Source organism: Ceratotherium simum, chromosome 35 (assembly GCF_057802395.1).
Source record: "Ceratotherium simum simum isolate JZ-2026a chromosome 35, ASM5780239v1, whole genome shotgun sequence".
Lineage (NCBI taxonomy): Eukaryota > Metazoa > Chordata > Mammalia > Perissodactyla > Rhinocerotidae > Ceratotherium > Ceratotherium simum.
In genome coordinates this window covers 4355994-4644351 of record NC_141934.1, presented here as the reverse complement: position 1 = coordinate 4644351, position 288358 = coordinate 4355994, and the positions used below count along the sequence as shown (strand labels likewise).

The 288358-nt window shown below is 47.9% G+C and overlaps 5 protein-coding genes and 5 pseudogenes across 6 annotated transcripts; 2 read left to right on the top strand and 8 right to left on the bottom strand.

Moving 5' to 3' along the window:
* Positions 1-52243: 52243 nt before the first annotated feature.
* Positions 52244-64422, bottom strand: LOC106800230 (ribonuclease inhibitor-like; annotated as a pseudogene).
* A 259-nt stretch (positions 64423-64681) lies between these two features.
* LOC147912422 (P2X purinoceptor 6-like) lies at positions 64682-67879 on the top strand. Its single transcript, XM_087423584.1, has 5 exons — positions 64682-64798; positions 65388-65460; positions 66211-66356; positions 66764-67055; positions 67872-67879. Exons 1-5 carry the CDS (start codon positions 64682-64684, stop codon positions 67877-67879), a joined length of 636 nt encoding a protein of 211 aa, XP_087279710.1.
* Positions 67880-75732: 7853 nt separating this feature from the next.
* LOC101401565 (cationic amino acid transporter 4-like) lies at positions 75733-78450 on the bottom strand. Its single transcript, XM_087423909.1, has 4 exons — positions 77435-78450; positions 76371-76963; positions 76006-76114; positions 75733-75905 (listed from the first exon to the last, which is right to left on the bottom strand). The coding sequence occupies exons 1-4, from the start codon at positions 78414-78416 to the stop codon at positions 75733-75735; spliced, it is 1857 nt and encodes a 618-aa protein (XP_087280035.1). The 5' UTR covers positions 78417-78450.
* Positions 78451-130650: 52200 nt separating this feature from the next.
* LOC101403904 (cationic amino acid transporter 4-like) lies at positions 130651-133328 on the bottom strand. Its single transcript, XM_087423611.1, is given in 4 exon segments — positions 130651-130819; positions 130919-131031; positions 131291-131883; positions 132347-133328. Coding segments are annotated over 4 exon segments (1857 nt in total).
* A 24295-nt stretch (positions 133329-157623) lies between these two features.
* Positions 157624-168947, bottom strand: LOC147912421 (uncharacterized; annotated as a pseudogene).
* Positions 168948-169064: 117 nt separating this feature from the next.
* LOC101404171 (P2X purinoceptor 6-like) lies at positions 169065-263622 on the top strand (annotated as a pseudogene).
* Positions 176950-206623, bottom strand: LOC101387440 (cationic amino acid transporter 4-like). 2 transcript variants are annotated; one of them, XM_087423893.1, is made up of 6 exons: positions 206382-206623; positions 179069-179746; positions 178725-178951; positions 177669-178261; positions 177302-177410; positions 176950-177201 (listed from the first exon to the last, which is right to left on the bottom strand). In XM_087423893.1, the coding sequence occupies exons 2-6, from the start codon at positions 179704-179706 to the stop codon at positions 177044-177046; spliced, it is 1725 nt and encodes a 574-aa protein (XP_087280019.1). In that variant the 5' UTR covers positions 179707-179746; positions 206382-206623; the 3' UTR covers positions 176950-177043. The 2 variants fall into 2 exon arrangements, with proteins under 2 accessions (XP_087280019.1, XP_087280018.1); XM_087423892.1 differs by having other exon boundaries at positions 178725-179746.
* Positions 215435-216332, bottom strand: LOC147912420 (Y-box-binding protein 1 pseudogene; annotated as a pseudogene).
* Positions 229354-234944, bottom strand: LOC101404432 (sphingomyelin phosphodiesterase 4-like; annotated as a pseudogene).
* Positions 263623-266121: 2499 nt separating the features above from the next.
* On the bottom strand, positions 266122-268960 carry LOC147912419 (cationic amino acid transporter 4-like). The gene is made up of 4 exons (XM_087423908.1): positions 267943-268960; positions 266883-267475; positions 266517-266625; positions 266122-266415 (listed from the first exon to the last, which is right to left on the bottom strand). The coding sequence occupies exons 1-4, from the start codon at positions 268922-268924 to the stop codon at positions 266243-266245; spliced, it is 1857 nt and encodes a 618-aa protein (XP_087280034.1). The 5' UTR covers positions 268925-268960; the 3' UTR covers positions 266122-266242.
* Positions 268961-288358: the final 19398 nt, after the last annotated feature.

The following is a 288358-nucleotide window of genomic DNA, read 5'->3' as shown; positions in this document are numbered from 1 at the left end:
CTGATATTTGGCTGATGTTGTTCTGAGGAACTTCTCAGATGGGCTCCCACTTCCTGCAGGGATGACATCTACCGTACTTCACTCCTTGTGGCCTAAACATAACTGAGCAGATGTTCCTTCTTCTGAAATGCCATCACAAAAATCCAGAAAAATGCATTTCCAACCAAGAGGCTTGGGCAGTTTCATAACAGGAGCTCCCCCAAGGCCTTACTGATGACCACCTGAGAGCTGGTGTGCAGGGTTTCAGAGCACTGACTTCTTATCTACCCAGAGAGGGGCTGTCACCACACTCCCTTTCACAGGGTCCAACATCCAGTGCATACTTGTGGCCACTCATGGTTGATGCAGTAAACTGTAAACTTTCAGGGATGTGGCTGGGCCAAGTGCTGGACCACAGTGAGCAAGGCAGTTACACAGAGCAACACCAGGAAGATGCAGTGAAGAGAAAGCACCAAAAAGTACAAGAAGAAGAAGAGAGAACATTCTGACCTCATCCTATAAATCCAGGATCACCCTGACACCAAACCCAACAAAGACATCACAAGAAAAGAAAACTACAGATGAATATCTTTTATGAATATAGATGCAGAATTGCTCAACTGAATACCAGCAAACCAAATCCAGCAACATGTAAAAAGGACCAAGCGGGATTTATCCCAGGAATGCAAGACTGATTTAACATATGAAAATCAACCAATTTAATATGCCATTCTAATAGAATAAAGGACAAAACCGCATCATCGTTTCAAGAGACACAGAAAAAAGAGTCAACAAACCTGGAACAGAAGGGACCACCCTCAAACTGATGAAGACCATCTAAGATAAACCCTGGGCTACTACACTCAATGGTGAGAGACTGAAAGCTTTCCCTTTGATCAGGAACAACATCAGGGTGGCCTCTCCCACCACCTGTACTCAACATTTTACTGGAGGCTCTGACCATGGCAATTAGATGAGAAAATGAAATAAGAGGAATCCAGATTGAAAAGGAAGAAGTAAAACTCTCTAGCTACAGATGACATGATCTTATGTAAAGAAAATCATGAGAAATCCACACAGAAAACATTAGAACTAATAAGCATCTTCAGCGAAGGTGCAGGATACAAGATCAACATGCAAAAATCTATTGTATTTCTATACACTAGCGATGAACTATCCAGAAATGAAATTGAAACAATTCTGCTTGCATAGTATCAAAAAGAATAAATTTATGTATGAACACACTTAGAATTAATTTAACAAAAGAAATACAAGACTTGTGCACTGAAAACTACTAAACATCATTGGAAAAAAGTTATAGAAGACCTAAATAAGTGGAAAGATATCTCACATTCATGGATTGGAAAACTTATTGTTGTCAAGATGGCAATACTCCCCAAATTGGTCTGCAGATTCAGTGCAATCCCTAACAAAATCCAAATTGTCTATTCTGCAGAAATTATCAAGTTGATTCTAAAATTTATATGGAGATGCAGGGCACCCAGAATAGTCAAAACAATCTTCACAAAGAACAAATTTGGGGGGCCAGCCCAGTGGCACAAGCAGTTAAGTGCGCGCGATCTGCTGAGGCAGCCCAGTGTTCACCGGTTTGGATCCTGGGCGCACACCGACGCCCCACTTGGCAAGCCATGCTGTAGTGGCGTCCCATATAAAGTGGAGGAAGATGGGCATGGACGTTAGCCCAGGACCAGTCTTCCTCAGCCAAAAAGAAGAGGAGGATTGGCAGATGTTAGCACAGGGCTGATCTTCCTCACAAAAAAAAAAAAAAAGAACAAAGTTGGAGGACTTACATGTTCTGATTTCTAAATTGACTACAAAGCTACAGAAATCAAGACAGTGTGTTACTGACGTAAAGATAGACATATGGATCAATGGAATAGAATTGAGAGTCTGAAAATATGGGCAATTAATTTTAAAAATTTTATGGCCAGTTTAAATTTATGGCCAATTGATTTTTTAAAAATAGTTTATTTTTTAGAGCAGTTTTAGGTCCACAACAAAATTGATCAGGAGGTGGAGTTCCCATATACCCCCAGCCCCTACACTTGCACAATCTCCCCCACTATCAACATCCCCCACCACATTGGTACATTTGTTATAATTGATGAACCTACATTGACATGTCATTATCACCTAAAGTCCACAGTTTACATTAGGACTCACTCTTGGTGTTCTACATGCCATGGGTTATGACAAATGTATAGTGACATGTATACACTGTTACAGTATGCCCTAAAATTCATCCCTGCTCTGCCTACTCATCCCTCCCTCCCCTCTAAACCCTGGGAACAACTGCTCTTTTCACTGTCTCCACAGTTTTGCCTTTCCAGAATGTCATATATTGGGAATTGAATCATATAATACGTAGCCTTTCCAGACTGGCCTTTTTCACTTACTAATATACATTTATGTCATCTTACATCTTCTCATGGTTTGATAGTTCCTTTCTTTTTAGTGCTGAGTAATATTTCTTGTCTGGATGTACCACAGTTTATTTATCCATTCACCTACTGAAGGACATCTTGGTTGCTTCCAAGTTTTGGCAATTATGAATAAAGCTGCTGTAAACACTCATGCTCAGGTACTTATGTAGACACAAGTTTTCAACCCATTTGGGTAAATACCAAGGAGTGTGGTTGCTGAATCATGTGGTAAGTGTATGTTTAGTTTTGTTAGAAACTGCCAAACTATCTTCTAAAATGGCTGTACCATATTGCATTCCCACCAACAATGTGTGAGTGTTCCTGTTGCTCTGCATCCTCAGCAACATTTAGCGTTGTCAGTGTATTGGTTTTTGCCATTCTAACAGGTGTGTAGTGGTGTTACCACACAAAGGGCACGATTTGCTCACTGCAAGACAATGGCCAATCATCAAGAGGCAAGATGATGGAAAAGAAAGAGCAGTTTTTTACAGCTTGCTAGCAAGGGGGAAGATGGCCAACTAATGTCTCAAAGAACCATCTTACAGAACAAAGACTACAGGCCAGTTATATAGAGGGCTGGTCTCCGAGTAGGGTAGGCAGCTGGTCCAAGGGTGGGGGCATCCATGTGATTACAGGGTGGAGGCATCTGGTTTCAGGGTGGGGGCAACCATCTGGTCTTAGTTCCTGGCAGTCTTTTGTTTTACTTGATATGTATCAGAGACTGGAGCAGTGCCCTATACGCTGATCTTTCAGTCGTCATTGATGATGGCTATCAGCACAGACTCTCTGCCCAGGGGTCATCACATTCCTAAGGAACTCAAAAGAACAAAGTTATCAACTTATAGCAGCTGGGAGGGGCCATAAAGTCCAGTGTTAGTCATAGGTCATTCCAAGTTACTACATGGTGTCTTTCCTACAACATGGCGTCCCTTATGTCAACCTTGTATTGAGCCAGTATCAGTGGTATCTCATTGTTGTTTTAATTTGCAATTCCCTAATGACATAAGACTTGGAACATCTTTTCATAGGCTTATTTGCCAACTGTATATCTTCTTTGGTGAGATATCTGTTCAGATCTTTTGCTCATTTTTTATTGGGTTGTTGGTTTTCTTATTGTTGACTTTTAAGGGTTCTTTCAGAGTGAGGTGTCAAGATGGTGGTGTAGGAGGACTCTGAATTCACCTCCTCCCATGCACACAACAAATTTACAACTACTATTGGAACAATTACCCCTGAGAGAGAACTGAAAACTGGATAAAAAGAACCACTGCAACAAGGGACAGTCCTGATTGAGGTGGAAGAGGCAGAAGTTCCTTTATGGAGACAAAAAAAGCCACCTTCACAAGCTGTGGCACTTCATGGCCAGCTGAGAGCAATGCTAATGTACACAGCTTTCTCTGGAGGAGTGGGGGACCTGAGTGGGGGAGCATTACTGCTATAAGCATCTTTTGGACTCAGCACAACTGAGATGAGTGTCATAATGTCTGGCTTTGCTGGCTAGTAACTACAATGAGGAATACCCTCAGAAAAGCTATCAGACATAAGGGGGAAAAAGCCTGCTCTGAAAGGGCCCACGCATAAATTCACTCATTTTGGAAAGCAACCTAAAATCACCAGAAAGAAAGGTGCACAGTTCTTTGGTGAAAAGAGACTCACCTGATGGGATCTGGATGCATCTCAGTGAGAGGTGAGACCTCTCCAGGGACTGAGACGTTGGCAACATCCATTATTGTGATCTAGCACAGGCAAGCTGACACAGATGCTGGCAGACACCATTGGAGTTCTTCCCCTGGCCTGTTAGCCCAGGGTCTGCCCCACCCACTAGAGCACTGATTTAATCCAGCTCAGCCAGGTCAGGCAGCCTGCCCTAGGGACGGGCTCCACCCAACAGCAAGCCCTTGGGCAAATTGTGGGCCTGCATAGGCTGGGTGCCTGGATGCTCTGCAGCTGGGTGAGTGGGTCTGCCTCTGTGGGGCAGGGTGTGCATGAGGAGTCGATGGAGTGTGTAGAGCATGTGCGGAGTGTGTGGAGCCTCTGCAGTGGGCTGACTGGGTCCACTTCAGGAGTTTCATGCACACACACGAGGCAGGTTTGTGTTGAGAGTCTGTGTGGCCCTGAGGGTGGTGGGGCTTGTCAGCTGTAGAAGACTTGTGCTATTCAAATAGCCACAGAGGAGATTGGCCCCACCTTCCAAAGCCTGAAACAATTGGGTGCTCCCTTGCCTGGGGCCAGCTCCACTCAGCTGCAAACCTGAGATACCTGACAAGAGCCTTGTACAGCAATTACAAGCCCCTGAGCCTAGCAGATAGCCATGTTGGGGGGGCTACTCAACAGAAAAACTGCAACAGGAATGTGCTATTAGACTTTGCAGCCAACTGTACTGGGGCTCCCCACACCCTATAAAGTGACTGAAGCATCCATAGCAGCCACATGCAGCTGAACATTACAACCACCTTGTTAGGGGGACAGCCTAGACTCCCTGGGCACCTGCAGCAAGAACAATCCTGCCACAACAGAAGACACACATAGCCCACACAGGGCTCACTTCTGGAATATTTGGAACTGGTAATGAGAGGGAAGCACACTGCTGGGCCTCATAGGGAATCTCTTACATAAGGCCACCTCACCAAGATCAGGAGATATAGCTGACCCACCTAATACATAGATATAAGCACAGAGAAAGAGGCAAAATGAGGAGGCAAAGGAATACATTGCAAGTAAGGGAATAACACAAAACCCCAGAAAAAGAACTAAATGAAACATAATTAAACAGTCTACCTGACAAAGAGTTCAAACAAAAAGTCATGAGGATGCTCACTGATCTTGGAAGAAGATTGGATGAACTCAGTGAGAATGTTAACAAAGAATCAGAAAATATAAAAAAGAACCAATCAGAAATGAAGAATACAATACTGGAAATGAAAGATTCATTAGAGGGACTCAATAGCAGAGTAGATGATACAGAAGAATGTATCAGCAAGCTGGATGAAAGAGTAGAAGAAATCACCCAAGCTGAACAGATAAAGGACCAAAGAATTAAGAAGAACAAGAATAGTCTAAGGGACCTCTGGGACAACATCAAGTGCACTAACATTTGTATTATAGATGTCCCAGAAGGAGAAGAGAGAGACAAAAGGGCAGAGAATCTATTTGAAGAAATAATAGCTGAAAACTTTCCTAACCTAAGGAAGGAAACAGACATCCAGGTACAGGAAGCACAGAGAGCACCAAACAAGATAAACCCACAAAGGCCCACATCAAGACACATTATAATTAAAGTGTCAAGAATTAAAGATGAAGAGAGAATCCTAAAAGCTGCCAGAGAAAGGTAACAAGTGACATACAAGGGAAACCCCATAAGGCTATCAGCTGACTTCTCAGCAGAAACGTTACAGGCTATAAGGGAGTGGCACAACATATTTAAAGTGCTGAAAGGGAAAAAAACCTATAGACTAGAATACTCTACCCAGCAAGGTTATCATTCAGAATGGAAGGAGAGATGAAAAGATTCCCAGGCAAGCAAAAATTAAATTAAGGAGTTTATCACCAAGAAACCAGTCTTAGAAGAAATGCTGAAGGGAATTGTTTAAGTGGGAAAGAGAAGACCACAAATAGCAATAAGAAAATTGTTTGTTAAAAAAGCAATTAAATCACAGGTAATGGCAAAAATACACTAAAGGTAGTAGATCAACAACTATAAAGATAATATGAAGGTCAAAAGACAAAAGTACCAAAATTACCTATTTCCATGATAAGAGGGTAAGGGAAACACACACAAAAAGAGGTTAGATATGATATCAAAAACATAAAATGTGGGAGGAGAAGAGTAAAAGTGTAGACCTTTTAGAAAGAAGTCAAACTAAAGACACCATCAACTTAATATAGATTGCTATATACATAGGTTACTATATATGAACCTCATGGTAATCACAAACCAGAAACCTATAATAAATACACAACATACTAAGAGAAACGAACCCAAACATAATACTAAAGAAAGCCATCAAACCACAAGGGAAGAGAGCAAGAGAAGAAGAAAGGAACAGAGAACTACTAAAACACCCAGAAAAAAAGTAACAAACTGAAAAAACAACAAATGTTGGAGAGGATGGGGAGAAACAGGAACCCTCATACACAGCTGGTGGGAAAGCAAACTGGTGCAGCCTCTATGGAAAATGGTATGGAGATTCCTCAAAAAATTAAAAATAGAAATACTCTACGATCCAGCTATCCCACTACTGTGAATCTATCCAATAAACCTGAAATCAACAATCCAAAGAGGCTTATGCACCCCTATGTTCATTGCAGCATTATTCACTATAGCCAAGAAGTAGAAGCAACCTAAGTGTCCCTCGATGGATGATTGGATCAAGAAGATGTGGTATATATATACAATGGAACACTACTCAGCCATAAAAAACACAAAATCATCCCAAGTGCAACAACATGGATGGAACTGGAAGGTATTATGTTAAGTGAAATAAGCCAGAAAGAGAAAGACAAACACTGTATGATCTCACTCATATGTGGAGTATAAACGAACACATGGACAGATAAAACTGTATTGTGGTTACAGGGGCAATGGGGGTAGGAGGTGGGCACAAGGGGTGAAGGGAGACATGTATATGGTGATGGACAAACAAAAATGTACAACCAAAAATTTCACAATATTATAAACTATTAAAACATCAATTAAAAAAAAAGTAACAAACTGGAGGCCAGCCTGGTAGTGTAGGAGGTAAGTTCACATGCTTTGCTCCAGCAGCCCGGGGTTCATACGTTCAGATCCCGGGTGTGGACAAATGTACTGCTTGTCCAGCCATGCTGTGGCAGCATCCCATACAAAGTAGAGGAAGATGGGCATGGATGTTAGCCCAGGGCCAATCTTCCTCAGCAAAAAAAAAAAGGAGGATTGGCATCAGATGTTAGCTCAAGGCTAATCTTCCTCACACAAAAAAAGTAACAAAATGGCAATAAGTACATACTTATCAGTAGCTACTTTAAATGTCAATGGACTAAATGCTCCAATCAAAAGGCATAGGATGGCTGATTCGATAAAAAAACAAGACCCATATACATGCTGCATACAAGAGACACACTTCAGACCTAAAGACACTCACAAACTGAAAGTGAAGGCATGGAAAAAGATATTCCACACAAATGGGAATGCAAAGAAAGCTGGGGTAGCAATACACATATCAGACAAAATAGACTTTAAAACAAAAACTGTATTGAGAGACAAGAGCACTACATAATGATAAAGGGAATAATCCAACAAGAAGGTATAGCACTTGTAAATATCTATGCACCCAACATAGGAACACCTAAATATATAAAACAATAATTAACAGACATAAAAGGAGAAATAGACAGTAACACAATAATAGTAGAGGAATTTAACATCCCAGTTACACCAATGGATAGATCATCCAAACAGAAGATCCAAAAGGAAACATTGGCCTTAAATGACACTTCAGACCAGATGGACTTAGTAGATGTATACAGAACATTCCATCCAAAAACCACGGAATACACATTCTTCTCAAATGTACATGGAACATTCTCCAAGATTGATCACATATTAGGCCACAAAACAAGTCTCAATAAATTTAAGAAGATTGAAATAATACCAAGCGTTTTTTCTGACCACAATGGTATGAAGCTAGAAATCAACTACAGGAAGAAAATCAGAAAAGACACAAATTTGTGGAGATTAAACAAAATGCTACTGAACAACGACTGGGTCATTGAAGAAATCAAAGGAGAAATCAAAAAATACCTGGAGACAAGTGAAAATGAAAATACAACATGCCAAAATTCATGGGATACAGCAAAAGCAGTTCTAAGAGAGAAGTTTATAGCAATTCAGGACTACTTCAACAAACAAGAACAATCTCAAATAAGCAATCTAACAGCGCACCTAAAAGGAAGTGGAAAAACAAGAACAAACAAAGCCCCAAATCAGCAGAAGGAAGGAAATAATAAAAATCAGAGCAGAAATACATGAAATAGAGACTAAAAAAGAAAATGGAAAAAATAAATGAAGCGAAGAGCTGGTTCTTTGAAAAGATAAACAAAATTGACAAACCTTTAGCTAGACTCACTAAGAAAAAAAGACCGAAGCCTCATATAAATATAATCAGCAATGAAAGAGGAGAAATTACAACAGACACCTCAGAAATACAAAAGATTATAAGAGAATACTACAAAAAGCTATATGCCAACAAATTGGATAATCTAGAAGAAATGGATAAATTCTTAGACTCATAAAACCTTCCAAAACTGAATCAAGAAGAAGTAGAGTATTTGAATAGACAAATCACCAGAAAGGAGATTGAAACAGTCATCAAAAACCTCCCAAAAAATAAAAGTCCAGGACGAGTTTGCTTCCCTGGTGAATTCTATCAAACATTCAAAGAAGAATTAATACCTCTACTTCTCAAATTCTTCCAAAAAGTTGAAGAGGAGGGGAAGCTTCCTAACTCATTCTATGAAGCCATTACCTTGATACCAAAACTAGATAAAGACAACACAAAAAAAGAAAATTACAGGCCAATATCACTGATGAACATTGGTGCAAAAATCCTCAACAAAATACTAGCAAATTGAATACAACAATATATTAAAAGGATCATACACTATGATCAAGTGGAATTTATTCCAGGGGCGCAGGGATGGTTCAACATCTGCAAATCAATCAATGTGATACACCACATTAAGAAAATGAAGAATAAAAATCACATGATCATCTCAATAGATGCAGAGAAAGCATTTGACAAGATACAGCATCCATTTATGATAAAAACTCTGAATAAAATGGGTATAGAAGGAAAGTACCTCAACATAATAAAGGCCATATGTGACAAACTCATAGCTAATATCATTCTCAATGGAGAAAAACTGAAAGCTATCCCTCTAAGATCAGGAACCAGACAAGGATGCTCACTTTCACCACTCTTATTTAACATAGTATTGGAAGACCTAGCCAGAGCAATCAGGTGAGAAAAAGAAAAAAAGGGGATCCAAATTGGAAAGGAAGAAGTGAAACTGTCACTATTTATTCGCAGATGACATTATTTTATATATAGAAAACTCTAAAGAATGCCCCAAAAAACTTTTAGAAATAATGAATGAATACTGTAAAGTTGCAGGATAAAAAATCAACATACAAAAATCAGTTGCGTTTCAATACACTGACAACAATGTAGTAGAAAGAGACATTAAGAATACAATCTCATTTACAATTGCAACTAAAAGCATAAAATACCTAGGAATAAACTTAACTGAAGAGGTGAAAGATCTATACACTGAAAACAACAAAACATTTTTGAAAGAAATTGAAGACACAAGAAATGGTAAGATATTCCATGCTCTTGGGTTGGAAGAAATAACAGAGTTAAAAAGTCCGTACTTCCTAAAGCAATCTACAGATTCAATGCAATCCCTATCAAAGTTACAACAACATTTTTCACAGAAATAGAACAAAGAATCCTAACATTTATACGAAACAACAAAAGACCTCAAATAGCCAAAGGAATCCTGAGAAAAAAGAATAAAGCTGGAGGTATCACTGATTTCACATAATCCCTGATTTCAAAATATACTACAAAGCTATAGTAACCAAAATAGCATTGTACTGGCACAAAAACAGACACACAGAGCAATGGAAGAGAATTGAGAGCCCAGAAATAAAACCACACGTCTATGGACAGCTAATTGTCAACAAAGGAGCCAACAACATACAATGGAGAAAGGAAAGTCTTTTCAATAAATGGTGTTGGGAAAACTGGACAGCCACATGCAAAAGAATGAAAGTAGACCATTATCTTACACCATACCCAAAAATTAACTCAAAAGGGATTAAAGATTTGAATTTAAGACCTGAAACCATGAAACTTCTAGAAGAAAACATAGGCAGTATGCTCTTTGACATTGGTCACTGAAGCATATTTTCAAGTACCATGTCTGACCAGGCAAGGGCAACAATAGAAAAAAATAATCAAATGGGACCACAACAGACTAAAAACCTTCTGCACAGCAAAGAAAACCATCAACAAAACAAAAAGGCAACCTAACAATTGGGAGAAAATATTTGCAAACCATATATCTGATAAGGGGCTAATATGTAAAATACAAAAAGAACCCATATATCTCAACAACAAAAAAACTAACAATCCAGTTAAAAAATAGGCAAAAGATCTGATCAGACATTTCTCCAAAGATATGCAAATGGCCAATAGGCACATGAAAAGATGTTCAACATCATTAACTATCAGGGAAATGAAAATCAAAACTACAATGAGATATCACCTCACTCCCATCAGAATGGCTATAATTAACAAAGCAGGAAACAAGTATTGGAGAGGATGTGGAGAGAAGGGAACTCTCATACATTGCTGGTGGGAGTGAAAACTGGTGCAGCCGCTGTGGAAAACAGTATAGAGATTCCTCAAAAAATTAAGGATAGAACTACCATATGATCCAGCTATTCCACTGCTGGGTATTTATCCAAAGAACATGAAAACACAAATGTGTAAAGATACATGCACCCTGTGTTCATTGCAACATTTCTCATAATAGCCAAGACTTGGCAGCATCCTAAGTGCCCATCAAGGGATGAATGGATAAAGAAGATGTTGTATATATACACAATGGAATACTACTCAGCCATAAGTAATGTTGAAATCCAGCCATTTGTGACAACATGGATGGACCTTGAGCCTTGAGAGTGGTATACCAAGCAAAATAAGTCAGAGGGACAAAGTCAAATACCATATGATCTCACTCATAACTAGAAGATAACAACGATAAACAATCATACAGAGAGAGAGACTGTATTGCTGGTTACCAGAGGGGAAGGGGGAGGGAGGAGTACAAAAGGGTGGATTATGCACATGTGTGTGGTGATGGATTGAAATTAGACTTTGAGGGTGAACATGATGTAGTCTACACAGAAATTGAAAATAAAAAAAGAATTATTTCTACATTCTAGATAAGAATCTTTTATCAGATATGTCTTTTACCCATATTTTCTCCTAGTCTATGCCTTGTCTTCTCATTCTCTTGATGATCAACTTATTTTTGACAAGAGTGCCAAAACAATTCAATGGGGAAACAATAGTCTTTTCAACACACTGTGCTGCAACAACTGGATATCCACATGCAGATGAATGAAGTCAGAACTCCTACCTCACACCTCATACAAAAATTAACTCAAAATGGATCAGAGACCTAAATCTAAAAGCTGAAACTATACAGACAAACCTGGGGGATACTGGGGTTCGGTTCCAGACCACTGCAAGAAAACGAATATCACAACGAAGTGAGCCACATGAATTTTTTGGTTTCCCAGTGCATATAAAAGCTATGTTTACACTATACCGTAGTCTATGAAGTATACAGTAGCATTTTGTCTAAAAACAGAATGTACACACATTAATTAAAAATACTTTGTTGTTTAAAAAATGCTAACCATCATCTGAACCTTCAGCAAGTTGTAAACTTTTTGCTGGTGGAGGGTTTGCCTCTGTGTTGATTGCTACTGATTGATCACAGTGGTGGTTGCTGAAGGTTGGGATGGCTATGGGAATTTCTTAAAATAAGACAGTGAAGTTTCCTGCATCGACTGACTCTTCCTTTCTTGAACAATTCCCTGTAGCATGTGATGCTGTTTGATAACATTTACTCACAGTAGAACTTCTTTCAAAATTGGAGTCAGTCCTCTCAAACCCTGTCACTGCTTTATCAACTAAGTTTATGTAATATTGTGAATGCTTAGTTGCCATTTCCACATCTCCACAGCATCTTCACGAGGAGTAGATTCCATCTCAATAAACCACTTTCTTCTTCCATCCATAAGAAGCAACTCCTCATCCATTAAAGTTTTATCATGAGATTGCAGCAATTCATCACATCTTCAGGCTCCACTTCTAATTCTAGTTCTCTTGTTATTTCTACCATATCTGCAGTTCCTCCTCCACTGAAGCCTTGAACCCCTCAAAGTCATCCATGAGAGTTGAATCAATTTCTTCCAAACTCCTATTAATGCTGATATTTTGACCTCTTCCCATGAATCTCGAATGTTCTTAATGGCATCTAGAATGGTGAATACTTTCCAGAAAGTTTTCAAATTACTTTGCCCAGATCCATCAGAGGAATCACTATCTATGGCAGCTATGGCCTTATGAAATATATTTCTTAAATAATAAGACTTGAAAGTCAAAATTACTCCTTGATCCATGATCAAAAATGCTGCCCAGATCCTGCAGAATGGATGTTATGCTAGCAGGTGTGAAAACAACATCAATCTCATTTTACATCTGCATCAGAGCTCTTGGGCGACCAGGTGCACTGCCAATGAGGAGGAATACTTTTTTTGGGGGTGGGGAGGAGGATTAGCCCTGAGCTAACATCCGATGCCAATCCTCCTCTTTTTGCTGAGGAAGATTGGCCCTAGGCTAACATCCATGCCCATCTTCCTCCACTTTATATGGGATGCTACCACATCACGGCTTAACAAGTGGTGCATCGATGCAAGCACGGGATCCGAACCTCAGAACCCTGGACAGCCAAAGCGGAGCATGCAAACAACTGCTATGCCACCGGGCCAGCCCCAGGAGCAATATTTTGAAAGGAATCTTTTTTTTGAGCGCTAAGTCTCAACTGTGTGGGTGTAAAATATTCAGTGAACCATGATGTAAACACATGTGCTGTCATCCAGGCTTTGTTGTCCCATGTATAGAGCACAGGCAGAATAGATTTAGCACAATTATTAAGAGCCCAGGATTTTCAGAATGGTAAGTGAGCATTGGCTTCAACTTCAAGTCAGCAGCTGCATTAGCCCCTAACAAGAGAGTCAGCCTGTCCTTTGAAGCTTTGAAGCCAGACATTGACTTCTCCTCTCTAGCTATGAGAGTCCTAGATGACATCTTCTCCCAAAATAAAGCTGTTTCATCTACTTTGAAAATCTCTTGTTTAAAGTAGCCACCTTCATTAGTGATCTTATCTAGATCTTCTGGATAACTTGCTGCAGCTTCTACATCAGCACTTGCTGCTTCACCTTCACCTTTATGTTATGAAGACAGCTTCTTACTTTAAACCTCATGAACCAACTTCTGCTAGCTTCAACCTTTTCTTTGGCAGCTTCCTCACCTTTGTCAGGCTTCATAGAATTGAAGAGACTTAGGGCCTTGCTCTGGAATAGGCTTTGGTTTAAGGGAATTTTGTGACTGGTCTGATCTTCTATCCAGACCACTAAAACTTTCTCCTTATCAACAATAAAGCTGTTTCACTTTCTTATCGTTCATGCGTTCACTGGAGGAGCACTTTTAATTTCCTTCAGAACTTTTCCTTTGCATTCACAGTTTGGCTAACTCTTTGTTGCAAGAGGCCTAGCTTTTGACCTCTCTAGGCTTTTGACATGCCTTCCTCACTAAGCTCAATCATTTCTAGCTTTTGACTTAAAGTGAGAGATGTGTGACATTTCCTTTCACTTGAACACTTAGAGACCATCATAGGGTTGTTAATTGGCCTAATTTCAATATTGTTGTGTTTCAGGGAATAGGGAGGCCTGAGGAGAGGGAGAGAAATGGGGGAATGGCCCATCAGTGGAGCAGTCAAAACACATACAACATTTATCAATTAAGTTTGCTGTCTTACAGTTCATGGCAACCCAAAACAATTACAGTACTAACATCAAAAATCACTGATCACAGATCACCAAAACAAATTAATAATAATGAAGAAGTTTGAAACATTGTAAGAATTAATACAATGTGAGACTAAGACACAAAATGATCAAATGATGTTGGAAAAATGGCACCAATAGACTTCATTGAGATGGCGTTACCACAAACCTTTGATGGGTTTCAGGGCAGGCTGCCTCAAGATATGCCACTCTGGTATGTGGATTATTTTGAGCTGAAGACAATCGAAGTTCAGAAGAGCCTGGAAGAACATTTGACCTTCTGCCACATTGCCTAAAAGAATTTAAAGTAGAAGGGTCTGCTCCAGTAAGAAGGTTTTACCATAGATAATTCTAGGTGTGGTAGGCAGGAAGGCATCTAGAAAGGGTGATTTTTTCAAAAGATCTCTTTGGGGTGCCATTGTCTATAGATGGGACAATGCATAAATTTGTTTCCCAAATATGAACTCTTTTCGTCTTCCTGTAAATTGTGTTCTCCCTCGTTGAAGTCTCAGACCTCTATCTCTCTCTCGTTAGTCCAGAAAGACATATAAACCGATTTTGCCTCACTGTCTTTGGAATTCTTCATGCTTATGTGAATTCGCTATGAACACATATTAAAGTTTGTTTGATTTTCTCTTGCTAACCTGCCTTATATCATTTTTAATTCTTTGACCAGCCGTGAGAACTAGAAGGGAAAAAGTGGGGGGAATTCTCCCTCTTCCCCTACAGTTTTGGCATAGCTGGCAGGATCTCCACTGGCTGGCAAGCTGTGTTCTCTGACTGGAAGAACTGCTTTCTCCCCAGCATGACTGCAGATGAGGAGATTCTGGGTCGCCTGATGAAAGGCGGCAAGAGGTAAGATTTCTGACCACATCAGCCTCCTAGAATCTCTATCTGCAGGATCCAGTGGAAATAAGCGGTGAGAATTTTTTTTGTCTTTCTAAATTTAGATTTACAGGAGAGAATGTTTGGGAAACTAGATTCTTGTGCTTTTTAGTGACTTGTATATTTGGTAGAGTACTCTTGGCTTTATTGACCCTTTTCCTCACAGAGATGGTCACCGTTTTATTTCTTTTTTGTCTCTGCATTTTGTGTCATGTGTCATAAGAAGGAAATACCATAGGGGAGGATGCTGGCATAGGCCCTATAAGCCTGTTGTCTGGGCCAGCCCCATAGGCTGGTGAGTTTGCAGTCTCATCAGACCAGCATCTATTGAGAGAAATTTTGCTGTGTGTTCATATGCACATGAGGTAAAAACTGTTGCTAAGGGATATCTTGGAAGCCAAAAGGCCACAATATTGGTGAACACGGGTCAGGCAGTTAAGAGCCATTAGGGTGCTCACCTCCTCAAGAAGACTCCCGTGATAGAGTAATTGGTCACAGAACAGGGTAGATGACAACAGGTCCCCCAATGACCTGAAGAGTATTTCATGAGGTACTCTATGAAACAAACACCACCCCCAACTCTGTGGCATATCCCTCCTAGGTGTTTGTTTGGCACCTAGAGATCCAAGGTATAGCTAAAGCTGTTATTGTGCATATAAGAAAAACAAAAAAGGTGAGGTTTTTCCTTCCATCTTGTTCTATGTCCTGAGAACTTGGCTTTTTGATGAGTGAGAAGATTGTCCTCGGTTTCCACCATCTGGAAGGTGCATTTACCAGAGTGCACCTTGGTGGCCAGTCAAATAGACTGGGGCTTTGAGCACTCTCTATCTGGCTGTGCCAAGCTCTTAGGGGATTTTCTCATAAATGGTCTCGTCCATAAAGGCCTTTGTTGTCTCAACATTCCTTGCTTGTTAGTACTGGAAAAATCCTATTCCTGTAGTGCTTCCTGGTGTCACAGATTAGTTGGTCTTTGAATGGATGCATCCCTCACTCTCATGAGAGACCAGAGACACTGTTTTCACCACACCATCCTTACCGCTTGTGCAACAAAGCTCTTTACTCTCTCTGGCTATTTTGGAGAGTGAACTTTTTGGATCATGGGGGCTACATAATCTGTGTCTTCCCCAAGAACACCTCTTGTGTCCACGGTAAAGATGTGTTCTAAGCCTGAAAATTTACCTCCACATCTTTCCTTAAAAAGGCTTATTGGATTGAGTCACTATTGGAATAAATATACAAATGGAAATCTTCTTAATCAATGACCACGTGATGGATCTTTTGAATTGGGAACTTCTATATTTGAAAACTATTTTAGAGAGCTCTCATCACAAGCAGCTGCCTTATTGGTATTTGTGGGAAAATTAAATTGAAAAGAAAACCTCCAAAAATATAATGGCTAACCTCAGGGAATCTCTTAATAAAATGAAAGACCAGAAGTCAGACTTATAATAAAGATTAAAAAGTAAATATAGTCCAGGACCAGATGGCTTCTTTGGAGAATTCTACTACACATTCAAAGAAGATTTAATACATATCCTTCTCACATTATTCTGAAAAGTTGAAGAAGATGGGATGCTTTCTAACTCATTCTATGAGGCTAACATTAAGCTGATACCAAAACCAGACAAGGACAACACAAAAAAGGAAAATTACAGGCTAATATCAGTGATGAACACAGATGCAAAAATCCTCAACAAAATATTAGCAAATCAAATAAAGCAATACATTAAAGGGATAATATACCATGATCAAGTGGGATTTATTCCAGGGTTGCAAGGATGATTCAATATCCATGAATTAATCAGTGTGGTACACTACATTAACAAAATTAGGAATAAAAATCACATGACCACCTCAAGAGATGCAGAGAAAGCATTTGACAAGATCCAACATCTATTTAGAATAAAAACTCTCAATAAAATGGGTATAGAAGGAAAGTATGTCAACATAATAAAGGCCATATATGACAAACCCACAGCCAAGATCATACTGAAATGGTGAAAAACTGAAAGCCATCCCTCTGAGAACAGGAACAAGACAACAGTGCCCACTCTCACCACTCTTATTCAACATAATACTGGAGATTTTGGCCAGAGCAATTAGGCAAGAAAAGGAAATAAAAGGTATCCAAATTGGAAAGGAAGAAGTAAAACTCTCACTTTTTCTGGATGACATGATTCTTTATATATAAAACCATGAAGATTACACCAGAAAACTATTAGAAATAATCAACAACTACAGCAAAGTTGCAGGGTACAAAATCAACATACAAAAATCAGTTGCATATCTATACACATAACAAAATAGCAGAAAGAGAAGTCAAGAATGCAAACCCATTTACAATTGCAATGAAAAGAATAAAATAGCTAGGAATAAATTTAACCAAGGAGGTGAAAGACCTTTAAACTGAAAACTATAAGACATTATTGAAAGAAATCAAAGAAGACATAAAGAAATGGAAAGATATTCCATGCTCATGGAGTGGAAGAATAAACATAGTTAAAATGTCCATATTACCTAAAGTAATCTACAGACTCAATGCAATCTAAATCAGAATCCCAATGGCATTCTTCACGGAAATAGAACAAAGAATCCTAAAATTTATAAGGAACAACAAAAGACCTAAATAGCCAAAGCAATCCAGACAAAAAAAGTATAAAGCTGGAAGTATCACACTCCCGGATTTCAAAATGTACTAAAAAGCTATAGTAATCAAAACAGCATGGTACGGGCACAAAAACAGACACACAGATCAATGGGACAGATTTGAAATCCCAGAAATAAAACCACATCTATGGACAGCTGAGCTTCGACAAAGGAGCCAAGAACATACAATGGAGAAAGGAAAGTCTCTTCAGTAAATGGTGTTGGGAAAACTGGGCAGCCAGGCATAAAAGAATGAAAGTAGACCAGTTATCTTACACCATACACAAAAAGTAACTCAAAACAGATTAAAAACTTGAGTGTAAGACCTGAAACCATGAAACTCCTAGAAGAAAATACAGGCGATATACTCTTTGACATCAGTCTTAACAGTATCTTTTCGAATACCACGTCCTCTCAGGCAAGGGACACAAAAGAAAAAATAAACAAATGGGCCTTCATCTGACTAAAGAGCTTCTGCAAGGCAAAGGAAACTATGAACAAAATGAAAAGACAACCCACCAACTTGGAGAAAATATTTGCAAATCATTTATCCTGCCAGGATAATGGGGTGAATATCCAAAATATACAAAGAACTCCGAAGACTCAACAACAATAGAAGCAAACAACCTGATTAAAAGATGAGCAGAGGATATGAATAGACATTTTTCCAAAGAAGACATACAGGTGGCCAACAGGCACGTGAAAAGATGTTCAATGTCACTAGTTATTAGGGAAATGCAAATCAAAACTACAATGAGATATCAGCTTACACTCGTCAGAATGGTTATAATTAACAAGACAAGAAATAACAAATGTTGGAAAGGATATGAAGAAAAGGGAACCTTCATACACTGCTGCTGGTAATGCAAACTGGTGCAGCCACTATGGAAAATAGTATGGAGATTTCTCAAAAAATTAAAAATAGAAATACCATACAATCCAGCTACTCCACTATTGAATATTTATCCAAAGAACATGAAACCAACAATTCAAAGAGATCTATGCATTATTCACAATAGCCAAGATGTGGAAGCAACCCAAATGACCATCAATGGATGAATGGATAAAGAAGGTGTCGTATATATACACTATGGAATACTAGTCAGCCATAAAAAGAGACAAAAGTGTGCCATTTGTGACAATATGGATGGAACTTGAGGATATTATGCTAAGCGAAAAAAGCCAGAGAAAGACAAACGTCATATGATTTCAGCAATATGTGGAAGATAAACACATGGATAAGGAGAACAGATTAGTGGTTACCAGAGGGGAATGGGGTTAGGGGAGGGCAAAAGGGGTAAAGGGGTACATATGTATGGTGATAGATAAAATCTAGACTATTGGTGGTGAGTATGATGCAGTCTCCACAGAAACTGATATATAATAATGTACACCTGAAATTACACAATATTATAAACCAATATGATCTCAATAAAATAATTAAATAAAATGTATATATATATCCAGAATTTGATCTATTCTTACCACCTCCACCGCCACCACCACCATCTTCTCTCTCATCTGCATCACTGCACCGGCTTCCTAGCAGGTCTCCCTGCTCCCTCCTGTCACCCCTACATTATTGATTCTCTGTGCAGTGGCCAGAGGGAATTACTGAGAACATTTACCAGCCGGGTGGCCCTGGGCAGGTGATTTCACTCCTCTGAACTTCAGTCTCTGCATCTAAACAAGAAAGAAAATAATAGTACTTGCCTCATGAGACCGTTGGGAAGATGAAATGAAATAATAAGAGGACCTGGCATATGGGGAGGGGAGCAATTATAATGAAAATTGCCCTCTCCTCCCTCCTATTGATGGTGCTCAGGGCAAGCTGTCCCAGGAAGCACCACTCTGGTATGCGGATTATTTCGAGCTGAAGACAATAAGGACTTAGAGAGCTCAGGAAAAATATTTGAGTTTCCCCTCCCAAACTGCCTAAAGAATTTAAAACCAAAAAATCTGTTTTAGGAAGGGGTTATTATCATGACTGCTATAAAAGATAATTTAGGATAGAGGTTACAATAGAAAAGGCACCAACAAGCCCATCTTATCGGGAGTTCTGTCTCTCTGGCCACATTCTTTGGATGGCCCTGCGAGGAGTTGTCAGACAATCATTTACAAGGGAAGTCTCCATTTGTAAAGGTATCTCCCTCTCTGTATTGGGAAAAGTGGGGGGTGAGCTCATTTCTAGTAACTTATCAATGTGGAAGGTGAGGCCTTGGGCTGCGTAATAACATTACTCTTGTTTACTGTGCTTTAGTGGTAATCTCCTATAACTGACTCCCCCCACCCCCAAAATCCTCCTTTGTCATTGGCTGAAAATGATATTTAAGACGAGAATTTCTGCTATTGTGTTGAGAAACGCAGTGTCCCTGCTTTCTCCCATGTATACATGTTATTAAACTTGGTATTATTTTCTCCTGCTAACCTGTCTTGTTGATTATTTGGCCAGCCAGAAGAACCTTAAGGGAAAGGGCAGAGGGAGATTCTCCCTCTTCCCCCGACACTATACTCCCCTATATCCCCAACTCCCTGTCCCTGACTCCCCAGAAGATCTGTTGGATCTCTGGGCCCCTGGTTTCAACTCCCCATCTCAAGACTTAACTCCTCAGGCAGTTCCTTCAGATCCTAAAACTCTGACTTCCCCAGCAGCACTCAGCTGCCCATTTTCCCTTCCCTCTCTTTAGCAGACTTACAGGGAGCACTCAGGCCTGCCCTCCAAGCCAGGGGCATACAGGTCACACGTGTAAATGCTGAAAGCCAGAAAGTGAATTCAGCAGAAGCAGCCAGGAAAGGCAGGAAGGCTGGCTTTGCTGTCCCTCCTAAGTCCTCCTACTGTCCAGGGCTCTGTCATCAGGCTCTGCCAGCTTCAGGCATTCCTCCACAGTGTCCACTGTGGATGTGTCCTGGACCTCCACTGCAGAGAATTCATGTCCCCTGGACAGCAGCCAATCTATTAAATTATAAAACTCTCCTGCCTCCATTGTCAGAAGATGCCACTAAATTTAGAGAGGAATTAGAAAGATTAGTGGCTATTCATAACCCCACCCACAGAGATCTTGACTGGCTGCTAAGGGGCATTCTTCCAGCCCAGGATTACACTGTAGTTATCAGACAGGCCAGAGGGGCCCCTGTAGGAAACCCCCCTAGTAGAGGAAATAGATGGCCAGACCCTCTCTCAGGCCCTCCTGCAAATAACCGGGAAGTGGCTCTGCTAGAGGCTAATATTCAAGGTTTAATAGGTGAGATTTTAGAGGCGTTTCCTCCTAAAGTTATGACAAGAGATTCTCACATATTGAGGTATACAGGGTAACTATTCGGGTTCAAAACTGATTTGGCTTGAACTAAAATGGCTGACTTATGGCCTATCAAGCATACATTGTACATATGCTTAACCGTTAAAGAATACACTCTCATAAGATAAGAATACGTGCTTCCCCTCCTATGCCCTATTGGTAACGCCCTATTGGTAACACCTGGATTAGTCCCTTTCCTGACATCAGGGCCACGTTAACCTGCTAATTTGCATCTGGATACCTCTTTGAAATTTTGATGAAAATGTATCCTGGGTCTGTTTCATGTATGTTCTCTGTTCTAAAAAGATATAAGACTATATGGAAAACCATGCTTCTCCAGAACACTTTCTAATGTCTTCCCAGGTTATAATCCTCACTCTGACTCAAGTGAACTCATCTTATTTCTCTTATCTATAGAATGGTTACTGGTTATTTTGCATTGACATTGCATTGGTCAAAAATTAAATGATGAACTCAGAATGATGGGGAACATCCAAAAGTCTTTGCTGAACGTTTCATACAAACTTTTTTCAAAGGCACACTGCATTAAATCCGGAAGCCCCAGAGAACAGGAACCTCCTAATTTCTGCTTTAGTAGGAAATGGTCTTCCTGATATAAAAAACAGATTCAAAATAGTGTAGTTGGTGGGTCAGGGCAAACACTAAGTATAATAATGGAGACTGCTACACAATTCTTTGAAAATAGTCAGCAGGAAAGGAAAAAAGAATTGAAAGCAACTCTTCAGGTTTTACAACTTGAATAATTAGAGAAGCAAAAACATAGCCCTGCAAGTTAATTAAAGCCCACTCAGAGGCCTCCCTATTTGTCTCCAGACAATAGCAGGTTTTGAAAGAAACCAGGGCATCAGAAAAGAGATTGTCCTGCTCTTAAGAGAAGGGAAAGATGAAAACATACCCCTCCCTTGACCCCAGCACCCCCAGAAGGCTTGGTTTTCTCCTCCTGAGGGGCATTTCCCCCTTAAATGATGGTGATGCTGGCCCTGATATCAGTTCCCCTACACTGAACACAGCATATATGGGGTTAAAAACCAAAAAGCACTCATTCCCCTTCCCTGCTTCTCTAAGGTACATTCACATGTCAATCTTGGTTGTTTTAGCCTTTGTGTCCCTGAATTCCACAAGGCAAGTGGAGGTAATAAATTGTTACACACTGAAGTTCTGGCTAATTACCAGTTCTTGAGGTTTGTTACAGAGAGACTGATATCCTGAAATTACCAAGAAGCTAAAGCTCCCAAATTCTTGTTCCTGGTGCCAAATCCACCATTCATGATGGAGACAGCCAAACGGAGGACACCTGCAGCTTCCCTTATCTCAGCCAAATGCAGGCTGATGGGAGGACAATGAACTGCAAAGCCACAGCTCCCCCTCCCCTATCTAAACATTTAAACTTTGTAATCATTAATTGGCTGCAGTTTCCTGCCACTCCCCAGGGCCCAATTTCAGGTGGCCTGGGAAGATTGAACAATGGAGCTCTAAACCTCCTGCCATAGATAGAGATAACAGCTGGTCTGCTGCCAGAAGGTCTGAGACCCCCACAATATTCTAATCACAGTCATGAAGAGTACATTCTTTCCCACAGGCTTTCCTTTAAAAACCCCAACTCCTAATGCCTCAGGAGGATTGTGGGTCTTGGGGCATGAGCCCACCGCAGCCTCATTTTGCTGGCAAAATTAAACCATTTTTCTTTTTCTCGATCCCTTCTCATTGTGTTCATTGATTCGGCTACAGTGACAGGGTCCCGGGTTTTTCCAACTACAATTGGGCCAGCTTATCCTCAGTCTCACCCCTGAGTTTACCATTAAACTTAAAACAGAGGATATGGAACTGGAGTTCTTAATTGACAGTGGTGTGATATTCTCTACTATCCCTTCAGAGGATTTATCTCTACTCGTCACCCCTGATTCTACTCAAGCTCTTGGAGTTTCTAGGCAACCTGTTTCATGGCCCATATCTCAGCCCACTCCTATATCTTTAGGCCCCTTAACACTCATCCTGCCTTTCTAGTCTCCCACTGTTCACCAGGAAACCATTTTGGCAGAGGTTTGTTATGTAAATTTAATGCCACTAGAAATTGTACTGAGAAAGATGTTTTTATCTCCCTGCCCTCAGATCAAACACCAAGTCTCCTACTTTCCTTGCTGGAAACTCATCATGCTTTAAATTCTTCTGAAGATGAGGAGTCTTTAAAAGATGTCCCAATTTGTCTTTGGGCTATGTATGCAAATGAGGTAGGATTGTTAGTGCAGAACCCATGGGCTTGGAAAAAGAATGAAACTTGCCCACCAGTAGACCAATAACCACTCTCCAGAGATGCAGAGCAAGGAATTGAATGTATAACAGACTCCCTTCTGCAACAGGGTGCACTAGTTTTTACTTCCTCACCATGTAATTCTCTAACCTTGCCAGTGAGAAAAGAAGGCATGTGTGACTCAGAGGGGAACCAAATCTACTGATTTCTATGAGACCTCAGGCCATAAAGTCTTTTGTATCCCTCAGCATCCATGGTCCCTGATCCAGCCTTCATCCTGAACACAGTTCCTGCAGGTGCAGCCTGGGTGACAGGAGTTGACCCTTCCTCAGCTTTCTTTTCAATCCCTTTGCACCCTGACTCACAAGTTCTTTTTGTATTTACATTTAAGGGGAGGCAATTCACATGGACTCACCTATCTCAGGCATATTATGAGTCCTCCTCAATATTTTTCCAAATCCTTACAGCCGACTTGTATTCTGTAGTCTTTACTCAAGACCACTCCTGTTCAATATGAGGATGACCTTCTACTCTGTGATCAAACTCAACAAGGAGCCCTTACAGATTCCCTTGTTCTCCTGAAGGCACGAGCTGCACGAGGCCATAAACCCTCCAGATCTACACTTCAGTGGTTGCAAATGACTGGTACCTATTCAGGACATGAGCTGTCAAAAGGCATTTGAAAGCTGACCCAAGCACCTTGAGTTCATTTTGTCCATCCCACTCCCAAAAATGAAAACAACAGCTGTGTAAATTTCTAGGGGCAGCTGGTTACTGCCCCAGTGGATTCCTAATTCTGCAGCCCTTGCTAAATCTCTGTATGTTCTTCTCCCAGATATCACCCCAAAGCCTATTTCCTGGCCTTCAGAGGCATTAAACTCCTTTGAAGCCTTAAAATTAGCTTTGTCCAAACCCCCGGGTCATGGCTTACCTAATTTTGACAAACCTTTTCATCTATACTGCCATGAAAATAATGGAATTGCTGCAAGCACTCTAGGACAGTCTTTGCCTCTCATATATGTCCTATGGCATATTTCCCATGCCAACTAGACCCTGTGGCATCAGGTATGTCCCCATGCTTATGTGCAGCGGCCACACCTGCCACCCTGACTGACAAAGCCAGTACTCTAACGTTAGGCTCTCCCATTCACCTCTATGTGCCCCATGTTCTGTCCACTATTTTGTAGGTTCACAGGGCACCACACCTCTCTACAGGGTGACAGACCACCTATGATCAGGCTCTTTTAACTAACCCTTCCATCATCTTACATCCTTGTAACACTTTGAATCAGCTACCTTATCACCCCTCCATGCTGAAGGAGAGCCCCACTCCATCCCACTGTTTGCCCTGAAACTACAGAAATGGTCTCAAAGCCATGAGAGGATCTCTCAGACATCCCTTTAGACACTCCAGACTGACTTCTGTATTGTGACTGCTCCTGTAAGTAGAATTTCCAGGGAACCATAATAACTGGTTATGCCACAGTTTCCCCACATGAAATGCTTGAAGCTTGTTCTTTGTCCACTGTAAAACCAGCCCGAGCTGCTGGAGTCATAGCTCTTTCTAGAGCCTGCACACGAGCAAAGGGAAACTGCCACTCTTTACACTGACTCCAGATATGCTTTTGGAGTCTGCCACGCTGTTGGCACAATTTGGAAATCTTTTGGATTCTTGACTTCTGCAGGAACTCCTGTTGGTAATGGACACTAATTCCTGCCCCATTAAAACCTATTCACCTCCCTTCTCAAATTTCCACTTCTCCATCCAAATTCTAAACTTGCCTTAATCCCTGACTGACATTATTATTTATCAGGCAAATGTGCCAGAATTGGAAAAAGACAATTGGATACAAAAGGGCACAAAACAGTGATCAGGTGGATTAGACACTGGATCAAAAGGACTTCCTGTATCTCCTTTTCGTTTGGCTTTTGGCTTGCACTTATCTCCCCCTAAATGGGACATATGTACAGACAAGGGAAAGTTAAGGAACTTAAAGACAATTGGTTTTGCCCTGGCAGTCACAAAATTTCTGACCCAATTATTTCCCAGTGCACTACTTGCCAATCTCACCGAGTTTCTGGGAGAAATCAGTGTACCCCAGGAAGTCCCCCCAGTCCCCCCCTGCACTTTGTGGCACTCCAAATGGACTTTATAGAACTGCCCCCAGCTTTAGGTTACTCTCACTGCTTGGTTATTGTCTGCATGGTTGGTGGATGGACTGAATGCTATCCAATCAGACGTGCTGATGCCACAACAGTGGTAAAGAAATTAATAACTGAAGTTATTCCTCATTTTGGCATTCCCTTATGGATCAAATCAAGGAGCTCATTTTACAGGAGATAAACCACTTGCTTTCAGAAACTCTGGGGTACTCATTAAAATTTCATAGCCTGTATCACCCTCTATCATCAGGGCAAGTGGAATGTAAAAATCTAGACATCAAAAGGACTTTAGGATGGGGCCCGCCCGTGGCTTAGCTGTTAAGTGCATGCACTCCACTGCTGGTGGCCCGAGTTTGGATCCCGGGAGCGCACCGACACACTGCTTGTCTGGCTGTGCTGGGACAGCGTCCCACGTATAGCAGCAGGAGGGATGTGCAACTATGACGTACATCTACTGGGGCTTTGGGGAGAAAAATGAGAAGGATTGGCAATAGATGTTGGCTCAGGACTGGTCTTCCTCACAAAACAAAAAAAAAAAAGGACTTTAGGAAAGGTCTGTCAAGAAACTGAACTTAAGTGGCCAGAAGCTCTGTCCTTGGCCCTTATAAAGATCCAGAATACTCCAAATAGGAGACATGGATTGACTCCTTTTGAAATAGTTTTTGGATGCCTGATGCCTACTGACCTCTCTACACCTTCCATTCCTGGATTAAGTGAATATTATGGGAACTTAAGTGAACAATTTGATGCTGTGACTAGCTATAGAGAAAAATTAACTAGTCTACTTGAAGCACACGGTAAACAGGGGAAAGAGGCATGGCTCCCACCTTCTGACAAGCTTTGCCATCACTGTGGACCAGGAGATTGGGTGTACATCCAGGTCTTTAGAAGAAAAAATGCACTGTCACCTCACTGAGACAAACATTATAAAGTCCTAATGACCACCTACACTGCCATCAAAATAAAAGAAAAGTCTCTGTGGATCCATGCAAGCCACGCCAAAATAGACCCAGAACATCACTCTCAAGACTCCTGGGAGACAGTCCCCACAGGTGACCTTAAACTAAGGATTTCCAGGGCCAATTCCCAGATCAGAGAATCAGCCAGACTCATGAAGTAAATAGATTTTCCCAAGATCATGGATCAAGAAATCTTGCTTTCACCTATTTTCCACCTTGATTTTAAAACTCCCTAAACACACACACAAACACACACACCATCAACAACAACCCTTTTCCTGTTAAGGAATATATATATTCTTCTTAATCATTTATTAGAAAGCTGACTGGAGAGTGCTGGTCTCTGTCTGTCCTATCTCCCCTCTCTAAGTTTCCACTGTGGGCTCTTTTCCAATCTATGTCTTGCTCTTACTAACTTTCTCTTTCTCAACAGGTTGAGCCCAAACCAAACACCCCCTATGTCAGTTTACCAAACCCTGGCCATACTAACCAGTCAATCTGACTGTTGGTTATGTCAACAGCTAGAGAGCACAAAAGAACCTGAACTAGTCTCTGTTCCTGCTGTTGTGAACACCTGGTGGACTAAGTACAGAAGATGGGTGAACGACAGGGTGTGGCATCCACGACAAGGAAAACATCACTCTGCCTCTTCTTCTGGTGAGTCACTTGGGCCCAGAAAACCTCTAGAGAAGCTCAAGGACTGTCCCTTGCCCAGATAAAGACAATAGGTGAAAATTGTTCCCTTTGCATTGAAAGTAAACATGACCCTGGACATTTTTTGGGTGACAATCAAGGACAATAGTGCAACCAAACTCTGTGGTTTGATTCCACAGGTGGATCTTCAAAGATCTCAGTGTAATTTTAAGTGACTCTAACACTACTCCCTTTGGTTTTCAAATCACCAAATGTTCTGGATGTCTTATGAGCCACCCTCGTACAACTTGGAGTATTGCAGCTGCCAGCATGGTAAAGCTGCCCAAAACCACAAACTATATATGGGTGGATCCAAATTCTGGACTCACTTGGTCAGGTGACTGGACCAGGCTTTACAGCTGCCAAAGTGAGACTGCAGGCCTCCTGTACCAGCTATTCAACAATGTGTTCTGCTCTTTGAGATTGACAGGAGTGCGTGGAAAATGGAGAAGTTTAGGCACGAACAGTACCAGTGACAAATGGAACAATCCAGACCTTGGGAACTACAGGTTCCGTGCTAACTTTGTCTGTAAACCACACTGGTCTTTTTATTTTATGTGGCAACAAAGTATAGAAAGGGTTCCCACCTAATTGGTCAGGACAATGTGGACTTGGATACCTGGAAACTTCTGTCACCAGATACTCCACCCTAAACGCCAGCCACATGGCAAACTTGGGTTCCTTTCTTCATAAGATTGTGCCACATAAACGACACAGTTGAGAAATCGTAGAGAATCCACTTGCATATCACAACTCCAAGTTCTTTTCAGCATCAAGAGCCTTATTCTGCACCTTTGGAAATTAACGAGTTGGAAAAGGCAATCTTAAATCTCTCCATGGTGATGGAACAAGAGTTGAACACCACTCTGGTGGATCAGAATTGGCCACCCCAAAATGTGTCTGTTTGACTTGATTATTTTTAAAGACAAAAGACTCTGAAAGAAATTTTCACTTCCCCCCTAACTGCCTAAAAGAATTTAAGATAGAAGGCGTGTCCCCAGGACAAGCCATCACCATACATAACTCTGGGAACAATAGACTGGGAGGATCCTTGCTAAGCCCACTTTTATCAAAGTTCTCTTTCTCTCCTTCTCTCATCATATTGTCTATAGATAGCCCAATAAATATCTGTTATCAAATATTTTCTTTTCCGTCTCTAAGTAAATTGCCCTCCTCCCCTTTGAAGTCCCAAACCACTACCCCCAACATCCTCCTTTGTCCTGAGCTGAAGATGGTATTTAAGGTGGTGGCCTCTGCCATTTTGGTGAGTTACACAGTTTTGCTGGGTTTCTCCCATGTATACGTGTTACTAAACTTTGATTTTCTCCTGTTATTCTATCTCATGTCACTTTAATTCTTAGACCAGCCAGAAAGACCTAGAGGGTAGAGCAATAGTTCTTCCTCCCCTACACCACCATGCAAACCTTGAAAATACTCCAGTCAGAGGTTAACAGCCTGGCCTCTGTGGTCCTCAAAAGTCGATGTGCTCTGGACACACTGACTGCCCAGCAAGGAGGAGCTTGTGCAGTCATCAGTGAAAAATGCTGCTTTTATGTGAACCAAACAGGGCAAGTAGTATCTAACTTACATCTATTAAAAGAGAAAATTAATATTTTCCATCAGATGAATGAAGCTCACCCATTTCATTGGACTGACTTATTCCCAGGACTGGGGAACTGGTTTAAATGGGTGTGAGGAGATGTGCTCTGATCCCTTCCTTTCTGCTTATTCATCCTCATTCAAATCTATCTTCTTTTCTTCCTTTGTAGATTTCTGACCACTCAGCTACTAACTCGTTTTCTCTCTCCACAGTCACCAGGTCAGCTTTTAAAATGTGAAACAACAGGGAACTTTCAACAGAGGGAACCGATGGGTTCAGGACAGGCTGCCCCAAGATGTGCCACTCTGGTACAAGGGTTATTTTGAGCTGAAGATAATCAAGGCTCAGAGGACTAGAAGAACATTTGACCTTCTCCCAACCTGGCTAAAAGAATTTAAGATAGAAGGACCTGTTCCAGGAAGGAAATTTTATCATAGATAATTCTAGGTGTGGTCGGCAGGAAGGCATCTAGCAAGGTCCATTTTATCAAAGGATCTCTTTCAGGTTCCATTGTCTATAGATGGAACAATGCAAATATTTATTTACCAGATATGAACTGTTTTCATTTTCCTGTAAGTTGCCTTCTCTCCCTTTGAAGTCTCAGACCTCTATCTCCCTCTCCTTAGTCCAGAAGGACATAAATACCTCATTTTGCCTGACTGTCTTTGGAATTCTTCATGCTTATGTGAATTCACCATGTACACATATTAAACTCTGTTTCATTTTCTCCTGCTAACCTGTCTCATGTCATTTTTAATTCTTTGGCCAGCCATGAAAACCAGAAGGGGAAAAGGGGGTTATCCTCCCTCTTCACCTACACCTTCCATTTGTAAAAAATGCAATATCTGCAAAGCACAATAAAATGAGATAGGCCTGTAAAACATGTTGTGACTTTGTTAAATTAACATTTGTTAAGTAAAGCCCTGGGGGTATTGGATGGTGAGCCTCTCTTCAACAAAAGACCACAAACGAACTGAAATAGAGAAGTCTGTTACTCACAGGTCCTGGAGAAGGTCCACAGCACACCTTGAGGAGCCACACTGGGAGGTTCACGCAAAGAGCAGGGCAGGACCTGGGGCATATTCCTTCATTGGGGTCCATAGGCAGAGTGCTTTGCTGATCCCGGGCTAAGTCTGGATTGGTCAATTCAAAGCAAGGAGAGGTTGTGGCAAGCTTTGCAGGGGTCTCATCTAAGGGGCGCCCAACAGGAAGGCCCTGGGAGGCTGGGAGAATGCTTCTCACAAGGGCAGTTGCAGGAGTCATATCAGGAACTTACATTTACTTGCAACACTGTTACCTGGCCCACCAACCTTGTAAGACATTAACCACAACCCTGCTCAGAACAAACCTAACATGATCTTTAGCTTACAGGAAACCACAGAGAGAGGAAAGAGAAGATGGCTGAGACACATGGTCAAAACCAGTTAAAACAAGTTGAAGGCAACATGACAGCCTGACTTCATCTGACATAGACCCTGCAGCTCATTATATGCTCATTGTAATACATCATCATGCTACATGACACACCTACCCACAGATGAAGAAAATTCCAGACCAGATAAGGGAAGCAAAGGGGTGCGCCCCATTCTCCAGAAAAGCCTGCTCAGTTCCCCATATTGCTATGAATATTCCTCCTCTTCATTACCCTGACCCCTTATAACACCTGCTTAATCCCCCCAGAGCTGAGAAGTTGTTCTGTGAACTTTGTCAATAATTTTCCATTCTTTTGTCATCGAATAAAGCTGGTGCTACTGAACACTCAGCTTCAGTTGTATCAACTCTGCCATATGGAACAGTAAAGAACCCTCTGAGGAAGAGCTGGGGATTGTGAGTTGGAGTCCCACCCATGGACTCTTCTTCAGGTGCCCTCTGACTATGGGTTCAAGTCCCACCAGAGGGAGGCATAACTGGTAACAGAATTGGAATCCGATTGTGGGTTTGAGTCCCACCGGAGTGAAACTGGTAACAACTCTGCCAGTGGTTATCCAGGGCGTGAGCTTTCAAGAGGGTCTAGATTCACTTCAAAGCCCCTGCAGGCTGCTTGGCCACACAAAATGGATACCGAGGCAGCAACACTATGGAGTAGTTGAGCTAAACTCTCAACAAACTCTTAGAAGAAAATGTAAGAGTAAATCTTCATGACTCTTGGATAGTGGATTAGCCAATTGTTTCTTTCTTTCTTTAGTTTTTAGGTCCTTCTGGCTGGCCTAAGAATTAAATTGACATGAGACAGAATAACAGGAGAAAATCAAACAAAGCTTTATAATATCTATACATGGGAGAAACCCAGGAAAACTGAGAAACTCGCCAGAACAGCTGAGGTCACCTCCTTAAACACCATCTTTAGCTAAAGACTAAGGCAGTTGTTGGGACTGGGGGGAGTCAGTCATGGGAGACTACTAGAAAAAGAGCAGTGGGGGGCCAGCCCAGTGGCACAAGCGGTTAAGTGTGCGCGCGTTCTGCTGCAGCGGCCCGGGGTTCGCCTGTTCGGATCCCGGGCGCGCACCGACGTGCTGCTGGGCAAGCCGTGCTGTGGCGGCATCCCATATAAAGTGGAGGAAGATGGACATGGATGTTAGCCCAGGGCCAGTCTTCCTCAGCAAAAAAAAAAGAAAAGAGGAGGATTGGCAGATGTTAGCACAGGGCTGATCTCCTTACAAAAAAAAAAAAAAGAAAGAAAGAAAAAGAACAGTGAACAAGAGTAAAGTTATTCTGCAGATTTAAGTTCTTGCTTTCTGCATTGATAAGCATTTCTAGAGAAAAGATCTTCCCTCCTCTTCCTGGTACAGAGAGGGAGACATCTTTACAAATGGAGATTTCCCTTACAAATGTAAATGTCTCCTACTAAGGGTAACTTCTACTTGGTTTTCAGAGCTTCTTCCTGGTCTGCAGTTTTTAAAAGTAACCAGCCCAAAATAATCCTCACGCCAAAGAGGCACATTTTAGGGTGGCCAATTCTGATCCCCCACAACACCAAAAGTTCAAGCAACCTAAGAATAACATAGATAAATTGGACTTTATCAAAATTAAAAACTTGTGTGCTTCAAGGGATACCATTAAGAAAATGAAAAGAGAATAATCCACGGAATGGGAGAAAATATTTGCAAGCCATATATCTGACAAGAGGATTGTATCCAGAATACATAAAGTACTCTTACAACTCAACAATAAAAGGATAAATAGCCGAAGTTAAAAATGGGCAAAGGATGTGAACAGACATTTCTCCAAAGATATACAAATGTCCAATAAGCACATGGAAAGATTCTTGACGTCATTAGTCATTAGGGAAATGCAAATCAAAACCACAGTGCGATGCACCCACTAGGATGGCTACAGTGAAAAAGTCCGAGAAGAGCAAGTGTTCAAGATGAAGTGGAGTGACTAGAACCCTCTCACACTGCTGGTGGGAATGTAAGATGGTGCAGCTGTTTTGGAAAATCATTGAGCAGTTCCTTAAAATGTTAATATGATGTTACTGTATGATCCAGCCATTCCATCCCTAGGTATATACCCAAGACATTAAAACAGGTGTCCACACAAACACTTGTACATGGATTTTCATAGCAGCATTACTCATAATAGCCCAAAAGTAGAAGCAATCCAAATGTCCATCAACTCATGATGGAGAAATAAAATGTGAAATATCCATAGAATGGAATATTAAATATCCATAAGAACAAAGTGGTGATACAACATGGAGGAATCTTGAGAACACTATGCTAAGCAAAAGAAGCCAGGTACAAAAGACTACATATTGTATGATTTCACTGATATGAAATGTCCAGAATAGGCAAATCCACAGAGACAGAGAGTAGATTACTGGTTGCCAGGGGATGGGGGGAGAGAGGAATGGGAAGTGACTGCAAATGGGTACAGCTTTTCTTTTTGGGGTGATGAAAATGTTCTGAAGTTAGATAGTGGTGATGGTTGCACAATTCTGTGGATATACTACCACCACCTGAAGTGTACATTTTCAGTTGGTAAGTATTATGACATGTGAATAAAGTTTTTATCTAAATAAAAGATAAAGCACCAAACTGTTTCCAAGAGAGAACTCCAGGGGCAGGAAGGGCTGAGTGCCGGACAGAGATGCAGCCTGGTAAACAGAGGGACAGAGTAAGAAGTCAGGAGACCAGTGTTTCCCCCGAGCTGGCCCCTTGTGCATTACCTGACTGAGGTTGTGAATGTGAAACAAAACAGAATCACTTATGACTAAGGGCTTTAAAACGGAGCTGGGAAGCCATGAAGGAAATGGGTCTCATGCACGTGCTCATCAGGCAGAACATAAACTTCTGAACTGAGTAATGTTGCAAGAAACCTGCAGCTCCTCACAGTGATGGACTGTTGCCTCCCTCTAGCTGGCCTTAGTGGTCAGTTATTTTTAGCCAAGATTATCTTTCTGCCCCTAAACCAAATTAACATTCTTTGTAATGCAAACCTCCCTTCTGTGCCTTTAAAAACCCCTTTTGCTCCTTAGCGGACACTCTGTGTTTCTACCTGAATCTGTGCTCCCTGAATTGCAATTCTCTGATCCACAAATAAATGCCTCTCTGCCTGTCATTTTGGCTCTCTATTTTTAGGTTAACATACATGGTGTCAGAAAGCAGGACCTGAAGTGATCTCACCTTCAAGGACCTGCCTCCCCTGGAACCGGGTATGGTAGCCACACGAGCCACCTGGGACTCTCTGTTTCCATAGATCACAGACTCTTCCAATTGTGGGTCCTCTCAGGTTCTGACCTCCCTCCATTTGGTCGAGGTCAGTGCCTTTTTTTGGGGCCAGGGGGTGACCATCCAGGAGATGATTCTCAGTCTAGTGTGGAGGCCATTGCCACAGGAGGGGATTCCTTCAGCAGGGGTTTTTCCTTGGTCAGTGACCATGATCACTAAATTGAGGGATTTCTCTATTGTCATTCTGTAACCTCGGGCCCTCCAGGACCGGTTCAACTGACCCCATCTCTTATCAACAGAGTGATTGAGAACTGCCTTTCAGAAAATCTGCAAAGTCACATAGCCAGGGCATGCACAAAAGAAGAAATTGTGACCTGAAATGACCTCAGAACCAAAAACCCTACCTCCCACCGAACCCCAGGACAGGGACATGACCAGAATTTGAAAGTCGGACTCATCAGAAGTAGGGGGTCTGTCATTCAGGAAGAACCTATGTTAAAATTATTTCCCCACCTTATCGAAAATGTTTAGAACCCCATCGTGAATGTTTAGAATCCTGTCATAACCATTTATAACTTTACCATAAATGCTTGAAGCCCACTAATGAAAACCCGTCCAGGGTTTCCATGTGGCCGCCTGTTCTGCCTAACCTCTTAAATTTCACCCCAAATCCTGAATCAGGGAGACAGATCTGAGGACACAGGGCCCCTGTCTCCTGGCAGATCCATCTCACAGAATAAAGCCGATCTCTTTTCCCAAAGGCTGATGCCATAATTAATTGGCGTGTTTATGCACATTGGGCAGAGAACCCCAATTATGTGTGGCAACAATTGGTGACCAAGAAGGGACAAAGGTCCTGTGACCACATGCCCAAGGCTCTGGAACCCCCAGAGGGGTGTGGGGTCTTTTCATCGACCCTACACAGCTGCCTAGACAACACCATCTAGAGGCTCAACTGATTGGATTCCTGTTTCCGGCTGCACTGCTCTAGGCCCAAGGCATTTTTCTTCCTTTGGGAGAAGAAACAGCTTCTGGGTCAAGATGTCTCTGGGCTCTGGGTAAGTAACTTTAAGAAAGTGACTGTCCCTTACCTCATCTCTCTGGTTTGATTTCCTGGATGTAAGTTTGGCTTGTATTCTGGGGAATCCTGGTGGGCTGAGACCTGAACCTTGGGCCTGAACCACCCAAGGTAATTAGAGGCAAGATAAAAGGCTCATCATGAAGTTGCTTCTGCATCTGAGCAAGTCCTGGCACTGGTTCTGAGTTGCCTCTGGCAATCTGATTTCTGGTAGCTCCTGGCACTGGTTCTAAGCTACTCCCGGAAAACTAGCTAGTATTCTGGTCTGTGTTATATGTAGAACTGCATTGTGTGTTAATATTTGTCTGAATTGAACTAGCTGTTTTGGGAACTGAGTTTCTCAGTAACCGTAACAAACTCTCTTTAGAGATTACCCTGTTTGTTGCGGCTACTTTGGGAAAAGCCCCCTAAAATGGGGATAACAGTGCACAGCTGGCAAGATAACCTGTGATAACTTAAAATTACAGCAGCCTCTTCAGGTTCCTTTTGAGCTTTTGAACCAAGAAACAAAGAAATCTTTAAACAGTCAAGGGCTTCACCATTTGACCTAGAGGTTCCAGGAGCTGTAAATGTTTGCAGAGGACTGCGGAGTCTCACCAAGTTTGTTTTGTGTCCTGAGGGCAAGGCTTGATAATCGTCAGGTTGGGGGGTCCCAAAATTACAGTGGGACACAAATGTGATGGCACTTCATTTTGCAATCAGAGATGGCTGGACAGAAATGCAGGTTGCATTCCCGTGTGAGGCTAAGGGTCCTACCAAACTGCCGTCAGTCTCAGGGGAATTACATTGGCCATTAGAAGGAAGCTTTGCTTGGGCCTTCATTATGAGTGTCTTGGTTTCAGGAACACCGAAATTTTTACAATCTGGTTCTAGCTGCAGCATAAATATACTTTTAACTGGCTGTGTCTAAATTCTGAAACAATGGGAAATGCGAATTTGATCCCCACCTGTAGCACTTAGGCTGCATTTTCCCAAATTGGGCAACTTTTAGCTACTACTGAATACTCTTTGGTTTATTAATCTTCTACTCCTAGAGATAGTCACTATTTTCCCTTGTCTCTCTTTTGTTTGTGTTGTTCATCATAAAAAGAAAAAAACATAGGGCAAGAGGCAGGCTTCTCCATAGGCCTATTGTCTGGGTGGGCCTGCAGTAAACTTCACTGTAAGGCCCATCTATGGAGTATGTGCATGAAGTGGAAGCTGTTGCTAAGGGCATCTTGGAAACCAAAAGCGTCCACAAAATTGGTGGATGCGGATGGAGCAGTTAAGAGCCTTTAGGGCGTTTGCCACAACCAGAAGACTCCTGTGATAGGAAAAGTTGGTCATGGAATGGGGTAGATGATGACAGGTCCCCCACCAACCTCAATATACATGCAATGACGAGCTACTCTGTATAGCACACACAGTCCCCAACATGTAGCACCTCTCCCCAGGAATTAATCTGGCTCCAAGAGACCCAAAGCATAGCTAAAGCTGTTAATGTGTATATAACATGAGGTGTTTTTTTTTCTTTTGCCTTCTTCTATGTCTTGAGAGCTTGGCTTTGTGACCTCTTTGCTCTCCATCATCTGGAGGATGCATGTGCTGAAGTGCATCTTGGTGGCCAGTGGAGTAGACTGGGGATCTGAGATGTGCTCTCTTTGTTCAGCTGTGTCAGCTCTCAGGGGAGTTTGTCATTAGAGGTCCCAGTCCATCAGGGGACCTCAGCAGGGGACCTTAGTCATTGCAACCTTCATTGTTTGTTAGTGCACTACCACCTGTGTAGCAGAAGCCTTTGCTTTCTTGGGCTATTTTTAGGAGTGAACTTTCTGGATCTTGTGAGGGCTGCTTCTTCTGCACTCTCTTTTGGGGATGCCTCTTGCGTCCATAGTTAAGCCATAAATGCTTATTGGTTTGAGTTGCTATTAAGAACTTACTCATCAAAGGTGGGAAGATGGATCCTTAAATTGGAAAAACTTCTAAATTGGAAAACTGTAGCTGAAAGGGTGGGTCCACCTTTCCAGTTCTTTGGGGAATTGGAAACAACCATCTTTGTCTTGGAAATCCCTGCAGGGTCAGTGGTATGGCTCTAGAAGCTGGTTCAAAGTTCTCTTGTCCTTTTTCCAATCCCAAAGTCTCCTCTGTTCCTCTCAAAACGCTCACAGATATTGGGATGTTAGAAAATGATAAGGCAAATATGCCCTACATACTCCATCTTGGAGAAAACTTGCATGGTTTCTCTGTGCCTTTGTGATGCAGTTGGACAGGTAGATCAACCTATAATGTCATTTGAGTTACAACCCAATTTCTGAGAAATCAAGAGCAGCTGTCCTTAAAAAGATCCTTGCAAGACTCGAAATGCAGCTCTAGAGGCAGTTCAGGTTCCATTTCCCTTATCTTAAAGAGCTTGCAAACTCTCCAGGAAATATCAAGCTCATCACTAATTCCTAGGACTGAAAAAAAGAGGAAGAAAGGAAAGAAAAACAGCCATAAGAGTGCCCTTGACAAAAATCTAGCATCTTGAGTGTCTGCTCCACAAATATTAGTAAAAAAGTCATAAAACAAAATTTGGATTCATAACTAGGGAGCCTTGTATTACTATACCTGATTCATGGCAGTAATTTCAAAACAATAGCTGTAGAGTCTCTCTGTTTGTGTGTCTATATACTCTGTGGTCTTTTTTTGGCTTCCAAGAGGCCCCTTAGCACTAGCTTTCACCTTATGCACATATTTAACCTGCAGCAAAGTTTAGTGAGGGCCAGTCTTATGGAGATCCCGAAGTCTTGCCCTATGGTGTTTTCCTTTTTATGACAAATGACACAAAAGACAGAGACAAGGAAAGATAGTGACCATCTCTGGTATGAGAAGGATCAATAAACCAAATTTCTCACAGTCGCTGAATGATCCATCATCTGGCCATTTTCTCCAGTGTTTAAAGAACATCGTGGTGATGCAGGGTTATAAAAGAATATCACCTTTTCCTGTTTCATGGGCTCATAGCTAAAAGTCACCCAGTTTGGGAGAATGCAGCCTAATGGGCTACAGGTGGGGATTGAATTAGCCTTTCCCATTGTTTCCTAATTTAGAGACAGCTGGTGAAAATTATATGTATGCTTCAGCTAGAACCAAGACCCACACAACGAAGGCCAAACCAAAACTTCCTTTTGATGGCCAATGTAATTCCCCTGAGGCTGACTGCAGTTTGACAGGACCCTTAGCTGCAAAATGGACTGCAACCATATTTTTACCCAACTGTAGTTTGGGACCTCCAACCTGATGATTATTAAGCCAAGCCCTCAGGACACTGAACAAGCCTGGTAATGTTCTGCAGTTCTTCATAAACATTTATAGCTTCTGGTAACTTTAGGTGTCAGAAGGTGGTGAGCTCAGCTCTTTAAAGAAATTTGTCTATTACCTGGCTCTTAAAAAGAAGCCCCCAAGTGGCCACTGTAATTTTAAATTATCCCAAATTATATTGCCAGCTGCTTACAGTTATCCCAATTTTACGGGGCTTTTTCCAAAGTGGTTGCAACAATCAGTAATTTCTTTTTGTTTTTATTGTGAAATTTTTGTTGTACATTATTGTTTGTCAGTCACCATATAAGTGCATCCCTCCACAACTTGTGCCCACCCCCCACCCCCCACCCCCCTAGACCCTGGTAACCACCAAACAGTTCTATCTGTGAGTGTGTTGGTTTATCTTCCGCATATGAGTGAAATCATGTCCTGTTTGTCTTTCTCTTTCTGGCTTATTTCACTTAACATAATACCCTCCAGGTCCATCCATGTTGTTGCAAATGGGATGATTTTGTCTTTCTTTATGGCTGAGTAGTATTCCATGGTATATATATACCACATCTTCTTTATCCATTCATCAGTCGAGGCACACTCGGGTTCTTCCATGTCTTGGCTATAGTGAATAATGCTGCGATGAACATAGGGATGCATATGTCTCTTTAGATCGTTGATTTCAGGTTCGTTGGGTAGACACCCACTAGTGGGATAGCTGGATCATAAGGTATTTCTATTTTTAATTTTTTGAGGAATCTCCTTACTGTTTTCCATAGAGGCTGCACCAGTCTGCATTCCCACTAGCAGTGGATTAGGGTTCCCATTTCTCCACAGCCTCTCCAGCAGTTGTTGCTTTTTGTCTTGGTGATTATAGCCATTCTAACGGGTCTAAGGTGATAGCTTAGTGTGGTTTTGATTTGCATTTCCCTGATGACTAGTGATGTTGAGCATCTTTTCATGTGCCTATTGGCCATCTGTACATCTTCTCTGGCAAAGTGTCTGTTCATTTCCTCTGCCCATTTTTTGATTGGGTTGTTTGTTTTTTTGTTATTCAGTTGTGTGAGTTCTTTATATATTATGGAGATTAATCCCATGTCAGATATACGGTTTGCAAATATGTTTTCCCAGCTGGTGGGTTCCCTATTCATTTTGATCCTGGTTTCATTTGCCTTGTAGAAGCTCTTTAATGTGATGAAGTCCCACTTGTTTATTTTTTCTTTTATTTCCCTTGTCTGAGTTGACATGGAATTCAAGAAGATCCCTATATGGCTGATGGCAAGTAGTGTACTACCTGTATTTTCCTCCAGGAGTTTTATAATTTCAGGTCTCACCTTCAGGTCTTTGATCCATTTTGAGTTAATTTTTGTGTATGGCAAAAGAAGGTGGTCTACTTTCATTCTTTTTTGCAAGTGGCTGTCCAGTTTTCCCAGCACCATTTATTGAAGAGACTTTCCTTTCTCCACTGTATGTCCTTAGCTCCTTTGTCAAAGATTAGCTGCCCATAGATATGAGGTTTTATTTCAGGACTTTCAATTCTGTTCCATTGATCTGTGTGTCTGTTTTTGTACCAGTACCAGGCTGTTTTAATTACTTTCACCTTGTAGTATGTTTTGAAGTCAGGGATTGTGATGCCTCCAGCCTCGTTCTTCTTTTTCAGGATTGCTTTAGCTATACGGGGTCTTTTGTTGCCCCATGTGAGTGTTAGTATTCTTTGTTCTATTTCTGTGAAGAATGTCCTTGGGATTCTGATTGGGATTGCATTGAATCTGTAGATTGCTTTAGGTAGTATGGACATTTTAACTATGTTTATTCTTCCAATCCAAGTGCATGGAATATTTTTCCATTTCTTTATGTCATCATTGATTTTGCTCAATAATGTCTTATATTTTTCATTGTATAGGTCTTTCACTTCCTTGGTTAAATTTACCCCTAGATATTTTATTTTTTGTTGTTGTTGTTGCAATTGTAAATGAGATTGTCTTCTTGAGTTCTCTGTTAGTTTGTTGTTGGTATATAGAAATGCAACTGATTTCTGTAAGTTGATTTTATACCTTGCCACTTGACTATAGTTGTTGATTATTTCTAATAGTTTTCCAATGGATTCTTTAGGGATTTCTATATATAAGATCATGTTATCTGCAAACAGCGAGAGTTGCACTTCTTCGTTGCCTATTTGGATTCCTTTTATTCCTTTTTCTTGCTTAATTGCTCTGGCCAGAACCTCCAGTACTGTGTTGAATAAGCATGGTGAGAGTGGGCACCCTTGTCTTGTTCCTGTTTTCAGAGGGATGGCTTTCAGTCTTTCCCCATTGAGTATGATGTTGGCTGTGGGTTTGTCATATATGGACTTTGTTATGTTAAGGTGCTTTCTTTCTATACCCATTTTGTTGAGACTTTTTATCATAAATGGATGTTGGATCTTGTCAAAAGCCGTCTCTGCATCTATTGAGATGATCATATGGTTTTTATTCCTCATTTTGTTAATGTGGTGTATCACGTTGATTGATTTGTGGATGTTGAACCATCCCTGTGTCCCTGGTATAAATCCCACTTGATTGTGGTGTATGATCTTTTTAATGTATTGCTGTATTTGGTTTGCCAATATTTTGTTGAGGATTTTTGCATCTATGTTCATCAGGGATATTGGTCTGTAGTTTTTCTTCTTAGTATTGTCTTTGCCTGGCTTTGGTATCGGGGTGATCTTGGCCTCAAAGAATGTGTTGGGAACTATTCCATCTTCCTCTATTTTTTGGAATAGTTTGAGAAGGATAGGTATTAAGTCTTCTTTGAATGTTTGGTAAAATTCTCCAGAGAAGCCATCTGGTCCTGGACTTTTATTTTTTGGGGATTTTTTGGTTACTGTTTCAATCTCTTTACTTGTGATTGGTCTATTCAGGTTTTTTTCTATTTCTTCTTGATTCAGTTTTGGGAGGTTGTATGAGTCTAGGAATTTATCTATTTCTTCTAGATTATCCAATGTGTTGGCATACACTTTTTCATAGTATTCTCTTATAATCTTTTGTATTTCTGTGGTATCTGTTGTAATTTCTCCTTTTTCATTTCTAATTTTATTTATTTGAGCCTTCTCTCTTTTTTTCTTGGTGAGTCTGGCTAAGTGTTTGTCAATTTTGTTTATCTTCTTAAAGAACCAGCTCTTTGTTTCATTGATCCTTTCTACTGTTTATTTAATTTCAATTTCATTTATTTCTGCTCTGATTTTTATTATTTCTCTCCTTCTGCTGAGTTTAGGCTTTGTTTGTTCTTCTTTTTCTAATTCTGTTAGGTGTAGTTTGAGGTTGCTTATTTGGGCTTTTTGTGTTTGTTAAGGTGGGCCTGTATTGCTATGAGTTTCCCTCTCAGGACCGCTTTTGCTGCATCCCATATGAGTTGGTATGGTGTATTTTAATTTTCATTTGTCTCCAGATATTCTTTGATTTCTCCTTTAATTTCATCAATGATCCATTAGTGGTTTAGTAGCATGTTGTTGAGTCTCCACAGCTTTGTCACTTTCCCGGTTTTTTCCTTGTAGTTGATTTCTAACTTCATGGCATTATGGTCTGAAAAGATGCTTGTTATGATTTCAATCTTCTTAAATTTATATAAGCATGCCTTGTTTCCCAACATATGGTCTATTCTTGAGAATGTTCCATGTGCACTTGAGAAGAATGTGTAATCTGCTGTGTTTTGATGGAGTGCTCTGTATATGTCTATTAAGTCCATCTCATCTAGTTTTTCATTTAGTTCCATTATTTCCTTATTTATTTTCTGTCTGGATAATCTGTCCATTGATTAGAGTGGGGTGTTAAGATCCCCTACTATTATAGTGTTGTTAATATCTCCTTTTAGGTTTGTTAATAGTTGCTTTATGTACCTTGGTGCTCCTATATTGGGTGCATATATATTTAAAAGTGATTTGTATTCTTCGTGGAGTGTCCCTTTTATCATTATATAATGCCCCTCTTTGTCTCTCATTACCTGTTTTATCTTGAAGTCAACTTTGTCTGTTATAAGTATGGCAACACCTGCTTTCTTTTGTTTGCATTTAGCTTGGAGTATTGTCTTCCATCCTTTCACTCTGATCCTGTGTTTGTCTTTAGAGCTGAGATGTGTTTCCTGGAGGCAGCATATTTTTGGGTCTTGTTTTTTAATCCATCCCACCACTCTGTGTCTTTTGATTGGAGAGTTTAGTCCATTTACATTTAGGGTAATTATTGATATATGGGGGCTTGTTGTTGTTATTTTATCACTCTTTTTCTGGTTCTTTTGCATTTTTTTTGTTTCTCGTCCCATGTGTTTTGGACTACCAATGCAGTTTGGTAGCTCTGTATGGGGGTTCTCTTAGTTTTCTCTTTCTTTATCACATGTGATTCTGTTCTGATTATTTGGTTAGTGGTTACCATGAGGTTTGTATAAAAAATCTTGTGGATGTCATAGTCCATTTTTTGATGGCCTCTGATTCCCTTAGACTAAGTTGATTTGATCCCTTTCCTCTTCCCCTTCTATGTTATTGTTGACACATCTTATTCCTTCTTGTGTTGTGAGTTCGTGTTTAACATGATGAGGTTATATTTATGCTTGGTGCTTACCTTCCCTTGACCTTTGGTGTTTACTAATCTATTTTGATAGAGGACTGCAATTTTTCTGGTTTTGTCAACCTATTTTCCTCCTTGTTCAAAACTTTGAATCCCCTTTCTCTTTTTTTTCTCAGGGATGTGGGCCTTCTTGAGCACTTTTTGTAGTGGGGGTTTTGTGGCAATGAACTCCCTTCGCTTTTGTTTATCTGGGATAGTTATTATTTCTCCATCATATCTGAAGGATATTTTTGCTGGATAGAGTATTATTGGCTCAAAGTTTTTGTCCTTTAGAATTTTGAATATATCGTTCCACTCTCTCCTAGCCTGTAAAGTTTCTGTCGAGAAATCGGCTGAGAGTCTGATAGGAAATCCTTTGTATGTTATTTTTTTTTGTCTAGCTGCTCTTAATATTTTTTCTTTGTCATTGATTTTTGCCAGCTTTACTACTATATGCCTTGGAGAGGGTCTTTTCATGTTGATATATTTAGGAGATCTATTAATTTCGTTCACTGGTATTTCCAGCTCCTTCCCCATGTTTGGGAATTTCTCAGATATTATTTCTTTGAACAAGTTCTCTGCTCCTTTTCCCCTCTCTTCTCCCTCTGGAATACCTATAATCCTTATGTTGGATTTCCTAATTGAGTCGGATATTTCTCGGAGAGTTTCTTCATTTCTTTTTAGTCTTAGTTCTCTTTCCTCCTCCATCTGGAGCACTTCTGCATTGTTGTCCTCAATTTTGCTAATTCTTTCCTCCATATTGTCAGCTCTGGTACTTGAGGCTTCTAGATTTGTCTTTATCTCCTCTATCGTATTTTTCATCTCTAAGATTTCTGATTTTTTTTTTTATAGTTTCAATCTCTTTTGTGAAGAAACTCCTGATTTCACTGAATTGTCTGTCTGTGTTTTCTTGTATTTCATTAAGCTTTTTTTATGATGGCTATTTTGAATTCTCTGTCATTAAGCTTATACATTTCTGTGCTTTCCAGGTTGACTTCTGAGTGCGTGTCATTTTCCTTTTGGTCTGGAGATTTAATATATTTTTGCATGGTGCCTGTTGGTGTTGGCTTACCTTTCCTCATAGTGAAAATATATGGTTGCAGATTCCTCCTGCTGTTGCTGGGTGGGGGTCAAGTGCTGTGTATTCTGGCCCACCTCGATCCTTGGGCACTCTTGTCAGCCCCTGGCTGATCTGTGGTGTGGCTGAGTGGAGGCTGCTGTGGGGGAAGCATGGAAACAGCCAGAGCTGGAGTGCAGCAAGGCCAAAGCAGCTGGGGCTCGGGTGCAGGTGGGTTGAATCAGCTGCAGCTGAAGTGCCGCTGAGCCAAAGAAGCTGGAACTGGAGTGTGGTGGGCCAGAGAAGCTGGAACTGGAGTGTGCTGGGCTGAAGAAGGAGGAACTGGAGCACCGCTGGGCCAAAGAAGCTGGAGTGTGATGGGCCAAAGTTGCTGGCCCCAAGTCAGCTGGGGCCTGTGCACAGGCCAAGATGAAGCAGCTGGAACCAGTGGGAGAGGGGGTGGTCAAGCCAAAGGAGGAGGAGCTGTGTGGTACGCTCCAGCCAAAAGAGCTGGGGCTGAGGCACGGTGGAGCCAGGGAAGCTGGGGCCGTGGCTTGGTCTAGCTGGAGCAGCTGGGGCTGTGGCAAGGTGGACTAAGCTGCCGCTGCCTCTGGTGCGGAGGCACAGGCTCGCCCCACTGCTGGTTGGACCGGGAACCTGGGGGCCGCTGCCTCTGGGGACAGGGCTGAGCTGAAGCGCCGCTGTGTTGAAGCGCCAGTCAGGCAGGCCGGGTGGGGGATGGGCGCTTACTTTCACCTCCCCGATCTCAGAGGTTTCTCACCTCGCTGTCGCTCTCTGCTCTCCTGAGGGGCTAGCTTATTGAAACTACCCTCGCAACAGTTCCGCTCCCTCGGTAGGGGGATCCCCTCAGACTGTGAGGGGTCTTGGAGAGCACCGTTTTTCACGTGGTGAGCCACCCCTCCCCCTCCTCTGAGACCCACATGGTCTCAGTCTCTGGGTCGCAGTCCTTGGGGAAGGAGGGGAGCTCCTCTTACCTCCTTCCACTTACTCTGGAGATTCCAGGACCTCAGACCTCGGGTATATGGCTTCCTGGGTGCCTCAGACATCCCCTGTGTTGTGTGAATAGCTTCTGTTGGAATATGAATGTCCTTTTTGTTGTGTCTTAGAGGGGGAGAGTTCAATGGGGGAAGTTCACTCCACCATGATGCTGACACCACTCTCAAAGTAATTTCTAAAAAGTGTTTGTTACGATCACCAAGAAAGTCAGTGCCCAGTCAGTTCAATTCAGGTAAACACAAAATACAATTCTACTTATAACACAGATCAGAATACTAGCTAGTTTTCCAGAAGTAACTCAGAACCAGTGCCAGGAGCTACTCAAAACCAGATTACCAGGGGCAGCTCACAACCAGTGCCAGGAGTTGCCCAGATCCAGAAGCAACTTCATGAGTGAACTTTTTATCCTGCTTCTAATTACCTTGGGTGGTTCCGGCCCAAAGGTTGGGCCTCAGTCCACTAGGATTTCCCACAATATAAGCCAAACTTACATTTCAAAGGTGTGAAACCAGAGAGACAAGGTAAGGGACAGTTGCTTTCTTAAAGTTCTTCACCCAGAGCCCAGAGACATCTTGATCCAGAAGCTGTTTCTTCTCCCAAAGGGAAAAAACCACCTTGGAGCCTGGAGCACCACAGCAGGGAACAGAAATCCAATCAGTCGAGCCTGTGGACAAAATTATCTAGGCAGCAACTTAGGGTCAACAAAAAGATCCCACAACCTGCTAGAGGTTCCAGAGCCTCGAGCAGGTGGTTACAGGACCTTGTCCCTTTATGGTCACCAGTTGTTATTACATAAAATTGGGGTTCTCTTGCCTGATGTACATAAAGAGTCAATTAATTATGGCATCAGACTTTGGGGGAGAAATCAACTTTATTTTTATGAGACTGATCTACAAAGAGACTGGGGGGTGTGCCTTCAGATCTGTCTCCCTGATTCAGGATTTGGGGTGAAATTTAAGAAGTTAGGGAGAACATGGTGACACAGAAATGCTTGGTGGGACAGGTTTTAATTGCTAGGCTTCAGGCATTGATGGTAAGGCTTTAAACTTTTTTTATGAGGTTCTAAACTTTTATGATAGGGCTCTAAACACTTATGATGAGGTGGGGAAGGCATTTTAACACAGGATCTTCCAGAATGAGGGACCCCACACATCTGATAAGAGTCTGACGTTCAAGTTCCAGTCATGTCCAGGTCCTTTGGGTTCCATGGGAGAATCTTTTGTTCCTCAGTCATTTCAGGTCAAGATTTCTTCTTCTGCACATGCTCTGGCTATGTGATTTTGCATATTTTCTGAAGGGCAATTATTAATCACTCTGTTGATAAGAGATGGGGTCAGTTGAACTGGTCCTGGAAGCGCTGCAGTTATATAAATTAAAATAAAACTATGTACCCAGAGAGAAAGAAGCAAATTAGGGATAACATAAAAGGTTACAACCCAATTTATGAGGCATTGAGAGCAAGTATCCTTGTCCCATAAATCTTTATAAAACTGAAGATGCAGCTCTACAGGCAGTTCAGATTCCACCCCTTCCCTTTCACCAATGCTAAAAGCTCCCCTGACTCAAAGCCTGGTAACCTCTCCAGGAACTCTTATTTAGACCATCCCCAATTCCTAAGACTGAAGGAAAATTTAAATCAAGATTACCCTGAATCTCCTGGGAAAAAACTTGTGTTCTTTTCTCTCTGTCCTTTGAAGTTGTAAATTTGTCCATATCTTTAGAATGAATGTAAACACCCCAGGAGATAACAGCCCACAGTCACCTGAGACTAAGCCTGGCTAGCTGAATCAGTAAAGCTTGATGTTCAAGAAAAAGAAAGTGGGGGAAAGTTTCATTTTAAATGCAGGCTGCTAGAGAGGCTCTCTCCCCCAAATCTAATTCATCGCCTCTTTATCTACAGCAAAGATAAATCTTAAAGTCTTCTCCCCAAATATTAACAACAACAACAAAAACTTTTAGGCAGGTAACCTTAACTTATTCTATCTGCTAGAGACACAATTATTTGTAAAATATTGAGTTTTGTATTGTACCTGATTCATGGCTATAATTTTTAAAATAAAAGCTGTAAGATCTCTGTGTTGGGCTATAAATACGTATGTACACTATACATGTGTGATATTTTTCTACCGCCAGATGGTATTAACAAAATTAACTTCTAAAAAGAGTTCTATTTAATGAACTTAAAGTAAGGGCTTATATAAATTATTTCTAAATATAATAGAAACTAACGCAAATGTGTTTCAAGTTAACATGATATAAAATAATCTTTGGTCAATAAAAGCTTGCTTAATTTTACTGGTTTAATGAAAGGCATGTCTTCAGAGTTCTCAGCCCTGGAGATAATGGAAATATACAGCTTTTATTCTACGTGGGTTATTAATCAAATAATCTCATGTTATCACTGCTATAAAATTTGTCAGCAAGAAAAATTTAACTTAAAATGATAGCTAACTACTTTAACATCTCATAAAATTTTCATGAATAATCTGTAATTGTTAAGAATGAATGAATTATATACACGTTAATGAAATAAGGAATTTTAAGCACAATTATTATGTTTTCTGGAATGTGTACTTTAAAATAGCTTCCCCAAATCTTTTGGTAACTTGAAACCTTAGAGTTTTTATAAGTGAAAGTAAATGATAGAAAATTAATTGAATATGTACAAAAGATAAAACAGATCTCCAGATAAATTAAAACAGGAAAATGTTAATTACTGAAGAGGTGTCTCTCTACTTTTGGCTTCTTACTATAGAAAAACTAAAAAATGTCTGGGTCTATGAGTAAATACGTCTTGTGCCACATTAAAAAACTTATGCTATGAGAAAAATGTATGTTTTCAGTAAAAGAAGGTATAAGAAATGGAAGTAATTTTGTTAAGAAAGTAAATTTGTCCTACAGTAAAACTGGTTTTGGGAAAGAAGAGAGGACAAATTCTGAATAAAAGAGAGAGTTTGTGGAAGGGGAACCATGAGAAAGAGTCTTGTGGGTGGTCAAGCTGGCTAAGATTGGAATGAATTTAATTAAGTAACTGAGTTTTAATATAAAAAATAAGCTGGTGCAATATTAGAATTTGGCTTTCTCTCTGTTTGTTATAAGGACGAGGTTTCTTTGACTTTTAATCTACTGCTGATAAAGAGATTATGAAAAGTTTTACTTTACCTTTGAGTAATCTTCCTAAAAGGCAAGGATGTTATGTTTTATCAAAATAATTTCGTGTGCTTTGGGGCCAGCCTGGTGGCGTAGCAGTTACATGTGTTGCTCCACTTTGGCGGCCAGGGGCTCGCAGGTTCGGATCCCAGGCTCACACCAACGCACTGGTTGTCAAGCCATGCTGTATTCGCATCCCATATAAAGTAGAGGAAGATGGACATGCATGTGAGCTCAGAGCCAATCTTCCTTGGCAAAAAGAGGATGATTGGCATCAGATGTTAGCTCAGGGCTAATCTTCCTCACACACAAAAAAGAAAAAATAATAATAATTTGCTGTGCTGTAGGTTAAACACTGAATCTCTCCTATTACAGAAAGCCAAGGTTTTGCAGCTATGTAACCTACTGTATTTGTCTTTGAAATCTTATTGTCACCTTGGTTACACAGATAATTAAATATTAAGTTTCATAGTGATCTGTGATCCTATTTAGGCTAGTATTTTAAGACCCTCTTTGATATTTTTGACAAACTACCCCAAGTCAGATTCTAAATGAAGTCTTTGTTGACCTCTAGCTAACGTTGGATTTTTCAAAGGATCCTTGAAACATCTCAAAAAATTGGTTTTCTCTCCTTTCAAAAAGAGATATATTAAACTAATTAGGCTTATCTGATATGTTAAATTACACGAGAAGCATTGTCAAATAAGGAATAACATTAAGCCTTCTTTATGTTATGTCTTTACAAGTAAAAGAGTTCCAGAAATTATGTGAAATCCCTAGGAGTCTAACATGTCCTGGGATAAAATGTCTGTCATCAAAATCAAGGCTCACACTAAATATCAGGAAAGCTCATTAGCTGACTTTCATATAAAGACAGCAACAACAGAATCTATAAAGATTGGCAAATGCGGATGAGGTCTATTCTGCCTCTGCAAAGAACAGTCCCTCATGGCTAGACTTTTGCCATCCTGATGTCCTTACAACATGGCAAAAGTCTGCTCCTAAAGCAGAGAAATCAAGGTGGGTAAACAATGGCTGTAAATTCAACAGTCAGGACTATGGGAATCCCAAGATGCCCACTGGTCTGTTCCCAGTTCTCTGGCAAATCCTATTTTTCAGTTTTTACATTCCTTCACCCACTATAGGAAAGACTATTTCTGTCCCCAGAGGCCTCAGAACTCCTCCCTCTGGGTCCTTTGAGCACCTACTTCATTAAACTACCACTTCCTATGGCTCATCAATATGTTCTTGTTATTGTCTGTGTTTTCTGACTGGGATAATGCCTTTCCCCTACCACAAAGCTGATGCCCCCATAATGGCAAAGAAACTGTTAGAACATGTGCTTCCCACTTGGGATGTACCTTCCACAATCTCCAGTGACCAAGGCACCCACTTCACTGGGCTGCATGAGCTGAAAAATATGCTCTAATGTTTTGTTTTTCCAGACTCAAAAATATGTTTTCTTGGGGACGGCCCAGTGGCGTAGCAGTTAAGATCACATGTTCCACTTTGGCAACCCAGGGTTCACCGGTTCTGATCCTGGGCGTGGACTGATGTACGGCTCATCAAGCCCTGTTGTGGCAGCATCCCACGTAGAAGAGCTACAACTCTACAACTATGATACACATATGTACTGGGGCTTTAGGGAGAAAAAAGAAAAAGAGGAAGATTGGCAACAGATGTTAGGTCAAGGCCAATCTTCCTCAAAAAAAAAAAAAAGAAATGTTTTCTCTTAATCTATTGACAAATAGTAAGACATATCTTTTAGAACAAAGATGAAACATTGACTTTTTCTCCCTATCTGATCCCTCCAGAATTCAGAAAGTCGCAGTGAATATCATTATTTTCACTTGTATAAATAATAAAGCCAAATTTTTAATATAAACAAATTAGTTTTGCTGTGATTATCTTTGGGAAAAACATCTATGGTAATTGTAGAGAGAAAAATTCTGTTTGCAACTTTGTAGATATTAGATTCTAGTCCTGTTAATTGTCTTTGAGTTTTGTTGTATACTGTGGACTAGACTCCTCTGGCTTAAGATATTGCCTTTGGTCTTGCTGACTGTTCACAGTCGCCTCTTTGGAAAACAAGAACTAACTCCACATAAGCCTGTCACCAGCAGATCAGTGTCTGTTGGTTCACAGCCTTCTGCTGATGCCCTGTTGCCTTACATGAGTTTGACCAGCTACTGAGTCTCTACTTTCTCATGCTCAAGCCCATCATCAACAGGTTCAAGACACCTTCCTGGATTCCAATTTAAAGGATCCTGTTGGTCACAGTCTAGAGCCTGGTGACTGGATATTCTGGAAGCATCATCAGAGAAATGCAGCCCTCGAGCCCTGTTGGAAAGGACTTTAGTGACTGAAGGACATGGCTTCCCAGGACAGAGCCTTCCTGGCAATGAGGGAAATAGCAACATATTGAACAGTTGTTCTGTGATGCTTTCTGCAGAAAGATCTAGATCAAAAGGGGAAATGTGGACAGAGATAACAAAGCAGAATAATGTATGTCCAGGCTTCTAAAACAGAGCTGGGAGGCCACTAAGGAAATGGGGCTTATGCACGCACACCATGTCTCTACCCAGAGGGAATGTAGCTTTTGAACTGTGCTCTTCTGTTGTCTTCTGGACCTTCTCTCAAGAAATATGTTTACTCTCATAGATAAGAACTTTCTGCCATAGAGGTTGCCATAGCAACTGATCACATATAGCCAAGAATTAACAGTTGTTTCCAGCACCAATCACAAATCCTACAAAACCACCTGTGTAACTTATCTCTTTTTGCCTTTGTAAACCCCTGCCTCCCTGTCCTCCTCAGAACACATTTTGGATTTCTGCCTGAATCTGTGTCTCCTGAGTTGCAATTCTAATTGCCCAAATAAATATCTGCTATTTGCATTGTAGTGAAGTTTTCCTCAATCAGCATCTCATAGTTCTAGAGGCTAGGAGTTCCAGATTAAGGTCTGGGAGGGTTGATTTCTTGTGAGGCCTCTCTTCCTGGCTTGCAGAGGGCTGCCTTCTTGCTGTGTCCTCATGGGGGGAGGGGGAGAGAGCAAGCTTTCTGGGTGCTTCTTCTTATAAGGATACTAATCCTATCAGATCAGGGCCCCACCCTTATGATGTCATTTAACCTTAATTACTTCCTTTCTCCAAATACAGTCACATTGGGCTTAGGGCTTGAACATAAGATGTTTTGGGGGGGAAAATTCAGTCAATAGCACCCTCCTTCCTCGCCAGGAAGAAGGCCTGGTGCCACACACATAACTGAAGTGTAGCCAGATATCACATTGCGTTTTTAAGGAGTATTTACATTTCTGATTCTAAAAGTAACATATACTCGGAGTAGGAAATGTGGAAAATGCAGAAGAATATAAACAAAATAAAAATATGTAAACCCAAACCTAGAGATAAACATTATTAATATGCAAGGGTTTTTTTTTATTTTTTGCTCTTTTTCTTCTGAGTATTTGCATTCATACATTTTTTTTACACAATTTGGATCAAATAACATGCTTTTCTTTTTGGTAACACCTTTCTTGAGACATAACTAACATACCATATAATTCACCCATTTAAAGTGATGGAGAACCCAATGGTGTTTAGTATATTCACAGAGTTGTGCAACCATCACCACAATCAATTTTTTAACATTTTTATCCTCTCCAAAAGAAACCCATGCCCTTTAGCTGTCAACTTCCAATCCCTACCATCTCCCCAGACCTAGGCAATCTCTGATCTACTTTCTATCTCTGTGAATTTGCCTGTTTTGGACATTTTGTATAAACAGAATCCTACAATGTGGTCTTTCATGACTGATGTCTTTCACTCAGCAGAATGTTTCCAGGTCCATCCATGTTGTGTGGGACACATTCCTCCTGCTACATGATCCATTCCTGCAACAGCATGCTACTCCTTTCTTTTCTCTATTAAACAGCCGTATTGAGAGACAATTCACATGCCATACAATTCACCTATTTAAAGTAGACAATTCGATTTCTTTCACTACATTCATAGAGTTGTGCAACCATTACCATAATCAATTTTAGAACATTCTCATCACCCCAAATATCATTCCTTTTTATTGTCAGATCATATTCCATTGTATGGGTGCACCACAGCATTCATCCACTCATCAGCCGGTGGACGTCTGCACCTTGTGGACATTATGAAGAACGCTGCTATGAGCATCTGTGTACAAGTATTGGTGTGCACACATGTGTTCATTTCTCCAGGAGTGGAACTGCTGGGTCATCTGGTCAACTCCATGTTTACACTTTTGAGGACTTTGCCAGGCAAACCATGAGATTTTTTATCTGAATTTTCTCACTTTATCAATCATGTGCATTTTCACGAATTCTTAAATGTTCTTTGAACACTTGGCTTTAATGTTTTCAGAGTTAACCAATCCCTTGTTATCCCACATTTAGATTATTTCCCATTTTCATATTATAAACAGCATTTCAGTGAACATCTTTGGCCATCAATTTCTGCATCTCTGGTTATTTCTGTAGAGCAAAATAGTCACAACATTGGGTCAAAGCGCACAGGCAGTTTTAAGGCTCTTGGTGCATAAAGACATATTGCCTTCTGAAAGAGTTGCATCAGTTTGCATTCTCACAAGTTGAGTTTGGGAATGCCAGTTGCACACCACCCTATATTTTCATTGTCTCCTGAGGTCACCAGGGCAGGGACTTTGGGCATATTTGACCCCATGCCCACCTCAATGTGCAGCACACCGTACAAGTTTATGTTACACAAATGAGTGAGAGCAGAGGAAGGCAGTGCAGGGACCGTGGGGGCCGAGGAGTGTACAGGTGTCTGAGTCATCTAGAAGGTTGGTTCCGTAGGAGTTACTACCCAGTTGAAATGGGGACTCAGTGCCGATTCAGGTGGTAACAAGGCATGTCGAGGCCCAAAACCCTCCATGTGGAAGTTGAAGTGCCCAATGGAAGATGAGTCACTCCACAGTAATTTAGGGGCAGACACTGGTGGGGACGGTCTGAAGACGGGCAGCAACTCTGTTTTGCACTCCACTCTGCTGGCAGCAGTCTTTACGCAAAGTCCTTGGAGAATGACCTTCACTGAGCTGGCGAGATCATCAAACTCTCTGCTCACCTGGAATTCTGAGGAGAAACCCAGAACAAGGTAGCACATCATCACTTTCTGAGAACTTGACTTCTTTTACTTACACACACAGGGTCTCGAAGAAGCTCCTCAGGACAGCTTCTCTCCTCTGGATGATGATGTCATTACTCCCCAAACTATTACAATAGAGAAGTGCAGGGGCTCACGGGGGCTTTTGGGGGTCTGCTCTATTTCTTGATCTGGGGGCGGATTACATAGGTCTATGCTGTTTGTGAAAATTCACCAGGACCTGTCCTTAATCCAGGTGCACTATTCAGCATAAATGTTATTCCTCTACAAAAAATGGAAACCAGAGAGGTTGGGGGAAGAGAATGAGCGCTGAGTCTTTCTCTGCACAGGCCCTTTCCCTGGGGTCTGTGATCTCATCCCGTCTCACAGTGACCCTGGCTAGTGGGTACGAGCCCCATTTCACACAAACACAAGGCTGAGTCTTGGGAAGGGGTTTACATGGACTGTAAGGATTCAGACGTATTCTCCTTAAAGCTGAGGATACAATCCTGGCTCAGCAGATTAGACTAATGATAGCAGTGAAGGAAGAGGAAATAGAACATTGTATCTAGACTAGTGCTGATCTCTGAATCAGAATCCAAGACCCAACATTGATGGATCAGGATTTGGTTTCAGGCCTGTCTGACTCCAAACCCCACGGGATTTCCATTATACTAAAGCTTCTGATAATAACCACACATCATAGTGAATAAGCATGTAATGTTACAGAACAATTTCATACGTCACTCCATTTGTTTTAGAATGATCGAGTCGGTGCTGACAGGCATTCTCAGAGCAGAGGGAACACGGTCAAGGCAAGCTCATCTCTGCCTGTGGAGCCGTAGAGACGAGGCAGGTGGATGGAAACAAGCACCTTCAGCACCAGGTGTCCCAAGCCTGAGGGCTGAACTGTGAAAACACATCTCTGGAGAGTCTTTGACTCAAGTCTGGATGGAAATAAATCAGGGTGAGTATAAGCAGTGATATGGGACTAGACTTTCTTTTAATAATTTGCATTTGGGGATTCTCTACTTAATGGTTAAATGCCTTTAAAAATGACATTTTCTTCTACATTAAAAAGGCAAAATAGAGTGAAAAAGCATCCTGGTATCCCTCAAAACCACACAAGGGAATCTTCTAGCACCAGGATCCACCTGCAGGCAGGACAGGCTCGGAGGAGGGGACACCTTGCAAGGCCTGAACCTGCAAACCCAAACATCAGTGAAGAGTGAGCATCGTGCCCGCCCCCCCCCGAGGCAGCTATTCTCTCTGAGCCAGTGAAGAACCAGGCAGGGGTCCGAGGTGAGCCCAGGGCGGCACCCCAGTCAGGAGCAGGAGTGGAGCCAGAGGGGTGTCATGACCCGCATTCAGGCCTGGGCTGGAACGTGGACTCAGCCACACCATGGATCTGGGCAGGGCGCTCTAGTTCTCTAATCCCCACTTTTTCCCTTTAAATGATCCCTCACGGGGATGTTGGGAGGATCTGAGGTGGGGTTTATAAAAAGCTCCTACAGAGAAATCCAGCAGTTCCAGGGCGGACACTGGATTCTCCTGGACAGATGTGAGAACACTAAGGCAGCCTTCACTTCACCTGGCATTCCTGGACACCTAAGAAACACACACGTGCACACTGAGAAAAGCTGAGCCTGGGGAGGCCGGGAGAGCAGCATGAAAGGGAAGGAGGGATTCCTCATCTCTGATGACATGGCCGAGGATGGCCCCACTGTCTCTGCTCAGAGGGCATCTCCATGCACAGAATGCCCTGGGTGAGGTTGCAGGGCCAGGGAGAGAGGAAGGGAGTGAGTGCTGGCTGAGTGCCCACCCAGTGCCCACTCTGTGCCGGGGACAAAGGTACAGACACAGGAGACACACTCTGCCCATAAAGAGCTCACCCGGTGTGGGGAGGAGAGGAAAAGGAACATCATAAAAATGCAGTGTGATAAGTGCAACTAGAGAGTTGCTCTCCTGGGAGTAAAGGTCGGATGGGGACAGAGCCCCCGAGCTGAGTTCCACAGATGAAGTGGGCAGTGCTGGGCATTTCAGCAAGAGGAGCAGCAGGAGCAAAGCAGAGGTGAGAACCCGCCCCGTGTGCACGGAGAATCCCAGGCAGCTTGGAGTCAGAGGATGGATTTCAAAGCAGGAGGGAAGAGGGGGATGTCAGACCCCAGATCCTGAGGACGTGCTGTGAGTGACACACTACTAAGCTCGGATTTATCCAGAGGGGAGCTGCTGATGTGCTTAGAGGAGGGAAGGACAGGGGCAGGTTTCTGATTTAGAAAGATCACCTGGGAGCAGGTGGGAAGGAAGGGCCAGAGAGGAGAAAGCAACAGGACCACAGGACTGGAGGAGGGGAAGTGAGAAGGAGGAGCAGGCAGCCTGGGCATGCTGCAGGAGGTGAGATGAAGGAGGGAAGATGCTGGAAAGAGAGGGAAGGGCGAGCGCTGGACCCCAGTTCTGATGGGAAGGAGTCCCCCGGACCAAGAGGCAGCCCTTAGAGGGAGACGATGCCTTCATGTCAGACTCTCAGAATCCGATGTGCCTATGGACTATCTGGGGGAGCAACCAGCAGGTGGCTGGAAATGGGGTTCCAGAGCTTAAGAGAGAGGTCTGGGTTCCAGCCAAGGGCAGGAGAGGAGTGAACCTCAGGCTGGGGATGGGGGTGCTGTAGGGGGCTCCTCTGCCGGTTGAGGGAGCTGAGGGCCAGGCGGGGCTGGATCCCTTTAGAGTTCATGGTTCTGTCCTCTGAGCACATGCTGTTGGCACAGTGGTCCTCATGGACCTGCCCCACCCTGGATCACACCCTCCCTTCTCCATCTCCCGCTCTCAGCCCTGCTCAGCAGCTCCCTCCCCACTGGCAGCCCTGGAGGAAGGAACCCCTGCTGTGCTCACAAGGCCTCAGGTAGGTCTGAGCCTGGGTCCAGCAAGGCCAGAGGAAGAGCAGAAGAGAAGATGAAGGGGAGGGGCCAGCGCAGTGGCATAGTGGTTGTTTGCATGTTCTGCTTCGGAGGCCCAGGGTTCAACAGTTCAGATCCTGGGCGCGGACCTATTCACAGCTCATCAAGCCATGCCTGAGGTGGCATCCACATGGAAGAGCTGCAACTCCACAACTATGACACAGAACAATGCACTGGGGCCTTGGGGAGAAAAAAGAAAAGGAGGAAGATTGGCAACAGATGTTAGTGCAGGGCCAATCTTCCTCAAAAAAATAAAAAATAAAATAAAAGAGATGAAAGGGAAGCAAGGGTGCCCTGGCCATCTTCAGCAGAGCAGCACCCAGTGGGCTGAGAAGGAGGAAGGTCAGCTGGGAGGGAAGGAGGGAGGGGGAGGAGTCTGCAGAGGGGCATGGGCCAGGCCAGATGGGTGAGTGAATGGCAAAAGGAAGAAGTGGTCATAAGAAGAAGCCAGGAGGCCCCTCCCCATCTGGGCTCTGGAACCTGTGTCCCCTGCTGCCACTGGGGTGGGGAGATGTGACAGAGGAGGGATCTGTGTGGACAGGCACAAGCAGGTCTGTACGGGGCCTCCCCTGTCAGGCTAGCACTCACAACAAGAATCCTCAGTGTCTGGTTGACTGGGAGGCCCAGGCCCAGGCTCAGGGCTCCCACTGCAGAGATGTGGTTGTTGCTGCAACAGAAAGACATGTGCGTGGTGCTGCCTTGCACACAGATCTCCCCAGGATCCCAGCTGGAGCTGCTGGTGCATCCACCGGGTCAAGCTTCACGTTCCAGCCTCCACACAAGCCCTGGGGACCCCTGGGCAGATCAGTGAGTAAAAGCTGGATAATGACTCTGCTTCATCAGAGGCTCCCAGTGTTCAGGGAGATCTCTCAGCAAACACGCCTAGAGCGTCCCTCCTCTGGTGGAGACCAGCAGCTGCTCCCTGGCCCTCAGAGCTCAGCAGGCGCTCCCATATGTTCTGCCCCAGCTGGCACCCTCTACCTATCACCATGACAGCATCTGTTCTGGAAAACCACCCAGCTCCCTCCCCACGTCCTCTCCACCTCCTCCTCCTCCTCTTCCTCCTCCTGCTGCTAGACCTGAACTCCAGGCCTCAGCACCGCTCTTGGCCACTTTGTCTCGGAGCCAGTCCCACTTCTGTCTGACTCCTCAGACCCCAGCTCTGGCCTCGAATTTCAGCATCTCTCATGGCCTCCTCTGGCCTTGGCTCCTTCCATGGGGAGCAAAAGTGGGCAAGATTGCAGCGGGCAGGCCCTGCTCACTCTGGCAGCCCATCACCTGTGGGGCCTCTGCCTCTTTCCTTCCCTCTGGCTTGCAGCCCCTGTTCTGGCGACCTGCTGAGGCCTGGGACCCTGCCTGGGCCTGGAGGGGCAGCCCCCACACAGCAGGGCCCCAGCAGCCACGTGCTGAGCAGAGCATGTGAGCTGCACCCACCCTGCACCAGGCTCTCTGAAGATGCTTCATACATATGTGTGTGATTCCCAGCCGCCCACCTGGGCAGTGGGAATTAAGAGCCCCAGTGTTCAAATGATGAACTCCAGTGAGAAGGATGGAGCTGGGCACTCTCGGATTGTGGCTCAGGCTCCATCATGGGCAGAGTGTGGTAGATTTGGGAACTAAAGTGGTGAAGAGCAGCAAGATCACAGAGCCCGTGGTCCCTGGGGTGGTATGGGCCCGGAGACTATGACACGGGGGACACCCCATGCTCCTCACCTCGTGTGGAGTTCCTCCAACACATTGTCGATCTTAAGTGCCTCACGCACCACAGAGGAGCAAGGATCTGCAAAGCCATTTTATGAGATGTCCCGGACTCTCAGGAAGATGTTTGCCTAGAACACAAAAGAGCAAAGCCATGGGACCACATGTGACAGGGCAACAGCCTCAGGAGCCCAGAGACCCAAGGTGCAAAGAGTGCGGACAGAGCATGAAAGGGCAGAGTCCAGGTTAGAGTCTTGTGGCTTGGATGGTGGTGAGCAGTGGAGCTGGTCCCCTGGAAGCACAGTGGAGAGAGGGTGTGGATGTGAATGACCCTCAGAGCCCGCGGGGGGCTGCCAGGTGGCAGCAGGTGCCAGAGACACAGCGATCAGGCCCTGTGCCCACTTGGGGGCCTCTCAAGGGCAGGGACCCCGAGGCACAAAACAGTCCATGGGCCCAGGGGCATCAAGTGAAGGGCTGTTGGGGGCTGTGATTGGGAGAAGAGCGGAGCTTGTGGATGTGCTGGGAAGACAGAGCCTGAGATGCCACCTTGTGGGCAGGAGCCCAGGTCAGCCCTGTCAGAGGGCACGGCAGTGGCTGCTGTTCCTTGAGGAGGACCCACAAAGGGACCTGGCATCAGGAGCACTGCAGGCCCCTATACCACCCTGGCAGGGGCTGGAACCACCCATTCCAAGGCCCACAAGCCACAACACCCAAGGGATTAGGTGGGCTGAGAGTGTGCTGGCACCCAAGGGCACCCGGGTATCATCTCAGGAAGCATCTGCATATGCCCAACAGCCAGCGTGTGTCACCAGATGTCACCATGTCCCCACCGAAGTGTCTGTGATGACTGGGGAAGATGTGTGACGTTCAGTTTCAGATCCCTCAGTAAGTGATGTAAGAGTGGACACGGGGAGATGGAACACTGTCATCCATTAAGTGGAGCTGGGAACGTTAAAGTCACTTAAAGAAATATTCTTGAAGCTCTGCCAAAAGATCCAAGGTTCATTTCTGAAGAGCTGCAGAGATGGAGACTGGCACCTGAGAGACCTGCCCCCAAAAGACAAGCCAGAGGGACTGACAGGTGGCGACCTCATACCTCCAGAACTCTGGCAAAGGCCAAGGCTCCTGGCCGTCAAAGGTGATTCCAGCTCATGTTAAGCTTGCTAAGTTCTATTGTGACAGCTGGATCTTAAGTTAGCATGACAGAAGCCACCTTAGGGAAAGGAAGCAATATTGTGACTATGACTCTGACTCACTCGTCTCTGTGAATACATTCTAGCCTACATGTAGCCTAGATGATTAAGCACTTTTTGCTTTTGCAAAATACATGATCTGCTAGTTCTGTGATGCTTGCTTACGTATATCTCCCAGCTGTGATAAGGATAACTTTATTCTCTGAGTTACCCAGGAATATGATGACCTCCAGAAAGAAAAACTGCATTGGTACCCATCACAAATGACAGAAGACAGAGATAATGAGGCACCTTGAAGTTCATCACGGCGGATGGTTGATATCCCTAAACCCCCTCCTTCTCTGCCCATTTCCCCTATATAACTGCCTCAAGATTCTTCATGACTTTAATATGATTCTTTACGACACTATTCCTCCATCTCCTGATTATGCTACATAATCATATAAATTTTCCTTTCTCAACCACCAACTCATTTGCAATTGATTGGCACCAGATTGTAGTGAGCAGAACGAGCCCATTTTTGCTCAGTCACATTTTGTTTTCTGCCTGGGCTGGTCCAAGCATCTCCCCTTCATAAACACCAAGAGAGACCTTCTTATTCACTGTTTATTGTTTCAAAAAATGATACTGATGCCCGCTGTGTGCCAGGGTCTCTGCTGGGCATGAGGGTCAGGGGTTGAACCCAACAGGGGCCTGCCCTGCCCTCAAGGATTTCACATTTAGTGCGGGAAACGTAAATACAAATTAATGGGATGTGAGCTATTCTAGACTACAAACAGGGAGGCATGGGAACAGAGTTGGGGCTAACCCTGCCTGAGGGGGGTCAGGAAAGTGAGGACAGAAGAGATAACCTTGAAGACTGAGGGACTCCCACGCACGTGTGCATGCACAGCAGAGAGCAGACACAGGAAAGAGTGAATGTGTGGAGGCCGAGGGAGGATGGGGCACTTGTGGAAACGCACACAGGCCTGGCACTGGCAGCAGGGTGGGGGGAAGACAGTGAAATGAGGTAGGAGCCATGGGCACTTGAGAGATGCTGAGAGCCTCGAATGCTAGGACATCAGTCTTGGGCGCCACCCTATCGGGGGTGGGGAGGCAGGGAGGGCTTTAAGAAGTGACAAGGCTGAATTCCTTAGCGGTGGGTGTATGGGATGGGCTGGGGTGGATGGGGCAGAGATGAGAGGCCAAGGGACTGTTGGGAGGTATGTGGCATAGTCTATGGCAAGAAGTGACAAGGCCAGCACAACTGTGGTGAAAAGAGGCAGGGGTGGTAGAGAAAGGAAAGTGGGGCCCTGTGGGGTTAAGAAACCCTGAGAGATACTCAGCATGTAAAATGGGCAGCAGCCTCACCCACCCACCCTGCTCTCCACTCTGTCGGCACTCAACCAGTCTGGCCTGCGTCCAGTTTTCAGAAGTGCTGGGACCAACGTGCCTCCGGGCTGTCCCCCTGTGTGCAACTGTTGACCCCCTTCTTCACCTGGCTAACAGCTCCTCATCCTTCTCATCTGGGGTCACGGTGTCAGGAAGGCTTGCCCACCTGGCTGGGCTGGGCCGCTTTGGGCTCCAGGTCCACTTTCTTCCATCCTCCCAGGCTCTGACCATTAGACCTCTCTCTGCCTGGCCAGTCTCTCCTGCCAGCCTAGGACTCCCTCAGGGATCTGAATTTGACCCCTCTCCATGGCCCCAGCATCGAGCACAGGTCTAGTAAGTCTAGTCCGAAGAAATGCACAGGGGAAAACAGATGCACTGACTGAACAGGTTGCTCAGCCAGCCCACGGGGCCAGAACATGCCGGGGCAGACACTTTCAGAACCTGGGAGAGCTCCCGGCAAGGCGGGTAGGCTCCTGTGCTGCCTCCCTGAGAACAGGGCTCCAGACTCCATACCCAGCGCTGGGTCTGACCCCCGCAGGTTCTCAGATAGGGGTACTTTCCTTCTCCTCAGACACTTCCAGGGCTGGAAGTAGAGGGCAGTGGTCTCCCACTTTGTACGGAAGCCCCTTCTTTGCTGAACAGCTAGAAGGTGAGAAGGTTCTACAGGCAGGAATCAGCATTTTACAGCTCCAACGCTTGGTCTTCGTGACCCCTGCATTCGTGACCCCTGACCCCTTCGTAACCTCCTCCCTTGGGGAGACTGAGACCCAAGCTCCTTCACCCTCCGGGGAGTCGGGCCCACCCGCAGACCCCTACTTTAGGAAACAAAATGGCCCTGCTGAGTCTGTCCTTTTCCAGGATGAAGACCACCCCCTCCCGTATTTCAGCAGCCTCTGCAGGGCCTTAGCCTCCAGCCCCTCCCTCCTGGCTGCCTTCCTGGTGCTCACCCTCTGACAGTGCAGACCCAGAGGGACACCTATACTTAGTTTCTTGAAAGTCTGAAATGAGCTTCTCTGTTAATTTCACTGACTTCCCACAATAATTTTCTTAGAAGGTAAACTGACTCTCTGGCAGTTAGATTCTAGCGCTGATTCTCACAGGCCAAGTCTGGTGCCACCTCACGTGCTCTAAGCAGTCTGACACAGAGCAGTGACTCCCAAAACTTCTCAATCAGACAAATCTCCTGGGGCACCAGCTAAATACAGATGCACAGGCATGCCCCCAAGAGTCTGGTTCAGCAGGTCCAAGGCCCAGGAATCTCTATTTCTAACCCACAATCCCAGGTGATTCTTATAATTGATTGGAGTTGTTGAAGACAGGCAGGTAGAAATGCATGTACCTTGCAAAGCAGACTGCCCGTGCAAAGGCCTTGGGGCATGAGAGAAAGTGGTGAGATCAAGGAATCCCACTGTTGTCCTCCACAGACTTGGAATAAAATCTTCACGCCTTTTGCCATGATTTGTAGCCCTGCAGCCCCCTGTCGCCTCGCCACCCCACAGCCTGGCCACTCTGCCCTGGCCCAATAGCCCAGTCACACTGGTGTCCGTCAGTCTGAGAAACAGGTCTGCGTGTTCACTGTTCTTCTGCTTGAAATGCGCTCCCTCTGGTCTTGCCATGGCTGATTCCTCCCCACCCTGCACATTTCAGCTTCGATGTCACCTCCTCACAGAGGCCACTCTGGCCACCCACCTAAGCAAGGATCCCCATTCTTCTCTAGAATCACACCTTGTTTGTTTCTTTTGTAGCACCAATAATTATGGAGAATGACCTTGTTAATGTGTGTTCCCTGAGGTCAGGGCCTCTGTTATGTTCATGCTGGGTCCCTACTGGCTAAGTCAGCACCCAGCACAGGCAGCAGTGGGCAATGAGATGTCCAGGCAGTGGACTAAGAGTTCTGTGTGGGAGGAGTGAGAAAGGGGCAGGCTGGAGGGGGCATGGGGAGAGGGGCCAGAGCATGGATGCTCAGAGTGGTCCTGCCAACCTCCCCCCACCCCTGTCCCAGGAAGACGGGCCCCATGGTGGCCCAGCCCAGATGAGACGTGCTTGGTCACTCAGCTGGTTAGAGCTCAGGTCCAGGGACTTCAGGACCATGTGGGCCAGCAGGAGTTCAGCAAGGTACTAGGCCACCTGCTCCTCCAGGCCATTCCCTGCCAGCTGTACCCTCTGCGTGGCCAGGTTCACTGTGAGGGTGGCACACACAGCCTGGGCCCCCACTGCTCCCAGCTGGTTCTCTGACAGCTCCACATCTGCGGGCCAGCACCACTTCCCACTCAGTGGGATCCAAAGTCAGACACCGCCCTCCTCCAGCTTTCTCCATCCCCCAAATCTCCAGGCCTGAGGCAGTGGAAGGGGCTTTGCAGGCAGACTGTCCTGGGGCTGCATGGCAACTCTGCAACCCATCGGCGGATGCCCCACCCCCACCCCATGGGTCCACGAGCTTCTTTGTCAAGGGATTAAACCACCTCCTTTGTGGTGCTGTGAAGGATGCTGTGATGGGGCTGCAGCCACCCCGTTGATGACTCGTGCCTGGCAGCAATACAATCGCCACAGGAGCCCTCACAGCTGCATCTCTGGGGACTGGCAACGACAGCCCAAGTGGCCATGCACGGAGCACCTACATGGCCAGACTCTCTGCTGAGCTTTTAATGCTCATCACAACCCCGAGGGCTAAGTGGTATTGTTGAGTCCATTTCACAGATTGGAAACTGAGGCTCAGCGAGGTTGAGCTGCTTGCTCAGGGTCACCCTGCTCTTCCCTGGCAGAGGCAGCATTTGGATCCAGCTCCACCAAACCCCCCAGCCCTCCCTCCTCTGGCACAGCCAGACCCCGTCTCTCTGTGTTGAAGGACTCTCCCCCTGCAGTCAGGCATTGGGAGACCACCACCTGCAGGGGGTGCTGCCCAGCAGAGGGGGGTTGGAGGTGTGGGGCAGGTCAGGAAGGGAGTGGCATCCAGACTTGGGTACTCCACAGAGGGTCTATCTCCACCCCCACCCACCCCACCCTATGATGAGGCCCCTTTCCCAGCAACACCAGCAGGTCCAGGGGGAGAAGGCCTGGCTGGGGGGGCCCAATCCCACAAGAAAGGGAAGACTCAAGTCTGCCCATGTGTCTCTGGCTTGGCACCTATCACAGATGCTGCTGCCTTTGCTCAGGGCACCTGAGGGGCCTCTGCTCCAGCCCCACAGAGCCCATTGTCCCAAAAGACCAGCCGCTTGACATAGGGATTGGAGGTCAATGCAGAAGGCAGAGCCTGGGGCCCCTGGGACCAAGGGGCCTGAGAGGCCTGGTCCTTCCCAGGGCTGAAGGGCCCACACATAGCTGGTCACTACCCTGGATCCTGTTCCCAGGGCTGAGCCTGCTCGCTGCCCTCCAACTGGAAGGCCTTCACCTTCCCACATGCCCAGGGGACTCCTGCTTCCCCTTCTAGGCTCCACCAGACCACCTGGAGCCTTCTCTGACCCCCCAGCAATTAGGGGCCCCTTGCAGGCTCCCCAGCCCTTACACTGATCTCCATCAGAGCCTGGATCCCATCTGTCATTCAGATGTGGGGGATGGGACACACCTGGCACAGAGCAAGGCTGGGGAATGTGTGGAGAGGGCTCAGGGAGGGCCACTCCCATGGCTTCTCCTCCCAGGTCCTCCTCTCCAAGCCTGGCCCAGGGTCCCTCCAGGGGTACCTGGGGCCCCAGGCCACGATGCCGCAGGCTCAGCTCTGGGGCGCTTCCCTGGCGCAGGAAGCAGGAGGCAGGCACGACGCTGTGGGCCCAGCAAGACCTCAGGTGGACGGTATCCTTGACCAGTTCTCCGAGCCCATGGGTGCCTGATAGAGACAGGGGTCCATGTGGCCCCCTTCCCAGGCACAGCCGCCTGCCTCCTCCCCTGCCCTCTGTCACTACCCAGCCTATATCCCCTCTAGAGGCATTTTTTCCTGTGCTAGTAGGGACTCCTGCCCCATATACAGATGGGGACATCGAGGCTCTGAGAAAGCAAATCCTTGCCCCAAAGTCACACAGCGAGTAGTAGCTGATCCCGGCAGAGCCAAGCCTAGGACCCTGCCTGTCTGACACCGAAGTGCATGCTGTGTCTTTTCTATGGGATCACAGACCACTTATGTTTTATGCACATTTTATAGGGGAAAACAATGAAATAATTCTAAGTACTATACATTCATCAGCTTAGTTTTTCCCGTGGGTTGGGAAAACCCAGCCCTGATCCCATTGCAGGAAGATGTGGGACACCCCTTCGTAGATGGTTAGTCTAGGATTTTGCATTTTAACATCATCCTGGAAGCAGGTTCTGAGGGTGGAACAAATGATGCTGCCAAGAGCATTTTGGTGAGGCCCCGGGGCTGGAGGGGCCACCGGCTGCTGTAAAGGGGTCCCACGGAGGGATGCGCTCTCTGCTGGACAGGGGTCCCCTGACCCCTCGGCCCCAGCCTGCCCCCTCCACCCCTGCCTGGAATCCCAAAGGTAAGGAGGGAAGCCTGAACCCCCTGCCTGGGGCACCTGTCTTCAGGTTGGAGTCTGAATCTGCATCAGAACCCCTCTCGGATTCCAGGACCCCTGCAGGACGCCCAGCAGCCAAGACCGCCTCCTCCTCCTGCTCTTCGTTCTCCCCAGACTTCTCACAGGGATCCCTCATGGTTCCGCCCATTTCACAGTCGCGGGCACAGAGGCTGGGACTGAGCCAGGCCCCTCCTAGAGCACATCCGGGGGTGTTGGCGGAACTGCCAGCTGCATGGACCAATCAAATGTGGCATGCAGTGAACAGGCGCCCAAGGCAGCCAGTAGAGACACGATCCCCAACAGCAGTCGCTGGGGCAGCCATGTGTTGTTGGTGCTGTCACTAGCCTGCGCTAATTTGAGCCTGCTTCTGGTCAGGGCGCAGAAGGGGTTGCGCCATGGGCCAGGCCCAGGCCTGGGCGCCTTGCGGGCGCTTGTTCCCCCTGCCGTCCCGTGTGGGTCCAGCATCGCACCCCTTCCACGGACTGGGGACCGTGCTGAATCCAGAGCTGGGCGTTAGTCCCTGTGCTGGGGGGTGGGGCAGCTCTGCCAGGCATCGCACAGGAGGGCCTGGGAACCTCGCAGAGCCAGCCACCCTCCTCTCTGGAGCCAGAGTCCCGCTCCCACTCTGTGGGTCCCAGTTCTATCTCAGGCTCCAGCTTCGCATATGCGGCTTCCTCCTCCAGGAACATTCCTCCCCAGCTGTGCTTGTAGAACTTCAGAATCTGCAGGTGTCAGCTCAGAGGTCCCTTCTTCCTGAAGCTTTCCTTGGTCCCTCCTCTGAGCTCCTGTCTCCCCCATGTCCCCTTCTCAAAGTACCTATAACACCTGTCATCCTGTCATACCACAAGGAGGTGAGGCCAAACGGCAGGGGAGAGGGGCTGCTCCACTCTGAGCCCCAGGGCCAGGCAGAGGGAGTCAGAGAGGAAGGGAGGCCCAGGGCAGCTGGGGATAGGGACTGAGCCCAGGGCGGGGGTGGGGCTGGGTCCTGCCCCCAGTGGGAGTGTCCCTTTAACAGCTGCTGGCCTGGCCTGGCCTGGGCGCCTGCTTTTCCTCCTGCTTGGCTGGGGCTGCAGCTGCTCTGCTGACCCTGCTCCCCGGCAGCCAGCAGGAGCTGAGCGCATGGACTTCCCGGGGGCCACGACAGGCTGGGGGCTTCTGGATTACAAACTGAGATGTAGGTGATGACCAGGAACTGAGGGGTGGGCGCCCTGCAGAGGCTGCTGCAGCTTGGGGTCATGGTCTCCGTGGTGGGGTAAGAGAGTGGCTCCTGGGCAGGTTGGCTGGAGGGACCGTGACTGGTCCTGCTGGGCTGAGGGTGGGGTGTGACTCCTCAGGGGCTGGACTGGTGGTAGTGGAGGGGGCAGGCTGGGACAGGGTGGGGGCGGAAGGAGTGATCTCCGTCTGTCTAGAGGCAGCAGGTACAAGAGCAAGCCGCGTGCTCGTGTCCTCCTGTGTGCCCACCTGCCTCCTTTCCTGGGCCTTGTCTCCAGCACCGTGTTGGGCTCTGGGCACAGAGCAAGATGGGTCTCACTCTGCCCAGGAGGCCCTGGGAGGGGCAGGAGGTAGTCCCTGACACCTGTGAGAGCTGGAGACCAGGGGCCACTGAGAAAGACCACAGTTGTGGCTGGGTCAGGGGAACCTTTAAGGAGGGAGCTGCGTCTGGCAGGGGCAGGGGAGGGTGAAGGCTGGTGAAGGAGGTGGTGGTGGGCATCTTGTGTGAGAGCCCTGGATCTCTGATGTATGGCCGGAACTTCTGGGCTGTGCAGGGTGTTTGGGGTGGAAATGAGGCTGGAGAAGAGGTGGGGGCCCTGAACGCTGTGCTGGGAGCCTACAGGGTGTAGTGGCTGAGTTGGTGGGGCCCAGCTCTGCCACTGTTCACTGTGTGCTGGGGACACACCACACTGCCCATCGCCTCCTCCCCAAGTGGGCCCTCCTCGCCGCAAAAGGCTACCAGGAGCAGGACCTGAACCCCAGATTACAGTCATCAAACTCAAAGGGCTTTCCGTCACCCAGATTGAGAAGCTGGGGAACCGGCTGTGGGACATGGCCGACTTGGTGAAGCCGCCACAGGTGGGTGCTTTGGTGCTGCTGCCAGGCGCTGACACCTCTGACCCCACCCTTGCAGCGAGTGTGTACAAGAGGGGCATGTGATGGGCCGGGCGCTGTCACAGGGCCGGGCTCAGGAAGGGCCAGACAGAGGAGTGGCCCTGGACAGGGTTCTGGGGGATGTGTAAGAGGTTTCCAGGTGGACAAGGGGACGGGTCAGAAAGCCAGGCCAGAGGTACTGCATTTAGAAAGGCTGCACCCAGAAGAGTGGAGGGTCTGGGAACTCAAGGCTTGATCTAGAGGGAGGGGTGGAGGGGCAGGGGGCCTAGGGCCTGGAGCTCCTGAATGCTCTCCTCCCTAACCTGGGCCCTGCGGTCTGGCTCCTCTGCCCATCCCACACTGCATTTCTGGCCCCTTCTCCCTCCACCCAGATCCTCTACAGCCCCAGTTTCCACCTCTGTTCTGTTGATGCCCCAATTGTAGCCCCGGTGACCACCTGCCCCGAGCACAGCTGCCTCCTGATGAGCACCCACCACGTCCAAGGAGAAACCCTCTCCCTCTCCCAGTGCAGCCTCTTTCCATCCACTGAGGGCCATGCCGTCTACCAGGACCAAAGCTGGACCCAGCTCCCCACCTCCCTGCCCCCCACTCCTGTCCATTCCTTCTCCCGACGTGTTTCCCTGCTGCCCCCGCTGTGCCTGTGGTCTGCTTGTGGGCCCCCAGGTGCGCTCCACGCAGCAGCCAGGCTGAGCCCTCACAGGTGACACCATCAGAGCCGGCCAGCCCTTGCTTTCCACCCTGGGAAGTGTCCCTTTACGTGATGGTGACCACCAAGTCCCTATAGTCCTGAGCGCTGCCACACCCCTGCCCTCTACCCAGCCCTCCCCTCCCCTTCCCCGGTGTGCATCCCCCCAAACGTGCAGAGCTTTCACATGCAGCACACTGTTGCCAGCCACCTTTCCCCACAGCCACGCAGGGGAAGAGCTCCCTGGCAGAGCTCACTACCTGCTCCCCCGGCACTCAACCATGTGTGCCGTGTGGGGTCCACCTCCCCCCTAGCCTGGGCAGGCACCAGGCCCAATTTCGCTCTGGATCTTCAGTATCTAGAAGCAGGAAGCTCTTGGAAAACTCTGGTTGAGCGAATGAGAGTGAACATGAGAAAAAAACTTGCCTCAAAGAGGCGGACAGGGGCTCAGAAATGGCCAGGAACCCAGCCAGCCTCCTGCCTCTGCCTCAACTTGCCTCACTGGAGGCGTTTTCCTGGGGCACAGGGTTGATAACTGGATGGGTCAGGACCCCTTCCCTCACAGACCCGGCTGCCAGCTTCTGGCCTCTCCCACTGAGGGAGCCAAGCAGGGGCCCACCCTGACCCTTGCCTTCCGGGGAGAGATCATGCTCTTCTTGTGAGCAATTTCCTTGTGACTCCAGAACAAGTTCAGGGCAGATGCCCAGAAGTAAGGCTGCCTGGGAGCTTCCCAGTGTGCCCCTGTTCCTCCACCAGCCCTGGGTCACCAGCCATGCCCCCCTTCTCCTTCCTAGGTGACTGAGGGCTCAGTATATGCTGCTGTGTCCCAGGCACTGAACTGAAACCTGATCGTGAATCATTTCATTTGGTCTCACAAACATCCTGCCTGGCAGGTATTACTGCAGTCCCCATGTAAGATGAGAGGACTGAGGCCCAGCCAGGTTGAGTCACTGACCCAGGCCTTCAGCCTGTGGGTGACAGGACTCTGCACCTCTGAGCAGTCCTGATCCTTCCACCGTTGTTCTCCATGAGGTTCCCCAGTTGGGACCCAGGACATAGCCCTGGAAGCCTCCCTCCATGGTGACGTCTTTCCTTAACTGAGTCCAACATGGAATCACTAGCTGGGCTGGAGGGTCAGTGTGTGGCCTCCTGTCCCCTGAGTCCTAGTCGTTGGTCCCCCCGCAGTCGCTGGGGGCCACATGTCCCTGGTTGGCCGCGTCCACAGACGAGGTGAGGCACATGCACAGAGAATGTGCTGACGTTCAGAAACACACACGATGTCCCTCCCTTGCTGAATGCTCAGAGACGTCTAGTTGATTTTCGGTTTGTAGACTGTCCTGAAGTTGTGCTGGGGCCACAGTTCTGTGCTTTCTGGAATCCACGTGGTTCCTCTTTGCCCATGGCTGGGCTTCTGGCCCTTTTCTCAAAGCTGCCGGGGCTGGGTAATTCATCAGACCTGACACCCCGGCTTCCTGAGAATAGCAGAGTTCCTGCCAGCTCCTCTCAGGATCCTGGTCGTCTGGTCCCTCCCAGCACATGCTCTGTGCTCCTTGTAGTGTCACTGCCCCCAGCAAACACCTGCCGAGCCTCCCCCAGACCAGGCTTACAGAACTCCACCCTCCCCACCTCCCGGAGCTCCTGCACAGACAGCCCGGCCAGGGAGGCAGGGCCTGCGACGGGGCAGAAGCTGCAGCTGGGAGACCCAGGGAGGCACGTCAGCCAACCCGGGGCCTCAGGAAGGGTTTCCTGCAGGATGGGAGGCTGAGTGGGATCTAGAGTATGTCCAGGCAGAGGGGCTGTGTGGGCAAAGGCCCCAACTGTGTGAGAGGAGGCACCACCAGGGTTCCCTGCTGCTGAGTGGGGTGGAGCCTAGATTTGGACTGGGGCAGGAAATGGGTAGCCCCAGATCACAGGGCCCTGGGAGCCCCTCTAAGGAGCTGAACTGGAGACAGCAGTGGTGGGAACCACAGATGGGCTCAGGGGAGGGGCGCTCGATTGACTGTGTTTGGGATGGGCCACTCAAGCTGCTGGAGGGAGGAGGATGAGGGCAGAAGTAGATGGTGGTCACCATGGGGTCTGGTGGTGGTTATCATGGGGTCTGGTAGTGGTGCCCATGGGGTCTGGTCGGAGGAGATCGTGGGCCACCCTGGGTGGATAAGAGGGACACATTCAGGACATAGGGACAGCGAGGCAGAGCAGGTGGCCTCACACTGTCCTCTGCCTACTTATCATAGTCCCACTCCCACAAAGGCCCCCCATTTCATTTGGCTTCTCAGAGTCCCAAGCCTTTCCTGCCACCTGGTGTTCCATTCCTCCTGCTGCCCCTGAACCCAGGGCCCTGGACAATGCCATCCACCCTCCACCTGGGAGAACCATGCCTGTGCGAGTGCCTGATGCTTGAGGGTGCTTCCTCTCCAGTTCAAGGACTCCCAGAATTCTCACCACCATCCCCTCCTGGCTGATGCCCAGAACTCTGTGACAGTGTGCAGGCACTAATGTCCCTGTTTCACAGCAGAACAAGTGGGGAAGGGACTGGCCAGTGGTCCCTTGGCCAGTGTGTGGCGTCCCACTTCCCTACAGGCCCCTCTGACGAGGGTCCCGCCCTTTCTCTGCCACAACTAGCACCTCCACCCTGGCATGAACTTACCCTCCCAGAGTCCCTCCACCTTCCCTATTCTGTTATCTGAATTGGACCAGAGGAGCTGGGCCTCGAGGAGTCACTACTGCCCCCACCGGGGAGAGAACACTCAGGAGGGAAGGAGTCTTGCTCTGCCTTGGGATACAGCACTGCACCCCGATCTGACAGGGCTGCTCGCCCTCCCCCCTCTGACTACTTCCTTTTATTTGCACCCCCCAGCTTTCCCATGTGCCCCCAGACTCAGGGAACCCTGGGGGCTAAGCAGGGGAGGTTCATGTCCCTGTGGCCGGCAGGGCTGGGTCACGAAGGGGAGACACCTCCTGGGCCTGGAAAATGCTGCTCTCTCACCACCTCAGCACCCTCCATCCCACTGTGAACCGCTGGGCTGACGAGGACTGTCCTGAAGGGAAGACGGGGACGCACAGCCACGGTAACTGTGGGCCTCTCTTCCAGCGCCTCCACTGGGATGGGAGTTCAGGGGTCCGTGCTGGGACACTGGGTGGCCCCCCCGTGCAGGCCCCGTGATGCCTTTGCATGTCTTCTTTCTGCCAACAGTCCCCTGCTCACTCCCCTCCCCAGGCCCTGTGGAGACTCGAGGGCCTGGAGTTTGTCTTGTTTTCAATGCATAAAAACGGGCCAGTGTGTGGAGTTCAATGGGACACACAGGACCTGTGAGATCCGGGGCTGGTGCCCCATGGAGAGGGACACTGTTCCCGTGTAAGTGTCCTTGACACCCAGGGCAGGTCCCAGGACCAGCAGAGCCTGCCCCTGACCTCCCCCCCTGCAGGAACCCCCTGCTGCTCCAGGCTGAGAACCTCACGCTGTTCATCAAAAACACTGTCGCCTTCAGCAAGTTCAACTTCTCCAGGTCAGCATGGGGGATCCTGGCTGCCCCAGATCCTCCTTGTCCCCTGCCTGGCCTTACCCCCTGGTCCCACCCCTTCCTAGATCCAATCCCTTGGAGACGTAGGATGCTGTCTATTTCAAGTGCTGCCACTGTGACCCATGCTTCAGCCCCACTGCCCCATGTTCCGCATCAGGGACCTCGTGGCCATGGCTGGAGGGGTCTGTGAGGACCCGGTGTTGGTGGCTCCTTGGGGGACAGAGTTCTGGGAGGGCTCGGGGAGAGGGTCCCTGCCTGCATGCTGGTGGACCAGTGATGTGCTCTGTGCAGGGTGGGGCTGTGGGCACCCACGTCAGCTGGGATTGTGACCCGGACGCTGGGGGTTCCGACTATGGCCCCGTAACTCCTTCCAGCTGCGGGAGAGGAGCTACAACTTCAGGTGCGGCCCCACTGCCCACCTGCTGCTCCTCAGCCAGGTGCCCCTCCACCCGTCCTCCTGTGGCAGCCGGGACAGACCCCAGCCTGGCCCATCCCTCAGGCTGATCTGCTGTGTGTGCGAGGGGTCCCCAGGGCAGGAGGGGGTGCTCTCAACTCCAGGTCTCCTAGCAAGGCTCCGTCCTGCCTCTCTCCTGAGCCCTTTGGCCTCCACCCGTGTGTCCCCACACCCCTGCTGCAGCAGGTACCCCTCACCCCACACCCTTCCTCCACTCCACCCTGCCTCCAGCATCGCGCTCCATGGAACAGCAGGGTCTTTACTTTTCCCTTAAGGTTTTATCTAAACAATTACAAAAATCTATATAAAACTTAAAAGATTGGTACTGTGAAAACCCATATAGCCTTCACCTGGGTTCACCAGGGTGGTTTATTTTATTTTATTTGTTTACCATTTTCCCCATTTGCTCTCTTCCTCCCTCTCTAGAGTGAGCCAGATATATGTAGATAGATTTCACAGGAAACCGCTGGAAAGTAAGTGGCAGATACGGACACTCACCTTCTCAACGCTGTCCTGAGAATGAGGAGCTTCCCTGGGTGACCACTGGCCTCTTGTCACACTCAGGAAATCTAACATTGGTGGATAAATCTAATATGTAAATTTCCCCAACTGTGCCAATAACAGTCCTAAATCATTTTATTTTCCTATCCAGGATGCACTCAAGGATCTTGTGTTGCATGTATTGTCCTGTCTGAGTCTCCTAAGCAGAACCCCCATCCTTCTGTCACCTTATGTCACCTCGTCACCCTCACGCATATGTGCTCACAGCCACCAGGTGTGGAGGTGAAGCCCCGGACGCTGCTTGCTGGGCCGGGCCGGGCCTGGTGTCGCTGACCTCCCCAGCCCTTTGCAACCATGTGGGGCTGGACCCCGCCCACACCCTGCTCCCCTTACCCTGTGCTCTCGCCCGCCCTATGTTTCTGCCTGGAACTCCTTCCTGACCCCTGGGAAACCAGCCTGAGAGTCTCCCGGCAGGAAGCCTTCCCTGGTTCCTAGGGGAGAGCCAGTGCCCCTCTCTGGACCCCACAGCCCTGTGCCTGCCCCCACTCCCCCACCCCAACTGCTGGTGTCTGTTTAGAGATCCTTCTGTCCCCATCCCCTCAGCAGGCAGGGAGCTTCTGAGAGGCAGGTCCCAGCTTGCTTGTCCCCTGTGTCCGCAGCAACGACACAGGGCTGAGACCCAGGACTCGGGCTGGGGGTGATGGAGTCAATGGATGAGTAAGAAGAGGCCTGTGAGGGGCAGCCCAGCCCAGGAGTGGGCAGAGCAGGTCACTAGACTCCCTCCTGCCCCAGGACAGCCGCTCACTGGTGGGAGGCCTCAGGAGTGGAGGCCCTTAAGGTTACAGGCTCCAGCTCTATGAGATCCTTCGACATCCTCATCATCGGGCACGTAGGGGTCAGGCTGGGGTGGGTGGGACAGGGGTAAGGGGTGGGAGCGAGCAATAGCCACAGCAGGAAAGGCTCAGCCCAGGTCTCCCTCAGGCAGGGAAGCTTGGGCTCATCCCCACAACCCACACTCTGGGCACTAGAGCGGCTTGGCTGGGTGTGGTGAGTCTGGCCAACGTGGCTCCCTCTGGCTGCTGGTAACATGTGCCCCCTGAGTGCACATCCGAGCCCCTGTGCTGACATGAGTCTCGGGGTGAGGGCAGGGGAGATGGGGGGACGGCAGGGTGGGGGCCAGGACGTGGGTCTGCCCTGCTTCTCCCAGCTCACCTTCTCCTGTGACCTGCTGCTCCTGTACGTGGATGGGGAAGCCCATTTCCCCTGGAGGACCAAGTGTGAGGAGGGGAGCTGTGGGCCTGCCTGGACCCTGGGCCACACTTTGGAGGATGGTGGCTGGAGCTCCGGCCTGCTGTCCTCATCTGCAGGCAAAGGCCCCGAAGGCCACTGCCAACCCTGAGCAGACAGAGACAGCTTCCCCACCCCCAAATCCAGCTGCCCAGGTGCCTTAGAGGGGTCCCAGCACTTGCCCCACCGCTGCTGCTGGGAGCTGGACACCATCATCAGGGTGGCCCTGGAACCCATTCTCTAGCCCATTCCTCAGGCCTGTACCTTTCTCTTCTCTTTAGGGACTGGGGGTTGGGAAGGCTGGCACCCCACCCTCAGGATTCATGGATGAAGCCCTAGCAGGACCAGAGCAGGGGGTCGGGGGAGAATTCCACCCTTTAGCTCCCAGACAGACTCTCCCTCCCCCAACTCCAGCCTTGGCAGGGTGCTGGCTGGGACGACAGAAGCCAGTTTTGTATAGAGATCTGCAGGGAAACACCACGCAGGGCGCTGGTCCAGTGGGGCTCCTGCTGGGTCTGGGTCTGGAGAACGCTCTCCCAGTCTGTCTCCAGTGTTCCCAGCAGCTCCTGCTCACCAGCTCTCCCCACACTGGCTGTGGTCTACTCTGGCCTTGCCTGGCTCCCAGCCCTCCTCCCCTGCCAGCACTCCCCTCACAGTAGAGCCTCTCTCCTCTCAGCGGTCCTGCCCCAGGGTCTGTGCAGCCAGAGTCTAAGCAAGGGAGAAAGAAGCCTGACAGGAGGAGTTGTCTCAGCTGCTCTGGGGCTGGGCTCCTAGGGCAGGTCCCCTCCCAGCTCTGGGCCTCATCCATGGAGTGAGGAGTGCAGTGGCCAGAGGATCAGACCCCCTAGGACCCCAGGCAAGGGCACAGGCACATCTTGGTCCCAAACCTGCTCAGCTTGTGAGCACCAACCCCTTCCTGGTGGCAGCCCTCGGGCTGTGAGGGGCTGGGATGTGGAGGGGGGAGGGGCTGAGCTGGTGGGCATGGGGTCCTTTGGGACCTTCTGTATGTCTCCTTGGTGACCCCAGCCCACTGCCCAGGAACCTGCTCACCCGGCTCCTGGGAGCCATGGGTTGGGGAGGCTGTATATCTGGACACATATGTCACTGCTGCCCAAGGTCACACCTGAGAACGTGTCTGGGCAGCTGCCCACCCCAGCCTGAGGCAACTGCCTGAGGACCACACTCTGACCAAGACCCCAGGTGGAGCCCAGGGGCTGGAAAGAATATCCTTAGCAGACGACATGGAAGCCCCCATACGCTGGCCTAGTTCTTGTTCTGGAATCCTCCCAGGGGCCTGAGTCCTGCCTGCTGGAGAATTTCCCTGTGCCCCTGGGCCCATGGTCAGGAGGAGAGGCATGGGGGCTACAGGAGCCAAGCCCTCTTGGTCCCAGGGAGGGGCAGGAATTTGGGGGTACCCACCCCAGGGAGACAAGCGGCTGCCTTCTCATGGGTCCCTGGTGACCAAGGACATGCTGGCAGCTTGCTGCTGGAGTGACATGGGCCAGGTTGGGGAGGGCCAGGGCTGGGGCCCAGGCTGGGCAGCATCTGGAATCATCTAGCACCTGGAGCCTCAGAAAAGCCTTGGGGGTCCCTGCTCCTCTCAATCCCCAGAGCCGAGTCCGTGGGAGGCAGGTTCAGAAGGGCCAGGGTGAGAGAACACGGCCCTGAGCCTGCTTATTGGAGCGGGGTCACAGGCACCTGGTTGTCCTTGGGGCCCAGAGAAAGCTGAGGTCAAGGCTGCAGAGAGCCGAGGAGTAAAGATGCCAGAGCCAGCAGCTTCCTGTGTGGCCCTTACAGGCAGAAACGGGGAGGTGGGGGCGTCTATGGCAGATGTAGCGTGGCCTTGGGGAGACCAATGGGAGTGCAGGGTGGGTCTGGGGACCCCCAAAGATGGGGCCCCACTGTCACCAGGGGTGTGGAAGGTACCCGGAGAGGCCCAGGTGCTTGTGCACCCACCTGCACATGTGTGTCCCGTCCGGAGCCTTTATCACAAAGCCCTGAGGGGTGGGCAGGGAGAGAGGCAGCTGGGGAGCTGCGGGCAGCCCTGAGCTTGGAACCAGCTGTGCTTCAGTCTGCACGTGGCTGTGCACCCCCAGGGGAGCCGTGTGGCCTGTCGGCCTGTGCCTGAGAGATGCATGTGCCCGGGCAGGTGGGCTCTACGTCTTGGTGCAGGTGTCAGGCAGATGCCCTGCTCTCTGGGAGCCCCGGAAAACCGAGGGAACCCTGGAACTCCACTGCCCTTGCTACGCGGCCTCCTTGGGGTCCAGGGTCTGTCTTTGGATCCTCCCCCAAGGGGACATGTGGGGAGCCTGGGAGGGACCCTGACTCTGCCCTGTCAGGGACCACTCTGTGCTTGGTGTGTATAGGCCCCTCTGAGCTGGGCAGAGGGCATGGCCTGAAGGCAGGACCCTGAGACCCAGGCCTGGCCATGTCCCTGACTCAGGCTGTCCCAGGGCTGGTGCCTCCACCTTATGGATCCTCGGCATCTTTGTTCCGGATTGGAGACAAACACTTGGTTCCTGGGGGCAGGTGAGGACTCAGTGCCACAAAGAACGCCACAGTGTACATGGCAACAGGCCACATGGCTGGCCAAGCAGTTATTATTGTGGATCCCTGGGGCTGGGAGCCTCTTCCCTGCCCGCCCTACTCCACCTGCCCAGGTAGCTGGAGTTGGTCATAAACTGGAAGGTGCTGGGCAGAGTCCACCACACCAGCACTGGCTACGGCCCACTCCCAAAGACTCGATGCTCAGCACCAGGGCTAAGGTCCTGAGGTCCTGAGGACGCCCCAGCATGGGCAGGTCTGTAAACCTGAGCTGCCTCGGATAGAAGGGGCTGTCAGCCCCTCCTGCCTCCCAAGCAGGTGGGGAAGGCAGGTAGGCCCCATCAGTCCTCATGGACTGGCGAGCTGATCCATGAGGGTGGGCTCCTGGGCCACTGACTGGCTGGGCGGCTGCAGGGGCTGCACCGTCTCCTCCAGGCTGTCACGTGTGGCAGTGAATTCCGGCTGCTCCCGCTGGTTCTCCTTGCTGTGCCGGATGCCGTAGCCAAAATACACCACGAGTCCTGCCAGTGGGGCACAAGCCTGAGGGGCAGGTCCGACCCCTGCTTCCCTGCTTGCCCTCCTCCTGCAGCCCACCTGGGGACCCAGCCTGGCCTCACTCACCGATCAGCAGCCAGATGGAGAAGCACAGCCAGGTAAGGGAGCTCAGATGCAGCATGAGGAAGATGTTGAGGAGGATGCTTAGGGCTGGAGTCAGGGGCACCATAGGAACCTGAGGGGCAAGGGCAGGGCTGGGCTGGGCTGTGGGAAGGTCTGTTGGCCCAAGGCCTGATTTCTTGGGAGTCCACAGAGCCTTTCTCCACCTCTGGAGATTCTGGAGACAAGTACCCACTCACCATGCAGAAAGAAGGGGTGGGGTACTGGCCTCCCCTGCCCTGGGACCCCTGATACACCCTGCCATGGTGGAGGAGGAAGGGGCGAGGGGAGCTGGCTGGGCTGAGAGTGATGGGTGCTGCTAGAGGAAGTACCTGGAAGGTGTCCTGTCCGTGCTGTTGCTGGTGGGCCCCCAGGACGAGGAGACTGAGCAGAAACATGACGGAGCTGAGCAGGAGCAGCAGGGTGTAGCCCCAGAGCGGGAGGTGCAGGGCTGAGTCCCCGAAGACCAGCACGCAGTCCAGAGTGATAGCCGAGGCCACCAGGACACCGAGTGCCCAAGCCACGGCAGCTCCAGTCCTGCACCCACCCAGGAAGCTGAGGTAGGGCCTCAGGGCTGGTCGCAGCTGCCTGGGCTCAGGGGCTGAGGCCCGCTCTGTGCCCCCAGGGCTGGCTGGGCCCGGGGCACTGGATGGAGGGGCCTTTTGGAAGCGTGGCATGATAATGCTCATGGCCGTGAAGGTGTAGACCAGCATCGAGCTGATGGAGTGGAACTGGACCAGTGCCTCATGGTCCAGCAGCAATGCCAGGAAAGCGATGATGACCCCGAACACCAGGATGCCCACCATGGGCACCTGTGTCCGGGGGTGCACGTGGGCAAACACCTGGAAGAAGAGCCCATCGGCGGCCATGTCAGAGACGATGTGTGGCAGGGAAGTGAGGCTGCTGAGCAGGAGAGTGGTCATGGCTGTGGCAGAGGGTGGGAGACTGGTCAGCATGGTGGACAGGCCCACCAGGGGCTGCTGCTGGGGGCCAGGGCATGGGTGGCCCCTTGGGAACATGGGCATGAGTTTTTCTGAGCTCTCAGAGTGAGCCTGCCTGTAGGTGGGGTGCTGGATTTTTCCCCCTCACCACCCAGGGGAATGGGACACCCCAGTTTAGGTGACAGACCCACTGGAGAGTCTGATGAGGGCTGAGTCCCTCCGCCAGGAAAGGACTTGAAAGCACGTGCCCAGAGCTGACCTTCTATTTACAATTGGGAGTGGCAGTGAGTAGGTCCCTCCCAACCAGCCTGGGTGGAGAGTCTAAACATTAGCCCCTTCCTGGGCCCATGATGCAACTGGGAACACAGGTCTAGATGGAGATGTGTTCCCTGGGAGACTTAGGGCAGGGACCCACCTCCGTGTCCCCTCCCACCTTACCCGGAAGGGCCCCTTACCGCAGATTGCGCCAGCTGCCACGATGAAGCCCACCCAGCTATAACCCCGCTGGTAGAAGGCATCAGCAAGAGCCCAGTCAGGGTCCAGGCTGTGCCAGGGCACCATGAGGGTGAGCACAGTGGAGATGAGGATGTAGGCACCAGCTACCAGGCCAAGAGAGATGGAGAGGGCCATAGGCACAGCTCGCTTTGGGTTCTGGGCCTCCTCACTGGAGGCAGAAATAGCACCAAAGCCCACGAAGGCTTTGAAGCAGGTGGCAGCACCAGCCATGATGCCAGAGAAGCCGAAGGGAGCAAAGCCCCCCTCCTCTGTGCTCCAGTTGTGTGGGCGGGCCAGTACACACCCCAGGATGATGATGAAGAGGATGACGACCAAGCTGATGGCACATACGGTGCGGTTGAGCCAGGAAGAGACACGGACTCCACAAAAGACGAATGTAGAGACTAAAAGTATGATGCCAGCAGCCAAGAAGTCTGGGTATTGGGCCAGGAAGGGCACCTGCAAGATGCCCACATGGGCCTCAATGAAGCTGCGGATGCGGTGGCTGAAGATGGCATTCAGGTAGCCGCTCCAGGTGCGGGCCACAGCGGTGCCAATAATGAGGCGCCGGAGGAGCATGTTCCAGCCAATGAGGAAGGCCCACAGCTCGCCCATGGACACATAAGTGAACAGGTAGGCAGAGCCCGTGGTGGGCACACGTCCTCTGAACTCTGCGTAGCATAGGGCTGCCAGCAGGGAGGCAACAGCAGCCACGCTGAGGGACACGAGCACTGCAGGGCCGGCCATCGCCTTGGCCACAATGCCCATGAACACGTAGAGGCCAAAGCCCGTCATGGCACCCACACCTAGCAGGGTAAGGTCCAGCGTGGTCAGGTGGCGCTGCAGTGACGTCTCCCTGGTGGTCTCCTCCAGTGTCTTCTGCCAGTTCAGCTTCTGGCAGAAGCGCCCCAGGCTGGCAGTGCTGGGCAGTCCCCGGGCCATGGTGGGCAGCTGAGAGGAGCACCAAGCCACCTGCCAGTACCTACGAGGGCCAGAGGGAGTGACAGGCTGCCCAGCCAGGCCCTGAACAGCCCTCAGTCCTTGCCATACCCTGTCCTGGGGACCACTGGCTAGCTGGAAGGATGGACGAGGCAGGGGTCAGGGCCTGCCAGCAGGGTGGGCAGGAAGTCACAGGGAAGCATGGAGATCCCTTTGGCCTGCCTCCCAGGCAAGCAAGGGAGCCTGGTGGAGAGGACCTGAACGTGTTTGGGAGGGGTCCTGGAGGTGGGGATGGGGCAGCCACTGAGACCCCGGCTACAAACCTCTCCAGTGATCTGGGATCCCAGAGCAGGGTGGAAACCCGAGGCTTCCCAGGAGCTGAGCCAGGCCTCCAGGACCCGGAACAGGACTGTTCTGGCCCAGGCAGACACCTGGCCTCAGACAGCAGCGTTCATCACCCTCCTCCCCGCCCCACCAGGCTAGTGTATCAGTGCACTCTGCCAGGACGGGGGGGCGCCCTGGGCCCTGTGTCTGAAGCCAAGGCCCTGCACCCTGACAGGCCACCACCACACCACTGGCACATCTACTTCCGCTGTGCCCCTGTCCCCAGTACCCGAGCCTTCACCTCCTCTCTGGCTTGAGTCTCTCCCTGCAGGGGTTGCTGTGGCTCACCTGCTGTTTCCATTGCTGCCACCGCTCTGTGCCCACCCCAATTCCTAGGGGCATATCCAGAACTGGGTGCTACCTCCAGGTCCCACAGGCATTCAGCCCACACTATCCACACCTCTCACGGTCAAGACCAGAGCTTCCCAGCTTCTAGGGAAGCCCTATTATTGTGCTCAGTTCACAGATGTGGAAGCCCAGGCCACCAAGTAAGTGACGAGCCCAGGTCACCATGGTGACCTCGGGAGGCTGGTAGAGGTTAAGATCCAGGTCTGGGGGTGTGTCTGGAGCCCCTCCGCTTTCCCTGCTGCAGACACTCTCCTTGATTCCCTCATCCCAACACATGTATTCCACCAGCTGGGCACCATCCAGGCCCCTCAACACTGGGAGGTGTGGTGGCTGCAGGACTCAGGGGACACTCTGGTAGGATGAGGGTATGAATCTGACTGAGAGGCCCTGGGCAGTTCCTGACCTCTCAGCACAATGGGATGGCAGGAAGCCTCCCTCATCTGTTGACAAGGGCTTTGGGGAGTGTATTGTGAATTGGCAGAACTCATGCTGGCTGTTCTGAGCTTCTAGCTACAGTGTCCTTAAAGGAGGTGAGCAGACTCCTGGGGGCAACCTACAGCCCTCCAGCTTGGGGCACCCCTAGGGCCCCTCAGAGACCAATGGCAGCCCCCCCAGCCCAAGAGCACCTGTCAAGCCTGCAAAACCCTGGGGGACCCTAACAGCAGCTCCCTTCTTTTGGATATCCATGAGAGGTATCATGGACTGAGCATCTACTCCATGCCAGTCCCCACATCACGGGGAGACCCATCACATATCTCATCACGTGACCCTCACCCCCCCCCCATTTGGCTTATTTATTCCTGGGGCTGAGGGACATTTGTCTTTCTGCTCTTCCCACTCCTTTGAATGTGGAAAGGTTGGTGTCACAGGGTGTTAACTTCTTTACAGCAAAATAGCAAAATGATGCCAATCCATCCAAGCAAAGCAAAACCAACACAGACATCCTCTTGCCCCAGAACTTTCTCCATGTTTTCAGGTTTATATGTGGTTTGTGGAATAGGACTTTAGGGGCACCTGCAGGCTGTCTGGCTCAGTGGGCTGGTGACAGGAAGGTGGACTCCCAGACAAGATGGTGCCACTTAGAACACTCTGCCTTAGCCGGCCCCCTGCCCCTTCTGATATTTGGCTGATACCATCTTGAGGAACTTCTCAGATGTGCTCTCACTTCCTGCAGGGATGACACCTCCCTTACCTTGCTCCTTGTGGCCTAAACATGAGTGAACAGATGTTCCTTGTTCTGAAATGCCTTCACAAAAATCCAGAAAAACGCATTTCCAACCAAGAGGCTTGGGCAGTTTCACAACAGGAGCTCCCCTATGGCCTTGCCGACTACCACCTGAGAGCTGGTATGCAGGGTTTCAGAGCAGTGACTTCTTATCTACCCAGAGAAGGGCTCTCACCACATCCCTTCACAGGTACAAACATCCAATGGATATTTGTGGCAAAGCCTGGTTGACGCAGTGAAGTGGAAACTCCCAGGGATGTGGTTGGGCCAAGTGCTGGACCCCACTGAGCAAGGCAGTTACACAGAGCAACACCGTGAAGATGCAGTGAAGATAAAGCACCAAAAAGTGCAAGAAGAAGAGAGAACACTTCCCACCTCATCCTATAATGCCAGGATTGCCATGACACCAAACCGAGCAAAGACATCACAAGAAAAGAAAACTACAGACCAATATCTTTTGTGAATATAGAGGCAGAATTGCTCAACTGAATACCAGCAAATCGAATCCAGCAACAGATAAAAAGGAGTAAGTGGGATTTACCTCAGGAATGCAAGATTGATTTAACATATGAAAATTAATCAATACCATATGCTATATTAACCGAATACTGGACAAAAACCACAGCCACAGAAAAAAACAGTCTACAAATCTGGAACAGAAGGGACCGCCCTCAAACTGATAAAGACCATCCATCACAAACCCTCGGCTACTACACTCAATGGTGAGAGACTGAAAGCTTTCCCTTTGATCAGGAACAACAGCAGGATGTCCTCTCTCACCACTTGTACTCAACATTTTACTGGAGGCTCTGGCCATGGCAATTAGGGGAGAACATGAAATCAAAGGAATCCAGATGGGAGAGGAAGAAGTAAAACTATCTCCAATCACAGATGACATGATCTTATGTAGAGAAAATCCTAAATATTCTGCACAAAAAAAAATTAGAACTAATAAAAATGTTCAGCAATGGTGCAGGATACAAGATCAGTAAACAAAAATCAATTGTTATTCTATACACAAGCAATGAACTATCTAGAAATGAAATTAAGAAAACAATTCTGCCTACATAGCATCAAAAAGAATAAATTTATGTATAAATATATAACAAATTAAATGCAAGACTTGTACATGGAAATCTACTAAACATCATTGAAAAAAGTAAAAGAAGACCTAAATAAATGGAAAGACACCCCACATTCAAGGACCGGAAAACTTCATGTTGTCAAGATGACAATGCTCCCCAAACTGGTCTGCAGATTCAGTGCAATCCCTATCAAAACCCCAAGTGCCTGGGGCTGGCCCGGTGGCGCAAGCGGTTGGGTGCGCGCACTCCGCTGCGGCGGCCCGGGGTTCGCTGGTTCAGATCCGGGCGCGCACCAACGCACTGCTTTGGCAAGCCATGCTGTGGCGGCGTCCCATATAAAGTGGAGGAGGATGGGCACGGATGTTAGCCCAGGGCCGTCTTCCTCGGCAAAAAAAGAGGAGGATTGGCGGATGTTAGCACAGGGCTGATCTCCTCACAAAAAAAAAAAATAAAAATAAAAACCCAAGTGCCTAATTTGCAGAAATTATCAAGCTGATCCTAAAGTTCATATGGAGATGCAAGGGACCCAGAAGAGCCAAAACTATTTTGACAAGGAACACAGTCAGAGGACTTACATGTTATGATTTCTAAACTGACCACAAAGCTACAGGAATCAAGACAGTGTGTTACTGACATAAGGATAGACATACCGATCCATGGAATAGAATTGACAGTCCAAAAATATGGGCAATTAATTTTTTAAAATTTATGGCCAATTTAAATTTATGGCCAATTGCTTTTTTAAAAAAATAGACTTTATTTTTTAGAGCAGTTTTAGGTTCACAACAAAATTGAGCAGAATGTGGAGTTCCCATATCCCCTAGCCCCTACACATGCACAGCCTCCCCCACTATCAACACCCACACCAGATTGGTACATTTGTTATAATTGATGAACCTACATTGACATGTCATCATCACCTAAAGTCCACAGTTTACATTAGGGTTCACTCTTGGTGTTGTATTTCCATGGGTTTTGACAAATATATAAGGACATGTATAGACTACTACAGTATGCCCTAAAGATCCTCTGTGCTTCAGCTATTCATCCCTCCCTCCCCACTAACCCCTGGCAACCACTGATCTTTTCACTGTCTCCACAGTTTCGCCTTTCCAGAATGTCAGGTAGTTGAAATCACACAGTGTGTAGCCTTTTCACATTGGCCTTTTTCACTTAGTCATATGCATTTAAGGTTGTCTTATGTCTTTTCTTGGCTTGATAGATCATTTCTTTTTGGTGCTGAGTAATATTTCTTGTGTGCATGGGCCACAGCTTATTTATCCATTCACCTACTGAAGGACATCTAGGTTGCTTCCAAGTTTTGGCAATTAGGAATAAAGCTGTTGTAAACATCCATGTGCACGTTTTTGTGTGAACATGTTTTCAACTTACTTGGGGAAATACCAAAAAGTGTCGTTGCTGATTCATAAAGTCAAGTCATGTTTAGTTTTGTAAGAAATTTCCAAACTGTCTTCCAAAATGGCTGTGCCACATTCCATTCCCACCAGCAATGAAGGAGCGTTCCTGTTGCTCTGCATCCTCAGCAACACTTGGTGCTGTCAGCGTACTGAATTTTTGCCATTCTAACAGGTGTGTAGTGACATCTCATCGTTGTTTTAACTGGCAATTACCTAACGACATAGGATATGGAGCATCTTTCCATAAGCTTATTTGCCAACTGTATGTCTTCTTTGGTGAGGTGTCCGTTCAGATCTTCTGCCCGTATTTAATTGGCTTGTTGGTTTTCTTATTGTTGATTTTTAAGAGTTCTTTGTATATTTTGGATAGCAATCCTTTATCAGATATACTTTTACAAATATTTTCTCATAGTCTGTGCCTTGTCCTCTCCTTCTCTTGATGGCCAGTTGATTTTTTTTTAAAAGATGATTTCATTTTTTTTGTTTTTTGTGAGGAAGATTGGCCCTGCACTAACATCTGTTGCCAATCTTCCTCTTTTTTTCTTTATTCTCCCAAAGCCCCAGTACACAGTTGTATATCATAGTTGCAGAGTTGTAGCTCTTCTATATGGGACACTGCCCTTGATGAGCAGTGAGTAGGTCCATGTCCAGGATCCGAACCAGCAAATCCCGGGCTACTGAAGCAGAATGTCTGAACTTAAGAGCTACACCACTGGGCCAGCCCCGATGGTCAGTTAATTTTTGACAAGAGTGCCAAATCTATTCAACAGGGGAAAGAATAGTCCTTTACACACACTGTGCTGCAACAACTGGATATCCACATGCAAATGAATGAAGTCAGACTCCTACCTCACACCACATACAAAAATTAACTCAAAATGGATCAAAGACCTAAATCTGGGAGGTAAAACCATACAGGCGTACCTTGGAGATATTGTACGTTCAGTTCCAGACAATCGCAATAATATGAATGTCACAAAAAAGTAAGTCACATGAACTTTTTGGTTTCCCAGTGCATATAAAAGTTATGTTTAGAGTAACCAGAAAGATGTGCAACTATGACATAAAACTATCTACTGGGGCTTTGGGGAGAAAAAAGGAAAAAAGAGGAAGATTGGCAACAGATGTTAGCTCAGGACCAAACTTCCTCAAAAAATAAAAATGATATATTTAGGGGCTATGGGGAAAAAAAAGAAAAAGAGGAAGATTGACAACAGATGTTAGTGCAGGGCCAATCTTCCTCAAAAAAAAAAAAAAGAAGTTATGTTTATACTATATTGTAGTCTATAACTGCGCAATAGCATTATGTCTAAAGAAAGAATGTACATACATTAATTTAAAAATATTTACTGCTAAAAAATGCTAACCATCATATGAGACTTCAGTGAGTTGTACTCTTTTTGCTGGGGGAGGGTCTTGTCTCAATGTTCATGGCTGTTGAGTCATCAGGGTTGTGGTTGCTGAAGGTTTGGGTGGCTGTGGGAATTTTTTAAAATAAGCCAACCGTTTGCCACATTGGTTGACTCTTCCTTTCACAAACAATTTCTCTGTAGCATGCGGTGCTGTTTGATAGCATTTAATCACAGTAGAACTTCTTTCAAAATGGAGTCAGTCCTCTCAAACCCTGTCACTGTTTTATCAACTAAGTGTATGTAATATTCTAAATTCTTAGCTGTCCTTTCAACAGTCTTCACAGCATCTTCACCAGGAGTAGATTCCATCTCAAGAAACCACTTTCTTTTCCCATCCTTAAGAAGCAACTCCTCATCCCTTAAAGTTTTATCATGAGATTACAGCAATTCAGTCACATTTTCAGGCTCCACTTCTAATTCTAGTTCTCTGGCTATTTCCACCACATGTGCAGTGACTTCATCCACTAAAGTCTTGAAGCCCTCAAAGTCATCCATGAGGCTTGGAATCAACTTCTTCCAAACTCCTATTAATTGATATTTTGACCTCTTCCCATGAATCACAAATGTTCTTAATGGCATCTAGAATGGTGAATCCTTTCCAGAAGGTTTTCAATTTACTTTGGCCAGATCCTTCAGAGGAATCGCTATCTATGGCAGCTACAGCCTTATAAAATATATTTCTTAAATAATAAGACTTGGAAGGCAAAGTTATTCCTTGATCCATGATCAAAAAGGCTGCCCAGACCCTGCAGAAGAGATGTTGTGTTAGCAGGCGTGAAAACATCAATCTCGTTGTACATCTCCATCAGAGCTCTTGGGTGACCAGGTGCATTGTCAATGAGCAGCAATATTTTGAAAGGAATCTTTTTTTCTAAGCAGTACATCTCAACAGTGGGCTTAAAATATAGAGTAACCAAGTTGTAAACAGATGTGCTGTCATCCAGGCTTTGTTGTTCCATTTATAGAGCACAGGCAGAGTAGATTTAGCAATATTCTTAAGGCCCCTAGGATTTTCAGAATGTTAAGTGAGCATTGGCTTCAATTACAAGTCACCAGGTGCATCAGCCCCTAACAAGAGTGTCAGCTGGTCCTTTGAAGTTTTGAAGCCAGGAATTGACTTCTCCTCTCTAGCTATGAAAGTCTTAGAAGGCATCTTCTTCCAATAAAAGGGGGTTTCACCTACAATGAAAATCCATTCTTTAGAGTAGCCACCTTCATTAGTGATCTAAGATCTTAGCTGGGTCTTCTGGATAACTTGCCGCAGCTTCTACATCAGCACTTGCTGCTTCACCCTCACTTTTACGTTATGAAGACAGCTTCTTTCCTTAAACCTCATGAACCAACTTCTACTAGCTTCAACCTTTTCTTCTGAAGTTTCCTTACCTCTCTCAATCTTTATAGAATTGAAGAGAGTGAGGGCCTTGCTCTGGATTAGACTTTGGCTTAAGGGAATGTCATGGCTGGTTTGATCTTCTATCCAGACCCCTAAAACTTTCTCCATATCAGCAATAAGGCTGTTTTGCCTTCTTATCATTCATGTGTTCACTAGAGTAGCGCTTTTAATTTCCTTCCAGAACTTTTCCTTTGCATTTACAGCTTGGCTAACTGTTTGGCACAAGAGGCCTAGCTTTCGGCCTATCTTGGCTTTTGACGTTCCTTCTTCACTGAGCCTAATCATTTCTAGGTTTTGATTAAAGTGAGAGGCATGCGACTCTTCTTTCACTTGAGCACTTGGGCACTGCCGTAGGGTAATTAGTTGGCCTAATTTCAATATTGTTGCATCTCAGGGAATAGGGAGGCCTGAGGAGAGGGAGAGCGATGGGGGAACGGCCGGTCGGTGGAGCAGTCACAACAACACATTTATCTATTAGGTTTGCTGTCTTACATGGGTGCAATTGGTGGCAACCCAAAACAATTACAATACTAACATCAAAGATCAATGACCACAGATCACCAAATTTATAATAATTAAAACAAATTTTAACAAATTAAAACAAAACAAATTTATAATAATTAAAAAGTTGGACACATTACGAGAATTACTGAAATGTGACACGAAGACATGAAGTGAGCAAATGCTGTTGGAAAAATGGGGCCAATAGACTTGCTTGATGCGGAGTTGCCACGAACCTTTGATGGGGTTCATGGCAGGCCATCCCAAGATGTGCCACTCAGATATACAGAATCTTTTGATCTGAAGACGAGGCTCAGAAGATTCTGGAAGAACACTTGACCTTCCCCAAAGTTGCCTAAAAGAATTTAAGATAGAATGGCCTGTCCTAGGAAGGAGCTCTTACTGTAGATAATTGCCAATAATTATCAATTTTTAAACCTGCCTTTATCCCTGACTGACATTGTTAACTCTCAGGCAAATGCCTCACATTCTGAAAAAGACAATTGGGTACAAAAGGACACCAAACAATGATCAGACAGATTATACACTGGGCAAAAGGGATTTCCAGTAGCTCCTTTTCCATTGACTTTTTGGTTTGCACTTGTCTCTCACCAAATGGGACATATGTGAAGACAGGAGATAGTTAAGGTACTAAAAGACAATTGGTTTTGCCATGGCAGCCACAAAATTTCTGACCCAATTATTTCCCGGTGCAATACTTGCAAATCTCACCAAGTATCTGGGAGAAATCAGTGTACCCCAGGAAGTCCTCCCAGGCCCACACGGCCCTTTGTGGCACTCCAAATGGACTTTATAGACATGCCTCCAGCTTTAGGCTATTCTCACTGCTTGGTTATTGTCTACACGGTTAGTGGATGGACCGAATGCTATCCGACTAGACATGCAGATGCCACAACGGTGGTAAAGAAATTAGTAACTGAAGTTATTCCTTGTTTTGGCATTCCTTTATGGATCAAATCAGGCCAAGGAGCTCATTTATAGCAGAGACAAACTACTTGCTTACAGAAACTCTGGGTAATCATTAAAATTTCATGCACCATATCATCCTCAATCATCAGGGCAAGTGGAACATAAAAATCTAGACATCAAAAGGACTTTAGGGAAGGTCTGTCAAGAAACTGGACTTAAATGAGCAGAAGCTCTGCCCTTCCCCCTTATAAAGATCTAGAATATTCCAAATAGACATGGATTGACTCCTTTTGAAATAGTTTTTGGACACCTGATACTTACTGGCATCTCTAAACATTCCATTCCTGGATTAAGTGAATATTATTGGAGCTTAAATGAGTAACTGGATGCTATGACTAGCTATAGACAAAGATTAACAGGTATACTTGAAGCATATCATCAACAGGTAAAAGAGGTGTGGCCCCACCTTCTGAAAGGCCTTGCCATCCATTTGGACCAGGAGATCCAGTGATTTCCAAGGAGACCAGGAAAAACTACCACCCAAACAACTGTGAGTACACTCTCTGAGGTCTTTAGGAGATAAAATATGCTGTCATCTCGCTGGGAAGGACCTTATGAAGCCCTACTGACCACCTAACTGCCATCAAATTAAAGGAAAAGTATTCCTGGATCCATGCAAGCCACGCCAAAATAGACTCAGAACGTGACTCTCAGAACAACTAGGGGGCAGTCCCCACAGGTGACCTTAAACTAAGGATTTCCAGGGCCAGTTCCCAGACCACAGAAGCAGCTGGCCACATGGAGTAGAGACTTTTTGCAAGATCGTGGATCAAGAAACCTCGCTTTCGCCTATTTCCCCCTTGCTTTTAAAACTTTACACATACACACAATCCTTTTCCTATGAATGAATATATAATATTCCTTTTAATCATTTATTAGAAAGCTGACTGGAGAGTGCTGGTCTCTATCTGTCCTACCTCCCCTCTCAAAGTTTCTACTATGGGGTCTTTTCCAATCTGTGTCTTGCTCTTACTAACCCTCTCTTTCTCAACAGGTCGAACACAGACCAAACACCCTTTATGCCAGTTTACCAAACCCTGGCCATGCTAACTGATCAATCTGACTGCTGGTTATGTCAACAGCTAGGGATTGCAAAAAAGCCTGAGTTATAGTCTCTGTTCCTGCTGATGTGAACACCTGGTGGACTAAGTACAGAAGATGGATGAACGACAGGGTATGGCATCCACGACAAGGAAAACATCACTCTGCCTTTTCTTCTGGTGAGTCACTTGGGACCCAGAAAACCTCTAGAGAGGCTACAGGTCCAGATAAAGACAGTAAGTGAAAGTTTTTCCCTTTGCATTGAAAGTAAACATGACATTGGACCTTTCCTGAGTGACATTCCAGGACAACATTGCAATCAAACTTTGTGGTTTGATTCCACAGGTGACATCTTCAAACCTTTCAAGGAAATTGTAAGTGAATGTAACACTACACCCTTTGGCACCATCATTTGCCAAAACACTAAAAGTTCTGGGTGGCTTATGAGCTGCCCTTGTACAACTTGGGGTATTGAAGCTGCCTGCATGGTTGAGCTGCCCCAAACCACAAACTATACATGGGTAGATCAAGACTCTAGACTCACTTGGTCAGGTGACAGGGCCAGGCTTTATAGCTGCCAAAGTCAGCCTGCAGGCCTCCTACATCAGCTCTTCCACAAGGTGTTCTGCTCACTCAGATTGACAGGAGTGCATGCAAAATGGAAATGCTTAGGCACAAACAGTACCAGTGGCAAAGGTCATGGAATACTCCAGACCCTGGGAACTACAGGTTCAGTTCTAACCTTGTCTGTAACCACATTGGTCTTTTTATTTTATATGGCAACAACTATAGAAAGGGTTCTCACCTAATTGGTCAGGATGATGTGGACTCTTTTGTCACCAGATGCTCCACCCTAATGCCAGCCACATTGTAAGCTTGGGTTCCTTTGTTCATAAGATTGTGCCACATAAATGTGGCAGTTGAGAAATCATCAAGAATCCACTTGCGTATCACAAGTCCAAGTTCTTTTTCAGCATTGAGTATCTTATTCCCCAGCTTTGGGAATTATGGGTTGGAAAAGATGATCTTAAACCTCTCCATGGTAATAGAACAAGAGTTCAGCATCACCATGGAAACTTTGAAAATACTCCAGTCAGAGATGAACAGCCTGGCCTCTGTGGTTCTCCACAATTGATATGCTCTAGACACACAGACTGCCCAGCAAGGAGGAGCTTGTGCAGTCATCGGTGAAAATGTTGCTATTATGTGAACCAAACAGGGCAAGTAGTGTCTAACTTACATCTATTAAAAGAGAAGATTAACATTTTGCACCAGATGAATGAAGCTCACCCATTTTATTGCACTGATTTATTCCCAGGATCGGGGAACTGGTTTAATGGGGTGTGAGGAGTTGTGCTCTGATCCCTTCCTTTCTGATTGTTCATCCTCACTCTAATCTGTGTCCTTTGCTGTCTTTGCAGATTTCTTATCACTCAGCTACAACTTTTCTCTCTCCATAGTCACTGGCTCAGCTTTTAATATGTGAAACTTCCAGGGAAGTTTCAGGGGTGGGAATTGGTGTGGTTCAGGGCAGGCCACCCCAAGCTGTACCCCTCTGGTATGCAGACGATTTTGAACTGAAGACAGTTAAGGTTCAGAAGACTCTAAAAGAACATTTGACCTTCACCCAAATTGTCTAAAAGAATTTAAGATAGAAGGGCTTGTCCCAGTGATAAATAAATGAAAAACAATAGGATATATTGGAGTATATGAGGCAGACATTTGGCTTAAAACTCATTTGGCCTGATTTTGTTTTTCCAAAAGGACCTGACATGGCCTGTTAAGCATGCATTGTACATCTTTTTAAAATATTAACTATGTCCCAAAGACAAGAATGATGCCTTAAAGATAGGGATGTAACTTCCTCCCATATCGGCATTTCATTAAGGATAAGCATCTCTCCCTAAACTAACGATCAATTACTGACCTGCTGTGCTCACCTTGTGACCACTGACCTGCTGTGTTCATGGATCTGCTGTGCCAGGAAAGCAATCTCACGACTATTGTAAAAGGGACATCCCAATCATATGTGAAGTACGCTCTTTGTTCAAAGATGTTATATAACCACTCTGTACACCCAACTTCTTTGGTGACCTTCCTGATGGTCCTAGGCTAGTCCTCAGATCTGGCACATAATAAACTCACGCCAACATTGATTTATAGATTGACTATGGATGATTTGCATCAACACCAGGAAGGAGCTGTTGCCATAGATAATTCTAGGTATGGTAGGCAGGAAGGCATCTGGCAAGGGCCATTTTATCAAATGATCTCTTTCAGGTCCCATTGTCTACAGATGGGACAATGCAACATTTGTTTACCAGATATGAACTCTTTTCATCTTTTTGGAAGTAGCTTTCTCCCCCCTTGTAGTCTCAGACCTCTATCCCCCTCTCCTTAGTCCAGAAGGACATATATACCTCATTTTGCCTGTTTGTTTTTTAATTCTTCATGCTTATGTGAATTCCCCATGTACATGTATTAAAGTTGTTTGATTTTCTCTTGCCAACCTGCCTTATGTCATCATTAACTCTTTGACCAGCCATAAGAACAAGAAAGGAACAAGCGGGGGAATTTTCCCTCTTCCCATACACCTTCAATTTTTAAAAAACAAAATATCTGCAAAGTGCAATAAAAGGAGGTATGACTCTAATACCTATTGTGACTTTGTCAAGTTAACATTTGTTAAGTAGAGCCCTGGGTGTATTGGATGGTGAGCCTCTGTTCAACAAATGACCACAAAGGACTTGGACTAGAGAAGTCTGTTACTCACAGGTCCTGGGGAAGGTCCACAGCAGACAGACCTTGAGGGGCCACACCTGGAGGTTAAGGCAGAGAGCAAGGCAGGACGCGGGGCATGTGCCTTCATTGGGGTTCGCAGGCAGAGTGCTTTGGGGTTCCAAGGCTAAGTCTGGATCGGTCAATTCAAACCAAAAAGAGGTTTTGGTAAGCTTCCTAGGGGTCTTATGTAGGGGTCACACAAGGGGAAGGCCCTGGGATGTGGGGCAAATGCTTCTCACAACGGCAGTGGTGGGAGTCATATCAGGAACTGACATTTACTTGTGACTCTGTGGGTGGTTATCTAGGGCAAGCACTTTTGGGAGGGGCTAGTGTCACCTCAAGGTCCCTGCAGGCCCCTTGGCCACAGAAAATGGATGCCGAGGCAGCAATGCTGTGGAGTAGTTTAGCTAAACTCCCAAAAAACTCTTAGAAGAAAACATACGACTAAATTTTCATGAGCACAGATTAGGCAATGGTGTCTTTCTTTCTTTTATTTTTTATTTTTATTTTTTTGAGGTAACATTGGTTTATTACATTGCATAGGTTTCAGGTGTACAGCATTATAATTCAACAACTTTATACACTACAGCGTGCTCACCACCAAAATGTAGTTTCCATCCACCACCATATAATTGACCCTTTTTACCCATTTTTCCCTCCCCACAATGGTTTCTTTAAATATGCCACCAAAATTAGAGCAACCTAAGAAAAATATAGATAAATTAGACTTCATCAAAATTAAAAACTCATCTGCTTCAGAGGATACCATCAAGAAAGTGAAAAGAGAATAATCCACAGAAAGGGAGAAAATATTTGCAAATCATGTATCTGATAAGGAGATTGTATCCAGAATATATAAAGAATACTTACAACTCAACAATAAAAAGATAAATAGCCGCAATTTAAAAATGGGCAAAGGATCTGAATAGACATTTCTCCAAAGAAGATGTACAAACGTCCAAGCACATGGAAAGATTCTTAACATCATTAGTCATTATGAAATGCAAATCAAAACCACAGTGCAATGCATCCCCCCGGATGGTTACAGTCAAAAAGTCAGGTAAGAACAAGTGTTGAAGATGATGTGGAGTGATTGGAACACTCTCACACTGCTGTTGGGAATGTAAGATGGTGTAGCTGTTTTGGAAAATGACTGGGCAGTTCCTTAAAATCCTAAACATGAAGTTAATGTATGAGCCAGCCCTTCCATCCCCAGGTATATAACCAAGACATGAAAATATGTGTCCACACAAAAAATTGTACATGAATTTTCATAGCAGCATTACTCATAATTGCCCGAAAGTAGAAGCAATCCAAATGTTCGTCAACTCATGATGGAGAAACAAAATGTGAAATGTCCATAGATAGGGAAGAACTCCAGGGGCAGGAAGAGCTGAGTGCCACTGAGAGATGAAGCCTGGGAAACAGAGAAACAGAGTAAGAAGTCAGGAGACCAGTGTTTCTCTCAAGCTGGCCCCTTGTGCATTACCTGATTGAAGTTGTGAAATGTGAAACAAAACAAGAGTTGCTTATGTCTAAGGGCTTTAAAACGGAGCTTGGAAGCCATGAAGGAAATGGGTCTTTTGCACATCCTCATCAGGCAGAACATGAACTTTTGAACTGAGTAACACTGCAAGAAACCTGCAGCTATCAGAGCGACGGACTTTTACCTCCCTCTAGCAAGCCTTAGCAATCAATTATTTTTAGCCAAGATTAGCTTTCTGCCTCCAACCCCAGATAACATTCTTTGTAATGCAAACCTCCCTTCTGTGCCTTTAAAAGCCCCTGACTTTATTCCCTAGTGGGACACTATTTGGGTTTCCACCTGAATCTGTGCTCCCAGAATTGCAATTATGTGATCTCCAAATAAAGACCTCTCTGCCTCTCATTTTATCTCTTTATTTCTAGGTTAACAAATATAGTGTCAGAAAGCAGGGCCTGAGGTGATCTCAACTTTGTGGACTGGCCTCCCCTGGAACCGGGTATGGTACCTACATGAGCCTTCTTGGGATCTCCATTTCCATGGATCACAGACTCTTCCAATTGTGGGTCCTCTCAGGTTCTGACCTCCCTCCATTTGGTCGAGGTCAGTGCCTGTTTTTGGGATCAAGGATGACCGCCCAGGAGAAGATTTTCTCAGTCGGCTGTGGACATCATTGTCGCAGGAGGGGATTTCCTCAGCAGGGTTTTTTCTTTGGTCTGTGAGTACTCTCACTAAATTGAGGGATTTCTCTATTGTCATTCTTGTCTGTGTGCTTTTCTTTCACATGGGACTTTCATTTTCTAAAGTTTCCGAGGGGTTTCTCTATCAGGAACTCAAGCCAGTTTTATATTTGAGAACTATGGTCACTTCTGTTGTAAATTTCTATCTCAACAGACCAAAATTCCTAAGGATGATTTAAAGTCACAGTGGCCAGTAGGAGGAACATTCTAGTTAAATAAGATCATTTAAAAAGTGCACTTAAAAGCAAAGCCTTCAAAATTATAAATTGATTTCATTGAAAGTTTTGTTGCAAAAAGCTAACGAAAAATTAAAGCTATACCTAAAAATGTACCTAAAAGAAAAGACTACACAACTGTAACAGAAGTCTACCAAGTTAGTGGCCTTACTGACACCCTTATATCCACTCTTGTAGGAGGGGACCCAGATTGGCCCCTTCCAGAGTTGATGAGACTCTGAGGGTTTTCCTGGTAAACTGCTGTGCTATTCCCTAAACAGGTCAATGGAATTAAAACTAGAATTAATGGGGTTATTTAATACTGCCAGATATACTTACTCATTGTCCTGGCTGAAAACTGACAATATATTTAGGAGGATTTTTCTTTTGTAATTATCTCTCTTGTCAAAAATTGGCCAAATTAAAAGCCAATATTCAGAGCCTGATAGGACTTTTTTTAATAGGCTTTCCTCACTAAGTGTTACTGCACAACATTCTTTCATCACACTTCCTCTTTCACAAATCCTCTGTATCTTTCTTTTTTACATTCAGAATTTGTCCCATGCATTCTTTCTTCCCTTCTAGTATTTCAGGACAAATTTATCTTTCTTAACAAAACAAACAAAAATATTTCCATTATTTATACCTTGTTTACTGAAAATATATTTCTTACTTGAATACAAAGATGTTTTCGTTATTAACATTTAGTAACTTTAATTAACATACGTTAACTAAAATTTTTAACCTTTACAGACCTTAACTTGTAGTGAAACAGTTTGATGCTCTATCTTTTATTTTGATAACACCTTTATTCACATACCATAATATTCACAAACTGAAAATGTAGCATCCTAATAGCTCTTAACTTCTCAACCTGTGTCCATCAATTTTGTGGCCTTTTTTGGCTTCAAAGAGGCGCCTTAGCAATAGCTGTCACCTTATGCACATACTTAACCTACAGCAAAGGTACTTCGGGCACGCCCAGACAATAGGCTTGTGGAAATGCCTGCATCTTGCCCTATGGTTTTTTCCTTTTTATGACAAATGACACAAAAGACAGAGTCAAGGAAAAATAGTGACCATGTCTGAGAGGATAAGGATCAATAAACCAATGAGTACTCAGATCAAATTTCTAAGAGTTGCAGAATGATCCATCATCTGGCCATTTTCTCTGGAGTTTAAAGAACATTGTGGCCATACGATGTTAAAAAAAATATCACCTTTTCTTGTTTCATGTTCTTGTAGCTAAAAATTGCCCAGTTTTGGATAATGCAGCCTAATGGGCTACATGTGGGACAGAATTAGGGTTTCCCATTGTTTCAGAATTTAGAGACAGCTGGTGAAAAGTATATTTATGCTGCAGCTAGAACCAGATCATGAAAATTTCAAGCATCCCTGAAACCAAGACCCTCACAATGAAGGCCAAACCAAGGCTTCATTTTAATGGTGAATGTAATTCCCCTGAGGCTGATGGCAGTTTGGTAGGATCCTAGCCACCAAATGGAGGGCAACTTCAGTTTTGCCCAACTGTAGTTTGGGACCTCCAACCTGATGGTTATTAAGCCAAACCTTCAGGACACTAGACAAGCTTGGTAAGATTCTGCAGTTCTTTGTAAACATTTACAGCTTCTGGAACCTTTAGATACTGGAAGGTGGTAAGCTCAACTCTTTAAAGAAATTTCTCTATTATCTGGCTGTACAAAAGGAGCCCCAAATTGGCCATGGTAATTTTAAATTATCCCGGGTTACCTTGCCAGTTTTTTATGGTTGTCCTCATTTTAGGGGGCTTATTCCAAAGTGGCCACAACATACAATGTAATTTCTAAAGATAGTTTGTTACGATCACTGAGAAACTCAGTCCCCAAACGGCCTGTTCAATTCAGACAAACGTTAACACACAATACAGTTCTACATATAATACAGACCAGACTACTCGCTAGTTCTCCAGAGGTAGCTCAGAACCACTGCCAGGAGGTACTCAAAACCAGATTGCCAGGAGCAGGTCACAACCAGTCCCAAGAATTTCCCAGATCCAGAAGCAACTTCACAAGTGAAACTTTTATCCTGCCTCTAATGACCTTGGGGGGTTCAGGCCCAAGGTTCAGGTCTCAGTCCACCAGGATTCCCAAGAATACAAGCCAAACTTACATTTCCAGGAAATCAAACCAGACAGATGAGGTAAGGGACAGTTGCTTTCTTAAAGTTACTCACCCAGAGCCCAGAAATGTCTTGATCCAGAAGCTGTGTCTTCTCCCAGAGAGAAAAAAATAAATATCTTGTGGTCTGGAGCACCGCAGTGGGAAATGGGAATACAAACATGTGAGCCTCTAGACAAAATTGTCTGGGAAGCCACTTAGGGTCTATGAAAAGACCCCACACCCCGCTGGGGGTTCCAGAGCCCTGGGCAGGCAGTCACAGGACTTTGTCTCTTCATGGTTGCCAATAGTTACTGCACAAAATTGGAGTTGTCTTGCCTGATGTGCATAAACAGTGAATTAATTACGGAATCAGCCTTTGGGGGAGAAATCAGCTTTATTCTGCAAGATCCATCTGCAGGGAGGTAGGAGACATGTGCCCTCAGGTCTATCTCCCTGATTCAGGATTTGGGGCAAAATTTAAGAGGTTAGGGAGAACAGGGTGGTTTGAGGAAATGCTCGTGGTACAGGTTTTGATTGGTAGGCTTCAAGAATTTATGGTAAGGCTTTAAACATTTATGATGAGTTTCTAAACTTTTATGATAGGGTTCTAAACATTTATGATGAGATGGGGAAGGAATTTTAACATCAGATCTTCCTGAATGAGGGACCCCTCACTTCTGATAAGGGTCCAACTTCACGCTCTGGTCATGTCCCCCTGGTCCTTTGGGATCCACAGAGAGGAGAATATTTGGTTTCTCCATCATCTCAGGTCAAGATTTCTTCCTCTGCACTTGCTCTGGCTACGTGACTTTGCACATTTTCTGAAAGGCAATTATTAATCACTCTGTTGATAAGAGACGGGGTCAGTAGAACTGGTCCTGGAGGGCCCACAGTTACATAAGTTAAAATAAAACTATATACCCAGAGATGAAGCAAATTAGGGATAATGTAAAAAGTTACAACCCAATTTCTGAGGCATTGAGAGCAAGTGTCCTTATCTCATATATATTTTCAAAACTGAAAGTGCAGCTCTAAGGGCAGTTCACATTGATCCCATTCCCCTTCACCAATCCTAAAAGCTCCCAGTCTGACTCAAAGCCTGGTAACCTCTCCAAGAACTCTTATTTAGACAATCCCCAATTCCTAAGACTCAAGGAAAATTTTAAATCACAACTACCCTGAATCTCCTAGGAAAAACTTGCATTTTTTCTCTCTGTCCTTTGAAGTGGTAAATATTTCCATATCTTTAGAATGAACACACCCCACGAGATAACAGCCCACAGTCACCTGACACTAAGCCTGGTAGCACAATCAGTAAAGCCTGAGATTAAAGAAAAAAGGGAAAAAAAATGTTTCATTTTAAATGTAGGCTGCTAGAGAGGCTCTCTCATCCCAAATCTAATTCACAGCCTCCTTATCTATAGGAAAGATAAATCTTAAATTCATCTCCACCAATATTAACAACAACAACAAAGCAGCTTTAAGTAGGCATCTTAATTTGTTCTATCTGCTAGAGACACAATTATTTGTAAACTATTGAGTTTTGTATTGTACCTAATCCATGGCTAAAATTTTTTAAATAAAAGCTATATGATCTCTGTCTGTGTCAGTCTATATATATGTATGTACATTATTCATGTGTGATATTTTTATACCTCCAGATGGTATCAACAAAATTAATTTCTAAAAAGAGTTCTATTTAATGAACTTAAAGTAAGAGCTTATATAAATTATTTCTAAATATAGTAGAAACTAACCCAAATGTTTTTCAAGTTAACATGCTATAAAATAATATTTGGTCAATAAAAGCTTGCTTAAGTTTTTTCATTTAATTAAAATAGGCATGTCTTCAGAGTTCTCAGCACTGGAGATAATGGAAACATACCACTTTTAATCTACCTGGGTTATTAATCAAATAAGCTCATGGTATCACTGTTATGAAATTTGTCAGGAAGAATAAATCAACTTAATATGAAGGCTAACTGCTTTAATGTCTCATGAAATTTTCATGAATAATCAGAGTATGATTGTTAAGACTTAATGACTTATATAGATGTTAATGAAGTAGGAATTTTAAGTGCAATAATTATGTTTTATAGTATGTGAACTTTAAAACAGCTTCTCCAAATCTTTTGGTGACTTGAAACCTTAGAGTTTTGCTAAATGAAAGTAAATGGTGGAGAATTCACTGAACATCTAGAAAAGATAAAACAGATCTCCAGATAAGATAAAACAGAAACATGTTAATTACTGAACAAGAGTTTATTTACTTTTCGCTTCTTATTACAGAAAAACTAAAAGATGTTGGGGTCTATTGGTAAACTCATCTTGTGCCACATTAAAAACTATGCTGACAAAATATATGTTTCCAGTAAAAGAAGGTATAAGGAATGAAGATATTTTTGTTAAGAAAGTAAATTTGTCCTAAAGTAAAACTGGTTTTGGGAAAGAAGAAATGACAAATTCTGAATGTGAAAAAGAAAGTTTGTGGAAGGGGAACCCTGAGAAAAGAGTCTTATGCGTGGTCGAGCTGGCGAAGATTGGAATGAATTTCATTAAGTGAATGAGTTTTAACATAGAAAATAAGCTGCTGCAACAGTAGTGTTTGGTTTCCTCTGCTTTTGTTATAGGGACAAGGTTTCTTGGGCTTTTAACCTACTCCTGATAAAGAGATTATGAAAGCTTTCCTTTACCTTTGAGTGCTCTGCCTAAAAGGCAGGGATGTTATGTTTTATCAAAACAATTTCCTGTGCTTTATGTTAAAAGCTGATCCATTCCTATTACAAAGAGCGAAGGTTTTGCAGCTATGCTACCTTCTATACCAATCTTTGAAATCTTTTGTCATCTTGGTTAAATAGATCAGTAAACATTAAGTTTCATAGTGATCTGTGATCCTATTTAGGCAAGTATTTTAAGACCTTCTTTGATGCTTTTGGGCAAACTTCCCCAAATCAGATTCTAAATGAAGTCTTTTTTGACCTCTAGCTAACATTGGGATTTTCCAGAGGATCCTTGTGTGGGGGATCAGAATTGGCCACCCCAAAGTGTGTCTCTTTGGCATGAAGATTATTTGGGGCTGGTTACCTTTAAAAACTGCAGACACAGGAGAAGCTCTGAAAAGTAGAATTTACCCTTTGTAAGAGACATTTACCTTTGCAAGAGAAATCTCCATCTGTAAAGGTATCTGCCTCTCTGTACCAGGAAGAAAGGGGGGATGACCTTATCTCTAGAAACTCTTATCAAAGTGGAAGGTGAAGGACTTAAATCTGCATAATAACCTCACTCTTGTTTACTGTCCTTTTCCGGTAATCTCCCATAACTGACTCCCCGACCCTCAAAATCCTCCTTTGTCTTTAGCTGAAGATAGTATTTAAGATGACAGCCTCTGCCATTTTGGTGAGTTTCTCAGTTTTCCTGGATCTCTCCCATGTATACATGTTATAAAGCTTTGTTTGATTTTCTCCTGTTATAATATTTGATGTCATTTTTAATTCATAGCCCAGCCGGAAGGACCCAGAGTGGATAGAGGATATGTCTTCCTCCCCTCTACTTGAAACATCTCAAAAGATTGGTTTTCTCTCTTTTTAAAAAGTGAGATATTAAACTAATTAGGCATATCTGATATGTAAAATTACATGGGAAGCATTGTCAAATAAGGAATAATATTAGGCCTTCTTTATGTTATGTCTTTCTTTATGTTATGTCTTTAAAAGTATATGTTATAACAGTTCCAGAAATTATGTGAAATTCCTAGGAGTCTAAGACGTCCTGGTATAAAATGTTGTCTGTCATAAAATTTGAGGCTCACACTAAATATCAGGACTGTGTCTTGACTGATTTTTATGTAAAGGCAGCAATAACAGAATCTATAGAGATTGGCAAATGTGGATGAGGTCCATTCTGCCTCTGCAAAGAACAGTCCCTCACTGCCAGACTTTTGCCATCCTGATGTCCTTATGACATGACAACAGTCTGCTCCCGAAGCAGAGAAATTAAGGTGGGTAAACAATGGCTGTAAATTTAACAAATGGTCAGGGCTATGGGAGACCCAAGACAGCCACTGGGCTCTTCCTGGCTCTCTGGCAAATCCCATTTTTCAGTTTTTACATTCCTTCACTCACTATAGGAAAGACTATTTCTGTCCCCAGAGGCCTCAGAACCCTCCCTCTGGGTCCTCTGAGCACCTACAGCTGGATATCATTCAACTGCCACTTCCTATGGCTCATACATATGTTCTTGTTATTGTCTGTGTTTTCTGGATGAGATAAAGCCTTTCTCTTGCCACAAAGCTGATGCCCCCATAATGGCAAAGAAACTGTTAGAACATGTGCTTCCCTCAAGGGATGTACCTTCCACAATCTCTGGTGACCAAGGCACCCACTTCACTGGGGAAATCATACGAACCTTAACGAAAATTTTGTGAACTTCTTAGGATTCTCAGTGTCCTATCACCCTCAATCATCAGGCAAAGTCAAGAAAACTAATGGAAAAACTGGATTTGAGCAGAAGAAATATTAAATTACATAGGACTACACGAGCCAAGAAAGATGCTCTAATGTTTTGTTTTTCCAGACTTAAAGAAATATTTTCTCTTAAACTATTGACAATTTGGTAAGACATACCTTTGTGAACAAAGATGAAACTTTGACTTTTTCTCTCTACCTGATCCCTCCAGAATTCAGAAAGTCTCAGTGAATATTCTTATTTTCACTTGGTTAAATAATAAGGCCAAATTTTTAATATAAACAAATTAGTTTTGCTGTGATTATCTTTGGCAAAAAAAATTGAGGGTAATTGTAGAGAGAAAAATTCTGTTTGCACCTTTGTAGATGTTAGAGTCTTGTTCTGTTAATTGTCTTTGAGGTTTATTATATACTGTGGACTGGATTCCACTGGCCTAAGGTATTATCTTTGGTCTTGCTGACTGTTTACAGTCCCCTCTTTGGAAAACATGAACCAACTCCACATGAGACAGTCACCAGCACATGAGTGTCTATTGGTACACAGCCTTCTGCTGATCCCCTGTTGTCTTATGCAAGTCTGACCAGCTAAGGTGAGTCTCTACAGTCTTATGCTCAAGCCCATCATCAACAGGTTAAAGACACTTTCCTAGATTCCAATTTAAAGGATCGTGTTGGTCACAGTCTAGAGCCTGGTCACTGGATATTCTGGAAGCATCATCAGAGGAAGGCAGCCCTTGAGCCCTGTTGGAAAAGATTTACCAAGTGCTCTTGACCACTGACACTGCTACAGAGCTAGAAGGCATTGCATCCTGTGTGCCCCCATTTGGTACACGTTTGTGTGTGATTACTAAGGGGAACCATGGGCTTATGAATGTATAGACAGCTGGCATATGGCAGGACAGTGCCTTTAGGATACCATAGAATTCCATTTCAAGTTCTTGTTAAAGAAGAAACTCAACCGCCATCTCAGAGGTCTAGACAAGACTTGAAGACTCCCTTTTTACACCCCCATCTACTCTCCTTGATTACCATGGCCAAAGGCTTTGTCCCTTGGATTGACATTGTCCCTGATGAGCTGTTGATAAAAAATGTATCCCTAATCATAGCTAAAGTGGCAAATTCTACCGCTAGAGCCTTAGCTCAACAACAATCCCTGATTCCCTAGCAAGGGTTATATTAGATAATTGAATGGCAGCCCACTATTTCCTTGCAGAATCAAGTGGCATCTGTGTCATAGCCAACACCTCTTGCTGTACCTGGATCAACTCTTCTGGTGAAGTTGAGTTAGAACTCAGAAAAATCATAAAAATAGCACAGGATGTCTCTAGTCCAATGTCTCTTAATTACACCCTCTGGATCCCTATGGAGGTTTTCAGCTGGCTTCCTTCAGGTACAGGTGTTTTCGTGAGTTGTGTACTTCAATTATTGTTTATGATTATTATTATAATTTTGCTGTGTGTACTTGTATTTAAGCTTCTTATGCTACTACTCACTCAGATCTGCTCCAAGTTATACTAATGATTATTGTTCTGATTTGTGCAATCCTTGTCGCCTTCAGGTTCCTAAAGATTTGCATTTCCTCATGCTGTGTGTCTGGCATTACTTGCAGAATAATGATTGCTCAGCGACTTGAGATGATTGTCCAATTTTGAAACTCCAAAGGACTTGATACTTTTTCCAGATAGAGACTATGACTAAGATTCATTTCCTGACTGCCTCGTTATTGCTCAGATGGGGCCAGAGCCTCTGACTGAGTTACTCCTACTCATGACTGAGCACCTCCCTTCCCCGCCACGAGGGACATGGCCTTCCAGGACGGAGCCTTCCTGGCAATGAGGGAAATATCAATATATTGAACAGTTGTTCTGCGATGCTTTCTCCTGAAAGATCTTGATCAAAAGGGGAAATGTGGACAGAGATAACAAAGTGGAGTAACATTATCAAGACTTCTAAAATGGAGCTGGGAGGCCATTAAGGAAATGGGGCTTATGCACGCACACCACGTCTCTACCCAGAGGGAATGTAGCTTTTGAACTGTGCTCCTCTGTTGTCATCTGGACCTTCTCTCAAGAAATATGCTTACTCTCATAGAAAAGAACTTTCTGCCTTAGAGATGGCCATAGCAACTGATCACGTACAGCCAAGAATTAACAGTTGTTTCCAGCACCAATCACAAATATCTCAAAGCAACCTATTTAATTTGTCTCTTTTTGTCTTTATAAACCCTTGCCTCCCTGTCCTCCTCAGAACACATTTTGAGTTTCTGCCTGAATCTGTGTCTCATGAGTTTCAATTCTAATTGCCCAAATAAATATCTGCTATTTGAATTGTAGGGAATTTTTCCTCAATCAACATCTCATAGTTCTAGAGGCCATGAGTCCCAGCTCAAGGTCTGGGAGGGTTGATTTCTGGTGAGGCCTCTCTTCCTGGCTTGCAGAGGGCTGCCTTCTTGCTGTGTCTTCACATTGAGGGAGATGGAGAGGGAGAGGGCAAGCTTTCTGGTGCTTCTTCTTATAGGGATACTAATCCTATCAGATCAGGGCGCCACCCTTATGATGTCATTAAACCTTAATTACTTCCTATCTCCAAATACAGTCACATTGGGGTTAGGGCTTCAATATGTGATGTTTTGGGGGAAGAAATTCAGTCAATAGCACCCTTCTTCCTCAGGGCTCCAGGCACACCATGCACACAACTGAATTGTAGGCTATCACATTGTGTTTTTAAGTACTATTAATTTTTCTGATTCTAAAAGTCACACATACTTAGAGTAGGAAATGTGGAAAATGCAGAAAAATATAAACAAAATAAAAATATGTAAACCCAAATCCCAGAGATAAACATTATTAATATGCCATAGGTTTTTTAGTCTTTTTCTTCCCAGTATGTACATTCAGACATGTTCTTTTACACAATTTGGATCAAATAACATGATTTTCTTTTTGGTAACAGCTTTCTTGAGACATAACTCACATACCATACAATTCACCCATTTAAAGTGATGGAGAACCCAATGGTGTGTAGTGTATTCACAGAGTTGTGCAACCATCACCACAATCAATTTTAGAACATTTTTATTGTCTCCAAAAGAAACCCACGCCCTTTAGCTGTCAGCCTCCAATCCCTCCCCTCTCCCCAACCCTAGGCAACCTCTAATCTACTTTCTATCTCTGTGGATTTGCCTGTTTTGGACATTTTGTATAAACAGAATCCTACAATGTGGTCTTTCATGACTAACGTCTTTCACTCAGCAGAATGTTTCCAGGTCCACTCATGTTGTGCAGCACACAATCCTCCTGCTACACGATCCATTCCTGCAACAGCGTGCTACTCCATTCTTTTCTCTATTAAACAGGTGTATTGAGAGACAATTCCCATGCCATACAATTCACCTATTTAAAGTAGACAATTCGATTTCTTTTACTACATTCATGGAGTTGTGCAACCACCACCATAATCAATTTTAGAATATTTTCATCACCCCAAATTTCATTCCTTTTTATTGCCAGATCACATTCTATTGTATGGGTGTACCACAGTATTTATCCACTCATCAGCTGGTGGACATCTGCACCTTGTGGACACTGTGAAGAATGCTGCTGTGAGCATCTGTGTACAAGTGTTGGTGTGGACGTATGTTTTCACTTCTCCAGGAGTGGAACTGCTGGGTCATATGTTCACCTCCATGTTTACCCCTCTGAGGAACTGCCAGGAAAACAAAGTGGTTTTTTAATCCAAATTGTCTCACTTTGTCAATCATGTGCATTTTCACAAATCCTTAAGTGTTGTTAGCCCACTTGGCTTTAATGTTTGCAGAGTTCCAAATCTTAGTTAAACAATCCCTTGTTATCAAGCTTTCAGATTATTTCCAATTTTCATATTATAAATAGCATTTCAGTGAACATCTTTGGACACCAATCTTTTTCTGCATCTCTGGTTATTTCTATAGAGCAAAATAGACCATTTGGTCAAAGGGCACAGGAAGTTTTAAGGCTCTTGGTGCATAATGACATATTGCCTTCTGCCTTCTGAAAGAGTTGTGTCAGCTTGCGTTCTCACACATTGAGTTTGGGAATGCCAGTTGCACACCACCTTATATTTTCATTGTCTCCTGAGGTCACCAGGGCAGGGATTTGGGGCATTTTTAACCCTGTGCTCAGCTCAATGTGTAGCACATTATATGAGTTCATGTTACACAAATGAGTGAGAGCAGAAGAAGGCCTAGGTTAGTGCAGGGACCATGGGGGCCGAGGAGGGTACAGGTGTCAGAGTCGTGAAGGCTGGCTCTATAGGACTTACCCCCCAGTTGACGTGTGGACTCAGTGCAGACTCAGGTGGTATCACAGCATGGAGAGGCCCAGAACCCTCCAGGTGGAAGTTGAAGTGGCCAGTGGAAGATGAGAAAGCCACTCCACAGTCATTTAGGGACAGACGCTGATGGGGATGGTCTGAAGACTTGCAGCAACTCTGTATTGCACTCCACTCTGTGGGCAACAGTCTTTATGCAAAGCCCTGGGAGAATGACCTTCACTGAGCTGGAGAGGTCATCAAACTCTGCTCACCTGGAATCCTGAGGAGAAACCCAGGACAAGGCAGCACATCATCACTTTCTGAGAACTTGACTTCTTTTACTTACACACACAGGGCTCCTCAGGACAGCTTCTCTCCTCTGGATGATGATGTCATTACTCCCCAAACTATTAAAATAGAGAAGGAGAAGGGCTCAAGGGGCTTCTGGGGGCCTGCTCTATATCTTGATCTGGGGGCTGGTTACATAGGTCTATGCTGTTTGGGAAAATTCACTGGGACCTGCCCTTAATCCAGATGCACTTTTCAGCATAAATGTTCTTCCTCAACAAAAAGTGGAAACCAGAGAGGTTGGGGGAAGAGAACTAGCACTGAGTCTTTCTCAGCACAGGTCCTTTCCGTAGGGTCTGTCATCTCATCCCGTCTCACAGTGACCCTAGCTGGTAGGTATGAGCCCCGTTTCACACAAACACAAGGCTGAGTCTTGGGAAGGGATTTACATGGACTGTAAGGATTCAGACGTATTCTCCTTAAAGCTGAGGATAAAATCTGGGCTCAGCAGATTAGACTAATGATAACAGTGAAGGAACGGGAAATAGAACATTGTACCTAGACTAGTGCTGATCTCTGATTCAGAATCAAAGATCCAACGTTGATGGATCAGGATTTGGTCCCAGGCCTGTCTGACTCCTAACCCCATGGGACTTCCATTATACTAATGCTTCTGTGAATAACCACACATGATAGTGAATAAGCTGTATTGTTGCAGGACAATTTCATACATCACTCCATTGGTTTTAGAATGATAGAGTCCATGCTGACAGGCATTCTCAGAGCAGAGGGAACACAGTCAAGGCAAACTCATCTCTGGCTGTGGAGCCGTAGAGATGAGGCAGGTGGAAGGAAACAAGGACCTTCAGCACCAGGTGTCCCAAGCCTGAGGGCTGAAGTGTGAAAACACATCTCTGGAGAGGCTTTGACTCAAGTCTGGATGGAAATATATCAGAGTGAGAATAAGCAGTGATTTGGGACTAGACTTTCTTTTAATAATTTGTAATTGGGGATTCTCTCTTTAAGGTTTAACTGCCTTAAAAAATAACATTTTTTCTACATTAAAAAGGCAAAAAAGAGTGAAAAGGGGTGCTGATCTCCCTCACAGCCACAAAGGTGAATCTTCCTGCACCAGGATCCACCTGCAGGCAGGACGGGCTGGGGGAAGGGACCGCCTTGCAAGGGCTGAACCTGCAAATCCAAACATCAGAGAACAGTGAGCATCGTGTTCCCGAGCCAGCTATTCTCTCTCAACCAGTGAAGAACAAGGCAGGGGTCTGAGGTGAGCCCAGGGCAGCACCCCAGTCAGGAGCAGGAGTGGAGCCGGAGGGGCGTCATGACCCACATTCAGGCCTGTGCTGGAACGTGGACTCGGCCATGCCGTGGATCTGGGCAGGGCGTTCTAGTTGTCTAATCCCCACTTTCTCCCTTTAAATGGTCCCTCACAGTGTTGTTGGGAGGGACCTAAGTGGGGTTTATGAAAAGCTCCTACAGAGAAATCCAGCAGTTCCAGGGCAGACACTGGATTCTCCTGAACAGACTTGAGAACACCAAAGCAGCCTGCATTTTGCCTGGGATTCCTGGACACCTAAGAAACACACACGTGCACATGCTGAGAACAGCTGAGCCCGGGGAGGCCGGGAGAGCAGCGTGCAAGGAAGCAGGGATTCCTCATCTCTGATGACACAGCCAAGGGGGGCCCTACTGTCTCTGCTCAGAAGGCGTCTCCACGGACAGAATGCCCCAGGTGAGGCTGCAGGGCAAGGGAGAGAGGAAGGGAGTGAGTGCTGGCTGAGTGCCCACCCAGTGCCAGCTCTGTGCCTGGGACAAAGGTACAGACACAGGAGACACACTCTGCCCATAAAGAGCTCCTGCTGGGGCAGGAGAGGAAAAGGAACATCATAAAAATGCAGCGTGACGGGCCAGCCCCGTGGCTTAGCGGTTAAGTGCACGCGGTCCGCTACTGGCGACCCGGGTTCAGATTCCAGGCACGCACCGACGCACCGCTTCTCCGGCCATGCTGAGGCTGCATCCCACATACAGCAACTAGAAGGATGCGCAACTATGACACACAACTATCTATTGGGGCTTTGGGGGAAAAAAAAAGGAGGAGGATTGGCAATAGATGTTAGTTCAGAGCCGGTCTTCCTCAGCAAAAAGAGGAGGATTAGCATGGATGTTAGCTCAGGGCTGATCTTCCTCACACACACAAAAAAAATGCAGTGTGATAAATGCAGCCAGAGAGTGTGCCCCAGCTCTCCGTGGAGAAAAGGTCAGATGGGGACAGAGCCCCTGAGTTGAGCTCTGCAGGTGAGGTGGGCGGAGCCGGGCATTTCAGCAAGAAGAGCAGCAGGAGCAAAGCAGAGGTGAGAACCCGCCCCGTGTGCACGGAGAATCCCAGGCAGCTGGGAGTGAGAGGATGGGTTTCAAAGTGGGAGGGAAGAGGGGCGTTGGCAGAGCCCAGGTCCTGATGAAACACTGTGAATGACACACTGCTAAGCTTGGATTTATCCAGAAGGGAGCTGCTGATGGGCTTAGAGGAGGGAGGGCAGGGGCGCGTTTCTGGTTTAGGAAGATCACCTGGGAGCAGGTGGGAAGGAAGGGCCAGAGAGGAGAAAGCAGCTGGACCACAGGACTGGGGGAGGGGAAGTGAGAAGGAGCAGCAGGCAGCCTGGACACTCTGCAGGAGGTGAGATGGAGGAGGGAAGATGTGGGAAAGAGAGGGAGGAGCGAGTGTTGGGCCCCAGCTTCTGAAGGGAAGGAGTCCCCTGACCAAGAGGCAGCCCTTAGAGGGAGACAATGCCTTCATGTCAGACTCTCAGAATCCCATGTGCCTATGGCCCATCAGGGGTACCATCCAGCAGGATGCTGGAAATGGGGATCCAGACCTTAAGAGAGAATATGTGTTCAGCCAAGGGCAGGAGAGGAGTGAGCCTCAGGCTGGGGATGGGGGTGCTGCAGGGGACTCTTCTGCCAGTTGAGGGAGCTGAGGGCCAGGCGGGGCTGGATCCCTTTGGAGCTGGTGGTTCTGTCCTCTGAGCACATGCTGTTGGCACAGTGGTCCTCATGGACCTGCTCCACCCTTTATCACACCCTCCCTTCTCCATCTCCTGCTCTCAGCCCTGCTCAGCAGCTCCCTCCCCACTGGCAACCCTGGAGGAAGGAACCCCTTCCTGCTGTGCTCACAAGGCTTAGGTAGGTCTGAGCCTGGGTCCAGCAAGGCCAGAGGAAGAGCAGGGGAGAAGATGAAGGGGAGGGGCCGGCCCGGTAGCATAGCGGTTGTTTGCACGTTTTGCTTCGGCTGCCCAGGGTTCACCAGTTCAGATCCTGGGTGCGGACATATTCACAGCTCATCAAGCCATGCCGAGGTGGTGTCCCACATAGAAGAGCTACAACTCTACAACTATGATACACAACTATGTACTGGGGCTTTGGGGAGAAAAAAGAAAAAGAGGAAGATTGGCAACAGACATTAGTGCAGGGCCAATCTTCCTCAAAAAAATAAAATAAAATAAAGAAGATGAAGGGGAAACAAGGGTGCCCTGGCCATCTTGAGCAGAGCAGCACTCCAGTAGGTTGAGAAGGAGGAAGGGCACCTGGGAGGGAAGGATGGAGGGGGAAGAGTCTGCAGAAGTGCATGGGCCAGGCCAGAGATGGGTGAGTGAATGGTTAATTGAAGAAATGGTCACAAGAAGTAGCCAGGAGTCCCCTCCCACTCAGGGCTCTGGAACCTGTGTCCCCTGCTGCCACTGGGATGAGAAGATGTGACAGAGGAGGGATCTGTGTGGACAGGCACAGGCAGGTCTGTGTGGGGCCTCCCCCATCAGACTAGCACTCCCAACAAGAATCTTCAGTGTCTGGTTGACGCGGAGGCCCAGGCCCAGGCTCAGGGCTCCCACCACAGAGATGTGGTTGTTGCTGCAGCAGAAAGACATGTGCATGGTCCTGCCTTGCACACAGATCTCCCCAGGGTCATAGCTGGAGCTGCTGGTGCATCCACGGGGTCAGGCTTCACATTCCAGGAGGAGTGTGGATGTGAATGACCCTCAGAGCCTGGGGGGCTGCCACGTGGCAGCATGTGCCAAAGACACAGCAATCAGGCCCCATGCCCACTTGGGGGCCTCTCAAGGGTAGGGACCCTGAGGCACAGAGCAGAGCAGGGGCCAAGGGGGCTTCAGTGAAGGGTTGTTGGGAGGCCGTGATTGGGAGAAGGGTGGAGCTTATGGATGTGCTGGGAAGATAGAGCCTGAGATGCCACATTGTGGGCAGGAACCACAGGTCAGCCCCTGTCAGACGGCATGGCATCGGCTCCTGTTCCTTGAGGAGGACCCACCAAGGTAGCTGGCACCAGGAGCACTGCAGGCCCCTGAGACACCCTGGCAGGGACTGAAGCCACCTGTTCCTGAGGCCTGCAAGCCACAACATCCCAGGGAGTGGGTGGGCTGTTGAGAGTGTAATGGGACCCAAGGGTGCCAGGGTGTCATCTCAGGAAGCATCTGCGTAGCCCAACAGTGAGCATGTATCACCAGACTGCACCATGTCCCCAACAACTGAGTGTCTGTGATGTCTGGGGAAGGTGTGTGACGTTTAGTTTCAGATCCGTCAGTAACTGATGTGAGAATGGGCACAGCAAGACAGAACATTGTCCTCATTAAGTGGACTGTGAACATTAAAGTCACTTAAAGAAATATTCTTTAAGCTCTGCTGAAAAGATCCAAGGTTCATTTCTGAAGAGCTACAGAGATGGGGACTTGGCCCCAAAAGACAGGCCAGTGGGGCTGACGGTCGGGGGCCTCATACTTCCAGTCCCCCGGCAAAGGCCAAGGCTCCTGGCCCTTGAAGGTGATTCCAGCTCATGTTAAGCTCAGTGAGTCCTACTGTAACAGCTAGATCTTAAGTTAGCATGAGGGAAGCCACCTTAGGGAAAGGAAGCAATATTGTGACTATGACTCTGACTCACTAGTCTCTGTGAATAGATTCTAGCTTACATGTAGCCTAGATGATTAAGCAGCTTTTGTTGTTGCAAAATACATGATCTGCTAGTTCTATAATGCTTGCTTACATATATATCCCAGCCGTGATAAGCATAACATTGTTCTCTGAATTCCCGAGGAATATGATGACCTCCAGAAAGAAAAACTCTGCATTGGTACCCATCACAAATGACAGAAGACAGAGATAATGAGGCACCTTGAAGTTCATCACACTGGATAGTCGATATCCCTAAACCCCCTCCTTCCTTGCCCATTTCCCCTATATAACTGTCTCAAGATTCTGTATGACTTTAAGATGGTTCTTTAGGACACTATTCTACCCTCTTCTGATTTTGCTACCTAATCGTATATACTTTCCTTTCTCAACCACTGACTCATTTGCAATTTATTGGCACCAGATTGTGGTGAGCCGAACGAGCCCCTTTTTGCTCAGTTACAATTTCTTGTGACCCAGATGGGACATGACTCTGCCCATGGCTAGTTGACTCCAGGAGAAATCTGAGAACTCTCCCAGAAGCTGCCAGGATGCTCTTTCTCCTGGGGACTGTCTCCTGAGTTCTCCTGATTGTTAACTGCCTTCAACACTTCCTGGTGGCTGAAGAAACAAAAAAGACTCTAGATTTGTTGTTTTGTTTGTTTTTTCTTCTGGTGAGTTGACAGGTTGAATCGGGAATAGGGTAAGTCACCTTGGGGATGCCCGTGAACTCCCTTCCCCTCCATCTGGGGTCCTTTCCACTGGCAGAGGGGCCATCAGGGGGCACATTCAGAGTGGGAACAGTTGTAGGACCTTCTACCCTAAAACTGGAAACCGGTTCACTGGTGTCTGTTTTTTCTGTATCTGGGTCTGTATGTCTGTCCATCTCTACATAATTCTGAAATGCAGGGAACTCCATCTGTCCCCAAGAAAAGCCCTCTGGGCCACCTCTTGGCTAAATGGGCTGACTTCAGCCATGAGCCCATGTCCAAGAAGAAGATAGTTCCTTTGTAACACCACATGGCCACAAATCCATAGACTCCAGAGAGAAAGTGACCAAAATGGGAGAATTTCACTTTACCCAAACTGGTGTATTTGCATATGCAATTGGAAAAAGCTGGCTATAAAATTAAACAACGAATGGGAAGCCTATTTTAATCTTTTGAGGCTTATAAGTGAAATCAGGAATACTTTACTGCCTCTTTAAAAGAAAATAATTAAATAATTAAACATGCCAGACTGGGAGATGTCAGCGGCCCTGCTAATGAAATGAAACCAAAGCTGCTCTCCCGGTGAGCTTCCCCACTTCAACTCTCCCCAAAATTCCTGATCTAAAATTGAGCAAGTGAAAATAAGTAAACTTTTGAGATAATTTGGAATTATATTGGTCATTCTGGGGAGCCTCTGTTTCAGATGAGGCCACCTTAAGGGGATATCCTTAAAAGAGAGGATTCAAAACATCTCATGATGGGATGCAATCTTTGATTAATATACAGAAACTTCTAAAAGACAAAGTTATTTCAAAAACAGCTGTAAAAAGGCCTTACAGCAAAAAAAAAGAATCTTTAGTAAATATTTTTGGCTATCTGAGCAGATCCACCTGCTAGAAAATAATTTAGATCTAGCTATTCTTTTGAGTTTTGTACCTGAGACCTGGTTAAAATTTTGAAGATCTCTGTTTGTGTTTATCTGTCTCTACATGTATTTGTCTGCCTCTGGATAGGACAGTTTCTGAAGGAGCTCTATTTAATTGGCTTGGAGTAAACACTTTCATAAGTTATTTCTAAATGTAATAGAAACTAGCCCAGATGTCTTTCAAGTTAACATGATATAAAATAATCTTTGCTAAATGAAAGCTTGTTTAAGTTTGTTGGTTTAATTGAAATAAATATGTTTTCAGAGTTATCAATATTGGATATTATGCAAACATGTTATCTCTGTTATAAAATTCATCAGCAAAAGTAATAACAGAATAATAACTGTTTCTGTCTGATGTCTCATGAGGGTTTTGTAAACAATATAAATATAATTATTTGGAACAAGTACACTAAATAGGTGTAAAAAGGATGAAAGTTCTTGGGGTACATTTTAACAATAATTATGTGTTATGGTGTATACACTTAAAACAATTCAAGATGATGGATAACTGTTTTAATGTCACATAAAGTTTTTGAGAGTACTCTAAACATAATTGTTGAGAACAAATAATTTAGGTGGATAAAAACATGTAGGAATTTTTGGGGTGCAATAATTTTGTTTCATGGTTTGTATACTTGAAAAACAACTTCCAAAATCTTTTTGGTAACTTGAAACTTTAGAGTTTTGCTAAATTAAGTTAAATGATAAAAATTGATTGAGTATCTGGGTCATTTCCACCCAAGATAAAATATTAAAACTTGATTACTAAGCATAGATATTTCTGCCTTTGCTTTCTTATCTCAAAGAAGCTAAAAGATACTTGAGTTTATTGATAAACGTGTTTTGCGCATGCCAAGGAATTTTCTATGAGAAAGCATATATTTCTGGAAGGTCTCTATACAAGGAAAGTAAAATGTACATTTTCAGTAAAGAAGGTATAAAAAAATAGAGATATTTTTGTTTGTCTTGTTAAGAAAGAGAAATTTATCCTAAAGTACTAGGAGAGAAAAAAAAAGAAAGAAGACATGGGACAAATTCTGAATGTAAAAAGTAAGTGGCAGAAGGTTTGCGGTAGTAAAACCCTGAAGAGTTTTGTGCGTGGTCAAGTCGGCTAAAGTAAGCTGCTGGAAAATTAGAATTTGGCTTTCTCTCTTATAAAGGTAGTTTTCTTAAACTTTTGGTCTGCTCTTGATAAAAAGGTTATAAAAGGTTTTTCTTTACCTTTGAACAAGTTTACCTAAAAGACAGAAAATCTATGTTTTGTTAAAATAATTTCCTATGTTCAAAAGGACTGAGGTCTCTCTACTAGGGTTCTTTTGACTGTTTTAACTCTGTGTTTGCCTTTGACTGTTTCTGTTGTCACCTTGATTAAATGGATAACTGGGCATTGTTTCCTATTTAACCAAGTGTTTTAAAGCCTTTTGATATTTTTGACAAACTTCTCCCAAAATCAAAGTCTTTCTTTTCACTTAAAAAGGAAACTTTGAAAATTTCCAATTAGCCCAGGGATGTCTCAATGAATTTGTTCTCTTTTTCTATAAGGAGAAAGATATTGGGGCCGGGCCACTGCTGCAGCAGTTAAGTGTGTGTGCTCTGCTGGGGGGCCTGGGGTTCGCAGGTTTGGATCCCGGGTGCGCAACAATGCACTACTTGTCAAGCCATGCTGTGGTAGCATCCCATGTAAAGTAGAGGAAGATGGGCACAGCTGTTAGCCTAGGGCCAATCTTCCTTAGCAAAAAGAGGAGGATTGGCATCACATGTTAGCTCAGTGCTGATCTTCCTCACAAAAAAAAAAGAGAGAGAGAAAGAAACATATCAAACTAATCAGACTTATTTGGTATGTTAAATTACATGGAAAACATTATCCAATAAATGATAATAAGTCTTCCTGGGTTATATTGTGTGAGTAAATTTTATTAATATAAGTGTTTTAAAAATTATATAACATTCCAAAAATTCTGATCTGTCCTGGTTGTCAGTGATAATTCTAGTTATTATCTCAAAATGTTGTATGTTACAGAAATAGCCAAGTGTCTTTATGAATTGCCATTTTTTAATGTGTTGTCATTTGCAGAAGGTTGTTGTTTTACTCTGATGTTTTTGCAAATATGTTTCATCTTCAGAGGGATTCATGGAAAGGACTCTGACATTTGCTCTAGAATGCAGATGTCTGACAAATTTTCAGATTATGAAAATGAGCTGAGTAAAAAAATATTTAAAAACCTTAACAGAGAAACCGATGGCCTCATGAAACAGCTACCAGAAGATCAAAAGTTGATATCATGGGACTGAATAAGTTGATGAGGATAATTATAATTTTTACAACTTTTTGTTTGAAATATTGCTGATTTTTTAATGTTTTTGGGGGGAGTTTAAGGAAAACTCCTAAGCTAACTATGGTTTGTAACAATTTGGTAAATTATACTTTTGTAAACAGAATTGAAACATTTACCTTTTTCTCCATACCTCATCCATCCAGCATTTGGAAACTAAGTGAATCAGTATTAGTTTCATGGAAATATGGTTGTTTGCATAAGTTCAATAATAATCTGTTCTCCTTATAGCAGGACACAACTGGAAAGGTTGGTTATATTACCAAGGCTTTTACTGGAATGTCATATTTGAGAAAAACATCCATAAACTCAGATATGACCATACAGCTTTGAGAAACAAAGATTGCACTTTATGAAATAAAGCCATTTGGAAATATTGGCCTGGTACTTTGCTTACAGGGTTCCCAGAAACATTTCCAGTTGAGTAAGGAAAGTTGCTCCTCTGGCAGGTACAGAGAACCCCAGGATATTTTGGGGACCTCAAGAAGAGAGGAATTCACCCAAATCTATAGGTATTGCAGGCAGAGTCTGATGACAAGTCCTTGGCTTGGGTTTCCTGGCCTTGAGAGGCCTTTAAAATTCAATCTGAGTGTCCTTATAAAAAGTTCCAGCAAAACAGATTTAAAAGAGCCTATATGATCAATTGCTGTTCTTGCTGTGCTTATGTAAATAATTGGGCCAGCTTTATTGAAACCAGACTTATTTTGAAAACCAATAAGTCTTCATTTGGCTATCTTTGGTAAAAATTAGTGTCATTTTAGAGAGAAAAATTACATTTCAGGGGAGACTAAAATACAAATTTGTGGATATTGGATTCTGGTTCTGTGAATTGTCTTTGAGGTTTTTGTTTTCTATCTGTAAACTGGACTGGATCCTGAATTCTTCTAGTTTCCTCAAATATCTGGTACAGATCTCCAAATTAATATTTTCAATATTTTTCTGTCCTTTTCATTTGGAATCATTGAAAACTAAAACCACCCTTTTTCCTGAAGCCCTGCAAACTAAAGTTGGACAACACTGATATAAAATCCTATTTAACATGGGAACTAGAACTTAGACCTGACTCTGCAGTACAGGTCTAGAAACTGCTTGGCTATAAGAGAAATTAGCTTTCCTTAATGAAGAATTAGCACAGACCCTAAACCAAACTAGACAAGCATATCATAAATTGCTGATCACAGTAGACAGTGGGGGAAAGACAATTGTCCAGTTGGTCAACGAATATGAACATACATGTACAGGATTCATAAGTGGCATGACCTGCTTTTTTCCTGCTCTCTCAACCTCACTATCTACCCCCTCTGGAACCATTGTCCTGGTGTGCCATCATTTTCCTTTTCTTCCTTTGTTGGAAATGTAGAAAATGTTGTTGCTGGTGTCTCCAACGATATTGTTGGTCCCTATCAAAACAATCAGGAGAACAAATAGTCTTAATGAAGGTCAGAACTAACCCTCAGTTCCAAGAGTGACACAATTTAAAAGACTTGCTTTGACCCGCATTGTCAGTTTAAGCTTCCATATTCGTCCCCCTTGACACCACCCTCATCAGCAGGAGGTAGCCAGAAGGTATCAACAGCCTTATTCCCAAGTATTTCATAAGATTATGAAGTTACAACTGACAGTGGGAAATTGTAACAGCTAGATCTTAAGTTAGCATGAGGGAAGCCACCTTAGGGAAAGGAAGCAATATTGTGACTATGACTCTGACTCACTAGTCTCTGTGAATACGTTCTAGCCTACCTGTAGCTTAGACGATTAAGCACCTTTTGCTTTTGCAAAATACATGATCTGCTAGTTCTATGACGCTTGCTTACATATATCTCCCAGCCGTGATAAGCATAACTTTGGTCTCTGAGTTCCCCAGGAATATGATGAACTCCAGAAGGAAAAACTCTGCATTGGTACCCACCACAAATGACAGAAGAAAGAGACAATAAGGCGCCTTGAATTGCATCACACTGGATGATCGATATCCCTAAACCCCCTCCTTCCCTGCCCATTTCCCCTATATAACTGTCTCAACATTCTGTATGACTTTAAGATGGTTCTTTAGGACACTAATCTGCCATCTTACAATTATGCTGGCTAATTGTATATACTTTTCTTTCTCAACCACTGAATCATTTCCAATTGATTGGCACTGGATTGTGGTGTGCAGAATGAGCCCCTTTTTGCTCGGTTATACTGTGTTTTCTGCCAGGGTTGGTCCAAGCATCTGCCCTTCAGAAACAGCAAGAGAGACCTTCTTATCCACTGTCTATTCCTTCAAAAGATGATACTGATGCCCGCTGTGTGCCAGGGTCTCTGCTGGGCATGAGGGTCATGGAGTTGAACGCAGCGTGGGCGTGCCCTGCCCTCAAGGGTTTCACAATTAGTGGGGGAGACATAAATACAAATTAATGGGATGTGAGCTATTCTAGACTACAAACAGGGAGGCGTGGAAGAAGAGTTGAGGCTAACCCTACCTGGGGTGGGTTCAGGAAAGTGAGGACAGAGGAGATAACCTTGAAGACTGTGGGACTCCCCATGCACATGTGCATGCATAGTGGAGAGCAGACACAGGAAAGAGCGAATTTGTGGAGGCCAAGTGAGGATGGGGCACTTATGGAAATGCACACAGGCCTGGTGCTGGTGAGGGGCGGAAGCCAATGAAATGAGGTAGGAGCCATGGGCACTTGAGAGATGCTAAGAGCCTTGAATGCTAGGACAAGGGCCTTGGGCACTGCCCTATCAGAGGTGACGAGGCAGGGACGGCTTTAAGAAGCGACAAGGCTGGATTCCTTAGCGGTGGGTGTAGGGGATGGACTGAGGTGGACAGGGGCAGAGATGAGAGGCCAGGGGACTGTCGGGAGGTGTGTGCCATAGTCTATAGGCAAGAAGTGACAAGGTATGTGCAGCTGTGGTGGAGAGGAGGCAGGGGTGGTAGAGAAAGGAAAGTGGGGCCCTGTGGGGTTAAGAAACCCTGAGAGATATTCAGCATGTAAAATGGCCAGCAGCCAAACCCACCCACCCACCTCTCCATTCTGTCAGCACTCAGCGAGTCTGGCCTGCGTCCAGGTCTCAGAAGTGCTGGGACCAAAGTGCCTTTGGGCTGTCCCCTGTGTGGAACTGTTGACCCCCTTCTTCACCTGGCTAACAACACCTCATCCTTCCAACATGGGGTCACAGTGTCAGGAAGGCTTGCCCACCTGGCTGAGCTGGGCTGCCTTAGGCCCCATGTCCACTGTGATTACATCCTTCCAGGCTCTGATCATTAGACATCTCTGCCTGGCCAGTCTCTCCTGCCATCCTAGGAGTCCCTCAGGGACCTGAATTTGACACTCTCCGTGGTCCCAGCACCGAGTACATGTCTAGTAAGGCTGGTCTGAAGAAACGTACAGGGGAAAACAGATGCACTGACAGAGCAGGATGCTCAGCCAGCCCGCGGGGCCAGAACAGGCTGGGCAGACACTTTCAGAACCTTGGAGAGCTCCTCGCAAGGCGGAGAGGCCCCTGTGCTGCCTCCCTGAGAACAGGGCTCCAGACTCCATGCCCAGCACTGGGTCTGACTCCCGCAGTTTCTCAGATAGGGGTACTTTCATCCTCCTCAGACACTTCCAGGGTTGGGAGGAGAGAGCAGTGGTCTCCCACTTTGTAGCGAAGCCCCTTCTTTGCTGAATAGCTAGAAGGTGAGAAGGTTCTACAGGCAGGAATCAGCCTCTTGTAGATCCAATGCTTGGTCTTCATGACCCCTGCAGACAACCTATGTGGCAGGTGCTACAATCGCCGTTGGTTAGGTGGGGAGACTGAGACCCAAGCTCCTTCACCCTCCAGGGAGTCAGGCCCACCCACAGATCCCCACCTGGGGAATCAAAATGGCCCTGCTGAGTCTGTCCTTTTCGAGGATGAAGACCACCCCCCTCCTGTATTTGTGCTGCCTCCACAGAGCCTTAGCCAGCCCCCTCCCTCCTGACTGCCTCTCTGGTGCTCACCCCATGACCGTGCAGGCCCAGAGAGACACCTATAGTGGATTGTTGAAAGTCTGAAATGAGCTTCTCTTTTAATTTCACCTACTTCCCACAATAATTTTCTTAGAAGGTAAACTGGCTCTGTAACAGTTAGATTCTATGGCTGATTCTCACAGGCCAAGGCTGGTGCCACTCCATGTGCTCTAAGCAGTCTGACAGAGCAGTGACTCCCAAAATTTCTCAATCAGGAAAATCTCCTGGGGCACCAGCTAAAATGCAGATGCACAGGCATGCCCCCACGAGTCTGGTTCAGCAGGTCCAAGGCTCAGGAATCTCTATTCCTAACCCACGGTCCAAATTGATTCTTATAATTGATTGGAGTGGTTGAGGATAGACAGGTAGAACTGCATGTACCTTGCAAAGCAGACTGCCCATGCAAAGGCCCTGGGGCATGAGAGAATGTGGTGAGATCAGGGAATCCCCCTGTTGTCCTCCACAGACTCAGAATAAAATCTTTATGCCTTTTGCCATGATTTGTAGTCCTGTAACCCCCTCACCTCTCCATCCCACAGCCTGGCCACTCTGCCCTGGCCCAATAGCCCAGTCACACTGGTGTCCGTCAGTCTGAGAAACAGGCCTGCATGTCCACTGTTCCTCTGCTTCAAATGTGCTCCCTCTGGTCTTGCAATGGCTGACTCCTCCCCACCCTGTACATTTCAGCTTCAATGTCACCTCCTCACAGAGGCCTCCCTTGCCACCCACCCAAGCAGGGATGCCCATTCTTCTTTAGAACCATGCCCTGTTTGTTTCTTTTGTAGCACCAATAATCATGGAGAACGACCTTGTTAATATGTGTTCCCTGAGGCTCAGAGTGGTCCTGCCAACCTCCACCCGCTCCTGCCCCAGGAAGATGGGCCCCACAGTGGCCTAGGCTGGATGGGACATGCTGGGTCACTCAGCTGGTCATAGTTCACGTCCAGGGACTTCAGGCCCGTGTGGGCCAGCAGGAGTTCAGCAAGGTACTTGGCCGCCTGCTCCTCCAGGCCGTTCCCTGCCAGCTGTACCCTCTGCATGGCTGGGTTCACCGTGAGGGCAACACACACAGCCTGGGCGGCCACCGCTCCCAGCTGGTTCTCTGACAGCTCCACATCTGGGGGCCAGCACCCCAGTCAGTGGGATCCAAAGTCAGAGACCACCCTCCTCCACGTTCCTCCATCCCACAAACCTCCAGGCCTGAGGCAGTGGCAGGGGCTTTGCAGGCGGACTGTCCTGGGGCTGCATGACGACTCTGCCACCCATCAGCTGGATACCCCACCCCAACCCCACGTGCCCACAAGCTTCTTTGTCAAGGGATTAAACCCCCACCTTTGTGGTGCTGTGGAGGATGCTGTGATGGGGCTGCAGCCACACTGTTGATGACTCGACCCTGGCAGCAATATAACCCCCAGCAGAAGCCCTCACAGCTGCATCTCTGGAGATTGTCAATGACAGCCTAAATGGCCCTGCACAGAGTACTTATGTGGGTCAGACTCTGCCGAGCTTTTAATGCTCATCACAACCCAGAGGGCTAAGCGGCATTGTTGGTCCATTTCAGAGATTGGAAACTGAGGCTCAGCGAGGTTGAACTGCTTGCCCAGGGTCACCCTGCTGGCAGAGGCGGCATTTGGATCCAGCCCCGCCAAACTCCCACTCAGCTCTCCCTCCTCTCGCACTGCCAGCCCCCGTCTCTCTGTGTCAAAGGACTTTCCCACGCTGTACTCAGGCATTGGGAAGCCACCATCTGCAGGGGGTGCTGTCCAGCTGAGGAGGGGGTGGATGGGTGGGGTGGCTCAGGAAGGGAGTGGCATCTAGCCTTGTGTGGACCACAGAGGGTCTAACTCCACCCCCACCCACCCTACCCTGTGATGAGGCCCCTCTCCCAGCAACACCAGCAGGCCCAGGGATAGAAGGCCTGGCTGGGGGGAGGTCGACACCCCTCAGGAAAGGGAAGACTCAAGCCTGCCCACCTGTCCCAGGATTAGCACCTACCATAGATGCTGTTGCTTTTGCTCAGGGCACCTGCCAGGGCCTCTGCGCCGGCCCCACAGAGCCTATTGTACCGAATCTAGCCACTTGACGTCGGGATTGGAGGTCAATGCAGAAGGGAGATCCCGTGGCCCCATGGCACCAAGCGGTCTGAGAGGCCTGGCCCTTCCCAGAGCTGAAGGTCCCACACATAGCTTGTCACTACCCGGGCTCCTGTTGCCAGGGCTGAGCCCGCTCGATGCCCTCCAACTGGAAGGCCAACTCCTTCCCACATGCCCAGGGGTCTCTTGCTTCTCCTTCTAGGCTCCACCAGACCTCCTAGAGCCTTCCCTGACCCCTCAGTGCATTAGGGTCCCCTGAAGGCTCCCCAACACTTACACTGATCTCCATCAGAGCCCGGGTCCCACTGTCCCCCAGATATGGGGGATGGGACATACCTGGCACAGAGCAAGGCTGGGGAATGTGTGGGATGGGCTCAGGGAGGGCCACTCCCATGGCTGCTCCTCCCAGGTCCTCCCCTCCATGCCTGGCCCAAGGTCCCTCCAGGGGTACCTGGGGCCCCAGGCCACGGTGCCACAGGCTCAACTCTGGGGTGCGTCCCTGGCGCAGGAAGCAGGGGGCAGGCACGAAGCTGTGGGCCCAGCAAGACCTCAGGTGGAGGGCGTCCTTAACCAGTTCTCCAAGCCAGTGGGCGCCTGATAGACACAGGGGTCCATGTGGCCCCTTCCCCAGGCACAGTCGCCTGCCTCCTCTCCTGCCCTCTGTCACTACCCAGCCTGTTTCCGTCTACAGGCATTTCTTCCTGTGCTAGTGGGGACTCCTGCCCCATATACAGATGGGGACATGGAGGTTCAGAGAATGCAAATCCTTTCCCCAAAGTCACACAGCGAGTAGTAGCTGATCCCGGCAGAGCCAAGCTTAGGACCCTGCCTGTCTGACACTGTGTGCATGCTGTGTCTTTTCTATTGGATTGGATATCACACGTGATTTATGAACATTTTATAGGGGAATACACTGAAATAATTCTAAGTTCTATACGTCCATCAGTTTAGTTTTTCCTGTGGGCTGGGAAAACCCAGCCCTGATCCCATTTCAGGAAGGAGTGGGACACCCCTTTTTAGACTGTTTGGCTAGGTTTCTGCATTTTAACATCATTCTGGAAGCGGGTTCTGAGAGTGGAACAAATGATGCTGCCAAGAGCATTTCTGGGAGGGCCTGGGGTTGGAGGGGCCGCCGGCCTCCCTGAAGGGGTCCCACAGAGGGATGCACTCTCTTCTGGACAGGGTTCCCCTGCCCCCTCAGACCCAGCCTGTCCCCTCCACTCCTAACTAGAAGCCCCCAAAGTGCCTGGGACACCTGTCTTCATGTCAGAGTCTGAATCCGCATCTGAACCCTCCTCGGCCTCTGGGACCCCTGCAGGATGCCCAGCAGCTGCCACCACCACCTCCTCCTGCTCCTTGTTCTCCCCAGACCTCTCACAGGGACCCCTCATGGTTCCGCCCATTTCACCGTCCTGGGCACTGAGGCTGGGACTGAGCCAGGCCTCTTCTAGAGCACATCCAGGGGTGTTGGCGGAACCGCCGGCTGCATGGACCAACGAATGTGGCGTGCAGTGAACAAGTGCCCCTGGCAGCCAGTAGAGAAGCGCTCGCCTGGGGCATTCGCCCCAGCAACCCCATGTTGTTGTTGCCGCGGAAACCGCCGCTGGCGGGCACTGCACTTGACCCCGCTCCTGGCCAGGGCACAGAAGGGCGTGCACCACGGGACAGGCGCAGGGCTGGGCGCCTTGCTGGCGCTTGTTCCCCCTGCCATCCCATGTGGGTCCAGCATCGCCCCCTTCCGCGGACTGGGGACCGTGCCTGACTCCAGAGTCGGGCTTTAGTCCCTGTGCTAGGGGCGTGGGGCAGCTCTGCCGGGCATCGCACAGGAAGTCCTGAGAACCTTGCAGTGCCAGCCACCCTCCTCTCTGGAGCCAGAGTCCTGCTCCCACTCTGTGGGTCCCAGTTCTCTCTCTTGCTCCAGCGTCGCAAATGCGGCTTCCTCCTCCAGGATCATTCCTCCCCAGCTGTGCTTGTAGAACTTCAGAATCTGCAGGTGTCAGCTCAGAGGTGCCTTCTTCCTTATGCTTTCCTTGGCCGCTCCTCTGGGCTCCTATCTCCTCCTATTCCCCTCTCAAAGTACCTATAACACCTGTCATCCCCTCAGCGCCCAAGGAAGTGAGGCCAAAGGGCAGGGGAGAGGGGCTGCTCCTCGCTGAGTCCCAGGGCCAGGCAGAGGGAGTCAGAGAGGAAGGGAGGCCCAGGGCAGCTGGGAGTGGGGACTGAGCCCAGGGCGGGGGTGGGGCTGGGTCCTGCCCCCAGTGGGAGTGTCCTTTTACCAGCTGCTGGCCTGGCCTGGTCTGGGCGCCTGCTTTTCCTCCTGTTCAGCTGGGGCTGCAGCTGCTCTGCTGACCCTGCTCCCCGGCAGCCAGCAGGAGCTGAGGGCATGGGACCCCCAGGGGCTGTGACAGGCTGGGGGCTTCTGGATTACAAACTGAGAGGTAGGTGATGACCAGGAACTGGGGGGTTGGCGCCCCACAGAGGCTGCTGCAGCTCGGGGTCATGGTCTCCGTGGTGGGCTAAGAGAGTGGCTCCTGGGCAGGCTGGCTAGAGGGACCGTGACTGGTCCTGCTGGGCTGAGGGAGGGGTATGACTCCTCAGGGGCTGGACTGGTGGCAGTGGAGGCGACAGGCTGGGACAGGGTGGGGGCAGAAAAGGATCTCCGTCTGTCTCAAGGCAGCAGGTACAAGAGCAAGCCGTGTGCTCGTGTCCTCCTGTGTGCCCACCTGCCTCCTTTCCTAGGCCTTGTCCCCAGCTCCATGTTGGGCTCTGGGCACAGAGCAGGATGGGTCTCACTCTGCCCAGGAGGCCCTGGGAGGGGCAGGAGGTAGTCCCTGACACCTGTGAGAGCTGGAGCCCTGGGGCCGCTGAGAAAGACCACAGCTGTGGCTGGGTCAGGGGAGCCTTTAAGGAGGGAGCTGGGTCTGGCCGGGGCAGGGGAGGGTGAAGGCTGGGGAAGGAGGTGGTGGTGGGCATCTGGGTCTGAGAGCATTGGCTCTCTGATGCATGGCCGGGGCTTCTGGCCTGTGCAGGGTGTTTGGGGTGGAAATGAGGCTGGAAAAGAGGCGGGGGCCCTGAACGCTGTGCTGGGAGCCTACAGGGTGTGTAGGGGCTGAGTGGGTGGGGCCCAGCTCTGCCACTGCTCACCGAGTGCTGGGGACACACCACACTGCCCATCACCTCCTCCCCACGTGGGCCCTCCTCGCCACAAAAGGTTACTAGGAGCAGGACCTGGATCCCAGATTTCCGTAATCACCAAACTCAAAGGGGTTTCCTTGTCCCAGATCGAGGAGCTACAGAACAGGCTGTTGGATGTGGCTGAGTTCGTGAATCTGCCACAGGTGGGTGCCTTGGTGCTGCTGCCAGGCGCTGAGACCTCTGACCCCACCCATGCAGAAAGTGTGTACAAGAGGGGCATGTGATGCCAGAGGGGGTGCTGGCACTGTCACAGGGCCGGGCTCAGGAAGGGCCTGACAGAGGAGTGGCCTTGGACACGGCTCAGGGATGTGTAAGAGGTTTCCAGGTGGACAATGGGACAGAGCAGGAAGCCAGGCCCGAGGTATTGCATTCACAAAGGCTGCACCTGGAAGAGTGGGGGGTCTGGGAACTCAAGGCTTGAGCTTGAGGGAGGGGTGGAGGGGCAGGGGACAGGGCCTGGAGCTCCTGAGTGCTCTCCTCCCTGACCCGGGGCCCTGTGATCTGGCTCCTCTGCTCTTCCCACCCTGCATTTCCAGCCCCTTCTCCCTCCACCCAGATCCTCTACAGCCCCAGTTTCCACCTCTGTTCTATTGATGTCCCAGTTGTAGCCCCGGTGACCACCTGCCCTGAGCACAGCTGCCTCCTGATGCACACCTACCACGTCCAAGGAGAAACCCTCTCCCTCTCCCAGTGCAGCCTCTTTTCGTCCACTGAGGGCCATGCCGTCTACCAGGACCAAAGCTGGACCCAGCTCCCCATCTCCCTGCTGTCCATTCCATCTCCTGTCGGGTTTCCCTGCTGCCCCCGCTGTGCCTGTGGTCTGCTTGTGGGCCCCCAGGTGCGCTCCCTGCAGCAGCCAGGCTGAGCCCTCACAGGTGACACCATCAGAGCCTGCCAGCCCTTGCTTTCCACCCTGGGACGGTTCCTTCTCCAAGATGGTGGCCACCAAGTCCCTGCAGATCCTGACCACTGCCACACCCCTGCCCTTTGCCCAGCCCTCCCCTCCCCTTCCCTGGTGTGCATCCCCCCAAATGTGCAGAGCTGTCACACACAGCACACAGGTGGCAGGCCACCCGTCCCCACAGCCACCCTGCCTTTGTCCCAGGCAGAGCTCACCACCTGCTACCCTTGTCCCCAGCCATGTGTGCAATGAGGGGTCCACTCTCCACTAGCCTGGGTGGGCGCCCAGCCCAATTTGGCTCTGGATCTTCAGTGCCTAGAAGCAGGAAGCTCTTGGAAAATTCTGGGTGAGCGAATTTGAGTGAATATGAAAAATATCTTGCCTCAGAGAGGCGGACAGGGGCTCAGAAATGGCCAGAATCCCAGCCAGCCTCCCACCTCTGCCTCAACTTGCCTCACTGGAGGTGTTTTCCTGGGGCACAGGGTTGATGACTGGATGGGCCAGGACCCCCTCCCTCACAGACCCGGCTGCCAGCTTCTGGCCTCTCTCACTGAGGAAGCCAAGCAGGGGCCCACCCTGACCCTTGCCTTCCAGGGAGAGAACGTGTTCTTCTTGGTGACCAATTCCCTTGTGACACCAGAACAAGTTCAGGGCGGATGCCCAGAGGTAAGGCTGCCTGGGAGCCTCCCAGTGGGTCCCTGTTCCTCCACCAGCCCTGGGTCACCAGGAATGTCCCCCCTTCTCCTTCCCGGGTGACTGAGGGCTCAGTATGGGCTACCTATCCCAGACACTCTGCTTTTCATGAATCATTTCATTCGCTCCCACAAACACCCTGCCTGGCAGGAATTACTGCAATCCCTATGTAAGATGAGAGGACTGAGGCCCAGCCAAGTTGAGTCACTGACCCAAGGCCTCCCAGCCCCACCTGGGGACTCTGCACCCCTGAGCAGTATGCCTCCAGATCCTTCCACTGTTGTTCTCTGTGAAGTGTCCGGGACCCTCCCCATCCTGTCCTCTGGACACACTTCAGGTTGTCAGTGTAACTCCCAGAACTGGGCACAATGCTTAAGTGGGATCTAATAGCAAGAGCCAAGCTGGAATATCACCTCACTTTCTCTATGCCCGGGGCAGCTTCTGTTAATGTGTCCCGGGGCAGCTTCCATTTTTGTGGGCAAACACAGTACACTGCTTCTTATGCTGAGCACAGGGTCACTTATGATCTCTGGTATTTTTCACTACAGCTGGGGTAAAGGCAGAGTGCCCACCCTCTTCTTGCCCCTTCATGCAGAAATGCAGACTCTCCCCCAAATCTCAACTTTTCCTCTCGCCTGGGGGCGTCCCAGGGATCCAGCGTCTGTCCCAGAGCACACTCGCTCTCCTCCCCAGCAGTGAATTTGTTTCCAATTTTTATTAGTGTGATAAAATGCATATAACATAAAATTTACCATCTTAACCATTTTCACGTGTACAGTTCCCCAGCTGTGGATTTTGTCTGAACAGTTGGCACCCGGGACGTAGCCCTGGGAGCCGCCCTCCATGGTGATGTCTTTCTTTAATTGAGTCCAACATGGAATCGCTTGCTGGGCTGGAGGGTACTGTGTGACCCCTGTCCACTGAGTCCTGGTCGTTGGTCCCCCCCCACTTGCTGGAGGGGCCACATGTCCCTGGTTGGCCCCGTCCACAGACGAGGTGAGGCACGTGCACAGAGAATGTGCTGACGTTCGGAAACACACACGATGTCCCTCCCTTTCTGAATGCTCAGAGACGTCTAGTTAATGTTCGGTTTGTAGACTGTCCTGAAGTTGTGCTGGGGCCACAGTTCTGTGTTTTCTGGAATCCACGAGGTCCCTCTTTGCCCACGGCCAGGTTTCTGGCCCTTTCCTCAAAGCTGCCAGGGCTGGGTAATTCATCAGACCTGACACCCCGGCTTCCTGAGAATAGCAGAGTTCCTGCCAGCTCCTCTCAGGGTCTGGTCATCTGGTCCCTCCCAGCACATGCTCTGTGCTCCTTGTAGTGTCACAGCCTCCAGCAAACACCTGCCGAGCCTCCCCCAGACCAGGCTTGCAGAACTCCACCCTCCCCACCTCCCGGAGCTCCTGCACACACAGCCCAGCCAGGGGGCAGGGCCTGCGATGGGATGGAAGCTGCAGCTGAGAGACCCAGGGAGGCACATCAGCCAACCCGGGGCCTCAGGAAGGGTTTCCTGCAGGACGGGAGGCTGAGTGGGATCTAGAGGATGTCCAGGCAGAGGGGCTGTGTGGGCAAAGGCCCCAACTGTGTGAGAGGAGGCACCACCAGGGTTCCCTGCTGCTGAGTGGGCTGGAGCCTAGATTTGGACTGGGGCAGGGAGGGGGTAGCCCCAGATCACAGGGCCCTGGGAGCCCCTCGAAGGAGCTGAACTGGAGACGGCAGCGGTGGGAGCCACAGATGGGCTCAGGGGAGGGGCACTCAATCGTCTGTCATTGGGGTGGGCCACTCGGGCTGCTGGAAGGAGGTGGATGAGGGCAGAGGTGGGGACCCATGGTGGTCACTACGGAGTCCGGTTGGAGGAGATGGTGGCCCTGCAGGGTGGAGACTCAGGACATAGGTAGGGACAGCGAGGCAGAGCAGGTGCCCCCATGCTGTTCCCTGCCCACTTCTTACAGTCCCACCACCCTACAAAGTCCCAGTGTCTCATTTGGCTTCTCAGAATCCCCAGGTGCCTGCCACCCTGGTGCTGTGTTCCTCCTGCTGCCCCTGAGCCCAGGGCCCTGGACAGTGGTGTCCACCCTCTGCCTGGCAGAACCATGTCTGTGCGAGTGCCTGACTCTTGAGGATGCTTCCTCTCCGGGGTCTGGGACTCCCAGAATTCTCACCACCGTCCCCTCCTGGCTGATGCCCAGAACTCTGTGATCATGTGCAGGCACTAATGTCCCTGTTTCACAGCAGAACAAGCTGGGAAGGGACTGGCCAGTGGTCCTTTGGCCAGTGTGTGGGGTCCCACTTCCCTACAGACCCCTATGAGGAGGGTCCCGCCCTTTGTCTGCCACACCGAGCACCCCCACCTTGGCATGAACTTACCCTCCCAGAGTCCCTCCACCTTCCCTATTCTGTCATCAGAATTGGGTCAGAGGAGCTGGGCCTCGAGGAGTCACTTCTGCCCCCACCAGGGACAGAACTATCAGGAAGTAAGGAGTCTCGCTCTTTCTTGGGATACTGCACTGCACCCCGATCTGGCCGGGGGCTGCTCACCCTCCCCCCTCTGACCACCTCTTTTTTTTTGCACCCTCCAACTTTCCCATGTGCCCGCAAACTCAGGGAACCCTGGGGACTAAGAGAGGGAAGGGCGTGTCCCTGTGGACTGCAGAGCTGGGTCACAGGGGGGAGACGTTTCCTGGGCCTGGACAACTCTGCTCTCTCACCACTTCACCACCCTCCATCCCACTGTGAACCACTGGGCTGACGAGGACTGTCCTGAGGGGAGACGGGGACGCACAGCCACAGTAACTGTGGGCCTGTCTTCCAGCACCTCCACTAGGAGGCGGTTCAGGGGGCCGTGCTGGGACCCTGTGTGGCTCCCCCGTGCAGGCCCTGTGGTGCCTCTGTGTGTCTTCTTTCTGCCAACAGCCCCCTGCGCACTCCCTTCCCAGGCCCTGTGAAGACTTGGGGGCCTGGAGTTTGTCTTGTGTTTTCAAGGCATAAAAACAGGCCAGTGTGTGGAGTTCAATGGGACCCACAGGACCTGTGAGATCCGGGGCTGGCACCCCATGGAGAGTGACACTGTGCCTGTGTAAGTGTCCCCAACACCCAGGGCAGGTCCCAGGACCAGCAGAGCCTGCCCATGACCTCCCCCACCTGCAGGAAACCCCTGCTGCTCCAGGCTGAGAACTTCATGCTGTTCATCAAAAACACTGTCACCTTCAGCAAGTTCAACTTCTCCAGGTCAGCGTGGTGGGTCCTGGCTGCCCCAGATCCTCTTTGTCCCCTGCCTGGCCCGACCCCCTGGCCTCACCCCCTCTCAGGTCCAATGCCTTGGACACTTGGGACACCACTATTTCAAGCACTGCCACTGTGACCCAGGCTTCAACCCCTACCTCCTGTATTCCTCATTGCGGACCTTGTGGCCGGGGTTGGAGGGGTCTCTGAGGAACTGGTGTTCCTGGTGGGCCCCTGGGGGCGGGGTTCTAGAAGGACTCGAGGAGAGGGTCCCTGCCCGTGTGCTGGTAGAGCAGTGATGCGCTGTGTACAGGACGGGGCTGTGGGCATCCATGTCATCTGGGATTGTGACCTGGACACCGGGGGCTCCAACGGCAACCCCACAACTCCTTCCAGCTGCAGGAGAGGAGCTACGACTTCAGCTGCGGCCCCACAGCCAGGTGCCCCTCCAACTATCCTCCTGTGGCGGCCGGGACAGACCCCAGCCAGGCCCATCCCTCTGGACCCTCTGCTGTGTGTGGAGGGGTCCCCAGGGCAGGAGGGGGGGCTCTCAGCTCCAGGTCCCCCAGCACAGGCTCCATCCAGCCTCCCTCCTGAGCCCTTTGGCCTCCACCCCATGTGTCCTCTCACCCCCGCTGCAGCTGGGACCCCTCACCCCAGTCCCTCCTCCACTCCACCCTGCCTCCAGAATCTCCCTCCATGGCACAGGGGGCCTTCTTTACTTTTCCCTTCAGGTTTTATCTAAAAAATTACAAAACTCTATAGAATAACTTGAAAGATTAGTACCGTAAAAACCCATAGCTTTCATCTGAGTTCACGAGGTTTTTTTTTTCACCATTTTGCCCCGTTTGCTTTCTCTCTCCCTCTCTGTAGTAAGCCAGATATATTTAGACAGATTTCACAGGAAACTTTTTGAAGGTAAGTGACTGATATCTAGATACTCACCCCTCTCAACACTCTCCTGAGAATGAGGAGTGAGGAGTGCGGTGGGCAGATGATCTGACCCCCTAGGACCCCAGGCAAGGGCAAAGGCACCTCTTGGACCCAAACCTGCTCAGCTTGTGAGCACCAGCCCCTTCCTGGTGGCAGCCCTTGGGCTGCGGGGGGCTGGGATGGGGAGGGGGCAGGGGCTGAGTTGGTGGGCATGGGGTCTTTTGGGACCTTCTGTATGTTTGCTTGGTGACCACAGCCCACCGCCCTGGAACCCGCTCACCAGGCTCCTGGGAGCCATGGTGGTGGGGAGGCTGTATATCTGCACACATATGTCACTGCTGCCCAAGGTCACACTTGAGAACATGTCTGGGCAGCTGCCCACCCAGCCTGAGGCAACTGCCTGAGAACCACGCTGTGACCAAGACCCCAGGTGGAGCCCAGGGGCTGGAAAGAATGTGCTTAACAGAGGATGTAGAAGCTCCCATACGCTGGCCTAGTTCTTGTTCTGGAATCCTCCCGGGGGCCTGAGTGCTGCCTGCTGGAGAATTTCCCCATGGGCCCATGGTCAGGAGGGGAGGGATGGGGGCTGCAGGAGCCAAGCCCTCTCTTGGTCCCAGGGTGGGGCAGGGATTTGGGGGAACCCACCTCAGGAAGACAGGGGCTGCCTTCCCATGGGTCCCTGGTGACCAGGGGCATGCAGGCAGCTTGCTGGTGGAGCAACCTGGGCCCGGTTGGGGAGGGCCAGGGCTGGGGCTCAGGCTGGGCAGCATCTGGAATCATCTGGCACCTGGAGCCCCAGGAAAGCCTTCAGGTCCCTGCTCCTCTCAATCCCCAGAGCCGTGTCCGTGGGAGGCGGGTTCAGAAGGGCCAGGGTGAGAGAACACAGCCCTGAACCTGGTTATTGGAGCGGGGTCACGGGTACCTGGTTGTCCTTGGGGCCCAGAGAAAGCTGAGGTCAAGGCTGCAGAGAGCCGAGGAGTAAAGCTGCCAGAGCCAGCAGCTTCCTGTGTGGTCCTTCCAGGCAGGAACGGGGAGGGGGAGGCACGTATGGTAGATGTAGCCTTGGGGAGACCAGTGGGGGAGCAGGGTGGGCCTGGGGACCCCCAAGGACTGGGAACCGATAGCCACCAGGGGTGTGGAAGGTACCTGGAGCAGGCCCAGGCTCTTGTGCCCCCACCTGCACATGTGTGTCCCATCTCAAGCCCTTGTCACAAAGCCCTGAGGGGCGGGCAGGGGGAGAGGCAGCTGGGGAGCTGCGGGCAGCCCTGAGCTTGGAACCAGCTGTGCCTCAGTCTGCACGTGGGTGTGCACCCCCAGGGGAGCCATGTGGGCCTGCGCCTGAGAGATGTGTGTACCCGGGCAGGTGGGCCTCTACACCCTGGGGCCTCAGACACATGCCCTGCTCTCTGGGATCCCTGGGAAACTGAGGGAACCCCACTACTCCACTGCCCTTTCTGGGCAGCCTCCTTCACGTCCAGGTTCTGCTCTCTGGATCTACCCACAAGGGCATATGTGGGGAGCCTGGGAGGGACCCTGACTCCACCCTGGGTGGGACCCCTCTGTGCCTGGTGTGTGTAGCTCCCTTCTGAGCTGGCTCTAGGGCATGACCCCATGACCCAGGCCTGGCCATGTCCCTGACTCAGGGCTGTCCCAGGGCTGGTGCGTCCCTATGACAGAACCTCAGCACTTTTGCTGTGGATTGGGGACAATCGTCTGGGTCCCGGGGACAAGCGAGGACTCAGTACCAGAAATAACACCACAGTAGACAGTGACAGGCCACATGGCTGGCCAAGCAGTTGTTATTGTGGATCCATGGGGCTGCGGGCCTCTTCCCTGCTCACCCTACTCCACCTGCCCAGGTAGCTGGAGTTGGTCATAAACTGGAAGGCACTGGGCGAAGAGTCCACCACACCAATGCTGGCCACAGCCCACTCCCAAGGACTCGAAGCTTGACACCTGGGCTGAGGTCCTGAGGACCTTCCAGCATGGGCAGGCCTGGAAACACGAGCTGCCCTGGATAGAAGGGGCTGCCAGCCCCGCTGGTCTCCTGAAGAGGTGGGGGAGGGCAGGGAAGCCCCAGCGATCCTCATGGACTGGCGGGCTGCTCCATGCAGCCGAGCTCCTGGGCTGGTGCCTGGCTGGGGGGCTGCAGGTCCTGTGCCATCTCCAGGCTGTCACCTGGGGCAGTCAACCCGGGCTGCTCCCGCTGGTTCTCCTTGCTGTGCCAGATGCCGTAGCCAAAATATACCACGAGTCTTGCAAGGGGGGCAACAAGCCTGAGGGGCAGGTCCCAGCCCTGCTTCCCTGCTTGCCCTCCTCCTGCAGCCCACCTAGGGACCCAGCCTGGCCCCCACTCACTGATCATCAGCCAGATGGAGAAATGCAGCCATGTCAGGTAGCTCAGCTGCAGCGTAAGGAAGACGTTGAGGAGGATGCTCGGGGCTGGAGACAGGGGCACCATGGGGATCTGAGGGGGCAAGTGCAGGGCTGGACTGGGCTGTGAGAAGATCTGCTGCCCCAGGGGCCTATATCTCGGGAGTCCACAGAGCCTTTCTCCACCTCTGGAGATTCCAGAGACAAGTGCCCACTAGCCATGCCGAAAGAGGGGGATGGGGCACTGGCCTCCCCTGCCCTGTGAGCCCTGGTTCCTCCTGCCATGGCAGAGGAGTAAGGGGTGAGGGGAGCTGGCTGGGCTGAGAGTGATGGGTGTTGGCTGGAGGAAGTACCTGGAAGGTGTCCTGCCGGTGCTGTTGCTGGTGGGCCCCTAGGATGAGGAGACTGAGCAGAAACATGATGGAGCTGAGCAGGAGCAGCAGGGTGTAGCCCCGTGGTGGGAGGTGTAGGGCCGTGTGCCCAAAGACCAGCACACAGTCCAGAGTGATGGCTGAGGCCACCAGGACACAAAGTGCCCAAGCCACGGCGGCTCCAAGCTGGCACCCACCCAAGAAGCTAAGATAGGACCTCAGGGCTGGTTGCTGCTGCCCGGCCTCAGGGGCTGAGGCCTGCTCTGTGCCCACAGGGCTGGCTGGGCCAAGGGAACTGGAGGGAGGGGCCTTTTGGAAGTGTAGCATGATCATGCTGGTGATCATGACAGTGTGGGTCAGCAGTGTGCTGATGGACACAAATTGGATCAGTATTGTGAGTTCCAGCTGCAGCACCAGGAAAGCCATGAGGACCCCGAACACCAGGATGCCCACCATGGGGACCTGCGTCTGAGGGTGCACGTGGGCAAACACCTAGAAGAAAAGCCCATCGGTGGCCATGGCATAGATGATACGTGGCAGGAAATAGATGTTTCCAAGCAGGAGAGTTGTCACGGCTGTGGCAGAGGGTGGGAGACTGGTCAGCATGGTGGACAGGCCCACAGGGGCTGCTGCTGGGGCCAGGGCATGGGTGGCCCCTTGGGAACACGGGCATGAGTTTGGGCTCTCAGAGTGAGCCTGAGTGTATGGGGGGTGCTAGATTGTTCCCCCTCACCACCCAGGAATGAGATGCCCCAGTACAGGTGACAGACCTACTGGAGAATCTGATGAGGGCTGAGTCCCTCTGCCAGGAAAGGACCTGGAAGCACATGCCCAGGGTTGACATTCTATGTACAATTAGGAGGGTCGTTGAGTAGGTCCCTCCCAACAAGCCCGGGTGGAGAATCTAATCATTAGCCCATTCCTGGCCCCATGATGAAGCTGGGAACACAGGCCCAGATGGAGACGTGTTCCCTGGGAGGCTTGGGGTAGGGTCCCACTGCCATGTCCCCTCCCTCCTTGTCTGGAAGGGCCCCTTACCACAGATTGCACTAGCCGCCACAATGAAGCCTGTCCAGCTATAGCCCCACCGGTGGAAGGCATCAGTGAGTGCCCAGTAAGGGTCCAGGCTGTGCCAGGGCACCATGAGTGTGAGCACAGTGGAAACAAGGATGATGGAACCAGCCGCCAGGCCAAGTGAGATGGCAATGGCCGTAGGCATAGCTCAATTTGGGTTCTGGGTCTCCTCGCTGGAGGCAGCAATGGCACCAAAGCCCATGAAGGCGTAGAAGCAGGTGACAGCACCAGTCATGATGTCAGAGAAGCCAAAGGGTGCAAAGCCACCCTCCTCAGTGCTCCAGTTGCGTGGGCAGGCCAGGACAAACCCCAAGATGATGATGAAGAGGATGACGACCAGGCTGATAACAGAGAAGGTACGATTGAGCCAGGAAGAGACACTGGCTCTGCAGGAGACAAATGCAGAGGCCAAAAGTGTGATCCCAGCAGGCAAGATGTCTGGGTACTGGGCCAGGAAGGGCACCTGCAAGATGCCCACATGTGGCTCGATAAAGCTGTGGATGTGGTGGCTGAAGATGACGCCCAGGTAGCTGCTCCAGACCTAGGCCATGGCAGCACCACTAATGAGGTTCCCAGTGAGCATGTTCCAGCCAATGAGGAAGGCGCACAGCTCACCCATGGACACGCAGGTGAACAGGTAGGCAAAGCCCTGGCCGGGCACAAGTGCCACTAACTCTGGATAGCATAGGGCTCCCAGCAGGGAGGCCATGGCGGCCACGCCAAATGACACAACCACCACAGGGCCAGCCATCTCCTTGGCCACTGTGCCCGTGAACACATAGAGGCCCAAGCCCACCATGGCGCCCACAGCCAGCAGGGTCAGGTCCGCCATGGTCAGGTGGCACTGCAGCGGTGTCTCCCTGGTGGACTCCTCCAGTGTCTTCAGCCGGTTCAGCTTCTGGCAGAAGCGTGCCAGGCTGGCGGTGCTGGGCAGTCTCCGGGCCATAGTGGCCAGCTGAGAAGAGCACCAAGCCAGCTGCCGGCACCTACGAGGGCCAGAGGGAGTGACAGGCTGCCCAGCTAGGTCTTGACTAGCCCTCAGTCCTTCCTCTGACCTTGCGCTGGGGATCCAATCCTGGAACCATTGGCCAGCTGGAGGGCAGGGCTGAAGCAAGCATCAGGGCCCATGAGCAGGGTGGGCAGGAGGTCACAGGAAGCACAGAGATCCCTTTGGCCTGCCTCCCATGCAAGGGAGGGAGCCTGGTGGAGCCAGATCTGAGTGTGTTTGGGAGGGGCTCTGAGGGTGGCGAGGAGACAGCCCCAGGGAGCCTGGCTGGGAACCGCTTCAATGATCTGGGATTCCAGAGAAGGGTGGAAATCTGAGGCTTCCCAGGAGCCAGGACCTGGAACAGGAGGAGCTCTGTGGCCTGAGACCGCCCAGGCGGCCACTCAGCCTCAGATAGCAGTGTTCATCCTCCCATCCCCTGACTTGCCGGGCTAGTGTATCAATGCACCTCGATTGGAGTGGGGTGTTCCCTGGGCCCTGCGCCTGGAATCCAAGGCGCTTTGTCTCATGCCTGTGCCCTGACACTCCACTGGAACCAGTTCTGCCACACCACTGTCCCCTGGTGCCAGAGCCTTCATCTCCTCTCTGGCCTGAGTCTGTCCACGTAAGACTTATTGTGACTCACCTACTGTCACTGCCACCCCCTGCCACGGGGCCTACACATAGCCCTGGGTGCCAGATCCAGCACTGGGCCTGCCTCACAGTCACACACACTCAGCCCACCCTACCCATACCTCACACGGTCAAGACCAGAGCTCCCCAGGCTCTAGAGAAGACCTATTACTGTGCCTGGTTCACAGATGAGGAAGCCCAGGTCACCAGGTAAGTGACTAGCTCAGGACACTGGGATGGTCTCCAGAGGCTGGTGGAGGTTAAGGTCCAGGTCTGGAGGGGTGTGTCTGGAGCCCACGGACGTTCCACTGCTGCAGACACCCTCCTTGACCCCTCATCCCAACACATATACTCTACCAGCTGGGCACCATCCAGGCCCCCTCAACACTGGGAGGTGTGGGGGCTGCAGGCATCAGGCGAGACTCTGGCAAGATGAGGGTATGAATCTGGCTGAGAGGCCCTGGGCAATCCCTGACCTCCCGGCACAATGGGATGGCAGTAAGCCACCCTCATCCATTGACGAGGGAGTGCCCAGCTTTGGGGAGTGTTCTGTGAATGGGCAGAACTCATGCCAGCTGTTCTGAGCTTCTAGCTACAGACAGTGTCCTGAAATGAGGCAGGTAGACTTCTGAGGATGACCTCCAGGCATCCAGCTTGGGGCACCCTAGGGCCACTCAGACACCAATGGCAGCCCCTCCTAGCCCAGGAGCACCTGTCAAGCCTGAAGGATCCTGGGGGACCCGAACAGCAGCTCCACACTTGTGGATATCTGTGAGACCATCATGGACTGAGCATCTACTCCATGCCAGACACCACATCATGGGGAGACACATCATCTGTCTCATCACGTAACCATCACAAACCCCCCTCAGGCTTATTTATTCCTGGGTCTGAGGGCTCTTTGTCCTTCTGCTCTTCCCACTTCTTTGAAAGTGGAAAGGTTGGTGTGACAGGGTGTTAACTTCTTTACAGCAAAATGATGACAATCCATCCAAGCAAAGCAAAACCAAAACAGGGATCCTCTTTCCCCAGAACTCTCTCCATGTTTTCAGGTTTATATGTGGTTTGTGGAATAGGACTTTATGGGTACCTGTGGGTGTCTGGCTCAGTGGTCTGGTGACAGGATAGTGGACTCCCAAACAAGATGGTGCCACTTAGAACACTCTGCCTTAGCCAGCCCCCTTGCCCCCTCTGATATTTGCCTGATGTTGTCTTGAGGAACTTCTCAGATGGGCTCCCACTTCCTGCAGGGGTGTCATCTCCCTTACCTCGCTCCATGTGGCCTAAACATAACTGAGCAGATGTTCCTGTTCTGAAATGCCTTCACAGAAATCCAGGAAAATGGATTTCCAACCAAGAGCCTTGGCAATTTTGTAACAGGAGCTCCCCCAAGGCCTTACCGATGACCACCTGAGAGCTGGTGTACAGGGTTTCAGAGCACTGACTTTTGATCTACCCTGAAGGGCTCTCACCACACCCCCTTTCTCAGGCACCAACATCCAATGGATATTTTTTTCCAAGCATGGTTGACGTACTCAACTGTAAACTTCCAGGGTTGTGGCTGGGCCAAGTGCTGGACCACAGTGAGCAAGGTAGTTACACAGAGCAACACCAGGAACATGCAGTAAAGAGAAAGCACCAAAAAATACAAGAATAAGAAGAGAGAACACTTCTCACCTCATACTACAAAGCCAGGATCACCCTGACACCAAACCCAACAAGGACATCACAAGAAAAGAAAACTACAAACCAATATCTTTTATGAATATAGATGCAGAATTGCTCAAGTGGATACTAGCAAATCGAATCCAGCAACATATAAAAAGGACCAAGTGGGATTTATTACAGGAATGCAAGACCGATTTACCACCTGAAAATCAATGTAATATGCCATACTAATAGAAAAAGGACAAAAAACACATGATGGTCTCAATAGACAAAGAAAAAGCAGTCAACAAACCTGGAATAGAAGGGACCGCCCATCTGTGGAAAAACCCTCTGCTACTACACTCAATGGTGGGAGACGGACAGCTTTCCCTTCGGTCAGGAACAACATCAGGATGTCCTCTCTCACCATTTGTATTCAACATTTTACTGGAGGCTCTGGCCATGACAACTAGGTGAGAACATGAAATAAAAGGAATCCAGATTGGAAAGGAAGAAGTAAACTCTCTAGCTACAGATGACATGATCTCATGTAGAGAAAATCCTAGGAAATCCACATAAAAATATTAGAACTAATAAGCAAGTTCAGCAAAGGTGCAGGATACAAGATTAATATACAAAAATCAATTGTGTTGCTAAACACTAGCAGTGAACTATCCACAAATGAAATTAAGAAAACAACTCTGCTTATGTAACATCAAAAATAATAAATTTATGTATAAACATACTTAAAATAAATTTAACAAAAGAAATGCAAAACTTGTACACTGAAAACTACTAAACATCATTGAAAAAAGTTAAAGAAGACCTAAGTAAGTGGAAAGACATCCCTTGTTCATGGACTGGATAACTTAATATTGTCAAGATGGTAATACTCCCAAATTGGTCTGCAGGTTCAGTGCAATCCCTATCAAAATTCCAACTGCCTATTTTGCAGAAATTATCAAGTTGGTCCTAAAATTCATATGGAGATGCAAGGGACCCAGAAGAGCCAAAACAATTTTGACAAAGAGCAAAGTTGAAGGACTTACACATTCTGGTCTAACTGACTAGAAACCTACAGTAATCAAGACAGTGTGTTACTGACATAAGGATAGACATATGGATCAAGGAAATAGAATTAAGTGTCAAAAAATATGGGCAATTAATTTTTTTAAATGTATGGCCATTTACATTTATGGCCAACTGATTTTTAAAAATTACACTTCCTTTTTAGAACAGTTTTAGGTTCACAACAAAATTGAGCAGAAGGTGGAGTTCCCGTATACCCCCAGCCCCTACACATGCACAGCCTCCCCCACTATCAACGACCCCACCAGATTGGTACATTTGTTGTAATTGATGAACCTACACTGACACATCATTATCACCTAAGTTCCATAGATATATTGAAGTTCACTCTTGGTGTTGTACATTCCATAGGTTTTGACAAATGTATAATGACGTGTATTCGCTGTTACAGCATGCCCTAAAATTTCTCCCTGCTTCGCCTATTCATCCCTCCCTCATCACTGACCCCTGGCAACCATGGATCCTTTCTTTGTCTCCACAGTTTTGCCTTTCCAGAATGTCATATACTTGGAATTGAATCACACAGTATGTGACCTTTTGAGATTAGCCTTTTTCATTAGTAATATGCATTTAAGGTTGTCTTACGTCTTTTCATGGCTTGAGAACGCCTTTCTTTTTAGTGCTGAGTAACATTTCTTGTCTGGATGGAGCAGTTTATTTACCCATTCACCTACTGAAGGATATCTTGGTTGCTTCCAAGTTTTGGCAATTATGAATAAAGCTGCTGTAAACATCCACGTGCAGGTTTTTGTGTGGACGTAAGTTTTCAACTCATTTGGGTAAAAAAGGAGTGTGACTGCTGAAATATGGTAAAAGTATGTTCAGTTTTGTAAGAAACTGCCAAACTGTCCTCCAAAATGGCTGTACCATATTGCATTCCCACCAGCAATGAAGGAGTGTTCTTGTTGTTCTGCATCCTCAGCAACAGTTGGTGTTGTCTGTGTATTGGATTTTTGCCATTCTAACAGGTGTGTAGTGGTATCTCGTTGTTTTAATTTGCAATTCCCTAATGACATAAGATGTGGAGCATCTTTTCATAAGCTTATTTGCCAACTGTACATCTTCTTTGGTGAGTTGTCTGTTCAGATCTTTGTCTATTTTTAACTGGGTTGTTGGTTTTCTTAATGGTGATTTTTAAGAGTTCTTTGTATATTTTGGATAACAATTCTATATGAGATATGTCTTTTACAAATATTTTCTCCTAGTCTATGCCTTGTCTTCTCATTCTCTTGATGGCCAATTGATTTTTGGTAAGCGTTCCAAAACAATTCACTGTGGGAAACAATAGTCTTTTCAACACACTGTGTTGCAGCAACTGGATATCCACATGCAAATGATGAAGTCAGACTCCTGCCTCACACCACATACAAAAATTAACTCAAAATTGATCAAAGACCTAAATCTCAGAGCTGAAACTGTGCAGGCATACCTTGGAGATATTGCAGGTTTGGTTCCAGACCACCACAATAAAAGGAATGTTGCAATAAAGGAAGTCACGTGAAGTTTTGGTTTTCCAGTGCATATAAAAGTTATGTTTCAACTATAATGTACTCTATTATGTGTGCAATAGCATTATATCTAAAGAAAATGTACATGCATTAATTAAAAAAATACTTTATTGCTGGGGACAGTCCAGTGGCATAGTGGTTAAGTTTGGCACACTCCACTTCAGCGGCCCAGGGTTCAGAGGTTCTGTTCCCAGATGCAGACCTACATACCACTCATCAAGCCACGCTACGGCAGCATCCCACATACAAAATAGAGAAAGATTGGCAATGGATGTTAGTTCATGAGCAATATTCCTCACCAAAAAAACTTTATTGCTAAAAACTGTTAAGCATCATCTAAGCCTTTTTACTGGTGGAGGGTCTTGCCTCAATGTTTACGGCTGCTAACTGATCAGGGTGGTGGTTGCTGAAGGCTGGGGTGAGTGTGACAATTTCTTTAACAAAGCCAAAAATGAAGTTTGCTGCATAGATTGACTTTTCCTTTCAATAATAATTTCTCTGTAGCATGAGATGCTGCTTTGTAGCATTTTACCCACAGTAGAACTTCTTTCAAAATTGGAGTCAGTCCTCTCAAACCCTATCACTGCTTTATCAACTAAGTTATGTAATATTCTAAGTCCTGTGACATTTCAACAACCTTCACAACACCTTCAGCAGTAGATTCCATCTCAAGAAACCACTTTCTTTGCTCATCCATAAGAAGCAACTCCTCGTCCATGAGAGTTTTATCATGAGACTGCAGCAATTCAGTCATCTCTTCAGGCTCACACATCTGATTCTAGTTCCCTTGCCATTTCCACCACATCTGCAGCTACTTCCTCCACTGAAGTCTTGAACCCCCTCAAAGTCATCCATGAGGGTTGGAATCAACTTCTCCCAAACTCCTTTTAATGTTGATATTTTGGCCTCTTCCCATGAATCACAAATGTTCTTAATGGCATGTAGAATGGTGAACCCTTTCCAGAAGGTTTTCAACTTACTTTGCCAGATCCATCAGAGGAATCATGACCGATGGCAGTTATAGCCTTATGAAATATATTTCTTAAATAATAAGACTTGAAAGTCAAAGTTACTCCTTGATGCATGATCAAAATGACTGCCCTGATCCTACAGAACAGACATTGTGTTAGCAGGCATGAAAACAACATTCATCTCATTGTACATCTCCATCAGAGCTCTTGGGTGACCAGAGCTTTGTCAATGAGCAGTAATATTTTGAAAGGAATCTGTTTTCTGAGCAATAGGTCTCAACAGTGGGCATAAAATATTCAGTAAACCATGTTGTAAACAGATGTGTTGTCATCCAGGCTTTGTTGTTCCATTTATGCAGCAAAGGCAGAGTAGATTTAGTACAATTCTTATGGGCCCTAGGATATTCAGAATGGGAAATGAGCATTGGCTTCAACTTCAAGTCACCAGCGGCATTAGCCCCTAACAAGAGAGTCAGTCTGTCCTTTGAAGCTTTGAAACCAGGCATTGACTTCTCCTCTCTAGCTAAGAAAGTCCTAGATGGCATCTTCTTCCAATATAAGGCTGTTTCATCTACATTGAAAATCTGTTGTTTAGAGTAGCCACCTTTATTAATGGTCTTAGCTAGATCTTCTGGATAACTAGCTGCAGCTTCTACATCAGCACTTGCCGCTTCATCTCACACTTTTACATTGTGGAGATGGTTTCTTTCCTTAAACTCTTGAACCAACTTCTGCTAGCTTCGACCTTTTCTTCAGCAGCTTTCTCACCTCTCTCAGACTTGGTAGAATTGAAGACTGTTAGGGCCTTGCTCTGGATTAGGTGTTGGCTTAAAGGAATGCTGTGGCATCAGATATGTCCCCATGCTTGTGTGTGGTGGCCACAGCTGCCACCCTGACTGACAAAGCCAGTACTCTAACGTTAGGCTCTCCCATTCATCTTTATGTTCTCCATGCTGTATCAGCTATTTTGCAAGTTCACAGGACACCACACTTCTATATATGGCCACAGACCACTTATGAGCAGGCTCTTTTAACTAACCCTCCCATCATCTTACATTGTTGTGATACTTTGAATCCAGCTACCTTATGACCCCTCCCTGATGATGTAGAGCCCACTCCATCCCACAGGATTGCCCTGCAACTACAGAAATGGTCTCAAAGCCACAAGAGGGTCTCAGACATCCCTTTAGACACTCCAGACTTAATTCTATTTTGTGATGGCTCCTGTAAGTGGAATTTCCAGGGAATCATAATAACTGGTTATGCCACAGTGTCCCCCCATGAAATGCTTGAAGCTTGTTCTTTGCCCACTGTGAAATCAGCCCAAGCTGCTGGACTCATAGCTCCTTCTAGAGCCTGCACATGAGCAAAAGAGAAAACTACTACTCTTTACACTGACTCCAGGTATGCTTTTGGAGTCTGCCATGCTGTCGGCACAATTTGGAAATCCCGTGGATTCTTAACTTCTGCAGGAACTCCTATTGCTAACAGACACTAATTGCTGCCCCGTTACAAGCTATTCACTTTCTTTCTCAATTGCCATTATTCACTATTCAGCCCACACTGAGGAGACTGATGTCATATCTTCAGGAAATGACAGGCTGACAGAGCTGCTACATATGCAGCTCACAATGTACCCCTTGTCCTTTCTCCAACCAGTTTTTAAACCTGCCTTTTCCTGACTGATATTATTAACTCTCAGGCAAATTCCCCACAATCTGAAAAAGACAACTGGGTAAAAAAGGATGCCAAACAGTGATCAGATGGATTAGACACTGGGCCCAGGGACTTTCTGTAGCTCCTTTTCCTTTGGATTTTTGGCTTGCACTTATCTCCCACCAAATGGGACCTATGTGCAGGCAGGAGATAGTTAAAGCACTAAGAGACAATTGGTTTTGCCCTGCCTGGCATCCACAAAATTTCTGACCCAATTGTTTTCCAGTGCACTACTTGCAAATCTCACCAAGCTTCTGGGAGAAATCACTGTACCCCAGGAAGTCCTCCCAGGCCCACACCGCCCTTTTTGGCACTCCCAATGGACTTTATAGACGTGCTCCCAGCTTTAGGCTATTCTCACTGCTTGGTTATCATCTGCAAAATTAGTGGATGGAGCCAATGCTATCCAACTAGTCATGCAGATGCCACAACAGTGGTAAAGAAATTAATGACTGAAGTTATTCCTTGTTTTGACATTCCTTTATGGGCTGAATCAGACCAAGGAGCTCATTTTATAGCAGATAAACCATTTGCTTGTAGAAACTCTGGGGTACTTCCTAAAATTTCATACCCCATATCACCCTCAATCATCAGGGCAAGTGGAACATAAAAATCTAGACATCAACAGGACTTTAGCAAAGGTCTGCCAAGAAACTGGACTCAAGTGGGCAGAAGCTCTGCCCTTGGCCCTTATAAAGATCCAGAATACTCCAAATAGGAGACATCGATTGACTCCTTTTGAAATAGTTTTTTGATGCCCAATGCCTACTGCCGTCTCTACAGCTTCCACATTTGGATTAAGTGAATATTATGAGAACTTAAGTGAACAATTTGATGCTATGACAAGCTATAAACAACAATTAACTAGTTAGTTGAAGCATATCATCAATGGGTAAAAGAAGTGTGGCCCCCACCTTCTGACAAAGCTTGCCATCCCTTTGGACCAGGAGATCGGGTGTACATCAAGGTCTTTAGAAGAAAAAACACACTGTCACCTTGCTGGGAAGGACCTTATGAAGTCTTACTGACCACCTACACTGCCATCAAAATAAAGGAAAAATCTTCCTTGGATCCATGCAAGCCATGCCAAAATAGACACAGAACATCCATCTCATGACAACTGGGAGACAGCCCCCACAGGTGAACTTAAACTAAGGATTTCTGGGCCCAATTCCCTGGCCCCCAAAACAGCTGGCCTCATGGAGTAGACAGCTTTTCCCAAATCATAGATCAAGAAACCTTGGTTTCACCTATTTCCCCCCTTGCTTTTAAAACTCCCTACACACATGCACACACAGATACACACACTCAAACAACCCTTTTCCTACTAACAAACATATATTCTCCTTTTAATCATTTATTAGAAAGCTGAATGGAGAGCATTGGTCTTTACTTGTCCCTCTTCCCCTCTCTGAGTTTTCACTAAGGGCTCTTTTCCGTCTGTGTCTTGCTCTTACTAACTCTCTTTTTCTCAACAGATCGAGCACAGACCAAATACCTCTTTATGCCAGTTTACCAAACCCTGGCCATGCCAACTAATCAATCTGACTGTTGGCTATGTCAACAGCTAGAGAGCACAAAAGAACCTGAACTAGTCTCTGTTCCTGCTGTTGTGAACACCTGGTGGACTAAGTACGGAAGATGGATGAACAACAGGGTATGGTATCCACGACAAGGAAAACATCACTCTGCCTCTTCTTCTGGTGAGTCACTTGGGCCCCAGAAAACCTCTAGAGAAGCTCAAGGACTGTCCCTTGCCCAGATAAAGACAATAGGTGGATGTTTTTCCCTTTGCATTGAAAGTAAACATGACACTGGACCTTTCCTGGGTGACATTCCAGCACAATATTGCAATCAAATTCTAGAGTTTGATTCCACAGGTGGCATCTTCAAACCTCTCAAGGAAATTGTGACTCTAACACTCCTCCCTTCAGCACAAACATTTTCCAAATCATCAAACGTTCTGGATGGCATGCAAACCACCCTTGTACAACTTAGGGTATAGCAACTGCTCACATGGTTAAGCTGCCCAATACCACAAATTATATATGGGTGGACCCAAACTCTGAACTCAATTGGTCAGGTGACAGGACCAGGGCTTTATAGCTGCCAAATAAGGCTGCAGTCCTCCTGTACCAGCTATTCCACAATCTATTCTGCTCTCCCAGATTGACAGGAGTGCATGGAAAATGGAACTGTTTAGGCACTAACAGTGCCGGTAGCAAACGTCATGAAATACTCTAGACCCTGGGAACTACAGGTTCAGTTCTAGGGCTGCCTGTAAACCACACTGGTCTTTTTATTTTATGTGGCAACAAAGTATAGGAAGGGTTCCCACCTAATTGGTCCGAGTCCAGAATGATGTGGACTTGGATACCTGGCCCCTTCTGTCCCCAGATACTCCACCCTAAATGCCAGCCATGTTGCAAACTTGGGTTCTTTTGTTCATAAGATTGCACCACATAAACGTGCCAGTTGAGAAATCATAGAGAATCTGCTTGTTTATCACAACTCCAAGTTCTTTTCAGCATCGAGAGTCTTATTCCCCAGCTTTGGAAATTACGGGTTGGGAAAGGCGATCTTAAATCTCTCCATGGTAATGGAACAAGAGTTCAGCACCACCATGCAAACTTTGAAAATACTCCAGCCAGAGATTAACAGCCTAGCCTCTGTGATCCTCCACAATTGACCTGCTCTGGACACACTGACTGCCCAGCAAGGAGAAGCTTGTGCAGTCATCAGTGAAAAATGTTAACTTTTGTGTGAACCAAACAGGGCCAGTAGTGTCTAACTTACATCTATTAAAAGAGAAGATTAACATTTTCCATCAGATGAATGAAGCTCACCCATTTTACCAGACTGACTTATTCCCAGGATTGGGGAACTGGTTTAATGGAGTATGAGGAGATGTGCTCTGATCCCTTCCTTTCTCCTTGTTCATCCTCATTCTAATCTATGATATTTTCTCCCTTTGCAGATTTTTTACCACTTGCCTACTAACTCATTTTCTCTCTCCATAGTCACCAGCTCAGCTTTTAACATGTGGCCCTCTCAGGGCAGTTTCAGAGGAGGGAAGTGATGGGGTTCAGGGCAGGCCACCCCAAGGTGTGTCACTCTGGTATGTGGATTATTTTCAGCTGAAGACAATCAAGGCTCAGAAGACTCTGGAATAACATTTGACCTTGCCCCAAATTGCCTAAAAGAATTTCAGAGAGAAGGACCTGTCCTTGGAAGGAGTTCTTACCATGGATAATTCTAGGTGTGGTAGGCAGGAAGGCATCTAACAAGGGCTATTTTATCAAAATATCTCTTTAGGGTCCCATTGTCTATAGATGGGACAATGCAAACATTTGTTTACCAAATATGAGCTTTTTTCATCTTTTAGTAGGTTGCTTTCTCCCCCTTTGAAGTCTTAGACCTCTAGCTCCCTCTCCTTAGTCCAGAAGGACATAAATACCTCATTTTGCCTGACTGTCCCTGTAATTCTTCATGCTAATGTGCATTCCCCATGTGCATGTTTTAAACTCTGTTTGATGTCTCCTGCTAACCTGCCTTATGTCATTTTAAATCCCTTGACCAGCCATAAGAACCAGAAGGGGAAAAGGGGGTTATTCTCCCTCTTCCCCTACACCTTCCATTTGTAAAAAATGCAATTTCTGCAAAGCACAACAAAATGAGGTATACCTGCAATATGTGTTGAGATTTTGTCCAATTAATATTCGTTACATAGAGACCTGGGGGTATTGGATGGTGAGTCTGGGTTAACAACAGACCACAAAGCAACTGAAATAATGAAGTCAGTTACTCATAGGTCCTGGAGAAGGTCCACAGCATACCTTGAGGGGCCACACTGGGAGGTTAAGCCAGAACGCAGGCAGAGAACAGGGCAGGACCTGGGGCATATGCCTTCATTGGGGTTCACAGGCAGAGTGCTTTGAGGTCCCCAGGCTGTCTGGATTGGTCAACTGAAAGCAAAAAAAACAAGGTTTTGGTAAGCTTCACAGGGGTCTTATCTAAGGGGCGCACAATGGGAATGCCCTGGGAGGCGGGGAGCATGCTTCTCACAAGGGCAGTGGCGGGAGTCATATCAGGAACTTACATTGACTTGTAGTTCTGTGGGTGGTTATCTAGAAAGTGCACTCTCTGGAAGGGCTAGTGTCACTTCAAGGTCCCTGCAGGCTGCTTGGCCACACAAAATGGATGCCAAGGCAACAATGCTGTGGAGTAGTTTAGCTAAACTCCCCACAAATTCTTAGAAGAGAACTTAGGAGTAAATCTTCATGACCATGGAGCAGGCAATGGTTTCTGTCTTTCTTTCTTTTAGTTTTTACTTTTATTGAGGTAACCTTGGTTTATAACATGGTATAGGTTTTGTTATGAAGCCCTAAAGTACCAGTGACCCGCAGTGGGTCCCCTTGCGTGGAGCCACTCATGCCAATAGAAGGAGACCGGGTTCAAAATAGCAGAGCAGAAACTTTATTCATTGATCAATGAATGGAGGAGGCAGAGCTCATGCTCTAAAACACCTTCTCCCTGAAGGGAAGGTGATCAGGATTCTTATGGGATGTGAAGGGGGAGGGGTCTCTGCATCATCGCTCGGGCGGGGGCATTTGGGGCATGTGCAGATCTTCCCTTCTTGCACAAAGCACCTTTTGCACACATTTCCTTTTGTGCATGGAACCACATCACCATCTTGGACTTTTCTGGTTTGGACCGGTTCTATGGTTTGGCCATCTGGCAATGTTCTCCCTTGGTTCCTATAATCAAGAACAACTTAAAAACAAAGCATTAGACATGCAAAATGTTTTAGGGAATTCTCTGGTTGACAGTTTTAGGGGTACAACATTATAATTTGACACCTCTATACACTACAGCATGCTTACAACCAAAAGTGTAGTTTCCATCCATCACAATATAATTGACCCCCTCTACCCATTTCACCCTCTGCCCATTGTTTTCTATAAATATGACACCAAAAGTTCAAGCAACCTAAGAAAAATATAAATTGGACTTTATCAAAATGAAAAACTGTGTGCTTCAAAGGATACCATCAAGAATGTGAAAAGAGAATAATCCACGGAGCAGGAGAAAATATTTGCAAATCGTATATCTGATAAGGGAAATGTATCCAGAATATATAAAAAACTCTTACAACTCAGCAATAAAAAGATAAATAGCCCAATTTAAAAATGGGCAAATGATCTGAATAGACATTTCTCCAAATGTAACCCTGGGCCCTGCAGGAGCAGTTCAACTGACCCCATCCTTTATCAACAGAGTGATTAAGAACTGTATTTCAGAAAATTTACAAAGTCACGTAGCCAGGACATGTGCATAAGAAGAAATCTTGACCTGAAAAGACCGCAGAACCAAATATTCTCCTCCCCATAGAACCAAAGGACCGTGACATGACTGCAACTTAAAAGTCAGGCTCTGATCAGAAGTGAGGGGTCCCTCATTCAGGAAGATCCAGTGTTAATTTCCTTCCCCACCTCATCATAAATGCTTAGAGCCCTATCATAAAAGTTTAGAACGCTATCATAAATGATTAAAACCTCATCATAACTGCTTGAAGCCCACCAATCAAAACCTGTCCCAGGAGCATTTCCACGTGCCAACCTGTTCTTCCTAACCTCTTACATTTTGAATCCTCTTAAATCCTGAATCAGGGAGATAGATCTGAGGGCACATGCCCCCTGTCTCCCTGCAGATCAATCTCACAGTATAAAGGTGATTTCTTTCCCAAACACTGATGCCGTAATTAATTGGCTTGTTTATGCACATCAGGCAAGAAAACCCCAATTTTGTGCAGCAACACAAAGAAGATATACAAATGTCCAATAAGCACGTGGAAAGTTTCTTGACATCATTAGTCCTTAGGGAAATGCAAATCAAAACCACAGTGCAGTGCACCCCCTAAGATGGCTAGGGTAAAAGTCGGATAAGAACAAGTGTTGAAGATGATGTGGAGTGATTGGAACCCTCATACACTGCTGATGAGAATGTAAGATGGTGCAGCTGTTTTAGAAAACCATCGAGCAGTTCCTTAAAATGCCAAACATGAAATTATTGTATAGTCCAGCCATTCTATACCCAAGACATGAAAACATGTGTCTACACAAAAACTTGCACATGGATTTTCATAACAGCGTTGCTCAGAATAGCCCCAAAATAGAAGCAATCCAAATGCCCATCAACTCATGATGGAGAAATAAAATGTGAAATATCCATGCAATGGAATATTATTTGTCCACAAGAACAAAGTGGTGATACAACATGGATGAATGTTGAGAACACTATGCTAAGTGAAAGAAGCCAGGTAGAAAAGACCACATATTGTATGATTTCATTGATATGAAATGTCCAGAATAGGCAAGTCTATAGAGACAGAGAGTAGATTAGTGGTTGTGTTACCGAGCCCCAAGGGACCCGTGACCCATAAGTGGGTCCTTTTGCCCAGAGCTGCCCACACCAATGGAATGAGACTGGGTTCGGAATAGCAGAGCAGAAACAAAACTTGATCAATGAAGGGAGGTGGCAGAGATCATGCTCTAAAACACCTTCTCCCTGAAGGGAAGGTGAGCAGGGTTCTTATGGGATGTGAAGCGGGGGTTACCTCATCATCACTTGGGGTGGGGGCGTTTGGGGCACGTGCAAATCTTCCCTTCTTGTACACCGCTCTTTTTGCACATGTTTCCTTTTGCATATGGCACCCCATCACCATCTTGGACCTCTCTGGTTTGGATCAGTTCTGTGGTTTGGCCATCTGGCAGTGTTCTGCCTTGGTTCCTATAAGCAAGCACAACTTAAAAAGAAAGCATTAGACATGGAAACGGTTGTAGGGACTTCTCTGGGTGACAGTTGCCAGAGGATGGGGGAGAGGGGAATGGGAAGTTACTGCTAATGGGTACAGAGTTTCTTTTGGGGTGATTAAAATATTCTGAAATTGAATAGTGGTGATGGTTGCACAATTCTGTGGATACACTATAACCCACTGAAACATACATTTTCAGTTGGTGAGTATTACAGTATGTGAACAAAGTTGTTACCAAAATAAAAGATAAATCACCAAACTGTTTCCAAGAAAGAACTCCAGGGGCAGGAAGGGCTGAGTGCCAGAGAGAGATGCAGCCTGGTAAACAGAGGAACAGAGTAAGAAGTCAGGGGACCAGTGTTTCCCCCGAGCTGGCCCCTTGTGCGTTACCTGACTGAGGTTGTGAAATGTGAAACAAAACAGACTCACTTAGGTCTAAGGGCTTTAAAATGGAGCTGGGAAGCCACGAAGGAAATGGGTCTCATGCACGTCCTCATCAGGCAGAACATGAACTTCTGAACTGAGTAATGTTACAAAATATCTGCAGCTCCTCACAGTGATGGACTGTTGCCTCCCTCTAGCTAGCCTTGGCAGTCAATTATTTTTAGCCAAGATTAGCTTTCTCCTGCCAAGCCCAATTAAGATGCTTTGTAATGCAAACCTCCCTTCTGTGCCTTTAAAAGCTCCTGAATTTTACTCCCTGGTGGGACATATTTGGGTTTCTACCTGAATCTGTGCCCCTAGAATTGCAATTCTCTGATCCCCAAATAAATGCCTCTGTGCCTCTCATTTTTGTTCTTTACTTCTATCTTGACATACATGGTGTCAGGAAGCAGGACCTGAAATGATCTCACCTTCATGGACCGGCCTCCCCTGGAACCAGGTATGGTAGCCACACGAGCCACCTGGGGCTCACTGTCTCCATGCATCACAGACTCTTCCAATTGTGGGTCCTCTCAGGTTCTGACCTCTCTCCACTTGGGGTAAGTCAGTGCCTTTTTTTGGGACCAGGGGGTGACCATCCAGGAGATGACTGTCTCAGTCTACTGTGGCGGCCATTGCCACAGGAGGGGATTCCTTTAGCAGGGTTTTTCCTTGGTCTGTGAGTACTCTCACTAAATTGAGGGATTTCCCTATTGTCATTCCTGTCTGTGTGCTTTTCTTTCACATGAGATTTTCATTTTCTAAAGTTTCTCCCTCAGGAACACCCATTGGTTTTATGTATAAGAACTATGGTCCCTTCCCTTGTAAATTTCTGTCTCAATGGAACAAAATTACTAAGAATGATTTAAAATCACAATGGACAGTAGAGGGAACATGCCGATTAAATAAGATGATTTCAAAATGCACTCAAAAGCAAAGGCTTCAAAATTCTAAAATAGCTTCATTAGAAGTTTTGTTGCAAAAAGCTAATGAAAAATTAAAGATATAAGAGGGACCTTAAAGAAAAGACCACACAGCCTTAAACAGAAGTCCACCAAGTTAGTGGCCTTACTGACACCCTCATATCCACTCTCGTAGGAAGGCCCCTGGATGGGCCCCTCCAGAGTTGATGAGACTCTGAGGGTTTTCCTGGTAAACTGCTATGTTATTCCCTTAAACAGTGCAGGGGAAACTGAAATTAGAATTAATGGGATTGTTTAATACTGCCAGAAATGTTTACTGTTTTTCCTGGATGTAAACTAAAAAGATATTTAGAAGGATTTTTTTTTTTTAGTAGCTCTATGGTCAAAAATTGGCCAGATTGAAAGCTGATAATCAGAACATGATAGAGAATTTTTAATAGGCTTTCTTCCCTAAATTAAAATAAAGCTATGAACCTGATACCGGCTCAACACAAGGTTAACATAAGGGAAGCCATATTGTAGACAAGAAGTCCTATTGTAACTTTGAATGACCTCTGACAAACTAACCCAGCTGGATATGCACCCTCCAGGAGATCTAACTGCTCTGTAGATTTTACGACCCCTCCTTGTGCATGTACCTTCCAGCTGCGATAAGATAACTTTGTTCTTTTGAGTTCCTTAGCAATGTGATGACCCCCGAACAGACAGTCTATGCTGATAGCCATCATCAATGACAAATTAAAGATCTGGTGTGGCACTCCCAGTCTGTAACACCAGAAGGTCAACATTCCTAACCCCCTCCCCAATAACCCAATGGCCTATATAACTGCTGTAAGATTTTGTGCCCCCTTAAGATGGTTTTTTTGGACATTAGTCAGCCATCTTCCCCCTTGCTAGCAAGCTGTAATAAACCAGCCTTTCTCTCCTATCACCTTGCCTCTTGCCTATTGGCATGTCTTGTGGTGGGCAGACGAGCCCCACTTTTGGGTGGTAACACACCCAGAGAGAAAGAAGCAAATTAGGGATATTGTAATTGAAAGGGTAAATCAACCTATGTTGTCATTTAAGTTACAGCCCGATTTCTGAGGCATTGAGAGCAACTGTCCTTATCTCAGAAATCTTTGTAAAACTGAAGATGCAGCTCTACAGGCAGTTCAGATTCCACCCCTTCCCTTTCACCAATCCTAAAAGCTCCCTGATCTGACTCACAGCCTGGTAACCTCTCCAGGAACTCTTATTTAGACCATCCCCAATTCCTAAGACTCAAGGAAAATTTTAAATTAAAATTTCCTGAAACTCCTAGGACAAAACCTGCGTTTTTTCTCTCTGTCCTTTGAAGTAGTAAATCTGTCCATATCTTTAGAATGTACACACCCCAGGAGATAACAGCCCACAGTCACCTGAGACTAAACCTGGCTAGCTGAATCAGTAAAGCCTGAGGTTAAAGAAAAAACGGGGAAAAATGTTTCCTTTTAAATGCAGGCTGCTAGGCAGGTTCTCTCACCGCAAATCTAATTCATCACCTCCTTATCTACAGCAAAGATAAATCTTAAAGTCTTCTCCCCAAATATTAACAAAAACAAAAATTTTAAGTAGGTAACCTTGACTTGTTCCATCTGCTAGAGACACAATTATTTGTAAACTAGTGAGTTTTGTGTCATACCTGATTCATGGCTGAAATTTTTCAAATAAAAGCTGTAAGATCTCTGTCTGTGTTGGTCTATATATATGTACATACATTATATATGTGTGATATTTTTCTACCTCCAGATGGTATTAACAAAGTTGATTTCTAAAAAGAGTTCTATTTAATGAACTTAAAGTAAGTGCTTATATAAATTATATTGGAGTATATGAGGAAGCCATTTGGTGTTAAACTAATTCAGCCTGAACTTTTTTTTTTCCAAAAGGGCCTGACATGGCCATTGAGTGTGCACTGTACATCTGCTTTAAGTACTTACTACGTCTCAAAGACAAGAACAATGCCCTTAAAGATAAGGATGTAACTTCCCCCACATCAGCATTTCCTTGAGGAGACTAGGGATTGATTGCTGACCTGCTGTGCTCACCTTGTGACCACCCACCTAGAGACCACTGACCCACCGTGTTCACAGAACTGCTGTGCCAGCAAAGCAATCTCGTGACTGTTGTAAAAGGGACATTCCAATTGTATGTGATATGTGCTCTTTAATGGTATATAAGCACTGTGTACACCCCGCTTCTGTGGAATGCTCCATTCCTTTGTGAAAGGACTCTCCTGGGCTATATGGTCCTCAGATCTGGCTCATAATAAACTCACCACAATTTCAATTTATAGATTGGTTATGGATTATTTGCATTGACACTAAATATAATAGAAGCTAACCCAAATGTTTTTCAAGTTAACGTGATATAAAATCATCTTTGGTCAAGAAAAGCTCACTTAAGTTTGTTGCTTTAATGAAAAGGCGTGTCTTCAGAGTTATCAGCACTGGATATAATGGAAACATACAACTTTTATTCTACCTGGGTTATTAATCAGATAAGTTCATGTTATCACTGCTATAACATTTGTCAGCAAGAAATTAACTTCAAATGATAGCTAACTGCTTTAAAGTCCATGAAATTTTCATGAATAATCTAAGTATGATTGTTAAGAATAAATTATAAAGATGTTAATGAAATAAAGAATTTTAAGTGCAACAATTATGTTTTATGGTATGTGTACTTTAAAATAGCTTCTCCAAATCTTTTGGTAACTTGAAACTTTAGATTTTTGCTAACTGAAAGTAAATGATGGAAAATTCATTGAATATCTAGTTAGGATAAAACAGATCTCCAGATAAGATTAAACAGGAAAATGTTAATTAGTGAACAGAGGTTTCTCTACTTTTGGCTTCTTATAGAAAAACAAAAAGATGTTAAAGTTTATTAATAAACACAACTTGTGTCACATTAAAAATTCATGTTGTGAGAAAATGTATGAAAATGTACATAAAAGAAGGTCTAAGGAAAGGAGATATTTTTGTTAAGAAAGTAAATTGGTCCTAAAATAGAACTGGTTTTGGGGAAGAAGAAAAGACAAATTCTCAATGTAAAAAAGAAAGTTTATGGAAGAGGAACCTTGAGAAGAGTCTTGTGCATAGTCAAGCTGGCTAAGATTGGAGTGAATTTAATTGAGTAAATGAGTTTTAATATCAAAAATAAGCTGGTGCAAAATTAGTATTTGGTTTTCTCTCTCTGTTATAAGGACAGGGTTTCTTGGGCTTTCAATATACTTTTTTTTTTTTTTAAATCAATGAATTCTCAAGCCCCTTTATTTATTTATTTATTTACTTATTTATTTATTTATTTATTTATTTATTTATTTTTGAGGAAGATTGGCTCTGTGCTAACATCTGTTGCCAATCTTTCTCTTTTTCCTTTTTCTCCCCAAAGCCCCAGTACATAGCTGGGTATCATAGTTGTAGAGTTGTAGCTCTTCTATGTGGGATGCTGCCTCAGGATGGCTTGGTGAGAGATGAGTAGGTCCACATCCAGCACCCTAACCAGCATGCCCCAGGTCGCTGAAGCAGAACACACAAACTTAACTGCTGTGCCACTGGGCCAGAGCCTAATCTACTCTTGATAAAGAGATTATGAAAAGTTTTTCTTTACCTTTGAGTAATCTGCTGTGGGACATCAAAATTGGCCACCCTGAAATATGTCTCTTTACCTTGATTATTTTCTCTGTCGGACATTTGACTTCCCCCAAACTGCCTAAAGAATTTAACAGAGAAAGTCTGTTTCAGGAAGGAGCCACTACCATATGATGGCTGTAATATAATGTAAAATAGATGTTACAATAGGAAAGGCACCACCAAACCCATCTTATCAAAAATTCTGTCTCTCCCAGGCCATATCCTCTAGGTGGCCCTGCAAAGGCTTGTCAGACAAACATTTACATTTATAAGGGAAATTCCCATTTGTAAAGGTATCTCCCTCTCTGTAGTGGGAAGAGGGGGGATGACCTCATCTCTAGAAACTTATCAGTGTGGAAGGTGAGGTTTTAAATCTGCATAATAACGTTACTCTTGTTTACTGTGCTTTTCTGGCAATCTCCCATAACTGACTCCCCCCACCCCCAACATCCTCCTTTGTCTTTAGCTGAAGATAGTATTTAAAATGAGAATCTCCACCATTTTGTTGATAACTCAGTTTCCCTGGTTTCTCCCATGTATACATGTTATTAAACTTGGTATTATTTTCTCCTGCTAACCTGTCTTTTAATTATTTGGCCAGCCATAAGAACCTTAAGGGAAAGGGTGGAGGGGGATTCTCCCTTTTCCCCAACACTGCCTAAAAGGCAGAGATTTTATGTTTTACCAAAATAATTTCCAATGCTTTATGTTAAAAGCTGAGTCTTTCCTATAAGAAGGAGCTAAGGGTTTGATGCCGGCCCTGATATCCGTTCCCCTGCGTTGAACCCAGCATATATGGGGTTAAAACCAAAAAGCACTCATTCCCCCTTCCCTGCCTCTCTAAGTTACATTCACGTGTAGATATTGGTTGTCTTATCCTTTGTGTCCCTGAATTCCACAAGGCAAGTGGAGGTAATAAATTATTAAAAGCCCAGGTAGCTACAAACTGAAACTCTGGCTAATTACCAGTTCTTGAGGTTTGTTACAGGGAGACTGATATCTTGAAATTATCAAGAAGCTGAAGCTCCCCAACTCCTGGTTCCTGGCACTGAATCCACCATTCCTCACAGGGACAGACGAACAGGGGACACTTGCAACTTCCCTAACTCAGCTAAATGCAGGCTGATGGGAAGACACTGAATTGCAAAGCCACAGCTCCCCCTCCCCCACCTAAAACCTCATAAACTTTGCAATCGTTAATTGGCAGCAGTTGCCGTCCACTCCCCAACCAAATTTCCGGTGATGTGAGAAGATTGATTGATGGAGCTCTAAATCTCCTGCTGTAGACAGAGATTAACTGCTGGTTTGGCACCAGAAGACTGGGATCCCTCCTCCAACAAATAATCAGTCACCAAGGATACATTCTTTCCCACAGACTTTCCTTTAAAAACCCCAACTCCTAATGCTTCAGGAGGACTATGGGTTTTGGGGCATGAGCCCACCGCAGCCTGATTTTGCTGGCAAAATTAAACCATTTTTCTTTTCCTCAATCCCTGGTCATTGTGTTCATTGATTTGGCTACGGTGACAGGGTCCCGGATTTTTCCAGCTACAGGTTGGCAGCTATGTAAAACCTGGGTCCTTTGAGCACCTGCACCTGGACTTCATTCAACTGCCACTTCCTATGGCTCATCAATATGTTCTCATTATTGTCTGTGTTTTCCAGATGGGTTAAAGCCTTTCCCTCACCACAAAGCTGGTGCCCTCACAATGGTAAAGAAACTGTTAGAACATATGCTTCCCACTTGGGATGTTCCTTCCACAATCTCTGGTGACCAAGGCACCCACTTTACTGGGCAAATCATACGGACCTTAATGAAAACTTTGCAAACTTCTTGGGATTCTCACTGTCCTATCACCCTCAATCATCAGGCAAAGTCAAGAAAACTAATGGGAAAACCGGATTGAAGCAGAACAAGTATTAGTTACCTGGGGCTACATGAGCTGAGGAGGATGTTCTAATGTTTTGTTTTTCCAAATTTAAACAAGGCTTTTCTCTCAGGCTATCAACAATTTGGTAAGACCAACCTTTGTGAACAAAGATGAAACATTGACTTTTTCTCCCTACCTGATCCTTCTAGAATTCAGCAGCACTCAGTGAGTATTCTTATTTTCACTTGTATAATCAGGCCAAATTTTTAATATAAAGAAATTAGTTTTACTGTGACTGTCTTTGGCCAAAAAAAAAAGAGGGTAATTGTAGAGAGAAAAATGATGTTTGCACCTTTGTAGATATTAGATTCTAGTCCTGTTAATTGTCTTTGAGGTTTGTTATATACTGTGGACTGGACACCCTGGCCTAAGGTATTGCCTTTGGTCTTGCTGACTGTTCGCAGTGCCCTCCTTGGAAAACAAGAACTGACTCCATATGACCCCAGCAGATCAGTGTCTGTTGGCATAAACCTTCTACTTATCCTCTGTTGTCTTATGTGAGTCAGACCAGCTACTGTGTCTCCACTGTCTTATGCTCAAGCCTATTATCAACAGGTTAAAGACACTGTCCCAGATTCCAATTTGAAGGATCCTGTTGGTCACAGTCTAGAGACTGGTGACTGGGTCTTCTGGAAGCATCACCAGAGGAAGACAGCCCTCAAGCCCCATTGGAAAGGACCTTACCAAGTGCTCCTGACCACTGACACTGTTACAGAATTAGAAGGCATTGCATATTCTGTGTCCCTCTTGGGTACACCTTTGTGTGTGATTACTATGGGGAACCACAGGCTTATGAATGTCTAGACAGCTGGCATATGGCGGGACAATGCCTTTTAGGATTCCTTTTCAAGTTCTTGTTAAAGAAAAAACCCAACCGCAGTCTCATTGGCCTAGGCAAGATGTGCTGCCCTGTTTTACACCCCATGTACTCTCTATTGGTTATCATTGCTGAAGGCTTTGTCCGTTTGATTGATGTAGTCCATAATGACCAGTTGATAAAAAATTTATCCCTAACCATAGCTAAAGTGGAAAATTCTACCACTTGAGCCTTAGCTCAACAACAACAATCCCTGTTTCCCTAGCGGGGCTTATATTAGATAATTGAATGGCACTCAATTATCTCCTTGCAGAACAGGGTGCGTCTGTGCTGTAGCCAAGACCTCCTGCTGTACCTGCACCGACTGTTCTTGTGAAGTTGAGTTAGAACTTGGAAAAATTATAAAAATAGCACAGGATGTTTCCAGTCCAGTGTCTTTTAATGACACTCTCTGGTTCCCTATTGATGTTTTCAGCTGATTTCCTTCAGGTATAGGTGCTTAGCTGAGATCAGGACTTCCAACACTGTTTATGATTATTGTTAGAATTTTGCTATGTGTACTTGTATTTAAGCTTCTTATGCTACTACTCACTCAGAATGGCTCCAAGTTGTACTAATGATTATTCTGATTTATGAGAGCTTTGTCAGGTTCAAGCTACTAAAGATTTGTATTTATCGATGTTGTGTGTCTGTCTCTACCTCCAGAATAATGATTGCTTAATGACTTGAGATGATCGACCAATCTTGAAACTCCAGAGTTTGACGCTTTTTCTGGATAGAGACTGTGCCTAAGACTCATTTCCTGACTGCATCCTTATTGCTCAGATGGAGCCAGAGCCTCTGACTGCGTTAACCCTACTGATGACCGAGCACCTCCCTTCCCCCCTCATGAGGGCTATGACTTCCCAGGACTGAGCCTTCCTGGCAATGAGGGAAATATCAATATAGCAAATGGTTGATCCACGATTCTTTGTTCTCAAAGATCTTGATGAGAAGGGGACAATGTAGACAGTGATAACAAAATGGAGTATCATATGTCAAGGCTTCTAAAATGGAGCTGGGTGGCCATTAAGGAAATGGGGCTTATGCAGGCACACTACGTCTCTACCCAGAGGGAATGTAGCTTTTGAACTGTGCTTCACTGTTGTCATCTTGACCTTCTTTCAAGAAATATGCTTACTTATAGATAAGAACTTTCTTCCTTAGAGATAGCCGTAGCAACCAATCACATAGAGCCAAGTAGTAACAGTTGTTGCTGGCACCCGTCACAAATTTTGCAAAACAACCTGTATAATTTCTCTTTTTTTGCCTTTATAAACCCTTACCTCCTTTGTTTTCCTCTGAACACATTTTGGGTTTCTGCCTGAATCTGTGTCTCGCGAGTTTCAAGTCTAATTGCCCAAATGAGTACCTGCTATTTGAATTGTAGTGAATTTTTCCTCAGTTGACATCTCATAGTTCTGGAGGCTAGGAGTCCCAGGCCAAGGTCTGGGAGGGTTGATTTCTGGTGAGGCCTCTCTTCCTGGCTTGCAGAGGGCTGCCTTCTGGCTTTGTCCTCACATGGGGGGAGGGGGAGAAAGCAAGCTTTCCGGTGTTTCTTTTTATAAGGGTACTAATCCTATGGGATCAGGGCCCCATCCTTATGGCCTCATTTAACCTTAATTACTTCCTGTCTCCAAATACAGTCACGCTGGGGTTAGGGCTTCAACACATGAATTTTGGGGGGGAAAACTCAGTCAATAGCACCCTCTTTCCTCAAGGCTCCAACCAGGCCATTCACATGACTGAATTGTAACCTGTATCATGTTGTGTTTTTAAGTACTATTTATTTTCTGATTCTAAAATAACACATACTTAGAGTAGAAAGTGTGGAAAATGCATAAAAATATAAAGAAAATTAAAATACATAAACCTACAACCTAGACATAAACATTATTAAGATGATGGGTCTTTTTGGTCTTTTTTTCTGTGTATACACAATCATACATTTTTTATTTACACAATTTGGATCAAACAATATAATTTTTTTTTTTTGGTAATAGCTTTCTTGAGATATAGTTCACGTACCATGCAATTCACCCATGAGTGAATTCTCCAAATGAGTGAGAGCAGAGGGAGGCCCAGATTAGTGCAAGGACCATAGGGGCCGAGGAGGTACAGGTGTTTGAGTCGTCGCGAAGGCTGGCTCCATAGGAGGTACCCCCTGGTAGTCATGGGGACTCAGTGCAGACTCAAGTGGTAACAAGGCATGGCAAGGCCCAGAACCCTCCATGTGGAAGTTGAAGTGGCCTATGGATGATGAGGAAGCCACACTCCACAGACATTTAGGGGCAGATAATGGTGAGGATGGTCTGAAGACTGGCAGCAACTCTTTTTTGTACTCCACTCTGTGGGCTGCAGTCTTTATGCAAAGCCCTGGAAGAATGACCTTCACTGAGCAGTGAGGTCATCAAACTCTCTGCTCGCCTGGAATCCTGAGGAGAAACCCAGGACAAGGCAGCACATCATCACTTTCTGAGAACTTGACTTCTTTTACTTATACAGGGTCTCGAAGAAGCTCCTCAGAACAGCTTCTCTCCTATGGGTGACAATGTCATTACTCCCCAAACTACTAAAATAGAGAAGGGCAAGGGCTCAGGGGGCTTCTGGGGGCCTGCTCTATTTCTTGATCTGGGGGCTGGTTACAGAGGTCTATACTGTTTGTGAAAACTCACCGGGACCTGCCCTTGATCCAGATGCATTTTTCAGCATAAATATTCTTCCTCAATGAAAAATGAACCAAGGAGGTTGGAGGAAGAGAACGAACACTGAGTCTTTCTCTGCACAGGCCCTTTCTGTGGGGTCTGTCATTTCATCAGGTCTCACAGTGACCCTGGCTGGTGGGTACTAGCCCTGTTTCACAGAAACACAAGGCTGAGTCTTGGGAAGGGATTTACATGGACTGTAAGGATTCAGACGTATTCTCCTTAAAGCTGAGGATACAATCTGGGCTCAGCAGATTAGACTAATAATAACAGTGAAGGAACAGGAAATAGAACATTACATCTAGACTAGGGCTGATCTCTGATTCAGAATCCAAGATCCAATGTTGATGGATCAAGATTTGGTCCCAGGCCTGTCTGACGCCAAACCCCATGGGATTTTCATTATACTAAAGCTTCTGCTAATAACCACACATCATAGTGAATAAGCTGTAGTGTTGCAGGACAATTTCATACATCACTCCATTTGTTTGCAAATGATAGAGTCTATGCCAACAGGCATTCTCAGAACAGAGATAACACAGTCAAGGCAAGCTCATCTCTGCCTGTGAAGCCGTAGAGACGAGGCAGGTGGAAGGAAACAAGCACCTTCGGCACCAAGTGTCCAAAGCCTGAGGGCTGAACTGTGAAAACACATCTCTGGAGAGGCTTTGACTCAAGTCTGGATGGAAATAAATCAGGGTAAGAATAAGCAGTGATATTTCTTTTAATAATTTGTATTTGGGGAGTCTCTCTTTAGTGTTTAACTGCCTTGGAAAAGAATGACCTTTTTTCCTACATTAAAAAGACAAAATTGAGTGAAAATGGGTCCTGGTATCCCTCACAGCCACACAAGGGAATCTTCCAGCACCAGGATCCATCTGCAGGCCGGATGGGCTGGGAGAAGGGGCTGTCTTGCAAGGAATGAACCTACAAATCCAAACATCAGAGAACAATGAGAATCATGACCCCCAAGCCAGCTATTCTCTCTCAGCCAGTGAAGAACCAGGCAGAGGTCTGAGGTGAGCCCAGAGTGATACCCCAGTCGGGAGCAGGAGTGGAGCCAGAGGGGCATCATGACCCACATTCAGGCCTGGGCTGGAACGTGGACTCAGCCACACCATGGATCTGGACAGGGTGCTCTAGTTCTCTAATCCCCACTTTCTCCCTTTGAATGATCCCTCATGGGGCTGTGGGGAGTGTCTGAGGAGCTGTGAAAATCTCCTACAGAGAAATCCAGCAGTTCCAGGGCAGACACTGGACTCTCCTGGGCAGACTTGAGAACAGCAAATCAGCCTGCACTTCGCCTGGGATTCCTTGACACCTGAGAAACCCACACACACACTGAGAACAGCTGAGCCCTGGGAGGCCGGGAGAGCAGCGTGAAAGGGAAGGAGGGATTCCTCATCTCTGGTGACATGGCCGAGGACAACCCCACTCTCTCGGCTCAGAAGGTGTCTCCATGGGACAGAATGCCCTGGGTGAGGCTGCAGGGCCAGGGAGAGAGGAAGGGAGAGAGTGCTGGCTGAGTGCCCACCCAGTGCCAGCTCTGTGCCAGGACAAAGGTACAGACACACAAGACACACCCCTGCCCATAAAGAGCTCACTCCTCCATAAAGAGAGGAGAGGAAAAGGAACATCATAAAAATGCACTGTGATAAGTGCAATAGAGAGTGTGCCCCAGCTCTCCCTGGGGGTTAAGGTCAGATGGGGACAGAGCCCCTGAGCTGAACTCCACAAGTGAGGTGGGGGGAGCTGGGCATTTTAGCAAGAGGAGCAGCAGGAGCAAAGCAGAGGTGAGAACCCGCCCCGTGTGCACGGAGAATCCCAGGCAGCTGGGAATGAGAGGATGTGTTTCAAAGTGGGAGGGAAGAGGGGCGTTGGCAGAGCCCAGATCCTGAGGGCATGCTGTGAGTGACACACTACTAAGCTTGGATTTATCCAGAGAGGAGCTGCTGACAGGTTTAAAGCATGAGGGACAGGGGCACATTTCTGGTTTAGATGATCACCTGGGAGCAGGTGGGAAGGAAGGGCCAGAGAGGAGAAAGCAGCAGGACCACAGGACTGTGGGAGGGGAAGTGAGAAGGAGGAGCAGGCAGCCTGGGCACTCTGCAGGAGGTGAGATGGAGGAGGGAAGATGTGAGAAAGAGATGGAGGGGCGAGCACTGGGCCCCAGCTTCTGAAGGGAAGGAGTACCCCCGACCAAGAGGCAGCCCTTAGAAGAAGACGATGCCTTCATGTCAGACTCTCAGAATCCGATGTGCCTTGGAGCCATCTGGGGGATCATCAGCAGGTGGCTGGAGATGGGGATCCAGAGCTTAAGAGAGAGGTCTGGGTTCCAGCCAAGGGCAAGAGAGGAGTGAGCCTCAGGCTGGGGATGGGGGTGCTATAGGGGACTCCTCTGCCAGTTGAGGGAACTGAGGGCCAGGCAGGGCTGGATCCCCTGGAGCTGGTGGGTCTGTCCTCTGAGCACATGCTGTTGGCACAGTGGTCCTCCGTGGACCTGCTCCACCCTCAATCACACCCTCCCTTCTCTGTCTTTGGCTCTCAGCCCTGCTCAGCAGCTCCCTCCCCACTGGCAACCCTGGAGGAAGGAACCCCTGCTGTGCACCCAAGGCCTCAGGTAGGTCTGAGCCTGGGTCCAGCAAGGCCAGAGGAAGAGAAGGGGAGAAGATGAAGGGGAAGCAAAGGTGCCCTGGCCATCTTCAGCAGAGCAGCACCCAGTGGGCTGAGAAGGAGGAAGGGCAGCTGGGAGGGAAGGAGGGAGGGGGAGGAGTCTGCAGAAGTGCATGGGCCAGGCCAGATGGGTGAGTGAATGGCAAAATGAAGAAGTGGTCACAAGAAGCCAGGAGGCTCCCTCCCCATCCGGACTCTTGAACGAGTGTCCCCTGCTGCCACTGGGGTGGGGAGATGTGACAAAGCAGGGATCTGTGTGGACACGCACAAGCAGGTCTGTGTGGGGCCTCCCCCATCAGGCAGCACTCACAGCAAGAATCCTCAGTGTCTGGTTGACCCGGAGGCGCAGGCCCAGGCTCAGGGCTCCCACCGCAGAGATGCGGTTGTTGCTGCAGCAGAAAGGCATATGCATTGTGCTGCCTTGCACACAGATCTCCCCAGGGTCCCAGCTGGAGCTGCTGGTGCATCCACCGGGTCAGGCTTCACATTCCAGTCTCCACACAAGCCCTGGGGACCCTGGCCAGGTCAGTGAGTAAAAACTGGAAAGGACCCTACTTCATTGGAGGCTCCCAGTGTTCAGGGAGATCCCCCAGCAAACACACCTAGACCGTCCCTCCCCTGGTGGAGACCAGCAGCTGCTCCCTGGCCCTCAGAGCTCAGCAGGTGCTCCCAAGAGTTTTGCCCCAGCTGGCACCCTGTATCTATCACCATGACAGCATCTGTTCTGGAAACCCCCCCAGCTCTCTCCCCACATCATCTCTACCTCCTCCAACTCCTCCTCCTCCTCCACCTCCTCCTCCTCCTCCTCCTGCTGGACCTGAGCTCCAGGGCTTAGAATGGCTGTTGGCCACTTCTTCTCAGAGCCAGTCCCACTTCTCTCTGACTTCTCAGACCCCAGCTTGGCCTTGAATTTCAGTATCCCCCATGGTCTCCTCTGGCCTTAGCTCCTACCATGGGGAGCAAAGGTGGGCAAGATTGAAGCAGGCAGGCCCTGCCCCCTCTGGCAGCTTCTGCCTCTTTCCTCTCCTGGCTTGCAGCCCCTGCTCTGGTGACCTGCTGAGGCCTGGGACCCTGCCTGGGCCTGGAGGGGCAGCTCCCACACAGCAGGCCCCCAGCAGCCATGTGCCGAGCAGAGCATGTGAGCACCCACCCGGCACCAGGCTTTCTGAAGATGCTTCACATGTACGTGTGTGATTCCCAGCCCCCCGCCTGTGCAGTGGGAATTATGAGCCCCAGTGTTTGATTGATGAACTCGAGTGACAAGGACAGAACTGGGCGCTCTTGGGTTGCAGCTCAGGTCCCATCATGGGTAGAGTGTGGTAGGTTTGGGAATTAAAGTGGTGAACAGTAGCAAGATCGTGGAGTCCCTGGTCCCTGGGGTGCTATGGAACCAAAGACTGTGACACTGGGGGCATCCCACTTTACTCACCTCATATCGAGTTCCTCCAACACGTTGTCGATCTTAAGTGCCTCACCCACCGTGGAGGCTCCAGGATCTTCAAAGCCATTGTTTGAGGTGTCCAGGACTCCCAGGAAGATGTTTGCCTGGAACGCAAAAGAGCAACGCCATGGGACCACATGTGACAGCGGAGAAAGTCAAGGGTCTCAGCCTCAGGGGCCCAGAGACCCAAAGCGCAAAGAGTGTGGACCGAGTGTGAAAGGGCAGAGTCCAGTTTAGAGTCTTGTGGCTTGGATGGTGGTGAGCAGTGGAGCCGAACCCCTGGAAGCACAGTGGAGAGAGGGGTGTGGATGTGAATGACCCTCAGAGCCTGGGGGGGCTGCCACGTGGCATCAGGTGCCAGAGACAAGCCATCAGGCCCCATGCCCACTTGGGGGCCTCTCAAGGACAGAGATCCCGAGGTACAGAGCCACCCAGGGACCCAGAAGGGCTCCAGTGAAGGGCTGCTTGGGGGTGTGATGGGGAGTAGGGTAGAGCTTGTGGATGTGCTGAGAAGACAGAGCCCAACCTGCCACCTTGTGGGCAGGACCCCCAGGTCACCCCTGTCAGAGGGCAACAGCTCCTGTTCCTTGAGGAGGACCCACCAAGGGAGCTGGCACCAGGAGCACTGCAGGCCCCTGTGCCATCCTGGAAGGGGCTGGAGCCACCTGTTCCTGAGGCCTACAAGCCACAACATCCAAGGGAGCAGGTGGGCTGTTGGAGAGTGTGCTGGGACCAAGGGTGCCAGGGTGTCTCAGGAAGCATCTGCATACTCCCAACAGCCAGCATATGTCACCAGAGTGCAACATGTCCCCACCAGCCAAGTGTCTGTGCCGTCTGGGGAAGCTATGCGACAGTCAGCTTCAGACTCCTCAGTAAGTGATGTGACAGTGGACACAGGGAGATGGAACATTGTCATCATTAAGTGGAGCTGGGAACATCAATGTCACTTAAAGAAATATCTTGAAGCTCTGCTGAAAAGATCCAAGGTTCATTTCTGAAGAGCTGCAAAGACTGGGAGCTGGCACCTGGGAGACCTGCCCCCAAAAGACAGGCCAGACGGGCTGATAGGAGAGGGCCTCATACCTCCAGACCCCTGGCAAAGGCCATAGCTCCCGAGCCTCAAAGGTGATTCCAACTTATGTTAAGCTCGGTGAGTCCTGAGTTTTCTGCCAGGGCTGGTCCAAGCGTCTCCCCTTCAGAAATACCAAGGGAGACATTAGTCACTGTTTATTCCTTCAAAAAATGACACTGATGCCCGTTGTGTGCCAGGGTCTTTGCTGGGCATGAGGGTCAGGGGGTTGAACCCAAAATGGGCCTGCCCTGCCCTCGAGGATTTCACATTTAACGGGGGAGACATAAATACAAATTGATGGGATGTGAGCTATTCTGGTCTACAAAAAGAGAGGTGTGGGAACAGAGTGGTGGCTAACCCTGCCTGAGGGGTCAGGAAACTGAAGACAGAGGAGATAACCTTGAAGACTATGGGACTCTCCCAGGTACATGTGCACACACAGTGGAGAGCAGATACAAGAAAGAGTGAATGTGCAGAGGATGAGGGAGCACGGAGCACTTGTGGAAATGCAGCAAGTCTGGCGCTGGCGGAGGGAGGGGGGAAGCTAGCGAAATGAGGTAGGAGCCATGGGCACTTGAGAGATGCTGAGAGCCTTGAATGCTAGGATAAGGGTATTGGGCGTTGCCCTATCGGGGGTGGGGACGCAGGGAGGGCTTTAAGAAGTGACAAGGCTGGATTCCTTAGCAGTGGGTGTAGGGGATGGACTAGGGTGGGCAGGGGCAGAGACGAGAGTCCAGGAGGCTTGTGCGATAGTCTGTAGGCAAGAAGTGACAAGGCCAGTGCAGCTGTGGTAGAGAGGAGGCAGTGGTGGTAGAAAAAGGAAAGTGGGGCCCTGTGGGGTTAAGAAACCTTGAGAGATATTCAGCATGTAAAATGGGCAGAAGCCTCACTCATCCACCCACCCTGCTCTCCACTCTGTCAGCACTCAGCCAGTCTGACCCGTGTCCAGTTCTCAGAAGTGCTGGGACCAATGTGCCTCCAGGCTGTCCCCCTGTGTGCAACTGTTGACCCCCTTCTTCACCTGGCTAGGAGCTCCTCATCCTTCTAACCTGGGGTCACGGTGTCAGGAAGCCTTGCCCACCTGCCTGGGCTGGGCCACCTCGGACCTCAAGTTCAATGTGCTTCTAATGGCCAGTATCTGGCAATTAGACCTCTCTCTGCCCGGCCAGTCTCTCCCGCCAGCCTAGGAATTTCTCAGAGATCTGAATTTGACCCCTCTCTGTGGTCCCAGCACTGAGCATAGGGCTAGTAAGGCTGGTCTAAAGAAATGCACAGAGGAAAACAGATGCAGTGACTGAGCAGAACACTCAGCCAGCCCTCGGGGCCAGAACAGCCTGGGCAGACACTTTCAGAACCTTGGAGAGCTCCCTGCAAGGTTGGGAGGCCCCTGTGCTGCCTCCCTGAGAACAGGGCTCCAGACTCCATGCCCAGCGCTGGGTCTGACCCCTGCAGGTTCTCAGATAGGGGTACTTTCCTCCTCCTCAGACACTCCCAGGGCTGGGAGGAGAGGGCAGCGGCCTCCCACTTTGTAGGGAAGCCCCTTCTTTGCTGAACAGCTAGAAGGTGAGAAGGTTCTACACACAGGAATCAGCCTCTTGTAGTTCTGAATCTTGGTCTTCGTGACCCCTGAAAACAACGTATGTGGCAGGTGCTACAATCACCGTGGGTCAGGTGGGGAGACTGGGACCCAAGCTACTTCACCCTCCAGGGAATCGGGCCCACCCACAGATCCCCACTTGGGGAAACAAAATGTCCCTGCTGAGTCTGTCCTTTCCCAGGCTGAAGACCGCCCCCTCCCGTAATTCTGCAGCCTTCACAGGGCCTTAGCCTCCAGCCCCTCCCTCCTGGCTGCCTCTCTGGTGCTCACCCTCTGACCATGCAGGCCCAGAGGGAAGCGTCTAGTTGGTTTGTCAAAAGTCTGAAATGAGCTTCTCTTCTCGTTTCACTGACTTCCCACAGTAATTTTCTTAGAAGGTAAACTGACTCTCTGGCAGTTAGATTCTAGGGCTGATTCTCACAGGCCAAAGCTGGTGCCACCCCACTCACTCTAAGCAGTCTGACACAGAGCAGTGACTCCCAAAATTTCTCAATCAGACAAATCTCCTGGGACACCTGCTAAAATGCAGACGCACAGGCCTCCCCCAAGAGTCTGGTTCAGCAGATCCAAGGTGCAGGAATCTGTATTCCTAACCCAGGGTCCCAGGTGTTTCTTATAATTGATTGGAGTGGTTGAGGACAGGCAGGTCAAACTGCATGTACCTCGCAAAGCAGACTGCCCATGCCAAGGTCCTGGGGCATGAGAGAAAGTGGTGAGATCAGGGATCCCACCGTTGTTCTCCACAGACTTGAAATAAAATCTTCATGCCTTTTGCCATGATTTGTAGCCTTGTAGCCCCTGTCACCTCTCCACCCCGCAGCCTGGCCACTCTGCCCTGGCCAAATAGCCCAGTCACACTGGTGTCCGTCAGTCTGAGAAATAAGTCTGCGTGTTCACTGTTCCTCTGCTTGAAATGGGCTCCCTCTGGTCTTGTAATGGCTGATTTCTCCACAGCCTGCCCATTTCAGCTTCAATGTCACCTCCTCACAGAGGCCACCCCAGCCACCCATGTATCAGGGATCCTCATTCTTCTCTAGAATCACCCCTGTTTGTTTCTTTTGTAGCGCCAATAATTATGGAGAATGATCTTGTTAATGTGTGTTCCCTGAGGCCAGGGCCTCTGTTGTGTTCATGCTGGGTTCCTCGTGGCTAAATCAGCACCCAGCACAGGCAGCAACAGGCAATGAGATGTCCAGGGAGTGACCTAAGAGTTCTGTGTGGAAGGAGTGGGGAAGGGGCAGGCAAAGTAGGACGTGGGGAGAGGGGCCAGAGCATGGATGCTCAGAGTGGTCCTGCCAACCTCCCCCCATCCCTGCCCAAGGAAGACGGGCCCCATGGTGGCCAAGTCTGCATGGTACCTGCTGGGTCAGTCAGCTGCTTATAGCTCAGGTCCAGGGACTTCAGGCCAGTGTGGGCCAGCAGGAGTTCAGCAAGATACTGGGCCTCCTGCTCCTCCAGGCCATTCCCTGCCAGCTGTACCCTCTGACGGCCAGGTTCACTGCGAGGGCAGCACACACAGCCTGGCTGCCCACTGCTCCCAGCTGGTTCTCCGACAGCTCCACATCTGGGGTCCGACATCACTCACCAGTCAGTGGGATCCAAAGTCAGACACCGCCCTCCTCCACCTTCCTCCATCCCCCAAACTTCCAGGCTTGAGGAGGTGGAAGGGGCTTTGCAGGCGGACTGTCCTGGGGTTGCATGGCACCTCTGCAACCCATTGGCTGGATGCCCCATCCCCACCCCATGTGTCCACAAGCTTCTCTGTCAAGGGGTTAAACCCCCTCCTTTGTGGTGCTGTGCAGGAACCTGTGATGGGGCTGCAGCCACCCCATTGATGACTCGTGCCTGGCAGCAATATAACCCCACACAGAAGCCCTCATGGCCGCATCTCTGGCGACTGGCAATGACAGGCAATGTGCCCTGCACAGAGCACTTACATGGCCAGACTCTCTGCTGAGCTTTTAATGCTCATCACAACCCCAAGGGCTAAGTGGTATGGTTGGGTCCATTTCACAGATTGGAAACTGAGGCTCAGCGAGGTTTGCTGCTTGTTCAGGGTCACCCTGCTCTTCTGTGGCAGAGGTTGCATTTGGATCCAGCCCCGCCAAACTACCCCCAGCCCTCCCTCCTCTCGCACTGCCAGCCCCCCTCTCTCTGTGTTGAAAGACTGCATTCAGACACCGGGAGGCCACCATCTGCAGGGGGTGCTGTCCAGCAGAAGCGGGTTTGGAGGGGTGGGGTGGGTCAGGAAGGGAGTGGCGTCCAGCCTTGGGTGCACCACCCCCACCCACCCCACCCTGTGATGAGGCCCTGCCCCCAGCATCACCAGCAGGTCCACGGGGAGAAGGCCTGGCTGGGGGAGTCCACATCCCTCAGGAAAGGGAAGACTCAGGTCTGCCCACCTGTCCCAGGCTTGGCACCTCCCACAGATGCTGCTGCTTTTGCTCAGGGCACCTGCCAAGGCCTCTGCACCGGCCCCACAGAGCCCGTTGTCCCGAATCTACCTGCTTGACACCGGGATTGGAGGTCAATGCAGACGGGAGAGCCCGGGCGCCCTGGGACCGAGAGTCCTGAGAGGCCTGGTCCTTCCCAGAGCTGAAGGCCCCATGCATAGCTGGTCACTACCTGGGCTCCTGTTCCCAGGGCTGAGCCCACTCGATGCCCTCCAACTGAAAGACCCACCCGTTCCCACAGGCCCAGGGGCCACCTGCTTCTCCTTCTAGGCTCCTACAGACCACCTGGGGCCTTCCCTGACCCCCAATGCATTAGGGGCCCCTGCAGGCTCCCCAGTCCTTACACTGATCTCCATCAGAGCCTGGATCCCATGTCACCCAGATGTGGGGGATGGGACACACCTGGCACAGAGCAAGGCTGGGGAATGTGTGGAGTGGGCTCAGGGAGGGCCACTCCCATGGCTGCTCCTCCCAGGTCCTCCCCTCCAAGCCTGGCCCAGGGTCCCTCCAGGGGTACCTGGGGCTGCAGGCCACGACACCGCAGGCTCAGCTCTGGGGCGCTTCCCTCGCGCAGGAAGCAGGAGGCAGGCACGACGCTGTGGGCCCGGCAAGACCTCAGGTGGACGGTGTCCTTGACCAGTTCTCCGAGCCCATGGGTGCCTGATAGAGACAGGGGTCCATGTGGCCCCCTCCCCAGGCACAGCCGCCTGCCTCCTCCCCTGCCCTCTGTCACTACCCAGCCTGTTTCCCTCTAGAGGCATTTCTTCCTGTGCTAGAAGGGACTCCTGCCCCATATACAGATGGGGACATCGAGGCTCAGAGAAAGCAAATCCTTTCCCCAAAGTCACACAGCGAGTAGTAACTGATCCCGGCAGAGCCAGGCTTAGGACCCTGCCTGTCTGACACCGAAGTGCATGCTGTGCCTTTTCTGTGGAATTGCAGACCACAAATGATTTATGAACATTTTATAGGGGAAAACACTGAAATACTTCTAAGTTCTATACATGCATCAGCTTAGTTTCTCCTGTGGCTTGGGAAAACCCAGCCCTCATCCCATTTCAGGAAGGAGTGGGACAGCCCTTCTTAGATGGTTTGGCTAGGTTTCTGCATTTTAACGTCATTCTGGAAGCGGGTTCTGAAGGTGGAACAACTGATGCTGTCAAGAGGATTTCTTGGAGGGCAGGGGGCTGGAGGGGCCGTGGGCTGCCCTGAGGGTGTCCCATGGAGGGATGCACTCTCTGCTGGACAGGGGTCCCCTGCCCTCAGCCCCAGCCCGCCCCTCCACCCCTGCCTAGATCCCACAAGGTGAAGAGACAGGCCTGAACCCCCTGCCTGGGGCACCTGTCTTCAGTTCAGTCTGAATCCGCACCTGAACCATCCTCGGCCTCCGGGACCCCTGCAGGACGCCCAGCGGCCCCTTCGTCCTCCTGCTCTTCATTCTCTCGGGACCTCTCGAAGGGACCCCTCATGGTTATGCCTATTTCACAGTCCCAGGCACTGAGGCTGGGACTGAGTCAGGCCCCTCCTAGAGCACAGCCCTGGGATGTGGACTGACCTGCCAGCTGCATGGGCCAATCAAATGTGGCATGCAGTGAACAGTAGCCCCCAACAGCCAGTAGAGACGCACTCTCCTGGGGGCAGTCATCAGGACAACCCCCTGTTGTTCCTTGCTGCAGAAACCACCAGCAGCCTGCACTGACCTTGAGCCTGCTCCTGGTCAGGGCGCAGAAGGGAGCGCCCCATGGGCCAGGCGCAGGGCTGGGCGCCTTGCAGGCGTTGACCCCCTGCTGTCCCGTGTGGGTCCAGCATCACCCCCCTTCCGCGGACTGGGGACCCTGCCTAACTCCAGAGCTGGGCTTTAGTCCCTGCACTTGTGGGGAGGGGCAGCTCTGCCTGGCATCGCACAGGATGACCTGGGAACCTCCCAGAGCCAGCCACCCTCCTCTCTGGAGCCAGAGTCCTGCTCCCTCTGTGGGTGCCAGTTCTCTCTCAGGCTCCAGCGTCGCATATGCGGCTTCCTCCTCCAGGAACATTCCTCCCCAGCTGTGCTTCTTGAACTTCAGAATCTGCGGGTGTCAGCTCAGAGGTCCCTTCTTCCTGAAGCTTTCCTTGGTCCCTCCTCTGGGCTCCTATCTCCTCCTGCCGCCCTCTCAAAGTACCTGTAACACCTGTCATCCTCTCAGCCCCCAAGGAAGTGAGGCCAAAGGGCAGGGGAGAGGGGCTACTCCTCTCTGCGCCCCAGTGCCAGGCAGAGGGAGTCAGAGAGGAAGGGAGGCCCAGGGCAGCTGGGGGTGGGGACTGAGCCCAGGGCGGGGGTGGGGCTGGGTCCTGCCCCCAGTGGGAGTGTCCCTTTACCAGCTGCTGGCCTGGCCTGGCCTGGGGGTCTGCTTTTCCTCCTGTTCAGCTGGGGCTGCAGCTGCAGTGTTGACCCTGCTCCCCGGCAGCCAGCAGGAGCTGAGAGTGTGGGCTCCCCGGGGGCTGCGACAGGCTGGGGGCTTCTGGATTACAAACTGAGAAGTAGGTGATGACCAGGAACTGGGGGGTAGGCGCCCCACAGAGGCTGCTGCAGCTCGGGGTCATGGTCCTCGTGGTGGGGTAAGAGAGTGGCTCCTGGGCAGGCTGGCTGGAGGGACCCTGACTGGTCCTGCTGGGCTGAGGGTGGGAGTGTGAACCCTCAGGGGCTGGACTGGTGGCAGTGAGGGGGCAGGTTGCGACAGGGTAGGGGCAGAAGGAAGGATCTCCGTCTGTCTAGAGGCAGCAGGTACAAGAGTAAGCCGTGTGCTCGTGTCCTCCTGTGTGCCCACCTGCCTCCTTTCCTGGACCTTGTCCCCAGCCCCGTGTTGGGCTCTGGACACAGAGCAGGATGGCTCTCACTCTGCCCAGGAGGACGTGGGAGGGGCAGGAGGTAGTCCCTGACACCTGTGAGAGCTGGAGCCCTGGGGCCCCTGAGAAAGACCACCGTGGTGGTTGGGTCAGGGGAGACTTTAAGGAGGGAGCTGGGTCTGGCGGGGGCAGGGGAGGGGGAAGGCTGGGGTAGGAGGTGGTGGTGGGCATCTGGGTCTGAGAGCATTGGCTCTCTGATGCATGGCCGGGGTTTCTGGCCTGTGCAGGGTGTTTGGGGTGGAAATGAGGCTGGAAAAGAGGTGGGGGCCCTGAACGCTGTGCTGGGAGCCTTACAGGGTGTGTAGGGGCTGAGTGGGTGGGGCCCAGCTCTGCCACTGCTCACTGAGTGCCAGGGACACACCACACTGCCCATCGTCTCCTCCCAAGGTGGGCCCTCCTCGCCACAAAAGGCTACCAGGAGCAGGACCTGGACCCCAGATTTCTGTCATCACCAAACTCAAAGGGGTTTCCGTGACCCAGATCAAGGAGCTGGGGATCCGGCTGTGGGACGTGACTGAATTTGTGAAGCCGCCACAGGTGGGTGCCTTGGTGCTGCTGCCAGGCGCTGACATCTCTGACCCCACCCTTGCAGCGAGTGTGTGCAAGAGGGGCATGTGATGCCAGAGGGGGTGCTGGCACTGTCACAGGCCGGGTTCAGGAAGGGCCTGACAGAGGAGCGGCCCTGGACAGGGCTCTCGGGATGTGTAAGAGCTTTCTGGGTGGACAAAGGGACAAGTCAGGAAGCCAGGCCATAGGTACTGCATTCACAAAGGCTGCATCCGGAAGAGTGGGGGGCCTGGGAACTCAAGGTTTGATCTTGAGGGAGGGGTGGAGGGGCAGGGGCCAGGGCCTGGAGCTCCTGAGTGCTCTCCTCCCTGACCTGGGCACTGTGGTCTGGCTCCTCTGTCCTTCTCATGCTGCATTTCCAGCCCCTTCTCCCTCCACCCAGATCCTCTACAGCCCCAGTTTCCACCTCTGTTCTGTTGATGCCCAAGTTGTAGCCCCGGTGACCACCTGCCCCGAGCACAGCTGCCTCCTGATGCGCACCCACCACGTCCAAGGAGAAACCCTCTCCCTCTCCCAGTGCCGCCTCTTTCCATCCACTGAGGGCCATGACGTCTAACAGGACCAAAGCTGGACCCAGCTCCCCACCTCCCTGCCCCCTTCCTGTCCATTCCGTCTCCTGACTGGTTTCCCTGCTGTCCCCACTGTGCCTGTGGTCTGCTTGTGGGCCCCCAGGTGCACTCCATGCAGCAGCCAGGCTGAGCCCTCACAGGTGACACCATCAGAGCCTGCCAGCCCTTGCTTTCCACCCTGGGAAGGCTCCTTCTCCAAGATGGTGGCCACTAAGTCCCTGTAGATCCTGACCACTGCCACACCCCTGCCCTCTGCCCAGCCCTCCCCTCCCCTTCCCTGGTGTGCATCCCCCTAAATGTGCAGAGCTGTCACACACAGCACACAGGTGGCAGGCCACCCATCTCCACAGCCACTCTGCTTTTGTCCCAGGCAGAGCTCACCACCTGCTCTCCTGGTCCCCAGCCATGTGTGCAGTGAGGGGTCCAGTCCCCCCCAGCCTGGGTGGGAGCCCGGCCCAATTTGGCTTGGGATCTTCAGTGCCTAGAAGCAGGAGGCTCTTGGAAAATTGTGGTTGAGCAAATGAGAGTGAATATGAGAAGAAAATTTGCCTCAAAGATTTGGATGTGGGGGCCGGCCCCGTGGCTTAGCGGTTGAGTGCGCATGCTCCTCTACTGGCAGCCCAGGTTCGGATCCCGGGCGCGCACCGACGCACCGCTTCTCCGGCCATGCTGAGGCCGCGTCCCACATACAGCAACTAGAAGGATGTGCAGCTATGACATACAACTATCTACTGGGGCTTTGGGGGAAAAATAAATAAATAAATAAAAAATTAAAAAAAAAAAAAAAGTGGACATGGGCTCAGAAATGGCAGAAACCCAGCCAGCTTCCCGCCTGTGCCTCAACTTGCCTCACTGGAGGCGTTTTCCTGGGGCACAGCATTGATGACTGGATGGGCCAGGACCCCTTCTCTCACAGACCCGGCTGCCAGCTTCTGGCCTCTCCCACTGAGGGAGCCAAGCAGGGGCCCACCCTGACCCTTGCCTTCCAGGGAGAGATCATGCTCTTCTTGTGAGCAATTTCCTTGTGATGCCAGAACAAGTTCAGGGCAGATGCCCAGAAGTAAGGCAGCCTGCGAGCCTCCCCGCGGGTCCTTGTTCCTCTACCAGCCCTGGGTCACCAGCAATTCCCCACTTCTCCTTCCCAGGTGACTGAGGGCTCAGTATGTGCTGCTGTGTCCCAGGCACTGAGCTAAAACCTTTTCGTGAATCATTTCATTCAGTCTCCCAAACATCCTGCCTGGCAGGAAGTACTGCAGTCCCCATGTAAGATGAGAGGACTGAGGCCCAGCCAGGTTGAGTCACTGACCCAAGGCCTCCCAGCCCCACCTGGGGACTCTGCACTTCTGAGCAGCGTGCTTCTGGAGCCTTCCGCTGTTGCTCTTCATGAGGTATCCAGGCCCTGCTCCATGATGGTCCCTTCTCTGGACAGTCTCCAGGTTGTCAGTGTAACCCCCAGAACTGGGCACAATGCCCAGGTGGGCTCTAATAGCAAGAGCCAAGCTGGAAGATCACCTCCCTTCTCTATGCCCAGGCTCTGTTAATGTGTCCCAGGGCAGCTCCATTTTCTGTGGGCAAACAGAGCACACTCCTTGTGCTGAGTGCAGGGTCACCCATGATCTCTGGGTATTTTTCACCACAACTGAGATCAAGCCAGAGTACCCCACCCTCTTCTGGCCCAATCATGCAGAAATGCAGACTCTGCCCCAAATCTCACCTTTTCCTCTCGCCTGGGGGCGTCCCCGGGATCCAGTGTCTGTCCCAGAGTGCACTTGCTCTCCTCCCAGCTGTGGATTTGTTTCCAATTTTCTTACTTCATAAAATACACATAACATGAAATTTACCATCTGAACCATTTTCATGTGTACAGTTCCCCAGTTGTGGATTTTGTCTGGATAGTTGTGACCTGGGAAATAGCCCTGGAAGCCTCCCTCCATGGTGACATCTTTCTTTAACTGAACCCAACATGGCTCGTTTGCTGGGCTGGAGGGTCACCGTATGGCCCCTGTCCCTAGTCCTGGTCGTTGGTCCCACCACAGTTGCTGGAGAGCACACGTCCCTGGTTGGCCCCGTCCACAGACGAGGTGAGGCACGTGCACAGAGGATGTGCTGACGTTTGGAAACACACACGATGTCCCTCCCTTTCTGAATGCTCCGAGACGTCTAGTTGATGTTTGGTTTGTAGACTGTCCTGAAGTTGTTCTGTGGCTACAGTTCTGTGTTTTCTGGAATCCACGCGGTTCCTCTTTGCCCACAGCCGGGCTTCTGGCCCTTTCCTCAAAGCTACCGGGACTGGGTAATTCATCAGACCTGACACCCCGGCTTCCTGAGAATTGCAGAGTTCCTGCCAGCTCCTCTCAGGGTCTGGTCGTCTGGTCCCTCCCAGCATGTGCTCTGTGCTCCTTGTAGTGTCACAGCCTCTGGCAAACACCTGCCGAGCCTCCCCCAGACCAGGCTTGCAGAACTCCACCCTCCCCACCTCCCGGAGCTCCTGCACACACAGCCCGGCCCGGGGGGCAGGGCCTGCTATGGGGCAGAAGCTGCAGCTGGGAGACCCAGGGAGGCACGTCAGCCAACCCGGGGCCTCAGGAAGGGTTTCCTGCAGGATGGGAGGCTGAGTGGGATCTAGAGGATGTCCAGGCAGAGGGGCTGTGTGGGCAAAGGCCCCAACTGTGTGAGAGGAGGCACCACCAGGGTTCCCTGCTGCTGAGTGGGGTAGAGCCCAGATTTGGACTGGGGCAGGGAGGGGGTAGCCCCAGATCAATTGGAGAAGGCAGAGGGGGGAGCCTCCCATGGGCTCAGGGGAGGGGTGCTCGATAGTCTGTCATTGGGATGGGCCACTCGGGCTGCTGGAAGGAGCTGGATGAGGGCAGAGGTGGGGCCCCGTGGTGGTCACCATGGGGTCTGGTCGGAGGAGATGGTGGCCCAGCCAGGGTGGAGACTCAGGACATAGGTAGGGACAGGGAAGCAGAGCAGGTAGCCCCACGCTGTCCTCTGCCCCCTTCTCACAGTCCCATCCCCCTACAAAGTCCCACCCTCTCATTAGGCTTCTCAGAGTCCCAAGCCCTTCCTGCCCCCCTGGTGCTGCGTTCCTCCTGCTGCCCCTGAGCCCAGGGCCCTGGACAGCGGCATCCACCCTCCGCCCGGCAGAACCATATCCGTGTGAGTACCTGACCCTTGAGGGTGCTTACTCTCCGGGGTCAGGGACTCCCAGAAAGCTTGCCAACGTCCCCTCCTGGCTGATGCCCAGAACTCTGTGACCGTGTGCAGGCACTAATGTCCCTGTTTCACAGCAGAACAAGCTGGGAAGGGGCTGGCCTGTGGTCCCTTGGTCAGTGTGTGGGATCCCACTTCCCTACAGGCCTCTCTCAGGAGGGTCCCTCCCTTTGTCTGCCACACCAAGCACCTCCACCCTGGCATGAACTTACCCTCCCAGAGTCCCTCCACCTTCCCTATTCTGTCATCTGAGTTGGACCAGAGGAGCTGGGCCCCAAGGAGTCACTTCTGCCCCCACCGGGGACAGAACTATCAAGAGGGCATTGCTCTTTCTTGGGATACAGCACTGCACCCCGATCTGGCTGAGGCTGCTCACCCTCCCCCCTCTGACCACCTCCTTTTATTTGCACCCCCCAGCTTTCCCATGTGCCCCCAAACTCAGGGAACCCTGGGGGCTAACAGGAGGAGGTGCGTGTCCCTGCAGACTGCAGGGCTGGGTCACAGAAGGGAGGCACCTCCTGGGCCTGGACAACTCTTCTCTCACCACCTCACCACCCTCCATCCCACTGTGAACTGCTGGGCTGACGAGGACTGTCCTGAGGGGAGACGGGGATGCACAGCCACGGTAACTGTGGGCCTGTCTTCCAGCGCCTCCACTGGGAGGGGGGTTCCGGGGGCCATGCTGGGACCCTGGATGGCTCCCGCGTGCAGGCCCTGTGGTGCCTCTGCACCTCTTCTTTCTGCCAACAGCCCCCTGCCCACTCCCTTCCCAGGCCCTGTGGAGACTTGAGGACCTAGAGTTTGTCTTGTGTTTTCAAGGCATAAAAATAGGCCAGTGTGTAGAGTTCAATGGGACCCACAGGACCTGTGAGATCCGGGGCCGATGCCCCATGGAGAGTGACACTGTGCCCGTGTAAGTGTCCCCGACACCCAGGGCAGGTCCCAGGACCAACAGAGCCTGCCCCTGACCTCCCCCACCTGCAGGAAGCCCCTACTGGTCCAGGCTGAGAACTCCACCCTGTTCATCAAAAACACCGTCACCTTCAGCAAGTTCAACTTCTCCAGGTCAGCATGGTGTGTCCTGGCTGTCCCAGATCCTCCTTGTCCCCTGCCTGACTGGACCCCCTCACCCCACCGCCTCTCACATCCAATGCCTTGGAGACCTGGGACGCCATCTTCTTCAAGTGCTGCCACGGTGACCCAGGCTTCAGCCTCTACTGCCCTGTTTTCCACATCAGGGACCTCGTGGCTGCGGCTGGAGGGGGTCTGTGAGGACCTGGTGTTGCTGGTGGCTCGGTAGGGGAAAGGGTTCTGGGAGGGCTCAGGAGAGGGTCCATGCCCACGTGCTAGTGGAGCAGTAATTCATTGTGTGCAGGGCGGGGCTGTGGGCATCTGTGCAGGATGGGATTGTGACCTGGATGCCAGGGGCTCTGGCTGCGGCCCCACGACTCCTTCCAGCTGCAGGAGAGGAGCTACGACTGCTGGCAGCCCTGAGCCTGGAACCAGCTGTGCCTCAGTCTGCATGTGGGTGTGCACCCCCAGGGGAGCCGTGTGGGCAGGAGGGCCTGTGCCTGAGAGATGCATGTACCTGGGCAAGTGGGCCTCTGCATCCCAGGGCAGGCCTCAGGCACATGCCCTGCTTTCCGCGAGCCTTGGGAAAGCGAAGGAACCTTGGAACTCCACTGCCGTTTCCAGGCAGCCTCGTTGGGGTCCAAGCTCTGCCCTCAGGATCAGCCCCCAAGGGAGGAAGCCTGACCCTACCCTGTCAGGAACCTCTCTGTACTGCTGTGTGTACCTCCCTTCTGAGCTGGGCAGAGGGCACTGGCTTGAGGGCATGACCCTGGGACCCAGGCCTGGCCGTGTCCCTGACTAAGGGCTCTCTCTTCCCTGGCTGAACGTCCCTTACAGAACCTTGTCGCCTTTGCCTTGGATTGGGGAAAATCACCTGGTTCCCGGGGGCAGGTGAAGACTCAGTGCTACAAAGAATGCCAGGTGGACAGAGCAACAGGCCATGTAGCTGGCCCAGCAGTTATTATTGTGGCTCCCTGGGGCTGCGGGCCTCTTCCCTGCCCGCCCTTCTCCACCTGCCCAAGTAGCTAGAGCTGGTCATAAACTGGAAGGTGCTGGGCAGAGTCCACCACACCAGCACTGGCCACGGCCCACTCCCAAGGACTCAAAACGTGGCCCCTGGCTTAAGGTCCTAAAGTCCTTCTGGCATGGGCAGGGGTGCAAACCTGACCTGCTCTGGATAGTATGTGCTGCCAGCCCCTCCAGCCCCCTGAGGAAGTAGGGGAGGGTGGTATGGCCCCCAGCAGTCCTCATGCTCTGGTGGTCTACTCTGTGTGTCCAGGTTTCTGGGCCAGTGCCTGGCTGGGGGTCTGCAGGGCCTGCACCGTCTCCTCCAGGCTGCCGCGTGGGGCAGTCAACCCCGGCCGCTCCTGCTGGTTCTCCTTGCTGTGCCGGATGCCGTAGCCAAAATACACCAGGAGTCCTGCAAGGGGGACACAAGTCTGAGGGGCAGGTCCCAGCCCTGCTCCCTGCTTGCCCTCCTCCTGCAGCCTACCCGGGGTCCCAGCCTGGCGCCCACTCACCGACCAGCAACCAGATGGAAAAGCCCAGCCAGGTCAGGTGGCTCAGGTACAGCATGAGGAAGATGTTGAGAAGGATGCTCAGGGCTGGAGTCAGGGGCACCAGGGGAACCTGAGGGGACAAGGGCAGGGCTGGGCTGGCTGTGGGACGGTCTGCAGGCCCAGGGCCTGATTTCTTGGGAGTCCACAGAGCCTTTCTCCGCCTCTGGAGATTCTGGAGACAAGGGCCCACTAGCCATGCAGAAAGAGGGGGATGGGGTACTGGCCTCCCCCTCCCCGTGAGCCCTGCTGTATTCTGCCATGGCAGAGGAGTAAGGGGCAATGGGAGCTGGCTGGGCTGAGAGTGATGGGTGTTGGCTGGAGGAAGTACCTGGAAGGCGTCCCGCTGGCGCTGTTGCTGGTGGGCCCCCAGGACGAGGAGACTGAGCAGAAACATGACGGAGCTGAGCAGGAGCAGCAGGGTGTAGCCCCAGAGTGGGAGGTGCAGGGCCGAGTCCCCGAAGACCAGCACGCAGTCCAGAGTGATGGCCGAGGCCACCAGGACACCGAGTGCCCAAGCCACGGCAGCTCCAGGCCGGCACCCACCCAGGAAGCCGAGGTAGGGCCTCAGGGCTGGTCGCAGCTGCCTGGGCTCAGGGGCTGAGGCCTGCTCTGTGCCCACAGGGCTGACTGGGCCCAGGGAACTGGATGGAGAGGCCTTTTGGAAGCGTAGCACGATAATGCTGGTGGCCATGAAGGTATAGGCCAGCAGTGCACCGAAGGACAGGACCTGGACCAGTGCCTTGAAGTCCAGCAGCAGCGCCAGGAAAGCCATGAGGACCCCGAACACCAGGATGCCCACCATGGGCACCTGTGTCCTGGGATGCACGTGGGCAAACACCTGGAAGAAGAGCCCGTCGGCGGCCATGGCACAGACGGTGCGTGACGGGTAAAGTAGGTTGCCGATCAGGACAGTGGTCGTGGCTGTGGCAGAGGGTGGGAGAATGGTCAGCATGGTGGACAGGCCCACCAGGGGCCGCTCTGTGGACCAGGACAGGGCTGGCTCCTTGCGAACAAGGGCATGAGTTTGGTCTCTCAGAGTGAGCCTGAGTGTATGTGGGGTGCTGCATTGTTCCCCCTCACCACCCAGGAATGGACAGCTCTGTTTAGTTGACAGGACCACTGGACTATCTGATGAGGGCTGAGTCCCTCTGCCAGGAAAGGATCTGGAAGCACATGCCCAGAGCCGACATTCTATGTACAATTGGGGGAGGTGGTGAGTAGTTCCCTCCCAACAAGCCTGGGTGGAGAGTCTAATCATTAGCCCCTTCCTGGGCCCATGATGCAACTGGGAACACAGGCCCAGATGGAGATGTCTTCCCTGGGAGGCTTAGGGCAGGGCCCCACCGCCCTGTCCCCTCCCACCTTGCCCAGAAGGGCCCCTTACCACAGATGAAGCCAGCCGCCACGATGAAGCCTGCCCAGCTATAGCCCCGCTGGTAGAAGGCATCAGCAAGTGCCCAATCACTGTGCAGGCTATGCCAGGGGACCATGAGGGTGAGCACAGTGGAGATGAGGATGTAGGCACCGGCCACCAGGCCAACCGAGATGACAATGGCCATAGGCACAGCTCGCTTTGGGTTCCGGGCCTCCTCGCTGGATCTAATAATGACACTAAAGCCCACAAAGCCGTTGAAGCAGGTGGCAGCACCAGCCATGATTCCAGAGAAGCCCAAGGGTGCAAAGCCGCCCTCCTCAGCACCCCAGTTGTGCGGGCGGGCCAGGACAAACCCCAGGATGATGATGAAGAGGATGACAACCAGGCTGATGGCGGAGAAGGTACGGTTGAGCCAGTAGGTGACGCGGGCTCCACACGAGACGATTGTTGAGGTCAAAAGTGTGATGGCAGCAGCCAAGAAGTCTGGGTATTGGGCCAGGAAGGGCACCCACCAGATGCCCACATGCGCCACAGTGAAGCTACGGATGCGGTAGCTGAAGATGGTGTCCAGGTAGCCGCTCCAGGCGCGAGCCACAGCAGCACCACCGATGAGGCACCCGAGGAGCGTGTTCCAGCCAATGAGGAAGGCCCACAGCTCGCCCATGGACACGTAGGTGAACAGGTAGGCAGAGCTTTTGCCGCGCACACTTGCCCCAAGCTCTGCATAGCATAGGGCTGCCAGCAGGGCGGCCACGGCAGCCACGCTGAAGGACACGAGCACCGCAGGGCCAGCCATGTCCTTGGCCACGATGCCCGTGAGGACGTACAGGCCGAAGCCCACCATGCCACCCACACCCAGCAAGGTCAGGTCCAGCGTGGTCAGGTGGCGCTGAGGCAACGTCTCCCCGGTGGGCTCCTCCACTGTCTTCAGTCGGTTCAGCTTCTGGCAGAAGCGCACCAGGCTCTCAGTGCTGGGCAGCCCCCAGGCCATGGTGGGCAGCTGAAAGGAGCACCAAGCCAGCTGCCAGCACCTACAAGGGTGAGAGGGAGTGACAAGCTGCCCAGCTGGGTGCTGACCAGCCATCAATCCTTGCTCTGATCCTGCCCTGGGGACCCAAGCCTTGAACCACTGGCCAGCTGGAGGGCTGGATGAGGCAGGGTTCAGGGCCCATGAGCAGAGTGGGCAGGAAGTCACAGGGAAGCATGGAGATCCCTTTGGCCTCCCTCCCAGGCCAGCGAGGGGCCCTCGTGGAGCTGGACCTGAGTGGGTTTGGGAGGGGCCCTGAGAGTGGGAAAGGGGCAGCCCTGGGGATCCCAGCTAGGAACCTCTCCAGTGGTCTGGGATCCCAGAAGAGAATGGAAACCCGAGGCTTCCCAGCAGCTGGGTCAGAACTCCAGGACCAGGAACAGGAGTGTTCTGGCAGAGGCGGCCACCTGGCTCCAGACAGCAGTGTTCATCACCCTCCTCCCTGCTCCACCAAACTAGTGTATCAGTGCATGCTGCCAGTAGTGGGGGGCGCCCTGGGCCCTGCGCCTGAAGCCAAGGCTCCACAGTACAACAGGCCACCACCACACCACTGACGCATCTATTGCTGTGCCCCTGTCCCCAGTTCCTGAGCCTTCACCTCTCCTCTGGCCTGAGTCTGTCCCCACAGGAGTTGCTGGGACTCACTTTCTGTCACCATGGCTGCCACCGCTCTGTGCCCACCCCCACCCCTGGGAACATATCCAGAACTGGGCACCACCTCCAGGTCCCACAGGCACTCAGCCCACCCTACCCACACCTCACGCCCTCAAAACCAAAGCTCACCGGGTTCTAGGGAAGCCCTATTACTGTGCCTGGTTCACAGATGAGGAAGCCCAGGCCACCAGGTAAGTGACTAGCCCAGGTCACTGAGGTGGCATTGAGAGGCTCATGAAGGTTAAAGCCCAGGTCTGGGAGGGGTATGGAGCCCACCCGCTTTCCGGTACTGAAGACACCCTCCTTGATCCCTCATCCCAACACATGTACTCTACCACCTGGACACCATCCAGGCCCCTCAACAGTGGGAGGTGTGGGGGCTGCAGGAGTCAGGGGAGACTGGTACGAGGAGGGTATGAATCTGGCTGAGAGGCCCTGGGCAGTCCCTGACCTCCCAGCACAATGGGATGGCAGGAAGCCACCCTCATCCACTGATGAGGGAGTGCCCAGCTTTGGGGAGTGTTCTGTGAATGGGCAGAACTCATGCTGGCTGTTCTGAGCTTTTAGCTACAGAGCATGTCCTGAAAGGGGGCAAGCAGACTCCTGGGGACGACTACAGCCCTCTAGCTTAGGACACCCCTACGGCCCCTCAGACACCAATGGCAGCCCCCTCCTAGCCCAGGAGCACCTGTCAAGCCTGGAGGACCCTGGGGGACCCTAACAGCAGCTCCCCACTTGTGGATATCCATGAGAGTATCATGGACTGAGCACCTACTCCATGCCAGTCCCCGCATCACGGGAGACACATCACATGTCTCATCATGTGACCATCACAAACCCTCCCCCTCAGACTTATTTACTCCTGGGGCTGAGGGGTCTTTGTCCTTCTGCTTCTCCTACTTCTGTGAAAGTCGAAAGGTTGGTGTCACAGGGTGTGAACTTGTTTACAGCAAAATGATGACCATCTATCAAAGCAAAGCAAAACCAACACAGACATCCTCTTGCCCCAGAACTTTCTCCACGTTTTCAGGGTTATTTGTGGTTTGTGGACTAGGATTTTAGGTGCACTTGCAGGCTGTCTCCCTCAGTGGGAAGATGACAGGATGGTGGACTCCCAGACATGATGGTGCCACTTAGAACACTCTGCCTTAGCTGGCCCCCTTGCTCCCTTCTGGTATTTGGCTGATATTGTCTTGAGGAACTTCTCAGATAGGCTCCCACTTCCTGCAGGGAGGATGTCTCCCTTACCTCGCTCCTGTGGGGCCTGAACATAACTGAGCAGGTGTTCTTGTTCTTAAATGCCTTCAGAAAAAAACAGAAAAATGCATTTCCAACCAATAGGCTTGGGCAGTTTTGTAACAGGAGCTCCCCCAAGGCCTTACCGATGACCGCGTGAGAGCTGGTTTCAGAGCACTGACTTCTTATCTACCCAGAGAGGGGCTCTCACCACATCCCCTTTCCCAGGCACCAACATCCAATCATGGTTCACACAGTGAAGTGTAAAATTCCAGGGACGTGGCTGGGCAAAGTGCTGGACCCCACTGAGCAAGGCAGTTACACAGAGCAACACCAGGAAGATGTAGTGAAGAGAAAGCACCAAAAAGTACAAGAAGAAGAGAGAACATTCCCACCTCATCCTACAAAGCCAGGATCGCCCTGACACCAAACCCAACAAAGACATCACAAGAAAAGTAAACTACAGACCAATATCTCTCATGAACATAGATGCAGAATTGCTCAACTGAATACTAGCAAATAGAATCCAGCAACATATAAAAAGGACCAAGTGGGACCTATCCCAGGAATGCAAGATTGATTTAACATATGAAAATCAATCAATGTAATATGTCATACTAATAGAATAAAGGACAAAACCACATAATCGTCTCAACAGACACAGAAAAAGACAGTCAACAAACCTGGAATAGAAAGGTCGCCCTCAAACTGATAAAGACCATCTAAGATAAACCCTTGGCTACTGTACTCAATGGTGAGAGACTGAAAGCTTTCCTTTTGATCAGGAACAACATCAGGATGTCCTCTCTCACTACTTGTACTCAACATTTTACTGGAGGCTCTGGCCATGGCAATTAGGTGAGAACATGAAATAAGACGAATCCAGATTGGAAAGGAAGAAGTAAAAATCTCTAGCTACAGATGACATGATCTTATGTAGAGAAAATCATGAGAAATCCACACACAACACATTAGAACTAATAAGCAAGTTCAGTGAAGGTGCAGGACACAAGATCAACATACAAAAATCAATTGTATTTCTATACACTAGCAATGAACTTTCCAGAAATGAAATTAAAATGATTCTGCTTACATAGCATCAAAAAGAATAAATTTATGTATGAATACACTTAGAATGAATTTAACAAAAGAAATACAGACCTGTGCACTGAAAACCACTAAACATCATTGAAAAATATTAAAGAAGACTTAATAAGTCAGAAGACATCCCACGTTCATGGGCTGGAAAACTTAATGTTGTCAAGATAGCAATACTCCCCAAATTGGTCTGCAGATTCAGGCCAATCCCTATCAAAATCCTAATTGCCTATTTTGCAGAAATTATCAAGTTGATTCTAAAATTTATATGGAGATGCAAGGGACACAAGACAGTCAAAACAATCTTGACAAAGAACAAAGTTGAAGGACTTACATGTTCTGATTTCTAAATTGACTACAAAGCTACAGGGATCAAGACAGTGTTACTGACCTAAGGATAGACATATGGATCAGTGAAATAGAATTGAGAGTCCAAAACTACTGGCAATTAATTTTTAAAAATTTATGGCCAATTTAAATTTATGGCCAATTCAGTTTTTAAAAATAGACTTTATTTTTTAGAACAGTTTTAGGTCCACAACAAAATAGATCAGGAGAGGGTGTTCCCATATCTCCCAGCCCCTACACGTGCACAGCCTCCCCCACTATCAACATCCCCACCAGATTGGTACATTTGTTATAACTGATGAACCTACCTTGACACATCATTATCACCTCAAGTCCATAGTCTACATTAGGGCTCACTCTTGGTGTTGCACATGCCATGGGTTATGACAAATGTATAGTGACATATATACACAGTTACAGTGTGCCCTAAAATTCATCCCTGCTTTGCCTACTCATCCCTCCCTCCTCACTAAACCCTGGGAACCACTGATCTTTTCACTGTCTCCACAGTTTTGCCTTTCTAGAATGTCAGATAGTTGGAATCGAATCATACAGCATGTAGCCTTTTCAGACTGGCCTTTTTCACTTAGTAATATGCCTTTAGGTCGTCTTATGTCTTCTCATGGCTTGATAGCGCCTTTATTTTTAGTGCTGAGTAATATTTCTTGTCTGTATGTACCAGCTTATTTACCCATTCAGCTGCTGAAGGACATCTTGGTTGCTTCCAAGTTTTGGCAATTATGAATAAAGTTGTAGTAAACACTCATGTGCAGGTTCTTGTGTAGACATAAGTTTTCAACTCATTTGGGTAAATACCAAGGAGTGTGCTTGCTGAGTCACGTGGTAAATGTATGTTTAGTTTTGTAAGAAACTGCCTAACTGTCTTCCACAATTGCTGTGCCACATTGCATTCCCACCAGCAATGAATAAGTGTTCCAGTTGCTCTGCATCCTCAGCAACACTTGATGTTGTCCATGAATTGAACTTTTGCCTTTCTAACAGATGTGTAGTAGTATCTCATTGTTTTGACTTGCAAAGCTCTAATGACATAAGATATGAAGCATCTTTTCATAGGCTTATTTGCCAACTGTATATCTTCTTTGGTGAGGTATCTGTTCAGATCTTTTGCCCATTTTTAGTTAGATTGTTGGTTTTCTTATTGTTGAGTTTTAAGAGTTCTTTTAAGGGAAGTGTCAAGATGGCGGCGTAGGCAGACTCTGAACTCACCTCCTCCCATGGACACAATAAATTTACAACTACTCTTGGAACAATTACCCCTGAGAGAGAACTGAAAATTGGATAAAAAGAACCACTGTAACAAGGGACAGTCCTGACTGAGGTGTAAGAGGCAGAAATTCATTTCTGGAGAGAAAAAAGTCAACCGTCACAAGCTGTGGTGCTTCATGGCTGGCTGGGAGAAATCCTAAGGTATGCAGCTTTCTCTGGAGGAGTCGGGGACCTGAGCAGGGGAGCATTACTGCTATGAGCATCTTTTGGACTCAGCACAACTGAGATGAGTGTCATAATATCTGGCTTTGCTGGCTAGTAACTACAATGAGGAATACCCCCAGAAAAGCTATCAGACATAAAGGGGAAAAAGCCTTCTCTGAAAGGGCCTGTGCACAAATTCACTCATTTTGGAAAGCAACCTAAAATCACCAGAAAGAAAGGTGCACAGTTCTTTGGTGAAAAGAGACTCACCTGATGGGCTCTGGATGCATCTTGGTGAGGGATGAGACCTCTCCAGGGAGTGAGACATTGGCAGCAGCCATTATTGTGACCTAGCACAGGCGAGCTGACACAGATGCTGGCAGACACCATTGGAGTTCTTCCCCTGGCCTGTTAACCCAGGGTCTCGCCACCCACTAGAGCACTGATTTAATCCAGCTCAGCTAGGGCAGGCAGCCTGCCCTAGGGACTGGCCCCACCCAACAGCAAGCCCTTGGGCAAATTGAGGTCCTGCACAGGCTGGGTGCCTGGATCCTCTGCAGCTGGGTGAGTGGGTCCGCCTCTGTGGGGCAGGGTGTGCATGAGAAGTGGGTGGAGTGTGTGGAGAATTGGTGGAGTGTGTGGAGCATCTGCAGTGGGGTGACTGGGTCCATTTTGGGGGTTCAGGCACACACACAAGGCAAGTCTGTGTTGACAGTGTGTATGGCCCTGTGGGTGGTGGGGCTTGTCAGCTGTAGAAGACTTGTGCTTCTCAAATAGCCACAAAAGGGATTGGCCCCACCTTCCAAAGCCTGAAACAATTGGGTGCTCCCATGCCTGGGACCAACCCCACTCAGCTGCAATCCTGAGAGTGCTGATAATAGCCTTGTAGGCCAGAGGTCTACAGCAATTACGAGCCCATGAGCCTAGCAACTAGCCATGCTGGGGCCTACTCAAGAGAAAAACTGCAACAAGAATTAGTTGCAAAAAGTTACATACAAAGGAAACCCTATAAGGCTAGAAGGGAGTGGCACAACATATGTAAAGTGCTGATAGGAAAAAAACCTACAGACTGGAATACTCACCCCAGAAATGCTATCATTCAGAATGGAAGGAGAGATAAAGAGTTTCCCAGATAGCAAAAATTAAATTAAGGAGCTTATCACCAAGAAAGCAGTCTTACAAAGAAATGCTAAAGGGAATTATTTAAGTGGGAAGAGAAGACCACAAATAGGAATAAGAAAATTATTTGTTAAAAAAGCAATAAAATCACAGGTAATGGCAAAAATACAGAAAAGGTAGTAGATCAACCGCCTATATAGATAATATGAAGGTCAAAAGGCAAAAGCACTAAAATTACCTATTTCCATGATAAGAGGGTAACGGAAACAGACACAAAAATAAGAGGTTAGATATGATATCAAAAACATGAAATGTGGGAGGAGAGGAGTGAAAGAGTAGAGCTTTTAGAAAGAAGTCAAACTAGAGACCATCAACTTAATATAGATTGCTATATATGTAAGTTATTATATATGAACCTCATGGTAATCACAAACCAGAAACCTAAAATAAATACACAAAAAATTAAGAGAAAGGAACCCAAACATAGTACTAAAGAAAGCCGTCAAACCACAAGGGAAGAGAGCAAGAGAAGAAGAAAGGTACAGAGAAGAACTACTAAAACACACAGAAAAGAAGTAACAAACTGGAAGCTGGCGCAGTGGCCTAGCAGGAAAGGTCGCACGTTCTGCTTCAAGTGACCGGGATTATGAGGTTTGGATCCCGGGTGCGGACCAATGCACTGGTTGTCAAGCCATGCTATGGTGGTGTCCCATATAAAGTAGAGGAAGATGGGAATGGATGTTAGCCCAGGGCCAATCTTCCTTGGCCAAAAGAGGAGGATTGACATCAGAGGTTAGCTCAGGGCTAATCTTCGTCACGAAGAAAAGTAACAAAATGGCAATAAGTACATACTTATCAATAGCTACTTTGAATGTTGATGGACTAAATGCTCCAATAGAAAGGCATAGGGTGACTGACGGGTTAAAAAAAACAAGACCCATATATATGCTGCATACAAGAGACACACTTCAGACCTAAAGACACTCACAAACTGAAAATGAAGGGATGGAAAAAGACACCCCATGCAAATGGCAATGAAAAGAAAGCTGGGGTAGCAATACATATATCAGACAAAATAGACTTTAAAACAAAAACTGTAACAAGAAACAAAGCAGGGCACTACATATCGATAAAGGGAACAATCCAACAAGAGGATATAACACATGTAAATACCTATGCACACAACATAGGAGCACCTAAATATATAAAGCAATAATTAAGAGACATAAAAGGAGAAATAGACAGTAACACAATAATAGTAAAGCAACTTAACACTACACTTACACCAATGGGTAGATAATCCAAACAGAAGATCAATAAGGAAACATTGGCCTTAAATGACACACCAAACCAGATGGACTTAGTAGATATATACAGAACATTCCATTAAAAAATCACAGAATACACATTCTTTTTAAATGCACATGGAAAATTCTCCAGGACTGATCACATATTAGGCCACAAAACAAGTCTCCATAAATTTAAGAAGATTGAAATAATACCAAGCATCATTTCTGACCACAACTGTATGAAACTAGAAATCAGCTACAGGAAGAAAATCAGAAAGCCATAAATAAGCGGAGATTAAACAAAATGCTTCTGAACAATGACTGGGTCAATGAAGAAATCAAAGGAGAAATCAAAAAATACCTGGAGACAAGTGAAAATGAAAATATGATATCCTAAATTCATGGGATACAGCAAAAGCAGTTCTACAAGGGAAGTTTATAGCAATACAGGCCTACTTCAACAAACAAGAAAAATCTCAAATAAACAATCTAACAATGCACCAAAAGCAACTGGAAAAAGAAGAACAAACAAAGCCCCAAATCAGCAGAAGGGAGGAAATAATCAAAATCAGAGCAGAAATAAATGAAATAGACACTAAAAAAAAAATGGAAAAAATCAATGGAACCAAGACCTGGTTCTTTGAAAAGATAAACAAAATTGACAAGCCTTTAGCTAGACTCACCAAGAGAAAGAGACAGAAGGCTCAAATAAATAAAATTAGAAATGAAAAAGGAGAAATTACAACAGACACCTCAGAAATACAAAAGATTATAAGAGAATACTATGAAAAGCTATATGCCAACAAATTGGATAATCTAGAAGAAATGGATAAATTCTTAGAATCATACAACCTTCCAAAATTGAATCAAGAAGAAATAGAGAATTGGAATAGACCAATCACCAGTGAAGAGATTGAAATAGTAATCAAAAACCTCCCAAAAAATACAAGTCCAGGACCACATGGCTTCCCTGGTGAATCCTATCAAACACTGAGAGTAGACTTAATACCTATACTTCTCAAATTCTTCCAAAAAATTGAAGAGGAGGGGAAACTTCCTAACTCATTCTATGAAGCCATTACCTTGATACCAAAACTAGACAAGGACAACACAAAAAAAGAAAATTATAGGCCAATATCACTGATGAACATTGATGCAAAAATCCTCAACAAAATACTAGCAAATCAAATACAACAATACATTAAAAAGATCATCCACCATGATCAAGTGGGATTTATTCCAGGGATGCAGGGATGGTTCAACATCTGCAAATCAATCAACGTGACACACCACATCAATAAAATGAAGAATGAAAATCACATCATCATCTCAATAGATGCAGAAAAAGCATTTGACAAGATACAGCATCCATTTATGATAAAAACTCTGAATAAAATGGGTATAGAAGGAAAGCACCTCAACACAATAAAGGCCATATGTGACAAACCCACAGCTAATATCATTCTCAATGGAGAAAAACTGAAAGCTATCCCTCTAAGATCAGGAACCAGACAAGGATGCCCACTTTCGCCACTCTTATTTAACATAGTATTGGAAGACCTAGCCAGAGCAATCAGGTGAGAAAAAAGAAAAATAAAAGGGATCCAAATTGCAAACGAAGAAGTGAAACTGTCACTACTTATTTGCTGATGACATTATTTTATATATAGAAAACCCTAAAGAATCCACCAAAAATCTCTTAGAAATAATAAATTAATACAGTAAAGTTGCAGGATAGAAAAGCAACATGTAAAAATCAGTTGCACTTCTATACATTAACAACGAAGTAGTAGAAAGAGAAATTAAGAATACAAGCCCATTTACAATTGCAACAAAAAGAATAAAATACCAAGGAATAAACTTAATAAAAGAGATGAAAGCTCTGTGTACTGAAAACTACAAAACATTGCTGAAAGAAACTGAACATGACACAAAGAAATGGAAAGATATTCCGTGCTCTTGGATTGGAAGAATTAACATAGTTAAAATGTTCATATTGGACAGAGAAAACTGGACTGTGGTTACCAGGGGCAGTGGGGGTGGGGGGTGGGGGGTGGGCACAAGGGGTGAAGGGAGTCATATATATGGTGATGGACAAACAAAAATGTACAACCCAAAATTTCATAATGTTAGAAACCATTAAAACATCAATAAAAAAAAAATGTTCCTATTCCCTAAAGCAATCTACAGATTCAATGTAATCACTAGAAAAGTTTCAACAACATTTTCCACAGAAATGGAACAAAGAATCCTAAAATTTATATGGAAAAACAAAAGATCCCAGCCAAAGGAATCTTGAGAAAAAAGAACAAACGTGGAGGTATCACACTTCCTGATTTTGAAATATACTACAAACCTATAGTAACCAAAATAGCATGTTACTGGCACAAAAACAGACACACAGGTCAATGGAACAGAAGTGAGAGCCCAGAAATAAACCCATACATCTAAGGACAGCTAATTTTCGACAAGGGAGCCAAGAACACACAATGGACAAAGGAAAGTCTCTTCAGCAAATCGTGTTGGGAAAACTGGACAGCCACATGCAAAAGAATGCAAGTAGTCCATTATCTCACACGAGGCACAAAAATTAATTCAAAAGGGGTTAAATGCTTGAATTTAAGACCTGAAACCATGAAACTTCTAGAAGAAAACATAGGCAGTATGCTCTTTGACATTGGTCTTAGCAGCATGTTTTCAAGTACCGTGTCTGACCAGGCAAGGGAAACAATAGAAAAAAATTAAGAAATGGGCCTACAACAAACTAAATACCTTCTGCAAAGCAAAGGAAACCATCAACAAAACAAAAAGACAACCTAACAATTGGGAGAAGATATTTGCAAACCATATATCTGATAAGGGGTTAATATCCAAAATTCATAAAGAAACTCATACATCTCAACAACAAAAAAACTAACAATCCAATTAAAAAATGGCTAAAAGATCTGAACAGACATTTCTCCAAAGAAGATATGCAGATGGCCAACAGGCACATGAAAAGATGTTCAACATCATTAACTATCAGGGAATTGCAAATCAAAACTACAATGAGATATCACCTCACTCCTGTCAGAATGGCTATAATTAACAAGACAGGAAACAACACATGTTGGAGAGGATGTGTCGAGAAGAGAACTCTCATACACTGCTGGTGGGAGTGCAAACTGGTGCAGCCAGTACGGAAAACAGTATGGAAATTCCTCAAAAAATAAAGGATAGAACTACCATACGGTCCAGCTATTCCACTGCTGGGTATTTATCCAAAGAACATGAAAAAACAAATGTGTAAAGATGCATGCGCCCCTACGTTCATTGCAGCATTATTGATAATAGCTAAGACTTGGGAGCAACCTAAGTGCCCATCAAGGGACGAATGGATAAAGAAGATGTGGTATATATACACAATGGAATACAACTCAGCCATAAGAAATGATGAAATCCAGCCATTTATGACAACATGGATGGACTTTGAACCTTGAGAATATTATGCTAAGCTAATAACCCAGAGAAAGAAAGTCAAATACTGTATAATCTCACTCATAAGTAGAAGATAAAAACAATAACAAACAATCACGTAGAAACAGAGACTGGATTGGTGGTTACCAGAGAGGAAGGGAGGAGGGAGGAGGGTGAAAGTGTGGATTATGCACATGCGTGTGGTGATGGATTACAATTAGTCTATGAGTGGTGAAGATCATGTAGTGTACAAAGAAATTGAAAATTTAAAAAGGGCTATTTCTACACTTTAGATAAGAATCTTTTATCAGATATGTCTTTAACAAATATTTTCCCCTAGTCTATGCCTTGTCTTCTCATTCTTTTGATGGTCAATTTGTTTTTGACAAGAGTGACAAAACTATTCAATGGGGAAACAATAGTCTTTTCAACTAACTGTGCTGCAACAACTGGATACCCACATGCCAATGAATGAAGTCAGACTTCTACTTCACACCACACACAAAAATTAACTCAAAATGGATCAAAGATGACCTAAATCTAAGAGCTGAAACTATACAGGCATACCTTGGGGATATTAGGGTTTGGTTCCAGACCACTGCAAGAAAATAAATATCACAATAAAGAGAGCCACATGAATTTTTTGGTTTCCCAGTGCATATAAAAGCTATGTTTATACTATACTGTAGTCTATGAAGTGTACAGTAGCATTATGTCTAAAAAAAGAATGTACACACATTAATTAAAAAATACTTTATTGCTTAAAAAATGCTAACCATCATCTGAACCTTCAGCAAGTTGTAAACTTTTTGCTGTTGGAGGGATTTGCCTCCATGTTAATGGCTGCTGACTGATCTGGGTGGTGGTTGCTGAAGGTTGGGGTGGCTGTAGCAATTTCTTAAAATAAGACAATGAAGTTTGCTGCATCAATTGACTCTTCCTTTCTTGAACAATTTCTCTGTAACATGCGATGCTGTTTGATAGCATTTACTCACCGTAGAACTTCTTTCAAGATTGGAGTCAGTCCTCTCAAACTCTGTCACTGCTACATCAACTAAGTTTATGTAATATTCTAAATCTTTAGTTGTCATTTCCACAATCTCCAGTGCAACTTCACCAGGAATAGATTCCATCTCAAGAAACCACTTTCTTCTTCCATCCATATGAAGCAACTCCTCATCCATTAAAGTTTTACCATGAGATTGCAGCAATTCAGTCACATCTTCAGGACGCACTTCTAATTCTAGCTTTCTTGCTGTTTCCAACACATCTGTAATTACTTCCTCCCGAAGTCTTGAACCCCTCAAAGTCATCCATGAGAGTTGAATCAACTTCTTCCGAACTTGTTAATGTTGATATTTTTGACCTCTTCCCATGGATCACGAATGTTCTTAATGGCAACTAGAACGGTGAATCTTTTCCAGAAGGTTTTCCAATGACTTTGTCCAGATCCATCAGAAGAATCACTTTCTATGGCAGCTATAGCCTTATGAAATGTATTTCTTAAATAATAAGACTTGAAAGTCAAAATTACTCCTTGATCCATGATCAAAAATGCTGCCCAGATGCTGAAGAATGGATGTTATGCTAGCAGGCATGAAAACAACATCAATCTCATTTCACATCTCCATCAGAGCTCTTGGGCAACCAGGTGCATTGTCAATGAGGAGCAATATTTTGAAAGGAATCTTTTTTCTGAGCAGCTGGTCTCAATTGTGTGGGTGTAAAATATTCAGTAAACCATGATGTAAACAGATGTGCTGTCATCCAGGCTTTTGTTGTTCCATGTGTAGAGCACAGGCAGAATAGATTTAGCACAATTCTTAAGGGCTCTAGGACTTTCAGAATGTTAAATGAGAATTGACTTCAACTGCAAGTCACCAGCTGCATTAGCTCCTAACAAGAGAGTCAGCCTGTCCTTTGAAGTTTGAAGCCAGGCATTGACTTCTCCTCTCTAGCTGTGAAAGTCCTAGATGGCATCTTCTTCCAAAATAAAGCTGTTTCACCTACACTGAAAATCTCTTGTTTAAAGTAGCCACCTTCATTGGTGATCTTAGCTTGATCTTCTGTATAACTTGCTGCAGCTTCTACATCAGCACTTGCTGCTTCACCTTCACGTTTATTTTATGAAGACAGCTTCTTATATTAAACCTCATGAACCAACTTCTGCTAGCTTCAACCTTTTCTTCAGCAGCTTCCTCACCTTTCTCAGCCTTCACAGAATTAAAGACAATTAGAGCCTTGCTCTGGAATAGGCTTTCGTTTAAGGGATGTTGTGACTGGTCTGATCTTCTATTCAGACCACCATAACTTTCTCCTTATCAGCAGTAAAGCAGTTTCACTTTCTCATCACTCATGGGTTCACTGGAGTAGCACTTTTAATTTCTCTCAGAACTTTTCCTTTGCATTCACAGTTTGGCTAACTCTTTGTGGCAAAAAGCCTAGCTTTTGGCCTGTCTAAGCTTTTGACATGTCTTCCTGACTAAACTCAATTATTTCTAGCTTTTGACTTAAAGTGAGAGAGGTGTGAATCTTCCTTTCATTTGAACACTTAGATGCCATGATAGGATTATGAATTGGCCTAATTTCAATATTGTGTCTCAGGGAATAGGGAGGCCTGAGGAGAGAGAGAGAGATGGGGGAATGGCCCATCAGTGGAGCAGTCAGGACACACATAACATTTATCAATTAAGTTTGCTGTCTTATGTGGATGCGGTTCATGGCAACCCCAAACAATTAAAACACTGACATCAAAAATCACTGATCACAAACTGCCATAACAAAATAATAATAACGAAAATGTTTGAAGCATTGTGAGAATTAATACAACATGAGACTAAGACACAAAATGAGCAAATGACGTTGGAAAAATGGTGCCAATAGACTTACTTGATGTGGGGTTGCCACAAACCTTTGATGGGTTTCAGGGCAGGCTGCCCCAAGATGTGCCGCTCTGGTATGTGGATTATTTTGAGCTGGAGATAATCAAGGCTCAGAAGACTCTGGAGGAACATTTGACCTCCCCCACAAATTGCCTAAAAGAATTTAAGATAGAAGGACCTGTCCCAGAAAGAAATTCTTACCATTGATAATTCTAGATGTGGTAGGCAGGAAGGCATCTAGAAAGGACCATTTTTTCAAAAGATCTCTTTGGGGTGCCATTGTCTATAGATGGGATAATGCAAACATTTGTTTACCAAATATGAACTCTTTTCATCTTCCTGTAAACTACGTTCTCCCTCGTTGAAGTCTCAGCCCTCTATCTCCATCTCCTTAGTCCAGAAAGACATATAAACCTGATTTTGCCTGACTCTGGAATTCTTCATGCTTATGTGAATTCCCCATGTGCACATATGAAACTTTGTTTGATTTTCTCCTGCTAACCTGCCTTATATCATTTTTAATTCTTTGACCAGCCATGAGAACCAGAAGGGAAAAAGTGGGGGGAATTCTTCCTCTTCTCCTACAGTTTTGGCATGGCTGTCAGCATCCACACTGGCTGGCAAGCTGCCTTCTCTGGCTGGAAGAACTGCTTTCTCCCCAGGATGACTGCAGATGAGGAGATTCTGGGTCGCCTGATGAAAGGCAGCAAGAGCTAAGATTTCTGACCACATCAGCCTCCTGGAATCTCTATCTGCGGGATCCAGTGGGAGTAAGTGGTGAGAATTTGTTTTCTGTCTTTCTAAATTTAGATTTGCAGGAAAGAATATTTGGGAAACTAGATTCTTGTGCTTTTTAGTGACTTGCATATTTGGTAGAGTACTCTTGGCTTTATTGGTCCTTTTCTTCACAGAGGTGGTCACTGTTTTATTTCTTTTTTGTCTGTGTCTTTTGTGTCATATGTGATAAGAAAGAAATACCATAGGGTAGGACACAGGCACAGGCCCTAAAAGCCTGTTGCCTGGGCCAGCCCCAGAGGCTGCTGAGTTTGCAGTCTCATCAGACTGGCATCTATTGAGACATACTTTGCTCTGGGTTCATATACACATGAGGTAAAAGCTGTTGCTAAGGGATATCTTGGAAGCCAAAAGGCCACAATATTGGTGGGCATGAGTCATGCAGTTAAGAGCCATTAGGGTGCTTACCTCCTCAAGAAGACTCCTGTGATAGGGTAGGTTGCTCACAGAACAGGGTAGATGACAACAGGTCCCCCAACGACCTCCAGAGTATTTCTGTGCAATGAAGTACTCTACGAAACACACACAATCCCCCACTCTGTGACATATCCCTCCTAGGTGTTAGTTTGGCTCCAAGAGATCCAAGGTATACTAAAGCTGTTATTGTGCATATAAGAAAAAAAAAAACAGGTGAGATTTTTCCTTCCATCTTGTTCTATGTCCTGAGAACTTGGCTTTTTGACCAGGGAGAAGATTCTCATTGGTCTCCAGCATCCAGAAGGTGCATTTACCGGAGTGCACCTTGGTGGCCAGTCAAATAGAAGATGGGCACGGATGTTAGCCCAGGACCAATCTTCTTCAGCAAAAAGAGGAGGACTGGCGACAGATGTTAGTCAGGGATAAACTTCCTCACCAAAAAAAAAAAAAAGAAAGAAAGAAAACAACTACAGCAAAGTTGCAGGGTACAAAATCAACATACAAAAATCAGTTGCATTTCTACACACTAATAACAAAATAGCAGAAGAGAAGTCAAGAATGCAATCCCATTTATAATCACAATGAAAAGAATAAAACATCTAGGAATAAATTTAACCATGGAGGTGAAAGACCTATACACTGAAAACTATAAGACGTTATTGAAAGAAATCAAAGAAGACATAAAGAAATGGAAAGATATTCCATGCTCATGGATTGGAAGAATAAACATAGTTAAAATGTCCATACTACCTAAAGCAATCTAAAGATTCAATGCAATCCCAATCAGAATCTCAATTACATTCTTCACGGGAATAGAACAAAGAATCCTAAAATTTATAAGGAACAACAAAAGACCTCAAATAGCCAACGCATTCTTGAGAAAAAAGAACAAAGTTGGAGACATCACATTCCCTGATTTCAAAATATACAACAAAGCTACAGTAATCAAAACCAGATGGTACTGGCACAAAAACAGACACACAGATCAATGGGACAGAATTGAAAGCCCAGAAATAAAACCACACATCTATGAACAGCTAATCTTCAACAAAGGAGCAAAGAAGATACAGTGGAGAAAGGAAAGTCTCTTCAGTAAACGGTGTTGGGAAAACTGGACAGCCACATGCAAAAGAATGAAAGTAGACCATTATCTCACACCATACACAAAAATTAACTCAAAATGGATTAAAGACTTGAATGTAAGACCTGAAACCATAAACCTCCTAGAAGAAAATATAGGCAATATACTCTTTGACATCAGTCTTAACAGTATCTTTTCGAATCCCATGTCTACTCAGGCAAGGGAAACAAAAGAAAAAAATAAACAAATGGGACTTCATCTGACTAAAGAGCTTCTGCAAGAGAAAGGAAACAGAACAAAATGAAAAGACAACCCACCAACTGTGAGAAAATATACGCAAATCATTTATCTGTCTGGGATAATGGAGTTAATTTCCAAAATATGTAAAGAACTCATAAAACTCAACAACAGTAGAAGCAAACAACCTCATTAAAAGGCGGGCAGAGGATATGAATAGACATTTTTCCAAAGAAGATATGCAGGTGGCCAACAGACACATGAGAAGATGTTCGATGTCACTAGTTACTAGGGAAATGCAAATCAAAACTACAATGAGATATCAGCTTACACCCGTCAGGATGCCTATAATTAACAAGTCAAGAAATAACAAAAATTTGAAAGGATGTGAAGAAAAGGGAACCCTCATACACTGCTGCTGGGAATGCAAACTGGTGCAACCACTATGGAAACAGTATGGAGATTTGTCAAAAAATTAAAGATAGAAATACTATACAATCCAGCTATTCCACTACTGAATATTGACCCAAAGATCATGAAATCAACAATTCTAAGAGATTTATGCATTATTCACAATAGCCAAGATGTGGAAGCAACCCAAATGTCCAACAATCAATGAATGGATAAAGAAGGTGTCATGTGTATATATATACTATGGAATATTACTCAGCCATTAAGAGAGACAAAATTGTGCCATTTGCAACAACATGGATGGAACTTGAGGGCATCATGCTAAGTGAAATAAGCTAGAGAAAGACAAACACCGTATGATTTCACCAATATGTGGAGGATAAACACACGCATAAGGAGAACAGATTAGTGATTACCAGAGGGGAAGGGGGTTAGGAGAGGGAAAAAGGGGTAAAGGGGCACATGTGTATGGTGACGGATAAAATCTAGACTATTGGCAGTGAGTGTGATGCAGTCTACACAGAAACTGATATATATAATAACGTACACCTGAAATTACACAATGTTATAAGCCAATATGATCTCACTAAAATAACTAAATAAAAAATATATACATATATCCAGAATGTGACCTATTCTTACCACCTCCACCGCCACCACCACCATCTTCTCTCTCATCTGCATCGCTGCACCGGCTTCCTAGCAGGTCTCCCTGCTCCCTCCTCTCACCCCTACATTATTGATTCTCTGTACAGCGGCCAGAGGGAATTTACTGTGAACATTTAACAGCCAGGTGGCCCTGGGCAGGCTATTTCACTCCTCTGAACTTCAGTCTCTGCATCTACACAAGAGAGAAAATAATAGTACTTGCCTCATGAGACCACTGTTAAGATGAAATGAAATAATAAGAGGGCCTGGCATAGCGAAAAAAAAAAAAAGCAAATTTAATGAAAATTCCCCTCTCCTCCCTCCTATACTCCCCTATATCCCCAACTCCCTGTCCATGACTCCCCAGAAAATCTGTTGGATCTATGGGCCCCCGGTTTCAACTCCCCATCTCAAGGCTTAGCTCCTAAGCCAGTTCCCTTAGATCCTAAAACCCCACCTTCTCCAAAAAGCACTCAGCTGCCCATTTGCACTTCCCTCTCTTTAGCAGACTTACAGGGGGCACTCAGGTCTGCCCTCCAAGCCAGGGGCATACAGGTCACATGTGTAAATGCTGAAAGCCAGAAAGTGAATTCAGTAGAAGCAGCCAGGAAAGGCAGGAAGGCTGGCTTTGCTGTCCCTCCTAAGTCCTACTACTTTCCAGGGCTCTGTCATCAGGCTCTGCCAGCTTCAGGCATTCCTCCACAGTGTCCATTGTGGGTCTGTCCTGGACCTCCACTGCAGAGAATTCATGTCCCCTGGACAGCAGCTCATCTATTAAATTATAAAACTCTCCTGCCTCCATTGTCAGAAGATGCCACTAAATTTAGAGAGGAATTAGAAAGATTAGTGGCTATTCATAACCCCACCCACAGAGATCTTGACTGGCTGCTAAGGGGGGGTTCATCCAGCCCAGGATTACACTGTAGTTATCAGAGAGGCCAGAGGGCCCCCTGGATGAAACCCCCCTCACAGGGGAAATAAATGGGCAGACCCTCACCCAGGCCCTTCTGCAAATTTCCAGGAAGTGGTGCTGCTAGAGCCTGATATTCAAGGTTTAATAGGAGTGATTTTAGAGGCATTTCCTCCTAAAGTTATGACAAGAGATTCTCACATATTGAGGTATGTGGGGTAACTATTTTGGCTCAAAACTGATTGGGCTTGAAATAAAATGTCTGACTTATGGCCTATCAAGCATACATTGTACATCTGCTTAACCATTAAAGAATACACTCTCTTAAGATAAGAATACACACTTTCCCTCCTAGGCCCTATTGGTAACATCCAATTAATCCCTTTCCTGACATCAGGGCCTCCTTGACCTGCTAATTTGCAACTGGATACCTCTTTGAAATTTTGATGAAAATGTATCCTGGGTGTGTTTCATGTCTCTTCTTTGTTCTTAAAAGATATGACTGTACTGAAAACCATGCTTCTCTGGAACACTTTCTAAGGCCTTCCCAGATTATAATCCTCATTCTGGCTCAAGTAAACTCACCTTTTTTCTCTTATCTATAGAATGGTTATTGGTTATTTCATTGGTCAAAAATTGAGTTATGCACTCAGAATGAGAGGGAACATCCAAAAGCCTTTGTTGAACGTTTCATACAAACTTTTCAAAGGCACACTGTATTAAACCCGGAAGCCCCAGAGCACAGGAACCTCCTAATTTCTGCTTTAGTAGGAAATGGTCTTCCTGATATAAAAAACAAATTCAAAATAGTGTGGTTGGTGGGTCAGAGCAACCATTAAGTGTAATAATGGAGGCTGCTACACAATTCTTTGAAAATAATCAACAGGAAAGTAAAAGGAAAAAAGAATTAATAGCAAGTCTTCTGGCTTTACAACTTGAATCTTTAGAGAAGCAAAAATATAACTCTGAGAGTAAAATAAAGGCCACTCAGAGACCTCCCTATTTGTCTCCAGACAATGGCAGGTTTTGAAAGAAACCAGGGCATCAGAAAAGAGATTGTCCTGCTCTTAAGAGAAGGGAAAGTTGAAAACATACCCCTTCCTTGGCCCCAGCACCCCCAGAAGGCTCGGTTTTCTCCTCCTGAGGGGCATTTCCCCCTTAAATGATGGTGATGCTGGCCCTGATATCAGTTCCCCTGCGTTGAACCCAGCATATATGGGGTTAAAAACCAGAAAGCACTCACTCCCCTTCCCTGATTCTCCAAGGTACATTCACATGTAGATATTGGCTGTTTTAGCCTTTGTGTCCCTGAATTCCACAAGGCAAGTGGAGGTAATAAATTATTACACACTGAAGTTCTGGCTAATTACCAGTTCTTGAGGTTTGTTGCAAGGAGACTGACATCTTCAAATTATCACGAAGCTGAAGCTGCCAACTCCTTGTTCCTGGTGCCGAATCCACCATTCCTCACAGAGAGAGACAGAGGACACCTGCAGCTTCCCTTATCTCAGCCAAACACAGGCTGATGGGAGGACACTGAACTGCAAAGCCACAGCTCCCCCTCCCCTATCTAAACCTTGTAAACTTTGTCATCATTAATTGGCGGCAGTTTCCTTCCACTCCCCAGGGCCCAATGTCTGGTGGCACGGCAAGATTGACCCATGGAGCCCTAAACCTCCTGCCATAGATAGAGATAACAGCTGGTCTGCTGCCAGAAGGTCTGGGAGCCCCAGGATATTCTAATCACAGTCACGAAGAGTACATTCTTTCCCACAGACTTTCCTTTAAAAACTCCAACTCCTAAGGCCTCAGGAGGACTGTGGGTCTTGGAGCCCAAGCCCACCGCAGCCTCATTTTGCTGGCAAAATTAAACCATTTTTATTTTCCTCAATCCCTTGTCATTGTGTTCATTGATTCGGCTATGGTGACAGGGTCCCTGGTTTTTCCAGCCACAGTGGGGTCAGCTGATCCTCAGTCTCACCCCTGAGCCTACGATTAAACTTAAAATAGAGGATATGGAACTGGATTTCTTAATTGACAGTGGTGTGACTTTCTCCACTATCCCTTCAGAGGATTTATCTCTACCTGTCACCTCTGATTCTACTCAAGCTGTTGGAGTCTCTAGGTAACCTGTTTCATGGCCCATATCTCAGCCCACTCCAGTATCTTTAGGCCCCTTGACACTCATCCTGCCTTTCTAGTCTCCCACTGTTCACAAGCAAACCATTTTGGCGGAAGTTAGTTTTGTAAATTTAACGCCACCAGAAATTGTAATGAGAAAGATGTTTTCATCTCCCTGCCTTCAGACAAAACCCCAAATCTCCTACTTTCCTTGCTGGAAACTCATCCTGATTTTAATTCTTCTGAAGATGACAAGTCTTTAAAAGATGTCCCAATTTGTCTTTGGGCTACACATATAAATGTGGTAGGATTGTTAGTGCAGAACCCTTGCACTTGGAAAAAGAATGAACCTTGCCCATCAGTAGCCCCATAACCACTCTCCAGAGATGCAGAGCAAGGAACTGAATGTATACCAGACTCCCTTCTGCAACAGGGTGCACTAGTTTTGACTTCCTCACCTTGTAGTTCTCCATTCTTGCCAGTGAAAAAAGAAGGCAAGTGTGACTCAGAGGGGAACCAAATCTATCGATTCGTACAAGACCTCAGGCCATAAAGTCTTGTGTATTCCTCAGCATCCCTGGTCCCTGATCCAGCTGTCATCCTGACCTCAGTTCCTGCAGGTGCAGCCTGGGTGACAGGAGTTGACCTTTGCTCAGCTTTCTTTTCAATCCCTTTGCACTCCGAGTCACAGGTTCTTTATGCATTTACGTTTAAATGGAGGCAATTCACATGGACTCCCCTACCTCAGGGATATTGTGAGTCCCCCTCAATATTTTCCCAAATCCTTACAGCCGACTTGGATTCTGTAGACTTTACTCAGGCTCTACTCCTGTTCAATATGAGGATGATCTTCTACTCTGTGATCAAACTCATCAGGTAGCCCTTACAGACTCCCTCGTTCTCCTGAAGGCACGAGCTGCTCGAGGCCATAAACCCTCCAGATCTACACTTCAGTGGGTGCAAATGACTGCTACCTACTCAGGACATGAGCTGTCCCAAGGCATTCAAAAGCTGACCCCAAACACCTTGAGTCCATTTTGTCCATCTTTCTCTCCAAAATGAAAAAAACAGCTGTGTAAATTTCTAGGGGCAGCCGGTTACTGCCCCAATGGATTCCTAATTCTGCAGCCCTTGCTAAACCTCTGTGTGCTGTTCTCCCAGATATCACCCCACAGCCTGTTGCCTGGCCTTCAGAGCCATTACACTCCTCTGAAGCCTTAAAATTAACTTTGTCCACACCCCTGGCTCTCGGCTTACCTGATTTTGACAAACCTCTTCATCTATACTGCCATGGAAATAATGGAATTGCTGCAGGCATTCTAGGACAGTCTTTTGTCTCTCAGATACATCCTGTAGCATATGTCCCATGCCAACTAGACCCTGTGGTGTCAGACATGTCTCCATGCTTATGTGCAGCAGCCACAGCTGCCACCCTGACTGACAAAGCCAGTACTCTAACGTTAGGCTCTCCCATTCATCTCTATGTGCCCCATGCTCTGTCTGTTATTTTGCAAGTTCACAGGGCACCACAGCTCTCTACAGGGTGACAGACCACCTATGAGCAGGCTCTTTGAACTAACCCTTCCACCATCTTACATCCTTGTAACACTTTGAATCAGCCTCCTTATGACCCCTCCATGCTGAGGGAGAGCCCCATTCCATCCCACAGGATTGACGTGCGACTACAGAAATGGTCTCAAAGCCACGAAAGGGTCTCTCAGACATCCCTTTAGACACTCCAGACTTACTTCTGTATTGTGACTGCTCTTGTAAGTGGAATTTCCAGGGAATCATAATTACTAGTTATGCCACAGTTTCCCCACATGAAATGCTTGAAGCTTGTTCTTTGTCCACTGTAAGATCAGCCCGAGCTGCTGGAGTCATAGCTCCTTCTAGAGCTAAAGGGAAACTGCCACTCTTTACACTCACTCCAGGTACACTTTTGGAGTCTGCCATGCTGTTGGCACAATTTGGAAATCCTGTGGATTCTGAACTTCCGCAGGAACTCCTATTGCTAGCAGACGCTAATTGCTGCCCCAATACAAACTATTCACCTCCCTTCTCAAATTTCCACTTCTCCATCCAATTTCTAAACCTGCCTTAATCCCTGACTGATATTATTATTTATCAGGCAAATGTGCCAGAATCAGAAAAAGACAATTAGACACAAAAAGGCACCAAACAGTGATCAGGTGGACTAGACACGGGACCAAATGGACTTCCTGTAGCTCCTTTTCCTTTGGCTTTTTGGCTTGCACTTATCTCCCCCTAAATGGGACATATGTGCAGACAAGGGAAAATTAAGGAAGTAAAATACAATTGGTTTTGCCCTGGCATCCACAAAATTCCTGACCCAACTGTTTCCCAGTGCACTGCTTGCCAAACTCACCGAATTTCTGGGAGAAATCAGTGTACCCAGGAAGTCCTCCAGGGCCAAACTGCCCTTTGTGGCACTCCAAATGGACTTTATAGACCTGCCCCCATCTTTAGGCTATTCTCCTTGCTTGGTTATAGTCTGCATGGTTAGTGGATGGACTGAATGCTATCCAGCTAGACTTGCAGACGCCACAACAGTGGTAAAGAAATTAATGACTGAAGTTATTCCTTGTTTTGGCATTCCTTTATGGATCAAATAAGACAAAGGAGCTCATTTTACAGCAGATAAACCACTTGCTTGCAGAAACTCTGGGGTACTCATTAAAATTTCATACCCCATATCGCCCTCTATCATCAGGGCAAGTGGAATGTAAAAATCTAGACATCAAAAGGACTTTAGGAGAGGTCTGTCAAGAAACTGAACTTAAGTGGGCAGAAGCTCCTCCTTGACCCTTATAAAGATTCAAAATACTCCAAATAGGAGACATAGATTGACTCCTTTTGAAATAGTTTTTGGATGCCTGATACCTACTGGCATCTCTACACCTTCCATTCCTGGATTAAGTAAATATTATGGGAACTTAAGTGAACAATTTGATGCTATGACTAGCCATAGACAAAAATTAACTAGTCTACTTGTAGCATATGGTAAACAGGGAAATGATGCATGGCCCCCACATTGTGACACGCTTTGCCATCCCTTTGGACCAGGAGATCGGGTGTACATCCAGGTCTTTAGAAGAAAAAATGCACTGGCACCTCACTGAGAAAAACCTTACGAAGTCCTACTGACCACCTACACTGCCATCAAAATAAAGGAAAAGTCTCCCTGGATCCATGCAAGCCACACCAAAATAGACCCAGAACATTACCCACAAGACAACTGGGAGACAGTCCCCACAGGTGACCTTAAACTAAGGATTTCCAGGGCCAATTCCCAGATCAGAGAATCAGCCAGACTCACAGAGTAAATAGATTTTCCCAAGATCATGGATCAAGAAATCTTGCTTTCACCTATTTTCCCCCTTGATTTTAAAACTCCCTAAACACACACACACACACACACACACGCACACACACACACCCCTTTCCTATTAACAAATATATATATTTCTCTTCACCATTTATTAGAAAGCTGACTGGAGAGTGCTGGTCTCTATCTGTCCTACCTCCCCTCTCTAAGTTTCCACTACGGGCTCTTTTCCCATCTGTGTCCTTCTCAACAAGTCTCTTTCTCAACCCTCTCTTTCTCAACAGGTCGAACACAGTCCAAACATCCCCTATGCCAGTTTACCAAACCATGGCCAAGCTAACTAATCAATCTTGCTGTTAGTTATGTCAAGAGATAGAGAGCACAAAAGAACCTGAACTAGTCTCTGTTCCTACTGATGTGAACACCTGGTGGACTAAGTACGGAAGATGGATGAACGACAGGGTATGGTATCCACGACAGGGAAAACATCGCTCTGCTTCTCCTTCTGGTGAGTCTCTTGGGCCTCAGAAAACCTCTAGAGAAGCTCAAGGACTGTCCCTTGCCCAGATAAAGAGAATAGGTGAAAATTGTTCCCTTTGCATTGAAAGTAAACATGACACTGGACCTTTCCTGGGTGACATTCCAGGACAATATTGCAATCAAACTCTGTGGTTTGATTCCACAGGTGGATCTTCAAACCTCTCAGGGAAATTGTAAGTGACTCTAACACTACTCCCTTTGGCACAAGCATTTCCAAATCACCAAATGTTCTGGATGTCTTATGAGCCACCCTTGTACAACTTGGAGTATTGCAGCTGCATGCATGGTTAAGCTGCCCCAAACCACAAACTATATACGGGTGGATCCAAACTCTGAACTCACTTGTTCAGGTGACTGCACCAGGCCTTACAGCTGCCAAATCAGACTGCAGGCCTCCTGTACCAGCTATTCCACAATGCGTTCTGCTCTTTCAGATTGACAGGAATGTGTGGAAAATGGAGCTGTTTAGGCACTAACAGTACCAGTGGCAAAGGTCATGGAATACTCCAGACCTTGGGAACTACAGGTTCCATGCTAACTTTGTCTGTAAACCACACTGCTCTTTTTATTTTGTGTGGCAACAAAGTATAGAAAGGGTTCCTACCTAATGGGTCAGGATTATGTGGACTTGGATACCTGGAAACTTCTGTCACCAGACACTCCACCCTAAACGTCAGCCACATTGCAACCTTGGGTTCCTTTCTTCATAAGATTGTGCCACATAAACGACACAGTTGAGAAATCGTAGAGAATCCACTTGTGTATCACAACTCCAAGTTCTTTTCAGCATCGAGAGCCTTATTCTCTGCCTTTGGAAATTATGAATTGGAAAAGGGGATCTTAAATCTCTCCGTGATAATGGAACAAGAGTTCAACACTACTCTGGTGGATCAGAATGGGCCACCCCAAAATGTGTCTGTTTGACTTCATTATTTTTAAAGACAAAAGGCTGTGAAAGAAGCTTTAACCTCCACCCTAACTACCTAAAAGAATTTAAGATAGAAGGCCTATCCCCAGGACAAGCCATCACCATAGATAACTCTGGTTATAATAGACTGGGAGGATCCTTGCTAAGCCCAATTTTATCAAAGTTCTCTCTCCCTCCCTCTTTCTCTCATCACACTGTCTATAGATGGCCCAGCAAACTTTTGTTATAAAATCTTTGCTTTTCCATCTCTATGTAAATTGCCCTCGTCCCCTTTGAAGTCCCAAACCACTACCCACAACATCCTCCTTTCTCTTTAGCTGAAGATGGTATTTAAAGTGGTGGCTTCTGCCATTTTGGTGAGTTACTCAGTTTTGCTGGATTTCTCTCATGTATAATAAACTTTGATTTTCTCCTGTTATTCTGTCTCATGTCACTTTAATTCTTAGACCAGGCAGAAGGACCTAGAGGGTAGAGTAACAGTTCTTCCTCCCCTATACCACCAAGCAAACCTGAAAATACTCCAGTCAGAGGTGAACAGCTTAGCCTCTGTGGGCCTCAAACATCGATGTGCTCTGGACACACTGACTGCCCAGCAAGGAGCAGCTTGTGCAGTCATCAGTGAAAATGCTGCTTTTATGTGAACCAAACAGGGCAAGTAGTATCTAACTCACATCTACTTAAAGAGAAGATTAATATTTTCCATCAGATGAGGGAAGCCCACCCATTTTATTGCACTGACTCATGCCCAGGATTGGGGAACTGGTTTAATGGGGTGTGAGGAGATGTGCTCTGATCCCTTCCTTTCTGCTTGTTCATCCTCATTCAAATCTATCTTCTTTTCTCCCTTTGTAGATTTCTGACCACTCAGCTACTAACTCCTTTTCTCTCTCCAGAGTCACCAGGTCAGCTTTTAATATGTAAAACAACAGGGAACTTTCAACAGAGGGAACTGATGGGTTCAGGACAGGCTGCCCCAAGATGTGCCACTCTGGTATGAGGATTATTTTGAGCTGAAGATAATCAAGGCTCAGAAGACTCTGGAAGAACATTTGACCTTTCCCCAAACTTCCTAAAAGATTTTAAGAGAGAAGGACCTGTTCCAGGAAGGAAATTCTATCATAGATAATTCCAGGTGTGGTCGGCAGGAAGGCATCTAGCAAGGTCCATTTTATCAAAGGATCTCTTTCAGGTCCCATTGTCTATAGATGGGACAATGCAAACATTTGTTTACCAAATATGAACTCTTTTCATCTTTCTGTAAGTTGCCTTCTCCTCCTTTGAAGTCTCAGAGCTCTGTCTTCCTCTGCTTAGTCCAGAAGGACATAAATACCTCATTTTGCCTAACTGTCTTTGGAATTCTTCATGCTTATGTGAATTCCCCAAGTACACATATTAAACTCTGTTTGATTTTCTCCTGATAACCTGCCTTATATCATTTTTAATTTTCTGGCCAGCCATGAGAACCAGAAGGGGAAAAGGGGGTGGGAGGATTCTCCCTCTTCACCTACACCTTCCATTTGTAAAAAATGCAAAACCTGCAAATCACAATAAAATGCAATAGGCCTGTAAAACATGTTGTGACTTTGTTAAATTAACATTTGTTAAGTAGAAACCTGGGGGTATTGGATGGTGAGCCTCAGTTCAACAAAAGACCACAAAGGAACTGAAATAGAGAAGTCTGTTACTCACAGGTCCTGGAGAAGGTCCACAGCACACTTGAGGGGCCACACTGGGAGGTTCAGGCAGAGAGCAGGGCAGGACCTGGGGCATATGCCTTCATTGGCATCCACAGGTGGAGTGTTTTGGGGTTCCTAGGCTCAGTCGGGATTGGTCAATTCAAATGAAAAAGAGGTTTTGGTAAGCTTCGCAGGGTTCTTATCTAAAGGGTGCACAGGGGAAGGCCTTGGGAGGTGGGAAGAATGCTTCTCACAGGGCCGTGGCGGAAGTCATATCAGGAACTTACTTGTGACTCTGCCGGTGGTTATCTAGGGTGTGCACACTTGGGAGTGGCTAGTGTCACTTCAAGGCCCCTGCAGGCTGCTTGGCCACACAAAATGGATGCTGAGGGAACAATGCTATGGAGTAGTTTAGCTAAACTCCCAACAAACTCTTAGAAGAAAACATAGGAGTAAATCATCATGACTGCGGATTAGGCGATGGTTTCTGTCTTTGTTTCTTTTATTTTTTAGTTTTATTGAGGTAACATTGGTTTATAACATTGTATAGGTTTATAATTCAACATGTGTATATACTACAGCATCCTCACCCCCAAAATGTAGTTTTCATCCATCACCATAACATTGACCCCTTTGCCCATTTTGCCCTCCCCTCAATCGTTTCTTTAAATATGGCACCAAAGTTTCAAGCAAACTAAGAAAAATACAGACAAATTGGATTCCTCAAAATTAAAAATTTGTGTGCTTCAAAGGATATCATCACGAAAGTGAAAAGAGAATAATTCACAGAATGGGAAAAAATATTTGCAAATGATATATCTGATAAGGGGATTGTATCCAGAATATATAAAGAGCACTTACAACAAACAATAAAAAGACAAATAGCCCAATTTAAAAATGGACAAAGGGGGCCCCGTGGTGTAGTGGTTAAGTTCGTGTGCTCCGCTTCAGCGACCCAGGGCTTGGGGGTTTGGATCCCGGGCGCGGACCTACACAACACTTGTTAAGCCATTCTGTGGCAGTGTCCCCCATGAAAAATAGAGTAATATTGGCACAGATGTTAGCTCAGGGACAATCTACCTCAAGCAAAAAGAGGAAGATTGACAACAGACGTTAGCTCAGGACGTATCTTCCTTACCAAAAATAAAATATAAATAAAAACGGATGAAGGATCTGAATAGACATTTCTCCAAAGAAGACATACAAATGTCCAATAAGCACATGGAAAGAGTCTTTTTTGTGTGTGTGAGGAAGATTAGCCTTGAGCTAACATCTGTCGCCAAACCTCCTCTTTTTGCTGAGGAAGGTTGGTCCTGGGCTACCATCCGTGCGCATCTTCCTCCCCATTCTATGGGACACTGCCACAGCATGGCTTGACAAGTAGTGCATCAGTGCGCACCCAGGATCCGAACCCGGGCTGCCACAGCGGAGCGTGTACACTTAACCGTTATGCCACCGGGCTGGCCTGGAAAGATTCTTGATATCACTAGTCACTAGGGAAATTCAAATCAAAACCACAGTGCAATACACCCCCTAGGATGGCTACAGTCAAAAAGCCAGAGAAGAACAAGTATTGGAGATGATGTGGAGTGATTGGAACTCGCATACACTGCTGGTGTGAATGTAAGATGGTGCAGCTGTCTTGGAAAACCATTGGGCAGTTCCTTAAAATGCCAAACATGAAGTTACTGTATGATTCAGTCATTCTGCCCCTAGGTATACACCCAAGACATGAAAACATGTGTCCACACAAAAACTTGTACGTGAATTTTCATAGCAGCATTAGTGGTAATAGCCCAAAGTCAAAGCAATCGAAATGCCCCTCCACTAAAAATGGATAAATAAAATGTGAAATATCCATACAATGGAATATTATTTGTCCATAAGAACGAAGTGGTGATACAACATATACGAATCCTGAGACCATAAGACTAAGTGAAAGGAGTCATTTACAAAAGACCACACATTGTATGATTTCATTGATATGAAATGTTCAGAATAAGCAAATCCATAGAGAAAGAGAGTAGATTAGTGGTTTCCAGGGGATGGGGGAGTGGGGAATGGGACGTGACTGCTAATGGGTACAGAGTTTCTTTTGGGGGTGATGAAAATGTTCTGAAATTAGACAGTGGTGATGGTTGCACAATTCTGTGAATATACTACAACCCACCGAAGTGTACATTTTAAGTTGGTGAGTATTGTGGTATGTGAATAAAGTTGTTATCAAAATAAAAGATAAAGCACCAAACTGTTTCCAAGAAAGAACTCCAGGGGCAGGAAGGGCTGAGTGCCCGACAGAGATGCAGCCTGGTGAACAGAGGGACAGAGTAAGAAGTCAGGAGACCAGTGTTTCCCCCGAGCTGGCCCCTTGTGCATTACCTGACTGAGGCTGTGAATGTGAAACAAAACAGAGTCACTTGTGTCTAAGGGCTTTAAAATGGAGCTGGGAAGCCATGAAGGAAATGGGTCTCATGCACGTCCTCATCCAGCAGGACATGAACTTCTGAACTGAGTAATGCTGCAGGAAACCTGCAGCTCCTCACAGTGAGGGACTGTTGCCTCCCTCTAGCTGGCCTCAGCAATCAATTATTTTTAGCCAAGAGTAGTTTTCTGCCCCCAACTGAATTAACATTCTTTGTAATGCAAACCTCCCTTCTGCATCTTCAAAAGCCCCTGACTTTTACTCCCTAGCGGGACACTATTTGGGTTTCTACCTGAATCTGTGCTCCCCGAATTGCAATTCTCTGATCTCCAAATAAATGCCTCTCTGTCTCTCATTTTGGTTCTTATTTTTAGGTTAACAAGGACAAGGCATTACTCCCACCCACTCCTCTTAATCACTGAATCTACATACCACATGTGACCCAGACGTCCCTATGGCCTTCCTCCTCCTGCAGTTCCCCTTTCTGTTAGTATCCAAATGAGAGTGCTCATTCACTCCAGGTAGTCTAGGTCCTCCCCAGTTTCTGCGAGCTTTTTTGGGGGGAGGGGGGTGATGGGGCAAAAGGAATCTTACCTTTCTCCCAAGTCAGTCCTCATTGCTATCTTTTCCTCCGCTTTTTCCTGTCTCCTGCAGCCTTGGTCCTCTCTGTCCCCATGCTGTCCCCTCCCCCAGTCTGCCTAATTTAGCCCAGACTCTACCATTCAAAGCCCACCAGCATGTTCCCCACATTACCTCTCCATGATTATCCTCATTCCACCTCACCACGAACTGGTTTCTCAGCCCTTCCTTCCTTTTGTCCTCCAGCCCCGGCAATGGCAGTCATGTCTGTCCCCACCTGCTCCAGCCCTCACCAGAGGTGCACCCAACCCCCAATTCCTGTAGCCTCTCTGCCTGAGACTGACTCTGGTTCCTTGTCCCCACTCTGTTGGGTCTGCCTGGGAGGAGTCCCATATCTGGTTCTCCAAACACCACTCCCTGGAAGCCGCAGCTAGCTGCCCGACCCTTCTAACCCCCAGACCACACTCTCCAAAATCTGCCAGAGGAAGGGAGGAGTGGGTAGCTGAAGAGTTGGTCCCACTGAATTCATGGGGGGTGTGGTGCTGCTCAAACCCAGCCCACTTGACCTGCCACTGAGAACATTACCCCATGCCTCCACTGGCCTAGCTGTGGTAGGCAGGGTAAGAAATCTACACTTTGTATCTATGTTTTTTAATTTTTACTTTATATTTATTACTATACAAATACATAATTTATATTTGTAAATTATTATATATAATTTATAGTTATGTACTTATATTCTCTATATTTAACTCCTTTTTAGTGCTGCCTTCTCTATGAGAATTCCAGCTCATTCAGGTTGTGCTTAGAAGAGCCAGGAGAAGGGGTTCTATTCCTCTGTAGGGTCAACACAGACTCTCCCATGGACCAGCCACAGGAATGGAGTGGGGGGTATTTGGGGGGGGATAAACTGAGGGCAGCAGTCACCCTTCCAGGAACCTTGGAAATTCTGTGTGTCCTTTCACCAGGGCATGTGTGGGCGGTAATTCTTTGTCCTCCTGCAATGACCACTTGTGGGGTCTCCTGCCCCCATCCTCCCCCTGCTGCCATATGCTCCCCCTAGACGGCCAGTCCAACCTGCATCTGTTGCCAGCTGGCTTCTGCCCACCCATGAAAGCCAAACTCCTTGGTCTAGCTGTGGTCACACCAGCCCAGCCCAGAGCCACCAGTGTCACCCTCTTCACCACCGTCCTCGTGCCCGGCTAAATCTCACAACTCCACTGAGCCCACCCTGCCCTCTCCACCCTTCCGGCTCTGCTGCTTGGAAACCTCACGATACTTTAAGACCTGCTCACAAGTCCTAAGTCTCTAGGGAGGTGAAAGTACCCCCCCCTTGCCCCTTCTGGAGCTTCTCAGCCACTTTCTTCTGGGGACCCATCACGTGGTCCGCACCACGTGCTCTTGCAGGAGTCGGGTTGCACGTCTGCCCCTGACAGAGCCAGGGCTTAAAACTGTTACTGCACAGAATTGGGGTTCTCTGCCCGATGCACATAAACAAGCCAATTAATTACGGCATCAGCCTTTGAGGGGAGAAATCAGCTTTTATTCTGTGAGATAGATCTGCAGGGAGACAGGGCATGTGCCCTCAGATCTGTCTCTCTGGTTCAGGATTTGGGGTTATTTAAGAGGTTAGAGAGAACAAGCTGACATGGGAAACACTGGTGGGACAGGTTTTGATTGGTGGGCTTCAAAAATTTATGGTGAGGTTTTAAACATTTATGACAGGTTTCTAATCATTTATGATGAGGAGGGGAAGGAATTTTAACGCCGGATCTTCCTGAATGAGGGACCCCTCACTCCCGATTGGAGTCCGACATTCAAGTTCCGGTCGGGTCCCGGTCCTTGGGTTCCTGGGGAGGAGGATCTTTAGTTCCGAGGTTGTTTCAGGTCACGATCTCTTCCTGTATGCCTCCTCTGCCTAGGTGACTTTGCAGTTTTTCTGGAGGACAGTTCTTAATCACTCTGTTGATAAGAGATGGGGCAGTTGAACGGTCCCTGAGGTCCTGCGGTTACAAAGCTTCTCCCCAGCCCAGGACACTGACCTCAGCGCCAGTACGAGGCCGCTGATGGAACAGCCCGCACAGGCGTTTGCTCAGCTGACGTCGGCAAGGCCTTTCACAGGGACCAGCCCTGTCCCTTCCACACCCTGCGCGGCTGGTGGTGAGACCGCACTTCACAGACGGACACGTGGGGCTCAGGCGGGGAGAGCTATGGCAGCGTGGCCTCCCCGCTCATCAGGGGCTCCCTCCTGCCCCGCGGCCGCCCCTCCACAGTCGCTCAGGCCGTCAGCCGCGCAGCCTCCCGCCGACGCCTCAGCAGACCTTCAGCCGCTGCACTGCCGCCGTCATCACTTCCCGCCCAAAGTGAAGACCAATCAAGAGAGCAATTTTGCCGGTCAAGAAAATGGCCAATCGCGATTGGATCCCGGCCGGGGCCACCCCTGTTGGAGCCAATGGCAGTCGCGCAGGCGGCCAGCCAATCAGGATGCGGCGGGCGCACAGGCTGGAGCGCGGCGTTTGGCCGAGAGGAGGTGGGAGGGCGGCGTGCAGCCTGATGGCGATCCCCGGGATTGTGCGGGCGCCGGGGTTGGGGCGGCTGGGCGGGGGGAGCGGGCGGTGGACGACAGGCCCGGGTTGGGGGTCAGCGGGGCGCAAGGGTGTTGCCTCTGACCGGCAACCCAGGGTCGTGTCCACATCCTGCGGGTCAGGGGTGGGCGCCAGGCACAGTGCTCAAGTGTGGTCACCCTCTGCCCTCGCCCTTCCAGACTCTTCCTTCCCGAAGCAACACCAGGTGTTGCACTTGAACTCTCTCCTGTGTGTCTCTGCTGTGCTGTGGGCTCAGGAGGGCACTTAAAAAAATCGGCAATATTTACAACGTCTTGAGGTAAGAATGATCGAAAACGGTATATGCAGAAAAATCTTGCTTTCTCCGTTAGATACTTTTCTTTTTTTCTGGTTTATGCTTATAATTTTTTTAAAGCAAAACCAAGCAAACAGGAATAGATGTGCTTATATCCCCTCTTTCTTGCCCAAAGGTAGCAGACAGTACACACTCTTGCACCTGTTTTTTGATTGTACGAAGAGTCCAGCTCCCTCCGTCTCAGCATACAAGGATCTGCATCGTCCTTTACCCCGCACAGTGATCCAGAGTGTGGCTGTAGGTTGTTCAGCCTGTTCCGTATCCCTGGAGACTGGGATGTTTTCCGGTCTTTACACATAAAGCTGCAATGAGTGATCTGTGCCTGTGCCGTTTCTTGCTGGTGTAGGTGTGTAGTGGATGCCGGAAGTGGACGGCTGTGAGTCTGTAGATGTTGTCAGATTCCCTTCCTCAGCAATATATGAGAATGCCTGTTTCCCCACAGCAGGGTGGGCTTCTGCCTTTAATCTGTTCATTTTTATATCCTCAGCTCATAGATAGCTACTGGGTAATTGCTGAATCAATACATTAATAGTTTACACATCAATGGAACCCAACCAATGCTTCTGTCATTGTGCACTTCTAAAACAAGTGGTGCCCAAGAGACAGCCTTATGTGCAGAAAGCCCAGAATGTCCCTGGGACAGGACTTTACATGGTCCAGGTCAAGGTTCACTTGCTCCCAGGTAGTGAGGCTGATGGCTAGTCATCTCAGCCTCAGTGTCCCCTCCTGACCATTCTAGTAGCTTCCAAACTTTACAAAAAGTGTGTAACTATATAATAACTCACACTAACCTCTGCATTCTCCTTTTGTACAAGTTGGTTTTGAGGCTTCTCTTATTGGTCATTGCACAGCATGAAATCAAGCTGCTCAGAAAAATGTTTTTTAGAGGTGAAGCATTCCAAATGTAAAGGAAAAGTGTCTTCTATCAACGTCAGGTAAAAGGAAACTTCAGGATTAGAAGAAGTTTGTGCATGTCATCATTTTTAGGAGCTGTTCTTTTTTTTAGCAAAGGCTTTGTCTTGAAAAAGAAAAATACCATGATTAATACTTTCAGAAGAGCTCTTCAGCCATTGTTTGTTGGTATAATAGGGTCTTCTCAAGCTGAAATGCCTAAATATGATTTTAAGAGTTCATAGTACTTAGTTGAAGCAACTAAATTGAGAAACTTCAGGTGAGGGGAGGTGGTGAGGAATTGGTGTGAATTTAACCTGAAAGAACTTACACTGATCTTCTCTGAGACAACGTTGACCTTTCCATGTACTTTCCCTTTATTATAAGAGGGTTTGTGTCTCAAGATGAATTTAATGGAAATCCCAGCTGCAGAAATTTGGATTAAAATCCTCCTTTATGCATCAGAGCCTCATCACAAAGTTGAGAACCTTCTGGAGAATTTGTCCCTGCCTCGAAGGGTAATTTTTTTCCTGCTCAGTATTGCAGTTTGGTTGGAACCAGACTTAGCCTATCAGCTGTGAATTAGGCCCTTGTCAAGGACCAGGCCAGAAGCAGAGTTTCTAGGCTTCCAGACCATCACTCTTACGAGCTAGGAGATTACAGTGCTGGGTTAGGAAATCAGAAAGAACTTGAAGCAGTTTGAGATTTCTGAACTGTAATGTGATCATAATTACATGATGGGAAAATAATACCCACGCTTAAAATTATCTGGATCCTGATGTGGCCATTTTGACTGCCTAGTTCATTTTGGTTCATTTTGGTTCTCTCTCCTTAAGTGAGCTCCAGTAGCAGGAAAAGGAATTAGTCTGTTTCATCTATGTTGTTGCATTTGTTGGCATGGAGTCATTCATAATATTCCTTTACCCTTTCAATATCTTAGTATCGGTAGTGACATCCTCTTTTTCATTCCTGATGTTGGTAATGTGTGTCTTCTCTTTCTCTGAATCAGTTTGGCTAGGCGTTTATCAATGTGATTGTTCAGCTCAAAGAACCAGGGTTTGCTTTCACTGATTTTTCTCTTTTTTTCTCTCTCTGTTTTCTGTTTAGTTTATTTCTGCTCTGTGTTATTTCCTTCTTTCCTGCGTAATTTGGATATTTGCTCTTTTTCTAGTTTCTTAAGGTAAAAGCTTAGGTCATTGATTTTGAAACTTTTGAATGACTTTCTGTGTCTGTGTTCATGAGGGATGCTGGTCTGTAGGTTCCTTGTACTGTCATTGGTTTTGGTACCAGGTGATGTTGGCCTCATAGAGTGAGTTGGGAAGCATTCCTTTCTATTCTGTTTTCTGAAAGAGTTTTTATAGGGCATTGATTTTAGACCTTTCTAGCTTTTTCTGATATGAGTGATTTATATGTGTTTCCCTCTAAGCACTGCTTTAACTGCATCGCACAAATTTTTTTATGGTTTCATTTTCATTCCTGTCAAAATGCTTTCTAATTTCCCTTGTTATTAGTTTCCAAATACTTGGGGTGTTTTTCAGATATCTTTGTGTCACTGATTTCTAATTTAATTCCAACATTCAGAAAACATATTTTGTAGTATTTGAATTTTTTTGTTAAGAACTTTATTAACAGGTGCTTGCAGTTTGTTAAGTTTTTTGAAAATATCAAGTTGTGAACTTTTATCACAAATTAAAAATGAGGTTTTTAAAAGTTTAACTTGACCAGATATGAAACAATTTAAAAACCTTTAAAGATGTATTGAGAAAAACTAGGCTTCATAAAAAAAATAAAACTTATTTGTCATGACCAAAAACCAAAAAGTCATCTTTTTTTTTTTTTTTTGTGAGGAAGATCAGCCCTGAGCTAACATCCATGCTAATCCTCCTCTTTTTGCTGAGGAAGACCGGCTCTGAGCTAACATCTGTTGCCAATCCTCCTCCTTTTTTTTTCCACACCAAAGCCGCAGTAGATAGTTGTACGTCATAGTGGCACGTCATTCTAGTTGCTGTGTGTGGGACTCGGCCTCAGCATGGCTGGAGAAGCGGTGCCTCGGAGCGCGCCCAGGATCCGAACCTGGGCCGCCAGTAGCGGAGCACGCGCACTTAACCGCTAAGCCACGGGGCCAGCCCAAAGAGACATCTTTAGATAGAATAATGAAAGTCCCGTGCTGCATAGATAAACAGATAGTTCGTTATCTGGTCAAGAGGGAAAAAGCAGGCACTTAAGGTCTTCAGCTCCCATCTTTTGTTCATTTCTTATTGCTGGAATTTCATGTGCGTTTCTTCTTGTTGGATGACTAAAGCAGATGGTGGAGGGATGGTGAGCGTGCATCTCCTCAGCCTGCCCGGCTCAGCCTCGGGAGGGGAGGAGTTCTCAGCTGGTGGAGCAGCTGCTCGTGTCTCTCTGCCATCGTGTGGTTTAGGGTTTTCTTGGCGTCTGTGTTGGTCACTGAAGGCGCGGTGGTGCTGTTGTTGAGGTGGCTGCTTACGTTAGGTCTCAGCTCCTTGACCTTCCTGATCTTCATGGCCGTCCTCTCTGGGCTGTCTTTGGCCAGGAGGGCCCCTGTGGAATTGTGGGCTACACCCTGATACAGCTTCTGTCTCACTGGTCTCCCTTGTTCTCCTGCACGCTGGTTGTCAGTCCCCTTCATCACTCCTCCCTGCACAGGAGGGCTGGAACATTCTGTTGTCACCCATAGGGTCTCTGCATGTAGTAAGGTGGGGACCGTGGCCTACGTCGGGCCGGCGCTGTGGGGCCTGGCCTTTGGGAGCACTCTCTGGTCCCTGTTCTTTCCCTGTTGTCACTATTCTGCTAATTCTGCTGGTGGTTGTGTGGAGGACCCCTGTGACATGGAGAGCGTCTGTGAGGGTCCTGATCTGCTGAATGTCTACTATCTTGCACTGCAGTTCCCCCAGGGCCTGTCACACTTGCTGCCTCTGCACCCTTTCTCCTTCCGCAGCGTCAGACTGCATAGTCTCCCGTCTCCTGCACTGCGAAGGTCCTCCCTGGGGTTCTTCCTCTTTGTGGCGGTCTGTGTACAGCTTCCTGGGTGTCCTTCCTGTTGATGAAACCATATCCATTTTGTACATTGAACATTTTACTGTTCCCCAAACCTTTGTTACGCTTACCCTCTTGTGCCTGCGCCCTCTCCATGGTGCTGGGCTTGGTGTTGGCAGCACTGGGGGCAGGGACAGCTGAGGGTCTTGGCTCGGGGTGTGGTGATGTTGACTGGGCCGGCTCGCCACTCAAGTGTGCAGTGATGGAGCATGGAGCTAGGGGTGGCAGCAGGGCTCTCAGTGCTCTCCGGGGTCCACTCTTCCCTCCCACCACTGATCAAACTCTAATTTGGATTATGTGAGATTTGTTGAGACTTGTCTTAGGTTGGTGGAGAATGTGATCTCTTTTGGCAGATGTCCCCTGTGCACGTGAGAAGAACGTGTATTCTGCTGCGTTGGGGGGAGTGTTCTATGGTGTCAGTCAGGTCAGTGTGGTTGACAGTGCCGGCCAGGTCCTCTGTGTCCTTACTGATTTCTGTCTGGTTGTTCACTCAGTTATGGAGAGAGTGTTGAATCTTTGATTGTGGATCGCCACTTTCTCCTTTCAGTTCTGTCGGTTTTTCTTCGTATATTTTGAAGCTCTGTGTCTAGAAGCTATGACTCTAATGATAAATAACCATTAAAGACTGTTCTGCCTTTCTGGTGAATTGGCCCCTTTATTATTATAAAGTGACCCTCTTTCCCTGGTAAAATTCTTTGCTTTGAAAGCAACAGTGTTGTCCTGGCCTGCGCTCCACCCTACCTGGACCTAGACACCACATGAGCGCACTCCTCCCTGCAAGCTCCCTGCAGGGAGGTGCTGTCTGGTGGGGCCTGCCCCCGACGCCCAACCAGAGGCCTGCTGGGCATCACAGAACGCCAGAACTGAGAGACCCTGAGTTACCACTAGTCCAGCCCCCCAGACATGGGCTCGAGCCCACTGTGGCGCTCTTGGAGAAGCAAGAGATGAGGGGCGGAGCGGGAGGCCCCAGGCTCATCACCTGGTCCCTGAGTGCTGGAGCAAATGGTCACTGCCCCCTCCATGTGCCCGTGTGCCCCCACGCCCACCCCTGCTGCCTGGCCTCATCTAGAGCGGAGCTTCCTCCAGACCCGCTCAGAGGATGCCTGACAGGGCTGGTCCGTCCATCCCAGGCTCCCCTCTCCCAGACCAAGACCAGTCTGCGTGCTCAGAATGTGCTGACAGCAGAAAACAAATACCAGAGAATAAAAACTGCCCTGTTCCTATAGCCACTCTCACTTTCCTTTGGTGTAGCCTTGGCATGCTGTGTCTTTCTCCATCTTTACTTTTTATCCTGTCTCTGGGCCTCTTGTAGTTAGAGTTAGGTCTTGCTTTTTTTGTCCATCTGGTAATCCGCCTTTTATTAGGTAATTACATTTAATCTGTAAGGACGTTAATGTGACTACTGGCTCCTGTTTCCCCCTTTTTTCTATCTTCTTTTGGGCTAATTATTGGTATGATTCCACTTGATCCCTGTATTAGCTTCTTGGCTCTTCCACTTCACTTTGTTTTTCGTGGTTGCTGTGAGGATGACCACCTACATCTTCTGTTCGTGCCAGTCCACCTTCAGTGATGCTGTGCCGCCTCACGACGGTCCCCTTCCATTTCCCCTTCTTGGCCTCGGTGATGTTATTGGTCATATTTTACTTTTACCTGAGTTATAAACCCCACAATAAATCATTCTTTTTGCTTTCACATTCAATTATATTTTTAAATGTGGTGAAAGTCTTTGCTGTTTGCCCACATTGAGCAGCCGAGGTGACCGTCATTCCTGTGTGTGGTCCCAGTTGTCCGTCTAGTGCTGTTCTCCTGCTGCCTGGAGGGATTCCCTTCACACCTCTTGTGGTAGTGACCTGCCAATGATTAATTCTCTCAGTGTTTGAATGTCTGGAAAAGTCTATTTTTTTATACAGTCTTATTGACGTATAATTGACATAAAAATAAAGTACTCATTTAAACTCTATAATTTGACAAGGTTTAAAATTTGTTAACATATTGATGACCCATGAAGCCATCACCTCAATCAAGATAATGAGCATATCCATCACCCCCAAAGTTCTCTCCTTCCACCCCTTCTCCCCTTCCTACTCATCTACTTCTCTGTATTTTCTAGAATTTTATGTAAATGGGATCAGTGAGTTCACTGTTGTGGTTTGGATTCTTTCACTGAATATGATTATTTTGAGATTCATCCATGTTGTTGAGTGTGTCAACATGGTTCTTTTTATTGCTGAGTATCACCTTTATTGTGATAAAATACACAACACAAATTTTACCATTTTAACTGTTTTTTTAAAACTCCTTACTTTTTAAATTTTATGTGTGTGTGTGTGAGGATTAGCCCTGAGCTAACACCTGTTGCCAATCCTCCTCTTTTTGTTTGCTGAGGAGGACTGGCCCTGGGCTAACATCCATGCCCATCTTCCTCTACTTTATATGTGGGAGGCCTGCCACAGCGTGGCTTGATAAGTGGTGTCTATGCCCAGGATCCGAACCTGTGAATTCTGAGCCACCAAAGTGGAGCACATTAACTTAACCACTAGGCCACCGGGCCAGCCCCTTCAGTGGCATCTTTTGAACTTCCTTCCTGAGTCATCACACTACAGATCTGTGGTGAGAGTTTTGTTTTTTTTTTTTTTAACAGAATAGAACATTTTTTGAAGGATTTTTGTTCCTTTTTTTTGGGTGGTAGGATTAGTGTGGGAAATGACGTTTGGACTGAGAAATTGTAGGCATTTTGGTAATTCAGGTGGATATTTGAAATTGGGGAATGACTATAAAGAGATTGCTGTCACTAAATCTTACTTCACTCCATAGTATGTAGAAACTGAATCCAATTTAAATGTCCTGTGCAGTGTTGAATTTAAAGAAAAACTATCATGCATCTTTTTGAAAGATGGCATCAGAAAGAAAATGGCATCATCTTTATTTCTCTCTTGGTAAGTCTAAAGTTTCTGGCCTGAGTTTACCTCAGACCACAGTGCTCCCCACCTTCCATTGGATACGGGACAGAAACCTTGCTGTCACTCTCCAGCTTTGTCCAAACCTCGGTCACCAAACCCTGTGGATTCTTTCCCTCAGGATGTGTTCCCCTGAGCCTATTCAGGCCTCCTCTGCTATCTCAGACCCTCACTGCTTCTGCTGGGCCTGCTGCGGTGGTTCTGAACTAGGCCTTCCTCCTCTGGTCCTCCTCCTCTAGCTCAGGGGTCAGTGTGGTGGGTGGACCAGCCGCCTGGTCCTGTAAATAAGTTTTGTGTGAACACAGCCACATGTGCTCATTGGCGTATTGTTGTGGCCGCTTTTGCTGCAAAGACAGAACTGAGGAGCTGTAACAGACCGTGTGTCCCACCCAGCCTAGAATATGTAGTGTCTCGCCCTTTACAACAAGGTTTGCTGACCCTGCGTGCTGCTGCCAAAACCTCGGGTCACGTTGTCCCTTGGATCTGAAACTTGGAATGCCCCCCCTTTGATCCCAGCCCTAGAATGTCACCCCCTTCCTCCTACTTAGCACACACATCCACCACCTCCTGGTGCAGTGGTGGCAGCAGTCCCAGGACCTCTGACGGTGTGCCTGTCACCCTGCTCTGCACATGCTGGCTCATTTGGTGGGAAAGCAGGGGGCATGACTTTCCCTCCTGATACCACCACACCTCTGAATCTGTCTAGGTGGAAAAGGTTTCAGCCACAGAAATTAATCCCCGTCTTGTTGAAGCCCATGGAGAAAATAACATACAAAGAATCCAAAGCAGTGTCCCTTTTGAGAAGGAAGGCAGTCCTGCCACCTGGGCACCTATCACATGTCACAGTTGCTGGGACACAGCCCTTCAGGCAGCTTGGGACCCAGCCAGAGTGGCCGACTCCGGGGCTCCTCTTTCCCTGGTTTCCTTTCTGGAAACCAGCACCCTGCTCTCCTGCACCCTGCCTCGCGTGAAGAGGGGCTCAGAGCCTGCAGAGGGAACCAAGCCTTCTCTGAGGTCAACCAGAGGAGACCTGTGTGTCTTCTGTTTCCATGAAAGCAGCCACCATTTCTGGGTTTGCCGGAAGCTTCACAGAGTGCTTTCTTCATACATAAAATGACTTCTTTTGTCCTGACAATACCCTGACTGATGCATGGTTCTAAAAGCTTCCAGAGAGAAAAGATCAGCATGCACACAGAGAATGAGAAAACAACATGGCATTGAACATATGAACAGCCACACTGGAAGCTAGAAGAAAATGGAGCACAGCCTTCCTGATTCTGAAGGACACTGATTTCCAGGTCAGAATTCTATACTTAGCTAAATGATTAATCAATAGTGAGGATAAAATGAAGACATTTTCAGACATGCCCAGTTTCAAAATTTTACTTTTCATCCACTTTTCTCAGGATACTACTGAAGTATATGCAATATTAAAATTAGGAAATGAGGGCAAAAAACCAAGAAACAGATATAGAATCTGGGAAACAGGGAAGCCAACATGGGGAGAGATGACGAGAGTTCACAGGATGGTGGTGGAGGGAAGTCCCAGCACGGCAGCTGTGAGATGGGCCTGAAGACCCCGTTGGCCGATTGGCCGGGAGGATCGAAAGAGGGAAGAAATGGAACCAGTGGACGACCCAGTGAGAGGAGCCTTCAGTCCCGTCAGAGGGCTTGGGAAGAATCTGTAACAGGACACAGAAAATGAAGCAAATGTGCAGGTGGGCCAATTACTCACTCCTGGAAGAACAAAATGTTGTACCAGCAGGGAAATATAATTGTGCTACACTGTATAGCTCACGAGTGAACAGTGTTTCCAAAGTCATAAGATCAACATTAAGTATCAACCAAAGTAATCAGAAACAGCTGGGCTGGGAGAAGGGAGAAGGGTCCGTGTGTGGGGCGAGGCGGGTGGGTATTTTGTACAAGTGCTGATTTCTTATGTTTTATCAGAAGAAGTGAGTATATGATATTCAGAATAATCAAGGAAGAAGTAGAAATTAAATAACATTATTCAGAAATATGAAGATATTCTGAAGAAATATGAAGATCAGAAGAAACAGTTAAAAGAATTGAAAGGATTGCCTCTAGGAAGCCACAGGCACTGCTAGTTTCCCCACAATCCTGAGAGCACTATTTTACTTTTAAATTAGATGTATTTATTGCTCTGACAAAAAGTAGAAATTAAACATCAGAGAAAAGTAAGAAAAATGGACATCCTAATAGAAAAACATGGGCAAGGACATTCATAAACAATTCACAAAAAAGAAAGGACAAATTAACACGAAAAAAAAAATACACTAAAAAATCAGAGAAATGAAAATATGCACAACAATAATATACATTTTCCCAGCAGATTATTTAAAAAGCCCTTACTCCTCTGCATGTTGTTTTCCCTGTTCAGTAAATTGGAAATGTAACAACACTTGCCTTGATGAATTCCTGTCAAGGACGCAATGAGATAACACACAAGAACTCTCAACTCTAACATGATACAAAGGAATGAAAGATGAGAAAGCGGCCTCCGTGTTGCAACCCTGGGATATGGCTAAAAAGATGGTGATAATTTGAGGCTAGCCCGGTGGCACAAGCAGTTAAGTGCATGCGCTCCACTGCAGCGGCCTGAGGTTCGCCGGTTCGGATCCCAGCTTCGGATCCCCGTGTGCACCGATGCACCTCCTGGCAAGCGGTGCTGTTGCGGCATCCCATATGAAGTAGAGGAAGATGGGCATGGGTGTTAGCCCAGGGCCAGTCTTCCTCAGCAAAAAAAGAGGAGGATTGGCAGATGTTAGCACAGGGCTGATCTTCCTCACACACACAAAAAAAAGATGGTGACAATTTTCCCATTTGACATTCTTTTATTTAAATGAGTAGATAATTCCAATTATAAAGTATTCCCCCATGAAATTCAGTAGGACTGTAACCGAAAGCACATTTTCACGTTTCCTGCTCTGGCCTTGTGCAGAAACGTTTGCTCTCCCTTCATCTCCCAATCACACTGGTGGAAAGGCAATTGGGAGGAACGAATGTGTAACACACACAGCAGACTCTTCATCAGATGTTGGAAAGGCACTGGGTCTTGTTCAGGGCGACTGTCCATCCTGGTTTCTCTGAAACGGTCCCAGTTTCTGCCTGTTTTCTGGGAGTCATGATGAATAGCATCCACTTTTATTCTCAAAGTGTTCTCATTTGGATGATAAATTATCTGGTTACCTGATAAATTGTCTGGTTACCTGAGTCACAGTCTCCTAGGATGCAGGTATTAATTTATGCTAAAAATACAGGACAAAATGCTTTAGGTACCATGCGGGAAGAGGGTAAACTGGTTCTATTAATATATATGCATTTTAGGAGATTGAGTTATAGTCTTGATGACACAATGTGTGTGTGGCTAATGCAGGTAGAAAGAGGCTTTCTTCGCTCTCTCAAAAGATGATGTGGATCTGCTCAAGCAGCTACACACGGTCTCCATTGTGAGCCTGTGTTCTCAGCGTATTGACACAGAATCAACAGTTTTATCTTGGAAAATAGTAAAGTGACATGTTGCAGAGAAACCCTGTCCGTACAAGAGCACCAGGACAGCTCCTGTGGAACTTGCTATTTTTAGTAGAACTTTTCGTATTTGGTGCCATCCGATTTCCTGCAGAGCATGCCACTTTCTGTGATTGAGCTCCATAAGGGTGATCCGGAAGGTGCACAGCATTCTAAACTTCTTTCTACATCATTAATGGAAACTTAGATTATGTTTACTATGGTATCTGCCTCCCCATCAATCAACATCTGTTGGAATGGCTGAAGAAAAAGAGTGAACTTTCCTAAACTGTCAGTGCACTGGAAAGTGAGAGAGTGCCGTCAGGACGCTAGAAACTGTGAGAAAGTCCTGAAAGAGGGAAAGCAGACAGGGCCGCCTTTACAGAGAAATGAGTCTGGAGGGAACCTTATCCAAGGTGGGTGCAGGAGAGAACTCCCGTAGAAGTGGAGGGTGCGTCCCGGGGGATAAAGGAGCCAGGAGAGGCTCAGGGGCCATCACTGGGTGACTCACCAGGACATGCTCTTCTAGCAGCTTGGCGAGTTTCTGATTAGGCCGAGCAGCGGACGACAGTGACATCTGTTCTCAGGATGAAGCAGACACCAGGCTCTGGGGCTGGAGAGGGCGGAAGTGCCCTGGTAGCTGGTGAACCCCTGCTGTAAACTACCAACACAACCTTTCTAACATTGTTAGAACCTGCCCTCTCCCCCATAGTCTCTGTCAGCAAGCTGAGTCCATCAACAAATAGGGGTCCTCAGACACAGAGAGAGACAGAGTCAGCCTGTATTTGAGGAAACTCACCATGAAAGCAGAAATGCAATAAAAAGCACTAACACCTGAAGCAACTGAGTTAACAGAGCAATCAGAAAAAGACTGAAAAATAAATATAATACCCTGAAACGTATTCAAAGGCTGTTTGTGTTCATGAGAAAGACATAAAGATTCCTGGAAATTAGAAGCCGGTCTCTCCCCTCCACCACAGCCACCTCCCTGCTGCTGCTGCCCTGGCTGCCTGGGTGCTCCTTGGTGCACGTCGTCTGCTGCTTGTAATGGGGTGACTGAGAGGCTGGTGCCCACCCAGGCCACAGAAGGCCCCAGGAAGGAGTGGACAGGCAGAGTGACCTCCTCAAGGTGGCGTCAGATCACATTCACCCCCCTCGTATAAAACTGTTAAGGACTTGCTGACCCTCTGAAGATGGACACCAAACTGTCACCGTGGGCTTTAAGGTTCTGCGTGAGCCAGCTCCTCTCTGCCCCTCGCCTCGCTTCAGGCTTCCTCTCACCCTCTCCGCCCCATCCTCTCCCCGCACTCCCTCCTGGGCCTCCTTGTGCTGTATCTTCTACCTGAAACACATTCCCCCATCTCTCAGAGAAGTGAGCCTTGCTCTGCCTTCAGACCTCGGATCAGTCAGTCTTCTGGAAAAACAGGCTCCCTGACCTCCGTGGAGGGGTCAGGTCTTCCTATTATTGCTCCACTGGACCTGTTTTGGGAGCGTTTATCAAAGTTTCACGTTCACGTTGACCTTTCTGATTCTAAACTCCCAGCAGTCAGACATCGGGTCTGTGTTTGTTCACCGTTATATCCCAGCACTCACTGGGGACCAGGAGATTTGGTGAATGAAGTAAGAATAACCCTCCCAGATTCCTGTACAAGGTAGTTCTCAGAATACATTCCCAGAGGTAAAACACCCCAGTATTTGACACGTTCCACAATTTTAAAAAATAGCTTTAGAGGCCGGCCCTGTGGCGTAGCGGTTAAGTGGGCACACTCCACTGCTGGCGGCCCAGGTTCGGATCCGGGGCACACACCAATGCACCGCATGTCAGGCCATGCTGTGGAGGCATCCCACATAAACTGGAGGAATATCAGCACTGATGTTAGCTCAGGGCCAGTCTTGGCAAAAAGAGGAGGATTGGCATGGATGTTAGCTCGGGGCTGATCTTCCTCACAAATTAAAATAAAATAAAATAGATAAATAAATAGCTTTAGTGAAATAGAATTCACATACCATACAATTCATCCATTTAAAGTGAATTCAGTGTTTTTTAGTATATTCACAGAGTTGTGCAAACATCGCCACAATCTAATTTTAGAACATTTCTGTCCTCTCCAAAAGAAACCCTGTACACATTAACAGCCACTCCCCGTTCTCCCTCCTTGCCCCAGTCTCAAGCAACCACTGGTCTACTACCTGTCTCCATCGAGTTGCCTATTCTGGACATTTCATATAAACAGTCTCTCACAATATGTGGTCTTTTGTGAACAGCTTCTTTCACTTAGCATAGTGTTTTCAAGTTTACCTGTGTTGTAGCACTTATCCGTACCCCATTCCTTTTTATGGCCAAATAATATTCCATCATACCAGTTTTTATTTATCCATTCCTCAGTTGGTGGACATTTGGGTTTCTTCTACTTTGGGACTATCATGAATAATGGTGCTACGAAGATTTGTGCACAAGTTTTCCATACTCTTGGGTATATACCTAGGAGTAGAATGTCCAGGCCGTGTGTTTATCTTTCTGAGGAATAGCCAAAACGCTGTCATGTCATTTTGCATTCCCACCAGAAATGTGTGAGGGTCCCAATTTCTCCACATCACCAACTCTCGTTATTGTATGTCTTTTTGATTATGACCATCCCAGTGATTGTGAAGTAATATCTTGTTGTGGTCTTGATTTGCATTTCCCTAATGACTAGAGATGCTGAGTATCTTTTCACGTGCTTATTGGCCATTTGTATATCTTCTTTGGAGAAATGTCTATTCAAATCCCTCGCCCATTTTTAATTTGGGTTGCTTACCTTTTTATTGTTGAACTGTAAATATTCTTTGTGTATTCTAGATACAAATGCCTTATCAAATATATGAGTTGCAAATATATTCTCCCATACTGTAGGTTGTCCTGTCACTTTCTTGATAGTATCATTTGCAATACAAAGATTTTTAATTTTCATGAAATCCTATTTATCTATTTTTTCTCTTGTCACTTATACTTTTGATGTCATATCTAAAAACCATTGACTGATGCAAGGTTATGAAGACTGCCTCCCATGTTTTCTCCTAACAGTCTATAGGTTTAGCTCTCATACCTAGCTCTATGATCTGAATACTGGACAGGTCCCTTCCAAGGCAGTGACCGTGTATTTCCCCAACGATTTTTGTTCAACATGAGACTCAATAGCCCTGTCCCTGTCACAATCCTTGTCTGTTCAGGTACAAATTAATTTACCCAAGTAGTTCATATGTTGGTTCCTGAGAGGTTAGGAGCTGGATGTGTATGTAACAGGTAGAATAAGTATCTGTCAGACAATGTGTTTATTGGGCAGCTACTGTGGTGCTGGAGCTAGAAAGATGAGTAAACTCTACTGCTTGTCCTCAAGGAGCAAACACACCCATTGGAGAGTCAGTCACATATTTATTTTTCAGCATCTTGAAGGGCCCAGCACCAAGCGGTGGTAAAGAAGTACCTCTCTTTTATTTGTGGAGTGTGGAGTAAGTGCAGAGGGGGGCACTAAATCCAACCCGGGAGGAGGGGTAGGTGGGTGGGAGGTGGACGGAGGATGAGGAGGTGCTGACTGAATGGGAGGAAGTCACCTGGCTGAGGAGGCAGGGGGACCAAGCAGACCTTCAGAGACCTGGCCTGAGGACCAGAGGACTGTGCATCTCAGCAGCGAGCACGGGGCTGTGTGTGGTGAAAACATCACCCCTTTCACCTGCAAAGGGGACACAGGAAATCAGTGCCCGGCTGTTGGGGGCCAACCGAGGCAGACAGCTGGCTTCACCCACCTTCCTGCGTTGCCTAGAACATAGATCTTAACGGGGAAAGTTTCAGAGGCACAGACTCAGAGCTTTCCAGGTGACGTTCTGTAGAACACAGCACGCTCGGGATATTACCAGATGCCACTAGACAAATGCTGAGGAACAGTGTAGCCTGAGGGGCTTGTGAGTCGCTGGAGCGGAGCCTCAGGAGAACCACGGAGCTGTGGCTCCCACACTCAGCACTGCCAGAAGGCCCAGGACCGGGTGGTCTGAGACGAGTCTGGATTTGGCCCTTTGGCAGCGGTCAGGGTGGCGGCCAGAGGATGGAAAGTCGAGACGTGAGTGGGAGCTGAGGAGGTGGAGGCAGAGGGCACAAACACTCCTGAGGCTCCCAGGAGAGGGGAAGAGAATGGCACAGCAAGGATGCCCGTCCCCACCTGACCTCCCCTCAGCCGGGCCAGCACCTCTCTCCTTGGATGTCTATTTCCTCCTTGATGTGTCCCCCGGCCCCCCACCCCATCCCCCCAGCTGCCGTGACTCCAGGACTCCTCCCGAAGTCCATGCTCAGTCCCCCGAGCATCCTCCTGACTGTACTTCTGCCTCTGCTCTCAGCCCCCATTCCTTTCTCAACTGCAGTGAGAGAGCCCTTTGCAAACTTGAACTCGGGATCATTGTGAAGGTCAGGTCCCCATCGCCCTCACCTGGAAGCAGGTGGTGCCCCAGCCGCCCACTCTGCTCCTGCCTCCCTGGGCACCAGTCACTGTGGGCGGTGGGCTGTCCTTCCCACATGCAGTCTGCTCTCCCCCAGATACCGCCTCCCAGGCCCCCGACCACTGGACCCTGTGCCCTCCTTGACCTTGCCGTTCCTCTTTGCTCTTTATGACTTCTGGGCTCTGCACCACGAGCTCCCGGGGCAGTGGGTGGTCCTGCCTGTTCCCTCCATGACCCCAGCACAGCTGAGGTGCACACAGTAGGTGGCTGTTTCACAGTTAATGGATGTGTGGGTGAAGTGGAGCACTTTGGTGTTGCTTTTTAGGGTGCTGGAGAGTGTTTTCAGGTGAAGAGAAGAGAGCACGAGAGAAATGTGGATGAGAGTGGTGTGTGGAGGACGAGTGAAGCCATGGAGAGAGATGGAGGGTGAATGGGGACACCCCATCCTCGTGGACAGAGGTGGACATCCACTGGGGGTGTCGTGGGGAAACAGTGCCATTGCTGCCTCAGCCCAGACCATCATCTCACCAAGTGTGTTCACAGCCCTTCTCCTGACTTAATGAGTCTGGTGACAAAGGCTGTTATCTGTTAAAGCTGAACTGGTAGATTCTATGGTATCTTACTTCCCTCTAATCTGAGGAGAGCACCTGCCCTGCCCCGGGAAAGGGGAACACGGACACTTGGCCAGGACGGTGCACTCCTGGCGAGATGCTCACGTGGGGCTGGTCAGTGCAGCTCAGTCCCCAGCTGCGCACACGACCCTCTGAGCTTCTGGAGCCACAGAAAATGCAGCGCATGTGCCAGGATCGTCAGCTTTTCACATCGAGGCCAACTCTGACCTGCTGAGGAGGAGAAGGCAAAAGCCTCTGGCTCAGCCCAGCTCCAGGCCTGTGCTGCCCGAGGCCCACTCTGGGCCTGTTTCCCTGAGCTCCTGGGGCCCCCCTCTCCCGGCCACTTCAGTGTTACACCCGCCTCGGCCTGTCGCCACTGCAGATGAACCCACTGTCCTTCTGGGCAAGGACGGGGTAACCAGCGGTCTCTGCTGTCCCTGAGTGGTCAGGGGACTGTGTAGGTGACCACACTGCATGCTGAGCCCAGGCACTGAAAGACTCAGGAGCAAGAACGGGTTTATTCACATCTGTGGTCGGTTACAAATCTGGTTTGATTTTTGTTCACAGGCCCCAAAATGCTGTTATTCTGAGTTTACATCAAAATACGAAGCCCAGCATTTACAGTTGGAAAACTTAAGAACAAAGCAGGCTTGGTGTAAAATCACCGTTAAGACGTTCTCTCCGGTGCGTCATCTGTGGGGTGAAGGGAGGTGCTCGCGACCCCGGGGGATGATTTCTGACGGCGAACATGTAACTGTTGTGTAGTGTGAACGTTCAGGTGTCATCAAAAGGTCACTGCGTCTTTGAGCACTGGATTTTATTGAAGATACAAACAACGCTTTGGACCGTCTTTGGTTGTAGACCAGACGCCCAGCTCTGGCGGCCCCGCCGCATCCCCTCCGCCCACGGGGACCAGAGCCCCCGGACGAGGTGGGGGTGCTGGGCGGCCGCTGAGCCACGGGCTCACTGGCTCAGGAGCTGGAAAGGAGCCAGAGGTGGAGCACTGTCCCCCAAACACCTGTGCTCCTAGAGGATCTTTTCTCCTCTAAAGGGAATCATACGGCCCAGCCTTGGAATCTCTGGGAGAACACCCCTGCTGGAGAATGACCCTGCTTTTGCCAAATGCGGCAAAATTTAGCTTTAAAATTAGGAATCAGAGAAACGCCATCTAATTTTCTCAGCAATCTCTTTTAGGGTCTTTGATTCTTCCCTGGAGCCGGAGGCTGAGCTACTGTCCTGGTGTCACTCGGGGACAGGAGACTCAAGCCACACACTGCCCACCTCAAGGACAGCATGGGCAGAGGGCCAAAGGCCCTCCCGGGGATGCACTGACTCCTGAGCCTCACACGGCTAAACCCTCAAATGGCTAAAGAAGAGAATGGCCTTCAGAGCCACCACACTGCGGGGCCTACAGCTGAGGGGACGAGGGAGGGCCTGGCGGCTGGGTGACTCGTGACCCTTTGACACCGTGACCTCCTCATTGCAGGTTCTTCCGGATGCTCCACAGCTGTAGGAAAACGTCCCCAAGAAGCTCAAAGGTGACCAGGCTCAGGCTCAGAGGTGGCCTTCCAGGTGCAAGGGAGGGGCCGTGTGGCCATCCCACTGACTTGCGTGGGGACATGGCCAGCCGGCTTGGTCAGCAGCATCATGGCCACAGAGGTAGCCCAGCACGAGGAGGAGGGTGCAGGGCAGGGGCCCAATGCAGGAGAGAGAGGCCACAAAGAAGGCAGCAGCAGGGACAGCATCGTCCAGTAGCTGCCTAGGAAGCGCAGGCTGAGCCTGGGGCCCTGGACATGGCCAGCCATGCGACCCCACTGCACAGGGCTCAGCAGGCACCTGTCCCCCAGCCCGGGCTCCGTGAGGTGGTAGCGACAAAGGCTGCTGAGGAAGTTGGTCCAGGAACACAGGGCTGCCATCTGGCCAGCAAACTGGAGCACAGACAGAGGCAGGGGGAGTGGGCACGGGCGGGGGCCGCACTCTCCCCCGGGCTCTCCCCAAGACTGGCAGGACGGGAAGGCGCCACGGAGACGGGGGTCAGCCCTCCCACCCACACTCACCCTGCGGTTGATGGCGGAGGAGGCCGGAAGAGCAGGCCGACCAGGCCAGCAATCTCACAGCTCTGGATGGGCTGCAGCTCCGTATCCCCCTGGTACTCAGTGTCAAACCTGCGCAGCCCATTGATGATCTAGAAGCAGCAGGAGGCACGAGCCCCAGGTGACACCCGGGCCATGGGCGCGATCCAGAAAATACACCTTTGCCAACGACTCAGAGGAGATGTCTCTGCTACGGGGGTGATGGGGAGACAAGGACAGCCCACGGGGACCAACGGCCATGCTGCGTGCAAAGCCAGACCCCTCAAGGAGATAGCCTTACCTGGCACCGGCCCAGGGGCATGAGGATGAGTCAGTCCTCATCCACAGTGCAGTCTGGGAGCTGCTTCTTTCCATTCTCATTCTGAGTTGTCCCCAAGGCAAGTGTGCGCTGGGCGAGCTGGGCCTCGCTGAGCTGTCAGAGAGAAAGGCCTCTCGGGAGACAGTGGCTGCTTCTCACCACCTCTTTCAGTTTCAAAGGGGAGGGGGAGGACTGGTGCTCATCTCCCGGCCTGTAACAGTGACAACGAGGGGACCCAGACATGAGACTGCAGGTATGGGCCTGCACCTCCCACGAGATGAGCCCAGGGGTCCCGTGTGGCAGGAACCACACCAGGTCCTGGTACGTGGCCAATCCCGGCCGGGCAGGGGGTGAGCGCCGCAGGACCAAACCCTGGGAGGGGAGAGCTCCACGGCTTACACTGGAATGTCTCGCACAGGCACTCCAGGGCCTCCTCCAGGTGCTCCGCCGTCTGCGGACCCTGTCCTGCCCCAGCTCGTCCAGGTCGTTGGCTGGGGAGGAGCCATCTGTGTCCACGGGGCAGAAGCCCAGGCACAACAGAAAGGGGCGGCTGGCTGCGCTTCCCACACCGATGGACTGGGCGGTCTGCTGGGCCTGCGTGAGGAGCTGAGCCAGGCGCGGGACCTGCGGGGCAGACGGGCAGGTCAGCAGGCTCTGGGGGCATCACCCATCACTCACAGCACCCAGCCACCAACAGACCGGCGGAGAGGGCCAGGAGGGGCGGCTTCCGTGTGATGAGGACTTTTAAAGACTAAGATGCGTATTCTAAGTGTGGATAATTCCCAACAAACACTGCCTTTACTATCAGAATAAATCAGACTTCGCTGAACAAAAGTGGAGAGGGTGGAGCAGCGTCTCCTGGACCCCCAGCCTTCCTCTTCTCCTTTCCAAGACGCACGGCTCTGCCCTGGCGCTGTCCCAGAGCCTCAGGACGCCCTGTGGCCAGGCAGAGCCCCGACTCACTCACCAGCGTCCGGACCTCGGCCAGAACATCGGGGTGTCCTTGCAGTCCCGGCCCTCCAGGCCATGGACGTGGCTCTTCACCTTGGAGGAGGTGTTGGTGATGGCCGGTGGCCACGACGACAGGAAGCTGCTGGTGAACGTGGGGCCGTGAAGAGGCGGTGCCGGCGTGGGGTGACAGGCTCGGGCTCCAGGAACAGCTGCTCGCCTGCAAGGCAGGGCCCAACGCTGGCTTCAGCTTCCAAGGGCACAAAACACCCAGCTGCCCTGACAGGCTTCCTGAGCGCCTCCAAAGGTTTCTGCGGGGGCTGACCGTGCGGCGTGGAGCTCCCACCCAGGAGGAAGCGAGAGACCAAGGCCTAACAGAGCCTGCTAAGACTACAGTGTGACGGAGACAGAGATCGCCTCCTGATGCCACCACCAGGGTCAGCAGGGAGCCACAGCTGGGAGCTCTGCTTCCCCTCCCGCCGGGCACACCCACAGCCCCGGGCCCCCGTACCACCAGGGAAAGGAGGGGAGCAGCCAGGCTCAGACTGTCACCCGGCCACCGTGCACCAGGGCTGCAGGTGGCTCAGCCTCATCTGCAGGACCTGGGGAGACACGTGTGCCCTGAGGGCCCGTGGGCTGGAAGTCAGGCGGCTGGGGCTTTGGGCCAAACCCTTGTGTGGCCTGGAGCAGGCTCCCGGGAAGGGTTCAGATGAGCAGGGGCGCGTCCCTAGCCGAGGGGCTTCGGCTCTGCCACCTGGTTCTGGTGTCTTCCCATGGACCCCGAGAGGGAACAGCAGATTCCCTCCCACGTCCACCCCACAGGACCTCCCTCATCAGGGCACACGGAGGGCAAAGGCAAAAGCGTGATGGGGCCGACGCTCACGGCCCTGCACGAAGGGGCAGTGGCTGACGCAGCGCTGCAGGAAGAGGTAGAGCTGTTGCGGGATGCACACCAGGTTCTTTACCCGCCGCACGAGAGGGCCCAACAAACCTGGAACGCCAGGCTTATGGCAAGGGAAGAATTCTTACCCTGGGTGACATCAGCCGGGAGACGAGAGCTCTCCAATTTTTCCCGTCTCCCCGAAAGACGGGAGCCAATGGGTTTAAAGGCTGTGAGGGGGGCCGGCCCGGTGGCACAAGCGGTTAAGTGCGCGCGCTCCGCTGCGGCGGCCCAGGGTTCGCTGGTTCGGATCCCGGGCGCGCACCGACGCACTGCTTGGCAAGCCATGCTGTGGCGGCGTCCCATATAAAGTGGAGGAAGATGGGCACAGATGTTAGCCCAGGGCCGTCTTCCTCAAAAAAAAAAAAAAAAAAAAAAAGAGGAGGATTGGCAGATGTTAGCACAGGGCTGACCTCCTCACAAAAAAAAAAAAAAAAAAAAAGGCTGTGAGGAATGTAACTGCTTGTAGGGAGGGGCAGCCTGGGGCCTTGCTGGTCAGCGCTTCCCCACCAGCCTGTGTTTGGCCTTGTGAGGCTGCTGGCAGGGAGGAGGATGGCGAGATGAGGGAATCGCAGCTGGGTGTCCTTCAACGTTCTCCGTGCTGGAGGGTGGATTCTGGTATCAGGAAACCAAGGAGTTGAGGTCTGAGAAGCTTAAGCTTCTTGATATCAGTTTCCCTGTAACAAACCTCAAGAACTGGTAATTAGCCATAACTTCAGTGTGAGCCCAGCTTGAGGCCACCTGGGCTTTTAACAACTTGTAACCTCTATCTGCCTTGTGAAGTTCAGAGATACAAAGGTTTAAAAACCCCAATATTTACATATGAATGTAACTTAGAGAAAGAGGGATAGAGGATGAGTGCTTTTGGTTTTAACTCCATACATTCTAGGTTTAATGTAGGGGAACTGATATCAGGGCCAGTATCAGAGCTTCTGCTGGACAAGCCTCTGGACGGCGGTCCTGCAGGAGAGACGGAGGATCACCTCCTGTTTGCAAGGGTCGGCTCTGCCAGGGGGCATGCTGGGCATCCGCTGGGGGTGAGGCCTCCTATTTCAGCCCCATTCTTCAGAGGAGAAAACCAAGGTTCAGAGAGGTTAGAAAATGTCCCAAGGACACACAGCACACACGTGGCTGATCCAGCGTGGCTCCTGTGCGCACCTCAGCTTGGCTCGCCCCACACAAGTCGCCCACTCTGCCAGCCCCAGTGGGCCTGGGAGTCAGGCCACCACTCCAGCCTTCTCCTGACAGGGGGAGGAGAGGGAGCAGCGCAGAGCACGGTCTCCAGTGACAACTCAGCACCTGCTGTGGAGGCGCTTCCAGCCTGCTGGCTTTCCTGGGTGCTCCAGGGACACTGTCAACCAGAGCTCCCCCATCTGCTCAGGGCTGGGGAAGAGGGACAAGACGGAGCAGCAAGACGGGCCTCTGCCCAGCCAGCCTGGCTCTTCCCACTGAAGGGGGCAGGCCTGGAGGGAAAGGCCACGGCAGCCGGAGAAGCAGCCGGGCGGCCCCTACCCCACTCTGAAGCTGAGACTCTGGGGGCCTGGGTGGGGGTGAGGAGACAGACCCAGGAGGGTCAAGGTGACTTCCCACCTGCCCCACCCTGCAGGGCCTCACACACCCCCAGGCAGAGGTCACTGTGGGGGACACATGTGCATAGGACAAGGAGGCGGCAGGCTGGGGACAGAGGTCCTGCACACAGCCCCCTACCCACCGTCTGAATCCCTCCGTGGGGCTGGCGGCGTGGGAGTGAGCAGAGGGAGAGCGCTGCTCGGCCTTCAGGCTGGGGGAGAAGGCACGCAGGCGCTTCAGCAGCAGGCGCCCCACCAGCACGTGCTCCTTGGTGGGCGTGAAGGACTCCTAAGGTCAAGGAGGGAGCGGTGTCAGGACCCAGGTGGGTCTGGGGGAGGCTCCCAGAGCCCACCGTGCTCGGTCCCCAGGTCTGACCCCACTCAGCCTGGGCCCCTCTCTCTGCATCCCTGACAGGAGGGGGGCCGGGCTGGCAGTGGGCCCGCCACCAGGGTGCCACCTGTGCCTGCACCCTGCAGATGTGCCACACCCCGCTGGGTGTAACTGCTGGGTCTGACGGAGACCTGCTCAAAGCGGCTAAGCGCTTGGCCCAGCGCCTGCCGTGCGCCCTGGGACGGCTCCCTAAGACAGACACATCTGCCAGGTGCTTCCCTGCAGGCTGCAGACCCCTTTCCTGCACCCTCTGTGGGTGACTCGGGTCACTGCTGCCCATCTGGGTCCTCAGGGTCCCCACCTCTTGGCCAGCTGGAGGAGGAGGAGCGGGGTGCAGGGCAGGCCAGCATCCCACTGTGATCTGGACTCGGGGTCTCCGGCCCACCTCCCAGGCGAGTGCAGACAGCTCACTGGGGCCCACGCCTTCCCTTTCGGGTGAACCACTCCCCAGCTCCTCCTCCTCCTGCTGCAACCACCACCCTTCCACCTGCTCCCCCTCGTGGACACAGCAGGTTGGGGGCTCAGCCCAGGGCAGCCCGTCCTCCCTTGCTAATGGACCTGTGGTCAGCACAACCCCCAGAACAAGCACACCCTCAATCTCGTGAGCGGAACTTTCAATTCACAGAGTCCACGAAGGATCTCTGAGACCCAGACCTGAGAGGAGAGTCTGTGTGCTGGCTGTTCAGCGATGGAGAGCGGGGCAGGGGCCCCAAGGAAGTGGTGGACGGCATCGTTCTCAGCTCTGGGGCGTCCACACCAACACGCTCCTTTCCCACTCACCCCAGCCCCCTGGGGCATCCACAAACTTGACAGAGGAGCTTCTGGTGGCCACGCCCAAACCCCACACAGTGCTGGGGCTGGCACAAGCCACCCCTCCCAGCACGCCCGGGTGCAGCAGGCCTTTCATGGGCCCGAGCAGAAGAGGCCGCCCGCTGGGCACCGAGCCCCAGCCCTGCCGCTGCCCATGGCCCCGTCCACTCAGGTCTGTCATGGAAATGCCTCCACAGTCCCAGGTGACACACCCCACAGGTCACTACATCTAGGGACGGAACTCCGGGCCAGGGGGTTATTTTCTTCTGCTTCTCTATATTTTTAAGTCCTGGACCGGCCCCGTGGCTTAGCGGTTAAGTACGCGTGCTCCACTACTGGCGGCCAGGATTCGGATCCCGGGCGCACACCGACGCACCGCTTCTCTGGCCATGCTGAGGCCGTGTCCCACATACAGCCACTAGAAGGATGTGCAACTATGACATACAACTATCTACTGGGGCTTTGGGGGAAAAAAAACGAGGAGGATTGGCAATAGATGTTAGCGCAGAGCCCATCTTCCTCAGCAAAAAGAGGAGGATTAGCACAGATGTTAGCTCAGGGCTGATCTTCCTCACAAAAGAAAATAATAATAAATAAAAAATATATTTTTAAGTCTTTGTGCAATGAATTTGCATCATTTTGAGAAAAAAAGTATGAGATATTTTAATAATAATAAGACGAGAAGGGCATCAAAGACGGCAGGGCACCAATGCCAGGCTGTGACTCCCCACCGGGAGCCTTCCCCTCTCCCGCTCCTGGCCCCTCGCCCTGACCCTGTCCACCACCCCTTCGGGTCAGGGGAGGTGAGAGCATCAACCTGGGAACAGGAACCTCTGCCCCATCTCCCCCCACCATGCTGCGGTGTTGCTGGAGAGCCAGGCTCCCCCCAACATGCCCCCAGCAACCAGCCTGGAACCCTCTCGGGCTATCTTCCCTCGAGGCTTGTCAAGTCAAACTTCTTTTCTTCCAGCTCCCCACCTTCCAGAGCCAAATCCCCCCGGGAGTCTCTGCCCACAGCTGCACGTGGCCTCCTCCCCCTTTTAAGGACCCTTTCCCAAAGCCCGCAGCGTTTCTCTCTGGGCCTGGCTCTCTCGGGAGCTCTGCACGCCCCTCCCGGGGCTCTCAGCCCTCCTGCTGTGGAGGTGGAAGCAGCCAGATGCTTCTCCAGGGACCCTGCTCTTAGCCGAGTGAGACCCCCCACAACAGAGGCCGGAGCGGCACCCACTTCTGTGCCCGCCCCGCCCACACCGGCCCTTCTAGACCATTCCCTTCCCTCCTCACAGCAGCTGCTGCTTCTGAGCGGGAAGCCCACTGTGTGCCGTGCTCAGCATCCCATCCCAGCAAACGTGATTTCTCACCCTGTTCTCAAGGTCAGTGCTGTGTGCCCCCCCTGCCCCAGGGTGACTGGACAGGCCCCCGGCCATGGGCACGGCTCCAGATGCCTGATTCCGTGGTTCCTGCCCAGACATTCCTGGCACTCCTCTCGTGAATAGGAACTGCAAGGTTGTTGGCCTGAAACACCCCACAGGTCTGAGCTCCACTCCACTGACCTCGAGTTTGTCCACACACTGGTCGTTTCTGCCCAAGCAGACCACAGTCCCCACGAGATCACTGCCAGCTCCCGTCCACCTCTGGAGGAGTCCACGAGTCCACAAGAGGCCGGGCTCACAGGAGAAGGCTGGGCCCCAGATCGCCCAGGGATCCACAGCCTCTCTGGGCTGGGGGCCAAGCCCTGTGTTCTCCCCGCCCCTATGCCTCACACACAGGCTCGGGTTGGCAGAACCGTACCCCCCACAAGTCCCAGGGCCTCCACACCCTCCATCAGTTCCTGAGTACCAGGCCTGCACTGCGGGAGAGTCAGGCCACTGCAAAGGCCGCACCATTTCACTCCCTCAAACCAGGACCGAGCACAGAGCCCTCCAACACCCGAGAACTTGCGATGCCTCAGCTGGCAGGGCTTGGCCAGGCGGATTCGGTGACCCCACAGCCAGCTGGGGTCATATGCCTCGCTCCCTGCCACATGCCACACACCCCAGACCCAGGCTTGTCTGCAAAGCCGGGGGCCGGGCCAGGCTAAAGGCTGTCCCCACTCCTCCCCCCCACACGTGGGTCTCACTCTGCCTGGAACTGGTCTCTGAATCACCCCAGCCGGCCCCCTGCCAGACCCTTGCTTTACCGCTGCCCTGGCACTAACTCTGTGGCTTACACCATGGGCAGGCATGAAGGGAACAACACGAGAGTGGCCAGTACCTGGCAGGTGTGGAGGGGCCGGAGGCTGGGCTGGGCAGGGCTGTGGAGGGTGCTAGAGACACTGGGTGGGTAGTGTCTCTCCAGCTGAGAGACAACACAACAGAGAGGCCAAGAGAAGCGGGGGCAGAGGGGGAGCAGAGGGCAGAGGAGGGGAGAGTGGAGAGAGAGAGAAAAAAGTGAGAACAAGCCCAGAAGTGAGGAGAGAAAACAACAAAAACAAAAGCAGGCCAGTGACAATCCAACAACCACGCCCAGCAGCCTCAGGAGACACCCCTCAGCCACCCAGACTGAGCCCCGGCCTCCTGGTGGGCCGACCCCAGCCAGGCCCTAGGCAGGCACACTCCTCCACCTGCCAGACAGAGGGATGGGGACAGATAGACCCTCAAGGTCACCTGGGTGCCCCATCCACGTCGCTGGGGCCTGAAGGCCTCTCCAGCTCCCTGAGGTCAGCCAGACTCACTCTCCCTCCAGAGGGTCCTGCTCTCCCCAACCCTGATCACAGTGCACACAGTGCATGCACGTTGCAGCCCGCTAAGAGCCCAGGGCCCTCGCTGGGACCCGCTGCTGGCCACCAAGGCCCAGAAGGCCCTGAGGCTCAAAGAAACTTCTGAGGAGCCAGTTCCAGACAGAGGCCTCTCTGCCCAGGAAAGAAAAATATGTAATTTATTAGACTTCCCTGGGTTGTCCTGATGAGAAATTTACCAAATCAGTACATGATATGATCGATTCCTGGGTCTAAGATCCAATCAGTGTCCCAGGCCACGTGCAGGAAGGTGTCAGACCCCACCCACCACAAACACGGCTGCGCGCCGATGCTCTGGAGGAAGTGGAGGGCAGCGTGGGCACTGGGTGGACGGAGGCTGCCGGGCGCCACCACAGCGGGAAAGCAGGAGGTGCTGTGATGGTAGAGGGGACAGACCCGGACGTGACTCCCAGAGGCATCTCGGCTCCCCCACCCCCAGAGCACGAGCACCACAGCCTCATCTGATCCTGCTGTCAGGGACGGGGCTCTGGGAGCAGCACGGGGAGGACCCCAGAGAGCACAGGCCTCCAGCCCTCAGGGCGCACACCCACCACAGAACAAAAGCCACCTGCTCTTCAGCAACTGAGTGAGGGGTGAGGGTGGGTTTCTGCTTCCCCCCATCCAGCCCTTGGAAACCAGCTGCGATCGAGGACAGGAAGCCGCAGGTTGACCAGGCACCAGGGCCGGAGCAGGAGATGGGGAGACAGACTGCGGCAACATACCTTGGCGTGAGGGGACTTCTTGGTACATCTCCAAGGAATAATGATGAAGCCACATTTCACCAAACACCTGCAAAAGAGCATCAGCTGCTCAAATGATTTTCAACAAGGGCATCAACACCATCCATGGGGAAAAGGAAGGTCTTTTCAACAAATGCTGCTGGGAAAACAGGATCCCCACATGCCAATGAATGAAGCTGGCCCCTTACCTCATAGCATGTACAAACGATGACTCTAAGTGGATCAAAGCCTTAAATGTAAGAGCTGAAACTATAAAACCCCTAGAAGAAAGCATGGGGGGAATGCTGCATGACATTGAATTTGGCAATGATTTCCTAGATATGACTCCAAAAGCACATGCAACAGAGGAAGAAAATAGACAAAGTGGACTTCATAAAAGTTAAAAACTTCTGTGCATCAAAAGACACTCTCGAGTAAAAGGGCAACCCACGGAATGGGGGGAAATGTTTGCAAATTACATCTCTCATAAGGGATTAATATCCAGAATATGTAGAGAACTCCTAAAACTCAGCAATAAAAAAACAAACAACCCAATTCAAAAATGGGCAAAGGATTTGAACAGACATTTCTCCAAAGAAGACAAACAAATAGCCAATAAGGAGCTGAGAAGATGCTCACCACCACTAATCATTAGGACAACGCTAACCAAAATCACAATGAGATACCACCTCACATCCATGAGGATGGCTATAGTCAAAAGACAGAAAATAGGGGCCAGCCCGGTGGCGTAGCAGTTAAGTTCACATGCTCTGCTTCAGCGGCCCGGGGTTCGCAGGTTCGGATCCCAGGCACGGACCAACGCAGTGCTTATAAGCCACGCTGTGGCTGCTTCCCGTATAAAGTAGAGAAAGCTGGGCACCAATGTCAGCCCAGGGCCAAGCTTCCTCAGCAAAAACAGGAGGATTGGCAACGGATGTTAGCTAGGGCCGGTCTTCCTCACACACAAAAAAAAAGACAGCAAATAGCAAGCTCTGGTGAGGATGTGGAGAGACTGGACCCCTTGTGCCCTGAGGGAGGGAATGTAAAATGGTGCAGCCACTGTGGAAAACAGTATTGCGGTTCCTCAAAAAATTAAACAGAATTACCAGATGGGTCAGCAATTCCATTTCTGGGTATATACCTCCCAGAAATTGAAAGTAGGGTCTCCAAGAGATATTTCCATATCCATGTTCATAGCAGCATTATTTTCTTTTTTATTTTTGTTTTTGTGAGGAAGATCAGCCCTGAGCTAATATCTGCCAATCCTCCTCTTTTTGCTGAGGAAGACTGGCTGTGGGCCAACATCCATGCCCATCTTCCTCCACTTTATATGGGACGCCACCACAGCATGGCTTGCCAAGCAGTGTGTCAGTGCGCGCCCGGGATCTGAACTAGTGAACCCTGGGCCGCCGCAGCGGAGCACGCACACTTAACCGCTTGCGCCACCGGACCGGCCCGCATAGCAGCATTATTTTCAATAGCCAAGAGGTGGAAGCAACCTAAGTGTCCGTTGACAGACGAATGGAAAAACAAATGTGGTCTATCCATACAACGGAATATTATTCGGCCTTAAAAAGGAAGTTCTGCCACATGCTACAGTGTGGATGAACCCTGAAGACAATATGCTAAGTGAAATAAGTCAGTCATAAAAAGACAAATACTGTGTGATTCCACTTATCTAGGTACCTAGAGGAGTCAAATTCATAGAGACAGAAAGTCGAGTGGTGGTTGCCAGGGGATGGGAGGAAGGGAAATGGGGAATTGTCTAATGGGTACAGAGTTTCAGTTTTACAAGATGAAAAAGTTCTGGAGATCCATTACAACCATGCAAATATACTTAACACTACTGAACCGTACACTTTAAAATACTTAAGATGGTAAATTTTATGTTCTGTGTATTTTACCATAATTCAAAAAAATTTTTTTTAAATAAAAAAAGAGCATCAGCATTTCACTCCAGGAAACAACCCTCCGGTTCTCCCTGTAAGCCCAGGTCTTGGTCACCTGCCCTCCCCCTGGGCTGGCAGAGCCCAGAGCCCACATCAGCTGTGAGCCAGGGGAAGCACCGGGGACCCCTTCTGTGAACAGGGGGATGATTCCAACTACCCAGCCTCCCGGTGCTGCTGTGACAATGACATGGAAGCCTCAAAAAGCACAGCAACCCACACGCCACAAGTTATGTACAAGGTAGGAGGGACAGAATCCCATCCTATCCACATTCCAGGTGTCAACAAGCAATGCTCCCGGTTACCAACTCAGCCCGAGTCCAGGGTCAGAACTGGCCAAATTCCTCCGAGCCATGCTGGGAAGAGACAGGCTGGCCTGGGGGGCGGTCAGTGGGGCGCTGAGGGAGGGAGCCAGCCCAAGCCTGAGGCAGAGTCTGGAGCCCGCACATGGCAGACAAGGGGCCCTGCCATCTCCTGTTTGGATCCCCTGACATGGAAGGGCCCGGGGCTGCCTGCCGAGCAAGGTGAAGGCTTCAAGGGCCCTCTCTGCTCAGCATCATAAGAATGCTGCTGGGGCAGGGTTTACACCCACACAAGGGTGATCACAGGAAACATCTCCATCGACAGGGGAGTGGGTCAGAGAGGCGGGGTGGGGTGGGGAGAGCATTTACCACGGATCCACTGGAAACTAAAAGACTAGGCAGCGATTACATCACCATGAGAAAAACAAAACCAAATCCTGTGGAGAGGGAATCCTGGGATGAAAAACACAGCCAATGACACATAGGTTAGACAGGTGGGTAACTTTCTTCTCTCTCTGGTTCCTAAACGTCACAGCAAGAAAACACTAACAATTTAGAACCATCCCCAGGATGAGGGGCAGTCTTTAGGCCTCTGCCCCATGGGGTGGAAGGTGGCTGAGCTGTTTATTTTGAAATGGAAGCAGAGAAGAGTAGCCTCGGCTCTCACCTGGAGCATTGTTTCCGACCTCCAGATCTCATGGGAGGCAGGGTCTGCATTCACAGACGTCTGATGAGAGATGTGTCACTTCAGGAGGCTGGTGTGGTAGACGCCACAGGAAGCGAAAGGCATGGCTGGTGTCCTGAGGAAGACACAGAAACAGGCCTTAGGTAGGGGCTCCTGTTGGCATAACCAGGGGCAATCTGGACATCAAAGTTAATAACAGCAGTAACGATTACAACCTGTTGAATCATACAATGACCCCCAAGTCCAGGTTGATATACACAAATAAATAAACAAGAAAAGTCTTCCTTACCATAGAGTGCCCGCTAACAAATGCAAGAATGATAGAATCAGAAAATCATCACTTGGCAACCAACCTATTAGCAACTGTTCTGGCCGAGGATCATCAAGGGATGCTAACACTAGTGATAACTGCACAGTCTCAGTATATTTTCCCACTAAAGCCCCCTTGTTAATTAATTTAGACACAAAATACTTATTCAACTTTACAGCAGGAAAACCTGGCCAACACTCCTTAGCCCAGTGATCAAGCTAATGTCCCCAGTGATGGGGTACAGACACCCTGGGCCACGGCTGCAGTGCTCCTTCCAACAATGCACAACCTGGGCCTAATCCCGAGGAAACACCAGAGAACACACACCCAGGCTTCACGCTTTACAGGCGTCAAGGTCAGGGAAGACTGAAGGACAGTTCCAGACTGATGGGCACTAGAGAGACAACTGCACGCAGCGAGTGACCCTGCACTGGGTCCCAGCTGGGCAGTGGACGTTAGTGGGGTAGCTGGTGAAACTCGAGTGGGTCTGAGGATCAGATGGTGGCCTGGTAGCAATACTAACCCCCTGATTTGGATAGAAGTGCTGTGGTTATAAAGGAGACTGCACTCGCTTTTAGGAAATACACTCTGAAATGTTAAGAGGTTATGGGGCATCATGTCTGTAACTTACTCCAACAACCCAGAAAGAAACCTAGGCTGATAAACAGAGAGAGGACGAAACAGTTCAGAAATCTGGGTGAAGGGTCACTGAAAGTTCTTTATGTTGTGTGTAGCAGCTTTTCTGTGTCTGGAATTATACGTTAAAACAAGCAAACAAAATCGGGCCCAGAAAACCGCTTAGCAGCTGCAGTCTGCCTTGGAGAGGGCGCGAACCTGGCCCCCCCCAAGTCCTCCTCCTCAGCCACAGCATCATCAACACCTGGGCAGCCTCTCCCCACTTCTGTGCCCCCTGACCCCTACCACTCTCCTCCTGTCAATTCCCTTTCCTTGGGGACGTCTGTCTACACGCGAATTTGGGGAGATGGCGTGGCACGTGCAGCAGAGGTGTGGTGGGCAGCACCTGCAGGAAAGAGCCCACCTGCAGCCTCCCAGGGAGACAGGGAGACAGGGAGCCAGCGAGGTTGAGGATGGGTCAGAGCACAGGCGGTGTCTGCCAGCGCAGGAGGGTCTCCTGGGGAGAGCTGGCCCAGAGGCCCCAGGTTTAGGGCTTAGCAAGGCCCCAGTTCACCCTCGGGCTGAGGCTGGCTGTACACTCCCCTCCTGCACAGTCCAGCTGCAGCCCTGCCTGCTCCGACTGGCACAAAAGGCTCTTCACCCCGGGGCCACTGGTTCAGGCCAAGACCTGGTGCTGGAGCCCACATAGGTGCCGACTATTCTCAGTTGTCCACAGGCCCACCTTCCGCGGCCTGCCTACAACTCATTTCTCTCCAGAACCATCCACCCAGCAGCATCAATCAGCTCTCAGCTTCGTGTCCCCGGCCACCCTGCTCACTGCCTCAGTGTGGGGCTTGGGTGCCGCGAGTGGTGAGGGCTGCTCCAGGCAGAACACAGCCCGTTCCCACACCAGAGCCAGGCCTCGTCAATGTGACCACAGGACCCGACCGCGCGGATGGCCCCTGAAAACCAAAACACAGAGGCCTCCCTCACCCCGCCCTCCAGTCTGTGCCAGGGCAGCTGAGGTTGGGGAATCTCAAGTATAAGAAAAATCAGGGAGCCCTGGACACAGAGTGGCACCATTGTCGTCACAAGCAACGCCCACTGACTGGGCCACTGCCCGTCCCCAGGCAGCGCAGAGAGGCGGCTACCAGGCCCAACCCCGCACGGGGCACAGGTTCGCGCCAGACCGCGCCCCGGATCCGCCCCACCCCGAGGGCACGTGCACCTCAGGCCCCGCCCCCGGACTCCCGGCCCCGCCCCTCGCTCCCCCTCCCTCTGTGGTTCCTGCGGCCCTGGCTGAGGCGACGCCTGGAGACCCCGAGCTGCGGCTCCAGGTGAGTCTGCGGTGGTCGGCGGCCCGGGACGGGGTGGGCGAGCTGCCGGGGACGGGCCGGGGTCGCCCGGGGCGACGGACGGGAGGGGCGGTGCAGGTCCGAGTGTGCGGGCGTCTCTACCAGGGACCCCCATTCCCCACCCACCGCCTCCCCACCCGGGTCCCCTCCCCCTTGCTGGGCCGGCGGGCCGCGGACCGTTAGCCGGCGTGGGGTCCCCACCCTTAGACCCCAGGGTTCGGGCAAGCGGCTTCGGGGCTGGGGGCCGGGTTCTGCCCAGAGCAGCCTCGCGGGGCCCGGGGTGAGGGGGGTCTGGGGCCGGCTCTGCAACAGGGGGCGCCAGGATCCTAGAGGACGCTGCGCACTCTGAATTAATCAAGGAGCCTCTGGCTTTCTCCCAGAACCAACTAGAACCCCTGGGACGTTTATAGGGATGCGAATGCCACAGTGGTAGTTGGGTAAGACGGGGCCTCAGGATGGGAGACAACCCCCCGCTCCAGGGCTGCAGTCCCCTGTAATGAGTGGACCCCGCATGGTGCACGCATGGAAATTCTCTGGTCTCTCAGGGCCTCCAGCCTCCCCACCCACACCCCACCAGCCAGACGAGGGTGCCCCCTGGACCCTGCTTCTCTCTGCACTGCTCCCCGTTAAATTCTGTGGGAAGAAATAAAAAAAGAAAACAAATTCTCCTTGGAGGAGAAACCTTGAGTCTAATTAGCATTTAGGCTTCTCATTGAGAACTTGTTTCTCACATTCTTCCTGGCCAGTGTTGATGGAAGGTGTTGGGGAAGAGGGAGAATCCCCTCTCTGGCCTTTCCCTTAAGGTTCTTATGACTGGCCAAATAATTAAAAAGACAGGTTAGCAGGAGAAAATAATACCAAGTTTAATAACAGGTATACATGGGAGAAACCAGGGAAACTGAGTTTCTCAACACAATAACAGGGATTCTCATCTTCAGCTAAACACAGAGGAGGATGTTGGGGGGGGGGCTGGGATTTCAGAGGGGAAGAAGACAATTCACATGGAGAGGGAAATGTAACTGTTTGTCAGACAGTTGTTTGCAGGGCGACTATAGAGAATGTGGCCGGAGAGACAGAAATTATAGGAATCAAGACTATGTAGACTTAAGTCTTCTCCTTCTGTCCTGATAAGAGTTTCCACAGATAAGGTCATCCCCACCTCTTCCCAGTACATAGAGGGAGATACCTTTACCAATGTAAATATTTGGTAAACGGAAATTTGAAAAGAGTGGGCTTAGCGAGGACCCTGCCAGTCTGTCCATACCCAGAGTTAAATTCCCTTAGGCAGTTAGTGGGGGAGGTCAAATGTCCATCAGAGAAAATAATCAAGGTAAAGAGATATATTTTGGGGTGGCCAAATTTTGATCTTCCACAGTCCCGCCTTTGAAACTGAAAGTTTCCCAGTCCTTTTGAAACTTAAAGAAGTTTCATAGTCCAGAAGCTGAGTTGGTAGATTGTTTTATCTCACTGAACACATTTTTTAGTCCTGATAATAGAGCAGTCCAGTTAAATTTATTTTAGAAGGTGGTGATGTAGGTGGGCTCCCAAGGTTAGGCCTATATTGTGGAAGTAAGCAATTAAGTATTTAACGAGAAGCATTTCTCTGGAAACAAAAGAAAAACAATGTTAATGGTTGGAGCAAATTGTAAACCAGTTTCTGAGTTTAGAGGATAGCCAGTCAAGATTTCTAGATGTCAGCACCAAAGCATCTTTTACAGTTCAAAATGTTTCTGATGATGTCATCAGGTGTTCAGGTACCTGCTTGCAACAGACATGAATCTCTCTTAAGTTTATATTAAGTCCATCTTTAGTTTGTTTTAGTTTGCAAGGCTTCAGGAAAAAGGGAAGGTTTAGTTCTCAGTGATTCCAAATGAGAATGATGGAAAAAATCAAAAACATTACTTTGGAGATCTGTAGCCAGATATTTCAGGAGACTAGAAGAAATCAAGATCCAGTCCAGTTAACAGATATAAAACAAAAGCCTCAAAAGACAATTAACAAAACGAGGATTTAATATCCACAAATGTATACTATAGTTTCTATTGAAAGAATTTTTCTCCCTCGTTTTTATCAAAGATAGCCAAATTAAGACTAACTAGTTTGTAAAATAAGTTTAGTTTCAATAAATTTGGCCCAATTGTTTACATAAGTACAGCAAGAATAGTAATTGATCATATAAGCTCTTTTAAATCTGTTTTGCTGGAACTCTTTATAAGGAATCTCAGATTGAATTTCAAAGGCCTCTCGAGGCCAGGAAAGCCAAGCCAAGGACTTTGTCATCAGCCTTTGCCTGCAATACCTACAGATTTGGGTCTATTCCTCTCCTCTGGGGGTTCCCCCAAAATATTTCGAGGTTCCTTGTACCTGCCAGATAAGTGACATTCCTTACTTTTCCAGTAAGTGTTGCTTGGAACATAAGGTACCAGGCCAATATTTCCACATGGCTTTATTTCATAAAGTCTAGTTTTCATTCCTCAAAAGCTGTATGGCTATATCACAAATATGATGTTCTAGTCACAGCCTTGGTAATATAACCAGTGTTTGCAATTGTGTCCTGTTATAAAGAGAATAGATTTTTATTGAACTTATGGAAATAACTATATTGCCATGAAATAAGAATATTTACTTACTAAGAGTTTCCAAATTCTGGAGGGATCAAGTAGAGAGAAAAAGATAAATATTTCAGTTTTCCTTATAAAGGTATCATTTACCAAATTGCTATAAATCACAGCTAGCTCAGGAAAAAAGAAAAAACTTTTTCTTAAATCTGAAAAAACAAAACATGTAAAAAAATCAGCAGTATTTCAAACAAGTCATAAAAATTATTATCAGTTCATTCAGTTCAACATAATCAATTCTTGATCTTAATCTTCTGCTAGCAGTTTCATGAAGTCAGCAGTTTCTCTGTTATAGTTCTGTTATTTCTTAACCAGTTCAGTTTTATGATCAGAAAGTGTGTCAGAAACCTGTATTTCAGAGTAAATGTTAGAGTCCTTTCCATGAACTTCTCTGAAGATGAAATATATTTTGCAAAAGCATTAGAGCAAAGAAATAAGTCTGTAAACAGCAAGACCTCCAAATGGCAATGGACAAAGAAATTTGGTTAATTTTATGACATAACCAGAACCAGACTGATAACCAGGACAGATCAGAATTTCAGTAATGTTATATAATTTTAAAACGCCTATATCAATAATATTCACCCACTTAATACCACCTAAGACGGTTTATCATGAACACTTGATCAAGTATGAAACAGTGCTCACTATGAAACAGTCCAGGGCAGACAGTTAAAATAGTCAAAAAAAAACCTTAATAGTCCTTTCAAACATAGGAAATGATTTTAACAAAACATGGACTTTCTGTCTTTTAGGTAGACTTACTCAAAGGTAAAGAAACCTTTTATAACCTCTCAGATGAGAAGTTTAAGAAAAATTATTCTTTTAAGAGAAGACCAAATTTTTATTTTGTACCAGCTTACTTCTGATATTAAAACTCATTTACTTAATTAAATTCATTTTAATCTTAGCCAGCTTGACCATGCATAAAACTCTGTTTTCCTGAATTCCTCTTCCACAAACCTTCTATAACTTTTTTTTTACATTCAGAATTTTCCCCTGCCTTCCTTTCTTCCCTTCTAGTACTTTGGGACAAATTTATCTTTCTTAACCAACCAAACAAAATATTTCTAATTTTTATACCTTCTTTGCTAAAAAACATATCTTACTTTCCTTGAATACAAACTATTTTCCTTATTAATTTTAGTAGTTTTAATCACATATATTAATTAGAATTTTTAACCCTTATAGACTTTGACTTCTAAGTAAGCAGTTATAAACTTTGTTTTACATTAGCATCCTGTGGCTTAGCAAATTTATTTCTTGGCAAATTATTGGCAAACACTTTTCATAATATCTGGAAACATGTTATTTTATAGTACAATTTTTTAATAAAACAGAAAACATGTTTACCAATAGACTCAAAACACCTTTTAGTTTTTCTGTAATAAGAAGCCAAAAGTAGACAAACCTATATTTAGCAATCAATGTCTAATATCTTATCTTAGTTGGAAATGATCTAGATACTCAATGAATTTTTATCATAAAATTTAGCAAAACTGAAGTTTTAAGTCACCAAAAAGAGTTTGGAAGCTATATACACCATGACACATAATTATTGTTAAAAATTTAACCAACATTCATCTTTTTCACATCTATTTAGTTACTTATTTTCAATAATTATTTAGATTATTTACAAGACGTTATAAGACATTAGCTAAAATTAGCCACATTTAAGTTACTATTTTTGTTGACCAGTTCTGTAATAGAAAGAACATCAGTTTATTTGACAAGTAAAGGCTGCACGTCTGCGTTATATCCAGTGCTGGAAATTAGCGTAAACATTGCAACCTTTATAATCTGACACTTTTACATTTTCTCAATTTAGTTGTAACCTGAGTCAGGGTCTTAAGGCTAGGCAACTTTTTCTCTCTTTTTTTCTGGCCTTTTCTTAGGTACCAATAACACAATTATGTGACAGCTCTCAAAAAATTTTTTCCCCAATTTACAAGTTTTTCCAATTTAAACGATCCATCGTTTGGCCACATTGACGAGTAGGATCTTAACCTTAACAGCGACTCATCCCAAGCTTTAACTGTGGACGCAAGAGGCGTGCCCAAAAGAGATCCAGAGAATACACTCTCAAAAATAAGAAAGCACAAGAGATGACAAAGGCCCCTTATAAAGCAAATGGGACCCCTTATGACAACTTCCCTGAGAGCAGTGTTAGGGAAGAGGGAGAATCCCCCTCTGCCCTTTCCTTTAAGGTTCTTATAGCTGGCCAAATAATTAAAAGACAGGTTAGCAGGAGAAAATAATACCAAGTTTAATAACATGTATACATGGGAGAAACCAGGGAACCTGAGTTTCTCAACAAAATGGCGGAGATTCTCATCTTAAATACTATCTTCAGCTAAAGACAAAGGAGGATGTTGGGGGTGGGGGGTTTGGGATTTCAGAGGGGAAGACAATTGACATGGAGAGAGAAATGTAAATGTTTGTCAGACGACTCTTTGCAGGGCAACCTATAGAGAATGTGTCGGGACAGACAGGAATTATAGTAATCAAAAGTATGTAGGTTTAAGTCCTCTCCTTCCGTACTGATAAGAGTTTCTAGAGATAAGGCCATCCCCCCCTCTTTCCAATACAGAGCAGGAGATACCTTTACAAATGGAGATTTCCCTTATAAAGGTAAATGTTTTGTAAACAGAACTTTGTTAAGAATGGGCTTAGGGAGAACCCTGCCATTCTGTCCATACCCAGAGTTAAATTCCTTTAGGCAGTTAGTGGGGGAGGTCAAATGTCCGTCAGAGAAAATAATCAAGGTAAAGAGATATATTTCAGGGTCGCCAATTTTTGATCTCCCACAACAGGCACAGCCGGACAAAGAGAGTTTCTCAGAACCTCAGTCTGCTCGACTGGCTGCCCAAGGATGCACGCAGGTACAAACATCCTCTGGATGGCGGAGACCAGAAAGGTCACAAAGCCAAGCTCTCAAGACATAGAACAAAACAAAAGCCCAGATGACAGGCTTATAGAGATGCCTGTGTCTTATGACAAACAACAAAAAGAGACAGAGACAAGGACTATTTCTGGGAGGAAAAAGATCAGTTATCCAATGGGTACCACCGGATCCTAGAGTCACTGAGTCCAAGAAGCTAGCTTCACCAATATTTTCTCCTGTTAATGTAAATTTAGAAAGAAAAAAAAACTCACCACTCTTGCTTCTATTGGACCCTGCAGGCAGAGATCCGGTAGACTGACATGGTAAGAACTCTCACCTCCTGCGGAAACTGAGTTTCTCAACACAATAGCAGCAAGTCTCATCTTAAATAGCATCTTCAGCCAAAGACAAAGGAGGATGTGGGGGGTGCAGTGGCAGGCTGGGATTTCAGAGGGGAAGAAGACAATTCACATGGAGAGGGAAATGTAACTGTTTGTCAGACAGTTGTTTGCAGGGCGACTATAGAGAATGTGGCCAGAGAGACAGAAATTATAGGAATCAAGACTATGTAGACTTAAGTCTTCTCCTTCTGTCCTGATAAGAGTTTCCACAGATAAGGTCATCCCCACCTCTTCCCAGTACATAGAGGGAGATACCTTTACAAATATAAATATTTGGTAAACAGAACTTTGAAAAGAAGGGGCTTAGCGAGGACCCTGCCAGTCTGTCCATACCCAGAGTTAAATTCCTTTAGACAGTTAGTGGGGGAGGTCACATGTCCCTCAGAGAAAATAATCAAGGTAAAGAGATAGATTTGGGGAATGGCCAAATTTTAATCTCCCACAAAGGAGAGAAGGCACCTGGGGTTTGGGCAGGTGGGGTTCAGGGGAGCCGTGAGCAGGGAGAGAGGACACTCTACCTTTGGTTGAGGCGCCCTCTGCACAGGTGGTTGGCTTCCCCTCTCAGACCAGGAAAGGGGGGGATTTAACCGTCTGGGTCAGACCTCCTGGAAGGAAGACAAATTGGGCCTCTCCTGATGCCCCTGGACCTCTGCGGCCCTATTGCTGGGTTCTCTGAAGCACGGACCCTGACTGCTGGTCTGTGTTGCACCCTCGACCACCCCAGACACGCCCTCTTCTGTGAAGGTGCTGAGTCAGGCCAGGCCTTCAGGCCCCTGCCTGGCCCAGCGGAGCCCTCTGCTGCCCCCCTGCTGCCCTGCAGAGAAAGCTGCTCATCGCCGCCTGGCTGTCCCACTACTCTGTGCGGTGGCTGAAGATGGACTTCATCGCCAGGTTCTCAGTGGGGCTCATGGTCATTCCCCAGGTGCCAGCCTATGCTGAGGTGGCCTGACTCCTGCCTCAGGTGAGATGTCTGTCCCTGCTGCCGGCCACATGCCCTGCACATGGCCTGACCACACTCAGGGCCTCAGCGCCCACTGAGAAACAGAGTAGAAATGCAGAGTATCCCCTCTAGACAAGTGGGGCACCCAGGGTTCCAGCCCCATGGGGCCAAGAAGCCTTGGTTTACAATCTAGAGCCTGTGACTGCCTTTGGGTAGACACACGCCCCTGTACCTGCTCTTGTCACACCTGTCACACACAGGCACCCAGCGAGTTCTGGTTGCCTGATGGGACAGCGGGATGACTCACCACAGCCTTAAGAACACTTTCTCAGACTCACACTCTCACAGAAGCTCACAGGCCTTTGTGCTCCCGCAGGTGGCACCCAGGGCCCCAGTTGGGTTTGGGGAGAAAAGAGGTCCCCTCATCCCTGCAGGTCACACCCATGGATGATAGAGGGGGAGCGTTTACCCTGCCTGTGTGCGCAGGTGTGCCCAAAGTACCCAGTGGACACACCGACCCCTGTGCTCAGACGTCTACACCAGGGACCCCGGGGGCGTGCCGCATGCCTCCTGGGTGTGCGTCCCTCTCTCTCCCCAACAGTACGGCCTCTGCTCTGCCTTCATGGGTGTATTTCTTCCTGGGAACCTCCCGGGATGTGACTCTGGGCCCCATAGCCATCATGTCCCTCCTGGTCTCCTTCTGCACCTTCCGTGAGCCCGCCTGTGCTGTGCTGCTGGCCTTCCTGTGGGGCTGCATGCAGTTAGCCATGGGCTCCTGCGCTTGGGTAAGACTCTCGGGCCTTCCTGCTGTGGTGGGGGCTGCGGTTCTGCTCTTCCTGGGGACCTGAGGCACCTGCTCCTGGGGCTGCACCTGCCCTCAGCATTTCCTTCTTTGCATTCCAAGGGCTGTCCCTTGTGTGTGTGTGTGTATGTAGGGGGTGCCCTCAGCCCTCAGCCCTACCCCATTCTGCTTAGAGGCCAGGACACTTGGAGAAATGCCCAGGTCTCAGACCCTAGTCTCCCTTTCCTGCTCTCCAGACCAGCCCAAACAGGGCAGGTCACCCACCAGTCCTTAGCCCCAATCCCACCCACACCCCCTCTCCCAGCCCACGTCCACCTGTGTCCTCTGGGATGGGGCAGAGCTGTGGCCACCTCAGTATTTCCTCCTGGCCAGCCATGGTTCGTTCTGGACTTCGTCTCCTGCCCCGTCAGCCATTAAAGTTTTCAGTTCTGCTGCTGCCATCACCATGGGCTTCAGGCAGATCAAGGTATGCTCGCTAGTGGGCACTGGGGCACCTGCAGGGTAGCAGGACCAAGGCCGGGTCCTGATATGTGCAGGCCAGTCAACGTCTTGCTGTTCCAGAGCTCGAAACACATGGTGCTCACATGGGTCCATGAATAAAATGACCCCTTGGGGGAGATGTTGGGGGAGGGTCAGGTTCTACATCAGGTCATTTGTGGACTGGTAACGACAGCCCCGGCTCTTAGTGGAATGTCCCCGCAATGTGCTTGGTTCCCTCACAGAGTGGTTCTGTTCCGCTGTCTCTGCTGCACGCTCAGCCAGCAGCCTTCGCAGGTCACGAGCATCCTGCGTGATTTCCACAAGCAAATCATTCCCCCACGCTCATGTAGCTAGGTGATTTCATTTTTATCATTTTTTCCAATTCCTGTTGAATATGTTTCAAATGCCATGCTTCTTTATATTTCTATTTAACCTCTATAGGAAGTACTAGATCAATGATCACTGGTTATCTGAGGATGTCACTTCTTCTCCTTTCACTGGGTTGAAGTTCCTGGGGGGCAGGAACTGTTTGGCTCTGACTGTGGCCGCCCAGCATGTGCTTGGTATAAGTGGGTCAGCGCTCAGGTGGGTGTGTAGGATGGATCCGAGCTGCGTTGTACAAATGAAGCCATTGGGCCCCTGCCTGGTGACCTGGTGTCCCCACCCGGGCCTCTCCAAGGCTTGGTTCTCGCGGCCAGGCTCTGCTCCAGGCTGGCCCGTGACAGTCTTTCCTGACTGGGGGCAGTGAGCAGATCAAGGCCAGGAGGAGACGTGTGTGTGAGAATCAGGTGGCTGACACTTCTTCCCTCTCACTCTATGCTGGGACTGGATCCAACACTGTCCCCGTGCTTAATTCTACCACACCCCTGGGAGGTAGGTTTCTCATCATCTCCATCTAGAGAGGAGGAAACCTCTCAGAAAGGTGTGGGTGAGTGCGGTTTATATATTACGTACACGCTCATTTCAGGGGAAGCTTGGCAAATGCTGTTTTGTGGGAAGGTCTGTCCTTTATTCTGGAAACAACATCCTTCCTTTTTAGTGTCAAGAGTGTTCCTTGATACAATCACAATGTGCAAAGAGCATATCTTCTTTGTATATACATACTTGGCGACCCTAGGCCCCCTAAGTCATGTAACCTTGACTGGGTCATGACAGCCACCTGAGAGCCCCTAGGCGGGTTGCATGGAGTCCTCCTGACTTGCCCAGGACAGAAGTGGAGGAGACGGAGGTTGGAGGTGTCACCTGGCTAAGCAGCCAGGACTTCTGTGGCTCCAGCACCTCAGGCACCTTGGGCCTGGTGAGCGGTGTGCGCCCAGGGGAGTGTACTGTGGTTGGTGATGGTCACATGAACTGAAGGGGGACAAAGATGGCTGCAAGAACAGGAACACACCTCTGTGACGAATCCGAATGTCTTTGTTTTTGATCCCTCGTGAAAGGTACATTAAAGCCTGATGAATTTTAATAGACACGTGCCCTGAAATATCACTGCAAAAGTACTGAGTTTTTCATGATCCTTTGTTACCGTGCCTGCTGATTGTGCTGATCCACATTTATGTCTATTATCTAATGTACAATTTAGGATTAGATTCAGGGTCAACACCTAGCCTTTTACAAACACTGTTGGATTCTGTTTCAGTTTTATCCTTAAGGCATCTGTCACTTCTGGAATCCACTCCAGCCATGAGGAGGAGAGTCACTCCAAGGCCTATGAAATGGAATCTTCAGGTTTTATTTTAAAACTGGGAATTTAGAAGATTCCATTCTTCATGATTGCAAAGTATTTTATTTCTTAATATTTTAGTTTTTCTCAAACTGATGCTTTAGAAAGAGATGTCCATTGGGCTGTTTGACTTCTGAGGTCATCTTTGGGGTGGAGCAGTGATAAATGTGGGTCCACTCTCATATTCAGGGTGCAGATCCCTGTGACCCAAATCTTATGCTTCTTTCCCATTTGATGACTTCCCTGTGTTCCCCTCCCCCTGAGTGATGATGATTCTTTTTGACACTTGTGAATATGTTTTTTGAAACCTTAGATGCCTTTTTTCTTCAAATAGAACATGGAAATCCTCGTGAATATTTCAGGATGTCCTGGTACCTAGAATGTTAACTAATAGAATTCCTCTGGGTTTTCGTTGCCCTAGTTTGGATCCTTTAAAGTGAGTGAACAAGATTCTGGACTCCCTTCTGGGGGCTACTTTCTATGTTGACAATGCACAATGCAGTCTGTTAATCATCATCACAGCTTTAGTGAGATATGGTTCACATACAAGTCACACTTGAAGGTGTGCAATTCAGTGTTTCTTAGTATATTCACAGAGTTGTGCAACATCACCACAGTCGATTCTGGAAGCTTTCCGTCATCCTTCCAAAAGAAACACCTTCCTCATTAGGATACGGTCCCATTTACCCTAACCTCTAAGGCCTAGGCAAACATAAATTCACATTCTGTTTCTATGAATTGCCCTGCTTTGAACATTCTGTATCAATGGAATCATACAGTGTGTGACCTTCTGTGTCTGGCTTCTTTCACTCAGCACAGTGGTGTCAGGGTCCATCCATGTTGTGGGATGGGTCAGCCCTTCATTGATTTTGATTGCTGAATAATATCTACTGTGTGGCTGTAGCACAGGGTATTTCTCCTTTCCTCAGTTGAGGGACATTTGGGTTGTTTCCACTTCTCAACTATTGTGAATATTGCTGCTGTGAACATTCCTGTACAAGTTTTTGCGTGGACATCTGCTTTCATTTCTTCTGGGTGTGTACCTAGGAGTGGGATTGCTGGGTCACATGGTAACTCTCTGTTTCACTATTTGAATACCCAGAAGAATTTTTTCCAAAGTGACTGCACCATTTCCATTCCTGCCAGCAGTGTGTGAGGGTTCCAGTTTCCCCACGTTGTCACCAACACTTACCATCTGTCTTTCTGATATAGCCATCCTATGGGTGTGAAATGATATCTCGCTGTGGGTTTGATTGGTATTTCTCTGGTGGCTAGTGATGTTGACATCTTTTCATGTGCTCAATGGCCATTTGTATACCTTCTTTGGAGAAATGTCTGTTCAGCTCATTGGCCCATTTTTAAATTGCATTGCTTGTCTTTTTATAACTGAGTTGTAACAGTTCTTTATATATTCTAGATATACTTCTTATCAGGTGTATGAGTTGCAAATTTTTCTCTATGTTGTGGATTGTCTTTTCACATTCTTAATGGTGTCCGTTGAATCCCAAAACTTTTGCATTCTGTTGATGTCTAATTTATTCATAATAGAGTCTTAAGTTGGAAATTATTTAGACATTAAATCATATCCTCATCAATATTTTGTTTATATAAATTAAAGGCCAAATGTGAAAGGGTTAGGGAAAGATTTGAATTAGTTCATTTGAAGATTCACTATAGATCCAACAGAACTCATCAGGGAAGATATCATTTCCCTGTTCAAATATTTCCTTATTATCCTTTTAATGTTCATGGGATCAGTAATTATAGCCCCTCTCTCATTTCTGATACTAGTAATTAGTGTTTCTCTCTTTTTTTTCTGAGTTAGCCTGGCTAGAGGTTTATCCATGTTTTTCATCTTTTTGAAGAACGAGTTTTGTTTTTATTGATTTTTCTATTGATTTCCCATTTTCCCTGTCCTTAATTTCTGCTGTAATTTTTATTATTTCTTCTCTTTTCTTTGCTTTAGGCTTACTTTCTTCTTCATCTAACCTAGATTATTGTTTCAGGTCTTCCTTTTTTCTAATATGTGCATTTACTGCTGTAAATTTCCCTCTGGGTACTGCTTTCACTGCATTCCACACATTTTGATTAGTTGTATATTCATTTTCATTTAATGGAAAATATTTGCAATTTCTCTTGAGACTTCTTTTTTGATCCGTGTTTTGTTGAATCTCCAAATATTTTGGGATTTTCCAGCTATCTTTCTGTTTTTGTTTCCTACTTTAAAGTCCTTTTTGGTCTGAGAACATACTTCATATGATTTCTATTGTTTTAAATTTGCTGAGGTGTGGGATTTTTTTAGCCAGGATGTGGTGTATCTGGTGAATGTTGGGTGTGAGCTTTTGAAGATGGTGTATTCTTTGTTGGGTGCACTGTTTTATAAACGTTAATCAGATCCAGTTGATGGTGAACCGTTTGGTTCGTCCTTACTGGTTTTCTCCTGCTGCATCTATCAGTTCCTGAGAGAGCAGTGTTTGCTGCTGTAGTGGTGGATTTGTCTATTTCTGTGTCTGTCCACTAGGATAGTGGATTTATCTATTTCTCTTTGCAGTTTTATAGGTTTTTCCTCACATATTTTGATGTTCTGTTGTTAGAGGTAGGTATCTTAAGGACTGTTAGGTCTTCTTGGAGAAGTGGCCCCTTTAACGTTATGGAATGCCTCTCTTTATCCCTGAGAATTTTCCTTGTTCTGAAGTCGGCTTTGTCTGAAATTAATACAGCTCTTCTAGCTTTCTTTGGATGTGTATTCCTGGCTGATCTTGTTCTGTCCTTTACTTCTAACCTCTCTGTCGGTTTATAATGAAGGTGGGTTTCTTGTGGACAGCATGTGGTTCCTTCTTATTGTATGAAATCCGTCTCTTAATGGCTGTATTTAGACCATTTCTATTTAAAGTGAGGATTGATATAGTTGGATTAATATCCACCATATTTGTAACTGTTTCTATCCATTGCTTTTGATCTTTCTTTTTTTTGTCTTACACTTTTTAAATTATTTTTTGTCTTCTCTAGTTTTAATTGAGCATTTTATATGATTCCTTTTTCCTTTCTTTTAGCATATCAATTATAGTTCTTTTAAAGTTTTTAAAATTTCCGTAGAGCTTACAATATAAATTTTCCACTAACCCTCAGTACCCTTTGAAATAACACTGTGTTTCTTCAGGGTTAGTGCAGGTCCCTTATACAGAGTCTCCCCAGTTCCTCCCTCCTATCCCTTATAAAACGGCTCTCCTACATTTCTCTTATCCATGAACTATTATCACTAAATTTATTTTTACAATTATTATTTTGAACGAAAGGAATCTGTTAGATCAGTTAAGAATAAGAAAAATACTGAACACTGTTTTATTTTACCTTCGTTTATTCCTTCTCTAAATTCTATACATCCGTCAGCTTAGTTTCTCCTGTGGGCTGGGAAAACCCAGCCCTGATCCCATTTCAGGAGGAGGTGGGACACCCTGTCATAGACAGTTTGGCTAGCTATTTGCATTTTAACATCTTTCTACAAGTGGCTTCTGATGGTGGAACAACTGATGCTGTCAAGAGCATGTCCGGAATGACACGGGGCTGGGGGGCCCTTGCACTGCCCTGAAGGGGTCCCATGGAGGGATGGGCTCTCTGCTGGAAAGGGGTCCCCTGCCCACTCAGCCCCAGCCTGCTCCCTCCACCCGTGCCTAGAAGCCCCGAAGGTAAGGAGACAGGCCTGAACCCCGGGCCGGAGGCACCTTCTGTCTTGAGGTTGGTGTCCAAATCCACGTGCGAACCCTGCCTCTGGCTCCGGGACCACTGCAGGACGTCCAGTGGCAACGGCCACCTCTTCCTGCTCTTCGTTCTCTCCAGACCTCTCGCAGGGCCCCCTCAGGGTTACGCCCATTTCGCAGTCCTGGCTGGGACTGAGCCAAGCCCCTCCTAGAGCGCATCCGGAGTGCTGGCGGACCAACCGGCTGCATGGGCCAATCAACTGTGGCGTGCAGTGAACAGGCACCCCCGGCAGCCAGTAGAGACGCGCTCCCCCCAGCGGTAGTCGCCCTGGCAACCCAGTGTTGTTGGTGCTGCAGAAACCGGCGCTGGCCCGCGCTGACCTTGAGCCTGCTCCTGGCCAGGGCGCAGAAGGGCACATGCCACGGGCCAGGCTCAGTGCTGGGCGCCTTGCAGGCGCTTGTTCCCATGCCATCCCGGGTGGGTCCAGCATCACCCCCTTCCGTGGACTGAGGACCATGCCTGACTCCAGAGCTGGGCCTTAGTCCCTGCACTTAGGGGGTGGGGCATCTCTGCCTGGCATCCCACAGGAGGGCCTGGGAGCCTTGTGGAGCCAGCCACCCTCCTCTCTGGAGCCACAGTCACGCTCCCATTTTGTGGGTCCCAGTTCTCTCTCAGGCTCCAGCGTGACACACGTGGCTTCCTCCTCCAGGAGCATTCCTCCCCAGCTGTGCTTGTAGAACTTCAGAATCTGCAGATGTCAGCTCAGAGGTCCCTTCTTCCTGAAGCTTTTCTTGGCCCCTCCTCTGGGCCACTGCAACCCCCATTCCCCCATCTCAAAGTACCTATAACACCTGTCATCCTCTCAGCCACCAAGGAAGTGAAGCCAAAGGGCAGGGGAGAGGGGCTGCTCCTCTCTGAGCCCCAGGGCCAGGCAGAGGGAGTCAGAGAGGAAGGGAGGCCCAGGGCAACTGGGGGTGGGGACTGAGCCCAGGGCGGGGGTGGGGCTGGGTCCTGCCCCCAGTGGGAGTGTCCCTTTACCAGCTGCTGGCCTGGCCTGGCCTGGCCTGGGCGCCTGCTTTACCTCCTGTTCAGCTGGGGCTGCAGCTGCTCTGCTGACCCTGCTCCCCAGCAGCCAGCACGACCTGAGAGCATGGGCTCCGAAGGGGCCGCGACAGGCTGGGGGCTTCTGGATTACAAACTGAGAAGTAGGTGATGACCAGGAACTGGGCGGTGGGCGCCCCGCAGAGGCTGCTGCAGCTCGGGGTCATGGTCTCCGTGGTGGGGTAAGAGAGTGGCTCCTGGGCAGGTTGGCTGGAGGGACCATGACTGGTCCTGCTGGGCTGAGGCTGGGGGTGTGACTCTTCAGGGGCTGGACTGGTGGCAGTGGAGGGGGCAGGTTGGGACAGGTTGGGGGCAGAAGGAAGGGTCTCCGTCTGTCTAGAGGCAGCAGGTACAAGAGCAAGCTGTGTGCTCGTGTCCTCCTGTGTGCCCACCTGCTTCCTTTCCTGGGCCTTGTCCCCAGCCCCATGTTGGGCTCTGGGCCCAGAGCAGGATGGGTCTCACTCTACCCAGGAGGCCCTGGGAGGGGCAGGAGGTAGTCCCTGAATCCTGTGAGAGCTGGAGCCCTGGGGCCCCTGAGAAAGACCACAGCTGTGGCTGGGTCAGGGGAGCCTTTAAGGAGGGAGCTGGGTCTGGGCTTTGCAGGGTGTTTGGGGTGGAAGTGAGGCTGGAGAAGAGGCAGGGGCCCTAAACGCTGTGCTGGGAGCCTACAGGGTGTGGGGCTGAGTGGGTGGGGCCCAGCTTTACCACTGCTCACCGAGTGCCAGGGACACACCACACCGCCCATCACCTCCTCCCCAGGTGGGCCCTCCTTGCCACAAAGGGCCACCAGGAGCAGGACCTAGACCCCAGATTTCTGTCATCCCCAAACTCAAAGGGGTTTCCATGACCCAGATCAACGAGCTGGGTAATGGCTGTGGGACATGGCCGAATTTGTGAAGCCACCACTGGTGGGTGCTTGGTGCTGCTGCCAGGCGCTGACACCTCTGACCCCACCCTTGCAGCGAGTGGGTGCAAGAGGGGCATGTGATGCCAGAGGGCGTGCTGGCGCTGTCACAGGGCTGGGCTCAGGAAGGGCCTGACAGAGGAGTGGCCATGGACAGGGCTCTCAGGGATGTGTAAGAGGTTTCCAGGTGGACAAGGGGACGGGGCAGGAAGCCAGGCCAGAGGTACTGCATTTACAAAGGCTGCACCCATAAGAGGGGGGCATCTGGGAACTCAAGACTTGAGCTTGAGGGTGGAGGGGAGGGGCAGGGGGCCAGGGCCTAGAGCTCCTGAGTGCTCTCCTCCCTGACCTGGGCCCTGTGGTCTGCCTCCTCTGTCCTTCTCATGCTGCATTTCCAGCCCCTTCTCCCTCCACCCAGATCCTCTACAGCCCCAGTTTCCACCTCTGTTCTGTTGATGCCCGAGTTGTAGCCCCGGTGACCACCTGCCCCGAGCACAGCTGCCTCCTGATGCGCACCCACCACGTCCAAGGAGAAACCCTCTCCCTCTCCCAGTGCAGCCTCTCTCCATCCACTGAGGGCCATGCCATCTACCAGGGCCAAAGCTGGACCCGGCTCCCCACCTCCCTGCCCCTCCTCCTGTCCATTCCGTCTCCTGTCGGGTTTCCCTGCTGCCCCCGCTGTGCCTGTGGTCTGCTTGTGGGCCCCCAGGTGCACTCCACGCAGCAGCCAGGCTGAGCCCTCACAGGTGACACCATCAGAGCCTGCCAGCCCTTGCTTTCCACCCTGGGAAGGCTCCCTCTCCATGATGGTGGCCACCAAGTCCCCGAGCTCTTCCTGCCACCTTGGTGCTGGGTTCCTCCTGCTGCTCCTGAGCCTGGGGCCCTGGACAGCGGCGTCCACCCTCCACCTGGCAGAACCTTGTCTGTGCGAGTGCGTGACCCTCCTGAGGAAGAGGGTGCTTCCTCTCTGGGTCTGGGACTCCCAGAAAGCTCGCCACCCTCCCCTCCGGGCTGATGCCCAGAACTCTGTGACCGTGTGCAGTCACTAATGTCCCTGTTTCACAGCAGAACAAGCTAGGAAGGGGCTGGCCTATGGTCCCTTGGCCAGTGTGTGGGGTCCCACATCCCTACCGGCCCCTCTGACGAGGGTCCCGCCCTTTGTCTGCCACACCTAGCACCTCCACCCTGGCGTGAACTTACCCTCCCAGAATCCCTCCACCTTCCCTATTCTGTCATCTGAGTTGGACCAGAGGAGCTGGGCCTCGAGGAGTCACTTCTGCCCCCACCAGAGACAGAACTATCAGGAGGGAAGAAGTCTCGCTCTTCCTTGGGATACAGCACTGCACCCCGATCTGACGGGGCTGCTCGCCCTCCCCCCGCTGACCACCTCCTTTTATTTGCACCCCCCAGCTTTCCCATGTGCCCCCAAACTCAGGGAACCCTGGGGGCTAAGCAGGGGAGGGGCACGTCCCTGGGGACAGCAGGGCTGTGTCACAAAGGGGAGACACCCCCTGGGCCTGGACAACTCTGCTCTCTCACCACCTCAGCAGCCTCCATCCCACTGTGAACCGCTGGGCTGACGAGGACTGTCCTGAAGGGGAGAGAGGGACGCACAGCCACGGTAACTGTGGGCCTGTCTTCCAGCGCCTCCACTGGGAGGGGGTTCACAGGGCCGTGCTGGGACCCTGTGTGGCTCCCTCATGTAGGCCCAGTGGTGCTGTGTGTGTCTTCTTTCTGCCAACAGCCCCCTGCCCTGTGGAGACTCGAGGGCCTGGAGTTTGTCTTGTTTTCAAGGCATAAAAACGGGCCAGTGTGTGGAGTTCAATGGGACCCACAGGACCTGTGAGATCGGGGCTGCTGCCCCGTGGAGAGCGACACTGTGCCTGTGTATGTGTCCGACACCCAGGGCAGGTCCCAGGACCAGCAGAGCCTGCCCCTGACCTCCCCCACCTGCGGGAAGCCCCTGCTGCTCCAGGCTGAGAACTCCATGCTGTTCATCAAAAACACCGTCACTTTCAGCATGTTCAGCTGCTCCAGGTCAGGTTGGGGGGTCCTAGCTGCCCCAGATCCTCCTTGTTCCCTGCCTGGCTCCACCTCCTTGCCCCACCGCCTCCCAGGCCCAATGCCTTGGAGACCTGGGACGCCACCTATTTTCAAGCACTACCACTGTGACCCAGGCTTCACCCCTACTGCCCAGTGTTCCCCATCGGGGACCTCGTGGCCATGGCTGGAGGGGTCTGTGAGGACCTGGTGTTGTTGCTGGCTCCCTGGGGGACAGGGTTCCGGGAGGGCTCGGGGAGAGGGTTCCTGCCGGCGTGCTGGTGGAGCAGTGATGTGCTGTATGCAGCGTGGGGCTTTGGGCATCCATGTCCTCTGGGATTGTGACCTGGACACCAGGGCCTCTGACTGCTGCCCCCACCACTCCTTCCCGCTGTGGGAGAGGAGCTGTGACTTCAAGTGCGGCCCCACTGCCCGCCTGCTGCTCCTCAGCCAGGTGCCCCTCCACCTGTCCTCCTGTGGCGGCCGGGACAGACCCCAGCCTGACCCAGCCCTCTGGACGCTCTGCTGTGTGTGGAGGGGTCCCCAGGGCAGGTGGGGGTGCTCTCAGCTCCAGGTCCCCCAGCACAGGCTCCATCCTGCCTCTCTCCTGAGCCCTTTGGTCTCCAACCTGTGTGTCCCCCAGACCCCTGCTGCAACTGTGACATCTCACCCCCAGCCCCTCCCCCACTCCACCCTACCTCCAGCATCTCCCTCCATAGCACAGGGGGCTTTGTTTTTTTACTTTTCCTTTAAGGTTTTATCTAAACAATTACAAAAATCCATGGAAAACTTCAAACATTAGTGCCGTGAAAACCCATATAGCTTTCATCTGGGTTCAGCAGATTTTTTTTTTTTTTTTTTTTTTACAATTTTGCCCCATTTGCTTTTTCCCTCCCTCTCTAGAGTGAGCCGGTTATATGTAGATAGATTTCACAGGAAATCGTTGGAAAGTAAGTGGCAGATATCTAGACACTCACTCTCTCAAGGCTGCCCTGAGTATGAGGACCTTCCCCAGGTGACCACTGGCCTCTTGTCACACACAGGAAATCTAACATTGGTAGACAAATCTAATGTTCAGGTTTCCCCAGCTGTGCCAATAACAGTCCTAAATCTTTTTAGTTTCCGACCCAGAATGCACATAAGGATCTTGCGTGCATGTATTGTCCTGTCTTTGAGTGTCCTGTGCAGACCCCCCCATCCTTCTGTCACCTCATGTCACCTCGTCACCCTCATGCATACGTGCACACAGCCACCAGGCCTGGAGGTGATACCCCTGACACTACCTGCTGGTCCCGGCCTGGCCTGGCATCACTGACCTCCCCAGCCCTTTGCAACCATGTGGGGCTGGACCCCGCCCACACCCTGCTCCCCACACCCTGTGCTCTCACCCGCCCTACATCTCTGCCTAGAACTCCTTCCTGACCCCTGGGAAACCAGCCTGAGAGTCTCCCAGCAGGAAGCCTTCCCTGGTTCCTAGGAGAGAGTGAATGACACTCTCTGGACCCTCACAACCCCGGGCCTGCCCCCACCCCCCACCCCCCGCCGGTGTCTTGTTTAGGGACCCTCTGTCCCCATCCTCTCAGCAGGCAGGGAGCTTCTGAGAGGCTGCTGCCGGCTTGCTTGTCCCCTGGGTCCTCAGCAATGACACAGGGCTGAGACCCAGGACTTGGGCTGGGGGTGGATGGAGTCAATGGATGAGTAAGACCAGGCCTGTGAGGGGCAGCCCAGCCCAGGAGTGGGCAGAGCAGGCCACTAGACTCCCTCCTGCCCCAGGACAGCCACTCACTGGTGGGAGGCCTCAGACGTGAGGCCCAGAGCCTGCTCAAGCTCTACAGGATCCTTTGACATCCCTATCACTGGGCAGGTAGGGGCCAGGTGAAGTGGGTGGGGGCAGGCAAGGGTAAGGGCTGGGAGAGGGTGACAGTCACAGCCAGAGAGGCTCAGCCTAGGTCTCTCTCAGGCAGGGAAGTTCGGGCTCATCCCCACAACCCACACTCTGGGCACTGGAGTGGCTTGGCTGGATGTTTTGGGTCTGGCCAATGTGGCTGCCTCTGGCTGCCGGCGTGTGCCCCCCGAGTGCACACCTGATCCCCTGTGTTGGCATTTAGTCTCAGGGTGAGGGCTGGGAGGCAGCGGGATGGCAGGTTGGGGGCCAAGACATGGGTCTGCCCTGCCTCTCCCAGATCCCCTTCTCCTGTGACCTGCTGCTGTTGTACATGGACAGGGAAGCCCGTTTCCCCTGGAGGACCAATTCTGAGGAAGGGAGCTGTGGGGCTCCCTGGACCCTGGGCCACACTTTGGAGCCCTGGGCTGCTGTCCTCATCTGCAGGTAAAGGCCCCGAAGGGCACTGCCAACCCTGAGCAGACGGAGCCGGCTTCCCACCCCCACACCCGGCTGCCCAGGTGCCTTAGAGGGAGCCTAGCACCTGCCCCCACCACTGCTGCTGGGAGCTGGGCACCATCATCAGGGTGGCCCTGGCACCCACTCGCTGGCCCATCCTGAGGCCTATAGCCTTTGCTGGTTGGGGGTTAGGGGCTGGGAAGGGTGGCGGCCCTGCCTTGGTGACTCACGGATGAAACTCTAGCAGGACCAGGGCAGGGGGTCGGGGGAGAACTCCACCCTCAGCTCTCAGACAGACTGTCCCTCCCCCTACTCCAGCCTCGGCAGAGTGCTGCCTGGGGACCACAGAAGCCAATTTTGTCTAGAGACCTGCAGGGAAACACGACACAGGGCGCTGGTCCAGTGGGGCTCCTGCTGGGTCTGGGTCTGGAGAACGCTCTCCCAGTCTGTCTCCAGTGTTCCCAGCAGCTCCCCGCTCACCAGCTGTCCCCACACCGGAGTGGTCGACTCCGGCCCTGCGTGGCTCCCAGCCCCACTCCGCCTACCAGCACTCCCCTCACAGTAGAGCCCCTCCCCTCTCAGCAGCCCTGCATGGGGATCTGTGCAGCCAGAGTCCAAGGCAAGGGAGAAAGAAGCCTGACAGGAGGAGTCATCTCAGCTGCTCTGGGGCTGGGTTCCTAGGGCAGGTCTCCTCCCAGCTCTGGGCCTCATCCAGGGAATGAGGGGTGCGGTGGGCAGACAACCGACAACGCGAACCCGTAGGACCCCAGGCAAGGGCATGGGCACCTCTTGGGACCCTTCCTGGTGGCAGCCCTCGGGCTGTGGAGGGCTGTGATGGGGAGGGGGGAGGGGCTGAGTTGGTGGGCATGGGGTCCTTTGGGACCTTCTGTATGTTTGCTTGGTGACCCCAGCCCAATGACCTGGAACCTGCTCACAGGGCTTGCTGGGAGCCATGGGGGAGGAGGCTGTATATCTGGACACATATGTCACTGCTGCCCAAGGTCACACCCGAGAATGTGTCTGGGCAGCTGCCCACCCCAGCCTGAGGCAACAGCATGAGGACCACGCTCTGACCAAGACCCCAGGTGGAGCCCAGGGGCTGGAAAGAATGTCCCTAACAGAGGACATGGAAGCCTCTAGCAGGCTGGCCTGGTTCTGGCTCTGGAATCCTCCAGGGGGCCTGAGTTCCACCTGCTGGAGAATTTCCTCGTGCCCCCGGGCCCATGGTCAAGAGGGGAAGGATGGGGCTATAGGAGCCAAGTCCTCTCTTGGTCCCAGGGAGGAGCAGGGATTTGGGGGTACCCACCCCAGGGAGATAAGGGGCTGCCTTCTCATAGGTCCCTGGTGACCAGGGGCGTGGTGGCAGCTTGCTGGTGGAGGGACATGGGCCAGGTTGGCGAGGGCCAGGACTTGTGCTCAGGCTGGGCAGCATCTGGAATCATCTGGCACCTGGAGCCTCAGCAAAGCCTTGGGGTCCCTGCTCCTCTCTGTCCCAAGAGCCATATCCATGGGAGGCGGGTTCAGAAGGGCCAGGATGAGAGAACACGGCCCTGAGCCTGGTCATTGGAGCGGGGTCACGGGTACCTGGTTGTCCTTGGGGCCCAGAGAAAGCTGAGGTCAAGGCTGCAGAGAGCCGAGGAGTAAAGCTGCCAGAGCCAGCAGCTTCCTGTGTGGCCCTTACAGGCAGGAACGGGGAGGTGGGGGTGTCTATGGTAGATGTAGCATGGCCTTGTGGAGACCAGTGGGGGTGCAGGGTGGGCCTAGGGACCCCTAGGACTGGAGCCCCACTGCCACCAGGTGTGTGGAAGGTACCTGGAGAGGCCCAGGCGCTTGTGCCCCCACCTGCATGCATGTGTCCCGTCCGGAGCCTTTATCACAAAGCCCTGAGGGGCGGGCAGGGGGAGAGGCAGCTGGGGAGCTGCAGGCAGCCCTGAGCTTGGAACCAGCTGTGCCTCAGTCTGCAAGTGGTTGTGCACCCCCAGGGGAGCCGTGTGGGCCTGTGCCTGAGAGATGCGTGTACCCGAGCAGGTGGGCCTCCATACCCAAGGCAGGCCTCAGGCAGGTGCCCTGCTCTCTGGGAGCCCTGGGAAACCGAGGGAACCCCGGAACTCCACTGTCCTTTCTAGGCGGCCTCCTTGGGGTCCAGGCTCTGCTCTCTGGATCTGCCCCCAAGGGGACACGTGGCAAGCCTGGGAGGGAGTCTGTCCCCGCCCTGCCAGGGACCCCTCTGTGCCTGGTGTATAGCTCCCCTCTGAGCTGGGCAGAGGGCTTGGCCTGAGGGCAGGACCCCAAGGCCCAGGCCTGGCCGTGTCCCTGACTCAGGCTGTGCCAGGGCTGGTGCATCCCCCTTATGGAAACTTGACATCATTGCTCTCGATTGGAGACAATCACCTGGTTCCCCGGGGTGGATGAGGACTCAGTGCCACAAAGAACGCCACAGTAGACACAGTGACAGGCCACATGGCTGGCTGAGCGTTTATTATTGTGGATCCCTGGGGCTGCGGGCCTCTTCCCTGCCTGCCCTACTCCACCTGCCCAGGAGGCTGGAGTTGGTCATAAACAGGAAGGCGCTGGGCAGAGTCCACCACACCAGCACTTGCCATGGCCCACTCCCAAAGACTCGATGCTCAGCACCCGGGCTGAGGTCCTGAGGATGCCCCAGCATGGGCAGGCCTGGAAACACAAGCTGCCGCAGACAGGAGGAGCTGCCAGTCCCTCTGGCACTCTGAGCATGTGGGTAGAGCAGGCCCCCAGCGGTCCTCATAGACTGTCAGGCTGCTCCGTGCAGCCAGGGTCATGGGCCAGTCCCTGGCTGGGGGGCTGCAAGACCTGCACCGTCTCTTCCAGGTTGTCACTTGAGGCAGTCAACCCCGGCTGCTCCCGCTGGTTCTCCTTGCTGTGCCAGATGCCGTAGCCAAAATACACTACGAGTCCTGCAAGGGTGGCACCAGCCTGAAGGGGTGGGTCCCAGCCCTGCTTCCCTGCTTGCCCTCCTCCTGCAGCCCACCCGGGTCCCAGCCTGGCCCCCACTCACCGATCAGCAGCCAGATGGAGAGGCCCAGCCAGGTCAGGGAGCTCAGGTGCAGCATGAGGAAGATGTTGAGGAGGATGCTCAGGGCTGGAGTCAGGGGAACCAGGGGAACCTGAGGGGACAAGGGCAGAGCTGGGCTGGCTGTGGGAAGGTCTGCTGGCCCAGGGCTTTATTTCTAGGGAGTCCACAGAGTCTTCTCCACCTCTGGAGATAGTGGAGACAAGGGCCCACTAGCCATGCAGAAAGAGGGGGATGGGGGATTGGCCTCCCCCGCCCTGTGAGCCCGGGTGCATTCTGCCATGGCAGAAGAGGAAGGGGCGAGGGGAGCTGGCTGGGCTGAGAGTGAGGGGTGTTGGCTGGAGGAAGTACCTGGAAGGTGTCCTGCCGGCGCTGTTGCTGGTGGGCCCCCAGGACGAGGAGACTGAGCAGAAACATGGCGGAGCTGAGCAGGAGCAGCAGGGTGTAGCCCCAGAGCGGGAGGTGCAGGGCCGAGTCCCCGAAGACCAGCACGCAGTCCAGAGTGATGGCCGAGGCCACGAGGACACCGAGTGCCCAAGCCACAGGGGCTCCTGGCCGGCACCCACCCAGGAAGCTGAGATAGGGCCTCAAGGCTGGTCGCAGCTGCCCGGGCTCAGGAGCTGAGGCCTGCTCTGTGCCTACAGGGCTGGCTGGGTCCAGGGAACTGGATGGAGAGGCCTTTTGGAAGCGTGGCAGGATAATGGTGGTGGCCATGAAGGTATAGGTCAGCAGTGCGCTGATGGAGTGGAACTGGACCAGTGCCTCGAGGTCCAGCAGCAGCGCCAGGAGAGCCATGATGACCCCGAACACCAGGATGCCCACCACAGACACCTGCGTCCGGGGGTGCACATGGGCAAACATGTGGAAGAAGAGCCCGTCAGCGGCCATGTCAGAGACGATGTGTGGCAGGGAAGTGAGGCTGCCGAGCAGGAGAGTGGTCATGGCTGTGGCAGAGGGTGGGAGACTGGTTAGCATGGTGGACAGGCCCACCAGGGGCTGCTGCTGGGGACTAGGGCAGGGTTGGCCCCTGGGAACATAGGCATAAGTTTGTCTGGGCTCTGAGAGTTAGGCTGAGTGTATGTGGGGTGCTGGATTGTTCCCCCTCACCAGCCAGGAATGGGACAGCCCGGTTTAGGTGACAGACCCACTGGAGAATGTGATGAGGGCTGAGTCCCTCTGCCAGGAAAGACCTGGAAGCACGTGCCCTGGGCTGACATTCTGTGTACAATTGGGAGGGGTGGTGAGTAGGTCCCTCCCAACAAGCCTGGGTGGAGAGTGTAATCATTAGCACCTTCCTGGGCCCATGATGCAACTGGGAACACAGGCCCAGATGGAGACATGTTCCCTGGGAAGCTTGGGGCAGGGTCCCATTGCCCTGTTCCTTCCCATCTTGCCCAGAAGGGCCCCTTACCGCAGATTGCACCAGCTGCCACGATGAAGCCTGCCCAGCTATAGCCCCGCTGGTAGAAGGCATCAGCGACTGCCCAGTCAGGGTCCAGGCTGTGCCAGGGCACCATGAGGGTGAGCACAGTGGAGACGAGGATGTTACCACCAGCTACCAGGCCAAGCGAGATGGTGATGGCCATAGGCACGGCTCGCTTTGGGTTCTGGGCCTCCTTGCTGGAGGCAGTGATGGCACCAAAGCCCACAAAGGCTTTGAAGCAGGTGGCAGCACCAGCCATGATGCCAGAGAAGCCAAAGGGTGCAAAGCCCCCCTCCTCAGTGCTCCAGTTGTGCGGGCGGGCCAGGACACACCCCAGGATGATGATGAAGAGGACGATGACCAGGCTGATGGCACATACGGTGCGGTTGAGCCAAGAAGAGACACGGGCTCCACAGAAGACGAACGTGGAGACTAAAAGTGCAATGCCAGCAGCCAAGAAGTCTGGGTACTGGGCCAGGAAGGGCACCTGCCAGGTGCCTACGTGGGCCTCGATGAAGCTGCGGATGCGGTGTCTGAAGATGGCATTCAGGTAGCCGCTCCAGGTGCGGGCCACGGTGGTGCCAGTGATGAGACGCCGGAGGACCACGTTCCAGCCAATGAGGAAAGCCCACAGCTCGCCCATGGACACGTAAGTGAACAAGTAGGCAGAGCCCGTGGTGGGCACACGTCCTCTGAACTCTGCGTAGCATAGGGCTGCCAGCAGGGAGGCCACAGCAGCCACACTGAAGGACACAAGCACTGCAGGGCCGGCCATCTCCTTGGCCACGATGCCCAGGAACACGTAGAGGCTGAAGCCCATCATGGCACCCACACCCAGCAGGGTCAGGTCCAGCATGGTCCGTTGGTGCCGCAGCGATGTCTCCCTGGTGGACTCCTCCAGTGTCTTCAGCCGGTTCAGCTTCTGGCAGAAGCGCACCAGGCTGGCACTGCTGGGCAGCCCCCGGGCCATGGTGGGCAGCTGAGAGGAGCACCAAGCCAGCTGCTGGCACCTACAAGGGTGAGAGGGAGTGACAGGATGCCCAGCTGGGTCCTAACCAGACTTCAGTCCTTGCTCTACCCTGCCCTGGGGACCCAAGCCTGAAACAACTAACCAGCTGAGGGGCTCGATGAGGCAGGGGTCAGAGCCCATGAGCAAGCTGGGGAGGAGGTCACAGGGAATCGTGGAGATCCCTTTGGCCTGCCTCCCAGGCAAGGGAGAGAGCCTGGTGGAGCCGGACCTGAGCGTGTTCGGGAGGGGCCCTGTAGATGGGAATGTGGCAGTCCCAGAGAGCCTAGCTTTGAACCTCTCCAGGGGTCTGGGATCCCAGAAGAGAGTGGAAACCCGAGACTTCCCAGCAGCTGTGCCAGGCCTCCGGCACCAGGAACAGGAGTGCTTTGGCAGAGGCGGCCACCTGGCCTCAGACAGCAGTGTTCATCACCTTCCTCCCCACCTCCCCAGGCTAGTGTATCAGCGCACTTTGCCAGGAGTCGGGACTCCCTGGGCCCTGCACCTGAAGCCAAGGCCCCACAGTACAACAGGCCACCACCACGCCACTGACACGTCTACTTCTGCTGTGCCCCTGTCCTCAGTACCCCAGCCTTTACCTACTCTCTGGCCTGAGTCTGTCCTCACAGGAGTTGCTGCCACTACCTTGTGTCACCATTGCCACCACCACCACTCTGTGCCCACCCCAAGCCTTGGGGACATCCAGAACTGGGCACCACCTCCAGGTCCCACAGGCACTCAGCCCACCCTACCTACACCTCACACCGTCAAAACCAGAGCTCACCGGGTTCTAGGGAAACCCTGTTACTGTGCTCGGTTCACAGATGAGGAAGCCCAAGACACTGGGGTGGTCTCCAGAGACTGGTGGAGGTTAAGGTCCAGGTCTGGGGGTGGAGCCTGGAGCCCTTCCGCTTTCCCTGCTGCAGACACTCTCCCTGATCCCTCATGCCAACACACATACTCCACCAGCTGGGCACCATCCAGGCCCCTCAACACTGGGAGGTGTGGGGGCTGAGGGAGTCAGGGGAGACTCTGGTACGAGAAGGGTATGAATCTGGCTGAGAGGCCCTGGGCAGTCCCTGACCTCCCAGCACAATGGGATGGCAGCAAGCCACCCTCATCCAGTGACGAGGGAGAGCCCGGCTTTGGGGAGTGTTCTGTGAGTTGGCAGAACTCGTGCCGGCTGTTCTGAGCTTCTAGCTACAGACAGTGTCCTGAAAGAAAGCGAGCAGACTCCTGGGGATGACCTCCAGCCCTCCAGCTTGGGGCACCCTAGTGCCCCTCAGACACCAATGGCAGCCCCCCCAGCTCAGGAGCACCTGTCAAGCCTGGAGGAATATTGGGGACCCTAACAGCATCTCCCCACTTGTGGATATCCATGAGAGGTGTCATGGACTGAGCATCTACTCCATGCCAGTCCCCACATCACAAGAGACACATCACGTGTCTCATCACGTGTCTCATCACAAACCCTCCTCAGGCTTATTTATTCCTGGGGCTGAGGGGTCTTTGTCCTTCTGCTCCTCCCACTTCTTTGAAAGTGGAAAGGTTGGTGTCACAGGGTGTGAACTTGTTTACAGCAAAATAATGACAATCTATCAAAGCAAAGCAAAACCAAAACAGACATCTTCTTGCCCCAGAACTTTCTCCATGTTATCAGGTTTATATGTGTTTTGTGGAATAGGATTTTAGGGGCACCTGCAGGCTGTCTGGCTCAGTGGGCTGGTGACAGGATGGTGGACTCCCAGACATGATGGTGCCACTTAGAACACTCTGTCTTAGCCAACCCCCTTGCTCCCTTCTGATATTTGGCTGATATTGTCTTGAGGAACTTCTCAGATGGGCTCCCACTTCCTGCAGGGATGACATCTCCCATACCTCGCTCCTTGTGGCCTAAACATAACTGAGCAGGTGTTCTTGTTCTGAAATGCCTTCACAAAAATCCAGAAAAATGCATTTCCAACCCCAGAGGCTTGGGCAGTTTTGTAACAGGAGCTCCCCCAAGGCCTTACCAATGACCACCTGAGAGCTGGTGTGCAGGGTTTCAGAGCACTGACTTCTTGTCTACCCAGAGAGGGGCTCTCACTACACCTACTTTCACAGGCACCAACATCCAGTGGGTATTCATGGCCAAGCGTGGTTGACGCAGTGACTTGTAAACTTCCAGGGATATGGCTGGGCTGAGTGCTGGACCCCACTGAGCAAGGCAGTTACATAGAGCAACACCGTGAAGATGCAGTAAAGGTAAAGCACCAAAAAATACAAGAAGAAGAGAGAACAATTCCCACCTCATCCTACAAAGCCAGGATCACCCTGACATCAACCCAACAAAGACATCACAGGAAAAGAAAACTACATACCAATATCTTTTATGAATATAGAGGCAGAATTGCTGAACGGAATACTAGCAAATCAAATCCAGCAACATATAAAAAGGAGTAAGCAGGATTTATGCAAGGAATGCAAGTTTGATTTAACATATGAAAATTAATCAATACCATATGCTGTATTAACTGAATAATGGACAAAAACCACAGCCACAGAAAAAAACGGTCAAGAAACCTGGAATAGAAGGGACCTCCCCCAAACTGATAAAGACCATCCATGATGAACTCTTGGCTACTACACTCAATGGTGAGAGACTGAAAGCTCTCCCTTTGATCAGGAAAAACATCAGGATGTCCTCTCTCACCACTTGTACTCAACATTTTACTGGCGGCTAGGGCCATGGCAATTAGGGGAGAACATGACATAAAAGGAATCCAGGTTGGAAAGGAAGAAGTAAAACTATCTCTAACCATAGATGACATGATCTTATGTAGAGAAAATCCTAAGGAATCCACACAAAACATATTAGAACTAATAAACAAGTTCAGCAAAGGTGCAGGATACAAGATCAACATACAAAAATCAACTGTAATTCTATACACAAGCAATGAACTATGCAGAAATGAAATTAAGAAAACAATTCTGCCTACATAGCATCAAAAAGAACAAATTTATGTATAAACATACTTTGAATAAATTTAACAAATTAAATGCAAGACTTGTGCACTGAAATCTACTAAACATCATTGGAAAAAATTAAGGAAGACCTAAATAAGTGGAAAGACATCCCACGTTCATGGACAGGAAAACTTCATATTGTCAAGATGGCAATACTCCCCAAATTGATCTGCAGATTCAGTGAAATCCCTATAAAAACCCCAACTGCCTAATTTGCAGAAAGTATCAAGCTGATGCCAAAGTTCATATGGAGATGCAGGAGACCCAGAATAGCCAAAACAATTTTGAAAAAGAACAAAGTTGGAGGACTTACATGTTCTGATTTCTAAACTGACTGCAAAGCTACAGGAAGCAAGACAGTGTGTTACTGACATAAGGATAGACATATGGATCAATGGAATAGAATTCAGCATCCAAAAATATGAGCAATTAATTTTTAAAAATTTATGGCCAATTTAAATTTATGGCCAATTGATTTTTTTTAAAAATAGACTATTTTTTAGAGCACTTTTAGGTTCCCAACAAAATTGAGCAGAAGGTGGAGTTCCAATATATCCCCAGCCCTTACACATACACAGCCTCCCGCCCATCAACATCCCCACCAGACTGGTACATTTCTTATAATTGATGAACCTACATCGACATGTCATTATCACCTAAAGTCCACAGTTTACATTAGGGCTCACTCTTGGTGTTGTGCATTCCATGGCTTTTGACAAATATATAAGGACATGTGTACACTGTTAAAGTGTGCCCTAAAATTCCTCTGTGCTTCACCTAGTCATCCCTCCCTCCCTACTAACCCCTGGCAACCACTGATCTTTTCACTGTCTCCACAGTTTCACCTTTCCAGAATGTCACATAGTTGGAATCACACAGTATGTAGCCTATTCAGATTGACCTTTTTCACTTAGTCATATGCATTTAAGGTTGTCTTATGTCTTTTCATGGCTTGATAGCTCCTTTCTCCTTAGCACTGAGTAATATTTCTTGTATGCATGGGCCACGGTTTATTTATCCGTTCGCCTACTGAAGGACATCTTGGTTGCTACCAAGTTTTGGCAATTATGAATGAAGCTGCTGTAAACATCCGTGTGCAGGTTTTTGTGTGAACATAAGTTTTCAACTTATTTGAGGAAATACCAAAAAGTGTGGTTGCTGATTCATAGGGTAAAATCATATTTAGTTTTGTAAGAAATTTCCAAACTGTCTTCCAAAATGGCTGTGCCATATTGCATTCCCACTAACAATGAAGGAGCGTTCCTATTGCTCTGCATCCTCAGCAACATCTGGTGCTGTCAGTGTATTGAATTTTTGCCATTCTAACAGGTGTGTAGAGGCATATCGTTGTTTTAACTTGCAATTCCCTAGTGACATAGGATGTGGAGCATCTTTTCATAGGCTTATTTGCCAACTGTATATCTTCTTTGGTGAGGTGTCTGTTCACATCTTTTACCCATATTTAATTGGCTTTTTGGTTTTCTTACTGTTGATTTTTAAGCGTTCTTTGTATATTTTGGATAACAATCCTTTATCAGATATACTTTTACAAATATTTTCTCATAGTCTATGCCTTGTCCTCTCCTCTTGATGGCCAGTTGATTTTGTTAAGATGCCTTCTTTTCTTTTTTTTTTGAGGATGATTGGCCCTGCACTAGCATCTGTTGCCAATCTTTCTCTTTTTTTCTTTATTCTCCCAAAGCCCCAGTACATAGTTTTATATCATAGTTGTAGAGTTGTAGCTTTTCTACATGGGACATCACCCTTGATGAGCAGTGAGTAGGTCCACGCTCAGGATCCGAACCAGCAAACCACGGGCCACTGAAGCAGAATGTTTGAACTTAAGTGCTACACCACTGGGCCGGCCCCAATGGCCAGTTGATTTTTGACAAGAGAACCAAAACTATTCAACAGGGGAAAGAATAGTCCTTTCCACACACTGTGCTGCAACAACTGGATATCCACATGCAAATGAATGAAGTCAGACTCCCACCTCACACCACATACAAAAATTAACTCAAAATGGATCAAAGACCTAAATCTAGGAGATAAAACTATACAGGCGTACCTTGGAGATATTGTACGTTCAGTTCCAGACAATCGCAGTAATATGAATGTCACAAAAAAGTGAGTCACACGAACTTGTTGGTTTCCCAGTGCATATAAAAGTTATGTTTAGAGCAACTAGAAAGATGTACAACTATCTACTGGGGCTTTGGGGAGAAAAAAGGAAAAAACAGGAAGATTGGCAACAGATGTTAGCTCAGGGCCAAACTTCCTCAAAAAAAAAAGATATGTTTAGGGGCTATGGGGAGAAAAAAGAAAAAGAGGAAGATTGACAACAGATGTTAGCGCAGGGCCAATCTTCCTCAAAAAAAAAAGAAGTTATGTTTACATTATATTGTAGTCTATTAACTGTGCAATAACACTATGTCTAAAGAAAGCATGTACATGCATTAAATTAAAAATATTTACTGCTAAAAAATGCTAATCATCATCTGAGACTTAAGCGAGTTGTAAACTTTTTAATGGGGGAGGGTCTTGTCTCAATGTTCGTGGCTGCTGACCCATCAGGGTTGTGGTTGCTGAAAGTTTGGGTGGCTGTGGGAATTTCTTAAAATAAGCTGACCATGAATTTTGCCATATTGATTGACTCTTCCTTTCACAAACAATTTCTCTGTAGCATGTGGTGCTATTTGATAGCATTTACTCACAGTAGAACTTCTTTCAAAATGGAGTCAGTCCTCTCAAACCCTGTCACTGCTTTATCAACTGGGTTTATGTAATATTCTAAATCCTTAGTTGTCCTTTCAACAGTCTTGACAGCATCTTTACCAGGAGTAGATTCCATCTCAAGAAACCACTTACTTCTCCCATCCTTAAGAAGCAACTCCTCATCCCTTAAAGTTTTATCCTGAGATTACAGCAATTCAGTCACATCTTCAGGCTCCACTTCTGATTCTAGTTCTCTTGCTATTTCCACCACATCTGCAGTGGCTTCATCCACTGAAGTCTTGAACCCCTCAAAGTCATCCATGAGGGTTGGAATCAACTTGTTCCAAACTCCTGTTAATGTCGATATTTTGACCTCTTCCCATGAATCACGAGTGTTCTTAATGGCATCTAGAATGGTGAGTCTTTTCCAGAAGGTTTTCAATTTTCTTTGGCCAGAATGATCAGAGAAATCACTATGGCATCTAAAGCCTCACAAAATATATTTCTTAAATAATAAGACTTGGAAGTCAAAATTACTCCTTGATCCATGATCAGAAACGCTGCCCAGATCCTGCAGAATGGGTGTTGTGTTAGCAGGCATGAAAACAACATGAATCTCGTTGTACATCTCCATCAAAGCTCTTGGGTGACCAGGTGCACTGTCAATGAGCAGCAATATTTTGAAAGGAATCTTTCTTCTAAGCAGTAGGTCTCAAAAGTGGGCTTCAAATATAGAGTAAACCAAGTTGTAAACAGATGTGCTGTCATCCAGGCTTTGTTGTTCCATTTATAGAGCACAGGCACAGCAGATTTAGCAATATTTTTAGGGGCCCTACGATTTTCAGAATGTTAAATGAGCATTGGCTTCAACTACAAGTCACCAGCTGCATTAGCCCCTAACAAGAGAGTCAGCCTGTCCTTTGAAGCTTTGAAGCCAGGAATTGACTTCTCCTCTCTAGCTATGAAAGTCCTAGATGACATCCTCCAATAAAAGGGGGTTTCACCCACAATGAAAATCCATTGGTTAGAGTAGCCACCTTCATTAGTGATCTTAGTTAGATCTTCTGGATAACTTGCTGCAGCTTCTACATCAGCACTTGCTTCACCTTCACTTTTATGTTATGAAGACAGCTTCTTTCTTTAAACATCATGAACCAACTTCTACTAGCTTCCACCTTTTCTTCTGCAGCTTCCTCACCTCTCTCAGTCTTTATAGAATTGAAGAGAGTGAGGGCCTTGTTCTGGATTAGGCTTTGGCTTAAGAGAATGTCATGGCTGGTTTGATCTTCTATCCAGACCCCTAAAACTTTCTCCATATCAGAATAAGGCTATTTCACTTTCTTATCATTCATGTGTTCACTAGAGTAGGACTTTTAATTTCCTTCCAGAACTTTTCCTTTGCATTTACAGCTTGGCTAACTGTTTGGCACAAGAGGCCTAGCTTTCGGCCTATCTTGGCTTTTGACGTTCCTTCCTCATTGAGCCTAATCATTTGTAGGTTTTGATTAAAGTGAGAGGCATGCGACTCTTCTTTCGCTTGAACACTTGGGCACTGCCGTAGGGTAATTAGTTGGCCTAATTTCAATATTGTTGCATCTCAGGGAATAGGGAGGCCTGAAGAGAGGGAGAGAGATGGGGGAAAGGCCGGTGGGTGGAGCAGTCAGAACAATGCATTTATTGATTAAGTTTGCTGTCTTACATGGGTGCAACATGTGACAACCCAAAACAATTACAATACTAACATCAAAGGTCAATGACCACAGATCACCACAACAAATTAATAATAATGAAAAAGTTGAAAACATTGTGAGAATTACTGAAATGTGACACAAGGACATGAAGTGAGCAAATGCTGTTGGAAAAATGGCACCAATAGACTTGCTTGATGCGGGGTTGCCACGAACCTTTGATGGAGTTCACAGCAGGCCATCCCAAGATGTGCCACTCAGATATGCGGATTCTTTTGAGCCGAAGACAAGGCTCAGAAGACTCTGAAAGAACATTTGACCTTCCCCAAAATTGCCTAAAAGAATTTAAGATAGAAAGACCTGTCCCAGGAAGGAGCTCTTACCATAGATAATTGCCAATAATTACCAATTTTTAAACCTGCCTTTATCCCTGACTGACATTGTTAACTCTCAGGCAAATGCCCCACATTCTGAAAAGGACAATTGGATACAAAAGGATGCCAAACAATGATCAGATGGATTAGACACTGGGCCAAAGGTCTTCCTGTAGCTCCTTTTCCATTGACTTTTTGGCTTGCACTTATCTCCCACCAAATGGGACAGATGTACAGACAGGGGATAGTTAAGGAACTAAAAGATAATTGGTTTTGCCATGGCAGCCACAAAATTTGTGACCCAATTATTTCCCAGTGCACAACTTGCCAATCTCACCAAGTTTCTGGGAGAAGTCAGTGTACCCCAGGAAGTCCTCCCAGGCCCACACTGCCCTTTGCAGCACTCCAAATGGACTTTATAGACTTTCCCCCAGCTTTAGGCTATTCTCACTTCTTGGTTATCATCTGCATGGTTAGCAGATAGACTGAATGCCATCTGACTTGACGTGCAGATGCCAGAACAGTGGTAAAGAAATTAATGACTGAAGTTATTCCTTGTTTTGGCATTCCTTTATGGGTGGAATCAGACCAAGGAACTCATTTTACAGCAGAGATAAACCACTTGCTTGCAGAAACTCTGGAATACTCATTAAAGTTTCATACCCCATATCATCCTCAATCATCAGGGCAAGTGGAACATAAAAACCTAGACATCAAAAGGAATTTGGGAAATGTCTGTCAAGAAACTGGACTCAAGTGGGCAGAAGCTCTGCCCTTGGCCCTTATAAAGATCTAGAATATTCCAAATAGACATGGATTGACTCCTTTTGAAATAGTTTTTGGACACCAAATGCCTACTGGCATCTCTAAACATTCCATTCCTGGATTAAGTGAATATTATTGGAACTTATGTGAATAATTTGATGCTATGACTAGCTATAGACAAAAATTAACAGCTATACTTGAAGCATATCATCAATGGGTAAAAGAGGTATGGCCTCACCTTCTGAGAGGCCCCACCTTGGCAAGACCCCACCTTGCCATCCCTTTGGACCAGGAGATCAAGTGATTTGCAAGGAGACCAGGAAAAACTACCACCCAAACAACTGCAGGTACACTCTCTGAGGTCTTTAGGAGAAGAAACATGCTGTCATCTCACTGGGAAGGACCTTATGAAGCCCTACTGACAACCTAACTGCCATCAAATGAAAGGAAAAATCTTCCTGGATCCATGCAAGCCACACCAAAATTGACTCAGAACATCACTCTCAAGACAACTAGGGGACAGTTCCCACAGGTGACCTTAAACTAAGGATTTCCAGGGCCACTTCCCAGACCACAGAAGCAGCTGACCTCATGAAGCAGAGACTTTTCTCAAGATCATGGATCAAGAAACCTCGTTTTCTCCTATTTTCCCCCTTGCTTTTGCAACTCTCTACACACACACACACACACACACACACACACACACACACAAGCCTTTTCCTATGAATGAATATATAATATTCCTTTTAATCATTTATTAGAAAGCTGACTGGAGAGTGCTGGTCTCTACCTGTCCTACCTCTCCTCTCTAAGTTTCTACTATGGGCTCTTTTTCAATCTGTGTCTTGCTCTTACTAACCTTCTCTTTCTCAACAGGTCAACTACAGAACAAACACCCCTTTATGCCAGTTTGCCAAACCCTGGCCATGCTAACTAATCATTCTGACTGCTGGTTATGTCAATAGCTAGGGATTGCAAAAGAGCCTGAACTAGTCTCTGTTCCTGCTGATGTGAACACCTGGTGGACTAAGTACAGAAGATGGATTAATGACAGAACGTGGTATCCACGACAAGGAAAACATCACTCTGCCTCTTCTTCTGGTGAGTCACTTGGGCCCCAGAAAACCTCTAGAGAGGCTACAGGACCATCCCTTGTCCAGATAAAGACAGTAAGTGAAAGTTTTTCCCTTTGCATTGAAAGTAAACATGACATTGAACCTTTCCTGGATGACATTCCAGGACAACGTTGCAATCAAACCCTGTGGTTTGATTCCACAGGTGACATCTTCAAACCCTTCAAGGAAATTGTAAGTGAACCTAACACTACTCCCTTTGGCACCATCATTTACCAAATCACCAAATGTTCTGGATGGCTTATGAGCCACCCTTGTACACCTTGGGATATTGGAGCTGCCTGCATGGCTAAGCTGCCCCAAACCACAAACTATATATGGGTGGGTCAAAATTCTAGACTCACTTGGTTCAGGTGACAGGACCAGGCTTTATAGCTGCCAAAGTCAGGCTGCAGGCCTCCTGTACCAGTGATTCCACAATGTGTTCTGCTCTCTCAGATTGACAGGAGTGCATGGAAAATGGAGATGCTTAGGCACTAACAGTATCAGTGGCAAAGGTCACGGAATGCTCCAGACCCTGGGAACTACAGGTTCAGTTCTAACCTTGTCTGTAACCACACTGGTCTTTTTATTTTATATGGCAACAATGTATAGAAAGGGTTCTTACCTAATTGGTCAGAACAATGTGGACCTTTCTGTCAAGAGATTCTCCACCCTAAAGGCCAGCAACATTGCAAGCTTGGGTTCCTTTGTTCATAAGATTGTGCCACATAAACGTGCCACTTGAGAAATCATAGAGAATCCACTTGTGTATCACGACTCCAAGTTCTTTTTCAGCATTGAGTGTCTTATTCCCCAGCTTTGGAAATTATGGGTTGGAAAAGATGATCTTAAACCTCTCCATGGTAATAGAACAAGAGTTCAGCACCACCATGGAAACTTTGAAAATACTCGTCAGAGATTATCAGCCTGACCTCTGTGGTCCTCCACAATTGACCTGCTCTGGACACACTGACTGCCCAGCAAGGAGGAGCTTGTGCAGTCATCAGTGAAAATGTTGCTTTTATGTGAACCAAACAGGGCAAGTAGTGTCTAACTTACACCTATTAAAAGAGAAGATTAACATTTTCCATCAGATGAATGAAGCTCATCCATTTTATTGGACTGACTTATTCCCAGGATTGGGGAACTGGTTTAATGGGGTGTGAAGAGATGTGCTCTGATCCCTTCCTTTCTGCTTGTTCATCCTCATTCTAATCTGTGTTCTTTGCTATCTTTGCAGATTTCTTATCACTCAGCTACAACTTTTCTCTCTCCATAGTCACCAGCTCACCTTTTAATATGTGAAACTTGCAGGGAAGTTTCAGGGGTGGGAACTGGTGGGGTTCAGGGCAGGCCACCCCAAGCTGTGCCCCTCTGGTATGCAGATGATTTTGAACTGAAGACAATCAAGGCTCAGAAGACTCTAAAAGAACATTTGACTTTCACCCAAATTGGCTAAAAGAATTTAAGATAGAATGGCTTGTCCCAGTGATAAATAAAAGCAATAGGATATATTGGAGTATATGAGGAAGACATTTGGCTTAAAACTCATTTGGCCTGGCTTTGTTTTTCCAAAAGGACCTGACATGGCCTGTTAAGCATGCATTGTACATCTGTTTTAAATATTTACTATGTCCCAAAGACAAGAATGATGCCTTAAAGATAGGGATGTAACTTCCTCCCATATCGGCATTTCTTTAAGGATAAGCATCTCTCCCTAAACTAAGGATCAATTACTGGCCTGCTGTGCTCACCTTGTGACCACTGGCCTGCTGTGTTCATAGATCTGCTGTGCCAGGAAAGCAATCTCATGACTATTGTAAAAGGGACATCCCAATCATATGTGAAGTATGCTCTTTGTTCCAAGATGGTATATAATCACTCTGTACACTCAACTTCTTTGGTGACCTTCCTGAAGCTCCTGGGCTAGTGCTCAGATCTGGCACATAATAAACTCAGCCCAATATTGATTTATAGATTGACTATGGATGATTTGCATCAATACCAGGAAGGAGCTGTTACCATAGATAATTCTAGGTGTGGTAGGCAGGAAGGCATCTGGCAAGGGCCATTTTATCAAATGATCTCTTTGAGGTCCCATTGTCTATAGATGGGACTATACAACCATTTGTTTAGCAGGTGTGAACTCTTTTCATCTTTTTGTAAGTTGCCTTCTCCCACTTTGTAGTCTCAGACCTCTCTCTCTCCTTAGTCCAGAAGGACATAAATACCTCATTTTCCCTGACTGTTTTGGAGTTCTTCATGCTTATGTGAATTCTCCATGTACATGTATTAAACTTTGTTTGATTTTCTCTTGCCAACTTGCCTTATGTCATCTTTAACTCTTTGACCAGCCATAAGAACAAGAAGAGAACAAGAGGGGAAATTTTCCCTATTCCCCTATACCTTCAGTTTGTAAAAAACAAAATATCTGCAAAGCACAGTAAAAGGAGTATAATGCCTGTAATACCTATTGTGACTTTGTCAAGTTAACATTTGTTAAGTAGAGCCCTGGGGGTATTGGATGGTGAGCCTCTGTTCAACAAATGACCACAAAGGACTTGAAGTAGAGAAGTCTGTTACTCACAGGTCCTGGAGAAAGTCCACAGCAGACAGACCTTGAGGGGCCACACTGGGAGGTTAAGGCAGAGTGCAGAGCAGGACGTGGGGCATATGCCTTCATTGGGGTTCACAGGCAGAGTGCTTTGGGCTTCCCAGGCTAAGTCTGGGTTGGTTTTGGTAAGCTTCCCAGGGGTCTTATGTAGGGGGCACACAAGGGAAGGGCCCTGGGAGACGGGGAGAATGCTTCTCACAAGGGCAGTTGTGGCAGTCAAACCAGGAACTGACATTTACTTGTGACTCTGCTGGTGGTTGTCTAGGGGGTGCACTCTCTAGAAGGGCTAGTGTCACTTCAAGACTCCTGCAGGCCACTTGGCCACACAAAATGGATGCTGAGGCAGCAATGCTGTGGAGTAGTTTAGCTAAACTCCCAACAAACTCTTAGAAGAAAACATAGGAGTAAATCTTCATGAGCACAGATTAGGCAATGGTGTCTTTCTTTCTTTTATTTTTTATTTTTATTGAGGTAACATTGGTTTACGAGATTGCATAGGTTTCAGGTGTATAGCATTATAATTCAACAGCTTTATACACTACAGCGTGCTCACCACCAAAATGTAGTTCCCATCCATCACCATATAATTGACCTTTTTTACTCATTATGCCCTCCCCACAACGGTTTCTTTAAATTTGCCACCAAAATTCAAGAAACCTAAGAAAAATATAGATAAATTAGACTTCATCAAAATTGAAAACTCATCTGCTTCAAAGGATACCATCAAGAAAGTAAAAAGAGAATAATCCACAGAATGGGAGAAAATATTTGCAAATCACATATCTGATAACGGGATTGTATCCAGAATATATAAAGAATACTTACAACTGAAAAATAAAAAGATAAATAGCCCAATTTAAAAATGGGCAAAGGATCTGAATAGACATTTCCCCAAAGAAGATGTACAAACATCCAATAAGCACATGGAAAGATTCTTTTTTTTTTTGTAATTTTTATTTATTTATTTTTTCCCCCAAAGCCCCAGTAGATAGCTGTATGTCATAGCTGCACATCCTTGTAGTTGCTGCATGTGGGACGCGCCCCCAGCATGGCCAGAGAAGCGGTGCGTCGGTGCGCACCCGGGATCCGAACCCGGACCACCAGCAGCAGAGCACGTGCACCTAACCGCTAAGCCACAGGGCCGGCCCCATGTAAAGATTCTTAACATCATTAGTCATTATGAAATGCAAATCAAAACCACAGTGCAATGCATCCCCCCGGATGGCTACAGTCAAAAAGTCAGATAAGAACAAGTGTTGAAGAAGATGTGGAGTGATTAGAACCCTCTCACACTGCTATTGGGAATGCAAGATAGTGCAGCTGTTTTGGAAAATGGGCAGTTCCTTAAAATGCTAAACATGATGTTAATGTATGAGCCAGCCCTTCCATCCCTAGGTATATACCCAAGACATGAAAATATGTGTCCACACAAAAAATTGTACATGAATTTTCATACCAGCATTACTCATAATTGCCCAAAAGTAGAAGCAATCCAAATATCTGTCAACTCATGATGAAGAAACAAAATGTGAAATATCCATAGAATGGAATGTTATTTGTTCATAAGAACGAATAAAGTGGTGATACAACATGAATGAATCTTGAGAACATTATGCTAAGTGAAAGAAGCCAGTCACAAAAGATCACATATTGTATGATTTCATTGATATGAAATGTCCAGAATAGACAAATCCACAGAGACAGAGAGGAGATTAGTGGTTTCCAGGGGATGGAGGGAGAGAGGAATGGGAAGTGACTGCTAATGGGTACAGCGTTTCTTTTTGGGGTGATGAAAATATTCTGAAATTAGGTAGTGGTGATGGTTGCAGAATTCTGTGGATATACTACAACCCACTGAAGTGTACATTTTCAGTTTGTGAGTATTATGGTATGTGAATAAAGGTGTTATCAAAATAAAAGATAAAGCACCAAACTGTTTCCAAGTGATGAATAAATGACAAGCAATAGGATATAATGGAGTATATGAGGAAGCCATTTGGTGTAAAACTAATTTGGCCTAAACTTATTTTTCAAAAGGGGGCTGACATGGCTGTTGAGCATGTATTCTATATCTGCTTTAAGTATTTACTATGTTCCAAAGACAAGAGCAATGCCCTTGAATATAAGGATGTAACTTCCTCCACATGAGCATTTCTTTAAGGATAAGCACCGCTCCCTAGGCTAGGGATTGAATGCTGAGCTGCTGTGACCACCCACCTTGAGACCACCAACCTGGTGCATTCCAGAATTGCTGTGCCAGTAAAGCAATTTCATGACTATTGTAAAAAGGACACTCCAATCATATGTGATAGATGCTCTTTGACCACTTGGCATAACCCCACTTCTTTGGAGTGCTCCATTCCTTTGTGAAAGGACTCTCCTGGGCTACGTGGTCCTCAGATCTTGCTCATAATAGACTCACCCCAATTTTGATTTCTTGATTGGTTATGGATTATTTGCGTTGAGACAAGAAAGAACTCCAGGGGCAGGAAGGGCTGAGTGCCAGAGAGAGATGAAGCCTGGTAAACAGAGAAACAGAGTAAGAAGTCAGGAGACCCCTGTTTCCCCCAAGCTGGCCCCTTGTGCATTACCTGATTGAAGTTGTGAAGTGTGAAACAAAACAAGAGTTGCTTATGTCTAAGGGCTTTAAAATGGAGCTTGGAAGCCATGAAGGAAATGGGTCTTATGCACGTCCTCATCGGGCAGAACATGAACTTTTGAACTGAGTAACGCTGCAAGAAACCAGCAACTATCAGAGTGATGGACTTTTACCTCCCTCTAGCAAGCCTCAGTAATCAATTATTTTTAGCCAAGATTAGCTTTCTGCCCCCAACTCCAGTTAACATTCTTTGTAATGCAAACCTCCCTTCTGTGCCTTTAAAATCCCCTGAATTTTACTCTCTAGTGGGACACTATTTGGGTTTCTACCTGAATCTGTGCTCCCAGAATTGCAATTCTGTGATCTCCAAATAAAGACCTCTCTGCCTCTCATTTTCTCTCTTTATTTCTAGGTTAACAAATATAGTGTCAGAAAGCAGGGCCTGAGGTGATCTCACCTTTGTGGACTAGCCTCCCCTGGAACTGGGTATGGTAGCTACATGAGCCTCCTTGGGCTCTCCATTTCCGTGGATCACAGACACTTCCAGTTGTGGGTCCTCTCAGGTTCTAACCTCCCTCCATTTGGTCAAGGTAAGCGCCCTTTTTTTGGGATCAGGGATGACCGCCCAGGAGATGATTGTCTCAGTCGGCTGTGGCCACCATTGTCGCAGGACGGGATTCCCTCAGCAGGGTTTTGTCTTTGGTCTGTGAGTACTCTCACTAAATTGAGGGATTTCTCTATTGTCATTCTTGTCTGTGTGCTTTTCATTCACATGAGACTTTCATTTTCTAAAGTTTCCGAGGGGTTTCGCTATCAGGAGCTCCAGTTGGTTTTATGTTTGAGAACTATGGTCCCTTCTGTTGTAAATTTCTATCTCAACAGTCCAAAATTACTAAGGATGATTTAAAGTCACAGTGGCCAGTAGGGGGAACATTCTAATTAAATAGGATCATTTAAAAAGTGCACTTGAAAGCAAAGCCTTCAAAATTCTAAAATGGTTTCATTGAAAGTTTTGTTGCAAAAAGCTAATGAAATATTAAAGCTATACCTAGAAAGATACCTAAAAGAAAAGACCACACAACTGTAACAGAAGTCCACCAAGTTAGTGGCCTCACTGACACCCTCATATCCACTCTTGTAGGAGGGGCCCCAGATGGGCCCCTTCCAGAGTTGATGAGACTCTGAGGGTTTTCCTGGTAAACTGCTATGTTATTCCCTAAACAGGTCAGTGGAAGTAAAAGTAGAATTGATGGGGTTATGTAATACTGCCAGAAATACTTACTCATTGTTCTGGCTGAAAACTGACAATATATTTAGGAGGATTTTTTTTTTGTAATTAGCTCTCTGGTCAAAAATTGGCCAAATTAAAAGCTGATATTCAGAGCCTGATAGGACTTTTTTTGATAGGCTTTCCTCCCTAAGTGTTACTGCACAACATTCTTTCATCACAGTTCCTCTTTCACAAATCCTCTGTATCTTTCTTTTTTACATTCAGAATTTGTCCCATGCCTTCTTTCTTCCCTTCTAGTATTTCAGGACAAATTTATCTTTCTTAACAAAACAAACATAAATATTTCCATTATTTATACCTTGTTTACTGAAAATATATATCTTACTTGAATACAAAGATGTTTTCATTATTAACATTTAGTAACTTTAATTAACATATATTAATTAAAATTTTTAACCCTTATACACCTTAACTTGTAGTGAAACAGTTTGGTGCTTTATCTTTTATTTTGGTAACACCTTTATTCACATACCACAATACTCACAAACTGAAATGTAGCATCCTAATGGCTCTTAACTGCTCAACCTGTGCCCATCAATTTTATGGCCTTTTTTGGCTTCGAAGAGGCCACTTAGCAATACCTTTCACCTTATGCACATTCTTAACCTACAGCAAAGGTACTTTGGGCCTGCCCAGACAACAGGCTTGTGGAGATGCCTGCATCTTGCCCTATGGTATTTTCCTTTTTATGACAAATGACACAAAAGACAGAGACAAGGAAAAATAGTGACCATCTCTGGGAGGATAAGGATCAATAAACCGATGAGTACTCAGACCAAATTCCTAAGAGTTGCAGAATGATCCATCATCTGGCCATTTTCTCTGGAGTTTAAAGAGCATTGTGGTCATATGGTGTCATAAAAGAATATCACCTTTTCCTGTTTCATGTTCTTGTAACTAAAAGTTGCCCAGTTTGGGATAATGAAGCCTAATGGGCTACATGTGGGATTGAATTAGGGTTTCCCATTGTTTCAGAATTTAGAGACAGCTGGTCAAAAGTATATTTATGCTGCAGCTAGAACCAGATCACGAAAATTTCAAGCATCCCTGAAACCAAGACCATCACAATGAAGGCCAAACCAAGGCTTCCTTGTAATGGCCAATGTAATTCCCCTGAGGCTTATGGCAGTTTGGTAGGACCCTAGCCACAAAATGGAGGGCAACTTCAGTTTTGCTCAACTGTAGTTTGGGATCTCCAACCTGATGGTTATTAAGCCAAGCCCTCAGGACACTAAACAAGCTTGGTAAGATTCTGCAGTTCTTTGTAAACATTTACAGCTTCTGGAACCTTTAGATGCTGGAAGGTGGTAAGCTCAACTCTTTAAAGAAATTTCTCTATTACCTGGCTCTATAAATGGAGCCCCACCCAATATGGCCACGGTAATTTTAAGTTATCCCAGGTTACCTTGCCAGCTTTTTATGGTTATCCTCATTTTAGGGGGCTTTTTCCTAAGTGGCCACAGCAAACAATGTAATTTCTAAAGAGAGTTTGTTATGATCGCTGAGAAACTCAGTCCCCAAACAGCCTATTCAATTCAGACAAACATTAACACACAATACAGTTCTACATATAACACAGACCAGAATGCTAGCTAGTTTTCCAGGGGTAGCTCAGAACCACTGCCAGGAGCTACTCAAAACCAGATTGCCAGGAGCAGCTCACAACCAGTCCCAAGAATTGCCCAGATCCAGAAGCAACTTCACGAGTGAACCTTTTATCCTGCCTCTAATTACCTTGGGGGGTTCAGGCCCAAGGTTCAGGTCTCAGCCCAGCAGGATTCCCCAGAATACAAGCCTAACTTACATTTCCAGGAAATCAACCAGAGAGATGAGGTAAGAGACAGTTGCTTTCTTAAAGTTACTCACCCAGAGCCCAGAAACCTCTTGATCCAGAAGCTGTGTCTTCTCCCAAAGAGAAAAAAAAAATACCCTTGGGATTTGGAGCACCACAGTGGGAAATGGGAATCCAAACAGGTGAGCCTCTAGACAAAATTGTCTGGGAAGCCACTTAGGGTCCATGAAAAGACCCCACACCCCATTGGGGGTTCCAGAGCCCTGGGCAGGCAGTCACAGGACTTTGTCTCTTCATGGTCGCCAATAGTTACTGCACAAAATTGGAGTTGTCTTGCCTGATGTGCATAAACAGTGAATTAATTATGGAATCAGCCTTTGGGGGAGAAATCAGCTTTATTCTGCAAGATCGATCTGCAGGGAGGTAGGAGACATGTGCCCTCAGATCTATCTCCCTGATTCAGGATTTGGGGCAAAATTTAAGAGGTTAGGGAGAACAGGGTGGCTTGAGGAAATGCTCGTGGTACAGGTTTTGATTGGTAGGCTTCAAGCATTTATGGTAAGGCTTTAAACATTTATGATGAGGTTCTAAACTTTTATGATAGGTCTATAAACATCTATGATGTGGTGGGGAAGGAATTTTAACACCAGATCTTCCTGAATGAGGGACCCCTCACTTCTGATAAGAGTCCAACTTCACGCTCTGGTCGTGTCCCCCTGGTCCTTTGGGATCCACAGAAATGAGAATATTTGGTTTCTCCATCATCTCAGGTCAAGATTTCTTCCTCTGCACATGCTCTGGCTACGTGACTTTGCACATTTTCTGAAAGGTAATTATTAATCACTCTGTTGATAAGAGACGGGGTCAGAGAACTGGTCCTGGAGGGCCCACAGTTACATAAGTTAAAATAAAACTATATACCCAGAGATGACGCAGATTAGGGATAATGTAAAAAGTTACAACCCAATTTCTGAGGCATTGAGAGCAAGTGTCCTTATCTCATATATATTTTCAAAACTGAAAATGCAGCTCTAAAGTCAGTTCAGATTCCTCCCATTTCCTTTCACTAATCCTAAAAGCTCCCAATCTGAGTCAAAGCCTGGTAACCTCTCCAGGAACTCTTATTTAGACCATCCCCAATTCCTAAGACTCAAGAAAATGTAAAATCACAATTACCTTGAATCTCCTAGGAAAAACTTGCATTTTTTCTCTCTGTCCTTTGAAGTGGTAAATTTGTCCATATCTTTAGAATGTACACACCCCAGGAGATAACAGCCCACAGTCACCTGAGACTAAGCCTAGTAGCTCAATCAGTAAAGCCTGAGTTGAAAGAAACAAAGGAAAAAAATTTCATTTTAAATGCAGGCTGCTAGAGAGGCTCTCTTGCCCCAAATCTAATGCACAGCCTCCTTATCTACAGCAAAGATAAATCTTAAAAG

Excerpts from the sequence above, each read along its gene's own strand:
- LOC147912419 (XM_087423908.1), bottom strand. The coding sequence starts at position 268,924 with ATGGCCCGGGGGCTGCCCAGCAGTGCCAGCCTGGTGCGCTTCTGCCAG. Across the intron at positions 266,626-266,882 it reads GCCGGCAGGACACCTTCCAG|GTTCCCCTGGTTCCCCTGAC; the intron begins GTACTTCCTCCA and ends TTGTCCCCTCAG. Across the intron at positions 266,416-266,516 it reads CTCCATCTGGCTGCTGATCG|GACTCGTAGTGTATTTTGGC; the intron begins GTGAGTGGGGGC and ends CCACCCTTGCAG.
- LOC101387440 (XM_087423892.1), bottom strand. The coding sequence starts at position 179,706 with ATGGCCTGGGGGCTGCCCAGCACTGAGAGCCTGGTGCGCTTCTGCCAG. Across the intron at positions 177,411-177,668 it reads GCCAGCGGGACGCCTTCCAG|GTTCCCCTGGTGCCCCTGAC; the intron begins GTACTTCCTCCA and ends TTGTCCCCTCAG. Across the intron at positions 177,202-177,301 it reads TTCCATCTGGTTGCTGGTCG|GACTCCTGGTGTATTTTGGC; the intron begins GTGAGTGGGCGC and ends TCCCCCTTGCAG.
- LOC147912422 (XM_087423584.1), top strand. The coding sequence starts at position 64,682 with ATGGGCCAGGCCCAGGCCTGGGCGCCTTGCGGGCGCTTGTTCCCCCTG. Across the intron at positions 64,799-65,387 it reads TGCTGAATCCAGAGCTGGGC|CCAGCAGGAGCTGAGCGCAT; the intron begins GTTAGTCCCTGT and ends GCTCCCCGGCAG. Across the intron at positions 65,461-66,210 it reads TCTGGATTACAAACTGAGAT|TGGGCCCTCCTCGCCGCAAA; the intron begins GTAGGTGATGAC and ends CTCCTCCCCAAG.
- LOC101401565 (XM_087423909.1), bottom strand. The coding sequence starts at position 78,416 with ATGGCCCGGGGACTGCCCAGCACTGCCAGCCTGGGGCGCTTCTGCCAG. Across the intron at positions 76,964-77,434 it reads GGCAGCTGGCGCAATCTGCG|CCATGACCACTCTCCTGCTC; the intron begins GTAAGGGGCCCT and ends CCTCTGCCACAG. Across the intron at positions 75,906-76,005 it reads CTCCATCTGGCTGCTGATCG|GACTCGTGGTGTATTTTGGC; the intron begins GTGAGTGAGGCC and ends CCCCACTGGCAG.